This window comes from Eleutherodactylus coqui, chromosome 9, assembly GCF_035609145.1.
Source record: "Eleutherodactylus coqui strain aEleCoq1 chromosome 9, aEleCoq1.hap1, whole genome shotgun sequence".
NCBI classification, from domain to species: Eukaryota; Metazoa; Chordata; class Amphibia; order Anura; family Eleutherodactylidae; genus Eleutherodactylus; species Eleutherodactylus coqui.
This window is the reverse complement of record NC_089845.1, coordinates 15671971-15960328: the sequence shown is the minus strand read 5'-3', so window position 1 is coordinate 15960328 and position 288358 is coordinate 15671971. Positions and strand designations below refer to the sequence as shown.

The 288358-nt window shown below is 44.9% G+C and overlaps 3 protein-coding genes across 4 annotated transcripts; all 3 read left to right on the top strand.

Annotated features, from left to right (window-relative positions):
* Positions 1-19426: 19426 nt before the first annotated feature.
* On the top strand, positions 19427-27616 carry LOC136578630 (probable serine/threonine-protein kinase kinX). Its single transcript, XM_066578824.1, has 4 exons — positions 19427-19621; positions 22930-22953; positions 23572-23619; positions 27338-27616. Exons 1-4 carry the CDS (start codon positions 19427-19429, stop codon positions 27614-27616), a joined length of 546 nt encoding a protein of 181 aa, XP_066434921.1.
* Positions 27617-54336: 26720 nt separating this feature from the next.
* Positions 54337-100560, top strand: SERPINB5 (serpin family B member 5). Its single transcript, XM_066579150.1, has 7 exons — positions 54337-54494; positions 65300-65463; positions 73359-73496; positions 76120-76237; positions 78751-78893; positions 87232-87399; positions 100020-100560. Exons 1-7 carry the CDS (start codon positions 54371-54373, stop codon positions 100422-100424), a joined length of 1260 nt encoding a protein of 419 aa, XP_066435247.1. The 5' UTR covers positions 54337-54370; the 3' UTR covers positions 100425-100560.
* Positions 100561-162378: 61818 nt separating this feature from the next.
* On the top strand, positions 162379-287038 carry LOC136578939 (succinate dehydrogenase [ubiquinone] flavoprotein subunit, mitochondrial). 2 transcript variants are annotated; one of them, XM_066579148.1, is made up of 15 exons: positions 162379-162552; positions 166440-166529; positions 168564-168725; positions 173937-174080; positions 203928-204092; positions 209883-210031; positions 228330-228454; positions 240554-240722; positions 248965-249160; positions 249461-249632; positions 250196-250314; positions 262593-262704; positions 266532-266662; positions 277157-277267; positions 286805-287038. In XM_066579148.1, exons 1-15 carry the CDS (start codon positions 162499-162501, stop codon positions 286889-286891), a joined length of 1986 nt encoding a protein of 661 aa, XP_066435245.1. In that variant the 5' UTR covers positions 162379-162498; the 3' UTR covers positions 286892-287038. The 2 variants fall into 2 exon arrangements, with proteins under 2 accessions (XP_066435245.1, XP_066435246.1); XM_066579149.1 differs by lacking the exons at positions 162379-162552; positions 166440-166529; positions 168564-168725 and adding an exon at positions 173431-173468.
* The last annotated feature ends 1320 nt before the right edge of the window (positions 287039-288358 follow it).

The window sequence follows — 288358 nt, the reverse complement described above, 5'->3', positions numbered from 1 at the left end:
CTACAGAAAACAAGGAAACCTAATAATCCACGGAGCCAAGGTCCTTATGTTCCAGGACTTTTCGGTAGCAGTATTGCAAAAACGCAAGTTATTCACCCCAATATGCCAAACCCTACACCCTTCCAATTACTGTACCCAGCAAAACTCTGGGTCCAAGATGGCAACAGGTCCTTGATATTCAACACACCGGAAGAAGCAAGACGGCATATACAAATGGAAGAGAACGAAGAACAGGGACAAGACTGATAAAAAGAAAGAACCCCGTCCCCTTCTTTCACAAGAACCCTGCCCCAAAGGACATGGATGTGGCGACGTCCATGCAAAAGAAACAAAAGAAAATTATGTTAAATGTTACAATGTTTTATTTCATGTTTTTAACTCTGACCTGCTTGACTTCCAGAAAAAGGTTCAAAAGGGATATCGGAGGACCCTGCCGACGCGGCACAACCACCACCCAGTTGCATCCGCGGCTTGCTGGGACCGAAGGATGCAACAAAGACAAAGAGGCAAACAAAACGGTAAATAAGACCAAAAAAACTACATCACAATGCCTATAGACACAGAGACAACAGAATATCAAACACCCAAAACACTACAAATATTATCCTGGAATGTAGATGGACTAAATACGCCCATAAAACGAAAAAAGTAATCACACATCTAAAACTACATAAACCAGACATTGTGTACCTACAGGAAAGACACTGGAAAAAGGAAGGGAAAGGCGAACTAACGGCTCCATGGATAGAGGCATGCTACACAGCATCACACACATCGGCATCCCGAGGGGTAGCCACCTTAATCTGAAAAAATATATCATACATAATAAAACAAACCATAGCCGACCCACAGGGAAGATATCTAATACTAAGAATCAGCATAGACTCACAAACATACAGTCTGGTAAATATTTACGCCCCCAACACAGAACAAACTGCTTTCTACACTATGCTGATAGAGAAACTACAACCATATATGGATGACCGAATAATCCTAGGGGGAGACTTTAATAGCGTACAGGACGACTCACTGGACAGAAGAAGAGGGCCAACTACACAATCAACCTCAACTACGCATGCATTACTAACACTGATAGACCAACTCCGCTTATGTGACCCATGGCGAATCTCGAACCCCACTAGCAGGGAATACACATGCTGTTCCAATGCCCATCACTCCTTCTCACGAATAGATTTCTTCTTGATTTCAAATAACATATTTGACCACCACCACAAATCCATAATACATCCAATATCTCTCAGTGACCATGCACCAATCACAACAAAACTACAAGTAGTTACCCCCCCGAAAAATGTCATGGTTATGGTGCTTCCCCTCATTCTTAAAAGAATCGGAAGACTTCAGGGAATATCTAAAATTACATTGGAACAACTATGTAGACGATAATAGAGAACATATAGACAACATAGCGCTATTCTGGCAAGCCTCAAAGGCAGTGATGAGGGGTCACATCATAGGCTACGTTTCCCACAGAAAGAAAAAATTTCACCCTACATGACTCCCTTCTGACAGCACAAAAGGCGCATACAGATCTCCAAGACGAAAACTCGTATCAAATATTTCTTACAGCAAAACATCTATTAAACACATTTGTACACACACACGCACATTGGCAAACCCAATTAACAAAAAATAAATACTACAGATGGGGCAACAAAACAGGGAGGCTATTAGCCAACCTGACCAAACAAAGACAACCACATAAACCAATACTAACTTTAAAACACGCCAACGGGAAAGAACTATCAACAAAACAAGAAGAGATAACTCAGATACTATATGAATACTTCGAAAATTTATACAGAGCAGAACCCACCAATGTACAAGACATAAATAACCTATTAGAAACCATTAATATGCCAATACTCTCGGAGGAACAGAGGGCACTATTAGATGCTGACATAACGGAGGAGGAAGTCCGGGGGTAATTACGATGGCGGCAGGAGGTCAAACACCAGGGCCAGATGGCTTTTCGACAGAATATTACAAGATGCTATCAGGAGACATAGTGCCAATATTAACACAAATCTACAACACAATTTACACAAACGACATGCTGGTGGAGGATTTTGGAACCTCCAGAACAATCTTACTTCCCAAACCACATAAAGACCAGACAGACCCACGATCCTATAGACCCATAGCACTCTTAAATTGCAATTACAATTTCCTGTCCAAAATCCTAGCAGACAGGCTACAACAAATCTTACCGTCCATACTTAATCCATCACAAAAGGGCTTTACACAAGGGCGTAGCGCCCTAAAAAACATTAGAGCCACCATAGCGGCAACGATCGCAGCACAAAACCCTAAAAACCCAACAATGATGCTTTTAAGTCTGGATGCGGAATAAGCTTTTGATAAAATGGCTTGGCCATTCCTGAACATATTGCTGGGAAAACAAGGGATTGGACAAATTTTCAGAAATTACATCAATGCCACACAAACAAACGCTACCACAACCCTCACAGTTAACAGCCTCAACACACCAAAGATCGATTTATTCAGAGGGGCCCGACAGGGATGCCCCCTCTCACCGTTACTGTTCAACCTGTCAATAGACCCACTACTCAGATTTCTAACACACACAACTCAATTCACAGGGACCTGCTATGGAGAGGCGAAAATAAAGATAGAGGCGTTTGCAGATGACATCATAGTAATAGTCAACAATCCCAGAGACACATTAACACCCTTATTGCAAGAAATTGAAAAAAAAAAATAAATTCGGAAAACTCATGGGTTACACCTTAAATCTTGATAAGACAGAAGCCCTATTACTCAGAGGACCAGCTAAACCCCAGTAGGCAACCCAATACCCGTTCAAGTGGGAAAAACGCTCAATACAGTACCTGGGGATCCAAATTACAAGAAACCCCTCGGCACTATATAACACCATGTAGAACCTTACATCAAAAAATTAGAAACAACATTGAACACCTGGAAAAACTTTGTGGTCTCCTTTTTGGGGAGAATCAGCCTTCTAAAAATGATAGAATTCCCCCGCCTGCTATACATTTTACACACATTACCTATATTTTTAAAACAAAAAGATATAAAAAAATGAACTACCTATATAGAAAGTTCATATGGGGGGGGGGGGAAAGAGACCACGCATAGCTCTAAAAACCCTACATAAATACAAAGACAACGGCGGAGTTAACCTGCCCAACATACGAGACTATAACCTAGCAGCACAGGCGTGAATCATACATGACTCGATCCACTCCAAATCATATTTCACAAACGAACCACTTGAACAGACAATGGCAGGCAAAACACAACTGTAAAACATTCTCCATTGCCCATATAAAGAATTACCAGAGAAGATTAAACACAACCCCCTGATACTAGCAGCTTGGAAAACATAGAATAAACTGAGACGAGATAGTCAGACTTCACCCTACATATCCACATACTTGACACTAATAAACAACCCCAAATTCCAGGATGGAAACCCTCACAACATTTTTCTCGAATGGAGGGCCCAAGGAATAGACTCAATAGAAAAAAATCATACACAAAGGAGAAAAGCGGATCCTAACATATGAAGAAATGAAACGAAAATACCCTGAACTCCCGATCCCATTGTTCTCATACCTACAGGCTAGACACTACATTCAGGGACTCATACCGCAAATACAAGAACCAAACTGGAAACAGACTGGTAACACTTGGATGACTAAAACCTCGGGACCACGGGGAATGATTTCCAAATTATATAGGGCAATAAGAAATATGAGAGAACAAGACGACATCTACCCAGGGGTTGGGAGGTGGTCGGTGGACAATTCAGACTTCACATCTACAGTGATTATGGAATCCCTATCATCGGCTCATAAATATTTGCCGTCTGTTAGATTCCTAGAAATGAGACTGCAGATTGTCCACAGATCTTATCTCACCCCAGCTAGGGGATACAACATGGGAATTTATACCACATCAAATTGCTTCAAATGCCAGACACCAAACGCTAACCTATATCACAGTCTGTGGACATGCCCTGCGATACAAACTTACTGGACATGAATACACGAATACACAAAAAAAAACTTGACAAACTTCTGCCCACAGGAACCAATATGGGCAATACTAGGATACCTAGATCCCAAGACATACCACTGCTCAAGGGGAGTCAGAAAGCGATTACATTTCATAGCGGCGGCGGGACTAAAAGCCATCCTGCAAACATGGACGCAACCAACAAGCCCCCCATTCAGACTATTCTTAGATAAATTAGCATTCCTATTCCAAATGGACTGGGCTGAGACCTCATTATTCAAAGAAAAAATGGTACAAGCATTCTTTGAAACTTGGGGAAGTTTCATTCAACTGCTGCCACACAGAGTAAAAGAAAAACTGAGAAGCTGCTTTCAATACACATATTGGTTCCAGGAACAGACAGCGGTAGGTGATGCGCCAGTTTAGGGTGATACACCAGACGTGCCGTGGACGTGCGGGGCCTCCCAAAAGCAACAAGCTACTTGAAGATCCCCAATTCCATGGTCAAAGAACCAATACACCAGCTGTCAAGACAGGTCAAGAGTAAGGTTTAAAGTATTTGTCTGTCCCCCCCCCCATAACCCTACAAATTACTATATATATATATTTTTTTTTTCTTTCTCTCTTCTCTCTCTCTCTCTCTCTCTTTCCTTCCCTCTCTCGTGTCTGCTACACCCCCCTCTTTCTCACCCATGTTTTTGTTATCCCAATGCCACATATGATGTTTGTTTATTTTTTTTAATTTTGAGAAAAAGTTATGAAAAATACAAGTCGGGAACTTTCATGTAACTGTGATGGAAAAACCCAAACAATCTCTGTTGTACCCATTGATTGCCCCGAGTTGATAAATAAAAACATATTTAAAAAAAAAAAAAAAAAAAGAATCTCAACTAAAAGGAAACCAATGTGGCTCGACAAGACGGTAAGAGAGGCAATAAACAAAAAAAAGAAAGCGTTCAAACTACTAAAGCAAGAAGGCAGCGAAGAAGCGCTAAAATCATACAGGAAAAAAAAACTAAATATGCAAAGTTAGGATCAAAATTGCCAAGGAGAAGGTGGAAAGACTGATCACCAAAGAGAGCAAAAACAACCCGAAACTATTTTTCAACTATATTACCAGCAAAAGGATTTGCAGGGAGAGCACTGGCCCTTTAATAAATAATGCAGGAGAAATCATTGAAGACGATGGAGGGAAGGCAAATCTATTAAACAGTTTCTTTTCAAGTGTATACACAAACAAAAAGGAAATGCCACACGAGAAGGGACAAAGGGTTTCAACAAGGACTTGTGGAAAACCCTATGCACTTTCCACGTGGCTGGCAACTCAAGTTCGCAAGCGAGCGGGTTAATTACACGCGTAATAGTAAAAGGCCCTACAAAGCGCGGCGCAAGCTTTAAGGACGGGACCTTCAGTCTTAGGTTCCTGGAGGACAGATGCACCTTCTGACCCACCTTGTAGGGTTCAGAAACTGAGAGGCTTAATGATTCTGGCACAACCCATCGGCCCTCGGGAACCCCTGGTGGAGCGTCCTGCTGAGCCCTCTGAAGGCGGGGAATGAGACCAGAGTCCACAGCCGCAACCACAAACCCAGATTCCAGGGAATTTTCGGGAGGCAGTGACTCACATTCTGGCACCCCAAAACTCCACGAGAGGGCATCACCCTTGACATTCCCCTTAGGGATGGGCTTGTTTGGAATAAGGTCTATCCCACAATTCCACTCTCTGTGAGAAGGCAGGGTCTCTGACAGGCTTTGGGACAACACATCCCTGAAGTCAGACAAGTATTCCAGAATGAGCGTGGTATCTACTGAGTAGAGAGGAAGGGGGGCAAGATGGCTTTAGCAGGATGTTCCCCAATGAGTCAGTTCCCGGGTGGTCCAATTGAATTGGGGGTCGTGCAACGCCAACCACGGCATCCCTAGTACCATGTCTACCGACATTTTCTCCATCACCAGGAATGATAGTTCTTCCGAGTGGGAATTGTAAGACCGGGGTCCTCCATCGTACCAAGCCCGTAGCAAGACGGGTAGCATCAATGCTAGTAAAACGAATTGGCGTCTTCAGCGCCACAAATTCAGCCATCAGGGGTCTAACGAAACGCATGCTTATCAGGTTAGCGGCTGCTCCAGAATCAATAAACACCAGCCCGGGGCGGGAAAAGTTCCGGAATGTAACCTGACAAGGTACCAGAAGTTTAGGAGTTACCTGTAGTCCTAGGCGATCCTCCCTGCAATCGCCTAGGACTTGGAGTTCTTCCGCCAGTTCAGACTGTGGGCGCTGAGGCTTCAGGGGGCAGGTTATCACCCGATGTCCAGCTTTCCCGCAGTAGAGGCAGAGATGGTGCAATAAACGAATCCAGCGTCGCTCTTTGGGGTCCAGCGGGTCCACCTCCATTGGCTCGGGAACAGAGACTGGTACGGAAGAGGAGGGAACAGGACAAACGACCTCCCTGAATCTACGGGCCTGTCTATCTTTTTTCCCAGCCCTGAGCCTCCTATCTGCCTTCACCGCTAGCTCCATAGCCTCCTTTAAGGACCCGGGAACGGGATGGGAAATCAACAGTTCTTTAACCGCGTCCGAGAGGCCCTGCAGAAAAATGCCTTTCAGGGCGCTATCATTCCATGCAGTATCACCCGCATAGCATCTGAAATTGGAGCAATAATCCTCCACACAAAGCGACCCCTGATGCAGCGCCAACAGCCGCGAAACCGCCAACCCCACTCGGTCCGGTTCATTGAAGATACCCCCGAGTTCATGAAAAAAGGAGTCCACCGGCTGCAGGCAGGGGGAACCCTCGGGGATTGAAAAAGCCCAGGTCTGCGCAGAGCCCCGCAGCAGGGACATTATAAGCCCGACCCTCTGGGCCTCTGACCCGGAAGAACGGGGACGCATCCGAAAAAACAGGCGACACGCCTGTTGGTAAACAAAAAACTTGTTCCTCTCCCCGGAGAACACCTCGGGAAGAGGGCACTTGGGTTCGGGACTGGTTAAGGCGTCCGGCCCCTGCGACAACGCCCACTGCTCCTGGGCCACCATGCGAGCTGATAAATCCTGGATCACCGGCACCAGTGCTTGCAGCTGCTTTGCGAGGGAGCTGATCGCCTCCATGGAAAAAAAGGTTTAAAGGGCCAGTTATTATGTTACGGCACTCTGACCCGCCGAGCGCCAGGTGGGGTGCCATGATCTTCCCGCACCCCACTGTCCCTGCCTACTTGCCTCGGCCCTGGCTAACCCCAGGCGGACAACTGGACGATGGTCGCTGCACTGGCTAGGGATCTGGCAACTGACAAGATGTGACTAACTGATGGGGGGGGGGGAACAGAGTGCCGACAGAGAAGGCAGATGGAAATGACCAACAGAACATACAGAGAAAGCAAAGCTGAAAATGGAAGCTGACAGGCAAACTAGAGGCTGAAAAGAGACTAGGCTGCAGACAGGACCGACTAGATGCTAGCAGAACCAATAACTGGCAGTGAGCTCAGATCACTGCCAGTCTTTTAACTACAAGGCTCCACCCAGGGGCGGAGAGTGGGAGGAGGCAACTCCTCCCACTGCTGCATAAGAAGGATGGAGGCATGCGGGCGGCACCCTACGGGTGGACACGCCCACGCCACCACCCACCGGCTGCCCCAAGCCGTCGGGAGAGCCCCGACACCAGAGCTCCAGTACGCCAACGCCGGAGCAATGCGCGCCGACCACGGGACCCCATGCCGCCCTGCATGGTAACAGAACCCCTCACAAAATATGTCATACCTAACACAAGAGGAAGTGCGGAAGCGATTAAAGAAGACTAAAATCGACAAATCACCAGGCCCAGATGGAATACACCCAAGGATACTAAGGGAACTAAGTGACAAGATAGCTAGGCTGCTATATCTAGTATTTCTAGACACTATCAAGACCGGTGTTGTACCATTGGATTGGCGCATTGCCAACGTGGTTCCAATTTACAAAAAGGGGAGCAAAAGTGAGCCTGGTAACTACAGGCCAGTAAGTCTCACTTCAATAGTGGGAAAACTTTTCGAGGGGATTCTGAGAGACACCATCTATAAGTACCTCAAGGAGAACAAGGGAATAACTCCTCACCAACATGGATTCATGAAGGGTCGCTCATGTCAGACAAATCTGATCAGTTTCTACGACGAAGTACGCTCTAAGCTGGACCTGGGAGAATCTATTGAGCTCGTATATCTGGACTTCTCTAAAGCCTTTGACACCGTGCCACATAATAGGCTAATATACAAAATGAGGCAGCTCGGATTGGGTGAAAACGTGTGTAATTGGGTAAAGTATTGGCTCAATGATAGAAAGCAGAGGGTGGTAATAAATGGTTCATACTCTGATTGGACCACAGTCGCTAGTGAGGTGCCACAGGGTTCGGTATTAGGCCCCATTCTGTTCAATATATTTATCAACGACCTGATTAAGGGGCTGCACAGCAAAATATGAATATTTGCAGATGACACAAAATTATACAATATAATCAATGCAACGGAAGACAATGTACAGCTACAAAAGGACCTAGACAAGCTAGGAGCTTGGGCAGAAAAATGGCAAATGAAGTTCAATATTGAAAAATGTAAGATTATGCACATGGGCAGCAAAAACGGATGTCACCAATATTCACTTAATGGGATACCACTAGGGATAAGTGATATAGAAAAGGACCTGGGGGTAACTAGTGGATAGTAGACTAAACTAGAGTAACCAATGCCAGTCAGCTGCAGCAAAGGCAAATAAAGTCTTGGGGTGCATTAAAAGAGGTGTTGGGGCGAAGGACGAGAACATTATCCTTCCATTATATAAGGCACTAGTCAGGCCCCACATGGAATACTGCGCACAGTTCTGGACACCGATGCTCAGGAAAGATGTTAAGGTACTGGAGGGGGTTCAAAGAAGAGCAACTAAACTAATACATGGAATGACGGGACTGGAATACCCAGAGAGGCATCAAAACTGTGATTATTTACTCTAGAAAAAAGACAGCTAAGGGGTGATCAAATAACTATGTATAAATACATGAGGGGACAATACAAGGATCTCTCCCATGAGCTGTTTACATCCAGGACTACGACGGTAACAAGAGGGCATACGCTACATCTAGAGAGGGTTCATCACCAACATAGAAAAGGGTTCTTTACTGTTAGAGCAGTTAGACTATGGAACTCTCTGCCTGAGGAAGGGGTGATGGCAAAATCCATAGAGGAGTTTAAAAGGGGACTTGATGGCTTTCTGGAGAGGAAGGATATTATAGGTTATAAATCTTAGGTTAATTGTCAATCCGGGTATACAGGCAGGTAGGAACTATTAGGGGTTGATCCAGGGAACAGTCTGATTGCCATTAGGGAGTCGGGAAGGAATTTTTTCCCCAAAAAGGGCTAATTGGCTTCTGCTCTTGCGGTTTTTTGCCTTCCTCTGGATCAACATAGGAGGATAGACAGGCTGGACTAGATGGACATTGTCTTCATTCGGCCTAACAAACTATGTTACTATATACTCAGTCTGTCTTCATTTTTCATCCGTATTCTCTGTCTCTAAGGCAATTTCTTTTTTTTTTCTTTTTTCCGTATTTAAACAAATCTATTATAACAATTGTATGCCCCGATGGGCTTGAAACTAGTTATTTAAACAATAATAAGAAACAATAAAAGAGAGGAAAAGAAGAGACAAAGGGGGGTGGGGTGGGGTGGGGGAGAGACAGTAGACAGAGAGGAAGTAGGTGGGGGGTGAGGAGGGGTGGGGAGTAAGCGGCCCTGGCTTTCAGGTAACTAGTAGTAGGATTATGGTTTATGGAGCGATAGAGTTTGTTTTGGTGGCGGTCATGGAAACGGGTAGAGCTCCGTTATCAAGCCATGCGTTTAGATTCGGGGTGAGTCTAAATTGGTTCCAGGTCAGCCATGTCAGGATGTATTTGTTGTGTCTCATTTTATCCTTTGCACACAGTTCTTCCATATACCTGATGTGGTCTAGCGCTTTTAACCACATCAGTCTCAAGGGCGGGGTGTCGCCGACTTCCAGTTTCTGGGGATTATCTGGCGCATGGCCATAACGAAAAATCTAAGTAGGGAACCTTTAGAACGGGCTATTGATCCAGGGAACATGGAAAGCAAAGCCATTTCTGGCGTAAACGTGATTTTGCATCTGCTCACATAGGAGTACAAGGCATTGACCTCCTGCTAGAGGAGGCGGACCTGGGGGCAAGACCACCATATGTGGACTAGTGTGCCAGACTCCGTTTGGCACCTCCAGCAAGTATCCGAATACTGGGGGAATATCCTGGCTAGTCCCACCGGGGTTCGGTACCATCTTGTGAGGATTTTATAGTTTAGTTCCTGTAGTTTACTAGATACATTTATTTTATGGGTTAAGATGTACGCTTTCTTCCATGACCCTTTTGGGGGTATGATTCCAAGGTCCCTCTCCCATTCCCGCACCAAGTATATATTAGCGATAGTTACAATTTCATTACAGATCTGGATTTTCAAAAAGACATATCTGCCGTCTTTGTCGATCAACGAAGAAATGAATTTGTGGGGGAGTTGCTTGTGTATGGCTATGGAGGTTCCTCCCACTTTTTTGCTAGGGTGCGGGCTGTGGTGCCAGGTTGTATAATTGCGGTTTTTGCATTTAGGAATTTTATTTACTTGAAAATGCGTTTCCTGTAGAAGCGCGATCATTATTTTGTGTCTATGTAGGTGGTCCAGTATTTGCCCCCTCTTGGCAGGATTGTTCAATCTTCCCACGTTATAGGTACTAAAAGTGATGTTAGCCATATTCCAGATTCAGTTGGGGGAATTGTTTAGAGGCCAGGGTAAGGGGGTAGGGTGACAGAAAAAGAGTGAAAGAAGGGGAAAGAGAAAGAAAGGTTTACGTAAGGAAACCTTCTGCGGCATATAGCAGCCGCATGTGCTATAGTGGTGAAAAGTGTTGTGGTCACAGCTTTGTGCGACATTTCACCTCCGGTGGGGAGTGTTGGGATACCAGATAAAATGGGACTGGCCCCCGCCTTCACCCCCCCGAAACAATTAATGCAGAGTTTGGGGCACCCAGAAGGATCCCTGTAAATAACCCCCTAGCAACGGCGAATCAAAACAGATAGTTCAATATATAACACCAACTTAAAAGTATTGTGAGAGGCGAATGTTTCAGCAATGAGAGAGGGGGATGCCACCCCAGCAGACAAGGCAGGTTTTATATTTTGTCCCCACGTCAAAAGATCAAGGCATGCGTGCAGGAGGAAAACGTTAGGGGCTTGGCTCCTGAGTCTCTCTGTTTCCCTTCGGTGGAGTCCCTGGCTAGACTCTCTCAGGAGGGTTTCGCTATGAGGTGAAAGACATCAGGTGCCTTGTTCAGGTCCTCTGCGACGTTTGCGGCGTTGTCTGGGTTGTACGGTGCCAGTGCTCTTGAGCTATCAGTGTCATCAAGGTTGGGGCATTTGGCCAGTCAGGGAGTGTAATCAGTGGAAGCTGGAAAGTCCCTAGGAATTTAGGCAGGTTCCCTAATGTGCGAAGTGTGGCTGACTTGCCTTCCTTTCTGGCTCCCCCACACATTTAGACAAGTCAGCAATTCATGTGAGCATGTGTGATACTTCTATTTAATAAACCATTACAAAGTTTGACTTCTATCTTAATAAAACATTACAAAGGTTATTATTAGAGATGAACGAACGTACTCGGCCACGCCCCTTTTTCGCCCGAGCGCCGCGATTTTCGAGTACTTCCGTACTTGGGCGAAAAGATTCGGGGGGCGCCGTCGGTGAGTGGGGGGGGGGGGGAGAGGGAGAGAGAGAGGGGGGACCTGTTCCCCGCTGCTACACTCCGCTCCGCCACGCCTCCCCCCGCCCCCCGGCGCCCCCCAAATCTTTTCACCCGAGTACGGAAGTACTCGAAAATCACGGTGCTCGATCGAGTAATTACTCGAAACAAGTAGGTTCGCTCATCTCTAGTTATTATGACAAAGCTGCATGCTCAGAGTCTGGGACCCTGTTAGTTTAACTACAATGTGTCTTTTACTCACATATTTCTTGCTATGCACATGGCACAAATGTTATGCACATGACACTACTGGATAAATATAATTCAATACTTTCATATTTTCATTCATTTTATGCAAATGGAAAGATGGAGCAATACCTCTGCAGCACCACCTATTGGAAGGCAGGTTTCTTGCAAGTCAGACTTTTTAAACAAGCCTTATAACACTGACTGGGGATTATGAGTTAAAGCCAGAATAACCATACACAGACAGCTGTTTCAGGGGTGTGGTGTTTGCCCCTCATCAGTGTACAGTAGATTTCTGGCTTGGCTAGTGAGAGGCCTATAGATGTGGACCAGGAAGGAGGGCCCCCAGAAGGTGTGTGAGGAAGGAAGGCAGTATTCCTACAAGTCGAGAAAAAGGAGAAAAGTGGTTCTACTGTGGCGCAAACCCAGGGCCTGCTGTGTGTAAAGCAGTGTTTCTCCTCACACACCTTAAGGAGAATCAATACCCTTCTTGACTCATTCATTTTATATAATGATAAAGTGCAGTCAAAACATTGAAGCAAAAACATGAGTTCAAAAGTACATATTGATATATGGTGATTCATGAGGAATCCTCGAATAAAAAAACATATTCTACCTCAGCTGTTGTATCAAGCCATTATACAATAATATGCATGAGCCACAATATATACATCACATCAGGCTTAATCAGTGCAATAAATACATAATATATGTATATGCTTTTAATTTCCCTTTAGCATAGGATATTAAAACATTTCCTCAGTGGCTCTAAACATGATATAAGACTACTACTAGGCGCGGATGTTTCTTCAGTGCTCACTTCATATACTACACATACCAGATTAGTGTTTAACCTCCAGAGAATCATAAGCATTCAGAATGACATTAAAGGCTGGGCTATATTTGTTGTAGTTAATTATGGTTTAGTAATATACATAAACTGTGTTATGCTAAAGGATAATGACTGCGAAACTAATGCATTAAGTGATGCTTGCAGTTCTACATTTTCTGTGACTGTGGAGATGATAAATTATGGTGGGTGGTAACATAATAACATTGTATATTAGGTCGGAAAAATAAATATGGCCATCCAGTTCTGCCTATAACCCCCAATGTTGATCCAGAGGAAGGCAAAAAACAAACAATGAGGTAGAAGCCAATTTTCCCATTTAAGAGAAAACATTCCTTCCTGACTCCATTGGTTCAATGTGACACTTTTCTTAATACTCAAAATAACGCATCATTTCTGGAAAATGTAATTTTCTTAACTACATTGTATGAATGGGATTTCACAAAAACTCATTTCAGTGAAACATTTGCAGTAAATGACTTCAGAAGAATGTACGGGGTAGAAAAGGGCAAGTGATCGACTTGTACCCTTACAAAGTTAAACTCTTTTGTTCTTCATTATGACATATACTATTGCAGAGTGATGATGTTTGACATTGTATTGTATGGTTACTGTCATGTACCCACAGAGCTCAGGCATCACCGAATGCATTGGAGTTCCTGGTGAGCCATTATCTCAACAATGTCAAAATTCCAGTGTAAATTGATGACACCAGAAAAGTCATCCTTGGATGCCACCCAGCATAAGAAGAAATTGTCAGACAGAAGGGGCCAATACATGGTGTCTGATACTGACTTCATAAATTACATTGCAACGCTAGAAGCATGGGATTGAGGCGAGCCCATATAACTGAATGTTTTTGACACCTCTTGTAAGCACATGGGTGCTGTGAGACCTGCTAGATGACTTGGTGGAGAACTGGACTTAAACAGCCACTGAGGTGCATGCCAGTGGGCTATAATAGAGAGAGAGAGAGGTCAAAAGGAGAGATTAAAGCTTAAATCCTGGGTCCTGTAGCTGGAAGCCAACAGAGGGGTTACTTGGAGATTGGGAGAGCCATAGTGACAAGTGAGTTTGAAAAGAAGCCAAAGGCTCTGTATTGTCTGGAGCAACATTTAGGCTCCAGATATATAGTCCAATTAGTAATACAAATAACGTCTCTAGATGGATAGTCAAATGGGTGATAGCCGTATCTCTTACCTGATGATGCCCCTAACAGTGGGGTGGTCATCCGGAAAAGAGAGTCCTCACAATCCTGAAGACTGCTGCCTATAGAACCCTATTACTTCCTACTAATAATTCCCATATAATGGTGGTCAGCAAGTATTACACAACAACTTCCAATGCGTTTCAGCCTTCATATTGTTTAGGTTCATCAGAGAAAACCAAGAATGTAAAGATGTGTACTCATGGAGCTCAACGATGCAATAGTCAAGCAAGCCCACCTATAAGGACGTCAGTACACAGATGATGGAGACACTTGAAATGAGAAGTGTGCTTGAAAAATGCATCAGATACCTACCCTTTGGATCCAGTTTGGAGACGTACCCATCCAATCCCTATGGGTTTGTGAGTAGCATGCTGGTGGGCTGCTTCTCATTATTTGTCACTCTCCAAGGGTTCTTCATGGAATGATTATACTTTGGTTTTGAAATGTAACCTGTAGTATCTGCACGGTGGTTTCTAGTTTTGTGTATTTTATATTGGGGTTCATTCTTTATGTGGGAATTTTAATAGTATCTTAATAAATTGCGATTTTGCGCGATCGCGATTTTAACATTACAAGTCCCATAGACCCCTGCAGAAAAAAAATGCTGCGAATTTCGCAGAGAAAAAAAAACGCCAGTGGGTGGGCGCCCTTAAACAGGCTAATTTCACACAAATGTATTTGCGGAGGCATTACCGCATTTTAAACAGTCACAAGTATAATGCAACCACGCGATGCCTCTGATTTCAATGGCTTCGTTCAGATGAACGTGTTTTTTCCGCACAAAATATTAGTGCAAGAAAAGATTGGACCTGCTCTATCTATCTCGGATGTATCTTTTATATATATTATTGTCCAGGTCTTTTAGAAATGTTACTAGATAACAGAAAGCTCACCTTTTTTTTCTTCTTTCTTGCTTTTGTTGGTGCAGTTGAGAGTCTACGGATTTTGGATCAATGAATATTATGTAAGTGAAATGATCAGATCTTAGTATTTACAGGTCAGAATGTGTAAAGCCATTTATTATCATTTATCAGATAAAATCCTCCATGTGCCATTATAAAATTAATGGAATCCCAGTTGTTGACATACCGTCTGAAGAAAGGAGATAGCTGGAGTGATCGATGCTGGATTTATTAAAAGTTTGCAGGTCTCTTTTTAGACGTATTCACTGAACGTATTCCTAAAACGTAACTTTTATTAAATAATATTTAAAACAACTCAGGGTGCCTCACTGACACGACGTGACTTAGACAAACATATATATACAAAAACAGCTCTATATTGAGCTAATGATAAAAAATGTTAGGAGAGGAACCCCATATGAGTGAATAGCTCATATAACAGGAGGAAGGCACCCACACGTAAAAATAGTATATGCTGGTGCCAACCAACAATAGTAAGGGGCTACTGACCGGAACTGCGATGGAGCAATTCCTAGATATAACAAATCCCAAAAGAGAAAATCTTGGACCCGTGCCAAAACTAAACTGGATAAGTTGATTCACGAATATAATTTAATTCGTATTTGGTTCTCGGCTCAACGCGTTTCTGTCAGAGAACTGACTTCATTAGGAACCTACTATCGTGGACAAGTTACACTAACAATGGGTACAATAACCCTAACTGATATGAAAGAACAAAGCTGCCGTGACTTGGCGTCAGGCGGATGAAACGATACCACAAGGCCCGATGATGGAACAAAGCGGACCGTGCACCCCGCTCTCACACTCCTAGAGAGTGGACAGTTACCACCAAGACCAGTCGCCTGAAAGCACAGACAGTGCAGACAGACGGTGACCCAGAATAAGTGGTATGCAGCTAATGTAAAAGAACAAAGCTGCCGTAATTTGGCATGAAAACCATGCAACGATACCACAAGGCCCTTGGATCGTGCACCCCTCATAAAAAATAGAGGGTGAGCGATTACCACCGTTAATGCTCGCCTTAAAGCGCCAAAAGTGAAAACAGATGGCCGCCCAAAAATAGTGGTTTGCCAGAGAGCCTTAAATAAAGCCGAGAAGTAGATACTTAAAACCAATCTATTCTGGATTAGCAAGATTCTATGCTGTTAATAGTAGGGCAACAAATAGAATAGGAGCGAGAGAGCAATGCAGCAGCACCTCCAGTCTGGATGGTAGACTGGAGTCAAATGTGGTCTATGAGAGACCGTGTCTCCTTATAAAGCAGCTGAGAGGTAAACGCCCCGAGGGGTGTGTGATCCCATTAGCCTATGGGTGCTTGAGGGTGGAGTTGGGGAACGCCCCCTTGGGAGGATTGTCAATATCTGTATCACAGGATGAAAGAATGGTACTAAATCACCCTTATAGTGATGATACATAAGTTAGATCCGGTAAGCGGGCCAGCGATGTATGCCTTAATTCAGCACAGAGCCCGATCAGTCTTGTTGCCATGTTCCGAAGGAGATGACAGACGATGGTGACGTCATCACGTATATACGTGGTCACGTGACCGGGAGTCACGTGTGGGGGAGGAGCCGGTCCCGAGTGTAAACCTCGTTCTGTATGAACTACAGGGACTGAAAGCAATGACACAGACACGCACGGTGGAATCACATGGCAGAACGTCATGCAGAGGGGGAGGAGCCCACACTGGATCCCTGCCCCGATATGTGGAGTCGGACTGCCGGCTCACTATGGCAACGGGGACGCATACAGGGTCTCATAGAAGGGGAGTGGAGATTTAACCCAAACTACCCTTATAGCATATAGTGAATGAATAGGATAAACAATGATAGATAATAGTGTAAATTAGCGGTCAGTGTGCATCCATAATGGATGGGATATACGAACCAGCTATTGTAAATACAATGAATGGTAAGAAGAGCACTCTGCAAGAAAAGCATCATATAACAGATCATGATGATTTTATTTTAGAGAGATATATATTTATGCCTAAATAGGCTAGAGGATATTGAATGATGCTGAACCCCTATCAGGGGATGCAAAGTATCCCAGCACTAACCTTGTCAATATTAGTAATAGATATAACATTGCCAATAGGCTCTTAGCTGGATTGTCCATATTAGCTGGTAAGATCGACCTGCCAAAACAATGAACAGATGGTGGCCTAGGTAATGGGATAGGTGTAGGAGATAGGATAAAACCAAATTGTGAAAACCTTAATCCCGTAATGGGATTGATGGTCAGAACAGCAGTCATAAGAAACAGCCAAACGGAAGGGTTTCATTGAGGCCATTTGGGGAAACAGAATCCAAGCGGAAGATCCACTGGGATTCCTTTTGTAATACTTTTCAGTTAGTGTCACCTCTCCTTCCGAAACTGCGAATGCATTCGACGCCCTGAAATTTGATGTTAAATATATCATCAGCATGGATCTGGCGCATATGGTTAGCCAGCTTGGTACTTCCCCCCTCCTGATGTTACCTACGTGCCCCAAGATACGTCTACGGAATTCCTGTATGGTCTTGCCGACGTAGTTCTTGGGGCACGGGCAGATGGCAACGTAGACCAGATGTGATGATCTACAGTTGATGAACTCTCTTGTCTCGTATGAGGCACCAGTCGTGGCACAGAAGAATTTCTTCCCTTTCTAAATGAAGGGATATGCTTCACAGTCGTTACATGGGAAGGTGCCGTTAGGTCGAACTGACCCCAACCATGTACGTCTGCTTTGATCAGTATCAAGATGGCTTTTGATGATATGATCCCTAAGGTTCCTCCCCCTTCGGAATGTGAAGAGTGGAACATCTGGGATGGCATCCATCATATCAGGGTCATCTTTCAAGATATGCCAGTATTTCCTCAACAATCCTTGCATGAAGGGTACTCCATCATCATAGGTGCCGATCACCCTTGCCATATTATTTGATGTTTTAGCCCGTGGTTTCAGTAAGGTGGTTCGATCTTGTTTTTTTGCAAAGTTGAAGGCTTGATCGATAATCCTAGAGGGGTATCCCCTATGGAGAAATCTCTCCTTTAGTTTGATGCCCTCATTCAAAAATGTAGTCTCTGATGAACAATTTCTCTTTAGCCTTAAAAATTGCCCTTTAGAGATCCCACGGCGTAGGGGGTAGGGGTGACAACTCTGCCAAGACAGCAAGCTGTTGGTAGCTGTCTTTTTTCTATATAATGTGGTGGATAAGTCGCCTTGAGCGGTTTTTGAAATACAGATGTCCAAGAAAGCCAAGGACTGTTCCTGTATTTCCGAAGTGATCTTCAGATTGATGTCATTGTCATTTACATGTAGAACAAAAGACTGGAAATCAGCCATCGTTCCTGACCAGAGGAGGAAAACATCATCGATGTAGCGATGCCAGGTAAGAATTTTCTCCATCCACATGCTGTTAGCCTCAGAAAAGACAAGATGCTCCTCCCACCAGCCCAGGAACAAATTTGCGTAAGATGGGGCAGCTGGGCTCCCCATCGCGGTGCCCCTGAGCTGGTGGAGGATCCTGCCGTTAAATAAGAAATAGTTGTGGGTCAGTATAAATTCGAGGAGGTCAAGTACAAACTGGTTGTGTCTGATATAGTCACGACCGCGCTGTTTGAGGAAATGATGTACCGCTCTTATGCCTATGTTATGCAATATAGAGCTATACAGAGCCTCAATATCAAGGGAGGCTAGGTACACCCCCTTTTCCACATGTATACCCTCCAGATGTCATAAGACATCCAGAGTGTCCTGGACAAAGGATGGAAGCGACTGTACGAATGGCCGTAATATCTTGTCGATATAGATCCCGCTGTTCTGAGACAGGTTATCAACCCCTGAGACTATGGGCCTCCCTTTGAGGGGATGGAGTCCCTTATGCACCTTGGGAAGAGAGTAAAATGTGGCCACTTGTGGGTGCGTGGGGAGAAGAAAATCATATTCAATTTTATCAATGCAAGAGTCCTGAAGGGCTTGGTCCAGGAGAATCTTAAGGGAACCTCTGAAGGAGTCCGTGGGATCCTGAGACAGGGTCCTGTATGTAATTTTATCATTGAGAATTCTGTTACACATAGCGATGTAGTCAATGCGTGAGAGGATGACTATGTTGCCAGCCTTGTCCGCGGCCTTGATTATTATTTCACGATTATTCTCTAGGCTCTTAAGGGCCTCTAGTTCTTTTGAGGACAAATTCTTCTTTCTGTTAGGGGTAACTGGACAGTTTTTAATTTCGTTTTGAATGATTTTTATCAAAAATGTCCACATATGGAGACTGTCCCTGAGGCGGAAATTTAGTGCTGTTGAGTTTGAGGTCTGTGAAGGGTCCCTCTCCCCTCCCTCTAGAATTCTCCTGTTCGAGAGTTTCCAGTTCCCTTAATGCGAACATTTCGCTAGGCTCTAGGCCTAATTCCGAAGCCCTTTTTCGATCATTGATGGCGAAATGTTTAATCCATCTCAGTTTCCTCAAGAAGAGGGCCATGTCCTTCGTCCAGATGAACCTGTTAAATTGGCACGTCGGGACGAAGGACAGGCCCCTCTCCAGGAGTGCGAGTTCGCCTTCAGACAAGATATGTGATGATAAATTGATGACCTGTAACTTGTCTGAGGTGGCCAACATGGGATCATGGGTGACACCCATATTCAGTGTCGGTAAGGCGGGAATCTCGACATGCGTATGTGTGCTGCTCGAATTCATAGAGGGTTGCGGCGTTCCCTCATGAAATAGTGGCCGATGGGCTGGGCTAGAAAGCCCGTTCCCCGATTTTGGGGACGGCCCCTTCCTCTGGCCTTTGTAGATTGTCGCCCTCTGCCCTTTCCTAAAAAAACTCCCTGTTGGGATCTTTTATTGAACTCGCCTTCCGATACTTCACTCTCAGAGGAGCTAATTTCTGTATCAGATCTAGTATGTGGGATCTTATATGCTCTGCTCTCTCTGAAATCTTGTATGTCACGTGTAAATTGGGCGTGTTTTCTTTCTTTGATAAAGAGAGTATGTTTCGCTATATTCTCCTGTAAGACTCTTTCTTTAGCGGGAATTCCGGGTCTGTTGCAAATGCCTTGGCTTTGTCTATTGCCTCCGTCAGGAGTCTAGAGTTTTTTTCAAAGGTGATTTTTTCTTCCTATAAGAGTAAGCCAATTGGACGTAGGGAACTCTCCGTAATTTCTTTCTCCCACTTTGAGAGGAAGTCAGGGGTCAGACAGTGGGGGGGGGGGGGGGGTATCTTGGACCCGTGCCAAAACTAAACTGGATAAGTTGATTCACGAATATAATTTAATTCGTATTTGGTTCTTGGTTCAACGCGTTTCTGTCAGAGAACTGACTTCATCAGGAACCTACTATCGTGGACAAGTTACACTAAGAATGGGTACAATGACCCTAACTGATATGAAAGAACGAAGCTGCCGTGACTTGGCGTCAGGCGGATGCAACGATACCACAAGGCCCGATGATGGAACAAAGCGGACCGTGCACCCCGCTCTCACACTCCTAGAGAGTGGACAGTTACCACCAAGACCAGTCGCCTGAAAGCACAGACAGTGCAGACAGACGGTGACCCAGAATAAGTGGTACGCAGCTAATGTAAAAGAACAAAGCTGCCGTAATTTGGCGTGAAAACCATGCAACGATTTCTTATGACTGCTGTTCTGACCATCAATCCCATTACGGGATTAAGGTTTTCACAATTTGGTTATATCCTATCTCCTACACCTATCCCATTACCTAGGCCACCATCTGTTCATTGTTTTGGCAGGTCGGTCTTACCAGCTAATATGGACAATCCAGCTAAGAGCCTATTGGCAATGTTATATCTATTACTAATATTGACAAGGTTAGTGCTGGGATACTTTGCATCCCCTGATAGGGGTTCAGCATCATTCAATATCCTCTAGCCTATTTAAGCATAAATATATATCTCTCTAAAATAAAATCATCATGATCTGTTATATGATGCTTTTCTTGCAGAGTGCATTCATTGTATTTACAATAGCTGGTTCGTATATCCCATCCATTATGGATGCACACTGACCGCTAATTTACACTATTATCTATCATTGTTTATCCTATTCATTCACTATATGCTATAAGGGTAGTTTGGGTTAAATCTCCGCTCCCCTTCTATGAGACCCTGTATGCGTCCCCGTTGCCATAGTGAGCCGGCAGTCCGACTCCACATATCGGGGCAGGGATCCAGTGTGGGCTCCTCCCCCTCTGCATGACGTTCTGCCATGTGATTCCACCGTGCGTGTCTGTGTCATTGCTTTCAGTCCCTGTAGTTCATACAGAACGAGGTTTACACTCGGGACCGGCTCCTCCCCCACACGTGACTCCTGGTCACGTGACCACGTATATACGTGATGATGTCACCATCGTCTGTCATCTCCTTCGGAACATGGCAACAAGACTAATCGGGCTCTGTGCTGAATTAAGGCATAGATCGCTGGCCCGCTTACCGGATCTAACTTATGTATCATCACTATAAGGGTGATTTAGTACCATTCTTTCATCCTGTGATACAGATATTGACGATCCTCCCAAGGGGGCGTTCCCCAACTCCACCCTCAAGCACCCATAGGCTAATGGGATCACACCCCCCTCGGGCGTTTACCTCTCAGCTGCTTTATAAGGAGACACGGTCTCTCATAGACCACATTTGACTCCAGTCTACCATCCAGACTGGAGGTGCTGCTGCATTGCTCTCTCGCTCCTATTCTATTTGTTGCCCTACTATTAACAGCATAGAATCTTGCTAATCCAGAATAGATTGGTTTTAAGTATCTACTTCTCGGCTTTATTTAAGGCTCTCTGGCAAACCACTATTTTTGGGCGGCCATCTGTTCGCACTTTTGGCGCTTTAAGGCGAGCATTAACGATGGTGATCGCTCACCCTCTATTTTTTATGAGGGGTGCACGATCCAAGGGCCCGGATAGCACTATCATCAGGCCTTGTGGTATCATTGCATGGTTTTCACGCCAAATTACGGCAGCTTTGTTCTTTTACATTAGCTGCGTACCACTGATTCTGGGTCACCGTCTGTCTGCACTGTCTGTGCTTTCAGGCGACTGGTCTTGGTGGTAACTGTCCACTCACTAGGAGTGTGAGAGCGGGGTGCACGGTCCGCTTCATTCCATCATTGGGCCTTGTGGTATCGTTTCATCCGCCTGACGCCAAGTCACGGCAGCTTCGTTCTTTCATATCAGTTAGGGTTATTGTACCCATTCCTAGTGTAACTTGTCCACGATAGTAGGTTCCTGATGAAGTCAGTTCTCTGACAGAAACGCGTTGAACCGAGAACCAAATACGAATTAAATTATATTCGTGAATCAACTTATCCAGTTTAGTTTTGGCACGGGTCCAAGATTTTCTCTTTTGGGACTTGTTATATCTAGGAATTGCTCCATCGCAGTTCCGGTCAGTAGCCCCATACTATTGTTGGTTGGCACCAGCATATACTATTTTTACGTGTGGGTGCCTTCCTCCTGTTATATGAGCTATTCACTCATATGGGGTTCCTCTCCTAACATTTTTTATCATTAGCTCAATATAGAGCTGTTTTTGTATATGTATGTTTGTCTAAGTCACGTCGTGTCAGTTAGGCACCCTGAGTTGTTTTAAATATTAGTTATTAAAAGTTACGTTTTAGGAATACGTTCAGTGAATATTTCCAAAAAAAGACTTGTCTTTCCCGTTATTCCTCTGCCTCTGTGAGTCCCTCTCTTTTTAGACGTGATGCATTCACCTGACAGCGAGGAAAATAAATGTACAGCTGCTACGAGCGGGATAGATTTTTGACAAAATTGTAGAACATACACTTAAAACAGAATTTTCAGCAAAATCTCTAAACCCCCAACTTACAACTAACCCTTTGAAATAACCAAAAAATAAAAAGCTTTACTATTGTTGTAATTCATTTCTTTTTCCTATCCTTCAATAAGGACCAACCGACGGATGATGATGGGGTAAGAGCCTATTTTGAAAATATCCCAAAACAGTATTTCTAATCATAGACAGTAGCTTAAAGTGGCTTTACAGGAAATATGATTGATGACTTGTACTCAGGGTAGGTCGTTAGTAGTTGATTGGCTGAGGTCCATCACTTGGGACCCTGGCCGATCAGCTGTGTAAGCTCCCGCTGTCCGTGCCATTACATATAGGGGTCAAAGTGGAAGCTTCTGCTCCAACCCCAGTGTAGTGGCAGGTGTTTGTTACTGCAGACACAGCTCCCATTCATTGTAATGAGAGCTGCGCCTGCAGTTACAAGTACCAGCCACTACACTGGGGTTGGAGCAGCAACATCTGCTCTGATCACTATATATTGCAGCGCTGACAAGCACATACCTGATTAGCTGATCCTGAGAAATGGACTCCAACTGATCAACCGTATTAATGACCTATCCTGACATCATTAATAGTATTTTTCATGGAAAACCCCTTTAATCTTGAACAGAGTAGATAATTATCAGAACCCAAAGACTGGGGCAGGAGGAGGGGTGGTAGTTAAAAAGTAATATAGTTGGGAAAACTAGTTTAACCAGAACTGACTGACTATAGGCTAATTCTCACCTGTTCTCTTGCAGCCCATCTACATGATGTTGGATCATGGCATCAGGATCCTAGAGGATGAAGTAAGATCACCGATAATCATATTAACACTTCATATTGAAATTACATGATTTATATCACACTAGCTTACCCGTCGCGCGTTGCTGCGAAGACAGACAGACATACATTCATTTTTATATATCTAGATAACAACCAATCACAGCGCAGCTTTTTTAGGTTACCTCAGTGGTATAATATATAACAACCAATCACAGCGCAGCTTTCATGTTTACTCAGTGGTATAATATATAACAACCAATCACAGCGCAGCTTTCATGTTACCTCAGCTTTATAATATATAACACCCAATCACAGCGCAGCTTATATGTTACCTCAGCAGTATAAAATATAACAACCAATCACAGTGCAGCTTTCATGTTACGTCAGCAGTAAGAGAAATAACAACCAATCACAGCGCAACTTTTATTCTGCCTCAGCAATATAAAAAATAGCAACAAATCACAGCGCAGCATTCATTTTACCTCAGCGGTATAATATATAGCAACCAATCACAGCACAGCTTTTATTTTACCTCAGCATTCTCAATATCCAGGAATTGCCTTGTGGTACGTTCGGCGGATGCATCATTTTGTAGTTGAACACTCATCCCGTTGCTCGTAATGCCTTTTGCTTTTGTGCTTGAGATGGAAATCAAGCGATCTTTGTCTGGGGGGCATAACTGTCGACGACGCTGGCACGCGCGCGCGCCACCTATCGTAGGATAGATGTACTATGCCAGTAATCTTCCCAGGAGTGTACTCAACAACTTCCCATTAACTTTTCCTATTTATGACATAATCAATGCTCGTGCCAAATTTCAAGTTTCTATGACATTGGGAAGCAAGAAAACCTAGATTCCGTACGTAAAATTTGGACGCCAATTCTTTTGCGCCTAGAATTGAATAATCGAGTTGGGACCCATTAACTTTTCCTATTTATGACATAATCAATGCGCGTGCCAAATTTCGAGTTTCTATTACATTGGGAAGCGAGAAAATTAGATTCCGTACGTAAAATTTGGACGCTAATTCTTTTGCGCATAGAATTGAATAATCAAGTTGGGACCGATTAGCTTTTCCTATTTATGACAAATTCGATGCTCATGCCAAATTTCGAGTTTCTATGATATTGGGAAGCGAGAAAATTAGATTCCGTACGTAAAATTTGGACGCTAATTCTTTTGCGCATAGAATTGAATAATCGAGTTGGGACCCATTAGCGTTTTCTATTTGTGACATATTCAATACCCGTGCCAAATTTCAAGTTTCTATGTGAGAAAATTACATTCCGTACGCAAAATTTGGACGCTAACTCTTTTGCGCATAGAATTCAATAATCGAGTTGGGACCCATTAGCTTTTCCTATTTATGACATAACCAATGCTCGTGCCAAATTTCACGTTTCTATGACACCGGAAAGTGAGAAAATTACATTCCGTACGTAAAATTTGGACGCTAATTCTTTGGCGCATAGAATTGAATAATCGAGTTGGGACCCATTAGCGTTTCCTATTTATGACATATTCAATGCCCGTGCCAAGTTTTATGTTTCTATGACATTGGGAAGCGAGAGAATTCGATTCCGTACATAAAATTTGGACGCTAATACTTTTGCGCTTAGAATTGAATAATCAAGTTGGGACCCATTAGCTTTTCCTCTTTATGACATAATCAATGCTCGTGCCAAATTTCATGTTTCTACAACATTGGGAAGTGAGAAAATTAGTGGCAGTGATGGAAATCGAACGATCTACGTGGGGGGGGCGTAACTGTCGATGATGCTCGCACGCGCGCCAATTATCGTAGGATATTTGTACTATGCCTATAATCTTCCCAGGAGTGTACTCAACAACTTCCCAAAGTTTCATGGCGATCGGATGAATGGTGTAGTAGCGCATAAAGGACAAACACACAGACAGACAGACAGACAGACATACATTCAATTTTATATATATAGATTTGAAATGCGATGAACAGAAACCGGGAATATCATTACATCTGAATATACTACTTATTAGAAGAACTTCTCTGCTTCCCAGATCCCCCAGCACTATGTATAGCACATTTAACCACACAATCCGTTACATGATGCTTTATGCTCGTTAGTTATATATTGGAACTAGCTTACCCGTCGCGCGTTGCTGCGAAGACAGACATACATTCATTCGTTTTTATATATCTAGATAACAACAAATCACAGCACAGCTTTCATGTTACCTCAGTGGTATAATATATAACAACCAATCGCAGCGCAGCTTTCATGCAACCTCAGTAGTATAAGAAGTAGCAACCAATCACAGCACAGCTTTCATGTTACCTCAGCAGTATAAGAAGTAGCCACCAATCACAGCACAGCTTTCATTTTACCTCAGCATTCTCAATATCCAGCAATTGTCTTGCGAAACGTTCGGCGGATGCATCATTTTGTAGTTGAACACGCATCCCGTTGCTCGTAATGCCTTTTGTTTTTGTGCTTGAAATGGAAATCAAACGATCTTTGTCTGGGGGGGCATAACTGTCGACAATGCTCGCACGCAACCTATCGTAGGATAGTTGTACTATGCCAGTAATCTTCCCAGGAATGTACTCAACAACTTCCCAAAGTCTCATGGCAATTGGATGAATGGTGTAGTAATGCATAAAGGACAGACAGACAGACATACATTCATTTATATATATCAGGAAGTGAGAGAATTAGATTCCGTCCGTAAAATTTGGATGCTAATTCTTTGGCGCATAGAATTGAATAATTGACTTGGGACCCATTAACTTTTCCTACTTATGGCATAATCAATGCCCGTGCCAAATTTCAAGTTTCTATGTGAGAAAATGACATTCCATACGTAAAATGTGGACGCTAATTCTTTTGCGCATAGAATTGAATAATGGAGTTGGGACCCATTAGCTTTTCCTATTTATGACATATTCAATGCCCGTGCCAAATTTCAAGTTTCTATGTGAGAAAATTACATTCCGTACGTAAAATTTGGACGCTAATTCTTTTGCGCATAGAATCGAATAATCGAGTTGGGACCCATTAGCGTTTCCTATTTATGACATATTCAATGCCCGTGCCAAATTTCAAGTTTCTATGTGAGAAAATTGCATTCCGTACGTAAAATTTGGATGCTAATTCTTTGGCGCATAGAATTAAATAATCGAGTTGGGACTCATTAACTTTTCCTATATATGACATAATCAATGCTTGTGCCAAATTTCAAGTTTCTATGACATCGCGAAGTGAGAAATTTAGATTCTGTACGTAAAATTTGGACGCTAATTCTTTTGCGCATAGAATTGAATAATCGAGTTGGGACCCATTAGCTTTTCCTATTTATGACATAATCAATGCTCGTGCCAAATTTCATGTTTCTACAACATCGGGAAGTGAGAGAATTAGTGGCAATGATGGAAATTGAACGATCTACGTGGGGGGGCGTAACTGTCGACGACGCTCGCGCACGCGCTATTTATCATAGAATATTTGTACTATGCCTATAATCTTCCCAGGAGTGTACTCAACAACTTCCCAAAGTTTCATGGCGATCGGATGAATGGTGTAGTAGCACATAAAGGACAAACAGACACGCACACAGACAGACACGCATACATTCAATTTTATATATATAGATAATAAATGCCCATTTTCCCATTTATAAACACGATCTTCCAAAGCACTGATGAGCTTTATAGTCTCTTGTACTGTGCAGATAACACAGTCCTTAATTGTACTTGTTTCCAGGTACCAGAGATGGAGACTATCGCAGAAGACGGCATCACTACTACTTTGGAGGAAGAACCGGTGATGGCGGATGCTGCAGAAGACGGCATCACTACTACCTTGGAGGAAGAACCGGTGATGGAGGTTGCTGCAGAAGACGCCATCACTACTACCGTGGAGGAAGAACCGGTGATGGCGGATGCTGCAGAAGACGACATCATTTCTACCGTGAAGGAAGAACCGGTGATGGCGGATGCTGTAGAAGACGGCATCACTACTACCATGGAGGAAGAACGGTGATGGCGGATGCTGCAGAAGATGGCATCATTACTACCATGGAGGAAAAACCGGTGATGTTGGATACCGCAGAAGACGGCATCACTACTACCGTGAAGGATGAACTGGTGATGGCGAATGCTGCGGAAGACGGCATCACTACCACCAAGGAGGAAGAATCAGTGATGGCGGATACTGCAGAAGACAGCATCACTACTACTATGGAGGAAGAACTGGCGGTGGCAGATGCAGGAGGAGACAACATCTTGCTGCACCTGGCCCTATATTCTGGGGAAAAAAGATTTCTGAGAAGAGTGAGGACCGGGATCACCTCCTTCATAAACACCCTGTTCAGATGGGAATAGATAAGGATAAGTATGGGAAGTATAGTTTAGTTTTTATAGCAAATATACTTTTAAAAAATCCTGCCAAAATATATCTAGAATATTATAGGAGTATTTAGGGTAAGATAGAGGAATTTTTTTTTATTTGTCTTAATTTTAGGTAATGCAGTGTACGGTTAGCATACATCATACATTAGAGCAGTGTAGTCATGCAGTGTATGGTTTGCATACATTAGAGCAGTTTAGTCATTGCATTTACACCGCATCACTGTCCTCAAGTTTGGCCTTCTATGGACAGCAAATTAGTAGTTCTGTGACTGTCCTCTACCGGACTAGCACAATACCGACTCGTCCTCCTTGCATTATAACCATACATCGTACACTACACCTGACCAGGTGACATTTCTATAGCAGTAGGGCACACTCACAGTATTCTACCATTATATATATATATATATATATATATAATATTATATATATATATATATATAATATTATTTATATATATATATATATATATATATATATATATATATATATATATATAGGCCTGAATAACTCGTCTCATGGGGTCGGAGCTTCCGGATACCAAGAGAATATGTAGTGTTAGTGTGCAGCCAAGTATTGCACTGCATTACTAGGCCTCCCCTTTATAGGTGTGAAGGAAATAAAATATTTATATAAGATAAAATACAAATAAGTATAAGATATAAGACGTAAAATAGGTACAAGTAGAGCTATAAACAAGGTATGATTATAAGATACTATAATAACAATAGTTACTGGATAGACTGAAGTTAGGTCTAAGAATTAATGTGACTTTCCAGTGGGGGCGGGGGATTTACGGAGAATATCAGGGATGGAGGAGGTAACTTCACCATGATGTTTAATATGAATAAAACTCGTACTAGCAGTCAGTGTGACCGCAGGGGTTGTCCTGACTTCACTCCAGTACTTCAGCCTACTTGGTCAACACATATGATTAGATTTTATTTCTACACACAGGGAGATGTTTGGATTCATAAAAGCAGAACACTAAATTTATAATAGGAAAGACTGGAGATTCACTGTAACATGATAAGACATAGTATAGATATAAGCTACATAAGTGGTAAGGCGATAGTAACGTATGATAGAAGATAGACTGCAGTAATATAGGCAACAGACAAATATATATGGATTATAATGCAAAAACCAAATATATAAGAATTAGAAAATCTATGCAAGTTGTGGTAAATGTTCGATGTAACATAAAGTATATATATAAAACGTTTAGATATTGTAGTTAGATAAGGTATATACAGACATAAAATACAAAAAAAGTACAAAAAATGGTTAGATGTAACATAGTAAGATAAGGCTTATATAACGTAGACATTAAAGGGGTTTTCCAGGGCAAATACTATTGATGATTATCCTCAGGATCGGTCATCAATAGTTGATCAGCTAGCGTTCGTTGTTTGTTACACCGACCGATCAGCTAATTGTGCGCCCGCTGACAGTGCCGCAATTGCACTGTGGTCTGAGTGGAAGCCGTTGCTCTGACACCTGTGTAGTGGCTGGCACTTGTAACTGCAGGCTAGGGTCCCATTGATTTTATTGAGAGCTGTGCTTGCAGTTGCAAGCGCTGGCCACTACACAGAGGTCGGAGTAGCAGCTTCCACTCAGACTCCAGTGTAATTGCAGTGCTGTCAGCAGGCGTAAAATCAACTGATCGGTCAGAGTCTCGAGCGAGAGACCTCAACTGATCAACTATTGATATAAGATAGATAAGATTATCAGTAGAAACAAGTCATATAGAAGCTGGATATAGAGATAAGATAGAAATATATAGGAAATATGTAGAACCTGTTACATGTGTGACAGCCCCATCCAGTGTTAACGCTGCCCGTACCAGGGATCAGCCGATCGCCACTGATTGGGCTCAGGAAGGAATTTATTTTCCCCTCACTTGGGGGTTTTGTTTCGCCTTCCTGATTCACATCCTTTATATGCAGTAAATTCTATAAATTGTCCTGGATGGTAATAATTAGTTTAGATGCAATATTACATAGGAATGAAGGGTCATGTAGTCTATTCATGGTGTCTGCATCTTCTGTGCGTACTGTAGTTCATTGTGAAATCGCCACCAAATGAAAGCATGGAGTAACTAAATAGGGGTCTATTCACATCTGCGTCACAAGCTCCAGTCACAACACCGGCACATGCAGAAAAAGTTGTGCATGCAGAAATTGTTCATTTGGTAAAGATGTCGGCCAGGTGCAGGAACCAAACAGACAGTACAGTCAATGGGGTCCATTCGGCACAGTTGGTTCCCTTATGGGACGGATCCGTTTGTCCAGAGGATTCCACTTTCCTGCTCCCATAACGGAATCCCTAGCAGAGATGTCAATTTAGCCAAAGTGCCACAAATAACAATATACTCATTCCCAATACATACACCATATATCCCCAAAGGGTCGTCATATAGAAAAAGGCCCCTCTGGGACCCTCAACTTTATGTCAGCGGTCCATTACAGATCCTACATTTTGGACAATAACCCCAATAACAGATCTGTAAATATGGCCTAAACTCACAATGGATGTGTCGCTTCTATTATAGTATATACAGGAATTCCTATCGATAAGGCCCTTTCACGGATGTATACAAGTCACACAGTGTGCTGTCCGATAGTCACCGGCAGTGGACATTACATGTCTGATTTTAGTCTGTGATACGGACCAGAACGTGACGTGCTGCGATTTTTTTTTAACACAGACCACTGTTCCATGTAAGAAAACGCCCATGTGAATAGTGTAATTGGCTATAATGAGTCCATGTGCTGTCTATGAAATACACGGACAGTACACGGATGGGAAATACGCCCCCCATAAGAGGCTCCTTACTCGCACACTACAGATGGCTGGGAAGTGAAACTGCAATATTGGAGCCACTTTAATAGATAAGGGTTCGTAAGGATCCCAAATAACAATCTATAATGCTAGTAACGGAATGTTTCCCTCTATAAGAACGCAGCACATCATCAGGAGGAGGGAGCACAAGCCGTGTTTTATCTCTGTGCGCTGCAGACAGATTCTTCATGCCGTGCGGTTTATTGGGATCCAGAGATGTACATCAAATCGTCTTGGTCCAGAATAAAGCCAGAGCTTGGGCTCCGCTGCACTAGGGGAGCTACTTATACCCCTCTACACTCCAAAAGCTCTCTGCATGTCACAGAGGAGAAGGGGTTACGGGTACACCTTTCATATATACAGTGGGGAAAAAAGTATTTAGTCAGATACCAATTGCACAAGTTCTCCCACTTAAAAAGATGAGAGAGGCCTGTAATTGACATCATAGGTAGACCTCAACTATGAGAGACAACAAGAGAAAACACATCCAGAAGATCACATTGTCTGATTTTTAACGAATTTACTTGTAAATTATGGTGGAAAATAAGTATATATATATATACATTGTGCGATCTGGAAGAGGTTAATATAATAAAGTCAACAATACACTATGCTTTAACCCCTTACCACCACAGCCAGTTTGGGCCTTTATTTTGCAATTTTTTAATCCCCATCTTCCAAGATTCCATAATTTTTTTTACATTTTTCCACCAGTATAACCATACAGGGCTTGTTTTTTGTGTGATAAGTTATAATTTACAATGGCTTCATTTTGGGGAATAGATCATATATTGAAAATTAACTCTTTTTGGAAGGAAATGGAAAAAATGCAGTTTAGAAACACACACATATCTATCTATCTATCTAAAGACGAAAGCCCTCACTGAGTCACTCACTGACTGACTCACTGACTCACTGACTGACTCACCAAAAGTTCTCCAACTTCCCGATGTCGTAGAAACATGAATTTTGGCGCGAGCATAGATTATCTCCAAAATAGGAAAAGTAATTGGGTCCCAACTCGATTATTCAATTCTAGCGTAAAAGAATAAGCGTCGAAATTTAACGTACATAATCTAAATCTGTCACTTCCCAATGTCATAGAAACTTAAAATCTGGCACGAGCATTGATTATGTCATAAATAGGAAAAGTTAATAGGTCTCAACTTGATTATTCAATTCTATATGCAAAAGAATTAGCGTCCAAATTTTACGTACGGAATGTAATTTTCTCACTTTCCGGTGTCATAGAAACTGGAAATTTGGCACGAGCATTGATTATGTCATAAACAGGAAAAGCTAATGGGTCCCAACTCGATTATTCAATTCTATGCGCAAAAGAATTAGCGTCCAAATTTTACGCACGGAATGTAATTTTCTCACTTTCTGGTGTCATAGAAACGTGAAATTTGGCACGAGCATTGATTAGGTCATAAATAGGAAAAACTAATGGGTCCCAACTCGATTATTCAATTCTAGCGCAAAAGAATTAGCGTCGAAATTTAACGTACGAAATCTAATTCTCTCACTTCCCGATGTCATAGAAACTTGACATTTGGCACGAGCATTGAATATGTCATAAATAGGAAATGTTAATGGATCCCAACTCGATTATTCAATTCTAAGTGCAAAAGAATTAGCGTCCAAATTTTACGTATGGAATCTAATTCTCTCACTTCCTGATGTCATTTTATATAAAGGAAACTTCGCATGGTTACCTCCACGTGGTGTTTCCTGGGTAACGCAGAGAACTATGCAAAATGGTGAACACATGTTTTTCCGGTATCTCTAAAGTAACCACGGCTTCAGAAGATTTTCCGTGTGAACACCAGATAAACACCAGTACCAAATTAACTCGGGCGAAGCCGGGTATATCAGCTAGTATATATATGTATATATATGTGCATATATATATATATATATATATAAACACCCTCACTATGTAGAATATATGACATATAGACATTATTCTGCAGGCTAGTACAATCATGGTCACAAAATAACTAAAAAAAAAGCAAAGCTAACTTAATAAGAATTTCTTGTGTCGCCCTATTCTGGCAGCCAAAACTCTAGGGACTTGTTCAAATCTCATTTTCCCTTACGTCAAGGGATCCAGTCATGGTTAACGGCTTAAATCCCAAGTACGGGATTGGGACCGTACATGTAAGCTCGCTCTGCCATTATGTAAATCTGCTGACAAGAAGACTAAAAGCCTATTTAGACAGACCGAATGTCGGGCAAATGATGCTCAACACACGTCCCCGCCCATACTCGCTCTCCTGCTGCTGCACAGGAGCTTGTATCTTTGGCTCACAGTGGGGTGGCTGCAGGAGAGTTCTCTCCTCGCGCTCCCCCGCCCCTCTGCATTGACATAACACAGGCACTGTTCAGTACTGACCGGCCGCTATTTACACTAAACACTTATCGTTCAGCTCATCTTTCATTGTTTAGGCTGCATAAACACTGGACGATGAGCTGATCACTGATCGCTTAGTGTAAATAGCAGCCGGTCAGTACTGAACGGCCGCTATGTTAGTGAATGGAGAGGGGTGGAGGAGAGCGAGGAGAGTAATCTCCTGCAGCCGCCCCGCTGTGAAGCAAGATACGCGCTCCTATGCAAAAGCACATGAGCAGGTACTTGTGGGGACGAGTATCATGTATCGTTTGCCTGACATTCGTCCCGTCTAAATGGGCCTTAATAGGTCTCCTTTGTTTCCAGGCTACTGTACCAGAAAAAGTGAAAAGTTTTGATTGCTGAGAGTTCAGCTTTTGAGGCTGATTGCTAGAGGTCAACAGCACTCCATCCCCAGATATGGAAATGTGAAAAAATACACCCACGTTCCAGGAGCACAGAGCCTAAAGACAAGCATTATACAACTGCTTGAAATAGAAATGCTGTCCTTCAGGCTACTGGACACCGACGCCTTCTGCAACGTGATCTTCCGTGCTAACTGACAGTACCGGATTTCCAGCTACTATCTATTTGCCCTGCTCTGTCATGTGAGTGATAACATGTTCCTTGCATTGCACAACACTGTCAGTAGCAGGGTGCACCTGACCATGAATACATGATCCAGCAAGCATGGCCAGGGTCATTACATATCCTTAACAGCACACTGAGTCAATGTCCTGCAGGTAGGGCATGAAGCCGAAAGTGGTGGTCCACATTTCATGGTAATCCCAAGACTTGCAAGACATTCATTCGTGTCTGTCCCCTCTTCACCCTCCTCCTTCTTTTCTTCCACCTCTTCTTACCACCTTTAACACCCTCTACATCGGCACAGATATCCGTATATGACAAAACGAAGCCTCCATACAGTGCTGCACGTGGCAAAAGCCAACATGCTGTCCTAAAACCTGATGGTCGATACGCGTTCAGCGTCTTCACATTTCACATCCGTGTGTTCTATGCTCTTTAACTAATAAAGGAGAAGTTTTATGGTTGCAGCTATCCTCCACTTTTTTCTTTGCTCTTTATTGCACTTCAGCTGCTTGCCTACAGTTGTATGAGGATTTGGCTCCCATTACATCTTCAGCCAGAACATTGAAGCACTGCAGGAGAGGTGAAAACAGAGCGTTTTTTGCAAATTTTTTGCACTCCTTTGCCTTTATACCTCCCAACCGCCTCATCTGTGACGTGCCTACACGGTGGAATTCCATGTTCATATATTGCAGATTCTAAGCCAGCAGCAGAGAGCGATCAGAGAGTACCAGATGGTGTATGTGTTAGCAGACCCTGTATGGAGGTTGGTCACTTGACGCCTGTAGAGGGGCTGCAGATCAAAGAGGTGTTCCATTGTAGCCTGCAGTGAGGAAGTGATTTAAATGGTCATGATTACTCACTGATCAGCCCTGTTGTCTGCCTGCTGGAACAGATTCTACAGGGCCTCAGGGACAATGACCTATTGTTGTCACAGGAGGAGGAGGAGGAGGAAGGGATACCAATCTCTCAACTGTCCAGTCTGCCATTACTCAACACCACAGGGAAGGTAGCTTTGGGAAAGAAAGTGGAACCTCTTCTCCGACACGTGTCTCCAACCATGAGAGAAGAGAAAGAGCAGGGGGACGAAGAAAAGAATGGAGATAATATAGGTCCAAAGGCAGGGGAGGGGGCTACACAATGTTCCTTCCATAAAACACTAACACCAACTATTATCGGGTGGGACCAAACAAAGGACGCTCTTCGGTCTGATCCCAAGGAATGTGGGCCATCACCCTTAGGGCTTGTTCACATACACATTACAGCCTATACAAGCTCTTTCCACACGTGAAAAACACATCCAACACATCCAATGAAAAAACACGACAAAGCGAAGCCATTGATTTCAATGGATTCATTCTCACGAGTGTATTTCTCACGCGCAATTCCTATATGTGAGAAAAGCTAGGCCTTGCCCTATCTTTCTGGTTTTGTTGTGTTGAACAATAAAAACAATGAAGACTTATAATAACATGTTCATGCGCAAATATGCTCCATTGCGGTGAGTTTATTTGCACATGCGTACGTCTGTTAAAACCCAAAGACGCAGAAAATTCTACATACATACATTGTGGGCTATGGAGCAAAAATTTGCAATAGCAGATTAAGGGCTCCTCCTTACAGGAATATACACAAGTGTGTGCACCTCAAAACAACACATTTGCGCAGTGGACAAGGTGCATTTTTGTGCCTCCCAGAGCATTTCACTGTATTTTTTCTATGCACGCCCTGCTGTGATTAAAAAGACCATTTAGTCTAATGATACCCAGATGTGTTCTTTTTCCCACGGTTTTGCGCTGTATTTTGCGCATCCCATTGCGCGCTTCCCCCACCCCATATACTTCAAAGGAGCCCGCTGGTGTTCGCAAATTTCCCATTGAAATCAATGTGTTCTATTCTCTGCATATTGTGTGTGGAAAAATTACCAGTGAATGGGTGAAAACTGAAGAAAAACGTCCAATTGCCAGAATATCCCTTTAATCACTTCATAGCAGAGAACATCAGGCCATCAAGCTGAGAACACAATACTGTATGCTTACAGAGTTCGCCTGCTTGGAGAAACACTGACACACCCGACCGCTCCCTTATAGGAGCGCAGATTACTATGTCCCAGCATGCACAAACGGTCTCTTGTTCATGCTGCGGGAAATTAGACTGTCATTACGGAAAGGAATATACACATTTTTCTTTAATATTATAAGTGTTATAAAAATATTCATAATACAAAAAAATATTATAAAGTTTTTTTATGTTTTGCTATTTTTGAACACAAATATCCAGTATGAGGTCCAATGCCTTAATTATAAAATCCACGCAAGTCACCTATAGGCACCCTAAGGCCTCATGTCCACGGGGAAAATAAGATCCGCTGCAGATTCTCCATGTAGAATCTGCAGCGGGTCCCTCCTGCCCCGCGGACATGAGCGCCGAAAATAAGAATTTAAAAGCATTTACCTATCCGGCGCGGGCGGAGAAGATCAGCTGTTCCTCACGGCCGGATCTTCTTTTTCGGCCGGCGGATGAATTCCTGACGCCGGCGGCACGTCGCCGGCACGTCGTCGACGTGCCGCGCGCATGCGCCGGGCACATCCGCCGAGCCGAAGCAAGGAAGATGCGGCCGTGAGGAAGAGGAGACCTTCCCGGTCCGCTACGGATGGTAAATACTTTAAATTCCTATTTTAGGTCTCCCGCGGATCCGGACGGCTTCCATAGGCTTCAATAGAAGCCCGCGGGAGCCGTCCCCGCGGGAGACCCGCACGAAAATGGAGCATGGTCCGGATTTTTCCATGCTCCATTTTTTTTTAAATCCCTTTTATTGACGATCCGCGGGTATTTATCTACCCGCGGGTGGTCAATGCATCCCTATGGGATGCGGATCCGCATGCGGGAGATCCGCTGCGGATCTTAAATCATATTTTGCCCGTGGACATGAGCCCATAGGGATGCATTAGCATCTGCAAGGTAATTTAAAGCATGCGGATGTGATTTTTTTCCCCTGGTGTACGGATCGCACACGCAGGAAGAAATCCCAGCATGCTCCATTTTTCTGCGGATCAGTGGAAGCCGTCCGATCTGTGGAACACCCACAGCTGTTACTGTGGACGTGCTGCGGATCCGAGGGAAAGCAGGAGATAAAAAAAAAAAATTGCACTGCGCGTCAGCCGGCACGCCAGACGCATCCGCCGTGCTGTAGAAAAAAGATCCGTTCGGTACGTAGGTGGCCCACGCTGGATCTGGACAGGTAAGACAATGTATTTTCCTGTCCATGTCTGTGGGCACGGCTGGATTCCGCTGCAGGACTCAGCAGATGGAATCCATGCGTGCGAGTGGACATTGGGCCTAATGGAATATGTTTGATTTGCTACTTTACTGATTGCCATATGCCAATAATCTTAGCTTCTGGTTCTATGGCTTTTTTGCAAAAATGCTGCCTTGTATTTTTTTCTAACTCTATTTTCAATAAGATATATATTTTAAATATATGCATGTCGATTACATTAAACGGCTTGTCCAAGCTAATATTTGTTGTTAAAACCAGGTCCCCCATGGCAAAAAATAACAAACCAACCAATACTTACCTCTCCCGACTCTCCACATGATCTTCTCGTCTCCTCTCTGATGTATTGTTTATAGGCCGCTGCAGCCAATCACAGAGCTCATCCCATCTTTCTTAAGACTGCCCACAAGAACCTCCACTCGATGCTATTAAAGATTTCTCTCCTGTTCCCCTATAAGCCTCTTGAATATTAACACATGCTATTTTGATATTATGATTTGTAGTTCTGCCTGAAATAAATCCTGTCTATAACTTTAGATTATTGGATCACCAAAACTTTAGACGATAATTTGGCATAAGTATTGGGAGGGGTTAATTCGGGTTTTTAGGATAATCAAGGGTTAAATAGAGAAAAATGAGTTGTATTTTATTGAACCATTATGTTTTGCTTCCCCGCTCTGGGAAGACTATCAAGGTCTTGTTCCCAAGATAAGCTTAACCACAATACATGAATGCATATCTTTGTAACTTGTTGAAGAACACATTGTTTAATGTGTACGCATATCTTTGTGACTTGTCGAAGAACACATTGTTTAATAATAAGTTGCTTTTCTTAAAATGTTCTGTTGACCTTGACAAGGTGTTGAGACTTTGTTTTTATCTAAAGAAATGTTACTTCTCGTACCCTGCGTGAGCAAGTTTCTATATAATCTCTGAGCTTGTTTAATAAACTAGGCTTTTACTTGGTTTACTACATACGGTGTGGTTGTCCATTGAATCCTCCGAGTACTCGTATCCAGACTAATTGGGAAGCAGATCGCATCAGCTGAAGGGTCCCCTTGAGACCCCCAACATTTCTTGGCGCCCAACGTGGGGCAGAAGTTAACCCCTTAATGACACGGCCTATTTTGGCGTTGAGGACCAAGCGATTTTTTGGTATTTTTCCATCTCCATTTTTCAAAAGCCATAACTTTTTTATTTTTCCGTGGACGCGGCCGTATAAGGGCTTGTTTTTTGCGTGGCGATCTGTAGTTTTTATCGGTGCCACTTTTGGGTATATAGACAATATCGTAAATTTTTTTTTTTTTATGATAACAGGGAGAGAAAACGCATCAATTCTGCCATAGATTTTTTTTTTTTTTTACAGCGTTAATCATGCAGCATAAATGACTCACTAAATTTTTTCTGCGGGTCGGTATGGTAACAACGATACCAAAATTGTTATATTTTTTTTAGGTTTTTACACTTTTTTGCAATAAAACCCCCTTTTTTTGGAAATCTTTTTTTTTCTCTATAGCTGCATTCAAAGTCATGTAACTTTTTTATTTTTCTATGTACGGAGCTCTTTAAGGGCTTATTTTTTGCGAGACGAGCTGTAGTTTTTATTGGTACCATTTTGGGAAATGTATGGCTTTTTTGATCACTTTTATTGCATTTTTGTGAGGCAAAATGCTAAAAATTAGCATTTTGCCTCTGTTTTTTAGCGTTTTTTTTTACGCTTTTTGTCGTACAAAATAAAAAGCATGTTCAACTTTTTGTACACGTCGTTACGGACGCGTCAATACCAAATATGTGGGGTTTTAGTTTTTTTTCCCTTTTTTTATGCTAATATTAGAAAAAGCATAAAAAAGGGGTTTTTTACTTTTTTTTTTTTACATTTTTCTTTTTTTTACACTTTTCTTTTCTTTTTTTTTATACTATTTGAGTCCCTCTGAGGGACTTACATCACTGTGCCTATGATCGCTGTCATAAGGCATGGCAAAGCTACTGCTCTGCCATGCCTTATCGCTTGTACAGCGATTATAGGCACAGGCAATACAGGACGCCAGTGTCTGGCGTCCTATTGCCATGGTGACAGGCCGGGCTCTCGCGATAACATCGCGAGTTCCGGCAGGAGACACACAGGGATCGCGATCCCTCTGTGAACTCTTTCCCTGCCGCGATCTACTTAGATCGCGGCAGGGAAGGGGTTACCAGCGGCGGGCGCATCTCCGATGTCCCCCCGCTGTTGGAGCGGGACGCCGGCTGTGACTGACAGCCGGCTCCCGCTGCGGGATAGCGCGGGATCTTATGTGATCCCGTGCTATCTCCAGGACGTACCAGGTACGTCATGTTGCGGGAAGTATCCCGCTACCATGACGTACCAGGTACGTCCAGGAGCGGGAAGGGGTTAAAGGGGTTGTCTGGCCAGAAACATTACATCTCAATACTTCTGTTTGCCCATTTCCATGCACTTTGTAATATACATTGTGCATGGAAAATGATGCAAACAGAAGTTATTGACTTACCTTTAGGGGTGCCCCCACCCCCTGTGTTGCTCCTCCGTTGTCCATGGTTACGACAAGTCTTCTGTTCTTCTTGTCGGGCCGGCTCCAGGTCTTGACGGGACGTCGGGGACACGCTTCTTGCTTCCTGCTTGTTGTCTCTACTGCGCATGTGCAGTAGGGCTTCAGCGGCTGGGAAGCTCTGGTCTGCCTGCAGGGGACGCGCTGCTGCTGAATCTTCTTGGAAAGGTAAGAACCTGAAGGGGGGGGGGGGGTTGGGGGGATGAGGGGGTGCTAGTGTCGGCGGCCGGTCTGTCAGATGCGGGGGGAGGGGTGTGTGTGTGCTAGTAGTGCCGGCGGCCAGGCTGTCAGTTGCCGCGGGGGTGTGTGTGTGTGTGTGTGTGTGTGTGTGTGTGTGTGTGTGTGTGTGTGTGTGTGTGTGCTAGTAGTGCCGGCGGCCGGGCTGTCAGTTGCCGGGGAGGGGGGGGATGTGCTAGTAGTGCCGGCGGCCGGGCTGTCAGTTGCCGCGCGGGGGGGGGGTTGCACTGTGTGTGGGCACTTTGGGGGTGCATTGTATGTGGGCACTGTGAAGGGGGGGCACTGGAGGGGGACAGTGTGGAGGGGGCATGGGGCATGCGGCTCCATTCAAAGCAGTGAAGCGTGCCTCTCCATGACGCCGGTCCTCCAGTCATGTGACCGGTGTCATCAGGAGCGCGCACTGAGGAGAGAGAGGCAGCAGTGCATCATAGGAACTACCCAGCGTTGCTATCTTTGAAAAATCCTTCAGGCCAGCTTTATAAGGGGAAGAAAAGGAATAAAAAGGTGAGGAAAATATCATTTTTTATGGGTAAAGTTGTAATGTGTGATGCTTCTCCTCTACAGGGCATTCATGGGGAAAAAAAAATCAGTTTCGGCGGCGGACAACCCCTTTAAATCCTTACCTGCAGCCGACACCTGACGACACCGCCTGCCGACCGAACGGACTAGAGGACACGGGACCCCAGAACTTAAAACACCGGTGTAAGGTAAGCCCTTGACTTGCCATTCCAGCTCTGGGCTCCCCTGACTTCAGTCCCGTGTTGACAGGAGGTTAGTCGCTGCATGTTATATAGGATGCTTCTGCCTGTAATATTGTGTTCTTAGTGACTGTGTTGGACGGAAGAACCCATATGAGATAAGATTGCCATGCTGTCTGCTGAAGCTATAGAAATTATTGCTTTTATTCTTGCTTTAACTGCCGGACTCATAATGTTAGCTGTAATTTGTTATAAGGTTACTAAAGCCGCCCAGCAAGGCAAGCCGTGGTCCCCCCTATCCCCGTAAGAAGAAAGAGAGACAAATAAGTGTCCTGCCAGTTGTGGACTTGGCAGAAGGGACTAAAAGGTCTGTGTGACCGCCTGATTTACCCGAAGGAAGCTGTGTGCATCCCTATACTGTGTGATTGAGGTAAAAACAGGGAACAAGTCCATAGTACAAATAAGTGTCCTGCCAGTTGCGGACTTGGCAGAAGGGACTAAAAGGTCTGTGTGACCGCCAGATTTACCCAGAGGAAGCTGTGTGCATCCTCAATACTGTGTGATAGTGGTAAATCAAGAGGTAAGTCCATAGTCAGAATGGGGTCCGAACAGTCTAAGCCTTTCCTAACACCCATCGAGATAATAAGAGAAGGGGAAGGGAAGGACATTTGTAGGCAAGCCTATAAAGTATATAAACAGATAGGACTTAGGAAGGCGGGAACCTTTAACTATGAGTTCTGGCAACAGTACGGGAAAAAGCATATGAAAGATATCAGAGACGCCAGTCTAGAAAAAGGAATAGAAGCCATAATAAAATATAGTAAAAAGGTAAACGTAGAACGGTGGGATTGCGAACCGAGGGATGATGGCATATCCGTGTATGCACCCCCGGTGCCCAATCCAGCCAGGATGTATCCGGTTCTGGCTGCCTCTGGAAATGCGCTCCCTGACTATCAGAGTTGTACCTCAGAAAGGAAGCCCGATTGGGATTGTCCTCGCTGCGGACAACAGAATCCAGAACACAGAGAGACATGTTTTGTTTGCGGGGCTCCTAAGCCTAGGCAACACGGGTAATACGAGATCTTAATATCCCTGTTTCCACAAATACGCAGACGGTGCAAGGGGTTTCAGGAGTGCCATTTCAGCTGGCAGAAACTGAACTGCTAGAGGTAATGTTTAAAGGGTTGCGATGCCTCACGCGCTTCCCTGTTCTGGAAGGTCCTGAAAGCATATTGGGAACCGATGTGATGGGACCCTTGGGATGTTGTATCGAACTTCACCCGTCCGGTGAGGCTCGTATACACCCCAGGTCTGAAAGTCACCCGACCAAATAAGTTGTATTTTATTGAATCATTATGTTTTGCTTCCCCACTCTGGGAAGACTATCAAGGTCTTGTTCCTAAGGTAAGTTTAACCACAATACGTGAATGCATATCTTTGTGACTTGTCGAAGAACACATTGTTTAGTAATAAGTTGCTTTTCTTAAAATGTTCTGTTGACCTTGACAAGGTGTTGAGACTTTGTTTTTATCTAAAGAAATGTTTCTTCTCGTGCCCTGCGTGAGCAAGTTTCTATATAATCTCTGAGCTCGTTTAATAAACTAGGCTTTCACTTGGTTTACTACATACGGTGTGGTTGTCCATTGAATCCTCCGAGTACTCGTATCAAGACTAATTGGGAAGCAGATAGCATCAGCTGAAGGGTCCCCTTCAGACCCCCAACAGTATTGAGCAAAGAAAATGTTTATAAGACTCCGAGAGAACAGAACAGTGCATGCCTTGTGTTTTCATTAAAGGGTCACCAAAATGAAAACTCATTTTTCAATCACTGCACTCCTCATCTGCTTGCCAGTCACACTTTAGATATCTCCTATGTATATTGCAGTCATTTTCATGCAGTGCAGCCTCCTGTCTGATGCGTATCTGGCACCATCTTAATTAGTAGATTTCTCACTGCTTTTTCTTTCACTATTCTGTGCTACCAATGCCATGATGCATCAGCACATCATCACATGGCCAGCTAGAGCCTGTACCATCTCTACCTGATGAAAGGTCTGTGCCATTACCATCTGTATTCTATACTCAACTAAATAAGCTACAGACAATAAGTATACAGTCAGGAGGCTGAACTGTTACGTATCTCATTATAACTGTGTGAGACTCATCATCATTAACTGTGATAGGAGTTTGTGACCCCTCTAAAAAGTTTTGTGGTGAGGGCCATCACACAGGAATTATGCTGACTGAATTACTGACGAAATTGAGAAAACATAAAACAAAGTGAATCTCAGCTAGTCAGAACTGGGATCACACGACTCACTTGAAGAGAATGACTCCAGGAGCTTCAGATAGAAAGGAATAACTAAACAAGGTAATACTAGCCAACTCGGGAGCTAATTACATTAATGAAACAAATTTTCACCACAGTGGGCCTTTAACAAAAGCCACTCATGTATATTTGTTTCTCCTGCTCCCATAAGTTATAGTTATAAAGAAAATTCACAGCATTCAACAATTAATTGCAATAATCAATGTGAGCTTATTAATAGAGATGAGCGAATATACTCGTTTCAAGTAATTACTTGATCGAGCACCACGATTTTCGAGTACTTCCATACTCGGGTGAAAAGATTCGGGGGGCGTCAGGGGGCGGGGGGAGGCGTGGCGGAGCCGGGGGTAGCAGCGGGGAACAAGGGGGAGCCCTCTCTCTCTCCCTCTCCCCCCACTCCCTGCTGCAACCCCCCACTCACCCACAGCGCCCCCCGAATCTTTTCGCCCAAGTACGGAAGTACTCGAAAATTGCGGCGCTCGGGCAAAAAAGGGGCGTGGCCGAGTAGGTTCGCTCATCTCTATTCATTAAACATATGCAAATAAGTCCATGGGAGCTGCTGGCAACAAGAGGGACTTTAGCAACGCGAGCTGCTGCTTAACTCTTTCCCCCTTTCCTTTTTCTGATGGCTCTTTTGGTATGCCAAATTATAAGGGATACCTTGCTGATCGGTGGGGTTTCACCACTGAGACCCCCGCCTATCTCGAGATCAGGACTCCCATGTCCCATTCTCCTATTACTGCATGGGTTGCTTCTTCCTCAGCAGTGACGTCACTCTGAACTGAACGCTGGAGGTGCATGCGTGGTCTAAGCGCTCAATTCACTTTCAATGGGACTGCCGAGATAACTGAACGGTACCTGCTTAGATATTTCCATTATTCCCATTGAAATTAATGTGTCTCATAGTCATAGCAATCAGGTGTAGCCACTGTGCCTATGTGAGCAGTCAAACCCAGCGTAGGCGCAGTATATTAAGAAATTGTCACATATTGATACTAACATAAATATGTTGCTTGTAGTCTTTGTAAATCACATAATGTAGATATTTATCAATTTTCTCTTTGTGGGTTTCATAGTGATGTTTTTTATGATAATTCTGTCAGGAGTTTCTGTGTTAAAGGTTCTTTTTGGGTTGCATTATAAATATGCTGTAACTCTTTTTTTACATGTAGGAGCACTTTTTACTCCTCCTGAGGCATTTTCTCAAAGGGAACCTGTTATTACTTATGACCACCATAAAATAAGTTATGGTGCAGTGACCAAGACAATAGGCCTATGCTGAGGAGCCTGCAGGGTAGAGATGGCACTTGTCACGGTGGCTCTACCAGACTCCTCCCCGGAGGGATGCCTGCAACCTCAGCCAAGGCACCGCTAGGCCTCTTCCAAGCAACGCTGGGACAGCGATTACCTGTATATGTGTAGTGGACTGAAGAAGTTGTCACTTGTGACGCCACCATTCCTTCACACCGTTAATCCTCCGGCGGTAGAAATAATAGAGTCCATACACAGTTAACTTCAGAAACTTAATCACTGGGAACGGACAGTGACTGGAAAACTTTACTTCTTGTTTTGTAGAATACAGCTTTACTCGCCAGTGCAGAAAAAACAGCTTTAGCAGACGGTGAGGGAGAGGGACACTGCATAAGACCGGCCTACAATTGCTCTCTATATGACTCCGCTCCTGGACACACACACTCCGAGATGCAGAATAACACCAGTGGGGGGACACAACACTCCGCAGACACTCACTTGAGACTCAGTAGATTAATGGCTGCACGGCGGACTCATTTTCTTCTCTCAGACTGCTCAGAGGTGGTTCCTGGAATTGGGAACGTCAGGATACCTCTCCTCCGCTTCCATCCCTTCACCACATGAGGGTTGAAGGTACCCCCATGTGGCTGGCACAATCCCTCCTTTCTCTACCGTTGAAGAAGATAAAAAACAACTCCCAGACAACCCTCACTCACTCATATTTATAGTATTCAATACCATGTGACTAGACAAACTTGTTACATTTTCCAGACATTTCCCAGCCACTTGCAGACATGCTGCAGCTATGCAGTACACATAACTGAAGACAAGACACTTTGCACAGTGCATCCACATAAAAGACATGACATGATAATTATGGAGAGGCCAGAAATAGGTGTTTCGGGCCACTACAATGGTGCTTATAGGACAAGTTCTGAGGAGTCCGAGGATGCACTTTGCATGCTTATCCAGCTTCCAGTTTCTGTGCCATCAACTGTGGAAGTCAATGAGAGCCTTGATAAAGGCTGTGTCCTGCTTTTTGGTATGCCATATTTTGATATTAAATAAAGTGCTGTTTTTGATTCTGAATCCCAAGGACTGCAGCCTTTTCCTCTTCCCTTTCTGGATAGTTGATACTCTTTAATTCAGGCTTACTTCTTTGACCATTTGTGACACCGATAAGCCATAAACTTTAGGTGATTGTTTTGTTTATGAAAATAGATGCTACAGATATGATAATTAATTAGTAATATAAACTGTACTAAATCAATAACTTTAACACCAAAAACATTACATGTTTCATTATCACAACCTATAAAGAGAATCTGTCACCACTTTTCAGCCGTCCTCGCTGAGGGCAACATAAGGAGTGACATACACACTGATTGCCGCGATATGTCTGTTTTGTGTATCTATGAAATAATTTGTCAGAAACTTACATTTTATCAGTAGCAGAGCACACATAGAGGACTACAAGAAGTAGTCCTTGATGCTGATGAGCTGCAGGCTAGTCCTACTGATTGACAGCGGTCTGTCTATTATTGTGCATAGAGAGACAGCTTGAAGACAGCAGCATAAAAATGATGACAGGTTCGCTTTCGGAGACAAATCAGTCATCAGGTCTAGCAGGCATACACAACTGCTGTTGCAGCAATATTTTGGTGGATTGCTCAACAATGAAACGTTGGGATGTCTTCTTCAGGTCCTGGCGCTTTGTCATAAACAGCATCTACTACTTAAGGGTAAAACACTATGACAATAGAGCAAACATCAATTCCATCATTACGGATCTCATGAGTTGATGTAGCAGAGCAGGTGTGTCTATGAAATGACGAATTCACATCCACAAAATTCACTTCAATCCGGTTACCTAGATCTGTCGTAATCATACAGTTATATAACCATATGTTGAAAGTTTTATTTAGTCTGTCTAATGCAACTGAACAATCTCAACTGATGTTTTGTCTATCATCTATCTATCTATCTGTCCATCTCATATCTATCTATCTATCTATCCATCCATCTGCTATCTATCCCTCTGCTATCTATCTATCTAACATCTATCTATCTAATATCTATCTATCCATCTGCTATCTATCTCATATCTATCTTTATCCATTTAGTTGGGCCAACTCTTGGATACTTTATGGCTTAGCGTGCTGCATGCTGTTCTGTTTTGTATGGCTGCCTGCAGACGGCCGGGTCGGATCCCGACCCGAGCCTCCGCAGCGACCAGTGCGGCACTCACCTCTCCCGCTGCTCCGGCTCTTTGATGTGCCAGCTGCCGGCCAGCCGGTGTATGTGCAGAGCGGAGCCGCCGGCCGGGGAGTGACATTTCTGTGCCGGCCTCAGCGAGCCCTGCACAGAAATAGAGCATGCCGCGATTTGTTTTCCGCGTGCAATTTCACGCGGACAAATCACGGCCGTCTGCATAGGATTGTATATTTTAATGCAATCCTATGCAGGCGGGCAGGGGTTGAAATTCTGCGGGATATCCTGATACAGAATTTCCGCCCGTGTGCAGGGGGCCTTTGGCTTCTTCCAGTTCGATCATTTGCATGTTGGTGTTGGCCTTGAAGACCAGCGATCAGTCTTCTTTTGCCACTGACCACTCCAAGTATTATCAAGGTTTCTATTGGATTAGCTCGCATTATGTGGCCGAAGTATGAGAGACTCTGTTTTGGAATTTTGCCCTCCAATGAAAACTTTGGTTTGCTGTGGTCTAGGGCTGTTTTGTTTGTGATCTTGGTGGTCCAAGGAATTCATAGGAGTTTAATCCAGCACCACAGTTCAAAGGCATCAATCTTCCTCCAACTGGTGAAGACACATGGAAATCAATAACCAGGACACTTACTAACGATGATCTACTTAAGGGAGTGTTAACCAACTAGGGTTCCTTGGAATCGGGTCAGGGGTTCCAAACTGACTGCTACAGTAAGACCTGTCTGTTTTACATTAAGGATGAACTAATTTCTGCCTGCTAAAGGTGCACGGCAGTCATGAAACCTGGGCCAAAATTATAAAATTCTTTACTTCATCTATCAAGTATGGAAATATAGAATTCCTATGAAGAGGAAATATAGAATTCCTACTATAGATTCCCCTTTGGAAATAGGTTGAAAATCACTAAACTAAAGCTTATTACATAGTGATAATAAATATCACTAGAGATGAATGTCTAATACATATCTGACAGATGGAAAATACTTTTATTAGTCAAAATATATATTTTCACCCATTTACTGTCACCTTAAATGATTATTTTCAACTAGTTCCACAAAAAAATCCAGTATTTGCCCACTTCCAGTTACGCTTAGTGCAAGTCCTTCTTCTGTATTATGGACAGAACACTCGAACCTCCCATGTTTTGTAAGAACAAGAATTATGATGCTGCAGGAGATTTGAATCTTGTGTCCATAATGTAGAAGCAAAAAAGCACCCATCTTACACCTATCTGAAAGCATCCTTAGTAAACACATTACATTAGGTGCAGGGATCTACATGGTTACAGTTTGTATAGGAAAATTGAAAACTATATTCCTATTTAACCCCTTAATGACACGGCCTATTTTGGCGTTGAGGACCAAGCGATTTTTTTGGTATTTTTCCATCTCCATTTTTCAAAAGCCATAACTTTTTTATTTTTCCGTCGACGCGGCCGTATAAGGGCTTGTTTTTTGCGTGGCGAGCTGTAGTTTTTATTGGTGCCACGTTTGGGTACACAGACTATATCGTAAAACTTTAATTTTTTTTTATGAGGGAGAGAAAACGCATCAATTCTGCCATAGATTTTTTTTTTTCTTTTTTTACAGCGTTAATCATGCAGCATAAATGACACACTACATTTTTTCTGCGGGTCAGTACGGTTACAACGATACCAAAATTGTTATATTTTTTTTAGGTTTTTACACTTTTTTGCAATAAACCCCCCTTTTTTTTGGAAATCTTTTTTTTTTCTCTATAGCTGCATTCAAAGTCCTGTAACTTTTTTATTTTTCTATGTACGGAGCTCTATGAGGGCTTATTTTTTGCAAGACGAGCTGTAGTTTTTACTGGTACCATTTTGGGGAATGTACAGCTTTTTTCATCACTTTTATTGCATTTTTTTGGAGACAAAATGCTAAAAATTAGCATTTTGCCTGTTTTTTAGCGGTTTTTTAATGCTTTTTGTCGTACAAAATAAAAAGCATGTTCAACTTTTTGTACACATTGTTACGGACGCGTCAATACCCAATATGTGGGGTTTTTATTTGTTTTTACCTTTTTTAATGCTAATATTAGAAAAAGCATAAAAAAGGGTTTTTTTTACATTTTCCTTTTTTTTACACTTTTCTTTTTACACTATTTGAGTCCCTCTGAGGGACTTGCAGCACTGTGCCTATGATCGCTGTCATAAGGCATGGCAGAGCTACTGCTCTGCCATGCCTTATCGCTTATACAGCAGGCTCCCGCTGCGGGATAGCGCGGGATCATATGTGATCTCGCGCTATCCCTAGGACGTACCGGTACGTCCTGTTGCGGGAAGTACCAGGCTCCCAGGACGTAGCGGTACGTCCTAGGGCGGGAAGGGGTTAAAGGGCTTTTCCAGGCAGAAATATTATTGATGATGTATATTTAGGATAGGTTATTAGTTGATTGGCTGGGGTCCGGCACTTGGGACCCCACCTAATCAACTGATCATGTGCCCGCTGTCAGCAGCAGAATACACAGGGGTTGGAATGGTAGCAGCTCCTCCAACTGTTGTGTTGTGGCTGGCACTTGTAATTGCAGGCTGGGGTTCCATTTAAATCAAATTAGAGCTGCGACTGCAGTTACAAGCGCTGGCCACTACACAGAGATCAGAGCAGCTGCTTTCATTCAGACCCCTGTGGATCCTGGCACTGACAGCGGGTGCCCGATCAGTTAATCAGCTGGGGTCCCGAGTGCCGTACCCCAGCCGATCAACTATTGATGACCTATCCTGAGGATACATCATCAATAAAAAACTCCTTTAATTTCTAATTTAATTTGTGTGCAAAAATTGCTTTGTACATTCCTGTGGCTTTGCCTTTTGTTCACACACCTGTGAACAGAGACATATGTGGTATGAATTCTTCACATTTTGTTTACATAATAAGTCTGCACAGGTATGCATTTTAGTCACAAATCGGAATTTTTGTCTTCAGCCTATCTCACAGTTTTAGCCACTAATATCACTTTTTAAGCATTTTTGAAATAAAAAATTATACTTTGACAGAAAATTGCATACAAGAGTCTGTGTCTATTTAGAGCTGATTTGCATTTTGACAATATGCCGGATGTCTACTTTCAGAAAATATATGAATATGGGGAATAGTAGAATTTTCTATTTTGTAATTTAAGTTTTATTTGGAGTCAAATGTGTGAAAATTGTCCTGACCACCAGTGGGGTAAAATGTCCAAACTCCCCCCCCCCCCCCCCACCTCCGGCTGGGAAAGCTTAATATTCATTTTTGAAGTTTTGTGTTAGCAATCACATCCAGTTTTCTATGCCATTATCCGTATAAAAGAGGATGACACTTCCTGTTCTGTAGGGATCGCTTTCATGTCATCGCTTTATCATCACAGACAGGATAACAATAAAAGCAGCATCTCTGCTATAAAGCCAGAGGCAAACAATACAGGATCACACCATTGACCATTGGTTATGGTCACAGCTTACCTCCATCCCTCCTGTGCATTGGGTCAACACTCTCCCATAAAAGTTTAGGGTTGTTTTTCAAGGTTTTGTCACGTTGTGCTCCTGAGATGTGTAGTAAGACTTTCTCACACTTTGCATAAAAAACGCACGCAACATAAATGGCAGCATGTCTGATATTGGCACATATTATGCGGGTATACACGCCAATATAGTTAGTGGGATTGGCAGCCCGCCACTAGTACGCAATGTTAATTGTGTATTGGCTTCCTGCCACGCGTGTGTATCTTGCGGGTGGTATGCAGCAAATTACGTTCATCTGAGCCCGGCCGTACTATGTACTTGCGGGTGCACACTGCTGCAGGTGTGGTTGATTTGGCTGGCTGATGGTATGGATTTCTCCAGCCAGCCAATCACCACATATCTGTATATATAGGTACCAGCCCCTCTTACCAGAGTGTGCTGATCATTATCCATTCCCAATCCTTCCCTTTCAGAACTCAGGTGTTTGGAGTCATGCATGCTGTAAGACTAGTTCGTGTTGTTCTCCACACTCTCACTGTAGATGGTCTGGACACCTGAATCCCCCGCTCGCATGTTTTGTGGGCCCCTGCTCCCTTACCCTTCTGTCAGGTATTGTTCCAGACATTGGATGTACTTTTCGCTGTCAGATGGTTGGCGTCTGGTACCAAAATCCGTACTCCATCAGATGGGTAATGTCTGATACTCCACTACTTATGTGTGTGGGTGTTTAAACTATATTTGTTTAGTTTTATGTATGAATGCATGAGGTTCTGGGTGGGATTCCCATGTCTGTAGGAGTGCAGATACCTGATGTAGACAATGTCTTATTCAGTGTCTGTTAGTTGGTGTGCAAACACCTGGTGTGAACAATGACTTGTTCAGTGTCTGTTAGTTGGTATGCAGACACCTGGTGTGTATTATGTTGTATGTTGGAATTCCCTGTGTCTGTAAGTGTGCAGATGTCTGTTGTATGTTATGTCTTCATCTTGTGTCCCTGCCTATTCCTAATCTAAGTCAGGACAGGTTGTCCCTAGGTTCCAGCATGGTGCTGTCCTTATTGGGACGATCACTCTGCTTGTAGGCAGGGTTTTCATTCCTGGTTTAGTTGTTTTGTTGGTGTAGGGAATCGAAAGACAACGAGGAGCCTTGACATGGGCTTGTGAGCTTATGCACTTTGGCCAAACTACTAACTAATATTTTGTACTAATTGATATTTCCATCTGTCTTGTTGTTTTAGTACTTTTGGTAAGTATTTGGTTGCTTGGTGATGGTGTAGGGTTTATGTCCCTGTTTTTCCTTTGCTGCTTGCATGTTCAGTTTAAGTTGGGAGTAACCTCTCTCATCCTTAGGTGATTGGACATTTGGATTATGTATGGTGTGAACAGTGTCCGATCGTGAGCCTATTTTCTCCGCCCCCCCCCCCGCCATATTTATATTACTTCCGCGCAGGCAAGGTGAATAAGACTTGCACATGAACGTAACAGGTTTTTTATGTCCTGGTGCCTGCCAAAAGCAGATATCTAGAGGAGCAGATCAGGAAAATAGCTGCCCCCATAATCATGTACAGACAAAAGAATAAAATGATATACACTTAGTAAATAAAAACAGATTGCAAAAAACTTTTAGCATAAATTTTTAATTAGTTGAAAAAAGAAAGATAAGGGCTGTCACCTTAAAGGGGTTGTCCCATGAAAAATATTGTTTATAGTTAAATCAAGTCCCTAACTTTATGCAATTTTTGCATTTACACTTATCAAAAATATTTAATTTATTCCAGGACTCTTGTTAGATTAGAGCTGCCTTCTGATTCTCTTCCGTGTTCAGTAAATGTTTCAGAATGGTCACACATGCCCAGTCTTGCTTCTCTGCTGTCAAGCTGTCTCACTCACGTATCGCTTACTCAACATTTCTTCTGATATCAGAGAATATACAGAAACTTCAGAAGCAGCCGCTCACCACACCTGGGATCCCTCCATATATTCAGTGGAGTAGAGAGAGAAGCAAGACTGAGCATGTATGACCACCTTGGAGCAGTTACTGGGGTGGACATAAAACAGAGACAGCAGATGGCGCTATACTAACATTAATCCTGGAATATATGAGGATAGAAACATTTTTTAATAAGAACAAAAATGTTAGAATTATGGGCTGGATTTAGCTATAAACAATATTTTTCATGGGACAACCCCTTTAATGTATCAGAGAAATATATATATTAGCTATGTATTAAAGGCCTATGTTGTTTTTGTGCTTCCTCTAGTGACAAATATAGGCAGTCAGCATGTTATGATTTGAAAGTATGTCCATGTAGGGGATTTGATGTTCTAGCTGCTAGTAACTACTAATTTTATGCACTAACAACCAACCAATTTTTCAGTTTCTTTCATCAATGCATTCCAAGAACCATAGTTTTTTAACTTTTCTGTTGACATAGCCGTATGAGGGCTTGTTTTTTTACATCCATATGACTAGGTGATCTTTCTTTCTGCTTGTTTTGTAAGACAAAAATTAGCTCCTTTCAGCATGTTTTTTTTATGCCTTGCACCATGCGCGTTAAGTCTTTTTTACTTGGGTCACTGCAAATGCAAAGATATCAAATTTGTGGTGTTTTTTTCTGTGTTTTTTTAAAAATACTATGTGAGGAATGGTGGGGTCCACCCTTTTTTTGTTAATTTTTTTACTATTTTTTTCCACTTTTTTCACTTTTGACTTTTTTCCACTAGGGGAACTTTTCATTGTTCTTAGGGTGCTTTCAGACGAGCGTGTGCGTACATAGGCACACACAAAACCACGCGTCTATTATAACCATTGGTTCCCTATGGTGTGTTCACATGTCTGGGTTTTACAGGCGTGCAAATGCACAAACATGCAAAACAGGACATGCGTGCACCATAGGTCCGTGGTGCGTGTCAATATTCCCCCGCAGGGGAGTCCCCTTGTCACTGAACACTGTGACAGCACTGTCACAGTGTTCAGTGACAAGGGGACTCCCCGTAGGGAGTAAAGAATCCCCAGCCACAGCTGTTGCAGCTATGGCAGAGGATTTCTCTATGCCTGTGGGAAGTAAAGAATACCAGTAAAGAATACCCTGCCACAGCTCACACGACTGTAGCAGAAGATTTTTTCATCCCTGCGGGGAGTAAAGAATCCCCTGCCTCAGCTCTCACAGCTGCGACAGCTGTGGCAGAGGATTTCTTCATCTCCGCGGGGAGTGAAAGCACTGTTACAGTATTCAGTGACAAGGGGACCTCCTGCGGGACTAAAGAATTTCCCTGCCACAGCTCAATATAGATGAAAAAGATGGCAGCATCCGTGGTGCCATTAAAAATCAATTTTATTCCTCCAATTGATTTTTAATTGCACCATGGATGCTGCCATCTCTTTCATCTATATTGATCTGCAAGTGGGGTCCTTTCCTGGATCAGGACCTATATGGTGGCTTTGCATACATCTGTTTGGCTATATTCAGCCCTGAAGTTGTGCTGTTGGCATCTCTCCTGTTTATCCTTTCCCTGCCACAGCTGTTGCGATCGGCGCTTTTGCAGCCCCATTGAAAGCAATAGGATGCTAGTAAGCTCTGCAGGGATTTTTGGGGAAGGGCTTTAAATTTAACCCCTCCCTAAACATCATCCCTAGAATGTGTTAAAAGTAAAAAAAAATATATACTTACCTCTCCGCAGATGCCAGGGCACAGCCGTGTCCAGACGTGTCTTCTCCCTGCACTGCTCTGTGAGTCTCTTTTAGCAGGTGAGAATTTAGAATCCCTGACTGCTGAAAGGGCTGTATCTGATTGGTTGAGCGCTCAGCCAATCACAGGCAGCGCTCAGCTATTCATTGAATGACAGCTGAGTGCTGCCTGTGATTGGTCACAGCACCGAGCCAATCACAGGCAGCACTTGGCCATTCATTGAATTCAGCTGTGACAGCTGTGGCAGGGGATTCTTTACTCCTCATGGGGAATATTTACACAGCAGCGGTGGAGAGGTGAGTATATAACAAACCATGGATGATTTTCAGGGAAGGGCTTATATTTCAAGCTCTTCCCTGAAAATCACTGGAGGGGCTGAAGGCAATGGGCACGGACCTGCATTCACGCGTTTTTGTGCACATACGTGGGTGCGCGATTTTGTGCGCACCTATGTACGCACACGCTCGTGTGAATTCACCATTACTCCAGCACTCTGAATAAAGTGAGTGCTAGAGCCGAGGGGAGGAGTGATGAAGATATGCTGTGATAGTTCCCGCACAGCGACGAGACTTGAATGATGCGTCTTTTACTATTTAATGATATTATTCTGTTTATTATGAATCTTTTTTTTACATTTCCCTGGATTAATCAGGTATAGGAGGGCCATGAATGTTTGCAGACTGTCGGACTTCACATGATTGCTGTCAGACAGAAGTATTCTTGCAGCTGCATGTCTCTCTTCGTAGCACAACAGTCTCGTTGAGACACTGCCCTAGTCTATTCTGCAAATGCTGCCAATATGTATCATTTTTTGTGAGGGAAGAGAACTGACTCATGCATGCCTTCGCTTATATTAATGGGTGTGTTCCCTGCGCTCAGGTACATTACAGATTATTTCAGCACTGCAGGGCAGCACAACCAAGGCTTTTTTCTGGGAAACTTTCTCAGCTGGATATTATCAGGTAGGTTTGCAGAAGAACATATAAATATTTATAAATGCAATATAACAAGCAAATGCAATGATAAATGAACTGTCGAAGGGATGAGAAAGTACTTAAAGGTTTCTTCCATAACCATCTGATATTTCAAATGCCTTAGACTTTGAACGCTTGCTATCTAACACAAACTCTGTGCTACTCTTGTCAGCATTCAACACGGATATCTTTCTATAAAGAGTTTTGTACAAGTTGCATAATATGGGCTATAAGGAGAAAATGAGCTTGGGTAAACTATTAACTAAAACCTACAAGAAGCATCCTGCTGTTATAAATGTCTTCATTATATATCATTAGTAGAGATGAGCGAACCTACTCATTTCGAGTAATTACTCGATCGAGCACCGTGATTTTTAAGTACTTCCGTACTCGGGTGAAAAGATTTGGGGGGCGCCGGGGGGCGGGGGGAGGCGTGGCGGAGCGGGGGGTAGCAGCGGGAAACAGGGGGGAGCCCTCTCTCTCTCCCTCTCCTCCCCACTCCCCGCTGCAACCCCCCACTCACTCACGGCACCCCCCGAATCTTTTCACCCGAGTACAGAAGTACTCGAAAAATCGCGGAGCTCAGGCGAAAAAGGGGCGTGGCCGAGTAGGTTCGCTCATCTCTAATCATTAGTCCTGAGTTTTCTCAAATCTTTTTACTTGTTCTAGGGTATAAATATTAAATATATGTCAGTATAATATGGAAATATATCTTAATACATTACAGAATGTGAAGATTCTCAGACTTGTAAAATATTTTGCAATTTAAACAAAGCATTTTGTACCAGATGCAAATCCTTAATATTGTTCACAGTTCTAAAAGATTTCAGTATAGTGTCACTAGTATTTATTTTGCTTAATGAGCACATTTAAAGGAATTTTCCATAAACTTTGCCTTGCCTCCATCACCATGGAAAGAGGTGCTATATTAGGCTGCATATCTTCACGATATGAGTCCCGCCACTAGCGTGTCTTGAACCAGGAGTTTTGCTTTATTTCTTTATAATATGTTAGGAAATTTTGAGCCAACTTTATTTAAATAGTGTTTGCTGTATAGTAAAGTATGCTATATATTAGACATGGCCTCAAAACTCTTAAAGGCATTGTTTTATTAGGACTCTAAGGCATGGTTTCAGAACCCCCCGCCATCAGCTGTTATTGTCGGGCAAACTGTAACTAGTCATACATTTCCATTACTAGTATGATGTTTTTGGTGTTGGTGTACAGTGTTCCCTTTCTTCCATTTATGGTATTACGCATTTGTGCTATTCCACTTCTGTCTCATTTGTCTATAGAACATTTCCTAGAAGCACTGTGGAAAATGCTCTCAGGCAAACCAAAGATGAACTGCAATACTTTTTATAAAATAACAATGGCTTCATTTGTGGTGTTCTTCCATGAACATCATTATTGCTCAGTTTTTCTACTAGTATACACATGCAGGTTGTAGAGTCTTTTATGGCATTTTGCTGTTACCATTGTGTTTTTCCTCACTTTTTTCTTCGGAATCATCTTAATTGGATGCCCACTCCGAAGAAGAATAGCAACAGTCCTAAATTTTCTCCGTACGTAGATTGTCTGTCTAACTATACATTACGGTACACTCGGGTTTTTAGCAATACATTTGTAGCCTTTTCCAGGTTCATGCATAACTATAACACACCTTCAGAGGTCTTCTGAAAGTTATTTAGGCTTCAAAGCATGGTTTACACTAATCAATCTTACTTTAGAAAAATAGATTTGTCAGTAATCAGCCTTTGTGTGCCTTGATTTAATGGGCAAATCGCCATGAAATTGAAATTTCAAATCTTATTTCCTTAATTACCAATTAGCTTTTAGAGAAATCATTAACAAGGTTCACTTACTCAATGTGCTCAGTAAAAGCCATGAAACTGTTTGCATGTTATTAGCATATTTAGATTGTGTTCCTCTATAATTGTGACTTAGAAAACAATGAGACCCCATTTCATTAGTAAATAATGCAGAAATCTAGATAATGTTAAAGGATTCACTTAAGGCCCATTTACATGCAACAATTATCGCTCAAGATTTGTTCAAACGGTGGCATATGAGTGATAATTGTTGCATATAAATGCTGCCATCGTTCACTATTGGGTTGAATGATAATTTTAAGGTGAGCTTAAAATCCATGGTTCAGCTGGAGAAGAGATAACACGGAACACATACTGTGTTCTGCTCATTACATTGTATTCATATGACAGCCCATGACAGCCTGTGCGAGAACAATACAGCTGATTGCAGAGCTCAGACCACCTGCTGTGCTCTGCAAACCACTCCTGGAGTCTCATTTACATGCAAATGAAGCTAATAAAGTGTTAATGGACATTAGTGTCCATTAACACTTTATGCAAAACGATCACTAAAACTGTCAATATTTCAATCATTTGAAAGATTGTCTTTGCATGTAAATGGGGCTTTAGTTTTTCTGCTACTGTAACCATGCACAGGAAGGGACAAGAAGGGATGGCGTTCACCTCTCAAACAGATGCTAATGTTGGTGGGAATCTGCAATACATGCCTATAGCTACCTAAAGCTAATTAAACATTTTATTGCATACTTAGCTGAAGTGATAAAATCAAGCTTGACTGAGGATTACGAACAACAGGTTAGGGAGGAGAAATTGGGTCAAATACTGCAGAGTCAGCAATATAAAGTTAAAACAATTACTTGCTGCATTTTCATTTAAAGCTAATTATCATTTTCTGGGAAACTGGAGGGAATAAACTAGTCATAAAAGAGACTTCTAAGTGTGCGATTCCCATGCTGCGTAAACCGCATGTGGTCGGCACCCCCTCCCCGACCTACATGGGGTAATGACTGGAAGGTTGAGCTGGTAATACTGTCCTTTTACAGGCAAAATCTATGTCTACCTTCACAGACATTTTTTTGAATTGCTCCAACGCATCTCAGGCTTGGTTCACATCTGCACTGCAGGCTCCTTTTTGCAGATTCTGGTGCAAAATCTGGAACAAAATCCCATTACTCTATGCTGCAAAACACTGGGTGGCATAAGGCCGCCGGACAGACCTCATTATAGTCAATGGGGTGCATTGGGAGCCATTTGTTTCCGCCTTAGAACATATCTACCTTGGCTGGCATCCTGTTTTCCTGCTCCCATAAAATGAAATGCTATAGCGCTGGTGTAAGCTCTGCCTAAAATAAAAAAAACACAAATTAAGCAATTTTCAATGTGTCTAAGTTAGAAATACCTTGTTATGTTGTGTCTATAGCTTTAATGCAAACATATGCATCTCCACAGTAACACATGACAGACAAACCTTATAGGGTACTGTAGTCTTTGGCTCCTTTCACGTCTGCATTTAGGCTCCATTTGCCTTTCTGGTTTCTCTGTTCCGTTTTCGAACTGTGGCAATGAAGTTAGACTGAATCAAAACTGATCTGTTTTTTTCGCATGAGACCAATGATTGAAAAAAAAAACCCGGATAATTCTCTGATCAAATCTGTTTCGTTTGACTTCCGTTTCTTTACAAGGCCAGAAAGCACAATATGCAGCGCTGTTGGTTCTGTAAGAAAAAACAGAACGGATTAAAACTGAAACATTTCTCATTTTTTCTATCATTGATTTCAATGGAAAAAAAGTAGATCCGTATAACTTTAATTTCTGTGTTCTAAAAACGGAACAGGGAAACGGAAAGGCCGAACCGAGCCCAAACTCAGATGTGTAACGACTAAAGATCAGCGAACGTACTCGTCCGAGCTTGATGCTTGCTCGAGTATTAGGGTACTCGAGATACTCGTTACTCGAGACGAGCACCATGCGGTACTCGAGTCAATTCCAATTCCTTCCCTGCATGTTTAGCGCTATTTTCTGGCCAATAGACATGCTGGGAAGGCATTACAACTACCTTCTGTGACGTTCCAGCCCTATCCCACCCCCCTGCAGTGAGTGGCTGGTGAGATCAAGTGACCGCCGAGTATTTAAAGCAGTCCCGCCCACAGCTCGCCTCAGGCACATGCCGGCAGAGATTAGGGAAGGTGCTGTTGCTCATTCAGGCATAGTGTTAGCGTCTTCAAGAACCCCAACGGTCCTTCTTAGGGCCACATCTGACCGTGTGCATTACTGTTGTCGCTGCTGGGAGCAGTTTTGCACCAAATTTTTTTTTCTTTCATCTCAGGCTCTGCAGGCTATTACAGCTATAGCGTTTACAGTCTGCAGTCAATTATACAGAGTATAGGGGCAGTACTGGTGAGGCAGGGACAGTGGTAGTGTACAATTCTGTCAACAAGTACCCCAACAGTCCATCTTAGGGCCACATCTGACCGTGTGCATTACTGTTGTGGCTGCTGGGAGCAGTTTTGCACAATTTTTTTGTTTTCATCTTGGGCTCTGCAGACTATAGCGTTGTCAGTCTGCAGCCAATTATACAGAGTATAGGGGCAGCACTGGTCAGACAGGGACAGTGGTAGTGTAGAATCCTGTCAACAAGTACCCCAAAAAAGCTCCTCCGTAGGGCTACCTGTGAGCGTGTGCATTACTGTTGTAGTGGCTCACTATTAGCCAGCTAGGCCTTTCTGCAGCCCAGCGTATAATTTTTTCGGCCTACAGTGTGCTTTACATAACCGCTGTGACCCTCCAAGTGCAGGCCAATAATTGCCTCATTTTTTACACCGCTCTGTGCGTCCTGTCAACTTCACGCACAGCGTACGCCCACAGCCTCTGATAGTGTGTATATGTCTTTCCCTCTATCTAGGTGGCTGGTTTTAAAAATAAAAAAAACTGAAAAAACACTCCTCCTTAAGGCTACCTGTGAGTGTGTGCATTACTGTTGTAGTGGCTCACTATTAGCCAGCTAGGCCCTTTTGCAGCCTTCCGTATAATTTTTTGCGGACTGCAGTGTGCGTAACATAACCGCTGTCAGCCTCCAACTGCAGGCCAATAATTGCATAATTATTCAGACCGCTCTGTGTCTGCTCTATTAGTAATACACCATGCTGAGGGGTAGGCCTAGAGGATGTGGTCGTGGATGGGCTTGAGGACGCGGAGGTCCAAGTGAGGGTGTGGGCACAGGCCGAGTTCCTGGTCCAGGTGAATCGCAGCCAGCTGATGCGGGATTAGGAGAGAGGCAAGTTTCTGGGGCCCCCAGCTTCAGGAGGCTTTCAAAAACATGATGCCAGCGGCGGTCCCATGCTACTCGGTCCCAAGTCACCACTATTTTGCCCGGTGTGCCATCCCAGCCCTACACCAGCACGTCTCCCGCAGCATCAATCGTGCCCTCACCAACGCGGTTACTGGGAAGGTCCACTTAACCATGGACACGTCGACAAGTACTGGCGGGCAGGGCAGACTATGTCTCCCTGACAGCACATTGGGTGAATTTGGTGGAGGCTGGGACCGAGTCAGAGCCTAGGACCGCACACGTCCTACCCACACCCAGAATTGCGGGTCCTTCCTCGGTTCTGGTATCTGCGGCGGTCTATGCCACCTCCTCTAAACCCTCCCCCTCCTCCTCCTCCAACAATGAAAACCTCTAGCGGCACAATACGAATGCCCCCAGCCGTCCCGCTTAATCATGGCCCCAGTTCCGAAAACCAACAAAATAGAATCGGGGTCCTATTCCATTATTCCTAGCTGAAGTATTCAGCCAACCCCCGGTATAAGGAGAACCTTTCCACTCTCATTCCTGAAGAGGAAAGGGGTTCGAGAGTGATGCAATACCACAGGGCCCTGGTGGACAAACTGATGGTAAACTTCCTATCTGACAACGCTAGCGGCAGAAGGCGCAGTTCCAAGGGCCAAGTAGCAGGGAAGACGCGGAGATCAGGCAGCATGTTCAGCGCAGGCAGGGGAACACTGTCCAAGGCCTTTGCCAGCTTTGTGGCTCCCCAGCAAGACTCCGTCACCACTCCCCAGTCAAGGCTAAGTCGGAGGGAGCACTGTAAAAAGATGGTGAGGGAGTACGCAGCCGATCGTACCACCATCCTCCGTGATGCCTCTGCTCCATACAACTATTGGGTGTCAAAGCTGGACACGTGGCACGAACTTGCGCTGTATGCCCTGGAGCTGCTGGCTTGCCCTGCCGCTAGCGTCTTGTCAGAGAGGGTGTTTAGTGCAGCTGGGGGAATCATCACGGATAAGCGTACCCGCCTGTCAACTGACAGTGCCGACAGGCTTACATTCATAAAGATGAACAAAGCCTGGATTTCCCCAGACTTTTCTTCCCCACTGGCGGAGAGCAGCGGAACCTAAAGATTCTTTTCGCTGCAACCGCAGATAAAAGCACTCTTCTCTGTCACCGGTAAAACGGGGCATTTAGCTTTGTCAATCTGTCTCTGACATTAGTCCTCCTGCTGCTACTCCTCCTCCAGAACCAACATGTCATCGCGCTGAATGGCCAATTTTTCTGCGGCCCAAAAGGCCCATCTACATCTACCAATGTTTTTACAATTTTTCTAAGTTTCAAAAGTATTGAGACTGTAACATGAACCAATTTTTTCAACAGGGCTGCCTACAGGCAACAGTGAGCTGTATCTTTAAAAAAATGTTTATGGGTTTCACCTGCCGTCTCAGTTGATAAATTTTTCAGAGGTACACTTGTACTCTTGGTACTCTAGTTTTTGGAATCGCCTACATCTTATCCAACTAATTTTTCCGGCCTTCTCCTACGCTCATGGTATCCCAATGTTTCAGAGGTTGGCCTATACTATTACTACAGAAATTTTACTGGGCTCTGCCTGCCTGCCAATACTTCTGCTACGAGAAAGTTACAGGGGTCTGCCTATACTGCTGCCACTTGAATGTTACAGGGGTCTGCCTATACTTCTGCTACAGAAATGTTACTGGGATCTGTCTATAGTGTTACAACTGAAATGATACAGGGGTCTGCCGATACTGCTGCCACTTGAATGTTACAGGGGTCTGCCTATACTTCTGCTACAAAAATGTTACTGGGGTTTGCCTATACTTCAACAACAGAAATGGTGGTGGGGTCTGCCTATACTGCTGCTACATAACTGTTACTGGGGTCTGCCTATACTTCTGCCACATAAATGTTACAGGGGTCTGCCTATACTTCTGCTAATGAAATGTTACTGGGGTCTGTCTATACTGTTATTACAGAAATGTTACTGGGGTCTGTCTATACTGTTACTACAGAAATGTTACTGGGGTCTCCCTAGACTTCTGCAACATAACTGTTACTGGGGTCAGCTTATACCTTTGCTACAGGAATATTACAGGGGTCTGTAGTATAGTGCACCATATACTATGGGTGCACTAAGTCTTCGCATCGCGGTGTTCTACCTATCTGGCCCCCCAAAAAACCCAGACTGACTAGGGCATGGTGTGTGGGCCGCAGCCAACATGTATTCCCTCTCACATAACCCCAGCTATCCGGGGCACTGCAATGGGCTTTCTTTCTGTACCGTCTGTGTGTTCCTGCTAGCCACCCATGCTGCGGGTGCGCACAGACTTGCCATAGCGGAGTTGTACCTGCCTGGCACTTTTAGAAATAACCCTGAATGTCTAGGGCATGGCGTGTGGGCCGCAGCCAACATGTATTTCCTCTCACGTAACCTCAGCTATCCGGGGCACTGCAATGGGATTTCTTTCTGTACCGTCTGTGTGTTCCTGCTAGCCACCCATGCTGCAGGTGCGCACAGACTTGCCATAGCGGAGTTGTACCTGTCTGTCCCCAAAACACTGACAGATTTGGGTAGGGTGCAGAGTGCAGATGGTTTACCCCTTGTGTTGTCATTGAGGTATCCGACACCCAAACAGAATCAGTAGTGTGTGGACACATGGAGTCCCCATTGCTATGTCACTCACAGCACCTTGGGCCACTCAGGGTGTTTGCTGGGACAGAGGCTGACCCAGGGCCCGCTCACATACTTCCCATACCGAGTATTGCTGCATTGTGGAGATGTGTAGAAGTGCTGGGCTGGCAGTGGACTCCCCTTTATGCCCACGTTTACAGCTCCTGACGGAGGTGGCAAAGCATTGGAATGAAGATGGAACATCAATCTATTATCAATTCTCAACAGCATTGTGGGCTATCGCCCACACTTTCAAAGAGGGTCGCTGCCTGGCCCTGCCAACCCTCTGCAGTGTGTGCCTCCGGTTCCTCCTCATGGCAGACGCACTTATAAATAGACATGAGGGTGGTGTGGCTATGAGGCCAGCGTGTGGCATGAGGGCAGCTGAGGGCTGCGCAGGGGCACTTTTGTGTGCGCTGCAGATGCAGGGTCGTGCGGGGGGTTTGGGCAGCATGTAACCCAGGAAAAGAGGCAGCTGTGTGTCCCGCAGGCAGTGATTCTGCTTGGTTGGAGGTAGTGTGGTGCTTAGCTAAGGTGTGCCTTGCTAATGAGGGTTTGTCCGAAGTAAAAATTGTTGGGGGGGGGGGGGGCCCACTCTTGCCGCCATTGTGGCTTAATAGTGAGACCTGGGAACCTGAGATGCAGCCCTGCATGTTGCCCCTTGCCTGCCCTATCCGTATCTGTGTCGTTTCCATCACTTTCGTAGGTTTTGAAGATTTGCAAAAATGAAAACCTTAGCGAGCATCGGCGATATACAAAAATGCTCGAGTCGCCCATTGACTTCAATGGGGTTCGTTACTCGAGACGAACCCTTGAGCATTGCGAAAAGCTCGACTCGAGCAACGAGCGCCCGAGCATTTTGGTGTTCGCCCATCTCTAGTAACGACCCTTTTACTACTCTCATTCTTCATTCTACGTATCCCTTATTGTACCCTAACTTTCAGTCAATAGATAAGCACGCAGGAGACAGATGAGAAGGATAAGACTGCAGGGTAAGACTCATCTACATGATTTGCTATTCAGCGTGAGTAAAAAAAAAAGGTGGAAAATAGTTCTTGCCCTATCTTTCTTACATGTGGTATTACTACATGCAAGAAAGATAAGGCAATTCTATATTTTCTCACTCACACTATCAATTGGTGAGAATGGCAGTAGTAAAAACGGAATAATTGAAAATCACGGCCGCATAACGGGACTAAAACATGCCCATGTGTTTAAGCCCTTAGATGCATTGGGATGATGAAAAAAATCTTTTGTGAAGATGAACACAGTCTTCAAGTGGAAATTCTGATATTACATAATCGTGTTGATGGCTGCAGGCAGAACTGTATTAGTTCTCTTTGTGTGATTGGAAACAGGTTTAGGAACTCTATAACAGAAAAGTGAAGCTCCAACCTCATGAAGATATATTATGGAATTACTAAGTACAGAACCTAATTAGAATAAATAAATGCACAAAGTTTCGTATTTACTTTAACCAGTTGAGGACTTTAGATGTCATATTCTGAGGTCAATAATGACATATACATGGCTAGACATAGGGAGAGGGCTCCTTCTCCCTATGTAACCCCATATTGCAAGTGCTAAGAAATATGATATAGATGCAGTTGTAATAACCCATATAGTGTAGTTAACTTGATATTAAAATCAGACCTTGAACGGCATGATTGCAAAAATCAGTGTATTATACAAGTGCTCCAACAATCACATCAAAGTTCCCTTGTGGGACTAAACAGTTTTTGGAAAAATAGCTAAAAAAAAGTCCGATTTAAAAAAGACCTATTTTTCAATTCCTTTGCTTTTGTTACAACCTTCCCTTCCGCCCCTCCCCCCCAAAGCAAACAAAAAGTCATTATGCATGTCTGGTAGGTGCAGGGGCGCCCCTATCGTGAAGTGACCTGAGATTGCAATGCAGATATTAATGGCCGATAAAAAATAATTGCCAGCTGTGAGCAGCCCGGTGAGCAACCCCACAAGCAGTTAACTCACTTGTTCAGTTCCAGTCTGTAGTACCGCTGCTATAATCAGCTTGTAGCCCCTGACCTGTTTCCGGAGCTGCTGGGGCAGAAGTAAGGGGTCGCACCCTGATCACAGCAGTGGCAGCTGCCATCTAAGCAAGTGAGTTAAATAGTTGATGTTATTGAGCAGCTGGAGGTCCATTTAGGGCGCCCCTATTACTACTCGGGCCACTATCAAGGTCACTATTACTACTGGAGCCACTATTACTACTTGGACTACTTTGAAGGTCACTATTACTACTGGAGCCACTATGGGAGCCACTATTACTACTGGGACCACTATCAAGGTCACTATCACAACTGGGGGCACTGACAGTGTCACTATTACTACTGTGGTCATTAAGGGGGGCACTTACTATTGGGGCCACTACTGGTGACTCTATTACTTTGTTACTTCAGGCAAGTCTCGATATTTCAATTATGTGTTGGGTATTTTGTGCATCCCGTTTTCAATGCCTGTAAAATTGGTGTTTTTTTCTTGCGGGTCGTGGTGGTGGGGGACCATTTCACACTTCGCCTCAGGAAGCATAAAAGCTTGGGGCACCTCATGATTGGTGAACTGTGTTTCAACTGGCAAAGTGGCCGACATTGGTTGCATTCAGACTCAAAATGAATGTAGAGATGCTCTGCTCTTTGTATAACACTTATAGGCTTGACAAGAAAGAGACCTACATCTGAGCAGCCACTTATTTGTTTAGTCTGCTACCTCACCTGTTGGAATAGGACATTTTTCTGATAGGCACGGGGCCTGAGGATATACTATAAATAAATGGATTAATCCGTGACTGTAAACATATTAGAGCCCTTGCAATAAAACAATGTTTCCACTATTTACCCAAGCATGAATGCAATGTTCTACTCTATAGGTTATCCCTAATTCTATGCGAAGTTACTATGTTTTCACTGATATGGAGTTGGGCTAATATAAATTACTAGATAGTAAATCATGAAATATTTTCGTGGACTGTTTTGTTTTTCAGATATGGATGCTTTTCATCTGTCAACTGCAGCCTTGGCCATAGACATACTCAAAAATGAAAAGAGCAAGACAGGAAATTTCATCTTCTCACCGTTATGTATTGCATCTACGTTGACTTTAGCTTTTAAAGGAGCCAAAGGAAATACTGCAACTGAAATAGAAAAGGTAGGTGGATCATTAATTATTGTAGAGCTCATCTTAGTAGTGAGGATGTTTCCCCATTGTAGGTGGATTAGCAGATGGAACACACATTGCGTTAAACAACAATAAGCTTTGCTTGGCCGCTGAATTAGCGGTACAGTCAATTTAACTTGGCGCACAGTTTTCAAAACATTGCAAAACAGTTTCAGTACTTTGGCCCTGCTGGCTTTACTACTCCGTCTTTACTTACAGAGTCTTAGGACTTAAATAGACGGCCGTATAATGGTACAAAAGGAAACCATTGATTTCAATGGTTTCATTTTTACTAGTGGCATTCTCGCCCATTAATAGTACGCGTGAGAAAAGATAGTATAGTATAATCTACATGTGAGAAAGATAGGGCAGGGCCTATCTTCCCGCTTATGTTTTCAAACTTGAACGCAATAGCACAGAGTTTGAATAGTCCAAAAAAAAAACTGGTTCACGCACTTGTACTCTCCATAGCACGGAGCATATTAGCGCATGCGTCCATCTGTGTTTGCCATTAGCTTGTTGGCCCTTGTGGAATGAAGTCTCAGTCCCTTTAAATATTCTCAGTTTCATTATCTACTCAGAGTCTCTTTATTAACTCAGCAGTAGCTGCTGTAGCTCTGTGGACCCTCTATCATTAGTTTCATGGACAGTCTCAATAGTTTCCAATGGTACGCACTAATAGTCTCTTAATGGCTCTTTCTACAATACAGCAGGTCCCACAGCTATTACAGTCCACACTAACTGGGCACTCTCACCTCCAACCGGGAGATTCCTAAATCTCTCTTTCAGTAGGTTTCCAGGGCTTCTCTTGTGGCTCACAACTCAGGACACCCAACATTGCACCAAGATTGCACCTACTTGCTGCTGACTCCACAGCCAAACACAACAACTTGCGTGTCACGCTGTGCCTTTTATACCATACACAGTCACCAGTACAAGGGGCAAGATGTGCCCTACCATTCATTCATCAGATGCATAGGCTTCATGCCTGGTGTTGTACACCTGCCAATGGCGACCACAACGGGGATGAGAACCACTCTGAAAATGTCTGTATGGGCCACAACAAAGACTTTCAGAAATAAGCATTTAGGTTTTTACCCAAATAAAGATCAGTATTCATAACATTTCCTAATAATCATCAGCCCTTTACATTACTTCTCTGAATAATCCTATACAGCTATAGCATGTATGAATAGTGCCACTTAGGAATACTACCACACAGTGTCATACAGTATCCATGTCTCTCTGGCTTCTTCTATCCTGTTAGAAGAAGCCAGAGTGATGTTCATGATATTGCTTTGGCTTGCATTGGGAGAAGTAAGCTAGAAATAGAGCCATGTGCCATCATATAGCGCCAGCCTACATTGAGATAAGTAGGTTAGAAGTAGAGGGCCTGTGTTATTGTATCACATCAACCTTCGTTGATTAAAGTAATCATAGATGGCCAAAAACTTGGGTTAAGAGCCTTGCTCTCAATGGCGCAGCTGTTGCCAGTGGCCACTGTGAAAGCAATGGGCTGCCGGCAACCCCTGCAGTGATTTTCAGGTAAGGACTTTAAATAAAAGTCCCTCCCTGAAAATCATCCTTAGCTGTAATAAAAAATATATACTCACCTGTCCACCGCTATCAGGGCTCAGGTGCATCTAGCCACCATTTGTTCTCCCTGCATTCTTAATTGCCGCCTGCTGAAAAGCTTCAGAACAGTGCAGGGAGAACAAGCGGCGGCTAGACACGCCTGAGCCCCGGCAGACAGGTGAGTATATATATTTTTTTACTACAGCTAGGGATGATTTTTCAGGGAAGAGCTTATATTTAAAGCCCTACCCTGAAAATCACTGTGGGGGTGCGGGTGTCCTATTGCTTTCAATGGGGCAACACCATCCCCATTGAAATCAGTGGGAGAGCTTCACAATCCGGAAAGGATTAATGGCTTTTCCATTCATTTCAATGGGGAAAATTGATTTGACTTGCAAGTGTTTTCTGTTAAGAGCTTCGTCACAGAACAAATTAAACTCTTAACCCAAGGCTCCACTGTAATTTATTGCACAATGCATTCTTGGAATAACATCCACAGTCTGAACACTATTTAATCATTGCTAAAATTGAGTATTTAGCAAAAACCCTTTGAACTTTTATGTCCACTAATAGAATAATCACTTAATTTATGTGATACCCAAGGTATATGGTAGCCTTATCAATTAGGTATGCCTAATTATTATTCACTGCATTGGAGAAGGATACAATGAGAAACACTCAAGTTTCCAAGCTCTTCTGTTATATTGTTCTAAAGTCTACAGAATGTGTGATACTTCTGTCTTAGTAAAATATTACAAAGGTCCCTTATGACAAGGCTGCATGTTCAGGATCTGGGACCCTGTAAGTAAAATTCCACTACAATGCCTGCCTTTTTCATACATATGTCTTGCTATGCACACGGCATAAATATTATACAGATGACACTACTGCATAAAATATAATTAGTACTTTCACACTACTTTTAATCACTTTGAGATTCCTTGTGCATCCCAACATTCAACCACTTGATTGTAGCTGTGCCTTGTTATCTGGTAACTGTTTCATATTTTGTTTTATCCATATTCACTTGTTTTATAATGTCCTTCATATAATATCAGCTGTCTGTAATGAGAACAAAGGGATTATTAGAGAGTAGCAAAAACAAACACAATTAGTTTGTTAGGTATTTGTATAAATAGAAACATCCCTAGTCATTAAAAGAGTTTAGTGGGAGTGTTTGATAGCCACCCTGGGAACCTGTCTATAAAAAAGACTTTCCAATATACTTATTGTTCAGTTTCCTTCTCTGTCCCTTGAAATGGGAATACAATGAACCTGTGTTGTGACCAGGCTACAGGGAAGTTAAGTCATATCACCGCATAGTCGGGCTCCCGTAGCTTGAGGAACCTTTGGATGATGTAGTTCACATTGTATATAACCTCTGTACCCATGTAACTCTAACTGTAGTACAGGATTTATTACTGACTAGAAGGACAATATACAAAATAGTCAATGGAATTCAATGGAAGCCGTCCGACTCATTGCCCATCCGCAATTGACATGACTGATGGCGAGCGTCAGTGGTCATCTGCAGTACAGAAAAGGAAAGGTATGCGGGGTCGCTGGCCAGGGACACAGCCAGATTCCGCTGTGGGCTCCCGCATGCGAAACCCGACTCGTCGTGTGTATCCGGCTTTAAGTCTGATGTGGTGCAGTTTGTTATCAAAACAACTCTGCCCTTATGTGTATGTTTAAGGGGGAAGTGCGCCCCATTTTCTCACCTGCAGAAGTGGCTTGCAGCTGCTTGCAGATGTAGCCCAGGAACTGCAGCATTAAAGGGGTTGTCTCGCGGCAGCAAGTGGGGTTATACACTTCTGTATGGCCATATTAATGCACTTTGTAATGTACATCGTGCATTAAATATGAGGCATACAGAAGTTATTCACTTATCCACTCCATTGCTGGCGTCCCCGTCTCCATGGCTCCGTCTAACTTCAGCGTCTAATCGCCCAATTAGACGCGCTTGCGCAGAAGGGTCTTCTGCCTTCGTCTCGGTCTGGCACGAGCGGCGTTCTGGCTCCGCCCCTTCTACGCATCATCGCGTAGCTCCGCCCCGTCACGTGTGCCGATTCCAGCCAATCAGGAGGCTGGAATCGGCACACGTGATGGGGCGGAGCTACGCGATGACGCGTAGAAGGGGGAGGAGCCAGAACGCCTCTGCTGCCGGACAGACCCGAAGGCAGAAGACCCTTCTGCGCAAGCGCGTCTAATCGGGCAATTAGACGCTGAAGTTAGACGGAGCCATGGAGACGGGGACGCCAGCGCAGGGAAGGTAAGTGAATAACTTCTGTATGGCTCATATTTAATGCACGATGTATATTACAAAGTGCATTAATATGGCCATACAGAAGTGCTTAACCCCACTTGCTTTCGCGAGACAACCCCTTTAAGCAATAACCCCTCCAGCCCAGGACTTGCCCGAAAGGGGTGATGGGAAGCTGGGTAAGGCGCTTGCTAGTGCCAGCCTTGAAGTGCTCACAGCACTGTGGAAGAGTTCCCTCCACTCGTCAGCGTGACAGCCTGGGAGGGGAAAGGGCCCAGAAGGTGCAGGAAGTGCCATGTTAGAGGGGCCCCCCCAAAGTCAGCCGTGACATGATTAGCTCATCACTGCTAGAGATCAGCCCCCATGCAGGGAACTCAATGGGGCTAAGTCTGCCTAAAGGTTTTGGAGATTTCTGAGCACACAGCCAGTCGTCCTATATAAGCAAAAGCAGCCGCGTCACAAAGGAGTGTGACACAGCTACATGAGAAGAGAGCAGCAGCCCATGTGAGAAAAAGAGAGGCCTACAAGTGCCATGGTGGTGTCTGCTGTACACAGAGCAGCCTGAGCAGTACTGTTCCCATGCTGGGGAGCAACACAGAAGGGAGATGTTAATGCGAGAGGGCCCTGATGACCGGGGGCAAAATACATTCAGCAAATGGACCCTGATGACAGGGGACTGACTGGAGACTAAAAAAGTGCCCTGTCGACCAGGAAGTGAAGTGTTAATCCTAAGTAAAGATGTTTAACCCTTTATAGCCAGTGACATGAAGTGTAGAGAGTATAGAATTGTGATAACTCTGTTTGTCTTATGTATTAGTATGATTGTAAAGTGCAGGAAGATCACCAGACGTAGAAAGAAAAATAGCAAAGTATGTAAGACATCATTCATATTAGTAGTGACGTCTACGAAATTATGCATCCTGGTATAAGACCATGGCCTTCACAGGTTGGAAGAGGTCAAATTAATGGCAGTGAGCCCAGTGTCAGGCACATGTCTAGGAGTCTTCAGGTATTGTACAGGAGTCTTGCTGTTACTAGATGCGAAGAAGATATGTAATATGTGATGAAACCGTGTGATGAATGTGACAACGTAACAAGCACCGGATATGTTAGAGAGAAGTGGGATGTAGCGGGGTTAGACATTAGGTAAACTGGTGAATGAATATCAACATTGTTGGGTGTTTTAACAGGTTAATACAGACACTAAGGACAACTTCACACGGCGTATTTGCACAAGTATTTGTGCATGCAAAATTTGCGATCGCAATATGCAGTGAATAGAACATTTATTTCATTGGGATTGTTCACATAAACGTATTTTTCCTGCACATTTAGTTGGGACAGCTATATGAGGACTTATGTTTTGCTGGTCAAGCTGCATTTTTTAATTGACACCACTATAATGTGTTGTAAAACATTAATTTTGGGGGGAAAATATAAAAAAAAAAAACAGAAATTCCATCATTGTTTTTTGGGGTTTGCTTTATTGGCATGCACCATGGGGTGAAAACAATATGACGGCACTATTCTGGGGATCAATGTGATAACCGCGATATCAAGTTTTTCTATAGTTTTTTATGCCTTATTACTGTTGCACACTAAAAACATTTAAAAAACAAAATCGTTTCTCAGTTGCCACATTACAAAATCCAGAGCATTTTAATGTTTTCATCAAAACCCGTAGTTGTTATTGGTACCATTTTGGGCTACTGATGACTTTTTTGAACGCTTTTTATTCTGCTTTTTGGAAGGTAGGAATAGTAAAAACAGCAATTCTGTAATACTTTAGCTTTTTCTACGGCGTTCACTTTGTGGTATAAATGACTTGTTCCACTTACGAAGCTATATCCAGTCATGTGAATACACTCTTATATAGTGCCTTGACTTGTTCCATTAAAAAGTACCTTAAACAGTGCCTGACAAGTAACCTTATAAACAGTACGTACCAGTTACCTCCATAAACCATGTTCTTGTACATATACAGCAGTGTTCCCCAACTCCAGTCCTCAGGGACCACCAACAGGTCATGTTTTCAGGATTTCCTCAGTATTACACAGGTGATGTAATTATTGTCGGTCCTCAGACATTGCCACGGGTCTTCTTACCATAGGATATCCTGAAAACATGACCTGTTGGGGTCAGTAGACAATAGACAATGGTGGTCTTCAGTCCCAGGACACTTGGCAGCAGACCTTGTGCATGCTATTAGCTTAAATTCAATCATAATCATTGTCGGCGAAAAGCTAAGGGTTTTCTTCCAATATGTTACCGATTGCCAAATTAGGGTATCAAGCCGGCTTGGAGAAAAAAATCACACACAGCAACAGGCTGTATGCTAGAAATTTTTCTGGTTTATTGCAGAAGCTTCAGTCTTAAATCCCATAAGAAATGAAGGCATTTTAGCAAAACAGTGTACGTGCATTCTTGACAATCTGGACTTTCACACACATTCTTACCATAACAGTAGGTGAAACTGTCTGTCCTTGAGTCTTACGGGAACCAGTGTCTAGCACAATATACCACAAGATACCAGATGTACATTGCTTGTAATCACAGACTAAACATTTTTTACCTTCTACGCTGAATCATCATGTGAAAGTTAGTTAAAACCAGGTTAGTATTGTCCATTAACTGTGTATATGAAAAGACAAGATGGAGGTACTTTGGTTCTTATAATCCCTCACAATCATATTAGTTTTGCTCAAGTTAATTAGCACTTGTCTTTTATGGCTCATTTACAAGCAAAGACATTCTTTCAAATGATTGAAAGATTGACAGTTCTAACGATTATTTTGCATAAAATACTAATGGGCAATAATGTCCACTAACACTTTATCAGCTTAATTTGCATGTAAATGAGCCTCGGGCAGCTGTTTGCAAATCCCAGCATGTAGTCTGAACTCTGCACTCAGCTGCATTGTCTTTGCAGGGGCGGCTGTGGGATGTCAGCTGAATATGATTTCATCAGCTGCTCCTGGGGAGAACACAGCATGCGGTCCCTGCTATCTCTCTCCAGTTAAGCGATGGATTTTATACTCACCTAAAAATCATTATTCAGCTGAATAGTGAAATATGGAAGTATTTAGACGCACCGATTATTGCTCAAAAGACATTGTTTGAATGAATTTTGAGCGCTAATCGTTGCTTGTAAATGGGGCTTTAGTCCATGGAATAGGAAATAATTTGGCTCCACCTCTCTTGGGGAAAATAATAGGATTGGCCAGGTTGAAATCCTACCTAATAAATCTTAATTTCTCCAAACTGGAAGACATTTAGGGATTATTATTCAGTTTCCTGACTTGAGAATATTGGGCTATTCTCTGAAAATTAGCAGGATTCCCTGAAAATGAATCTCTAGTCTGTGGTCAGCCTTAGATGGAGGATGAGACATGTTTTTTGAAGGCAGTGTACATTGAAGAGTTCAACCAACAGTGTGGATTTTGACGCAGATTGTAGTGCAGACCAGCAGCAGAACTTGGCCCATCAAATGAAAGGGTGAAATCTGCTGCGGATCTGCACCAAAATCTGCAGCACAAAATATAGTACAGATTTGGAGGGGGAGAGGGGGTCATCTGAACATACCCTAAAAGACATCATATCAAATGGAGAAAAAATTGCACCATTATTCTTAGGATTTCATCTTTATGACGTTCATGGTGCAGTAAAGATGACTTGTTATCATTCTATTTCAATCCTCAAAAAGGGGATTTAGGCAGAACCCGTGGATAGAACCGGAAAGGAAGCATTCATGTGTATTGTTAAGATGGAGACACATAGGGTACTGTTCGTTTATGGTGTCCAAAAAGAATATGGCACAGAATGATGGAAACAAGCAGAGCCTGCTTCAGCTCTGGGTCTCCATCTCTACAATACAAGTGAATGGTTCTGTCTGTGTTCCATCCAAGTGGTTCCAGACCGAACCCCTAACATAAGCCCAGACGTAAGCCATGAATATGTGAACGTCCCCTCGGAAAGTCAGCACATATAGTTGTTGCATGTATTTCAATCAATTATCTGAATGTTCATCTTTATATATTCTGCTTTGTAGGTTCTTCATTTTGAAAATGTCAAAGATTATGACTTTCGATTTCAAACTCTGACTTCAGACATTAGTAGAATAAGCGCTGCATCTTCCTTGAAAATAGTCAAACGCCTTTATGTGGACAGTAGCTTCAACTGCTCTAAGGTGAGAATATGTGTTCCATGAATGTCTTTTCACTGTATTAACCCTTCGCTCTCAAGACATTTTTAGTTTTTTCATTTTTCTCTTTTTCTTCCTGCATTGAAAAAATGATAACTTCTTTATTTTTCCGCTGACAGTCATCTGAGGGTTTGTTCTCTTTTTACAGGAAGAGTTGTATTTTCCAGTGGTACCATTTAATGTACTGAAAAACTAAAAAATTGCTAATTAGGGTGGAAAGAAACACAATTGCGCCATTTTGGGGGGACATCAGGGGCTGAATTCAGATTGACGGTGTGTTGCAGAATTTGGCTATGTTTATACATGGCAGTAGTCCTCTGCAAATTCCGCATCATTTCCTCATCCAAAAGTCAAAATCTGCGCCATTGGTCTCCGGCTGTCAGCGTACTCCTTCACCTGTTTCCCGGGGGCTTGTACTGGGCGCAGCCCTATTGGTCAGGTGCTGCGGAAGTGCCATCACCTGACTAGCGGCACCGTGCTCACTAGAGGCTGTCGAGTGCCGGGTGCGCTGTCAGTCGATGACTTCAGAAGTGAGCTCTATATCTTATGAAATCGGCGGTGGGTACGCAGCTGATTTTGAGTCAACATCCACACCAATGGTGGGAATTTTAATTGTTTTGGATGTGAAAATGCTGCAGAATTTGCTGAGGACATTCTGTAGTATATCCACCCTGTGTACACATACCCTTAGACAGATTTTTCATCTGTTGAAGAACTGATGACCTATCCATGGGATAGTTCCTAAATAGCTAATTGTGGGGGTTCACCACTCAGGACATCAGCCAATCAGCTGTTTGCTGGGCCAGCTGTCACCATGACTGTAGCAAGAAGCATCTGCTCCACCTGTTACCCTATACTGCTCATCTGTAGCAGGAAGCAGATAGTTCTGTACATTGTGCAGTGGTCTTGTATGTTATTGCATGCACAGCTCCCATTGAAGTGAAAAGAAGCTCAAACTGCAATACCACTCTGATCCACTGCACAATGTACAGAGCTATTTTCTAGTGCATGCAGGGTGACCGCTAGAATGAGGAAACAGTGATTGGCTGGGGTCCCAAGCCGTGGATTGCTACTGATCAGCTATTGATGACCTTTCCTATGGATGGGTCATCAAATTTTAAGAACCGGAAAACCCCATTAATATCCTGCCCATGCTGAGGAAAACAAACCTATCCTTTAGTTTTGAATAAGCCCTTTAAGATGTGTGGAAATGTAGAAACTTGTGCTGCTACAATATATGAAGAGAACATAGAATGTCCTTGAAACGTGTAATCTTAGGAGTATGATGTGGAGCTTGATGTTATAATGACTTCTGGTGGTCATCTTGTATTATCGCATTGAAGTATTGCCTGCTATGGCCTTTTTTTCTAATTGGTTGCTTGCAGGTCACGTGATCAAGGGCCTGCAGCGGAACACAGAATAAAGAGTGTGATGCAGGACAAGAAGCAAGCAGAGCAGATGTGTGCAGTCAGGGTGAGGACTTTGGCCTCATGTCCACGGGGAAAATCAGGCCCGCTACGGATTCTCCATGGAGAATCCGTTGCGGGTCCCTCCTGCCCCACGGACATGAGCGCTGAAAATAAGAATAACTTACCCACAGCGGACCGGGCAGGTCTTCTCTTCTTCACAGCCGGGTCTTCTTTCTTCGGCCGGCGGATGTGCTCGGCACGCCGGAAGCGTGCCGCGCGCATGTGCCGGGCACATCCGCCGGGCCGAAGAAAGAAGATCCGGCCGTGAAGAAGAGAAGACCTGCCCGGTCCGCTGCGGGTAAGTTTATTCTTATTTTAGGTCTCCCGCCGACATGAGGCCTTAGTGGTACAGTAAGCTTTGTGTAAGGGGATTGAGCGTGAGCTCTCAGCGCTCTCCCCTGTTTTGGGGCGACAGGGCTACAGAGAAAGTGGTAGTGCATGAGACTGTGGCATGCAGCAAGAGTAGCTGTCAGTACAGGGGTCAGCGGCAGAACCTGCATGACTGGGAGACACCACTGAAAGTAAAAGCAGCTATGTTGTAAGCAGAACCTGTTAACATGTATGTGAACCAGCAACTGACATAAAGTACTGAGGTTCAACCAACTGTAAGTAGAGACCAGTCTCTCAGGCAGCATTAGCGTGTGCACACTAGTGACGAACAGGACTCAAACGGTAGCATTAGACTTATTTACTACTAGCATTCCGCAATGGTGACTCGGCCATTAAATCACACCCCTGGATACAACTTGGAGTGCACCGCTGTGAGAGCCTAAGAAACAAAGGACTGATAAAATCTGCAATAACAAATGCCGGAATTGAGAAATCTCTAATTTGGGACATGTTTTGATGTTCCAAGGACTATTAGACTGTCTACTTATTCAGCCTAAAGTTAAACTGCTATAAGTGTTCTTGTATATTCTGAAACTAAATTCTGCCATAAACTCACCCCAAGTGCCAAACGTTGGATCGCTTTATTTCTGAACCATAATGCTGCCCGTTGTGTGCTTCGGCCTCTCCGTTCTTTGTCGTGTCCTGATACTGACGCATAAACCCGTGGCTGCTACAGAAACACAGGAGAAGGTTTGAACAATATGGTCACATGATAAAATAAAGTCAATACAGAAATCTTTTTACTTCAGGTATTTATAGATTCAGCAAAAAAACCATATCCATCGGAGCTGGAGATAATTGATATTAAGAGCCGAGCAGAAGAAGCCAGAAACCAGATAAATACCTCCATCAAAGACCTCACTGACGGTAAGTTCTCCCCTTTGTAGCAGTTTTCATATTGACAAAAATCTTTTAGTCTCTATTAGTGAGTCTTATTTTATCTCACCAAGTCTGTGCAGCAGGCAAGTTGTATCGGGATATTTCCCTGTCCTGGATTCCCATTCAGAAAAGCCAATGCCTGTATTACCTGTTGTACTTCATAACAAAAAATGTCAGGCTATTAATTGTGTGTAAGTTTTTCTTTCTGCATTGAGCTGAGAGGTCTGAGGCCTATATAAGAGGAGAGTGCTTGGAGGGCATATATTTTAAGCAGAATGTATCATCAAAAAAATTAAGTCAGGCTATTATTCTAAACTTTTTTTCAGCTTTAGGCCTCCCTCACACAGGCGTTTGCAGAAACGCAGTGTTTTTCCACGCTGCGTTTACTGCAGATTCCACCCGGTTTAAGCAGCGCTGGCCAGTGTTTTGGTTGAGTTTTCAGCATAGCTGAAAACGCAGCCAAGGATGCTGAATAGAAAAAAAAAGCAATACTCACCTAGCCGTTGCAGTCCGGGACGCGGCCGGTGGTCTCTGCCGCTGATCCGGGCTTCCCCTGCACTCACAAGTCTATTGCCATAGGCCAGGTTTGAGAACCCCGCCTCCAGCAACAGAGTGCTGTGATTGGTTGTCGGCGCGTTCGATGCCCAATCACAGCCCTTCATTGACGTGTCAGCCAACACAGCGCCGGACGTTTTTTCGTCTGGCCCAAAAGATAGCCCTGGAACTATGTTGGACCGGAAGACATCCAGCCGTTGCATGGACTCCTATGGGAGCCAATGACAGTGGCCGGAGAAGGGAGATGGGAGGGAGTTTAGCAGCGTGACTGCTAAACTCCCTCCCTCTTCTCTCCTCCCCTCTGTCTGATTCCAGTGGGAGGGGTCGGAGCTTAACTCCGCCCTCATCCCACCCCTTGTCTGCAGCCAGCAATGGGAGGAGGAGGGGCAGGGCGGAGCTTAGCTCCACCCTGCCCTGCCCCCTCCCATTGGAATCAGCTGGAGGGAAGGCAAGAACAGGTGAGCCGGCGAGGGGGAGGGAAAGGGAAGGCTCAACGGCATGGCAGCCTCTGCGTATATGCAGCGGTTCCCATGAAGTGTGAATGGGCGCACAAACGTTAGATGGTATTGTATATCGGCCGGCCGTGAAAACAACAGCCCATATACAATCATGGAAAAGAGGCCTTACTGCGTAGATTGGAACACAGTCTGCAAAATCGTCTCATTATACTTTATTCAGCAGAGGATTTGATGACAGCTGTATTGTACTACGGAATACTTAGATAAGAGTGGTTGACAAAAATCTACATTATACACACAGATAAGTCTATAGTCATACCTGCGTCCTTACCTCAGTTTATAACAGAAGCTATGCTGTATCTGCCGCTGGAGCCCAGAATCTACATTAACTTGACGTAGGATCCATCAGGGTTCCATCGTGCCTTCATCATGTTCATAGGAAGAATGTCAATGCATTCTTCCTGTTAATTCTAATCCATATGTGAACAGAGCCTGAGGCTCATGACGGGGCCATTCCCCCAACATAATGCAGTGAAAGTTCTAAATATCCTGCATAGAATATTAATGCACCCACTATTACAGCGATCACGGGATTCTATGATTAGAATCTCATAATCCAATAACAACAAGAGAGAAAAGAAAAAATCCTCAGCGCTCAGAAAGGTGGATACGATATAGCAGATGATATGGTGGAAATATAAGTAAACTTACTTCAGGGAGGCGTCCCTGGTGCAGACGCCCCCAATCCCAGCAAGCGTGGCAGATTACCGTTGGCTGCAGCAATCGGTAATCTGCCGATTTCTTTTCTCTCTTGTCTTTATTTACTCCACCATATCCATGATTGGAGCTTCCTCAAGCCGCTCTACAGTGCACTAGGTGCCTGTATTAATTTGGGTACACTTACCACCAGCCCGAACAAGGAGTTTACATTCATCTTCTCATCATAAACCCTGAATGACATCTTTTGGATATCCGAACAAGTGAGCGCCATCTACCAAATACTTTGATAATCCAATAATAGTTATTGCACTATAGATGGAAAAGGGTTTTAGAAAAGTAAAATGATGTTTTTACTTCTAGGTATATAATAGTTATATAGTATACAGCTGTATAATAGTAACACTAGAAACCCCATCTTCATATTTTATTCTAATTTTCTGTGAAAAGTGAATAATTTTCATTTATGATGTGTTTTGAAAAAATCTTGACTCGGGGAACAAATGTAAGAAAATAAGAAAGAAGCCAGTTCCTGCTGGTCTTTCTTTACGTGGCTGCAGCAGTGTTAGCTTACCCATGTGAGCGCTATAGCCAATCACTGGCCTGAGCAATCTGGTGCTGTATACGTGCCAGTGCTGGAGCGGGCCAGGATTTAATGATAAGCAGTGCTTCTCTTATTATTTTCTCCCATTTCTCCCCCTTAACTGAGGTTTTCAACAACTCTGACAACCCCCTTTAAATTATTATTACATTTATGTTCCATTTCTGCAGGTAATGTGGAGAATATATTGGCCGAGGGCTTGTTGAATGAAAACACCAATATGCTCCTGCTGGGAGCTGCATACTACACAGGAAGCTGGTTATATAAATTCAATGAAGGTGAAACAAAAGAGGGCGAGTTTCATGTAACCAAGGTATAAACATTCTATTAATCCCTCTCACTTAGTCTGGTTTCATATTGTAAGATGTCCATAATATGGATCTGATTGTTGCCTTGCAGCTGTCTGTCATCAGTATGTCCCCTTTAGTCGATCTGTATTCGCCTCCACTATCTAAGCACAATCTGTAATTGGCTGAGCGCTCAGTCAATCAACACAGCACTGCTGAAAGTGCTGGATAGCAGTGTCGGAGAGCCAGCCGGAGGACGCGTGTGAGCGGCGGAGAGGTGAGTACTTTTGCTTTAACTTTTTTAACCACTTTATGATGATTTTCCGGGAAGGGCTTATATTTCAAGCCCTTCCCCGAAAATCATACTGCAGGGTTTGCCAAAAACCACTGCTTTCAATGGGACCGGCAGCAGCGCCGATCCCATTGAAAGCAATGGAATACCATGCTGCACTTCTGCCACAGCTCTCACAGCTGTGGCAGAATTCCGCAGTATTCTCCATATCTTTTCAATGGGGCTAGCGCTGCTGCCGCTGGCCCCATTGAGCAGACTGGCGCTATCCCGGTCTCATTCTGGTGTCTGTCTTGCGCTACGAGGCGAGTGTTTTCACTTGCTCTCGCAGCGCAAGATAGAAAATATCGCCAGTGGGTGTTCACCCTTAGGGCATTAGTGATGCCCTGGGGACAGGTGGCATCACACTCAGGAACTTAGTCCACAACAGTAACTTTCTCTTTAACTGGTTTCTGCCAGGTTTATTTGCTTTTTTTCACAGCAAATTTCCATACATCAGGTTCACTGCACTTGATATCAACAGTGCTCAGGAACCAAAGCAAACCCTGGCCGTCTGACCTCTAACTAAACTTTTACAAATCTAGCTGGCCTAGCATGCCAAACTTCACATCAACATATCAGATCTCATATACTGACAGCCCTTTGTCATGTATCGAATTAGGTTCATTAGCCATCCCAACACCTCACAAAATTCTGCATGTTTGCCCTCTGGTGGCCACTTTACTAACTGCACTCCTACTATATGCAGTACCAGTCAAAAGACACATCTTTTCAGTCCATTTTCTTGTTTTTTTTTGTTTTTACATTAATAAATGTAGATTTATATTGAAGACATAAAAGTATGAAGTAACACATATGGAATTAAGTAGTAAGTCAAATAGTGTTAAAACGAACCAGAATGCGTTTCATATTTTAGATTCTTTAAAGTAGGCCTCTTATGTTTTGATGGCCACTTTGTACACTCTTGGCATTCTTTCATGAAGGTGAGCTCTACTGTACCTCTGCATGTCCCTGATTTCATATGGAGGCCTTCCTAAACTGCGCAGCATACAACTACAGCAATAATTTACATACAGGATCTGGCCCCTTGGCATAAGCTATCCAAACGTGATTCATTTCCTGGACTACATGAAAATGTATTTGTAGCCCTTTAGCTCTCATGTCCACGGATGGATTTTTGCTGTGGAATCCGGAGCGGGTGTCCTCCTCCAGATTCCGCAGCAACAATCCTCCATAACATGCTATGAAAAAACGAATCTTCATGCACACGAGCGGAAACTAATTGTGGCTTTCACTCATGGATGAAAAATCGCAGCATGCTCCCTTATTACTGCGGTTCCCGCATGGACGGCTTCCATTGAAGTCAGTGGAAACCGTCCAACCTACACTGTGGACGGGCCGCGGATTCTGCAGTAAGAGCAGGAGATTTAAAAAAAAAAAAATCTATACTGCGCATGTACTCCGGTCCGACGGCTGACATGTCTGCACACATCCGCAATACAGAAGAAAGAAGACATGGACAGGTACGTAAGGCCGCTGGGCACGGGCGGATTCAATGCCGGATTCCCCATGCAGAATCGGCGCGTACCTCTACACGTGAGGCCTTAGGCTGAATTCATGGAGAAAAGAGGCCTTTTCAGCCCCCTGAAGCTCTTGGGCCCGGGTGCAACTGCATCCTCTGCACCCCCTATAGTTACGCCCCTGAGCCAGGTTATAGCAGCATGATCTATATCACTATATACAGGGAGATGCATGCAGTTCAGTGTATTTGCGCATTGACAAGGTTTGAAGAGCAAGGTAATCAGCCTGTTGCGGACGTATTTGTGCATATTACTGTAATTTTTGCGCACGTGGGGCCAGTTCACACCATCTCCGCGAAATCGAATGGCTATTTATTTAAAGCCTACTAAGGTTGCCTTCTTTTCCTTCATTTTGCACTGTGGTGCACCCTTACTCTTGTGTACTTTCTCGCCTGCCATAGACTTCTATGCAAAACGCAGGAAAATATAGCAGGAACTATTTTTTTTGCTCACACACGAAATGCGCTTATGAGAACGCAGCAACTGAAATCAATGAATTCTGTTCTTTGTGTTTTGCATGCGCAGATTTTGCATGCACTAAAACATGCGCAAATACACCCGTGTGAAGGAGCCCTAAATAAGAGGGGTCTGTACGGCAGGAGCAGTCAGGTTGGCCACACACATGCGATGGAAGAGGATTGAAGGATGAGCGACCATTGAAAGAACGATTGTCTGGTGAATGATTGCTTCACTGACACAACCTTACAAGGAGCGATGATCTTTGTATGAATATTCATTCACGGACAGAAGCACTTGCACCCGACTTTCAAATGAAATTTCAAATGTGGCCAACGTCCTTCCAATGACAATGGTGTGGAATCCGTCAGCTAAATTGTTTTCGGTCGAATGATGATTTTGTTTGAAATCAGCTTAGGGCCCCCTTCACACGGACGCATTTGTATTTGTGCGATGTATGAGGCGTTAGATTTGTGCGTGTATCAGCGTATTTTATTGTGCTTCTTGCGCATGCCGGTCCTGTTCATTTGCGTGCAGCAGCCGAGCACGCCCCAATTTAAATGGCTATTTAACCTATTGAGTTCCAGATGTGTCCTTCTTTTCACGGACCTGCACATCTTGTGCATCCAACAGACATAATTTGAACCTTTGATGCGTGAATATGCAGAATAATAGAGGAGGTTGAATTTTTTTCTTTGCTCTCGGGAAGGGAAGTGAGAAGGACCAATTGCATTCAATGGGTTCTGTTCTCTGTGTATTTCTCTTCCCCGTGGTTTTGCTCTGTTTTTACACATCCACGTGCGTATTGTGTGTACATCTGCGCACCCTCCTTTTCCTTTCAGCACTTTCAGTGACGGAACGTCTGGCCGGAGGTTCAGACGCAGATGTGAAACCACCATTAGTGTAATGTGTATGGGCACATTTAGGCCACTTTCATATGGACTGAGAAAATCGCACAAGTGATTTTTTTGCTCACCCTGAACCGTGTCATGTTTGAGAACAAAAGCGCAGCATTTTCTAACCTTTCGCCTTCCTTGGAACGCATCGCATTCTGTTGTTTTCAATGGAACTGTAAAACACATCGCATGGGGAAACACTTGCCATTCCTGTAATGTGGCTGAAAGTCGTGTCGGAGGATCGCTACTTCACAAAAGTAATTGTGATTTAAATCACTCCTTGTGATTTAAGGAGTAGCGTCTTGCATCTGCGGGTAAATTGCACGTTTCACGGCCCGATATTGCACTTACCCGTGTGTAGGTAGCCTTAGGCCTCATGTCCATGGGGAAAATCAGATCTGCTGCGGATTTGTAACGCGGATTTGGGCTGTGGATGCAGTGCGGATGCAGTGTAATTGTCTTTTATTTTTCACGCGGGAGATCAATTGAGCTATGTGCTCTATGAGCTCCCGCACGCGTGATCCGCACTAAAATGGAGCATGTCCAATTTTTTTCATGCTCCAGAAATTTTTTAACCCCTTAGTGACCAAGCCTGTTTGCGCCTTAATGACGAGGCCAAATTTTGCAAATCTGACACGTGTCACTTTAGCATGGAAAAACACCAGAAAGGTTTTGCATATCCAAGCGATTCTGACATTGTTTTTTCGCCACATGTTGTACTTCATCTAAGCGGAAAAAAAGACCGATAGAATTTGTGTTTATTTATTAAAAGCGCCAAAATTGGGAAAATTTTGAAAAAATCGTCATTTTTTCACATTTCCAACTGCAATATCTCAAATATGTGCAAACATAATATAGAAATTGTTGTTAAGATATATATTTCCATCCGTTTACTTTATTTTTGGCGCACATTGGAAAAACTTTCATTTTTTTTTTAACCATTTAGGAGACGATGTACAAATTTAACATTACTTTTCAGCATTTTGAGGAACACTTTGTTTTCCTACACCAAGCCAAGATTGGAAAGGCTCATAGGAGTCAAAATGATAGATACCCCCACAAATGACCCCATTTTAAAAACTACACCCTTTAAGGTATTCACTGAGGGGTGTCATGAGTATTTTAACCCCACAGTTTTTTTTTTAGGAGTCAATGCAATTTAGAAGAGAAAAACTAAAATTTCATATTTTTGCAAATATGTCATTTTAAAGACAGGACTTTTTTCTATAGTACACATGAAAATTAGGATTTGCACCCCAGAATGGATACCCCTGTTTGTCCCGTGCTCAGAAACATAGCCATTGTGGCCCTAATCTTACGTCTGAATGCACAATGGGACCCAAAATGAAAGGAGCAACTGGTGGCTTTCGGAACAGAAATATTGCTTGAAGGAGATTTAGGCCCTTTTGCACACTTGTAGAGCCATTGAGTGACCAAAACGATGGAGAACGCCCACAAGTGACCCCATTTTGAAAAGTAGACCCCTTAACGAATTTATCTAGGGGTACGATGACTTTTTTGACTTCACAGTTTTTGAATGAATCTAAGCCAAGCCGAAGGAAAAAAATTACGATTTTCATTTTTTGGGTAATTCTGTCATTTCAAAAGCAGTTTTTTTTGTACCGCACATATATGAATGAAGACTTGCACCCCTAAATGGATACCCCTGTTTGTCCCGTGCTCAGAAACATACCCATTGTGGCCCTTATCTTACGTCTGGATGCACAATGGGGCCCAAAATGAAAGGAGCAACCGGTGGCTTTCGGAACAGAAATTTTGCTTGAAGGAGATTTAGTCCCCATTGCCCACTTGTAGAGCCATTGAGTGACCAAAACGATGGAGAACCCCCACAAGTGACCCCATTTTGAAAAGTAGACCCCTTAACGAATTTATCTAGGGGTACGATGACTTTTTTGACTTCACAGTTTTTGAATGAATCTAAGCCAAGCAGAAGGAAAAAATTATGATTATCATTTTTTTGGCAATTGTGTGAATTTAAAAACAGTTTTTTTTGTACAGTGTACATAGGAATGAAGACGTTCACCCCAAAATGGCTACCCCCGTTTGTCCCGTGTTCAGAAACATACCCATTGTGGCCCTAATCTACTTAAAGGAAACAAAGCTAGGCCTATAATGGAAGGAGCACCCGTTGGATTTCAGGGTACAACGGAATAAATTCCAGTCCCCATTGCCCACTTGTAGAGCCATTGAGCGGCCAAAATGATAGAGAACCCCCACAAATGACCCTATTTTGAAAACTAGACCCCTTAACAAATTCATCTAGGGGTGTACTGCGTATTTTGACCCCACAATATTTGAATGAATCTAAGCAAAGCAAAAGGAAAAAAATACGATTTTCATTTTTTGGCAATTGTGTGAATTTAAAAACAGGTTTTTTTTGTACAGTGTACATAGGAATGAAGACTTTCCCCCCCAAAATGGATCCCCCCGTTTGTCCCGTGTTCAGAAACATACCCCTTGTGGCCCTAATCTACTTACAGGACACATGGCTAGGCCCATAATGGAGGGAATGCCCGCTGGATTTCAGGGCAGAACTGAATAAATCCCAGGCCCCATTGCCCACTTATACGGAAAAAAATTTGACTTCCTAAAAATAATCCCCCCACCCCCCACCCCCCACCATCCCCATTTTTTGGCATTCCCTAAATATTAGATAAAGGTAATAATATAAACTTCGTTTTATGTCCGAAGACAGGGGTAATTACAGAGGCTGGTTGGGTTGGGCACATGGGGCAAGAAAACCGGGTATCCCCCCCCCTCCTCTCATGTATTTTGGGGGGTATTTCGTGACCTCAGCGGTGGGTATGGGGTGTAAAAAGTGGCGATCTGTGAGGCTTTGTAATCTTGCTGCAGTGCGGCGGTCTCACAGAGAAAACGCTCAACAAGCTGCTCCTGGAACTGCATGAAGGCGAGCGTTCCAGGGGCTTCTTGTAAATTACGGATTACTGGTAGCGGTCTGAATAACGCCGGGCTCACATGGCCTTATGTGGAATCTGCTTGTGGAGGCCCGCTGCGGATTCCAGCTGTGAGCCCAGCTGTGACCCTGCGTACGGCCACGTAATGTACTGCGCATAACTGCCTATTCGCACAGACGGTCATGCGCAGTACTTTTTTTTTTGTTTGCATTTCCCGCGCCGTCTCTTAGAGATGACCCGGGTACCCGCAGCCCGTACACAATGTATTTGCACATGGGCTGCGGGTATATCTGCGGTCATAGAGCACAATGGGCTCTAGGTCGCGGATATCCGCGGTAAAATATAGCATGCCGTGTTCTGTTTCTGCGAGTGGATTCCGTAATTCCGACCCGCTAATAGGGGGGAATTGTGTAATCCAATGCATGTGATTGATCCGTGGATTACCGCTGATCAAGCGCATGCAGAACCCGTAATTCCTCTCTGGTCATGTGTGACCGGCCTAATGTTAGATCACTACTTTATCACGTGACCGGGGACCGCTCAACGAGGCTGCCGGTCACTGCTCCAAGCACTCAGCGACCGTTGGTTGCTGGGAGCAAGGAGATTTAAAATTTCCTGGGCTCCCCGGCTCCTGCGAATGTGTCCGCCGTTTTGCCGGCGGGAGCATGCGCAGCAGCCGGAAGGGTCCATGGAGGATAATCGCATCTGGATTCAAATGCGGAAGCCTCCGGGAAGATGTTTCATCTCCCCCCACCGATCGCATCGGTGCAGGGAGATTTTGAATTTGCCGGGCTCGCCGGCCTTCTGCGCATGCGCGCCACATTGGCACATCACAGAAGCCAGCGGGGGGTCCCGACACCGGCCGGCGGACATCGGCGAACCTGAGGTGAGTATTTTCACCTCCCCTCATGGATCCGATCCATGAGGGGAGGTGAAGCTTTTCTTTTTTTACACTTTTTTTCACTTTTCCGCGATCGTCGTTATCCATTGGATAACGACGATCGCGGTACTGGGGACCTCTCACCGCGGTCCCCGCTTACATCTCCTGCCTCCCGGCTACCTACAGGAGCCGGGAGCGAGGAGATTTTAAGTCTCCCGCGCCGCCGGGCCTTCTGCGCATGCGGCTGAAGTAATGCCGCCTGGCGCGCATGCGCAGAAGGACGGCTACGGCGCCCGGAGCATCGGGACAGCGGGGAGTCGTGCGGCGGACCTCGGTGAGTTTTTCAGCTGCTCCGATGGATCCGATCCATCGGAGCAGCTGAATATGTCACTTTTTTTGCAGTTTAATTTACTTGTTTGCGATCGGCGCTATCCATTGCATAGCGCTGATCGCAATGCCGGGGGGGGGGGGCTCCAAACAGCCCGGGATGACAGCTCCATGCTGTCAGCTACCTGCGGACACCGACAGCATGGAGCTGTCACGTTCCAGAGCCCGAGGGGCTTTATTCTCTGCAGGACACATGTTTTTACGTCCTCAGAGAATAAAGCCCACTTCGGGAGGACGTAAAAACACTATGGGCTGGTCATTAAGGGGTTAATTACCATCCGCAGGTATTTATCTACCTGCGGGTGGTCAATGCATTCCTATGGGGCGCGGATCCGCGTGCGGGAAAAACGTTTTAATTCTTATTTTCCCTGTGGACATGAGGCCTTAGGCGTCCTGCACACAACAGGGCTGGATCCGGCATGCGGGGTCCCCTATCAGGATCCGCCCCTGTGCCTGGCTGGTGCACAGTACAGATAAAGCCGTGCCGTCACTAGGCAATAACGCAGATCTCGCAACCCTTCTGCAGTGGTCATTGCGGAAAGGCCCGTGGGACGGACGGCTCACATTGACTTCATTGGAAGATGTCGGTGCAGAAAACGCACAGAATGGAGCATGCTGCGATTTTTCTGCTCGTGTGCAGGACGCAGCCGGTCTCCATAGGAGGCTATGAGCAGTATTTGCTGCGGAATCTGGGGGCAGCCCGTGTGTAGGAGCCCTAAATCATTCTGTGGCAGTGTATAAGAGGAACAGGCAGGTGCTTGGAACAGGAACATTCATAGATGGCTTTGCTGTGAATACCCCAGAAAATGTGGTTTGTATCTCGTGTATTGAGTAATCTAATGTACCCTGTATAAGATGTCCCGACCTTGTAAACACAGCGTAATAATAAACCACCGATAACAATAATACTAATAACAAACTTGTCACTCCATTTATTTAGACTGAAACGAAACCTGTTCAGATGATGCAGCTGAAAGCACCACTCAGCATCAGAACCGTGAAGGAAGATAATTTGCTGATCCTGGATATCCCGTTTGATGGCAAAAGAATGAGTCTGCTGATTATAATGCCCATCTGCATTGAGGACGACTCTACTGGACTAGAAAAGGTAACAGCATTGTGACAATGAAGGCGTTTAATAATATCCACAGATTGACTTCTAAGTATAAGCCCCCTCTCACATCTGCGTTGGGGTCAGTTCAAGGTTGCTGTCTCTCTGCTACATTTTTGGATGTGAGAAACTGAAAAAAAAGGGAAAAAAATTTATCCAATTTTTTTTCAGAATGAAACCTTTCTGTTTGCCTTCCATTTTTTTTAACCCCATTGAAATCAATGGGGGGAAAAAAAGAACTGTTTTCATTTTATTTCAGTTTCTCTCCAACAAAGACAGAACAGAGAGACGAGAATGCTGAACTGACCCTAACGCCGGTGTGAAAGTGGCCTAAACTGTGTTTGTAGAGAGTCACTTTTATGTACCTTATTATGAATCAATGTATAGATGTCCAATGGTCTGCTATAGATTACTAAAGAAGGGAGGATGGCATGTATTATGGACATAGATAACTTACGAAAAGTGCCACTTCCTCTGCTAAACTATTCAACTTAAGGCCCATTTACATGCAACGATTATTGCTCAAAATTCATTAAACAATAGCATACGAGCGATAATCGTTGCATATAAATGCTACTATTGTTTACTCTTCAGCTGAAAGATGATTTTTAAGGTGAGCTCAAAATCCTTCATTTAGCCAGAGAGTAGATAACACGGACTGCACGCTGTGTTCTCCACTGGATCAGCTGATTACATTGTATTCATGCTGGCAGCCCATGAAAGCACATGCAAGAACAAAGGAGCTGATTGCAGAGCTGAGACCACCTGCTGAGTTCTGCAAGAAACATCTGGAGGCTCATTTGCACGCAAATGAAGCTAATAGGCATTAGGACTTTATGCAAAATGATTTCTAAGGGCGCCTGCACACGAGCGGAAATTCCGCAGTGGGATTTCCTGCAGGATTTCCGCCGCTGGAAACCTGCATAGGATTGCGTTAACAAACGCAATCCTATGCAGACAGCCGCGGTTTGGCCGCGCGAAATCTCGCGCGGCAAACAAACCGCGGCATGTTCTATTTCTGTGCCGGGCTCACAGAGCCCGGCACAGAAACGTCACTTACCCGCCGCCGGCTCCGGTCTGCGCATGCGCCGGCTGCCCGGCTAGCCGGCACATCAAACTGCCAGAGCCGCGGGCACGGGTGAGTACGCGCTGGTCCCTGCAGGCGCTCGGGTTGGGTCGCCGCCAGATCCGACCCGCCCGTCTGCAGGCGGCCTAAAACTGTCAATCTTTCAATCCTTTGAAAGATTGTCTTTGCATGTAAATGAGCCTTTACTGTATCTCTTGTATCCTTACAGAACCTTAACCTACATCAGTGATTGAATGCCTTATATTTATTGTTCTGCTCCTCCCTTTTATGTGAAAACTCAAAGGATACAACTTTGAAACAATGTAAATATCAATGTCTCCTAATTTAACCATACCAGCTGCCCCATGGATTCAACCCCTCCCCATAATGCTACTGCCTTCTCCTTCTCTTTGAACTCACTCTCTCTCTCTCTCTCTCTCTCTCTCTTTCTCTTTCTCTCTCTCTCTCTCTCTCTTTCTCTTTCTCTTTCTCTCTCTCTCTCTCTCTTTCTCTTTCTCTTTCTCTTTCTCTCTCTCTCTCTTTCTCTTTCTCTTTCTCTCTCTCTCTCTCTTTCTCTCTCTCTTTCTCTCTCTCTCTCTCTCTCTCTCTCTCTCTATCTCCTCCTTTTCTCATCAACAAATTATTGCTTTTTGTATTTACTCTTTATATATATATATATATGATCAGAGGATATATAGCAGTAACAACACGGGCAAAGAAAGCCGATGATGTCACCACTTTCACTTCCACTTCTGATGGCAAAGAGCGCTGCGTTCAAAAGCACGGTAAACACTGTACACAGTGTTTTTGACAGCTTTGAAAACGCCTCCCATTGACTTCGAAGGGGGATGCATTGTGTTTAAAAATGCTTAAATGCCAAAATTAGAACAGACAGAACTTGAAAAACACGGCATTAGAAACGCCGTCTTCAAACGCTGGTCTGAAAAGCCCCATTTAAATCAATGGAGGCATTTTGTAGCATTTAGTGCGGCGTTTGATGTACAAAGCGTTGTGTTAGAGTGGACTGAGGGGTTAAAAATAAAGCATATGGGAGAACAGGTCTTGTAAATATGATGTGGTCTTATGCAATCCCTTCCCCCGGTGAATACCTGCGGCAATGTAAAGGAAACATGTTAAACACAGATTGGAAACCCCAACAAGGCATTGTGCCAGGAGATGCGCTGCGCCTAGGACAGAGGACAATAAACAAGTTAGGCTTTAGTTTTAACTGGAAATAAATGGATAAACAACAAGTCAGAGGGCCAGAGGGCATAACCCCTCCACGATACAGCCAGGTGCCCACTTTGCCAGTTAAATGGCTGGTGCCATAGGTGATAGCGCCCCCTATTTGGTCCTTGAGATCCCACTACAAAACCACATTATTGTTACGCAGCAACCAAGCAGGGGATTGAAATTCACCTATATTGTTGGGAGCGACACACTAACAACTCCAAAGTGCCCAGATTCATTGTTGCCATTAGTCAGGCCACTTCTGATCCGATGTGTAACTGATGTGCCAAACTTTGGTGATGTTGAAGCAAGTTTTGTATGTTGCAAAGACGAACAGAACTCGCAGGAAAACACAACCCATTATTTGCAATCTGTGTTTACATGGGTGATTTACTCTTGCAGTGATGCCAGCAAAAGGAAAAATCGCAGGATGATCTATTTTTGTGCGAGTCTCGCATGAGAATAGAACATGTAGATGTTGGGTTTCTCACACATCACACAGTACAAGGATGGGGTGTCTGTATGCTGTGTGAAGCAAGTCGTGCCTGAGAATGTTGGGTGCTACTCACTGTCACCCGTGTGAGTGCTGCCAAAGGGCTCTTTTACACAAGCATATATCAGCCCGCCATTTTCACGGTCGTCCAATATACGCTATGATCTGCTGCATTGGATTCCAATGCATCAGATCATGTGGCCATATTCCTGTGACATAAAGAAGCCCGGCTGGTCCAATATAGCGCAGGGCGATTTTACGTCGGGCCCAAAAGATAGTCCTGGAACTATCTTATGGGCCGGAATACGTCAGCCGCTGCATGGGCTTTTATGGAAGCCAATGACAGCGGCCAGGATTTGCAGGGAGAGCGCTGGCCCTTTAAAAAACAATGCAGGAGAAATCATTGATGATGACGAAGGGAAAGCAAATCTAATAAACAGTTTCTTCTCAAGTGTGTTCACCAAAGAAAAGGAAATGCCACACGAGATGCAGGGGAATAAAATGAACCCCTCACAAAATATCTCATACCTAACGCAGGAGGAGGTGCGGAAGCGTCTAAAGAAAACTAAAATTGATAAATCACCGGGCCCAGATGGATTACACCCAAGGATACTAAAGGAACTAAGTGACGAGATAGCTAGGCCGCTATACCTAATATTTCTAGACACTATCAAGACCGGAGTAGTACCATTGGACTGGCGCATTGCCAACGTGGTTCCAATTTACAAAAAAGGGAGCAAAAGTGAGCCTGGTAACTACAGGCCAGTAAGTCTCACTTCAGTAACGGGAAAAATTTTCGAGGGGATTCTGAGAGACGCCATCGATGAGTACCTCAAGGAGATTAAGGGAATAACTCCTCACCAGCATGGATTCATGAAGGGTCGCTCATGTCAGACAAATCTGATCAGTTTCTACGATGAAGTAAGCTCTAAGCTGGACCTGGGAGAATCTATTGATCTTGTATATCTGGACTTCTCTAAAGCCTTTGACACCGTGCCACATAATAGGCTAATATACAAAATGAGGCAGCTCGGACTGGGCGAAAACGTGTGTAAGTGGGTAAAAAATTGGCTCAACGATAGAAAGCAGAGGGTGGTAATAAATGGTTCGTACTCTGATTGGACCACAGTCGCTAGCGGGGTGGCACAGGGTTCAGTATTAGGCCCCACTCTGTTCAACATATTTATCAATGACCTGATAGAGGGGCTGCACAGCAAAATATCAATATTTGCAGATGACACAAAATTATACAATATAATTAATGCAACGGAGGACAATGTGCGGCTACAAACGGACCTGGATAAGCTGGGGGCTTGGGCAGAAAAATGGCAAATGAAGTTCAATGTTGAAAAATGTAAGACTATGCACATAGGCAAGAGGAACGGATGTCACAAATATTCACTCAATGGGGTACCGCTAGGGAAAAGTGATATGGAAAAGGATCTGGGGGTATTAGTGGATAATAGACTAAACTGGAGTAACCAATGCCAGTCAGCCGCTGCAAAGGCAAATAAAGTCTTGGGGTGCATCAAAAGAGGTATAGGGGCGAAGGACGAGAACATTATCCTTCCATTATATAAGGCACTTGTCAGGCCTCACATGGAATACTGCGTACAATTCTGGACACCGGTGCTCAGGAAAGATGTCACAGTGCTGGAGGGGGTTCAAAGAAGAGCGACTAAACTAATACATGGAATGACGGGACTGGAATACCCAGAGAGGCTATCCAAATTGGGACTATTTACTCTAGAAAAAAGAAGGTTAAGAGGCGACCAAATAACCATGTATAAGTACATGAGGGGACAACACATGGATCTCTCCCGCGATCTGTTTACACCCAGGACGACGACGGTAACAAGAGGGCATCCGCTACGATTAGAGGAAAGTAGGTTTCATCACCAACACAGAAAGGGGTTCTTTACTGTAAGAGCAGTTAGACTGTGGAACTCTCTACCGGAGGAAGTGGTGATGGCAAAATCCATAGAGGAGTTTAAAAGGGGACTTGATGTCTTTCTGGAGAGGAAGGATATCACAGGATATAAATTTTAGGTTAAGTGTCAATCCTGGTATATAGGCAGGTAGGAACTATTAGGGGTTGATCCAGGGAACAGTCTGATTGCCATTAGGGAGTCGGGAAGGAATTTTTTCCCCAAAAGGGCTAATTGACTTCTGGCCTTGGGTTTTTTTTGCCTTCCTCTGGATCAACACAGTAGGATAGACAGGCTGGACTAGATGGACATGGTCTTCATTCGGCCTTACATACTATGTTACTATGTTATGTTAGAGAAGGTAGGTGAGAGGGAGTTTAGCAGCGTGACTGCTAAACTCCCTCTTCTCTCTTCCTCTTTCCTCCCCTCCAGCTGATTGCAATAGGAGGGGGCGGGACGCCCCCTCCCATTGCAAGCAGCCAGACGGGAGGAGAGAGGAGGTGAGCCGGCGAAGGGGAGGGAAGGGGATGGGGCAACAGCATGGCGGTCTCCGTGTATATGCGCCGGGGCCCATGCCGTCTTAACAAGTGCACAAACGTTAGATTTGTGCGCCTGCTTACGAGTTTTTACTCCTCAAATCATAGCGTATATCGGCCAGCCATGAAAATGGCAGCTGATATACGCTCGTGTGAAAGAGCCATTAGTCTTATAATAGTATACCTCTTCCTGTTATGTAGAGAAAACCTTTCAGCAATCATTATCATAACAGTCAATTAAATGATGTCAACCTGGGATAAACTTTCACAGGGTAAGGAGTCCTTCACACGAGCGTATGAGTTTTTACGTTCACTCGTCTGCACGGTGAATTCACATGAATGGACGATTTCCCGCGATCAAGTCCCGAATTAATTAGCGTTTTGGCATCCATTCGAATGGCGACCGTATTAGCAAAACAATACATCGCAGCCCGGAAATCCCTTGCACGGCATAAATCCTCGGAATGACTTCAAATGCCTAAATAGAGGCACCTGTAAGCTTTCCACAGTGTTGGACGCTGCTAAACTGCCCCCCCCCCTCCCTTTTTTTTCTGCTCCCATAGGAGTCTATGGGAGCCACCAGCGTAACATGGTCGAAAGATAGAATCAGAACTATCTTTTTACCCAGCATATAATAGCAGATACGGATTTCAATCACATATGTTTTTATACGCCGCAATGTACGCCACCCATGTGAACGAATGCATTGGAAACCAATACCTCAGATAGTTGCGTATATTGGACGGCCGTGAAAATGCAGCTACATAGCTACATATATATACGGTTGTGTGAATAAAGCCTAAAACTTAAGCTGTACTTGAGATTGGCCTTCTAAAGAGCATGGCTTAAGGCGTGGCCCACCTGTAGCAGAAGATAGAATGGAAAAGAGAGAGAACAAAAAAGAGTGAAAGGGCACTAAAAAAGCCCAGTCCGATGCAAAAGAGAGAGTGATTGCAAAAGAGACAGAGAATAAGAACAAAGAATGGTATGGTCTACTTGTGTTGCATATTTGGGTAGCCAGTAATATATTGGTGTAGATCAGTGAGTATACCAACCAGCATTATTGGCAACCTATTGTGTGCTATAGAAGCTTTTACCTTGTGAAACAGCTTCTAGTGTGACATAAGCAATGGTGAGGATATGCTGAGAGTTGTAGTTTTGCAAATTAGAATGCTGCTGATCTGTGAATGCAGTACTGATGTAATGTAGCCAGAGACAGAACCCACAGTGACTCACAGGTGATATTTTCTGGACTCTTTCTCTTTCTTCTTCATCTAGTCCAGACCTTCATGACTTCTCCAGCTAATTCTTGCCTCTGTGGAGTTTGCTACTCTGAAAATCATAGTGCTACACAATTCGTCACCTGAATATAGTGTTACTTACTGTACCCCCGGAAATAAATTATAATACACAATTTGCCCTATGAAATGAATTATAATGCAGAGCCTCCTGAAATAAATGATTCAACATCCAAAGTGGCAGCACTTCCCCTGGTATATGGGTGTGGTGCTGATTTCATAGCTACATGGTCGATGGCTCGTGAATACTAAGGTCTCTATCAAACAGGTGAAAGCGATATCGCCGTGAGAAAATCGCATCGATATCGCATCTGTATTCGGTGCGATATCTCTGCTTTTACTAACGGCGATATTGTGATTTTGTGTCGCTATAAAGTTGCGCGACTTTGTAGCGCTTTTCCTGGGATTTTCGGGGGTGGGGGGGCTTGAAATATAAGCCTTACCCCGAAAATGAGCCCTACCTGCCTTTAAAAACATAAAGAATACATTACCTAAGTGGCGCTGTCAGCTCCGCTGTGCATCTCCTCTGCATCTCCAGCAGACTTGCTTGTTTTTTCACCCAGCGCTTCCTGGTTTGGAGGTCCAAAATCCCCGCCTCCAGGAAGCACATGAGCCATGGTAACCAATCACAGCCAGTGCTTCCTGGAGGCGGGGATTTTAAACCTCCAAACCAGGAAGCGCTGGGGGAAAACTTCAAGCAATTCTGCCAGAGATACAGAGGAGACAGTCAGAGCCGGACGGCGCATCTTAGGTGATGCATTCCTTTTTCTTTTTCTTTTTAAATACAGATAGGGCTTATTTTAGGGACAAACAGTAGGACTTCCTACTGTAAAAGTTGCATCGCACCGCACGAAAACCACGTTTTCATGCGATGCAACAGAAAGAAAGCCTCCATTGGGAACCATGGGTTACAAAAAAAAAATCGCAAATCACAGCTGTATAGAGCATGCTGTGATTTTGTAATCTCTCAATGTAGCAACCTACAAAACATCACTAATGTGAAATAACCCACTGGAAAGCATGGGCTTCACATACAAGGTATTTGTAGCGCTATGTCATCATGAGAAAATCACGCGATTTTATCGCTCATGTAAAACTGGCCTAAAGCATAAAAACTGGAGAGCGCACACTTGAAAATTGAGTGCTAAAATAATAGTGGTTTATTGAACAATTTCAGATGCAGGCAGAATTGTGAAGATTTGGGTAAAGCCTTTTATCAAGCAATATGAGATGTATGGAATAGGGACAAATTTGCCCGTGAAGCTATGACTGTGTGCCGCCGAAGCTTACCTGTTACTAGAGCTGCAGTTGAACGCCAACGTTTCCCATGTCCTGCTCACTTCTTCCCCAGTCTCTCTGGTTTCTGCCCATAGGACTCATGTGCGCTCCTGCTCTTCAATTGAGTCCTCCACCAATCCCACTGCATCTCCGGCTATATTAGGCATCCTCCCCTCATGGATGATGCCTAAGCAGTTTGGTCTCCTACTACCATTTTAGGTAAAGCCCCTGGTTGTATTTCTTCTTACTCTGACCCTAGCTTGACTTTAAGAATGCTGAGTTCTGTGCTCCCTGACCTCATCTCTGTACAATGGACTTCATTATTGCCCAGGCCAACAGCCTGGACTTCGTTCTTGCACATGTGCCACCAGCCCTGACTACAGTTTGTCATCCTGCTATGCTCCTGTTCAGATCTTTAGGTACCGCACCTCGGCCCAGTGCAGCATCAGCAGCCACACTAACAGGACTATCTGTGTGAGTAATGGCTTGGAATCGTATTCTGTTTGGAGGGGTCTGTCGGCATTCTCCAGTCAACGACAAGAATAATGTTCAGATCTTCTGTTTCAGCACTCATTGCTACAACCAATGTCTACATTCAGTTGCTCCACTCCTGAAACTACCAGTACATCCATGATGGATGTCAAACTTGATTTTTCCTCCACATACCATCCAGAGTCCAATGGCCAGGTTAAAAGGACTAATCAATCTCTGGAGCTGTTTCTTTGTGACTTGGTATACTCCCAGCAGGACTATTGGACAACCCTTCTCCGTGGGCTGAATTCTCTCACAGCAACCATGTCAACCAATACTCTGGAGCAATACTATTCTTTACACTCAGCACTCTTAAATACCACTACCAGTTTCTTCCTCCACAGATGTACCAGCAACGAATTACTGTCACGAGTTCCTAAAAATCTGGGACTAGACTAAAATTCCTCTCTCAGGCTGCTGATCTTATGAAAAAGAAGTCCTTACAGATTTTTGTGGAAATGGTGTATAGTTAGTTGTCCTCAAAAAACCTACACCTGAGGATGCCTTCATTCAGATTTGCACATTTGCTTCGCAAGGATGCGGTGGCCCAGGAGCCTTAGGGGACCCATAAGGCCTCTCTTCTCCGTATAAGGAGCCCAGTACTATGAATTATAGTTCATTATAGTTGGGGGCCCTGTTACAGGTTTTGCATTGGGGCCCAGGAGCTTCAGGTTACACCTCTGCGTTAAGGGGGTAAGAGACGTTGGGGGGCCCCAAGATAAACTTTTGCACCCGGGCCCATGAGCCTTTAGCCCCTGCTTCAAGTTTAGAGACTAATAAATCCGGTCATTTACAGACTCCGCCTGCCTTCTTTCTGGGGAATTCCAAACTACTTCCACATTTCTCTCAAGTCATCTTTATTTCCAGTTGTCTGCGTTTCCTTCACCCTCGGCAGTTGCTGCAAAAAGATACACGGTCCAAGAGATTCCTAGATATTAAAAAGTTAAGAGGCAAGCTCTTTTTTCTGGTGGATTTGAAAGGTTATGGTCCTGAGGAGAGATCATGGGAGCCCCAAGAAAACATCAATGCTCCTGAGTTAATCAATAAATATTATTCTGCAAGAAGAAGGGGTTCTGGATGAGCATGATCACTGGAACCATGGTCAGGTACTACAGTTCCCTATGTCCTACAGGTCACACTTCCTCCTCAGTCTCTCTAGTCTCTGCTCATGAGGTTCCTTTGGGCTCACGACCCCTTCCGTAAAGGGTTAGTATGCATTCCCTAATTCAGTCTTCACTAATGCCACTGCACCTTTGGCTATATTAGGCATTCTCCTGTCATGGAGATTGCCTAAGCAACTTGGTCTTCTATTGCCATTTGCGACAAAGCTCCTGTTTGAGTTTATTGTGGTTCTTATCCTTGCTTGACTTTGACCATTCTGATGTCTGTGCTTGCTCTGACCTACAGCCTGGACCTTGTTCTTGCTGCCAGCTCTGTATACAACCTGTCTTCCTGCTATGTTCCTGTGCAGACCTTCAGGTACTGCACCTCAGCCCAGTGCAGTGTCAACACCACACTACTGGGACCATTACTGTGAATAATGGCTTGGGGGCCCCACAGTAAAGTCCACATCCCACTTAGAGGTGTCAAGGATGGAAACTGGGGTTCCCCAGGTGGTTCCTCTACAGATAGCTCTAGGTCCAACCGGTGTGGCAAGGTCCATCCACATTCGCCTGCCTCATAGAAGTCTATTCTCAGACTTCACAGGAGACTGTGACTCTACTCCTTACATCTCGTATTGCTTGATAAAGGGCTTTGCCTAAAACGTTGCAATTCTGCCTGCATCTGGAGTTGTTCATATTTTTGCTCTCAATTTCTAAGTATGTGCTGTCCAATTTTTTGTCCTGAAATAAATAGTTACATGTACTGTGCCCCCTTTAAAAAATTATCTTCCTTTCTTCTCTATCTGGGTCCAGACCACCATGAAATGTCTTCCAACCACAATTCATCTCTACATGCCCCCCCTAACCTGCTGCTATTTCCAATGTGCCTCCTACATGGTAACAGTTTCTACATTGTGCCCCCCACAAAGTAACAATGCCTGCCGCTATGGTAATTATCCCCTTTTGTGGCCCTACATTAATTAGCTCCCTCTTTTGCTGGCTCCCTCAGTAATTATCTGCCTGCCTTTGCTACCTGAATGCAGTAAAACAAAAAAAGTACTATACTTACCTCTTTCACTCCCCTGGACCACTCTGGTGATCATCTCAAATGTTTCTCAGCTCCCTTCCTGACGGCAGGTCAAATTTTAACCTTGAATTAATACATACCCAATCACTTGATGATGCTGTATGACATCACAAGGAAGACTGAGTACATGCTAATTTAAAATTGCAGACTTGAGTCTGATGCCGTTCTGGGTGCATCAGAAAAAGCAATAACAGCTAAAGTGACCCATAAAATTGCTTCCTTAAGTGTTGTCCAGCGTTCTTCCAGAATAGTGGCATCTATTTTACTCCCATAAGGCTAGGTTCACACTATGCTTACATAATGCATTTCAGTGGACCATTTGACTTCAGTTAAAAGCATAACTTATACCATATAGTATGTATATGGTACTTTTTAAAATACAGTTGTATTGAAAAGTGTGATTGGTTGTGCTTTTTGATACAGTTGAGGCAACTGTATCTTGATGTACACCGTTAAAATTATGCCAAAAGGACAAACATTTTGCTATTTAAAACTACAGATAGTCCCCGACTTGCGAATTTCGCTAGTTGCGAACAATCTGTTCTGCACAGTATGATGTAATGCTATGGCAGTACATCATGATGTGCAGGGACCGGAGAGGCTTCTATCAAGCCTGATAGAAGCCTGTCCGGTCACATCGCGGTTGCTGGGCAGCCGGGGGCCTTCTGAAAGGCCCCAGGGCTGTCTATGCAGAGCGCCTAGCAAGCCGTGCGCTTGATAGGCACTCTGCATAGGCAGCCCTGGGGCCTTTCAGGAGGTCCTCGGCTGCCTAGCAACCACACAGCGTCCCGCGATCTCATCATGGGACGCTGTACGGGCCCCCTGAACGTCGGGTGCAGGCTGTTTCTTACAGCGGGCACCCGGCGGCTGCAGTTCCGACGAGCCGCGCCGCTCGTCAGAACTGTTAACACTTTAAATACCGCTGTCAGAGCGGTATTTAAAGTGTTAACAGTTCCGACAAGCGGCGCGGCTCGTCGGAACTGCTGCCGCCGGGTGCCCGCTGTAAGAACAGCCGGCACCCGACGTTGTATGGAGCGGGATCCACCCGCGATCCCGCTCCATACTACTACTTGTTTGACTTGCGAACAAAACGGCCTTGCGAACGGGCTCCTGGAACGGAACCTGTTCGCAAGTCGGGGAGTAACTGTAATTGTATTTTAGGCCTCTTTCACACGGGCTACAAAATCATTGCTACAAAATGCATGTATGTGAAGCTCCTGGCTTCCAATGGGTTCTTTCAGGCTACAAAACATCTCTCATGTGAAAGAACCCATTGGAAACCATGGACGTCATATACATGCATTTTGTAGTGAGATTTTGTAGCCCGTGTGAAAGAGGCCTCAGGCCGCATCCGCACGGGCAACATGATTTCGGCGTAAGAAAATCGCAGCAATATCACATTGGTGGTCCGTGCGATATCGCTGCGTTATCTCGCGACGATAACACGATTTCGTGTCGCAAAATAGTCACACGCGGTACTACAAAGTCACGCAACTTTGTAGCACCATGTGCAAAAGTTTTCAGGGGGTGGGGGTGTCTTGAAATATAAGCCCGACCCTGAAAATAAGCCCTAGCCGCAGTAAAAAAAACTAAAAATAATAATACATCACCTAAGGGGTGCTATGCATCTTCTCCCCTGAAGCTCCCCGACACTTGCTTGAAGTCTTCTGCCAGCCCTTTCTGGATTGGAGGATCAAAATTTCTGTACAAGTGAGAGCCACAGCAAACAATATTGCGAATATTATCATATGAGGAGCTATATAAATAGTACATTTGTCATAGCTGTGTATGAGTATATAATGACAATTATTTTTTCATTACCCTTGGATATGACACAAAACAACATTGTAATACAGATATCAGGCAAAATGGCCAGGAAGAAAGTTGGAAAGAAAATTCTACTTATTTTAGCAAATGTAGAAGTTGCATGCAACCTAGTAAAGTCATTAAAAGATGGACAATATCTCCAATAAACAAGCTTGCTTGACCACATTTCTACAATATACTAAGTAGATAAAATGAACTTGGCTTAGAGGATGTTGTGTTAATTATGTTCTTTACTTTTAGTTGGAAAGGGAACTGACCTATGAGAATTATGTCAAGTGGACCAACCCCAGCATGATGGCCAACAGCAAAGTACAGCTGAGTTTTCCTAAATTCAACTTTAAAAGCAGTCTTAACTACAAGGACAATCTGAAGAGTTTGGGCATGAATGATGTGTTCAATGAAGAGGTGGCTGATTTTTCCGGAATGTCAGAGAAGAAGGGTTTGTCTGTGTCTGAAACAATTTATGAAGCTGGTATAGATATAGGAGAGGATGGCACCGAGGCGGTAGATGCCATACGAGAGAGAGTCCTCATGTCCAAAACGGAATGCAACATTAACCACCCTTTCCTGTTCCTTGTAAAACACAGTAAAACACAGGGTATTCTACTGTTTGGTAGGTATACAGGCCCTACAGTTTTATGTTAGGTAATCTATAGAAGATTGTGTCTTTTAGTATTTTATTTCTCATTTACTAACCAGCAGGTTATTCATACTTGTATCCATATTTTGCTCACACAATATTGCTTGTGTTCTTCAATAAACAACAACCTTGAAAATAAAAGAGTGTCTTTCTTTGGCTTTCAGCAGTAAAGAATGTCTGGATTCATAAACTTAAGCTATTGCCCCACTATTCCCCAACCTTATTGTATCAAGAAGACCCATAGTATAAAGTTAAAGGGTTTGACAAAAGATATTTGCTCTTAAACATGTTTCCCATGCTAGAAAGTAATAAACAAGCCTATACTTAACTCTCTCGAGTCCCTGCACCCCCACGCCGACCGCTCTGGGTCTCCCATTTGATGGACATGTTTCGGTGGAGATGTGTTTATTAATGTGTTTCATGGGGAATGTTTTTTTAAACTATCTCGGACAACCCTTGAATGTTTCATTTATACCACATGGTGAATGTTGTAAGAATGAAACCCAAATAAGAAAATCCCCAAAATAGTAAATTGCTGCTTTTTCCGATTTCAACCCCTAAAGAACAAAACAACCATGGTGACATTGTAAATAAAATCACAGCAGTGTGAAATTGCTGCTTTTGTTCATCCTGCCTCCCAAAAATGGAAGAAAACCTGATAACAAAACATATATTCTGTACCCCAAAATAGTACCAATAAAAATGTCACATCAATCCACAAAAAACCGAACCCTCACACAGCTCTGTGAATGCAGAAATAAAAGTGTTGTGGCTCTCAGAATATGGCAACAAAAACAAATGGTTTGTGCTAGAAAAGTGTTTTTATTGGGCAAGAACAGTTATTAAAGATTTATATACATTTGCGATTACTATAACTGCACTGACTGGAATAAAGTCAAGATGTCAATTATACTGCAAGGTAAATGCTGCAAAAACAAAACCCCAAAACTTGCAGAATTGCTGTTAATATATGTTAATGCAGTTCTAAACGTTTTACAGTATATTATATGCACCCCAAAATGGTGGCACAAACAACACAACTTGCTGACGTATATCTCTCCAAGGTCCATCCTTAATAGGCCTTATCTTTCAAATTTGTTGTCTCCTAAAATTCATGGAGTGGGCACCCTTCATAGGCACTCGTGTAATGGATTGTAATAAAAGTAAAATGCCTATTGCAAATATGTGCTTCTGTTCTACACTTGCTAACACAGCTACCTGCTAAAGTGCTGACTAACTACTCCCTCCCCCCCTCCACCGTGCTTCTAACAGAATACTCAAGATGGCGCCTCAGTCCAGGAATGCAACCAAGATACTACAGATGGTGACGTCAGCTCCTGGAGGAAGATACCCTTATAAGGCAATAACCAATCAGATACAGATTCGTACTTCGTGACGTACTAACTATGCATACCATCTAAAAAACCTCATGCAGCTTGATTAGTAAAAGGGGGAAGTGTCATTCAACTGAACTGTGTGTCAGCGTGTGATTCTTCATTTTAGTGCATGCACTTGGTTCTTAATAAGGCATGGGGCAGATATTCATTAGTACCGATCCATAACACTCATATATGACTAAATAGGTGTCTTGGTTGGATAGAAATAGTGTGCTCGGTGAACTTGTCTAAGGCAACTAAAGGCTTCCTGTTCTGCCTCTGTAAGGAAAATCAGTAGAGGATTCTTTTAACTTGGCTGTGGGGGACCCCCATGTGCAGGTGGAGTATGAGAGAACGGAATCTTGTAGTCAACAAAAAACAGATGGGCCACTAATATTACAACCCAAATTCCAAAAACGTTAGTGTGCTGTGAAGAATGTAAATAAATGTTAAGAAAAAAGAATGCAATGATTTGGAAATCTCATTTAACCATATTTTATTCACAATAGAACATAGAATATATTAGAAGGTGAAAGGGAGACATTTTTCCTTTTTATTTTAAAAAAATTAAAGGGGTTGTCCCGCGGCAGCAAGTGGGTCTATACACTTCTGTATGGCCATATTAATGCACTTTGTAATGTACATTGTGCATTAATTATGAGCCATACAGAAGTTATAAAAAGTTTTATACTTACCTGCTCCGTTGCTGGCGTCCTCGTTCCCATGGAGCCGACTAATTTTCGCCCTCCGATGGCCAAATTAGCCGCGCTTGCGCAGTCCAGGTCTTCTGCTCTCTTCAATGGAGCCGCTTGTGCAGAATGCCGGCTCCGTGTAGCTCCGCCCCGTCACGTGCCGATTCCAGCCAATCAGGAGGCTGGAATCGGCAATGGACCGCACAGAAGAGCTGCGGTCCACGGAGGGAGCAGACCCCGGCGGCCATCTTCAGCAGGTAAGTATGAAGACGCCGGACCGCCGGGATTCAGGTAAGCACTCTCCGTTTGTTTTTTTTAACCCCTGCATCGGGGTTGTCTCGCGCCGAACGGGGGGGGGGTTAAAAAAAAAAAAAAAAACCCGTTTCGGCGCGGGACAACCCCTTTAACTCTTAGAAATTGATGGCAGCAACACATCTCAAAAAAGTTGGGGCGGGGCAGTGTCTACCATTGTGTAGCATCCGCTCTTCTTTTTACTACATCCAATATTGACCGTTGGCTTTTTTCCTTGTGACATGAATTTCTCCAGATTCTCTGAATCTTTAGATCTTATGTATTGTTGATGGTGGGATAATCAAAGTCTTCCCAATTTTATGGTAAGGAATATTTTTCTGAAATTGTTGCACAACTTTTAGACACGGTTTTCCCCAGATTGGCGAACCTCTAACCATCTTTGCTTATGAGAGACTCTGCCTCTCTAACATGCTCTTTTATACACAGTCATGTGACTTAGTAGAAAATTGACTGTTCAGCTGTATTTCGTTAGCACCACTTACTTTTCCAGCTTTTTGTTAACTCTGCACAACTGTTGTGAGGTGTGTTGCTACCATCAGTTTCTAAATGAGTTAATTTTTTAATGAAATGGAAAAATGTCTCCCTTTCATCTTCCGATATGTTCTATGTTCTAGCGGGAATGAGATTTCAAAATCATTGCATTCTTTCTTCTTAACATTTATTTACATTTTACACAGCGTCCCCACTAGTCAGCTGTTTGAAGGGACTGCACCGCTCGCCTGACTGTTTACTAGGCGCAGCTCTGTAGTTTTTTTTTACTCATTTTATTGTGAAATTAAAGAAAATATAAAATTATATTACTCAGTGACAACCTGAGTGTAAAATAGTTCAAATATACAAATCGGTTACGATTACTTAAGGGAATGTACACTGCATAACATAACATATTTGAAAAGGTAGTTCGTAGAGTTCAGGATATTATCAGCATAGCTGTGAAAGAACAAATGGTACCTGGGAGGGTCGAAGACCTCATTTGGTCCAACAACTGCTGAAATGCGTTTTGTGTGTGATTTGTGGTCGATGAGCCACATCAAATTCCCCTGATTTTACAGAATCTATCTGGACACTTTCTATTTTTGTATACTATTTTTTCGTATGGGAGGATAGAATTGACTAGACTAAACTATTGGGGGGGGGGGGGGGGGTGTCGGGGGTCTGCTATCCATCCAGCGCAATACTACAGATTTACCAGAAACAGCACCTCATTAAGAGAATAAAATAGGATGAAAGAAAAAAAGCCTCAGCGCTCACACCATAGAATAAGTAAAATGTACTTTGGAATATTAAGGTTATGTCACTTACTTCGAGGAGGCGCCTTTGGCGTAGGCGCCTCCTGATCCCAGTAGGCGTATCAGAAATGGCACCAGCCAACGGTGATGTACAAGTTCCACGGTTTAATAGAATAATAAAATGATATACAATACACAACGCGTTTCGGCCGCACGGCCTTTTTCAAGTGTATATAATATAGACATAAAGTTGAACATTTAATCTGTAACAGATGAAGATTAACAAGCTGCCACGTCCATACCGACGTGGCAGCTTGTTAATCTTCATCTGTTACAGATTACAAGGTACTTTTATTATTATAAATGTTCAACTTTATGTCTATATTATATACACTTGAAAAAGGCCGTGCGGCCGAAACGCGTTGTGTATTGTATATCATTTTATTATTCTATTAAACCGTGGAACTTGTACATCACCGTTGGCTGGTGCCATTTCTGATACGCCTACTGGGATCAGGAGGCGCCTACGCCAAAGGCGCCTCCTCGAAGTAAGTGACATAACCTTAATATTCCAAAGTACATTTTACTTATTCTATGGTGTGAGCGCTGAGGCTTTTTTTCTTTCATCCTATTTATGTTCTTCTCCTTCATGCCATGATTGGAGCTTTCCTCTAGCCGCTCTCTCTTATGAGATTGTTCGCAGCACCTACGAATACTTGCTTTCATTCGGAAACCAGGACTATCCACCAACTACACTCTCCAGTATCCTTCTAGTGAGCGCTTTTTCCTTATTTATTAACCTCATTAAGAGAGATATGGAGTTGCCGCTGCTCTTCATGCAGTATACCTAGCAGACATTCAGCGAGGTTTGGTGAAAATGGCACCCCCCTAAAGTTAGTCATTTTGTATCTGACAGTGATGACATTGTGCGTTAGCGGTTCTCTTCATCTTAAAGAGTCTGCTTGGTGTCATATAACATTGATGTTGTTGTTGTTATTAGCCTTTAGTCGTTCAGGACTAGAGATGAGCGAGCACCAAAATGCTCGGGTGCTTGTTACTCGAGACGAACTTTTCGCAATGCTCGAGGGTTCGTTTTGAATAACAAACCCCATTGAAGTCAATGGGCGACCCGAGCATTTTTGTATTTCGCCGATGCTCGCTAAGGTTTTCGTTTGTGAAAACCTGGGCAATTCAAGAAAGTGATGGGAACGACACAGCAACGGATAGGGCAGGCGAGGGGCTACATGTTGGGCTGCATCTCAAGTTCCCAGGTCCCACTATTAAGCCACAATAGCGGGCCACCCCCTCCCAACAACTTTTACTTCTGAAAAGCCCTCATTAGCAATGCATAACTTTGCTAAGCACCACACTACCTCCAACAAAGCACAATCACTGCCTGCATGACACTCCGCTGCCACTTCTCCTGGGTAACATGCTGCCCAACCCCCCCCCCACGACCCAGTGTCCACAGCGCACACCAAACTGTCCCTGCCAAGCCTTCAGCTGCCCTCATGCCACGCCACCCTCATGTCTATTTATAAGTGCGTCTGCCAGAGGAACCGCAGGCCCACACTGCAGAGGGTTGGCACGGCTAGGCAGCGACCCTCTTTAAAAGGGGCGGGGCGATAGTCCACAATGCTGTACAGAAGCAATGAGAAATCCAATCCTGTGCCACCTCCATCTGGAGCTGCACACGTGGGCATAGCAATGGGGAACCTATGTGCCACACACTATTCATTCTGTCAAGGTGTCTGCATGCCCCAGTCAGACCGCGTTTTTTTATAAATAGTCACAGGCAGGTACAACTCCGCAATGGGAATTCCGTGTGCAACCACAGCATGGGTGGCTCCCTGGAACCCACCGGCGGTACATAAATGTATCCCATTGCATTGCCCATCACAGCTGAGGTAATGTCGTGCTTAATGCAGGTGGGATTCGGCCCACACTGCATGCCCCAGTCAGACCGGGGTTCTTTAGAAGTGGACACATGCAGTTACAACTCCCTGTGGACCGACGGCATGGGTGGCTCCCTGGAACCCACCGGCGGTACATAAATATATCCCATTGCAGTGCCCAACACAGCTGATGTAATGTCGTGCTTAATGCAGGTGGGCTTCGGCCCACACTGCATGCCCCAGTCAGACCGGGGTTCTTTAGAAGTGGACACATGCAGTTACAACTCCCTGTGGACCCACAGCATGGGTGGGTGCCAGGAAGCCACCGGCGGTACATTAATATATCCCATTGCATTGCCCATCACAGCTGAGGTAATGTCATGTTTAATGCAGGTGGGCTTCGGCCCACACTGCATGCCCCAGTCAGACCGGGGTTCTTTAGAAGTGGACACATGCAGTTACAACTCCCTGTGGACCCACAGCATGGGTGGGTGCCAGGAAGCCACCGGCGGTACATTAATATATCCCATTGCATTGCCCATCACAGCTGAGGTAATGTCATGTTTAATGCAGGTGGGCTTCGGCCCACACTGCATGCCCCAGTCAGACCGGGGTCTTTAGAAGTGGACACATGCAGTTACAACTCCCTGTGGATCGACGGCATGGGTGGCTCCCTGGAACCCACCGGCGGTACATCAATATATCCCATTGCAGTGCCCAACACAGCTGATGTTACGTCAGCTGTAATGCAGGTGGGCAAAAAATTAATTGGATTACACTGTAGGCGAGGGCCCCCAAAAATTGGTGTACCAACAGTACTAATGTACCTGAGAAAAATTGCCCATGCCCAACCAAGAGGGCAGGTGAAACCCATTAACCGCTTTGGTTAATGTGGCTTAATTGGTAACTAGGCCTGGAGGCAGCCCAGTAAAAATAAAAATTGGTTGAGGTGAAAGTTTCAACGCTTTAATGAGCATTGAAACGTATAAAAACTGTTTAGAAAAATTATATGACTGAGCCTTGTGGGCCTAAGAAAAATTGCCCGTTCGGCGTGATTACGTGAGGTTTCAGGAGGAGGAGCAGGAGGAGGAGGAGGAATATTATACACAGATTGATGAAGCTAAAAGGTCCACGTTTTTGATAGTGATAGAGAACAATGCTTCCATCCGCGGGTGCAGCCTACGTATTGTTTAGGTATCGCTGCTGTCCGCTGGTGGAGAAGAGAAGTCTGGGGAAATCCAGGCTTTGTTCATCTTGATGAGTGTTAGCCTGTCGGCACTGTCGGTTGACAGGCGGGTACGCTTATCCGTGATGATTCCCCCAGCCACACTAAACACACTCTCTGACAAGACGCCAGCCGCAGGACAAGCAAGCACTTCCAGGGCATACAGCGCGAGTTCAGGCCACGTGTCCAGCTTCGACACCCAGTAGTTGTAGGGGGCAGAGGCGTCACCCAGGACGGTCGTGCGATCGGCTACGTACTCCCTCACCATCCTTTTACAGTGCTCCCGCCGACTCAGCCTTGACTGGGGACCGGTGACACAGTCTTGCTGGGGAGCCATAAAGCTGGCAAAGGCCTTGGATAATGTTCCCCTGCCTGCGCTGTACATGCTGCCTGATCTCTGCGCCTCCCCTGCTACCTGGGCCGCGGAAATGCGCCTTCGGCCACTAGCGCTGTCGGATGGGAAGTTTACCATCAGTTTGTCCACCAGCGCCCTGTGGTATAGCATCATTCTCGAACCCCTTTCCTCTTCGGGAATGAGAGTGGAAAGGCTCTCCTTATACCGTGGGTCGAGCAGTGTGTACACCCAGTAATCCGTAGTGGCCAGAATGCGTGTAACGCGAGGGTCACGAGAAAGGCATCCTAACATGAAGTCAGCCATGTGTGCCAGGGTACCTGTACGCAACACATGGCTGTCCTCACTCGGAAGATCACTTTCAGGATCCTCCTCCTCCTCCTCCTCCTCCTCCTCCTCCTCTGGCCATACACGCTGAAAGGATGACAGGCAAGCTGCATCTGTCCCCTCAGCAGTGGGCCAAGCTGTCTCTTCCCCCTCCTCCTCATGCTCCTCCCCCTCCTCCTCCTCCTCCTCCTCCTCTGGCCATACACGCTGAAAGGATGACAGGCAAGCAGCATCTGTCCCCTCAGCAGTGGGCCAAGCTGTCTCTTCCCCCTCCTCCTCATGCTCCTCCCCCTCCTCCTCAACGCGCTGAGATATAGACATGAGGGTGCTCTGACTATCCAGCGACATACTGTCTTCCCCCGCCTCTGTTTCTGATTCCAAAGCGTCTGCCTTTATGCTTTGCAGGGAACTTCTCAAGAGGCATAGCAGAGGAATGGTGACGCTAATGATTGCAGCATCCCCGCTCAGCATCTGGGTAGACTCCTCAAAGTTTCCAAGGACCTGGCAGATGGCTGCCAACCAGGCCCACTCTTCTGTAAATAATTGAGGAGGCTGACTCCCACTACGCCGCCCATGTTGGAGTTGGTATTCCGCAATAGCTCTACGCTGCTCATAGAGCCTGGCCAACATGTGGAGCGTAGAGTTCCACTGTGTGGGCACGTCTCACAGCAGTCGGTGCACTGGCAGATTAAACCGATGTTGCAGTGTCCGCAGGGTGGCAGCGTGCGTGTGGGACTTGCGGAAATGTGCGCAGAGCTGGCGCACCTTTCCGAGCAGGTATGACAAGTGTGGGTAGCTTTTCAGAAAGCGCTGAACCACCAAATTAAACACATGGGCCAGGCATGGCACGTGTGTGAGGCTGCCGAGCTGCAGAGCCGCCACCAGGTTACGGCCGTTGTCACACACGACCATGCCCGGTTGGAGGCTCAACGGCGCAAGCCAGCGGTCGGTCTGCTCTGTCAGACCCTGCAGCAGTTCGTGGGCCATGTGCCTCTTATCTCCTAAGCTGAGTAGCTTCAGCACGACCTGCTGACGCTTGCCCACCGCTGAGCTGCCATGCCGCGCGACACCGACTGCTGGCGACGTGCTGCTGCTGACACATCTTGATTGCGAGACAGAGGTTGCGTAGGAGGAGGAGGGTGGTTTAGTGGAGGAAGCATACACCGCCGCAGATACCACCACCGAGCTGGGGCACGCAATTCGGGGGGTGGGTAGAACGTGAGCGGTCCCAGGCTCTGACTCTGTCCCAGCCTCCACTAAATTCACCCAATGTGCTGTCAGGGAGATATAGTGGCCCTGCCCGCCTGTGCTTGTCCACGTGTCTGTAGTTAAGTGGACCTTGGCAGTAACCGCGTTGGTGAGGGCGCGTACAATGTTGCGGGAGACGTGGTCATGCAGGCCTGGGACGGCACATCGGGAAAAGTAGTGGCGACTAGGAACCGAGTAGCGCGGGGCCGCCGCCGCCATCATGCTTTTGAAAGCCTCCGTTTCCACAAGCCTATAAGGCAGCATCTCCAGGCTGATCAATTTGGCAATGTGCACGTTTAACGCTTGAGCGTGCGGGTGCGTGGCGGCGTACTAGCGCTCGCGCTCAAACAGTGACGCTAGCGATGTCTGGACGCTGCGCTGAGAGACATTGCTGGATGGGGCCGAGGACAGCGGAGGTGAGGGTGTGGGTGCAGGCCAGGAGACAGTAGTGCCTGTGCCCTGAGAGGGGTATTGGATCTCAGTGGCAGGTTGGGGCACAGGGGGAGAGGCAGTGGTGCAAACCGGAGGCGGTGAATGGCCTTCGTCCCACCTTGTGGGGTGCTTGGCCATCATATGCCTGCGCATGCTGGTGGTGGTGCCTCCCCAGCTGATCTTGGCGCGACAAAGGTTGCAAACCACTGTTCGTCGGTCGTCAGGCGTCTCTGTGAAAAACTGCTACACTGTAGAGCACCTTGACCTCTGCAGGGTGGCATGGCGCGAGGGGGCGCTTTGGGAAACAGTTGGTGGATTATTCAGTCTGGCCCTGCCTCTACCCCTGGCCACCGCACTGGCTCGGCCTGTGCCCACACCCTGACTTGGACCTCCGCGTCCTCGGCCGCGTCCACGTCCTCTAGGCCTACCCCTACCCCTCAGCATGCTGTATTACCAGTAATGCAGAAACAGAATGCTGTAATTAAATGTGCCGCTTATTGGCCTGTGGTTGGAGGCTGACTTTGCTTACGGAACGCCAGGAAATAATATGGCGCAAGCCTGCTGTAACACTTAGCTGGCTGCGTATGACTTTTTAGAACTACTACACCCAGCACAGACAGACCCAGAACACTGAGCACAGTCACAGGCAGGCCAAATAGATTTTTTCCCACAAATTTTTTAGCAAAGGCCCACTGCCTATATTCAATCAATAATATGTCTTCTGTCCCTGCCTAAGCACTTCTGGCCCTGGAGTATGTCACAGAACTGCAGAGTGTTGCACTGTGAACTGCAACACAGCGGTGATTTCAGAGCCCAGACAGAGCCAGGAAATAATTTGGCGCAAGCCTGCTGTAACACTTAGCTGGCTGCGTATGATTTTGTAGAACTACTACACCCAGCACAGACAGACCCAGAACACAGAGCACAGTCACAGGCAGGCCAAATAGATTTTTTCCCACAAATTTTTTAGCAAAGGCCCACTGCCTATATTCAATCAATAATATGTCTTCTGTCCCTGCCTAAGCACTTCTGGCCCTGGAGTATTACTGCAGGGCGCAATGCTCTGCACGGCCGATATACCAAAAAAAAAAAAAAGTGCAACACTGCAAAAAGCAGCCTCCACAGTACTGCACACAGTTAGATGTGGCCCTAAGAAGGACCGTTGGGGTTCTTGAAGCCTAAAATACTCCTAACGCTCTCCCTATAGCAGCTCCGGCACCAGCAGCACTTTCCCTGAACTATGTCAGAACGCATCTGTGGCGAGCCGCGGGAGGGGCCTATTTATATACTCGGGTGACACCTGATCTCTCCAGCCACTCACTGCAGGGGGGTGGTATAGGGCTTGAACGTCGCAGGGGGAAGTTGTAATGCCTTCCCTGTCTTTCAATTGGCCAGAAAAGCGCGCTAACGTCTCAGAGATGAAAGTGAAAGTAACCCGAACATCGCGTGGTACTCGTTACGAGTAACGAGCATCTCGAACACGCTAATACTCGAACGAGCATCAAGCTCGGACGAGTACGTTCGCTCATCTCTAAACATAATCAGCAAAAAATTATAGTTTTCTTTTAAAACTTTAAACTGCTGACTTTATTATTACCTTCTAACTATTAATAACATGAAAATATATTAAAGTTACAAATGAAAATAAACAATTACAGATGAAACATATAATAATATTAGGTCTATGAAAAGAAGTTTTTTATCATTGGCCCCAATAATCGTTATCTAATGAGCCAAGAAATATTAATTTGCTCGCATGCTCTCCCTTCAAAATGCTCCTTTGAGCAGACATGACCGGGAGTGCAGGAAGATGATTGGAGGTAAAGACACTGAAACAAGGTCCTGCCAGCGACAAGGAAGCCAGAAGCTGGCCGCTGGACCTGGCGGGATGTGAGCATGAACTCTGTGTGCTAGTGGGGCTGCGTGCCATGTATTTTTTCAAGCTGGCGAGATCAGGTGTCACCCGAGTATATAAATCGGCCCCTCCCGCAGCTCGCCACAGATGCATTCTGACTGAGATCAGGGAAAGTGCTGCTGGTGCCGGAGCTGCTATAGGGAGAGCGTTAGGAGTGATTTTAGGCTTCAAGAACCCCAACGGTCCTTCTTAGGGCCACATCTGGCCGTGTGCAGTACTGTTGAGGCTGCTTTTAGCAGTGTTGCACAATTTTTTTTTTTGTATATCGGCCGTGCAGAGCATTGCGTCCGCAGTCTGCAGTCATTGTACAGAGTATAGGGCCAGTACTGGTGAGGCAGGGAAAGAGATATTCAGGCTATATAGGCAGTGGCCTTTTTCCAAAAAATTGGGGAAAAATACTATATTTGGGCTGCCTGTAACCGTCTTCAGTTTACTGCGTGTCTGCTGGGGGTAGTAGTCCTAATTAATACGCAGCTAAGCGTTACAGCAGGCTTGCACAAAATTGTTTCCTGGATCTGTTGTCTCTGTTACATCAGCGCCGTCATCCCGCCAGAGGGAAACAGTATACATAATATTATACGCGGCCTACAGTATCTATCTGCTGGGGGTAGTAGTCCTAATTAATACACAGCTAAGCGTTACAGCAGGCTGGCGCAAAATTGTTTCCTGGATCTGCTGTGCCTTCCGTAAGGGAACGGGGGATGAGGCTGGGGACTTCCGGCAACTGTCTCAAGAGCTTTCAGTGGGTGAGGAGGACGATGACGATGAGACACAGTTGTCTATCACTCAGGTAGTAGTAATTGGAGTAAGTCCGAGGGAGGAGCGCACAGAGGATTCGGAGGAAGAGCAGCAGGACGATGAGGTGACTGACCCCACCTGGTTTGCTACGCCTACTGAGGACAGGTCTTCAGAGGGGGAGGCAAGTGCAGCAGCAGGGCAGGTTGGAAGAGGCAGTGCGGTGGCCAGGGGTAGAGGCAGGGCCAGACCGAATAATCCACCAACTGTTTCCCAAAGCGCCCCCTCGCGCCATGCCACCCTGCAGAGGCCGAGGTGCTCAAAGGTCTGGCAGTTTTTCACTGAGAGTGCAGACGACCGACGAACAGTGTTGTGCAACCTTTGTCGCGCCAAGATCAGCCGGGGAGCCACCACCACCAGCCTCACCACCACCAGCATGCGCAGACATATGATGGCCAAGCACCCCACAAGGTGGGACGAAGGCCGTTCACCGCCTCCGGTTTGCACCACTGCCTCTCCCCCTGTGCCCTAACCTGCCACTGAGATCCAACCCCCCTCTCAGGACACAGGCACTACCGTCTCCTGGCCTGCACCCACACCCTCACCTCCGCTGCACTCGGCCCCATCCACCAATGTCTCTCAGCGCACAAATTTCGTCCCGAGTAACGAGCACCCGAGCATTTTGGTGCTCGCTCATCTCTAATTATGTTGCTTTATTAACCCCAGACCTGTGTTATTTTTATACAGCATTTAAATTAGTCGATATATCGAAATATCAATAGTTTTCCACCGATATTTTACGATAATCGATAGTTTGTTCAGCGATAGTCGATACTATCGACTATCGATATTTTGTATCGATGTCCAAACCTTAGCGGAAGTCTTAGTTGGAGGTATCTGTAAAAGCTGGATCCAGGGATCTGTTAAAACTGCTGCAGCTGCTCAAATGAGGCCAAATCACCAATAATGTATACGTATTCCAAGAAGGTTCAGCAAGTGTAAGAGTGCTCTATTACCCCATAGGGGGGATTCCAGGGGAGTGCCTTCATGCCTTGTGGTCTATATACACATCTGCCAGACTCTAGCATGCCAATCTGTGCATTCAGAGCAGCAGTCTAGTATGCAGGTCCGTTTTTTCCAGTACAATCTAGAGGGAAGTGTCAGATAGGAAGTGCATCAAATGGTATTCCGAGTTTGGCAGGTCTGAATCAGACAACCAGTGGTGATTGTATCTAATTTGGGCCGCCGGGTGGTACAGTTTAACCCCTTCCTGCTGCAGGGCGTAAATGTACACGGCACAACCTCTTTTAATACAGCACAGGCGTCAGCTGTTTATTCCAGCTGACACCAGCAGGCAATAACTGCAATCGGCCGCGCACCGATCGCGGCTATTAACCCTTTAAATGCCGCTGTCAATTCTGACAGCGGCATTTAAATCCCCCGAACGATGTTCAGGGGTCCCATACGGCCCCCACACGGTGAGATTACAGGGAGCCGTACAGGTGTCATGGCAGCCGGGGGCCTTCTGAAAGGCCCCAGGGCTGCCTTAGGAGACTGCCTATCAAGCCATCCCCATGGGGTGGCTTGATAGACTGCCTGTCAAATCGCAGTATGACGTAATGCTACAGCATTACGTCATACTGCAGGAGCGATCAAAGTAACGCATGTTGTGGTCCCCCAGGGGGGCTTAAATGTAAAGTGAAAATAAGATCAATGAAGTTTTATTAATTGTAAAAAAAATAAATTAAAAAAGTAATAAAAGTTTAAATCACCCTCCTTTTGCCATATCTATAATAAAAAAAAATCTAAATCATAAAAGAAAAATACATATTTGGTATCACCGCGTCCGTAAATGTCTGATCTATCAAAGTAGCACATTATTTACACCGCACGGTGAAAGTCGTCAGAAAAAAATAAAGAACGCCATAAATGCACTTTTTCAGTCACCCTGTCTCCCAGAAAAAATGCAATAAAAAGCGATCAAAAAGTGGTATGTATTTTGAATTACTAATGTAAACTACAGGAGATCCCACAAAAAATGAGTCCTCACACAACTACATTGACGGAAAAATAAAAAAGTTATTGCACGCAGAAGATGGCGGCAGAAAATAATTTTTAAAAATTAAATGTCTTCGAATATTATCTGAGGTGGTCTTATATAGCTAGGTTTAAGCAAAGTGCCAATCTTTATGTTGAAATTTTGTAGTCTAGGTTGAGTAACGAGATGGGCCTATATTAGCCGCAACCCTCAGGGTCTTTATCAGGTTTAAGGATAAGGATTATGTCGGCCTTCATGAAGAAGTCTGGGGCACATCCTCTATTAAGGGCACCATTGTATAGCTAAAGCAGCTGCGGGACCAAGAACTTGTAATGTAAATATACCTCCAATGGGAGGCCACCGGGTCCTGGGGTTTTACCTTTGGACATATAGAACACGACCTCTTCAATCTCCTCAGCAGATTTGGGGGAATCTAATAAGGACGCCTGATCCTTCTGCAACCTTTGAAAGGTAATATTTGTTTGATATGCATCCAACTCTTCATCTGTATCGGTAATTTGCGTTTGGTAAAGAGTCTCATAAAACAGTCCAAATTTGTCAAGTATAGCAGTTGGGTCTGTAAGTACGACACCCTCTGCTGATTTTATCCGCAGCACCGATGGTGATGAGAAGTGCTGGCGGCCTGTATACACCAATAGTTTGCTAGACTGATTGCTTAGTTCAAAGAATGTCTGTCTGCTGAAGAACAGGCGCCGATGAGCCTTCTCTGTCGGGCACATGTGATAATCTCTCCCTATTTGCAACCATCACGTCTTATTGGTCTCCATTGGGTCAATAACAAATGCCCATTCCATGGACCTACAAAGCTCCGTGAGCGCCTCCTCCTCCCTCCCCATAGCCTTTTTTTTATAAAGGATATAGATGATCTAATGCACCCCCTGAGGTATGCCTTAAACGCATCTCACAACCAATTACAATCCGAGGCCTGCTAATGCGCCTCAAAGTATACTTGTATCTGGTCCGGAATATGAACTGCAGGACTGAACAATGATAGCCTGAACGAATGTACCCTCTGGTCTGGGACAATACTCGGGTATGCTACGGAGTGCACTGCATTACCGTATGTGTGACAATGGGTTAATGCTGCAGTCCAGGACAATACTCGGGTATGCTACGGAGTGCACTGCATTACCGTATGTGTGACCACGGGTTACTGCTGCAGTCTGGGACAATACTCGGGTATGCAACAGAGGGCACTGCATTACCGTATGTGTGACCACGGGTTACTGCTGCAGTCTGGGACAATAATAAGGTATGCTACAGAGGGCACTACATTACTGTATGTGTCAACACGGGTTACTGCTGCAGTCTGGGACAATACTCGGACATGCTGCGGAGTGCACTACATTACCGTATGTGTGAGCACAGGTTACTGCTGCAGTCCAGGACAATACTCGGACATGCTGCGGAGTGCACTACATTACCGTATGTGTGACCACGGGTTACTGCTGCAGTCCACAACAATACTTGGGTATGCTACAGAGGGCACTACGTTACCTTATGTGTGACCACAGGTTACTGCTGCAGTCTGGGACAATACTCGGGTATGCTACAGAGTGCACTACATTACCGTATGTGTGACCACGGGTTACTGCTGCAGTCCAGGACAATACTCGGGTATGATTCGGAGGGCACTACATTACCATATGTGTGACCACAGGTTACTGCTGCAGTCCACAACAGTACTCGGGTATGATTCGGAGGGCACTACTTTACCTTATGTGTGACCACAGGTTACTGCTGCAGTCTGGGACAATACTCGGGTATGCTAGGGAGTGTACTACATTACCATATGTGTGACCACAGGTTACTGCTGCAGTCCGGGACACTACTCGGGTATGCTTCAGAGGGCACTACATTACCGTATGTGTGACCACGGGTTACTGCTGCAGTCCACAACAATACTCGGGTATGCTACAGAGGGCACTACTTTACCTTATGTGTGACCACAGGTTACTGCTGCAGTCTGGGACAATATTCGGGTATGCTAGCGAGTGTACTACTTTATCTTATGTGTAACCACAGGTTACTGCTGCAGTCCGGGACAATACTCGGGTATGCTTCGGAGGGCACTACATTACTGTATGTGTGACCACGGGTTACTGCTGCAGTCCACAACAATACTCGGGTATGCTACAGAGGGCACTACTTTACCTTATGTGTGACCACAAGTTACTGCTGCAGTCTGGGACAATATTCGGGTATACTAGCGAGTGTACTACTTTATCTTATGTGTAACCACAGGTTACTGCTGCAGTCCGGGACAATACTCGGGTATGCTTCGGAGGGCACTACATTACTGTATGTGTGACCACGGGTTACTGCTGCAGTCCACAACAATACTCGGGTATGATTCGGAGGGCACTACATTACCGTACGTGTGAACACAGGTTACTACCATTAGCAGACACCTCTCTTTAGGCCTGAGCCTTCAAATGGCTCAAGAGGCCTGCAAGAGAGGTATCTACTAGAGACCGGACCCTTCCGTAAGCCTGGGCACCCGGACGTGGCAGATGGGCCCACATGCTTTGATCACAATCCATGTGAAGCACCTTGTAGTGTTATATGGTTGGTTTATACCAGAGTCCTGCTGCTTTCTTCAGATATTGGATGTATATGAGGGCTGTTGGCGCGTCTTTCTGCTGGTACTGGATTGTCGCAGCCGCGGTTTATGCCCCCCTACGCATTTATCTGTGTGTTGGATGTGCAGACCTTGTAGGGTTTTTTGGTCAGCCGCCATATCCTTTAAAGTTCACCTCCCACGGTCATGAGGGATTTGGGGTCATGAGGGTTTTAGAGGGCGGCCGGCCCCAGTGATTGCCTGAATTATTTCATGAGAGACCTTAAAGGGGTGTTCTGGGGCTGTAACTATTGGTAGGTCATTAATAGTTGATCAGTGGGGGTTTAACACTCGGGACCACCACCAATCAGCTGATTGTTTAGCCTGCTATTACTGCAACGGGCCCAGAAGTAGTCAGCGTAGGAAGTATAATGTCCAGCTTCACTCATTGAGATCAGTGGGGGCCGGAGCTGTAATGACCGCAGCGCTCACAGACATTTTAGTGAGAGTTTGGGAGAGTTTCATGCGACTCTGCCATACAGTGCTGGGATAAAGTCAATAAGTATTAGTGCCACACAGCATGTAAATAATACCTTGTACGATTACTTCAGTACTACACCCCCCACTGGCTAATGGAAACTAATATCTGTCTTATGTGCTTGTTTTCCAGTGAGTGACGGCTTAGGCACTGGCAATACAGGCCGCCAATATTTGGCGATTACATCACGAGAGTCCGATGACGTCACGGAGGGAGCGCACTTCCTCTGTGAACTCTTTACATGGAAAGGAGTTAACAGCAGGGGGGGGGGTCACTGTCCCGATGCACCCCCGCTATTGAAGTGGCAGGCCAGCTAATGATGACAGCCGGCTCCCGCTGCCGGATAGCGTGAGATCTCTTATGGTCTCGCACTATCCCCGGGGCGTTACTGTACGTCCTGTTGCGTTGAGTACCTCTCTGCCAGGACATACAGTTACGCCCTGTGGCGGGAAGGGGTTAATTAATGCAACTATGAAAAAGGTAGGCAAAGGAAGCAAACAATTTCTGATTAGTCCAGGGAAAATATCTGAGGTTGCCCATACACTCTGCACAAAAGCATGTGGACTTCCGGTGATTGCCGTCAATGCCAGGCGGCACATGGACTTGTGCAGGGGGCAGCTGGGAATCAGCGGAAATCACCATATCTTTACGGAGATCTATAGGATGTACAGGTAACCTTATACAAGCAGAGCTACTCATGGAGGTCATGGAATGCATTTTCATGGAGATCAGAGCTTTTATGGTTCAAGTTCCCTACAGGGACATAAAAGGTGTTAAAAAAAACATTTTCCCCTATTTAAATTTAAAAAAAATTAAAGCCCCACATATTTCAAGTCATTGTATCTAACAACCTGTACAATAAACTGAACACACTATTTATTCTGCATGGCAAAAACCGGAAGAAAAAGAAAAAAAAGGTTTGACAAAATAAGCCTTTTGTCTCAATGTAAATTTTACCTCCCAAAAAAATGCTGTAAAGTAATCAAAAAAGCAGTAAGTACCGCAAAATGCAAAAGAGTACAGCTCTACACAAAAAAAACCCAGCCCTAACAGAGCGACGTCCATGAAAAAATTAACATTGTGAGACGTTGAATGCAACAATGTAAAAGAAAAAATCCCCAAAGGGTTTTAATTGAGTAAAAGTAGAAAAAAACTTTAAAAAAAAGTCGTAATTTTTGTATTGTCATAATTGTACCGGCCCGCAGGAAACAATCATGTCATTTATGCTGCATGATTAAAGCTCTAAAAACAGACAATGTCAGAACTGATGTGTTTTCTCTCTCAGCCCTCCTAAAAAAAAATGTATAAAACTCTTACAATACATTACATGTACCCAGAAATGTTACCAATAAAAACAGTTTGTCACACAAAACACAAGCCCTCCTGCGCCCGCGGCGGCGGGAAAATGATGGCGTCTGAAAAGGGACTGATGGTCCAAAAAATTATCACATCCTTTTGGCCAAAATAGGCTGTGCCCTGAAGGGGTTAAAGCCCTCTGGGTAATATCGTCAGTCCTTCAGACCTGTTACATATAAAGCAGAAGGTAAAACTAAGAAAAAAGCCAAAATAAGTTGTTTTTCTTCATCCGCTGTAACATCTGGGAGTCGCAGGAAAAACGCACTAAAGATAGAATATAGGAATAAGATGCTTTTATATCCAAGGTGAAGAATATCCAGTATTACACATTGTATCTCCCCGAGAAAACAACATGGCGGCTTCCAGAAAGGCCCCTACATAGGAAAAGGATGAGAGAAGACAAAGTGTTATTACACCATCCAATTATATCCCATAATATCCCAGCCTGGAGGGGGAGATGATGAGCGGCGGCTTCCCTTTACATCTACTGCCGTGGGAACCACTGTGACAGGTGCCACCAGCAGCAGCCAATAGAATCGCAGCATTTGCTTTCAAGCCGAGCAGGAAAATGGCAGTTGGTGCCAGTCAGCGATCGCTCTTCTAGAGTTCAGACCGGCTCCTTATTGCTCTCAGCGACTTCAGGAACTTTTTTCTAAGACTGAGACGCGGATCTTCATCACCCACATCACCGTGATGGAGAATTCACTGCCCGCCGTCCGTGAGGAGGGGTAAGAGCCAAACCTCATACATGGAACTGCTGGCTTATGTTATCCCATAGGCCTTAGTCAGACGGGCATTTTTAGCCGCGATTTGCGCATGCGCATGCGTCCGGCGATTTTATAAAACCATTGCTTTGCAATGGTATCGGACACATGAGCGCTTTTTATGCGCTCGTCCGATAAATTATAGAACAAAAAATCGCAGATCGCACCTATCTGCGATCTGCGATTCCTGTTCTCTTCTCTATATGCGCTCAATGGGGCCGGCGGCAGCAGCGCCGACCCCATTGAGAACATATAGAAGACAAATCATTCTTCTCTGCCACAGCTGTAACAGCTGTGGCAGAGAAGAACGATGTTTGCCCATTGAATTCAATGGAGCCGGCAATACAGCCGCTCCATTGAAAGCAATGGGCTGCCGGCGTGCGCGGGGTGAATTGTCGGGAAGGGCTTAAATATATAAGCCCTTCCCTGCAATTCATCCTAAAATGTGTTAAAATAAAAAAAAATTGTATACTCACCTTTCCGCTGCAGCCGGAGTCCAGCCGCGGCCGCTGTCAGTTCTCCTGAACTGCTTCTCGGCACTATTCAGCCGGCGGGGCTTTAAAATCCCCGCCTGCTGAATGATCTGCCTCTGATTGGTCACAGCCCTGACCAATCAGAGGCAGGTTTCACTCACACACCCATTCATGAATTCATGAATGGATGAGTGACTGCTGCCTCTCAGTGCTGAGCCAATCAGGGGCAGGTCTGACTCACATCCATTCATGAATTCATGAATGGGTGTGAGTGAGACATGCCTCTGATTGGCTCAGTGTTGAGCCAATCAGGGGGCAGGTCTGACTCACACCCCCTTCACACCCACTGCAGGACGGCCGCGCGGAGCTCCGGCTGCCGGGAGAAGGTGAGTACATATATATTTTTTATTTTTACACATTTTAGGATGAATTGCAGGGAAGGGCTTATATATTTAAGCCCTTCCCGACAATTCATCCCGGGCTCGCCCGCAGCGCATTGCTTTAAATGGAGCCGGCTCTATTGCCGTCTCCATTGAATGCAATGTGCTGGACAGCTCCGGCCCGTTTCTAATGAAACGCGGCTAGGAGCAGATTTTCGGGTGATTTGCGGGCGACTTGCGCGCACTGGTCACGCGATTTGCGGATGCGCATCCGTCATGCGATCCGCAAATCGCGCGAAAAAACGCCCGTCTGACTAAGGCCATATAGTGATGCTTGGTCAGTGCAGACTAATAGCTAATTATGTCTGTGGGTTTAATCAGAATGTGAAGGCATTTGGGTTATTAATAAGTAGGGATAGTTTTGGTGGTAAATAATATGAGGATATTTGGGTTAGTGAATATATGTGGGGATATAATGGGGATTATGAAGTAATTTGGGGATTTGGAGGATTCTGAATAAATTTAGACACAAGTTTGTATTTATCCTGCTTTCTATGTAATCTGTATGGTACAGTTTATTTGTACTACTGTATGTATTTGCTCTTTCTGTGTTTTAGTATATTTATCTATGATGAATTTGTTGCAGTATTCCCAACACATGTGCATTTTATTTAACATATATGTGCGTGTGCTTGCTAAATCGCCATTCACTTTAGCTATTACTACCCCCAGGGATTATGATAATGCAGACCCAAAGTCTCACTAAGTAAATAGAGCAATCACTTCTCCATTCACTTAGTGGGGCTTGGGATGTGCCGTTCTCACAAACCCTGGGGATCCCAGTGGTTGGACCCACAGCAATCATCCATTTATCATGTTGATTTCTTACGGGATTTACAAAAAATGTTACAAAAAGCCCTTGATCTGAAGGTTATTGATCACACTGAATACCAATTCTTGTATTCCAAAAAACCAACCACTGCTACTTTTTATGCACTTCCAAAAGTGCATAAGGGCCTTAGCCCACTCAGGGGACGACCGATTGTCTCTGGAGTTGACAATCTAACCCAGAACCTCAGCACATACGTCGACAGAATTCTAAGACCCTTTGTATCATCTTTACGTTCTTTTGTCCAGGATACGATGGACGTTTTACGTATTCTGGAAGGCCTCACAGTCAATCCTGACACGATTATGGCCTCCTTGGACATTGAATCTTTGTATAGTTCTATCCCACATCAAGGAGGCCTTAAAGCAACAGAATTCTTTCTCAAACAAAGAGGTCCTTTGTTCGACACACATAACAAATGTGTCCTGGAATTTCTGGAATTCATCTTATGCCACAATTTTTTCCTGTTTGAAGCCAAGTACTTCCACCAGCTATGGGGCACTGCGATGGGGACTCCTTGTGCCCCATCGTACGCCAACCTGTACCTGGGCTGGTGGGAGGAACGGTTAATCTTCAACAGTGACAACATTCTTGAATTAGATAACATCTTATTATGGATACGATATATAGACGATGTGTTACTGTTCTGGAATGGCAGTCGGTCGTCCCTTGAGTCTTTTATTGAGAATCTTAATCACAACGATCTAAATCTTCGGATTACTTCAGAAATCCATACCACCACATTGTCTTTTCTTGACCTTCAGATCAAGAAAGACCCATTGGGTCAAATAACCTCTTCCTTATATCGTAAATCCACGGCTACAAATAGCTTACTCACTTGGGATAGCTTTCACCCTATACCACTTAAACGTGGTATACCTAAAGGCCAGTTCCTCCGCCTTCGGCGGAATTGTTCAGATGATCTCAGTTTCGAGTTGGAAAATAAGAAATTATACAATCGTTTCAAAAATCGCAAATATCCCGAGCATATTATCAATGAAGCATTCCGTTTTGCCTCAACACAAAGAAGAACTGATCTTCTCCAACCCAAAATACGCCAATCTGACAACAAGGCTAGGATCATTGGTACATATGATACGTGCTCAGTGCAAGTAAGGAATATCCTTGAATATTATTGGGATATCCTCAAACGCGACAGAGACCTCCAAGTCCATCTTCCCGACAAACCTTCCTTAACATTCCGCCGAGGCCATAACTTAAAGGATCACCTGGTAAAAAGCCATCTCCCTCCTAGTGAGTCCCAAATTACTTGGCTTGGTTCCAGCAGACCTCAGGGTACCTTTGCATGCCATGGCTGTCTCGCCTGCCCATTTATTCTACGTGGTAACACCTTTAAATCATCTTCTACTGATACGGTTTATTCATGTAGAGACTTCATAAATTGCAGGACGCAAAATATAGTATACCTAGCTACATGTTCTTGCCCCATGAATTATGTGGGCAAGACGATTCGACAATTCCGGCGTAGAATACTTGATCATCTGGGTAACATTAGACGTCACGAGTCAACCCCTCTAGCTGACCATATGTGGAATTTCCACAATGGCGATACAAAACTATTGAAGTTTCAGGGTATTGAAATCTTAAGGACTCATGGTCGACGTGGCGATATAGATAAAAAATTGTTATGCAAAGAGGCTGCTTGGATTTACCGTTTGAACACAATCAACCCCAACGGTTTAAACGAGAATCTCTGCTTTAATTGCTTTCTATAAAATTCCTTTTGATTTTCTCATTACTTCGGAGTCTACAATCGATATCTACAACCATTTACTCTATTATGAGATTATCATATCATCTTTTCATTAATGATCACTGCTGCGTCCTCTTATGGACTAACTAGAATTGGCCTACCTATATTTACCATCCGCGTTTATCTGACATGATATGTATCGTAATTACCGTACTACTGCTTTAGGTCCGGTTTATCAATCATATGGCATAACATAAGAATTTGTGTATGTCTTTTGTCTGATCAAGATTAGCCTTATACCTCTGTTATAACATCTCTTTTAATTAACAAGTATATATTGAGGTACTTATACGTTTCATTCCATCTTGAGCCAAAGGAATCATCTTCCCAAAACCTCTATAAGAAACATCAAGTACTCTTTACCTTCAGTTCGGCGCTGATTCCTGTAACTTGGATCTACTTCTAACATGTTTTACTTACGGAGTTATCCGATCATGTGATGTTACTATGTCATCCTATCATATGACCACCGTTACCGGGGTGATGCATTTTCCCCGTAGTAATAAGCGGTATCCAGCGATATCTTGAACGTCATGACGCCGATCACATGATATAACGTGATGACGTCATGACGTAACGCGCATAAGCGCGATTAACAGTATACTCTGTTAACCCTCTCAATTTTTCCCTCATCACATGATCACCGTTGCTAGGGCAACGTATACTCTCTGTTATATGAAGTTTATCCCACGTCATGACGCCGGTCACATGATGAACGCGATGACGTCACAGCGCCGCGTGCGCATGCGCGATTACACTACACCACGGCGATTCTACTACGACTAATCTCAGACCTAAAATGATCCATATGGATCATCAGTCTATGCGGTAAGATCTCACTCCTTTCCCCTTCACTGATACTATCAGTAAATGTTAGAATAGCGGATGGGATAAAGTTTTTTTTTTTTCCATTAATGAACTGGGGCTATCTAGCCCCACCTACTATAACCTATGATTGGCCAACCACTTATACCAACCCCCTTCTGGGAGGACTTTCTGGGTATATTAGCAGCAGCACACTGGGCTTTCAAACAGATTGCCTGAACTCACCATCAGAGTTCTAGGCTCTACCATTTTTTTTATTTTGAATGGATGTGTGTGATAGTTAGCTCTCCTAGCTGGGTAGCAAAGATATCGTTCTGCTCCCGCTATTATGCTGTTCATGTTTGACTAACTTTGAATGAATGGGATCTAGTTGCTCTAATAATGGCTGGGATTTATTCCCTTTAGAGGATGACTGTCACTATTTGTTTCTGCTTAATTTATCTAGGCAGTAATAGGTCTTGATCTGAAAACTACTCTACCTCTACATAGAGCTTGGGAATCAATTATCATCTCAATTGGTATCCCTGATGCCAATTTTCATTCATTCTGTCATCTACTATCTCTCACTAGTCCATGGACAATATACACTAAGGTTATATTATCCTTTCTGAACCTGTGTTCCACATTTTACCTGAGAGCTCTTTTATACTATCACACCAACGATAGCTGACAGAGGCTATCTAACTCTGTTGTGTGATAGTTAGCTCTCCTAGCTGGGTAGCAAAGATATCGTTCTGCTCCCGCTATTATGCTGTTCATGTTTGACTAACTTTGAATGAATGGGATCTAGTTGCTCTAATAATGGCCGGGATTTATTCCCTTTAGAGGATGACTGTCACTTAAAGGGGTTGTCCCGCGCCGAAACGGGTTTTTTTTTTTTTTTTAAACCCCCCCCCCGTTCAGCGTGAGACAACCCCGATGCAGGGGTTAAAAAAACCACCCGCACAGCGCTTACCTGCATCCCGGCGTCTTCATACTCACCTGCTGAAGATGGCCGCCGGGATCCTCTGTCTCCATGGACCGCAGGGCTTCTGTGCGGTCCATTGCCGATTCCAGCCTCCTGATTGGCTGGAATCGGCACGTGACGGGGCGGAGCTACACAGAGCCCCATTCAGAAAAGAAGACCCGGACTGCGCAAGCGCGGCTAATTTGGCCATCGGAGGGCGAAAATTAGTCGGCACCATGGAGACGAGGACGCCAGCAACGGAGCAGGTAAGTATAAAACTTTTTATAACTTCTGTATGGCTCATAATTAATGCACAATGTACATTACAAAGTGCATTATTATGGCCATACAGAAGTGTATAGACCCACTTGCTGCCTCGGGACAACCCCTTTAATTTATCTAGGCAGCAATAGGTCTTGATCTGAAAACTACTCTACCTCTACATAGAGCTTGGGAATCAATTATCATCTCAATTGATATCCCTGATGCCAATTTTCATTCATTCTGTCATCTACTATCTCTCACTAGTCCATGGACAATATACACTAAGGTTATATTATCCTTTCTGAACCTGTGTTCCACATTTTACCTGAGAGCTCTTTTATACTATCACACCAACGATAGCTGACAGAGGCTATCTAACTCTGTTGTGTGATAGTTAGCTCTCCTAGCTGGGTAGCAAAGATATCGTTCTGCTCCCGCTATTATGCTGTTCATGTTTGACTAACTTTGAATGAATGGGATCTAGTTGCTCTAATAATGGCCGGGATTTATTCCCTTTAGAGGATGACTGTCACTTAATTTATCTAGGCAGTGACAGGTCTTGATCTGAAAACTACTCTACCTCTACATAGAGCTTGGGAATCAATTATCATCTCAATTGATATCCCTGATGCCAATTTTCATTCATTCTGTCATCTACTATCTCTCACTAGTCCATGGACAATATATACTAAGGTTATATTATCCTTTCTGAACCTGTGTTCTACATTCTACCTGTGAGCTCTTTTATACTATCACACCAACGATAGCTGACAGAGGCTACCTAACTCTGTTGTGTCTCAGATTACCACTGTGGCACTTTTTGAGACTATATTCTCTCTTTTTGCCAAAAGATATCAGTATGGCAAAATATCTTTGATGATACTGTCAACTCTAATTGACTAAAAACTCATTTAACCGCTCCTGATGAACTACTATCTACCCTGGTAGGGAAACGCGTTGAGCGTCAATTAATCCATCTGAGAGGACTACTCTCCTTCTCAAGTGGTTATGAGGTTATGATACCCCCAGAAAACTGAGGAGACACCATTACCTCCCCAGTTAGACGGGTCCTTGAGTTTCTAAAAAATACCTAAAATTTGAGATCTTCATCTACTTTTGGCGTTACTCTTATCATCTAGATATTGGTGTGGGTCGCTTCTTAAATATATGAGATCCTTGGATTTTTCTTTTCACATCTTCAATACTGAAGTCCAGCGCTGCTGACTTTTGAATTTAGTCAGCCTCTGCTGTCATTCGAATTATTGTCAACACCACGCTCTTTGAGGGTAATTTTACCTATGTGGTGAGTGGCTTATGAATTGTTGCTTGGTATCGCACCTAGCCACATAAACCACATACCTCTAATTTTGGAGCTTGAGCTCTGTTGACTACTGAATGAATTTATCCTGTGACACTATCTTAAGTAATCTATACTCCACATGTATGTGTAGCTTACGTATCAATGATTGTTACTGTCACAATCTAAGATCATCTCGCATCATATTAGCGACCACCTAGTCTCAAGTATCTACAAGTTTAGTTTGGGTACTATTACCTTTTTATCTACCCACGCTGACCATCTCTGTTCTCTGTCTCTATGTATGTCTGGTTTGTCTTTAGCCCTAATTGTTTTATAAATATTCTTAAATAAAAGTTATATTTTAGTTGTCTTATACTGTGAAGGGTTTCCATTTATCATGTGTCCTATGGATAGGTGATAAATTATTTTGGGGAGATAACCCCTTTGAAGTGACCCAGGGATTTAGCACCAACAGCCATGGGGGTTGCTACAAGCCCCAAGACACATGCACAACCACCACCAAAAACATATATATTGTGTATCTGTCTATATATTATATATTTGGATGTACAGTAGTTTGGCAGTTATTCCCTCATTTTTGTTTCTCTCCTATGTTGTTGTTTTTCTATATTATGGAATAAATTGGACTAAAGGAGTATTTTTCTACACAATTAGTAGGCGTTTATTCCTCATTCTTCGGTTTATTGGCCTTACACACCAGACTACTATGTTTATTACTAGAATTCTGTATACATGAAAAATTCATTTATATTACTGACTTCATACTTTACTACTAGGATGAAATATTTACATGGCTTTACTTTGATTAACCCCTTAAGGACATGACCTATTTTGGGCATAAGGATAAAACGATTTTTATTTTTTTTTTATCTCCACATTTCAAAAGCCATAACTTTACTTTTCTGTTGACGCGGCCGTATAAGGGCTTGTTTTTTTGCGCGGCAAACTGTAGTTTTATTGGTGCCATTTTTGGGTACATAGACTTTATTGTAAAACTTTTAATAATTTTTTTTATGACAGCAGTGAGAGAAATGAATTCTACAATTGTTTCTTTTTACAGCGTTAATTTTGTAGCATAAATAACAATACAATTTTTCTGCAGGTCGCTACGATTACAATGATACCAAAATTCTTTTTTTTTTTTTTAGGTTTTCCCACTTTTACATAATAAAAACCCTTTTTTCATTTTTTTTACTTAAATTACAGCATTCAAAGTCTTGTAACTTAAATTTTCCATGGACTGAGACAGAGATATTTGGGTAATAATGAGGAATAAATATGGCGCCGTGTTCATTTTTTTTATTGTATTAACATAAATCTTTGACATTTTCTTTATTTCTTCTTTTCTGTGTAGAAGAGACAACGTGACCTCCAGGTAAGCTACGAAGCTCTATTTAGTTACTCAGTTACTCGGGAGGGACACATACACATAGTGTACTGACAGGTCTATAGGGACACATACACATAATGTAATGACTGGTCTATAGAGACATATACACATACACATAATAAGGGAGGGACACATACACATAATGTAATGACTGGTCTATAGGGACTGCACTGGGATCGACATTTGTAATGTAGTTACACTGGAAGGGTTTGTCCTAATAATCCCTTTTTATTTCCCCTGTTAAGGATAATGGACGCCGTAGTTTGGATACTATGTACCCTGTTCAGACGAGACGACAGAGGACGGAAGAGGAAGAGGGATCTCAGCCCGTGTGAGGAAGACCCTCCGAAGAGGAGGAAGGATGACCGGGCCCAACCGCAGGAGGAGATGGCAGCGTTCCTCCGTGTCCTCGGTAAGACACATTGGGCCTTTCCAATGGTTGTCGTGTTGAACCAGGTTAAATTATGTAACTTTACTGTAGTCACTAAACAAATTGATCTTTTTATTCTTTTTTTTCTAGAGGATAAATATCATTGGATGTTTCTCGCCTGTGATGGCTGTATGAAGATATCTGACAAGGTAATATTGCAGAATATCCACCATATATACATATAGGGACTTACGCTAGTGTAATAGGCCTGGAGACACACCGCACTGTATAACCAGGTGACATAATAGTCATTATTAGATGTAACAATGAGATTTACCCATCCAGAGTTATTATTATATTCTTTACTTGTTAGTAGTCGCAGCCTCTAACTGTCCTCCTCCTCCCACCAGTACCTCCTGGCGATGGTCCTCGTGTACTTCAGGAGAGCCGGACTGCATACCGAGGAATATCGCAAGAACTTCTTCCCAGCTCTGTGAGTTGCTTTTATTATACCAGATCAGTAAATATAAAAATGAATACTAAACAAGTAACAGGAGAGTCCGAGTGAAATCCAGAGAAGATTCCAGGAGCCAGTAACATTACTAATACAAGTGTTCATTAGGTCTGCCCTTTTCTCCAGGTCTCTCCTTCTTATATAGGTAATGCACTCTACATGGTTCTGCTTCGTTCTATCATCTCCTTTATTTTTTTCTGCCAGGTTCTTAGCCAATCAGATGGGAGAGGAACTCCCCTTTCGGTGGCAGATCTACCCTTGGGACCTAGGAAACACCTGGATGGAGAACACAGAAGTACTCCTCCAGATAGGATTTAGAGCTTGGGTGGACTGAACAACCTGTGATCTGGTTAGTAAAAAAATATATAAAATATTCCAGTCTTTGATGAAGAGTCTGTGGTGCTAATGATATTGATACACTGTTTAATTCTAGGTCATGGCAGAAGCCCCTTCCCATTAGGCATGGACAAGAGAGCGGCAGCCAGATCACAGCTTGGCTATTCCCATATTCAGGATGGACGAGGAAGACTTCATCATCAGCAACACGCGGTTTAAGCATCCAGACTGCGTCCTCTGTAAGACCCTCCGCCGGTATCCATCATTAAGAAAATTCTGCCAAGCAGAGGAGGATCCCGACACCAATCCCAATAATGGCCTCGTCTGATGTATCCTTTTTAAAGTCACGCACATGAACACGGACACTGTCTCACACATTGATGGCTCACACTCATACATGTGCACATACACACACCGTACAGCCATCAACGCATTCAATAATCATCATTACACACCACACACCGTAGACAGTCACACACTTCACCTTGCACACATGCTATAGTGTTACCTCCCTTAGTATGCCCGGAGGAAGGGCAGTACAGTAGCCATGGTTTCCCTGCAGGTTTCGCCCACTGGGGTTTTTTCCTATCCTGCGTGTTGCTGTACCCTCTTCGTGAGTGATGGGAGGTAACAACCAAAACGCAAAGAATAAAAATAAATGTTACATTATTTATCTTACTATACTTGGTCTGAGTCACTTTTTCTATTTCTGTGTGTAATAGTGAAATCTAGTTTACAGTGGTCCAGTGTAATAATACTCACATATAGCCTGGATATGGCGTCAGTATGTGATCGGTGCCTTCAGACTGCTGGGATTCTCACTGATCATGTGTATGAAGGGGCTGCCGTATTTTGGGAGTCACAACGGTCCTTTCATGGTCACCAAAGCAAGATCTGCGTGAGATAGAAGAGGACATGAGAGAAGAACAGGACATGAGAGAAGAACAGGACATGAGAGAAGAAGAGTTTCAGGTGCCAAGATACAGGATGGTTAAAAAAATAAGTTTGTGTTAGACGCGAATCGGGCTCTGATTCCTACTCTAGGCTAGAAGTGCAACACGAAGCATCTTTCAAACACGATGTGCACGTTTCAGGTGCCGAGATACAGGCTGGTTAAAAAAGTAAGTTTGTGTTAGATGCGAATTGGGCTCTGATTCCTGCTCTAGGCTGGAAGTGCAACAAGAAGCATCTTTCAACCACGATGTGCACGTTTCAGGTGCTGAGATACAGGATGGTTAAAAAAGTAAGTTTGTGTTGGACGCGAATCGGGCTCTGATTCCTGCTCTAGGCTGGAAGTGCAACAAGAAGTATCTTTCAAACACGATGTGCACGCTTCAGGTGCCAAGATACAGGATGGTTAAAAAAGTAAGTTTGTGTTAGACGCGAATCAGGCTCTGATTCCTGCTCTAGGCTGGAAGTGCAACAAGAAGCATCTTTCAAACACGATGTGCACGCTTCAGGTGCCGAGATACAGGATGGTTAAAAAAGTAAGTTTGTGTTAGATGCGAATTGGGCTCTGATTCCTGCTCTAGGCTGGAAGTGCAACAAGAAGCATCTTTCAACCACGATGTGCACGTTTCAGGTGCTGAGATACAGGATGGTTAAAAATAAGTTTGTGTTGGACGCGAATCGGGCTCTGATTCCTGCTCTAGGCTGGAAGTGCAACAAGAAGCATCTTTCAAACACGATGTGCACGCTTCAGGTGCCAAGATACAGGATGGTTAAAAAAGTAAGTTTGTGTTAGACGCGAATCAGGCTCTGATTCCTGCTCTAGGCTGGAAGTGCAACAAGAAGCATCTTTCAAACACGATGTGCACGCTTCAGGTGCCGAGATACAGGATGGTTAAAAAAGTAAGTTTGTGTTAGACGCGAATCGGGCTCTGATTCCTGCTCTAGGCTGGAAATGCAACAAGAAGCATCTTTCAAACACGATGTGCATGTTTCAGGTGCCGAGATACAGGATGGTTAAAAAAGTAAGTTTGTGTTAGACGCGAATCGGGCTCTGATTCCTGCTCTAGGCTAGAAGTGCAACAAGAAGCATCTTTCAAACACAATGTGCACGCTTCAGGTGCCGAAATATGGGATGCTTAAAAAAGTAAGTTTGTGTTAGACGCGAATCGGGCTCTGATTCCTGCTCTAGGCTGGAAGTGCAACAAGAAGCAACTTTCAAACACGATGTGCACGTTTCAGGTGCTGAGATACAGGATGGTTAAAAAAGTAAGTTTGTGTTAGATGCGAATCGGGCTCTGATTCCTGCTCTAGGCTGGAAGTGCAACAAGAAGCATCTTTCAAACACGATGTGCACGTTTCAGGTGCCGAGATACAGGATGGTTAAAAAAGTAAGTTTGTGTTAGACGCGAATCGGGCTCTGATTCCTGCTCTAGACTGGAAGTGCAACAAGAAGCATCTTTCAAACACGATGTGCACGTTTCAGGTGCCGAGATCCAGGATGGTTAAAAAAGTAAGTTTGTGTTAGACGCGAATCGGGCTCTGATTCCTGTTTTAGGCTGGAAGTGCAACAAGAAGCATCTTTCAAACACAATGTGCACGCTTCAGGTGCCGAGATACAAGATGGTTAAAAAAGTAAGTTTGTGTTAGATGCGAATCGGGCTCTGATTCCTGCTCTAGGCTAGAAGTGCAACAAGAAGCATCTTTCAAACACAATGTGCACGCTTCAGGTGCCGAAATATGGGATGCTTAAAAAAGTAAGTTTGTGTTGGACGCGAATTGGGCTCTGATTTCGGCTCTAGGCTGGAAGTGCAACAAGAAGCATCTTTCAACCACGATGTACACGTTTCAGGTGCTGAGATACAGGATGGTTAAAAAAGTAAGTTTGTGTTAGACGCGAATCGGACTCTGATTCCTGCTCTAGGCTGGAAGTGCAACAAGAAGCATCTTTCAAACAGGATGTGCACGTATCAGGTGCCGAGATACAGGATGGTTAAAAAAGTTACGGGTGTGCGGGTCACCATCGAGCCTTAATGACATCATAAAGCCGCTTCAAGTGCAAGACATGCAGGCTTATATACAGTCTATCTATCTATCTATGTAATGTATCTTACTGCATAGATATATATCTAGCTATAAAAATAGTTATATATCAATATAGATATTTCTACAAATATCTAGCTTTACGTATAAATTTAAACTTCTATAGTTATGGTTTTGTAAGGCTGAAAACAGACATACAGAATTTGTATTATTATCAGCATTATTCTTATAATTGCCGTTGATGTTATTCCAGGGGCAGGTAATACACTGCATGAGGCTTTGACCAATTTTTACAATTTTAGGTAAAAAGCTGCATTGACTGCACTTCTGCATTTAGTTCGATATGGTAGGACTGCAAGCAAAGCCCGAGACAAGATATGCCAAAAACACTCCATACAGCATGCAATTTCATTTTCCAAAATAGAAACATTGGTCACGCTGAACATTGTTGAACTTTTTCGCTGCAATGCATCCTGGGACGCTTGGATCCAGGTTTCTATCATTCATGCTGCGCCACTTCAACCAACCTGTGTGGCTCATATTCACTTTGGGTTGACGAGTGGCATGGTCATGGTGTAGGCCGAGCCTTTTTTGCCACTTCATCCACCTCCGATCAAGCATAAAGCCTTGCCTATGAGCATTCCCCACCCTGGAATAACTTAACCTACCCATTCCCCTATCTGGAATAACTGTACCTACCTCAAAAGAAGGGATAAGCAGCGATCAATTTGACTGTTGTAGGCTGCCGTCTCCCGCTTAAGGGCCAATTTCAAACGTTGTCCATCACAGAGACAAATGATCTGGCTCCAGCAGCGTCTAAAGGAGTACCTGTCTGCTCACTTCTAGCTCCAGTGGAGACTGACAGAAAAATGGCCGCTAACAACCTGTGGTCCTTGTTCCGGGTGCGCGTGTCACCATCGAGCCTTAATGACTTCATAAAGCCGCTTCAAGTGCAAGACATGCAGGCTTATATACAGTCTATCTATCTATCTATCTATCACAAACTAACTTTTTTATCCATCTTGTATCTCGGCACCTGAAACGTGCACATCGTGTTTGAAAGATGCTTCTTGTTGCACTTCCAGCCTAGAGCATGAATCAGAGCCCGATTCGCGTCTAACACAAACTTACTTTTTTAACCATCCTGTATCTCAGCATCTGAAACGTGCACATCGTGTTTGAAAGATGCTTCTTGTTGCACTTCCAGCCTAGAGCAGTAATCAGAGCCCGATTCGCGTCTAACACAAACTTACTTTTTTAACCATTCTGTATCTCGGCACCTGAAACGTGCACATCGTGTTTGAAAGATGCTTCTTGTTGCACTTCCAGCCTAGAGCAGGAATCAGAGCCCGATTCGCATCTAACACAAACTTACTTTTTTAACCATCCTGTATCTCGGCACCTGAAACGTGCACATCGTGTTTGAAAGATGCTTCTTGTTGCACTTCCAGCCTAGAGCAGGAATCAGAGCCCGATTCGCGTCTAACACAAATCTGCCTTGACTGGGGAGTGGTAACGCAGTCTTGCTGGGGAGCCATAAAGCTGGCAAAGGCTTTTGAGAGTGTTCCCCTGCCTGGGCTGAACATGCTGGCCAACATGTCTGACAAGTGCGGGTAGTTTTTCAGAAACCGCTGAACCACCAGATTGAAGACGTGGGCCATGCATGGCACGTGTGGGAGGCTGCCGAGCTGCCGAGCCGCCACCCGGTTACGGCCGTTGTCACACATGACCATGCCCGGTTGCAGGCTCAGCTGTGAAAGCCAGATGTTAAGCCAGATGTTGGTCTGCTCAGTCAGACCCTGCAACAGTTCGGGGGCCGTGTGCCTCTTGTCACCTAGGCTGATTAGTTTCAGCACAGCCTGCTGACGCTTACCCACTGCTGTGCTGCCGCGCCACACCGACTGCTGGCGACGTGCTGCTCACATTTCTTAATTGAGAGGTAGAGGTTACGTAGGAGGGGGGTTTAGAGGAGGTGGCATAGACCGCCGCAGATACCAGAACCGAGGAAGGACCCGCTATTCTGGGGGTGGGTAGGACGTGTGCGGTCCCAGGCTCTGACTCGGTCCCAGCCTCCACCAAATTCACCCAGTGTGCCGTCAGGGAGATATAGTGGCCCTGCCCGCCAGTACTTGTCCACGTGTCCATGGTTACGTAAACCTTTCCAGTAACCGCGTTGGTGAGGGCTGGGACGGCACACCGAGAAAAATAGTGGCGACTGGGGACCGAGTAGGGTGGGACCGGCGCCGCCATCATGTTTTTGAAAGCCTCCGTTTCCAAAAGCCTGTACGGCAGCATCTCCAGGCTCATCAATTTCGCAATGTGCACATTTAAAGCTTGAGCGTGCAGGTGCGTGGCGGCGTATTTGCGCTTGCACTAGCGACAGCTGGATGCTGCGCTGAGAGACATTGCTGGATGGGGCCGAGTACAGCGGAGGTGAGGGTGTGGGTGCAGGCTGGGAGGCGCTCGTGCCTGTGTCCTGAGAGGGGGGTTGGATCTCAGTGGCAGGTTGGGGCACAGGGGGAGAGGCAGTGATGCCACCCGGAGGTGGTGAACGGCCTTCGTCCAACCTTGTGGGGTGCTTGGCCATCATATGCCTGCGCATGCTGGTGGTGGTACTGGTGGCTCCCCGGCTGATCTTGGCGCAACACAGGTTGCACACCACTGTTCGTCGGTCGTTCCGCGCTCTCACTGAAAAACATCCACACCTTTGAAGACCTAGGCCTCTGCAGGGTGGCTTGGCGCGAGGGGGTGCTTTGGGAAACAGTTAGGGGAGTCTTCGCTCTGGCCCTGCCTCTACCCCTGGCCACCCCACTGCCTCTTCCCACCTGTCCTGCTGCTGCACTTGCCTTCCCACCTGTCCTGCTGCTGCACTTGCCTCCCCTCTGAAGACCTCTCCTCAGTTGGCTTAGCGAACCAGGTAGGGTCAGTCACCTCATCGTCCAGCGGCTCTTCCTCCGAATCCTCTGTGCGCTGCTCCCTCAGACTTACTGCCCTTACTACTACCTCACAGATAGACAACTGTGTCTCATCATCATCAACCTCCTCACCCACTGAAAGCTCTTGAGACAGTTGCCGGAAGTCCCCAGTCTCATCACCCGGACCCCGGGAACTTTCCAAAGGTTGGGCATCGGTCATGACAAACTCCTCAGGTAGGAGAGGAACCATTTTTTCCCAATCAAGGCAGGGGCCCGAGAACAGTTCCTGGGAGTCTGCCTGCTCATCAGAATGTGTCATTTTTATGGAGTGGGGAGGCTGGGAGGAAGGAGGAGCAGCACCGAGAGGATTCAGAGTTGCAGCAGTGGACGGCGTAGAAGACTGGGTGGTCGATACATTGCTGGATGCACTTTCTGCCATCCACGACAGGACCTGCTGACACTGCTCAGTTTGTAATAAAGGTGTACCACGTGGACCCAAAAATTGTGATATGAAGCTGGGGACCCCAGAAACTTGCCTCTCTCTAAATCCCGCAGCAGCCGGCTGCGATTGACCTGGACCAGGAACTCGGCCTGTGCCCACACCCTGACTTGGACCTTCGCGTCCTCGCCCGCGTCCACGTCCTCTAGGCCTACCCCTACCCCTCAGCATGGTGTATTACCAATAGAGCAGACACAGAGTGGTCTGAATAATTATGCAATTAGTGGTGTGCAGTTGGAGGCTGACAGCGGTTATGTAACACACACTGCAGTCCGTAAAAAATTATACGCTAGGCTGGAAAAAGGCGTAGCTGGGTAATAGTGAGCCACTACAACTCTCAGCGGCCATGCAGTAAAATGCACACGGTCACAGGTAGCCCTAAGAAGGAGCTTTTTTCACATTTTTTTGAAAAAGCAAACAGCCTAGACCACATGTGTGTTAATATTACTGCTGCTGGGGGGGGGGGGGTAATTAATATTACTGCTGCGGGTGGGGGGGGTAATTAATATTACTGCTGCTGGGGGGGTAATTAATATCACTGCTGCTGGCTGGGGGGTTGGTTAATATTACTGCTTCCGGGGGGGTAATTAATATAACTGCTGCTGGGGAGGGGTTAATATTACTGCTGCTGGGGGGGGTAATTAATATTACTGCTGCTGGGGGGGGGTTAATAGTACTGCTACTGGGGGGGTAATTAATATTACTGCTGCTGGGCGGGTAATTAATATTACCGCTGCTGGGGGGGGGGGAATTAATATTAGTGCTGCTGGGGGGGAGGGGTAATTAATATTACTGCTGCTGGGGGGTGTTAATAGTACTGCTGCTGGGGGGGGTAATTAATAGTACTGCTGCTGAGGGGGTAATTAATATTACTGCTGCGGGGGGGTAATTAATATTACTGCTGCTGGGGGGGGTAATCTATATTACTGCTGCTGGGGTGGGTAATTAATATTACTGCTGCTGGGGGAGGGTAATTAATATTACTGCTGCTGGGGGGTAATAGTACTGCTGCTGGGGGGGGTAATTAATGTTACTGCTGCTGGGGGGGGGGGCTAATTAATATTACTGCTGCTGGGGGGGGCGTAATTAATATTACTGCTGCTGGGCGGGGTAATTAATATTACTGCTGCTGGCTGGGGGGTTGGTTAATATTACTGCTGCTGGGGGTAATTAATATAACTGCTGCTGGGGAGGGGTTAATATTACTGCTGCTGGGGGGGGGGGTAATTAATATTACTGCTGCTGGGGGGGTTAATAGTACTGCTGCTGGGGGGGGGGTAATTAATATTACTGCTGCTGGGAGGGTAATTAATATTACGGCTGCTGGGGGGGGTAATTAATATTACTGCTGCTGGGGGGTAATTAATATTACTGCTGCTGGCAGGGTAATCTATATTACTGCTGCTGGGGTGGGTAATTAATATTACTGCTGCTGGGGGGGGGGTAATTAATATTACTGCTGCTGGGGGGTAATTAATATTACTGCTGCTGGGGGGGTAATTAATAGTACTGCTGCTGGGGGGGTTGGTTAATATTACTGCTGCTGGGGGGGAGGGGTTAATATTACTGCTGCTGGGGGGGTAATTAATATTACTGCTGCTGGGGGGGTTAATAGTACTGCTGCTGGGGGGGTAATTAATATTACTGCTGCTGGGAGAGTAATTAATATTACGGCTGCAGGGGGGGTAATTAATATTACTGCTGCGGGGGGGGGGGTAATTAATATTACTGCTGCTGGGGGGGTAATCTATATTACTGCTGCTGGGGTGGGTAATTAATATTACTGCTGCTGGGGGAGGGTAATTAATATTACTGCTGCTGGGGGGGGGGGGGTAATTAATGTTACTGCTGCTGGTGGGGGGCTAATTAATATTACTGCTGCTGGGGGGGGGTAATTAATATTACTGCTGCTGGGGGGGTAATTAATATTACTGCTGCTGGGGGAGGGGTTAATATTACTGCTGCTGGGGGGGTAATTAATATTACTGCTGCTGGGGGGGTTAATAGTACTGCTGCTGGGGGGGGGTAATTAATATTACTGCTGCTGGGAGGGTAATTAATATTACGGCTGCTGGGGGGGGGGGTAATTAATATTACTGCTGCTGGGGGGTAATTAATAGTACTGCTGCTGGGGGGGTTGGTTAATATTACTGCTGCTGGGGGGGTAATTAATATTACTGCTGCGGGGGGGGGGGTAATTAATATTACTGCTGCTGGGGGGGTAATCTATATTACTGCTGCTGGGGTGGGTAATTAATATTACTGCTGCTGGGGGAGGGTAATTAATATTACTGCTGCTGGGGGGGTAATAGTACTGCTGCTGGGGGGGGGGGGTAATTAATGTTACTGCTGCTGGTGGGGGGCTAATTAATATTACTGCTGCTGGGGGGGGGGGTAATTAATATTACTGCTGCTGGGGGGGGTAATTAATATTACTGCTGCTGGCTGGGGGTTGGTTAATATTACTGCTGCTGGGGGGGTAATTAATATAACTGCTGCTGGGGGAGGGGTTAATATTACTGCTGCTGGGGGGGGGTAATTAATATTACTGCTGCTGGGGGGGTTAATAGTACTGCTGCTGGGGGGGGGGTAATTAATATTACTGCTGCTGGGAGGGTAATTAATATTACGGCTGCTGGGGGGGTAATTAATATTACTGCTGCTGGGGGGTAATTAATAGTACTGCTGCTGGGGGGGTTGGTTAATATTACTGCTGCTGGGGGGGGATTAATATTACTGCTGCGGGGGGGGGGGTAATTAATATTACTGCTGCTGGCGGGGTAATCTATATTACTGCTGCTGGGGTGGGTAATTAATATTACTGCTGCTGGGGGGGGTAATAGTACTGCTGCTGAGGGGGGTTGGTTAAAATTACTGCTGCTGGGGGGTAATTAATATTACTGCTGCTGGGGGGGTAATTAATATTACTGCTGCTGGAGGGGGTAATAGTACTGCTGCTGGCTGGGGGGTTGGTTAATATTACTGCTGCTGGGGGGTAATGAATATTACTGCTGCTGGGGGAGGGCTTAATATTACTGCTGCTGGGGGGGTAATTAAAATTACTGCTGCTGGGGGGGGGGGGTAATTAATAGCACTGCTGCTGGGGGGGGGTAATTAAAGGAGATGTCCCGAGGCAGCAAGTGGGTCTATACACTTCTGTATGGCCATAATAATGCACTTTGTAATGTACATTGTGCATTAATTATGAGCCATACAGAAGTTATAAAAAGTTTTATACTTACCTGCTCCGTTGCTGGCGTCCTCGTCTCCATGGTGCCGACTAATTTTCGCCCTCCGATGGCCAAATTAGCCGCGCTTGCGCAGTCCGGGTCTTCTCCTCTTCTCTATGGGGCTCCGTGTAGCTCCGTGTAGCTCCGCCCCGTCACGTGCCGATTCCAGCCAATCAGGAGGCTGGAATCGGCAATGGACCGCACAGAAGCCCTGCGGTCCATGAAGACAGAGGATCCCGGCGGCCATCTTCAGCAGGTGAGTATGAAGACGCCGGACCGCCGGGATTCAGGTAAGCGCTGTGCGGGTGGTTTTTTTAACCCCTGCATCGGGGTTGTCTCGCGCCGAACGGGGGGGGGGGGTTTAAAAAAAAAAAAACCCGTTTCGGCGCGGGACATCTCCTTTAATATTACTGCTGCGGGGAGGGGGGGGGTAATTAATATTACTGCTGCTGGGGGGGTAATCTATATTACTGCTGCTCGGGTGGGTAATTAATATTACTGCTGCTGGGGGGGGGGGGGGTAATAGTACTGCTGCTGAGGGTTTATTAATATTACTGCTGCTGGGGGGGGGTAATAGTACTGCTGCTGGCTGGGGGTTGGTTAATATTACTGCTGCTGGGGGGGTAATGAATATTACTGCTGCTGGGGGAGGGCTTAATATTACTGCTGCTGGGGGGGTTAATAGTACTGCTGCTGGGGGGGGGTAATTAATATTACTGCTGCTGGGAGGGTAATTAATATTACCACTGCTGGGGGGGGGTAATTAATATTACTGCTGCTGGGGGGGTAATTAATATTACTGCTGCTGGGGGGGGGGGTAATGAATATTACTGCTTCTGGGGGAGGGGTTAATATTACTGCTGCTGGGGGGTAATTAATATTACTGCTGCTGGGGGGGGTTAATAGTACTGCTGCTGGGGGGGTAATTTATATTACTGCTGCTGGGAGGGTAATTAATATTACCGCTGCTGGGGGGGTAATTTATATTACTGCTGCTGGGGGGGGGGGGGGTAATTAATATTACTGCTGCTGGGGCTGTAATTAATATTACTGCTGCTGGGGGGGGGGGGGTAATATTACTGCTGCTGGGGGGATGTTAATATTACTGCTGGGGATGATGTTGCTGAGGGGTTATTATTAGTGAGGGGGTATATATTACTGTGGGGTTTACTATTACTACTGGGGCCACTATGGGGGTCGCTATTACTACTGGAGCCACTGTGGGATACCCTTTTACTACTGGAGACAGTGTGGGGTACCCTGTTACTACTAGGGCCAATGTGGGGCTCGCTATTACTACTGGGGTCACTGTGGAGCTCGCTATTACTACTGGGGCCACTGTGGGGGTCAATATTTTTACTGGGGCCCCTATTAGAGTCACTATGACTTCTGCGACCACTACAGGGGTACTATTAGGGCTTGTTCACACGGGCGTAATCGTATTTCGGCCGCACAAATATGCTGCGTATTTGCGCAATCGAAAATCACTTATGCCTGCGTATTTGGGCACGCAAAACAGAACACAGATGGGCCCACTAAGATGGTGCGCAAATATGCAGTGAATACACAGGTTTACTGCGCATTCACCACGTATTTGCGTGGCCCATTCACTTCAATGGCCTATTGGGGTGCGTAGTACGTAACAAAATAGGTCATGCTGTGTGAAAATATGCATCATGTGAATGAACTCCGTGAAATCAATGGCTTCTATTCACTGCATGTTATGCACGCAAATACACTTGTGTGAACGAGCCCTTACTGTACTGTCTTACAAATACAACCGGGCCTTTGAAGGTCACCATAAGCCCGATGTGGCCCTCGGTAAAAATGAGTTTGACACCCCTGGCCTAGATAGCGTGTATATGCCTTTCCCTCTATCAGCGGCTGTGGGCGTACGCTGTGCGTGAAGTTGACGAGACGCACAGAGCGGTGTAAATAATTAGGCAATTATTTGCCTGCACTTGGAGGGTCACAGCGGTTATGTTACGCACACTGTAGGCCGAAAAAAATATACGCTGGGCTGCAGAAAGGCCAAGCTGGCTAATAGTGAGCCACTACAACAGTAATGCACACCCTCACAGGTAGCCCTAAGGCCTCATGTCCACGAGGAAAAGAAGAATTTAAATCCGTAACAGATTTCAACTCTTCTCCCGCACGCGGATACCCCCCCATAGGGATGCATTGACCACCCGCGGGTAGATAAATACCCGCGGATGGTCAATAAAAGTGAATAAAAAAAAATATGGAGCATGAAAAAAAAGGACATGCTCCATTTAGGTGCGGGTTTCCCGCGGAGACGGCTCCCGCAGGCTCCTATTGAAGCCTATGGAAGCCGTCCGGGAGACCTAAAATAAGAATAAACTTACCCACAGCAGGCCGTGCAGATCTTTTCTTCTTCGGCCCGGCGGATGTGCCCGGCCCATGCGCGCAGCACGCTGCCGGCGTGCCGAGCACATCCGCCGGCCGAAGAAAGAAAGAAGATCCAGCCGCGAAGAGGAGAAGATCTGCACGGTCCACTGCGGGTAAGTTTATTCTTATTTTCAGCGCTCATGTCCGCGGGGCAGGAGGGACCCGCTATGGATTCTTCATGGAGAATCCGTAGCGGGCCTGATTTTCCCCGCGGACATGAGGCCTAAGGAGGAGGTTTTTGGGGGTACTTGTTGACAGGATTCTACACTACCACTGTCCCTGCCTCACCAGTACTGCCCCTATACTCTGTATAATTGGCTGCAGACTGACAACGCTATAGTCTGCACAGCCCAAGATGAAAACAAAAAAAATGTGCAAAACTGCTCCCAGCAGCCACAACAGTAATGCACATGGTCAGAGGTGGCCCTAAGAAGGACCGTTGGGGTTCTTGAAGATGCCAACACTCTCCCTATAGCAGCAGCACTCTCCCTAATCTCTACCAGCGTGTGTCTGAGGTGAGCAGCGGGCGGGACTGCTTTATATACTCGGCGGTCACTTGATCTGCAGGGGGGTGGGATAGGGCTGGAACGTCACAGGAGGAAGTTGTAATGCCTTCCCTGCATGTCTATTGGCCAGAAAATGGCGCTAAACATGCAGAGAAGGAAATAGAAATTGACTCCAGTACCGCGTGGTGCTGGTCTCGAGTAACGAACATCTCGAGTACCCTAATACTTGCGTGAGCATCAAGCTCGGACGAGTACGTTCGCTCATCTCTAATATCTACCCAAATATATGGATGTATACATATATAGATATATAGTTATGTAAGGCTGAAAAAAGACGTGCCGTGTGTAGAATTTCTTCAGCCTATGATGCTTTTTCTCTTTATTATTCTCAGTATGTCTATTAATGTTATCCCAGGAGATTGGTATAATATGCCACAAGAGGTTTAAGCACATCTTCCTGATTTTAAGGAAAAGGGTAATGCAAAGGTTTCAAGAATGCAACGCTGCATTGTGGGTGCCCACAGAAACCTGACAGCACCTGTGCCTTGTGAGTGAAGTCACAGCAGGAAGTGGTAATGCCTTCCCCGTATGTTTATCGGCTAGAAAATGGTGCTAAACATGCGGGGAAGGAAATGCAATTAACTTGAGTACCGCGTGGTGTTTCTCTCGAGTAACGAGCATCTCAAGCACCCTAATGCTCGAACGAGCATCAAGATTGGACAAGTACGCTCGCTCATCTCTAGCTTTTAGCTTCATTTTAAGCCTGAAACAGCCCTCAGTGTGTTTTCCACCTAAAACATACTTTTTCACACATCTTGCATCTCTGCACAAGCACAGGATGTGATAGCGTTGCTATGGAAAGCGCCGCCCCCCTGTCCATGAGCGGAGAATCATAGCGATTCTCTGCTCACGGTAGGCAAATCGCGGCATGCTGCAAATTGCCGTGATTCTCCGTGGTCACCCTGTCAGATCGGCTCACCGCAGAGATCCGTCAGCCCATGGACAGGCAGCCTTAAGGAGAAACGATACTTCTTGTCATTAAGAATATGTGGTATGGCAGCTGACAAAGGCTGAACGGGCTTGAACACATCCTGAACACATTTGCTTTATTGACCAAAAGAAGGCAGATTTATTGAAGTGCAATAGAGAGACTTTGATAAAACTCAATAAAAAATTCCTCCTGCGCTCTTAATCGGGGTTTTTTGCAAACCAAAAGGGAAACTAAAAAGTCTCCACAATGAGGAAAATATATTTAATTGTACAATAAGTACATAAAAAAACATATGACTAATAAAAATTCTTGCAACGCGTTTCGGCACTATACCAGTGCCTTTTTCAAGCATGACACATTAAAACAAAGCATCTCAATAGAGAGACTTTGTGAGTGCCAAGACTGATTCTTGTATTTATTCTGTACTTCAGAAAGCTTTAATTATAGCAACTTTTTTTTTTAGCTTTTACCTAATTATAGCAACTTTTTTTTTTATTTTAATGAAAATATCCCAAATATATTTTTAGGCATCAGGCAGACGAGCGTTTTTTTCGGCGCATGACTAGGTGCGCAAAAAGATAGTGTCTATTAGAACCAATGCTTTCCTATTAAATTGTTTACATGTACATTCTTTTGCGGCGCAAAATACACCTGGCAAACATAGAACATGCTAGTGCAACTCTCATCCAAAGGTCTGTGGTACGTGTAAAGATAGGAGCTGTCCTATCTTTGCAGTGTGCTTTCCATAGACTCCTTTGGAAGCTAGAAAACACGCACCACGCACCTCTGATCGTGTGAATGGGCTGGAATTCACCTGATCACCCAGGAGGGGCGAATCTAGCACGGAAAAAAACCTTCATCTCACCAAGGCCTTAAGGGGTAAAATCAGTTCAGGAGGTAGCCTATATATATTAGAAACCCCCAGAAATGACCTGTTACGGCACTCTGACCCCCGAGCGCCAGGTGGGGTGCCCTGAACTTCCTGCACCCCACTGTCCCCTACTTGCCTCGGCCCTGGCTAATCCCAGGTGGACAACTGGGCGGCGGTCCCTGCGCTGGCTAGGGACCTGGCGACTGACGAGAGAAACTAACTGATGGGGGGACAGAGTGCCGACAGAGAGGCAGATGGAAAAGGCCAACAGAACAAACAAAGCTACAGGCAGGCTGAAGGAAACTGACAAGCAAACTAGAGCTAGCTGAGAGTAGCTGCAGACAGAACCAGAACAGACTGAGTAAAAGGCACACTAGAAAGAGACTGACTAGCAACTAGTACTGACTGACTGCCACAGGCAGAACTGACTAGTGGCTAAGAGAACCAATAACTGGCAGTGAGCTCAGGTCACTGCCAGCCTTATAAACAAAAGACTCCGCCCCGGGGTGGAGAGTGGGAGGAGCCAGCTCCCCCCACTACTGCACAAGAGAGATGGAGGAGTGCGGGCGGCACCCTATGGGCGGACACGCCCACGCCGCCGCACACCAGTCGTTCACATCGCCGGGAGAGCCCCGACGTCAGGGCTCCAGAACGCCGGAGCCGACGCCGGGGTGGCGCGCGCTGACCGCGGGACCCTGCACTGCCCTGCATGGTAACATGACCCATATTAAATAGTGCACCCATCAAAGTTTAATAGACACTTATTAACTCTTTACATGTTTCACAGGAACTAAACTGAAATGGAGGATGCATTTTCAATTTTAATATTTTTTCTGCAATACAACAGAAATTATCAGATTAACAAAACTCAATGTTTATTACGCTGAATCAGCATTTTAGAAATATCCCACATGTGGCCTTTAGTGTAGAACATGATTCAATCACCGCCCATCGTGGATTTTGGGCCTCCAATTTATTTTTCATTGCCATATTCAGAGGACTATTATTTTTTAATCTACAACGCTTGGTGGGGCCTGTTTTTTTTGCAGGACACTCTGACGTTTTATTGGTACCATTTTGGGGTTCAGACCAAATTTTTGATTGGTTATAATTGTGTTTTCAGGAGACAAGCTGTTAAATACAAACATTATTCTCACTACTTTTTCTGGAATATTTTCACCACTGGCATCCCGGGAGGGTGTAACAATTGCAACCTGGCCCTAGCAAACGGGAGCCCAAGGACCGCTGCTATTTGCTGCTTTACAGCCGCAGCCCGGCTTATATAATTATATACCCAGGTCATACCAGCATACTCCATATCACTACATACAGGTGTATAACATATAACCCAGGTTATATGTACAGCTGCTATGTTATACATGTCCTGTATATAGTTATATGAAGTGTGCTGTCAATAATCAAGAATGTGGGTGTCGCACACACTTATCCTCTAGCATGAGGTGGGAGAAATAAACAGATATTGCCAGCTTACCCGGATCCGGACCAAATGACCCAAATGTATCAATCTTGAATATATGGGATGTAAGCAGCATTCAGGGTATTTTCATTAAAGGGGTTGTCCCGCGCCGAAACGGGTTTTTGTTTTTTTTCAATAGCTCCCCGTTCGGCGTGAGACAAACCCGATGCAGGGGTTTAAAAAAAACAAACGGATAATACTTACACGAATCCCCGCGCTCCGGTGACTTCTTACTTACCTTGCGAAGATGGCCGCCGGGATCTTCACCCACGGTGGACCGCAGGTCTTCTCCCATGGTGCACCGTGGGCTCTGTGCGTTCCATTGCACACGTGACGGGGCGGAGCTATGAGGAGCAGCTCTCCGTCACGAGCGGCCCCATTCAGAAGGGAGAAGACCGGACTGCGCAAGCGTGTCTAATCGGGAGATTAGACGCTGAAATTAGATGGCACCATGGAGACGAGGACGCTAGCAACTGAGCAGGTAAGTGAATAACTTCTGTTTGGCTCATATTTAATGCACGATGTATATTACAAAGTGCATTAATATGGCCATACAGAAGTGTATACCCCCACTTGCTTTCGCGGGACAACCCCTTTAAGGCATACTCAGACCATCTCCAAGAGTAAAACAAAATCTCTTTATTCATCCATTTCTTTGCTAAAAAATGCCTGCAACGTTTCGAACTGAAACACCCAGTCTTTTTCAAGCCAATACATAGCACACAGCAAGTTGCACTCTATATAGTAGACACACCAATTTAAAACACCTATCACCACCACCATAACATATTAACATAAAAGAACAGATGCTCTCATAGGACGGCTGACTTACCCATCCACTGTGGAAACCAATTAACTCATCATGCTTTGTAAATGTTGGCGTCCATATCCAGTATTAAAACCTTTGTAGGCGCGAATTTCAACTAAATATCGCGAGCTCTGTGTCCGACACCAACTCCATGATGTCAGGGCACTACACCACTCATGCACGAGATTCTTCATGTAAGACTCGCGGTACGTGACCACCCTCTGCAGTAACACAGCCAGAGCTGTTAACACATGGAATCAAGCACGCATGCGTCGTCCGGGGCATACCATCGTGAGAGTCCAAAGGAGATCACGAACTCCGGACTGCCCACTACGCGCCAGCGTGCACTACAGCTGAGGACATATCATCAATGTTTCCAAGGCAACCTCCTGTCAACAAAGTCTGCGGAGGACAAAGCGAATGCATCCACCGGCATAATCCGAAGAGCAACTGTCAAGCCTAAGTATCGGCCATTTATGTATTAATGTACGTCAGTAAAGACAGGACATGGGACAACATTCCACATGAATGGCCTATCATAGCTAAGGTGTAAGCATCAACAATCTGCACATTTGACACAGAGGGAGCTTTATTGCATATGAGCCAACTCTAATCTTTCAAAAGGATGTCATATTCAGATCTCATTCGAAACAGTCACCAATCATGATACACTAAAGGGAACATAAACTTAAATGTCCCTTATAAGGCCTCATGTCCACCGGCAAAAGAAGAATTAAAATCCCCAGCGGATTTTAACTCTTCTCCTGCCCGCGGATCCGCACCCCATAGGTATGACTTGACCACCCGCGGGTAGATAAATACCCACGGATGGTCAATAAAAGTGATTTTAAAAAAAATGGAGCATGAAAAAATATGGACCATGCTCCATTTTCGTGCGGGTCTCCCGCGGGGACGGCTCCGCGGGAGACCTAAAATAGGAATTTAAAAGAATTAACCCCCCCCCCCCCTAGCGGACCGGGAAGGTCTTCTCTTCCTCACGGCCGGATCTTTCTTGCTTCGGCTCGGCGGATGTGCCCGGCACATGCGCGCGGCACGCCAACGACGTGCCGCCGGCGTGACGAGTTCATCCGCCGGCCGAAAAAGAAGATCCGGCCGTGAGGAAGAGAAGACCTTCCCGGCCCGCTGCGGGTGAGTTAATTCTTTTAAATTCCTATTTTCAGCGCTCATGTCCGCGGGGCAGGAGGGACCCGCTGCAGATTCTACATGTAGAATCCGTAGCGGGCCTGATTTTCCCCGTGGACATGAGGCCTTAGTCCAAGTGCCCCTACAGAAGGGGGGAGGGCTTAAAATGTTGCTACCATGTCTATTCACTATGAATATGTTGATTGCATAAAAGATTGAATAAACTGCAAAAATCGAGGTGACCCGACCAGCCTTGTTATCTGTAATTGTGGCAAAAAATGCAAAAAGTTATAGCAGTCACCTGACTTCCTGTAACTTAGGTTCTCATAAATAATGCCAGGACCGCAGGCGACAAGGAGAGGTAAGTACAGCTCTGTAGAATGTTTTACTGCAGGAGGCTCTATCAAAGGGATAACATACAGTACTTGTGGCAAAAAATGCAAATGGTATAACCAAAGCACATAGTACAATACGTACTCCGAACAATAATGTCACGATGTCAATCAGTCATAATTGGTCACGTTTATTAATTAGAATACGACGACTCAGCAAATTGATCCCTGCATCTATTGAAGGGATCTTGAAAAATGAAGCCCAACGTATAATTGGTGTCCACAGCTTTTGGCGCAGTCATCACTCCAACACGTGCATCTGAAACAATAAAAACAGATAAATAAAAAACTCTGCATAAGAATGATTATTGAAATACACATCATCATCTCCAATAATTCAAGCATATAGAAGCGGGTTATAGTCAACGTTCAAGCCTTTCGGATAGATAGTATCCAATGCATGGATCCATCTCGCCTCCAACAGTTTTATTTTTTTCTCGCAGTCCCCACCCCTGCCGTTATCAGGCACAGAGTCAATGATTTTAAATCTCCTCTGGCTTACCGAGTGGCCAGCCTCTTTGAAATGTTTTGGTATAGGAAGATCCACCTTTTCGGTTCTAATTGTGCTCTTATGTCCCGAAATACGTGTTTTATTGGCTTTAGTTGTTTCGCCTACATAATAGAGGCCGCATGGACAGATGATTATGTAAATGACGTATGAGGAAGACAAGACTTAATGAAGACAATTGAGACAGGCAAAATTGCTATTTCTCAAGGGGACAAAACGGCGTTGCTCATCAACATCCCCTTTGGTCATAAAATTATGTACCAAAGTATCCTTCAGGTTGCGGCCTCTCCGATACGCCATCAACGGAGGTCTCTGGAACTCACTAATAGTGGGATGACATTGCCTCAATACATACCAATGTCGATTAATGATTTTTTTCACATGGTTACTAATTTCACCGAACGTGGAGACAAAGGGTATTCTATCCAATTTACCTTTCTTCCGTGTTGTTGCCAACTATTCAGCTTTACTTTTTGTCAGTACCTTGGTTTGAAGGGTCTGGACCAATTCATCCGGAAAACCTCTGTGCATAAATTTCTTGCATATATCGTCAAGACGTGGCTCCACCCACTCTTCGTCCACAATCCGTCTCACCCGAAGCAATTGGCTCCAAGGTAGATATAGTATTGTGCCCGGTGGGTGGTTGCTGTCAAACTGTAGTAGGTTGTTACGATCAGTTTTTTTGACAAATAGATCCGATTTGAAACCCGTGGAATTTTTGCGCACCATTACGTCCAGAAATTGTACTTCATGGGTCGAATAAGTTAATGTAGCAGCCAAGGATGCTGAAAGAAAAAAAAGAAATCAATACTCACCTAGCCGCTGCCGTCCGGGTCGCAGCCGCTGATCTTTGCCGCTGCTTGGGGCTCCCCACTGCGCATATTTTATATTCCACAAGACTATTGCTCGATTCGCAACCTGATTGGTTGTTTGGTGAATCAGCCAACCCAAACAACCAATCAGGTTGCTGGAATTGTGAATGAGCCAACTCAAACAACCAATCAGATTGCGAATCGAGCAGAAGTCTTGTGGAATATAAAAATATGCTTCCCCTGCACTGACAAATCTATTGCCCAATCACAGCCCTTCATTGACTGTCTCAGCCAATCAGAGCCGGCAAGCTCTGCACGCTGCAAAATCTTTTTTTTGTGCTCGCATATTGCACAATTCCTACTCACAAATGTGGGCGGAGCTGCGTAAGACATTGTTTCTGATTGCCTGTAAATTATCGCATATGAAATGCACGTACAATGCACGCATGATATGCAGTAACCATACACTTGTGTGAGCCCGGCCTAAGGGGTTATAAACAAAGTTTGACATAGTCCAGGTAACGCGTTGCATTTTCATTGTGTATACTTTCCTTTTTTTATTTTTTCTGTATATATTAAATATTCCTTTTGTCACCAACGTTTAGTTTACTTAAAGGGGTTGTCTCGCGAAATCAAGTGGGGTTATACACTTCTGTATGGCCATATTAATGCACTTTGTAATATGCATCGTGCATTAAATATGAGCCATACAGAAGTTATTCACTTACCTGCTCCGTTGCTAGCGTCCCCGTCGCCATGGTTCCGTCTAATTTCGGTGTCTTCTTGCCTTTTTAGACGCGCTTGCGCAGATCCGTCTTCTCCCTTCGGCTCCGCTCGGCAGCATCGGCATTTTGGCTCCGCCCCCTTGTACGCATCATCGCGTAGCTCCGCCCCCGTCACGTGCCGATTCCAGCCAATGAGAAGGCTGGAACCGGCACACATCATGGGGCGGAGCTATGCGATGATGCGTACAAGGGGGCGGAGCCAAATGCCGATGCTGCCGAAGGGAGAAGAAGGGAGAAGACGGATCTGCGCAAGCGCGTCTAAAAAGGCAAGAAGACACCGAAATTAGACGGAACCATGGCGACGGGGACGCTAGCAACGGAGCAGGTAAGTGAATAACTTCTGTATGGCTCATATTTAATGCACGATGTATATTACAAAGTGCATTAATATGGCCATACAGAAGTGTATAACCCTACTTGCTGCCGCGAGACAACCCCTTTAATAACCCTAAACATGCATCTTGTGAGTGTTGAGTATTTGATTGGATATTTCCTATCTTGTTTACCAAAAACTGCAATTTTTGGATAGGTCCTGCTGCTCCCCTACTGCTTGGATGCCCACGTGCACAAGAATCTTATTTTCCACATACTAGGACCTCAGGTGTGGTGACAGCCCCTTCTCCTTGGCCTGGTCATCCACGCCAGGCAAGTTCTTTTTATTTACCATATATTCCGGCGTATAAGACAACCTTTTAACCCCGAAAACTCTGCCCTGCAGTCGGGGGTCGTCTTATACGCCGGGTATGCAAAAAAAAGAAAAGCAGTACTCACCTCCCCCACTGTTCTGCAGCGCTGCTGCAGGCTGTCGCTCCCTCCTCGTCCCCGACAGAGCATTGCTTTCTGGAAGCGGGGCTTGAAATTCCCGCCTCCAGAAAGCTAATGCTGTGATTGGCTTACTCGCGCACCGTCAGCCAATCACAGCCATTCAATGACATCATTGAATGGCTGTGATCGGCTAACTCACGCGGCGTCAGCCAATCACAGCCATTCAACATTGAATGGCTGATGCCGCATTGTAGTAGACATGATAATTAGTTAGTATAAAATGTCTATTGATTTGTTTAAACCAAATGTATTACGCTACTGTAATGACTTTTAACTCTGTGAAGGTTAATGGCCACACAATCTCATCATGGTAGTTGCTGGACAATGGCATGGTGAAAGATGTGTGGTATAATGTTAGCTGAACACATAAGTTGCACAAGCAGCCTCTAAGAGTTAAAAGTCCTAGTACTACATGTATACCTGTATTCAATACTGAGTGTTTTCCCAGTCCTTTCCCATCCCCCACACAGAAACTTCTCCAACAAAGAGATACTTTCAGTTTTGACCGCATGTTAAGACAAAGGCTCCTATGTAGACTGGACTTGAGAGAGAGATGAGGGGGGGGGGGGGGGAATTCTATATAACCCAGCGAATAAGAATATATATATGTTACTGATGTTATCTGTTAAACGCCCATAAAGGGCAGGTATTATGTGTTTCAATAAATGAGGCTGTCTGGGCGTTTCTGTTCACAGAGCCATTTTGGACATGAGACTGATACCTTATGTCTAATTTTGGCCAGTGTGCGCATACAGTTTTTTTTACACAATTAGGAAGCTACAGAATACCCTAAAGCCTGCTGGAGAAAACCATATTCTAGCTCAATTGGCGTTCCTGTGTGAGCGGGTGGATCTGTGAAGTCAGAGTCTGTAACGTATAGAGACCGGCAGATAACACGGTAAGATTGCTTTATTTTAATCTACCTGTGTCAAGCTGATTTCCAACTGTTAATCTGCCTGTATCTGATCCAGACTAGACCTTCACTGAAAGGCAGGTAATAACTAGTTCTGTCTACCCGAAAACCACCATGTTACCTGTCTAGGCGTATTCTGTATGGTGTGGCTGTTGTGTCTGAGATGGTTAAAGACTGTGTATCTAAGACCAAGAGACAAATTCTGTGAGGATTAACCTTTTGTGTGTAGAGGGGCGGACTTGAGTGTATAGCCGGACATAGTCTGTTTTCCTATACGCTTTGAGGGTGCAACGCCCGAGGGCCGCGCTCCCCTAGGTAATAGGGCACGTTTGCTCTAATACGCTTGGAGAGCGGGCAGGTAAATTTAAATTACGCATATTCATTTGTATGATTGAGCACGGTATATGCTCTTGTACAAAGGGAGGGATACGTGGGAATTATAGCCGTGCTTTGTGACGGCTGACGTCTCCGGATACTGTTGAGGTCTTTGGTCACTGAATATAATCGTCAGTCTCTGTGTATAGCTAAATGTCCTGTCCAAACTGTGTGCAGGGAGTGCTGTTGGGGATTACTAGCGGAGGGTGGGCTGTTGCAAAGGTAGGTGAGCCATATACCTTGAGCCGTTGTGGGTATTCTCCAGTAATCCCGTCTGTTCGGTGCATTAATGTGCATTGTGATCTGAGTGGGAAAGAGGGGTTATATTGGAAGGATTTGAAGAAAGCAGATTTTACAAGAGGAACACTACTGTGTCCAGAAACTTCGGATAGGATAGACTTGGTAGGTAGAATAGAGTTGAGCAGATTGAGAAGGTTAGGCATAGACGCAGGTTGTTTAGAGAATGGGGAACAAAATGAGTAAGGACAAGAGCCATAGAGCTTGTGATTTGGTTGCTGAAAGGGAGGGAGCAGAGTTTGCTGAACAATGGGAGAGGATCAGGAAAGTTGCAGGATGGGAGAAGATTAGGGGTGGTAGATTACAGCCAGAACAATGGAGGAAAGTTTTGAGGGACAAAAAGGGGGCTCTGGCAGACAGGGGGGTGCTGCAGTCTGCTGAGGCGTGGTATAGAGTAGCAAAAGGGATACACGAGCAGAATTGGGTGGAGGAGGAGGTGAAGGAGGGGGGGATGGGTATTAATTGTATCATGAACAATGTAATGCCTTGGTGTTCACTACACCCCCTCCCTATGATGGCGGCCATCCCTGCTGGACTTGCCTTGTTTGTAATGTTCAAAATCCCACATGGCGTGAGGTCTGCAGTAATTGTGGGGCGCCCCGCCCCTACCGTGATGTTACTTTCTCCTTTGTGCCCACTTCTAGTGTCGGTAACATCACTTCCAGTCCCTCCCCATCCGGGACAGGACCTGGCCCCGCCCCTTCCTCCTCCAGCGGCCATCTTGCCTCACCTGGAAGTGCTGCCTCACCTGGCCCCGCCCCTTCCTCCTCCAGCGGCCATCTTGCCTTACCTGGCCCCGCCCCTTCCTCCGGCGGCCATCTTGCCTCATCTGGCCCCACCCCTTCCTCCGGCGCCCATCTTGCCTCACCTGGCCCTGCCCCTTCCTCCGGCAGCCATTTTGCCTCACCTGGCAGTGCTGCCGCCCCAGGCCCCGCCCCTTCCTCCTCCGGCGGCCATCTTGCTACACCCAGGAATCCTAATTTTCTGACGTCCCTGTATCCTGTGTTGCATGCAGATGGCTCTTTTCATGTGCCATCCAGCGCTGTGCCTCTATCCCTAGAAGGCACTGTTGAACTAGCTAACCAGTTCAATTCTGGCAGCCTTCCCCTCATGATGTTAGGGGAAGATTGTTCCCCGAGCCTTGCCCCTGGCTACGGACTCCATCCATGGGCAGATCCATCCCCCTCTAGTGCTAATCTAACCTGTAGCCTCCTGGGGGAGTTCCAAGGAGTACAGAGAGATATCCGCCTCAAACACTTCATTAACGCAAGTGGTGACCAGCGGGCCCGGATGCCAGGGCCCGCATGTTTAGCCCACAGCCAACAGCCTCCCAAGTCCGCAGGAGTCCGGCCTCCAGCTGATGCTCCTGTGTTGTACGTTTCTTTTACTCCTACTCAAGCATCCACCCTTAACACCAGTCTCCCTGACCTGGAGAGACAGCCTATGCCTTTTTACCGGAGACTGGTGCAAATTCAGAAGAATTTTAGTGCTACCTGGAAGGACCTCCAGGCCCTTACTGAAGTTAAAGCAGGAGACACCTACTGGCCAGTGATTGTAAAGCACCTGGACCCACTGAAGGTGGAGAGCGACATTACATATGAATCCGGTATTCAATTCTGTGAACAGATCAAGGTGTGGGCCCAGGATCGTCTTGCAGATCAAGCGACCACCATCCAAGACGTCACCCAGGAAAAGGGGGAATCTGTGGAGAAGTACCACACTCGCCTGATTCAGTTGTTTAATGACCTAGGCTTCTCCACGCAAACCAAAGCGCATGCCCAAATGCTTTCATCTGCCTTTGTGTCGGGACTTCGTGAACCCATACGGAAAGGTCTCATCACATCTCGTCCGGAATACAAGACGCTGTCCATGGATACGCTGTTACTGGTAGCAAAGGGCCTAGAAGGAAAAGGACACTCACTGGCAATGCTGGCAGAGGACCCATCCCTGCAGAGGTTTTGGGTGCCACAGCCTGGACAACCAGACCTGCGTACATGCTACAATTGTGGTCGCCCTGGACATCTCCGCCGTGATTGCCACGCCCCAAGAAGGCGACGTTCCGGCCAAAGTACCAGAGAGCAACTTCCTCCCCCACCTCCTCCAGCCACTGACCTTCTACAATAGGACAGTGGCAAGCCTGCGTCCATTATGGCCATGTCTCAGCGGGATACCAACAATGATCGGCCGGGTCCACAAGCCCAGGTTACCCTCTCCGTTGCAGGCCGTCCCACTACCTTCCTCCTGGACACAGGTGCAGCCAGAAGTGTGATTAAGGAAGCGGAATTCCCCTTCAAGACCCTGCTGGACAATGTCGAAATCTTGACCATGGGCATAGAAGGACGTCCTATCTCCCACCGCCTTTCAAAACCCCTACAGATTGGCTCTCTCCCTAATGTGTTAGCACGGTTTGTGATCCACAAGACATCTCCGCTGAACCTGCTGGGAGCAGACTTGCTATCCAAGCTGCAAGCCACCATCACCTATACCGAGGATGGAGAAATAAAGGTGTCATCGCCTTTGTCGGAAGAAGATACGATGATTCTGGCATCAGAACCTTTACTCCTTGCAGTCAGCACAGAAAACCCTAATACAGTGCCGGCCGATGTCCTCCAGCGAATTCCAGATAAACCGTGGTCCAAAGGCTCGGAAGACATCGGTAAACTCCGAGTGCCACCTGTGGTAGTTAAACTGAAACCTGGAGCCAGCCTCCCACATCGGCTGCAGTATCCACTTAAGATTGCTGTCTCACAGGCTATCACAGGGCAAGTGAAGGCACTCTTGGAAAATGGGGCACTCATACCCTGTGAATCTCCCTGCAACACCCCGTTGTTTCCAGTAAAGAAGACACCCAAGGGGATGCCGGTGAAATACCGTATGGTGCAGGACCTCCGAGCAGTGAACGAGGCCACCATTTTGGACACACCCCTTGTGCCTAATCCACATACCCTGTTGGCGGGGGTACCGCCCACCGCCACATACTTCACAGTCGTGGATCTTGCAAATGCCTTCTTCAGCATCCCGTTGGACCCGTCCTGCCAATTTCTCTTCGCTTTCACCCATGATGGCCGGCAATATACATGGACCGTGATGCCTCAGGGGGCCCAGAATTCTCTAAGTCAGTTCGCGAAAGCCATTGCATCTATCCTCGCACCATGGCAATCTGAACACACTATGGTGGTTCTCCTACAATATGTTGATGACCTCTTGCTGTGCGCTGATGACCTCCCCACAGTTGAGGCGGTGTTGGAAAGCCTGCTTTACTTCCTGGCCGACCAAGGTTGCAAAGCATCTCTATCCAAGCTCCAGTGGTGCTCCACTTCGGTGGTTTTCCTTGGTCACTGCATCACGCAGGGGGCCAGGCACCTCACCCACGAACGGATATTGGCAGTCCAGAGGATACAAGTGCCAAACTCCGCGCGGGCGTTACAGGCTTTCCTTGGCCTAATCTCCTACTACAGATCATGGATCCCAGAAGCCTCTCTACTGATGCAACCTCTGTATGATGCTTTAAAGACGGATCTATTTCTTCTAGGACCCGAGGCGCTTGAAAGTTTCTATCTTTTGAAGACAGCCATCTCCACGGCCCCTGCATTGGGCCTGCCGGACTATAACAAGGACTTCCACCTTTTTGTCAGCGAACGGCAGGGACATGCGACGGGTGTCCTTGCCCAATCTCACGGCCCCAGAATGAGGCCAGTTGGCTACTACTCTGCACAGCTAGACACAGTAGCCCGTGGAGGGCCCTCCTGCCTAAGTGCCGTTTTTGCTGCTCAGGTCCTGTTGGACAAATCTTCGGACCTTGTTTTGGGACACCCTTTGATTGTCCAAGCTCCTCATGACATTACGGCCATCCTCAATCAAACGCAACCAAAACATCTTTCGGCAGCAAGACACCTCAGACTGCAATGTTCGCTCCTCCTGCCGGATAATGTGACTCTACGCCGATGCCATATACTCAACCCCTCCACTCTCCTCCCACTTCCTGAGGGGGGTGTAGAATCAGAAGAGGAAAAAGAAATAAATGATCCGGGGGTGCCCGAACGTGATTGCTTTGAGCTCATGAAACAACAAACCTCACACCTACCTCCTAGATACCCCACTGCAGAATCCCGAACTTACAGTTTTTATTGATGGTTCCAGGTACGCGGACAGCAAGGGAAGGTTTCACACGGGGTATGCAATCACTACGGAAGACACCATCCTCCAAGCTCAGAGACTGCCTCCAACGATGTCTGCACAAGAAGCAGAACTGCAAGCCCTGATTTCAGCCTGTAAATTGGCCAAAGGGAAGACTGCAAATATCTACACGGACTCCAGGTATGCTCTTGGAGTGGCTCACGACTTTGGACTAATATGGAAAACCAGGGGATTCCTGACGACAGCTGGTACTCCAGTGAAACATCATGAGGCTATCGGAGAACTGATGGATGCGCTACTTCTACCTACCCAAGTGGCTGTGCTGAAGGTCAAGGCTCACGGAAAGTTAAATTCACCAGAAGCTAGAGGGAACTATCTAGCTGACAAGGCAGCTAAAGAAGCAGCAGCAGGTCCAGACGAAGGAAGTGAGACTCGGGTGGAGGATCAGCCAATGGAAATGGTCGCTCAGAAGGGACCAGAAGTGTCTACCACCCCAGATGTAAGAAGTCTGTCAGAAGCACAGGCGAGAGTTACGCCAGAAGAGCTGAAAATCTGGGAAGATAAGGGGGCTACCAAAGACAGAAGAGGGCTGTATCAAATCTCAAGGAAACCCTGTCTTCCAAGATCTCTGTACCCGGCAGTGGTACAATGGGCTCATGGACCCACGCACTTATCCAAAATGCTGATGAACGCCCTCATTCAGAAGTACTACGTGGCCCCTGGAATCTCAGTTCTGACTGACCGATACTGTAAATCATGCATTACCGTATATACCGGCGTAAAACACACGTGCCTTCAGCCAATCACAGCCATTCAATGATGTCAGCTAATGGTGTTAGCTAATCACAGTATTAGCTTTCTGGAGGCGGGGATTTCAAGCCCTACGTCCAGAAAGCAATGCTCTGCCGGGGACCAGGAGGGAGCGACAGCCTACAGCAGCGCCGCAGAACGCCGGGGGAGGTGAGTAATGATTTTTTTTTTTGACACTTTCTTTTTTTTGTATTACCGGCGTATAAGACGACCCCCGACTTCAGAGCAGATTTTTTGGGGTTCAAAAGTCGTCTTATACGCCAGTATATACGGTACTTGTGCGGAATGTAACCCAGGGCATCTGGAGAGGGTTCCTGCAAAACACCTCGCTAGACCCATGCATCCCTTTCAACGGATCCAGATTGACCACATCCAAATGCCAAAGAGCGGGCGATACGAATACGCCCTAGTAGTGGTAGATGTCTTCTCCGGCTGGCCAGAAGCATACGCAGTGAGCAATATGACTGCAAGGACTACTGCTAAGAAACTACTCTCAGAACTCGTCTGCAGGTTCGGAATCCCAAAGGTCATCGAAAGTGACCAAGGTCCAGCGTTCACTGCCAACGTCACCAAAGAAATTTGGCAGGCCCTTGGTAGCAGTCTGCTGTTCCACACACCTTACCACCCCCAGAGTAGTGGAAAGGTAGAGAGACTTAATAGCACACTAAAGAGCAAAATGCTCAAAATGACGCAGGAAACAGGGCTACCCTGGACAGACTGTCTCCCAATAGCCCTATTTAGTATGAGATATACACCCAGGGGGGATCATGCACTATCCCCCTATGAGATCCTGTTTGGGTCAGCCCCAAGGTTAGGTTGTTACTACCCCCAACAGTTACAACTGCAATCTGATGTGTTGACTAAGTATGTGACTTCCCTTGCCAAAGAACTAACCAAGGTCCATGCACAGGTGTTCTCTTCCATTCCAGATCCAGAGGCGGACACCGGGACCCATACCTTGAAGCCTGGGGATTGGGTGTATGTCAAGAAGTTCCTCAGGAAGCACTCCCTCGAGCCTCGATTTGATGGTCCCTACCAGGTGCTTCTGACTACTGCCACAGCTATGAAACTAGCCGAAAGACCCACCTGGATCTACGCTTCCCACTGTAAGAAAGTTCCAGATCTGGGAGACCAGGTCTAGTCATGCTGTGGACATTATTCTGGTTGGGACTCGTCAGAGTGGGAGGTGGGTCTCGAGCAGTAATCACGAGAGAGGAGGGTGGCAACTGGAATCCTTGGTCGGAGGAATATGAGGGTACTGTTACCTTTTGGTATAACTCATCCAACACTCAGGTGGCCACATATTCCTTCGACTATTGTACTGTGGTCCCGTGTCTAGAAACAAAACCCCACCATGGGCCGGATTCAGCCCGGTCCAGCTGGCTATATGACTTGTACACCCGGGGAATTCAATATATTTGTGTCACTGATAACGTCTGGGGAGAAGACTGTCGCTATTGAGGATCAGTGGGATAGAACACAGGAACAGACTGGTCCTATAAACCGCGAAGTGCCTTAAATAAGAAAAATAAGAGCGGGAAATCCCTAATTAGTCGTATGACCCTCCTTAAGAATAATAAGGATAGTGGTAATCGGAAGGCTGAACTTAGTATGCTGCTTGGCATTAATATGGTTCTTACACTAACCATAGAAAATCCAAGCCCGGGAGACGAGGGCACTTGTTTGGGGACATACCGGTACGGGAGGACACATCCCTTAGGGAAGTTTAAAATAAGGGATATGGTAGATGCTCCCGAATGGAGGCCTTCACCTAGTCCCGTGCCTATATTTAACCCCCTGCGCCCCAAAATAAAGACCTTGACGAACATGATGGCCATAGCCGACCCTACCTTTGAAGTTGTCATGACAGTAGAGACTGGCTACTCTGACCAGAATCTCTGGTTAGAGTGGATGAGGTATAACGCCAACAAGAGCAACAAGTCCAACTGTTACGTGTGCGGTAGTGCCCGACCGCACTTAGGGACGGTCCCACTGAATCTCCCTGTAGATGTTGAAAAGTGTTTCCTTAGTCTCTTCACGAACATTTCCACCAATCACACTGCATAATCACCCAAGTGCCTCGCCCCGGGGAGAGTATTACAATCTACCCCGGAAACTACACCTGCTATGCAAACCGACAAGGGGGGCGGGGGGATTTTTGGGGAACTTCACCAACGGGTATTGCTCCTCCTACAGTACACTGGGAGGGGAATGGACGCAGAGTCAGGTCCAGTCCTTAGGAGACGTTTACTGGCTTTGTGGAGACATGAGGTTGAGGACCCGTCTGGAAGGTAATTGGACAGGGGAGTGTGCCTTAGCAAAAGCCCTTAAGCCCCTCCACATCCTGTCAGATAACGTTGAGAATAAAGAGGTTACCCCCAATAGTTCCCCATAGAGTGAGAGGCTCCTGGCGGTAGTTTCGATTTACACGTGTACATTGACGCCATAGGACAGCCAAGGGGGGTACCTGACGAGTATAAAGCTAGGGACCAAGTTAAAGCTGGATTCGAGTCCATTTTCCCAATCATTACGGTAAATAAAAACGTTGACTGGATTAAGTATATTTATTATAATCAGGAGCGGTTTATAAATTACACCACAGATGCCTTACAGGGACTAGCTGACCAATTAGGACCTGCCTCGACTATGACTTTTCAAAATAGAATGGCTTTAGACATGATTTTAGCTGAGAAGGGGGGTATCTGTAAGATGATAGGGGAGACTTGTTGTACCTACACCCAGATAATACAGGACCCACGGGTAAAGTCACAGTTGCCATTAAAAAGTTGACCGCACTATCGGAAGAATTAAAAAGAAACTCAGAGATAACTGACCCTTGGGACCAGTGCTTTTCATGGATGGCAGAAAATTCTGGTGCAGATAGGCATTGCTGTTCTATGTGTACTGATTATCTTTTCTATTCTAGCCTGCTGTGTTATCCCCTGTGTCAAAAAGACATGTGAAACTGCTGTTGAAAAAGCCGCTCCCACAATGAGTTTACTGGATGCATCCCCAGACGGAGTGGACAAGTCCTACACCCCCTTGAAGACTCTAAAACCAACCTACAACGCGCTCCAGTTATAGGGTTAGACCACCCGCCTTGGAATTACGAGTCGGTGACTACGGGGGACCCAGGCTAGCCGTCGTCCAGTCGCAAGGGCTGTGAAGAACCCGTGGTTGGCTTAGAGAGCTTACCTTGGTATGCTCGATGGGCCTGCCTAGATTTGGGACCCCAAGGAGGGTCACCTGCAGAGGATTGTGGAATTACTAGGGAAAGTTAGGGAATAGACATTTCAAGGGGGGATTGTAGTAGACATGATAATTAGTTAGTATAAAATGTCTATTGATTTGTATAAACCAAATGTATTACGCTACTGTAATGACTTTTAACTCTGTGGAGGTTAATGGCCACACAATCTCATCATGGTAGCTGCTGGACAATGGCATGGTGAAAGATGTGTGGTATAATGTTAGCTGAATACATAAGTTGCACAAGCAGCCTCTAAGAGTTAAAAGTCCTAGTACTACATGTATACCTGTATTCAATACTGAGTGTTTTCCCAGTCCTTTCCCATCCCCCACACAGAAACTTCTCCAACAAAGAGATACTTTCAGTTTTGACCGCATGTTAAGACAAAGGCTCCTATGTAGACTGGACTTGAGAGAGAGATGAGGCGGGGGGGGGGGGGGAATTCTATATAACCCAGCGAATAAGAATATATATATGTTACTGATGTTATCTGTTAAACGCCTATAAAGGGCAGGTATTATGTGTTTCAATAAATGAGGCTGTCTGGGCGTTTCTGTTCAGAGAGCCATTTTGGACATGAGACTGATACCTTACGTCTAATTTTGGCCAGTGTGCGCATACAGTTTTTTTACACAATTAGGAAGCTACAGAATACCCTAAAGCCTGCTGGAGAAAACCATATTCTAGCTCAGCATGAGTTAACCAATCACAACTTTAGCTTTCTGGAGGCGGGGAAGGGGAGTACTGCTTTTTTTTTTACACTGTATTCCCGTAAGGCGACAGTTGGGGGGGGGGGGGGGGGTCGTCTTATACACTGAAAAATATGGTATCTACCTATCACTGTTATTGCACAAGGTGCTATTACACTGTACCTTTCATTTCTTATATTAACCCCTTAACGACTGCCAGCTGATGGCCTGTATCAGCGGCCTACGTATAAAGGGAGATTGCGGGGCGACCTCTCTTCATACAGCACGGGAGTCAGCTGTTCATTACAGCTTACACCCGCGGGCAATAACTGCAATCGGCTGTGCGGCTAATAATCCATTAAATGCCACTGTCAATTCTGACAGCGGCATTTCAATCCCATGAACATTGTTTGGGGGTCCCGTACAGCCCCCCTGCATGAAATTGCAGGGAGCCATATGGGTGTCATGGCAGCAAGGGACATTCTGAAAGGCCCCAGGGCTGCCTTAGCAGACTGCCTATCAAGCTGTCTCTGTGGGGTGGCTTGATAGACTGCCTGTCAGATTGCAGTATGCATCATACTATAGGAGCGATCAAAGCATCGCTAGTTGTGGTCCTCCAGGGGGATTAAAAAAAAACAACTAAAAAATAAGATCAATAAAGTTTCATTGATTGTAAAAAAAAAAAAAAAAAGGAAAGAGTTATAAGTTTAAATCAGCCCCCTTTTGCCATATGTATAATAAAAAAAAAAATCTAAACCATAGAACAAAAATACATATTTGGTATCGCCGCGTCCGTAAAACTCCGATCTATGAAAGTGGAGCACTATTTAGCCCGCACAGTGAACATCATCTGAAAAAAAAGAAGAAAACGGCAGAAATGCAGTTTTTCAGTCACCCTGTCTCCCAGAAAAATGCAATAAAAAGCGGTCAAAAAGTTCTATGTATTCCAAAGTGGTTCCAACGTAACCTGCAGGACGTCCCGCAAGAAATGAGTCCCTGCAAAACTACGCTGACGGAAAAATAAAAAAAGGTATTGTGCGCAGAAGATGGCGGCAGGAAATAGTTAAAAAACTTAAATGTCTTTGAAAAAAATAAAAGTAGTAAAGCAAAAAACTACAAGTTTGGTATCGTAGTAATCGTACCGACCAGAGAAATGAAGGGATCAGGGCGTTCATGTTGCAGTTTGTGCGCCGTAGAAACAAGCCGCACTGAAAGATGGCGACATGTCGTTTTTTTATTTTACTCCACTTAGATCCAGTTGGGATCCCTCACAGCGCACGTCCACCCGGTCGGGATCCCTCACAGCGCACGTCCGCCCCGGTCGGGATCCCTCACAGCGCCCGCCCGCCCGGTCGGGATCCCTCACAGCGCCCGCCCGCCCGGTCGGGATCCCTCACAGCGCCCGCCCGCCCGGTCGGGATCCCTCACAGCGCCCGCCCGCCCGGTCGGGATCCCTCACAGCGCACGTCCACCCGGTCGGGATCCCTCACACCGCACGTCCACCCGGTCGGGATCCCTCACAGCGCACGTCCACCCGGTCGGGATCCCTCACAGCGCACGTCCACCCGGTCGGGATCCCTCACACCGCACGTCCACCCGGTCGGGATCCCTCACAGCGCACATCCCCTGACCCACCGCCCGTGCTCCGGACGGGGCCCCTAACACTGTTCTTGAAGCTTCCAGATCAGCGCAGCACGGAGCGCACCTCGGCCGGCCGTCACACCATGGCATCTGTCTAGACACCCAACTATAATGCTCCGATGACAGGAGACCGTCCAGCCGCTGACCCCGGGTCCACTGAAGAGCGGGGAGGAGCGGACTAGAACGTGCGACCCGCTAGGAGGCTCCGCCCAGCTCACTGCGTCACTGCTCGTGTGAATAAAGTTCTGTGAAAGCAGACGAAGCCTCCGGCCGCTCTCTCTCCTTGCCCAACACGGTTAATTGGAGCCATGTCGGCGCTGAGCGCGGCGGCCCTGCGTCTCCTGTCAGGCCCAACGAGTAAGGTGAGCAGCTGTGCGGCGGGCCTAAAGGTCACGGTGCGTCCTTGTAATGTCCTCCGCCATCTTCTACTGCTGTACATCTGTAACTAACGTCCCGCAGACGATGTACCAGTGCTTCATGTCCCTTCACCTGTGCTTGTACCTACACTCCTGCCCCACCTGTGCTTGTACCTACACTCCTGCCCCACCTGTGCTTGTACCTACACTCCTGCCCCACCTGTGCTTGTACCTACACTCCTGCCCCTCCCCATGTGTGCATGTGTCGTGCGCGCCTCCCTCTCCTTCTGTCTGTACCTACACTCCTGCCCCTCCCCATGTGTACATGTGTGGTACACGCCTCCCTCTCCTTCTGTCTGTACCTACACTCCTGCCCCTCCCCATGTGTGCATGTGTCGTGCGCGCCTCCCTCTCCTTCTGTCTGTACCTACACTCCTGCCCCTCCCCATGTGTACATGTGTGGTACACGCCTCCCTCTCCTTCTGTCTGTACCTACACTCCTGCTCCTCCCCATGTGTGCATGTGTCGTGCGCGCCTCCCTCTCCTTCTGTCTGTACCTACACTCCTGCCCCTCCCCATGTGTACATGTGTGGTACACGCCTCCCTCTCCTTCTGTCTGTACCTACACTCCTGCTCCTCCCCATGTGTGCATGTGTCGTGCGCGCCTCCCTCTCCTTCTGTCTGTACCTACACTCCTGCCCCTCCCGATGTGTACATGTGTGGTACACGCCTCCCTCTCCTTCTGTCTGTACCTACACTCCTGCTCCTCCCCATGTGTACATGTGTGGTACACGCCTCCCTCTCCTTCTGTCTGTACCTACACGCCTGCCCCTCCCCACGTGTACATGTGTCGTACACGTCTCCCTCTCCTTCTGTCTGTACCAACACTCCTGCCCCTCCCCACGTGTACATGTGTCTTGCACGCCTCCCTCTCCTTCTGTCTGTACCTACACTCTTGCCCCTCCCCACGTGTGCATGTGTCGTACGCGCCTCCCTCTCCTGTCTGTACCTACACTCCTGCCCCTCCCCACGTGTGCATGTGTCGTACGCGCCTCCCTCTCCTTCTGTCTGTACCTACACTTCTGCCCCTCCCCACGTGTGCATGTGTGGTACGCGCCTCCCTCTCCTTCTGTCTGTACCTACACTCCTGCCCATCCCCACGTGTGCATGTGTGGTACACGCCTCCCTCTCCTTCTGTCTGTACCTACACTCCTGCCCATCCCCACGTGTGCATGTGTCGTGCACGCCTCTCCTGTCTGTACCTACACTCCTGCCCCTCCCCACGTGTGCATGTGTGGTACACGCCTCCCTCTCCTTCTGTCTGTACCTACACTCCTCTCCCCACGTGTGCATGTGTGGTACACACCTGCCCCTCCCCATGTGTGGTACACGCCTCTCTCCTTCTGTCTGTACTTACATGCCTGCCCCTCCCCACATGTACATGTGTGGTACACGCCTCCCTCTCCTTCTGTCTGCACCTACATGCCTGCCCCTCCCCACATGTACATGTGTCGTACACGCCTCCCTCTCCTTCTGTCTGCACCTACATGCCTGCCCCTCCCCACGTGTGCATGTGTCGCACGCGCCTCCCTCTCCTTCTGTCTGTACCTACACTCCTGGCCCTCCCCAGGGGTGCATGTGTCGTGCACGCCTCCCTCTCCTTCTCTCTGTACCTACACTCCTGGCCCTCCCTACGTGTACATGTGTGGTACACGCCTCCCTCTCCTTCTGTCTGTACCTACACTCCTGCCCCTCCCCACGTGTGCATGTGTCGGGTACGCCTCCCTCTCCTTCTGTCTGTACCTACATGTCTGCTACTTTCCTTGTTTGTATGTATCCTTGCCCTCGCCCTTTGTGTACCTATCTGTCTGCCCCCAGAGGGTGTAGATGTGATGTCTGGCGTTCTCTCTGTGATTCGGGTGTTGTAGATCACTGGTTCTCAATCCCTGTTAGGTATTGGGATGGCAGCCAGCGCTCCCAAGCCTTACTAGTTTAAAACCAGTCAAAGTTTACCTTATTTACAAATTTAAAAGTACAAATCAGCCCCTTAGTGACGCCCGTAGTGTTTTTACGTCCTGCAGTTGCAGGATGTGTATGGAGGGAGATCATGGGGCTATCTTCTCCATACATTGCGGGTGTCAGCTGTTTTTATCAGTTTACTCCAACCATGTCCCCCCTCTCTTGTTCCCTTGGTGTTCTCAATCCACAGAATTAACTCTTTCCCTCGGTTTACTTCATCCGCGTCAGCTCCTCTCTCTCCTGCCGTCGGTATGCTCCGTGCGCGTCAGCTCCTCTCTCTCCTGCCGTCGGTATGCTCCGTGCGCGTCAGCTCCTCTCTCTCCTGCCGTCGGTATGCTCCGTGCGCGTCAGCTCCTCTCTCTCCTGCCGTCGGTATGCTCCGTGCGCGTCAGCCCCTCTCTCTCCTGCCGTTGGTATGCTCCGTGCGCGTCAGCCCCTCTCTCTCCTGCCGTCGGTGTGCTCCGTGCGCGTCAGCCCCCCTCTCTCCTGCCGTCGGCGTGCTCCGCGCGCGTCAGCCCCCCTCTCTCCTGCCGTCGGCGTGCTCCGCGCGCGTCAGCCCCCCTCTCTCCTGCCGTCGGCGTGCTCCGCGAGCGTCAGCCCCCCTCTCTCCTGCCGTCGGCGTGCTCCGCGAGCGTCAGCCCCCCTCTCTCCTGCCGTCGGCGTGCTCCGCGAGCGTCAGCCCCCCTCTCTCCTGCCGTCGGCGTGCTCCGCGAGCGTCAGCCCCCCTCTCTCCTGCCGTCGGCGTGCTCCGCGAGCGTCAGCCCCCCTCTCTCCTGCCGTCGGCGTGCTCCGCGAGCGTCAGCCCCCCTCTCTCCTGCCGTCGGCGTGCTCCGCGAGCGTCAGCCCCCCTCTCTCCTGCCGTCGGCGTGCTCCGCGAGCGTCAGCCCCCCCTCTCTCCTGCCGTCGGCGTGCTCCGCGAGCGTCAGCCCCCCCTCTCTCCTGCCGTCGGCGTGCTCCGCGAGCGTCAGCCCCCCCTCTCTCCTGCCTTCGGCGTGCTCCGCGAGCGTCAGCCCCCCCTCTCTCCTGCCTTCGGCGTGCTCCGCGAGCGTCAGCCCCCCCTCTCTCCTGCCTTCGGCGTGCTCCGCGAGCGTCAGCCCCCCCTCTCTCCTGCCTTCGGCGTGCTCCGCGAGCGTCAGCCCCCCCTCTCTCCTGCCTTCGGCGTGCTCCGCGAGCGTCAGCCCCCCCTCTCTCCTGCCTTCGGCGTGCTCCGCGAGCGTCAGCCCCCCCTCTCTCCTGCCTTCGGCGTGCTCCGCGAGCGTCAGCCCCCCCTCTCTCCTGCCTTCGGCGTGCTCCGCGAGCGTCAGCCCCCCCTCTCTCCTGCCTTCGGCGTGCTCCGCGAGCGTCAGCCCCCCCTCTCTCCTGCCGTCGGTATGCTCCGTGCACATAGAATGGGATTTGTAGTATGACCTGGAAGTGGGACCCTATGCTTGTGTAATGCGGGCCAAGATAGCACAATGTCACGGGTCTTTTTGCTTGTGCATTTTGTGCCCCGTGTGAAAGGCAGCGCTGAAAGTAATGTAGAGTTTATTACCGCGTATTACGAGCCTAAGATGCATTGGAGCCCGTGGGTTCATCAGGGAGATCTTCCCACTCCTGAAGGTCATTTGGCTCTGTTATTACACAATCGCCCCCATGTGAACAGGCCTCTTGCATCGTCATGGGGCATGTGGAGCCCATCCCTGTGGACCCTGCTGTCAGCTCTGCGGGGACTTCTGCTCCATCACCAGACAAGTAACAAGATTAACATTTATGTATTCATTTCTTCGTTGTACCGTTTTCAGTTATTTTGTGCTCCAGTTTTTGCTCCATGAAGCCAGTAATGTTGTTTTTTTTTGTGTGAAAATGTTTTTACCTCCAAGTATTGTCTGTTGTAGAAATGGGCGGCAGCGTCCCCGGGGTTAACAAGGACTTTCCACTTCACTGTGTATGGGAAGAAGCCTGCATCTGCTAAAGTCTCGGATTTGGTAAGCTGGTTCAGCTGCAGCGTCTAGTCTGTTACACGGCAGCCACTGTAGGAGTCCCGGTGCCGGCCGCAGTTACTACGTCTCCACTACGTGGCCGCCTTCCGTTCAGTGGTACGGTGCTGACAAATGAGTTTCTTGCAGTACTGTACAGCCTGTGATATGTCTGCAGGCCCTTTCTGGACTTGTTAATCCCATCTGGTCAAGAAGTGGAATATCACTAAAATATGCTGTCACGTTTACGATTTGTGGGGTTCTGGGAAGGAAGGGACCCGAACGCTTCCAGTGCCCGTGAGGCTTCCTAAGTCACCAGTCCCTCCCGAGCGCTGTAGTCTACGTGCATTCATATCAACGTACGGCACACAATAAACTTTGCTTGCGCAATACACAGTGAATAGAACTCGCAGATTTCCATCAGTTCATTCACATAAGCAGATTTTGCGTGCAGATATCAGTCACACAAAAAATATACGCAGAATGCTCTATCTTCCTGCGTATTTGCACACAATAACAGCACATATTGAATTGCCTATTCTAATGAATGGAGTGTAGTTGTGTGGACTCAAGTGCCTCAAGTACAGTAGCACACGCACAGCGCAAATACGCAACATCCATTGTGCAAATACGCAGCGCAAATTCTGCGTGACACCTGCCTTACTGGGTTGAGCATTGAATTAAAGATTGGCTACCTATAGGTGGCAGTAGAGACTGTTTTCTTCCTTGAGAAGAGCCAATGGTTTGCAGGCTTTATCATTATTTTCACAAATGTGTTGGAAACGGCCCTGTGAACCACTAAACTATAGGCAGAGCTGTGGAGGCGGTAAGCGAAACCTCCCACTTTCCTAAATTCCTAAAGAAAATATGCAGCAAATTCTGCATAGCATATTTATATTTCTTCATAAGCCGGAGTTGGTACAGTTCGACCAACTCCATCAAAGTGGGACCCTGACTCCACAGCCTTACAACTATGTCCACTGAGAGGTGCGCTCCGTGGTTGAGTAGTCTCCTGCATGGCTGCTGATGCACTGCACTAAACATGCCATAGTTTCCAATAGGATCCAGACTAAATTCCCCTGGAATACGCGTTCCCTTCATGTGAATGAGCTGCCGCATCGCTATTTTCACGATGTGGATTTTTCAGCTGCAGATTTGAAATCTGTGTCAGGTGGGCTAAATGTGATTGTTCCCAGCAAGAGAAACTACGTAATCTTGTAGATATACCGTTTAGTGGCCATCAAAAATACATGATATGACGAGTTTGCAAACCTCTCTGGTTCTGCTTCAGGCTAAAATTGGAATAGATCCGAAGAGGCATGAATATTTATGCACACTTATAGCATACATATGACAAGGCACAGACGTGGATGTGAGTGGTTTGAACTTAAAAGGAATATTGCAACAGACATAAACATTTTTAACTAGGCACTGATAAGGGAGTGAGAGTTTATGGTCCCTGAATTAGTGTTGGAGGGGGTTCACCAGGCCAGCAGTCTTATCTGTGGTATAGATGTCTTATACCTGCCATTTACCCATAAAACCTCCAATGAACGTGTCAAAAGTTGTTATAAATTTATATTCCCAAATTCTCCTATGGATTTGTGACTTGAAACCACCCTTCAATATCAAAACTCTCATATCTCCTATGTCATGTCCGTGAGTAGAAAAGTGCTCGGCCACAGGCAATTCTGTTTTCTTTTGTTTAATTGTATGGCAATGAGATCTCGTCCTCTTTCAGTTTTTGCCCTGCTTCTCCAACGTAAAGGCCCCCAACAGGACATTTACATGGGCTAATCCACATGAGTGCCAGTGGCAAAATCCCTGGCATAAATACATAGTTCAGTTGCAGATTTCTTCACTGGCTTTAGGCCCAGCATCCGTCACTGATCATCCTACAGCAGCTTTGTGCATTGGCTTCCTGGCGTTGGTCCGGCGATGCGCTTGGCCAGTAGACCTTTGTCATAGAGTTAGTAAATATATTCTGACAGCGTTGTGTTTAAATAACCACATTAATATTGATTCTTTCTGCACCATTTCCAGATATCCACACAATACCCTGTGGTAGACCATGAGTTTGATGCCGTTGTGGTGGGTGCCGGTGGTGCAGGGTTGCGGGCAGCATTTGGCTTATCTGAAGCAGGCTTCAATACAGCATGTATCACTAAATTGTTTCCCACAAGATCTCACACCGTGGCCGCACAGGTAGGTGCTTCACATTAACCCCTTGAGTGGTGGGTTTCCTACCACCCTGTCGTGCCCACCAGGGCAGGTTTTTTAAAATGGTCTAATCATTGAATTTCAACTAATTTTGCAGTTGCGTCTCAAGAGCCATAACTTTTTCATTTTTCCATTGACATGGCCATATAAGGGCTTGTTTTTTGCGGGACAAGTTGTGATTTTTTTAAACAGGGGGGAGGAAAAAAAGAAATGGGGAAAAAAGAAAAAAAGGGGCCATGTCATTAAGGGGTTAAATAATGTATTAACTTCCTTCTCTGGGTCATTACGACACATGGATACCACATGTGTGATTGTATTTTTGATTTTTTACAAAGTAAAGGGAGACCAGTGTTTTTATAATTTTTTTAATCATTTTTTACCTTTTTTTTAAAAATTTATTTATTTATTTTTTTTGTCCCTTTAGGGGACTTCCACAGGGACCCATCAGGACCCCCTGATCACATTCCGGGGGTCCGATGGTGACAGCCCTTTACATGCTGCAGTGACAGCCCTTTACATGCGGCAGTCACATAGACTGCCGCATGTAAAGGGTTAACACAGCAGAGATCGGAGGTTTTCTCTGATCTCTGCTGTAAGAGCTAGTACCTAGCTGTCCTCTCACAGCCAAGCACCAAGCTCTCCCTGCCACAGAGACCATCGGCTGGCTTCTGACAAGCCGATGGTCTCTATGGCAACCTGTAAACAAAGCAGGAGATTGCCGGCAGATCGGCAATATCTTCTGGTTTTTCAAAGCCCTTGCTTTGTTCTCTGTGGGACAGTGCAGGCAGAGCACACTGTCACAGCTTGTGGCACTGTGCTCTGCAGCTCCCATAGTGATACATAGCCCGGAAATCTTCCGGGCTATATGGCTATGAGCAGTGGAGCTCGTCCCGGAAAATTTCCGGGCGTGCCACTCAAGGGGTTAAAGGAGTTTCCCAGGGAAATAGTATTGATGACCTATCCTTAGGATAGGTCATCAATAGTTGATCAGCCAGGGTCCGTCGCTTGGGTCCCCGACTGATCAGCTAAGCGGGCGCATGCTGTCAGCGCTGCAAATAGACAGAGGTTGGAGTGGAAGCCTGCATGCCAACCTCTGTGTAGTGACTGGTCCTTGTAACTGCATTAATTTCAGTGACAGTGGTGCCTACAGTTACAGGGGCGGCCACTGCATGAGAGATCGGCATGGAGACTTCCACTTCAAACACAGAGTTTGGAGTGGAAGCCTCCGTGTAGTGGCCAGCGCTAGTAAATGCAGACTCGGCTCCCATTGATTTCAGTTAGAGCCGTGCCTGCAGTTATAAGAGCTGGACACTACACAGAGGTCGGCACGGAGGCTTCCGCTCCGACCTTTGTGTATTTACAGTGCTGACAGCATGCACCCGTTCAGCTGATCATTCTTGGTCATGAGCGACAGACCCTGGCCGATCAACTATTGATGACCCATCAATAGTATTTCCCTGGAAAACCCCTTTAAATACGGGCTGTGTAAAAAGTTTAACCATCTAATGAGCAGGTATTTCTTTCAGCTTTTCCTCCTGGCTTTTAATAATACCAAGTATGCAACACTCTTGCCTAGAAGTCCGTGTGCTGTCAGTGTACCGCCGCAGCTGTCGTAGTTCATGGCACAAGCTGTTCACTACTCCACAACCCGCACAGGAGTAGTAGCAGGGGGTTAGTAGTCCCCAACTCTGCAGGATTGGTAAACGCTTATATTCACCCAGGCCACATCAGCCTACTGGTCGCCTTCAAGGGGCCGATTGATGTGAACAAGCCCTTTCTATACAATTACAGAGTATTTATGCAGCCTATTACGCACACAATATGCCGTGAATACAACCGATTGATTTCAATGGCTTTGTTTACATCCGTGTATATATTCACATGATGTGTGATTGCATGAAAAAATACACAACATGACCTATTTTGGAGCGCATAACCCACCGCAATTGGCCATTGAAGTGAATGGTTGAACACAAATATGCAGAAACCTGAATATTTACTGTGTGTGTGCACACCATTTCGATGAGCCGGTCTGCATTCTTTTTTGCATGCGACCTTTTTTGTACACAGAAAAATCCTGGTGCAGCTAAAAAAATGGGTGTAAGCAATTCTTGGATGCGTATGCAGCGTATTTGCATGACCGAAATATGCTTACTCCTGTGCGAACAAGCCCTAACGTCGACGCCCATAGTAGTTGTAGTAGTAACAGTGCCAGCCATAGTGGCCGCAGCAGTAATATCAGCCCCGCCCATAGTGGCCACAGCAGTAAAAGCGACACCTGTAGTGGCCACAACAGTAATGGCGACACCCCCCCCCCCCCCCCCCTCATGCCATGCCTTATTGCTTATACAGTGATCTCAGGCACTGGCAACAGGCCGGGCTCTCTGCAATTATATCGCAAGAGCCCGACGCAACTTCAGAGGGAGCGCGCTCCCTCTGTGAACCCCACCCATGCCGCGATCTACAGGGAAGGGGTTAACCGGGGGTTGCATCTCTGATGCACCCCCGCTGTTGCAGCGGGAGGCCGGCTATGACTGACAGCCGGCTCCTGCTGCGGGATACCGCGAGATCAAAAATGATCTCGCGCTATCCCCAGGACGTAAGTTTACGCCCTGTTGCAGGAAGTACCCCACTGCCTGGACGTAAACTTGCGCCCTGGAGTGGGAAGGGGTTAAAGATAAACAGGGAATGCTCATGTATGGTGACGACTAACAGGTAAAGCCCAATATATCTCAATGGTGATTGCTTTTTCATTGATACAGCGGTATGAGAGCTTCTTTTCTGTGGGACGAGCTATATAATAACGTTAGAAATGAGCAAGCATACTCGGTAAGGCGATATACTCGAGAGAGCATCGCCTTTTTCGAGTACCTGCTGGCTCGTCCCTGAAGATTCGGGAGGGCCACGGGGGTCGGGCAGCGAGGGGGAGCGGGGAGGAGAGTGAAAGATCTATCTCCTCTGCTACCCCCTGCTCATCCCCGCGAGTTCTTCTGGTGTGTGTTGCGGTAAAATTGACATGTTAACTTTATTCAGTGGGTCAGTAGGATCTCGGCTGAACCAAATTAATTTAGTTTTGCTTAAATAATTTCAGTCACCATATTCTGACACCCCTAGCTCTTACTTTTCTGCTGATAGGAGACATTTTTTTTGTGCTTTGTTTCCTGGCTGTGTTTAACTTGAGGAATAAATTTTAATATGGCCCCCTGCACACAGGCGGAAATTCCCGCAGAATTTCCACATTACAAAACGCGATCCTATGCAGACCGCCGGGATTTGTCCGTGTGAAAATACATGCGGAAAGCAAATTTCGGCATGTTCTATTTCTGTGCAGGTCTCGCAGAGGCCCGCACAGAAATGTCACTCCTGGTGCGCCACCTCTGCTCTGCTCATACACCATCCGGGCAGCAGCCGGCACATCAGAGCCGGAGCTGTGGGAGCAGGTGAGAGACGCACTGTTTAACTTTATTTTAACCCTTTCCAATCCAATTTGTATCCTGGTTTTCCTAGGGGACTTGCTCTTTTTCTGCTGTTATACAACGGTGCTATCTGCTGGCTAAAGCCAGTACTGCATGAGGTGACACATTGGATAGGCTCCAACAGCAGAGAGGCTGGCAACATACAGTAAGAGAACCCCGACGGATGTCTTCCAACATAGGAGATGTATAGCCTTAAATCATGTCTTTAGACGTCAGACAGTGGATTGGAAAGGGTTAATTACGTCGGCACAGAGACTTGTACAATTATACTGCAATACTGAAGTATTACATTGGGGGCTATGGAGTTGTAAGAAATGTACTGTTTCCGACTGGCTTATAAAATAATATATATATAATATGATAAAAATATGTTGCAAGTTTCTATAAGAATATAGGAAAGATTAGAACTGCTCCAAAAATATGTTCTCTAAGTAGCCTGATTACTTTGTAATGGTGACGAGAAGCCGGATCTTACCATTTTAATACCGTAAATGTATCACTTAAATCTAAGACGAGGTTTTTGGCTTGGCGACTCCACGGCCTGATGACACCTTAAGCCCAGCATGGGCCTTATTGGGAAGGAATCCATCACATACCTTGGAGCCTTCACAAGACTCTGGCAAGCCATGTAAATGCTGCAGCCCCCACTGATGGGCCTGGTGCTTGCTGTCTTGGCAGGGGCTTCTGTGCTTGCTGCACTCCATGCACATCACTGGGGATCTGTCCACTTGGTCCGCAGCCATTCTACGGCCAATGGATCCTAAATGCTCCATGTGATTGGAGCCGTGGTACCGTATTCAGTGTGGAGAGGAAACGGCATCAAAAACATAAGAGGAGGAGGGGTTCATTAGCGTGATGACGTGAGCGGTGCAGTGATGCGTTTCACTTTGCATTCCAAAAGCCCCATAGGCTTTTCTCTATTATCAGGCTTTTGGAATGCAATGTGAAACGCATCGCTGTGCCACTCGCGTCATCACCTAATTGAACCCCTTATCTTATGTTTTTGATGCTGTTTCCTCTCCACACTGGATATTACATGCCGCCCCAGCTGGCCAACTCGTGTGCAGGCATTTAACACAAGGTAGCACACTGTATTATTTTTCATTATGTTAGTTACCTTTTTCCCTGTATGTAAGACATGATGTCACTAGGGGTGGGGTTTCTTCATTCCGAACACAGACACGCCCACTTTGGTAATCCTTTTATTTAGTATATCAACTATAAATACACACCCTTTCAAGCATACATGCAGGTAAAAAAGGGGCCATGTAGCCCCGAAACGCGTTGTATTTTACCCTTGTTGTCATTTCCCTCATCATTTTCTGTAAACTCTTTTTTACTTGGATGAATACTCCTTTGGATGAAGGACTTTCCATGTTTGAATACCTATTCTCTATGCATTGAATATCACCATTGGGGAGGTCTCCTGGAAAGGGACCCCCTGCATAGTTTTTGCACATATCCATTTTATACATCCTTATTATTGTTGCTCCCTCCTTTTTTTGGCAACCTGGTGTACCTTTTGATCCTTTTCTGCTCTCTGCCTCTTGGTGGATTTGGTAGATATTGGGTTGGCAATTATGCACTCTTTTGTCGTTTGGCACTTCTGTTCTGTGTGTATATGTATATATATTTATAAAATTAGGGGTCTTTTTATTATAATTGTAAGTGATATATTTGGGTATATCAGGTTCTGATCTCTTTACCTTCATATATTTAGGGTGGCATAAATGCAGCTTTAGGTAACATGGAAGATGATGACTGGCGGTGGCACTTCTACGACACAGTAAAAGGCTCTGATTGGTTAGGTGATCAAGATGCTATCCATTACATGACGGAACAAGCACCGGCTTCCGTTATTGAGGTACGTACTGCTCCACCTAATAAGCTGTAATTTTCTTCTTTTTTTTTTTATACAGTGCAAAGCAAATTGCCCAATACAGACATAAAATGGAATTACCCATCCATTGCCCATGATGGGATATTTGGTACTGAACCTGGGGGGAGTAAGGGTGAAGTGGCAAAAAACTCATTTGTATTCTATCGGTAGACGGGGTTTTTACCACTGAGAAAACTTGCTATCCATGTGGAGTTTTCATTTTACGCTTATTGTTCAGCATGCGGTTCTACACTGCATTTATATAAAAAGTGTACTAATAGTTCATGATGTGAAACTGTAGAGAATAAGGGCTGCTATGCAGGATCACAAAGCATCACTGGTGTAGAATCATAGAATGTTAGAGTTGTAAGGGACCTCCGTGGTCATCGGGTCCAACCCCTGGCTCAGTGCAGGATTCAATAAATCATCACAGACAGATATTTGTCCAGCCTTTGTTTGAACACTTCCATTGAAGGAGAACTCACCACCTCCTGTGGTAACCTGTTCCATTCATTGATCACCCTCCCTGTCAATTTTTTTTTTCTAATATCTAATTTGTCTCCTCCCTTTCAATTTCATCCCATTGCTTCTGGTCTATCCTTATCCAAATTAGAATTGGGCTGATCTCTCTGCGCTGACAGCAGGTGTGAGGAATCTTCATTAGTATCATGGGTAGACCAGAGCACATAGTGATGCTTCATGGTTCTGCACAGCGAAGTGTGTTGCCTTTCTATCTTAATATTCACAGGGCTTTTTCACTCCTTTCCCCTGCACACATTTTTCAGATCTGACATTGGTCACTTTAAGGGGTAATAACTTTAGAATGCTTTTACTTATCCAAGTGGTTCCAAGAATGTGTGGTTGTTGGTTTTTTTTTCCCCCTCCGCAACTGCACCAGGTGAGAGCACCTTCCCCTGATAGAACAGGAGGCGTACTGAGACGTTTAAAGCGCCTCCCCCCCTCCTCCCCCTCCTTCCTACCCTCCTCAGTATTCTTCCTGTCCTGTCAGTGGAAGGGACTGCCAAGGAGAAAATAGGAGGAAAGAAGCTACACCTGTACAGGAGGGCTGGGGATGTGAAACCCCCCTCCTTGGAGCGTTGCCTTTGGTCGGCTGTGCGGTCATGCAGCCCTCCCAGGCCTGCTGCCTTCTTGCCGAAGCCCACCCATGTGGAGCTAAGTGTGAGGCCGTCATTCACCCTGTGCTCCGGTCCGTCCGGCGGTTCTGCACTCCCCGCTGCTTGTTGGCCTGTGCGGGGTTGGCATATGTTTATATTCAACAACAGTTCTGCTCCATTCAACCCAAACAACCAATCGCTGTGAATCAGCCAACCCAAGCAACCAATTGGGTTGTGAATCGAGCAGAAGTGTTGTGGAATATAAATATATGCGCGGGGGGAGGGGGTACCGTCATATGATACGTCATGCGATGCAGGAAGTCAGGGGTGGCACATTCAAACAAAGGAGTCGAGAGAACGCCAGAAGAGCGGTGCCAAGCTCAGGAAAAGGTGTCATGCTGCCCTAAGAGACTTCTTCAGCGCTCCCTATCTAATGTATGAGTGCTCCAGGACCTGAAAACCCTGTACATGCTTGTACTGCTGATCTTGTAAGTAGCCAATGTGGCACCTTCACAGAGCCATGGTTTGGTGCACAGGGATTTACTGCCTTTTTCTATTTTTTGCTTAAGGCAGATAAATCTGCAGCAGCGTCTGTTAAGGCAAAACAAAAAAAAATTCATTTCCTGCCCGAGGAGTTTTTTGCAGGATTATGACAAGATTTTATGTAAAATTTGCATTGCCCAGTTTGTAAAGGATGAATTGGCGGGGCTTTTCAATTACATTAAATTGTTATTGAGGGATGAGGTCCGCATGGCTTTGGCTTCTCAGAGCGGTCCACCCCCCCCAATTCCCAGAACCTGCAGGAGACCTCATAGCGAGGACATAGTCTGCTTCAGTGTTATCCTCTGAGGAGGAATTGGAAGAATCCTTTTTGGAATCCTCTGACTAGGAGGAATACAATGTTTTCTTTTTTTTTTTGTTTAGCCCTAAAGATATAGGGGAGCTAATCAGAGCTATAGGGGGTACACTCAGTATAGAGGAGCCTAGAGAACCCAGATCGATCCAGGATGAAGTCGTGGGGTTTTTTTTGTTTTTTTTTTCTAATATCTAATTTGTCTCTACCCTTTCAATTTCATCCCATTGCTTCTGGTCTATCCTTATCCAAATTAGAATTGGGGTGATCTCTCTGCACTGACAGCAGGTGTGAGGAATCTTCATTAGTATCACGGGAGACCAGAGCACAAACACTTGTCATGATGCTAAATCCTTCAGAGTCCCAAAGACCTACCTTTCCAGTTCACAAAAACATCCCCAAAATGATCAGGAAGGAATGAAAAAGGCCCGATTCAGGTGGTAGATATAGGAGTATTAAAAGACGATATAGGAGTATTAAAAGACGACACCCCTTTTCGGAAGATGTCTGCTCTGACTGGGACACTATTCCCAAGGTCGACGTTCAGGTCGCAAAAGTGGCTAAATAAACTTTACTTCCCTTTTGAGGATGCTACTCACCTTAAGGATCATATGGATCGCAAGGCTGAGGGTCTCCTGAAAAAACTTGGGAAGCGGCTGTGGGTCTTCTTAGGCCTGGGGTAGCAGACATCTATGTAGTGCGGACTCTCCATGTTTGGCTGGGGCAATTGGAAGTTCACCTCCAGAATAAGACTCCAAGAGAGCAGATTGTGGACTCTTTACCTATTCTAAAGATGGCTACAGGGTTTTTGGCCGATTTCGCTGCCAAGACAGTTAAACTAGCCGCTAGGTCCGCGGCCTTATCTAATACTGACAGACGCGTGTTATGGTTAGTCATGGTCCAGGGATGCAGCTTCTAAGGCAAAGAATGTTTAGAAAAAAGACTTCATCCCACCTTAGACGGCTTCTAACTCCTGGTTCCATACAGCAGGTGCGTCTGCAAGTGCTCATACAGCGTTACGCTCACTTTGGCTTTCTTTCACAAGTAAATTCCATAGTCGGGGAAGCACTGGTTTGACAAACTACCTGCTTTATTGTTTAAAATATGTGCATATTCACAGATAAAGAAGGACCCGTTTCAACTCTTATCACGAGCCATGTTCACCTCTAAGGCAAAGCCGTGTTCTCTGCCTTTTCATGAGCAGTTTCTTTTTGGGCCTGATCTAGATAGAATTCTGGAAAAAGCTTCGGATAGAAAAGAAGGATTCCCAGAAGAGAAAGTAAATAAAAAAGTTTAGAAGCTTTTTTTCGAGGCCCCAGGCAGCAGAATAATTACAGAGGTAAGGAGAAGTCGGGGCGTTGGAGCTACCCGAAAGGGAGAAATTTCCTCCTCAACCCCTCTCAGCCAGATTTTCAGTTGTGTAAACAATGACACCCATTCCAGTGGGGGCGAGACTATTGGCCTTTGTGGAAAGATAAGCTGTTTTAATCAAAAGCACCTGGATTGTGGAGATCTTAAGACTGTTAGAATGGACCTCTCAGCCCCCACAGGTTTTCTGGCTTACTGAGGGCCCACCCACCAAGATGACCCCCTTACACCAAGGGATAAAATCTACTAAAACTCTAGGCTATTGTTCCCGTACCCCCAGATCAACAGGGGAAGGGTCATTATTCACGTCTTTTTATAGTGAAGAAGCCAAATGGGGATGCCAGACTTATCGTGAACCTAAAGCCCCTAAACAAGTACGTAAGATACAGAAGGTTCAGGATGGAAATGGTAGAATTTAGCAGTTAAACTAATCAGGGAAAATGTCTTTTTAGCCACTATAGATCTAAAAGACGCATATTTCCATGTGCCCATCGACCCCCGAGGCCCAAAAATTTCTAAGGTTTGCAGTGAGAATATAGGGCAGGGTGAGGCATTTTCAATACAGATGCCTCCCTTTCGGGATCTCTTCGGCACCTTGGGTTTTTACAAAGGTGATGGCAAAGGTGATCGTGTCCATGCTAAGAGAAAAGGCACTTACATTAGTACCCTATCTAGACAACCTCCTTTTAGTGGCCGACAACAAGGACCTTCTGTTGTCTTGCATTGCGGCCACCACACGGCTACTACAACATTTAGGGTGGCTGATAAATTAGGAAAAAATCTGTCATGGAGCCAGGTCAACAAAAGGAAGTTTCTCGGGATCATGTTGGATTCAGTGCGTTAAAGCTCCTTTCTCCCCACCTCTTGGAGAGAGGACCTACTGTTCGAATCTCTCATTTTCTATCTGCAAGGTCTTGTACCATCAGCACAGTAATGTCCCTTCTGGGCAGATTCACCGCCTGCATTTCAGCGGTAGCATGGGCTCAGTATCACTCCAGAACCCTCAAAAAATTTCTACTAACAGTATGGGACAGGCAACAATATTTCCTAGACAAAAGGGTCATTGTGACGAACGCCGTCAAAGGTTTTCTTCTCTGGTGCCTATCATAAATTAACTTCTGAAGAGTAGTAGAGTGGTTTCCAGACCCGATAATGCTGGGGTGCCCAGATAGGGGGAACTTATTTTTAGGGGGTCTTGGCCCCGGGAGGTGAAGAGACAATTCTCCAATGTTGGGGAACTCCTAGCGATATGGAAGACCCTTCAGGCATCCAGAAACTTGACCCAGGGAAAACTCCTCAGAATCCTGTCTGACAATGTGACAGCGGTACCATACGTACACCATCAGGGCGGAATAGGTCAGGCGCTGTTACAGAACATGGTGCAGAAAATTTTTCATTGGGCAGAAAAAACGTGTCCGGTCCGTTTCATCTACTCGCCTGAAGGGGGTCCAGAATACAACAGCAGACTTTTTGAGCCGCTGGAGGCTGGATCCCGGGGAGTGGGTCCTCTCTTCGGATGTGTTCTAAGAGCTGACTGTTCGTCGGGAAATTCCCAGAATAGACCTGTTCGCAACAAGGAAAAATCGGAAAGTGAATGAGGTGTTTTTTGTTCTTTTCCTCAACCCACAGGATCAGCCGTCAGGTCTGGATGCTCTGGATTGGAGACAAGAGCTAGCTTATGCCTTTCCACCGTTTTCTCTAATTCCCAGGGTGTTGCAAAAGCTCTGGTACGAAATATGTGCATTGATTCTGATAGTACCTCTGTGGCCCAAGAGAAACTGTTTTTCGCAACTAAAAAGTTACTATCAGAGACCCAATATCAGCACTACTATCAGTGAGTGGCCCAATATCTCTCCCTCTCCGCTAACCCTGGGACCCTTATGCCACCAAGGAGTGGGAACTTTACGTCTCAGGGCCTGGTTATTGAAATGTCTCTCCTCCTAAAGAGGGGGTTTTCACACCGTCGTAGACACCCTGTTGGCTAGTAGGAAACTGACAACCAATAAGATTTATTCCAAGGTTTGGAAAAGGTTCTGCTCCTGGCGCGGAGCGAGACCGCTTACAGCCACCTCTGGATACGAGCACAATACTAGAATTTTTACAGGATGGATTAGACTTGGGGTGATCACCCAGCACCCTTAAGGAGCAGGTCGCAGCGCTTAGTGTTTTGCTGGATGCCAGACTCTCAGAGGTCGGCTGGATTGCAAGATTTTTAAGAGCAGCCAGCCGTTTAAAAACTAAAATACCCTGTTCAATTCCCCCTTGCGACCTGAACTTAGTGTTATTAGTATTGTCAGGTTCTCCTTTGAGCCTATAGAGGACATTCCTATTAAATTCCTAACCTGGAAGACTTCGTACTTGGTGGCCATCACCACAGCACAGAGAGTGGGCGAGTTGCAGGCCTGATCTATCTGAGCTCCCTTTTTTTAGGGACACGGGTAAAAAAATTGTGTTTCAGTTAGACCACTTATTTGTTCCCAAGGTAGTGTCCTTTTTCAACAGATCTCAAGAAATAATTATTCAGTCGTATACCACTGCTTGGATGTAAGGAGGGTAGTATTACAGTATATTTTTTCCACGGATCAGTGGCGAAGAGATGAAAATTTGTTTTTGCAGTTTCAGGGAAATAATAGAGGCAAGAAGGCGTCTAAAAGCTTGCTTGGCAGATGGATCTGCTCAGCCATTACAGAAGCTTATAGAGTGTCAGATAGACCAGTTCCAGAAAATCTCAAGGCTCATTTCACAAGAGCAATGGCGTCTTCTTGAGCAGAACATGCTTCCCTGGACTAAATATGGAGGGCAACAGTGTGGAAAAATCTGCACACATTTATCAGACTTTATAGATTATCAATAATAGAGATTGGAGCTGCAGCTTGCATGTTCCCTGTGCATTCTGGGAAGAGCAAAGAATCACAGTAAGCGGGAAGATTGCTGGGATTAGCCGGGTCTAGCTGCTTGGAGGACATCGCCAAACCGCGTGCCGAGAGTGTACACTTAGTGGTATTTTACCAGTTATATATCTTCCAAACTTCTAAAAGTCAAGAATTGTAGTGACGTAGACATCAACTAACATGGAAAAGAAGAGGAGCCATTTGGTGAGCTGCAACGTATACTATATGTTTACAGACCTGCCAGAAATGCAAGCTTGTGTCTTTACTGGAGGAAAAGGTGTGTAGTCTTCAGGAGAGAATAGCTACATTGAAATGTATTAAGGAAGATGAGGATTTCCTGGACCGAGTAGAAGAAAGTCTTGAATGATTGACTAAAAAAATGCGGTGCATATAGTATATCGACTTTAGTAAAGCATTTAACCAAGTATTTCATACCATACTTATGGAAAAAATGACCAAATTTGGGATTGACAAGGCAACTGTTAGGTGGATTCACAACTGGCTGCATGATCATACTCAGAGATGTCATAAATGTATCAAGTGGGGGTAACCCAAGGCTCTGTTCCAGGCCAAGTGTTCAACATTTTTATAAATGATCTGAAGGAAGGAATTGCTGAAGAAACTGATCAAATTTGCAGATGACACAAAGCTAGGAGGGATAGCTAACACTAGGGCAGAGAGAGAGGATTTAAAAAGATCTAGAAAAGCTTGAACAGTGGGCAACAACTAACAGAATGGTATTTAACAAAGAGCAATGCAAAGTCCTACATCTGGGCAAGAAAAATGAAAATCGCACATACAGAATGGAAGGAATTGGACTAAGCAGCAGCACATGTGAAAAAGATGTGGGTATACTAATGGATTATAGACTGAACATGGGTCAACAATGTGATGCAGCAGCCAAAAAGGCAAACACAATTCTGGGAAGTATTAAGAGAAGCATCTAGATCAAATGAGTTAATTATTCCCATCTACTCTTCATTAGTCAGACCTCATCTGGAATACTGTGTCCAGTTCTGGGCACCCCACCTTAAAGACATAAACTGGAGCAACTTCAGAGAAGTTACCAAAATGGTGAGGGGTTTGCAAATCCTGTCCTATGAGGAACGGTTAAAGGATCTGGGAATATTTAACTTTCGAAAAAGAAGGCTGAGATGAGACTTAATAGCGGTCTACAAATATCTGAAGGACTGTCACAGTGCAGAGGGATCAGCCCTATTCTCATTTGCACAAGGAAAGACTAAAAGCAATGAGATTAAACTGAAAGGGAGGACACAGATTAGATATTAGAAAAAACTTTGACAATGAGGATGGTCAGTGAGTGGAACAGGTTACCACAGGAGGTGGGGAGTTCTCCTTCAATGGAAGTGTTCAAACAAAGGCTGGACAAATCTGTCTGGGATGATTTAGTGAATCCTGCACTGAGCAGGGGGTTGCACCAGATGACCCTGGAGGTCCCTTCCAACTCTACCATTCTATGATTCTATATTTTCCTGCAGCACCAAGCTAACCAGTTGGTTTAGTGTCTGTAGGAGACCTCTTTGTCATCTGGCTTTGAATACCGTTTTGGGCCCAGGGAATATAGGGAGGCAGGACTCTCCCTGTTACTCCACCGAGGAGGGGGAACCGAAGCCTTAACCACCTTTCTGTGTGCCCTGACCTCAGCAGAAAAGGAGGCACAACTTTTAAGCATTAAAGGGGTTGTCCCGCGCCAAAACGGGTTTTTTTTTTTCAACCCCCCCCCCCCCCACGTTCGGCGCGAGACAACCCCGATGCAGGGACTTAAAAAAAAAACCGCTCAGAGCTTGCCTTAATCCCCGCGCTCCGGTGACTTCTATACTTACCGGCTGAAGATGGCCGCCGGGATCCTCTTCCTCCGTGGACCGCAGCTCTTCTGTGCGGTCCATTGCCGATTCCAGCCTCCTGATTGGCTGGAATCGGCACGTGACGGGGCGGAGCTACACGGAGCTACACGGAGCCCCATTGAAGAAAGCAGAAGACCCGGACTGCGCAAGCGCGTCTAATTTGGCCATTCGACCATTTTAGACGGCGAAAATTAGGCGGGCTCCATGGAGACGAGGACGCCAGCAGCGGAGCAGGTAAGTGAAAAACTTTTTATAACTTCTGTATGGCTCATAATTAATGCACAATGTACATTACAAAGTGCATTATTATGGCCATACAGAAGTGTATGACCCCACTTGCTGCCGCGGGACAACCCCTTTAACTTGAAGGTGGCCTGCCCGCCATAGTGTTGTTCTCTTCCTCACTGAAGAAGGGCAAGCTCTGGGGGAAGGCACTGCTGGAACTGTGGAGCATGCCGTCTGTAGACGCTGGATTTGTGGGGCCATCCGTTGAGATGGGTAAGCATGATTACCTCTCAAAGACTCCCACGATTTCCCAGTGTGCGTATTGCCGTGATCGCACGTGAGCCCCTGTTCCATTGTTTCTTAGGCACGAGCAGGGGTGAGAATTGGCCCAGGGCTAACACCAGAGAGCCACAGCAGTGTTCTGTTTACACTCTTCTCTTCTCATATAATTTGAGGGGTCAGCCAGAGGGTTTGGTGGGGTGGGATATCCCAGCTGCTAAAGGATCCTTTGCCCTTGCCTCTACCAGAACGCCTTTTCTTCCTCCTTGGATGCCATAAAACTGCTCCGGTTAAGGTAACAGTGTCCTTCTCTGTGCTGGCAGTACCATCACTGTCTGTAATTGCTGTTTTGGCACCATGTCTGAAACCAGGGTGTAGGACTCGAGATGGGTCAATTAGAGAGCCACATACTTTACGTACGCTCACTGTAAAACTAAATTCACATGTGCAAAGTTGGAGCTGTTCTGTTCTAACTGTAGCTCAATGTAGCAGGTGCCCGTAGATCCTATAATTCAAAGATGGCATAGAGGAGCAGCACCACCGATGATCCAAAAAATATTGGCTTTATTCAATCCATAAAAAATGGGGCAGCAACATTTCAACTCTGCATGAAGTCTTTTTCAAGTATATCTTTGCGTAGATCCTATTATCGCACCCTTCCTGCTCAGCCCTCTCAGATCTTTGAACTGGAATGGGTACGCTCCTTGTCATTGGTTTAAGACCTTACTCGGGAATCCATGGAAATACTCGACAGGTTGGACAGTATGTCCAGTCCACCTGGTTGAAGTGTCTGACAGTGACTACTCCATTTTGCAGGGCACCTTACATGCTGGACTTAGCAAGAGATTTAGGCCTTCTTGCTCAAGGCCTTCATCCGGGTCCCCTTGATCGTCCTTTTCTGCAGCGCTTCCTGGAGTGTGCTCTGTAGTTTTCCCCAGACACAGTAGTCACTCAGAGGGTGAACTGTCTGAGTCTCCCTCTGATTCCAATCTGGACAAGGAACAAGCTTCCAAACTCACCACTATGGTAGATAGCCTATTAGTGCCAGTAACGCATACCCTGCAGGTATCAGATCAGATACCAATTATGTCTTCAGAGACCTTTTTCTTCAGAAAGGAGTTTTCTGAAAAACTTTCCCAATCGCTATGTGTTACCCAGGGAATGGAATATTCCTGAAAAAACACTTGATTATGCCTAAGTGCTTGGCCTTGTGTATCCCTTTCCTGAGGAAATGGTGACAAAATGGTCGGATTTACCTGTAGTCGACCCAGCAGTATCCAGTTTGGCAAAACATACCCTTCCTATGGTGGAGCTTTTCCTTGTTTCAAGACGTGCATGAAAGCACGATTGAATCCCTAGCCAAAACCTCCCATTGAGGCAGTGAGTTTGGCTGTCAGGACAGTTTTCGTTTCGACCTTGGTCAGCAAAGTTACCGCTGAATTGGGCAAGCAGGTTCATAGAGGTATCCGTTTCCGATTCTTCGGCGTAAGAATTGGCAGCTACTGCACATACGATAGGCCAGGCAGGTAAGTTTTTATTTGTGAAGCTTCCCTGGATGTGGCCAGGCTCTTAGCTCGCACATCGTCAAGTTCAGTAGCTGCACATTGCGACTAAAATCCAGTGACACAGATGTCTCCTCTAAAAGGTCTTTAACAAACCTCCCATTGCTTGGCGCAAGGCTTTTAAGTGCCAAACTGGATGAGATCATCACTGTTTCCACTGGTGGAAAAAAGTTCCCACCTTCATAGAAGAGGCTTATTTGCAAGAACCACACTGAGAAAGGTCTCAATTTAGTTCCTTACGCCGCTCCAGATGGTAAAACGGCATCGCAAGATCAAAGGCAAAAGCCCTCCTTTAAGCCGAGGCCCTTCTGGTGTTTATGGCCACAACACTTTAAATCGTCCTTCACTAAAGCTGGAAGAACCTAAATAGTTGCAAATGTGGGGATTGAAGTTTCTCGCATAGCCGGGCAAACGTATGGAACGTTCCATCATTATATATGTCTCCCAGTGTAAGAACTCGGAGATTGATCCAATATGAGATATCTGGAACGGAGTGTAAGGCTGTTAGGCCAGGATTATCCCAGAGTTAGGTCTGGTATCACATCTCGGTATCTCTGAAGTGATTTAACTTCTCTCCATATGCTAAGCGCCAGTCTGTGTAGTGGTAGGGTTTCTGATGAATTTGTGCAGTCTGGGAATTCTAAGGGCTCATGTCCACGGGCAAAATATGATTTAAGATCCGCAGCGGATCTCCCGCATGCGGATCCGCATCCCATAGGGATGCATTGACCACCCGCGGGTAGATAAATACCCGCGGATCGTCAATAAAAGGGATTTTAAAAAAAATGGAGCATGGAAAAATCTGGACCATGCTCCATTTACGTGCGGGTCTCCCGCGGGGACGGCTCCCGCGGGCTTCTATTGAAGCCTATGGAAGCCGTCCGGATCCGCGGGAGACCTAAAATAGGAATTTAAAGTATTTACCTATCCGGCGCGGGCGGGGAATGTCAGCTGTTCCTCACGGCCGCATCTTCCTTGCTTCAGCTCGGCGGATGTGCCCGGCGCATGCGCGCGGCACGTCGTCGACGTGCCGGCGACGTGCCGCCGGCGTCAGGAATTCATCCGCCGGCCGAAAATGAAGATCCGGCCGTGAGGAACAGCTGACATTCCCCGCCCGCGCCGGATAGGTAAATGTTTTTAAATTGCTATTTTCGGCGCTCATGTCCGCGGGGCAGGAGGGACCCGCTGCAGATTCTACATGTAGAATCTGCAGCGGATCTGATTTTCCCCGTGGACATGAGGCCTAAGTAGTTTAATAGATTATTACCTGTTACTTGCATTGCCAAATATTGATCTGCAGTGGGCATTTCTTGGTTTAAAAACCACGACTGGATATTTCATAACTGTCCTGCTAGGTAATATAACCGGAGGCCTGGTAGAGCCATTCCTGCTTGGTCTTTAGGTCTTTGCAGTGACGAAAGGCTCAATTTGGATCGGGTGGAGTTCCATATGAATGATGTAATGAGAGAGTTGAAGGCTTGTAAGAAACGTTTTGGGACCTGGAGTGGCATGTGTTGTAGTGTGTGTATATGTATGTATGTGTATATGTATGTGTGTATGTATGTGTGTACGTATATATATATAATATAAGCATTTAGGTTGGATCGCCATCTTCACCAAATTTATACGGCCGGCCACTGATAATGGTAGTTTAGTCCATTTCCTGAGTTTGTGTCTAAGGTTTTCCTGTAGGGGTACGATATTGTCGTTTATGGCATTGTGGTAGTCCCTAGACATAATTATTCCCAGATACTTAAATTTAGTGACTACAGCCAGATCGTATTTAGATACCCAAGGGTCGTTTTGGGGATTGAGTTCAGTGTATAGAATTGTGGATTTAGTCCAATTTACGTGTAGTCCGGAAAATTGAGAGAAATTGTCTATGCGGTTCATAGCCTTGGAAAAGGAGATATCGGGGTCTGACAGGAAGAGTATAGTATCGTCTGCGTATAGACCTACCTTACTTTCAAGTGTTCCCAATTTGATGCCCAGGACGTTAGTAGAGGATCTCAGGCGGATCGCTAAGGCTTCTATGGCTATAGCGAACAGAGCTGTGGATAGAGGGCATCCCTGGCGGGTGCCTTTTGAGAGCGGGAAATCTGCCGAGGGAACGCCATTTACTACTACGTTGGCCTTCGGGGCTTTGTATATAGTATTGATCCATTGCTTAAATTTGGGGCCGAATCCGAAGCGGGTTAAGCAGGCCTCCAGGAAATTCCATTCCAGGGAATCAAAAGCCTTTTTCATATCTAACGATACAAGGGCCCAGGGCATATCATGCTGTCTGCCTAGTTGAATGGCTGGCTGAACTCTGTGAATATTGATCGTGGTGGACTTCCCCGACATAAAGCCGGTCTGGTCAGAGTGTATTATGGATAGGATTACTTGGTTTAATCTGGTGGCTAGAATTTTTGTTAGGATTTTATAGTCTACGTTCACTAGTGAGATAGGGCGATAAGAATTACAATCTGTTGGGTCTTTGTCGGGTTTTAGAATGACTATGATGGTCGCTTTATACCGGGAGGGAGGAAGGGATTTTTCCAACGAGGCATGATGTAGGGTTTCGTGTAAAAGTGGGGTTATTAGTATTTCCGGTAGATTTCTATTGGGAGGCCATCGGGACCGGGGGATTTATTGAGTGCCATATCTTTTAATAGTTTGTTGAATTTCTTCCTGAGTAATTGGGGCATCTAGATATTCCACTTGTTCCTCGGAGAGTGTTGGGAACGTCAAGTCTTGTAAGTAGTTAAGAACGTCAGGGGAAGTTTTGTTTGTGGAGGAATTATAGAGGTTTGCATAATATTCCCTAAAGCAGGTTGTTATAGATTGCGCATCGGTGAGTTCTATGCCCTGTGAATTTATTTTCAGGATTGTGTTGGCTTGGTTTTCTCTTTTGATAAGATTTGGCAATAAATGGCTAGATTGGTTGCCTAGTTAAAGTAATGCTGTTTTGTAAAAAATTTATGTTTGGTTTTGACGTATATTTGTTGCTTGTAAAGGAGGGTGAGGCCGAGTCAATTTGCTCTACTAGAATCGGTGGGGTTAGAAATGTATATTTTTTTTTTGCTTCCAATATTTGGGACTCGAGTTTTGTCAATTTGGGAGGTTGATTTTTTTAAATATAGGATATGGTGGATTTAAGACATCCTCTGAGGTATGCCTTAAAGGTGTCCCACTTCAGGGCATAGGGAGTGTTGCCATCATGGGCGTCCAGGAACATTGATATATGGATTGGTGTTTGATCATTTGCCTTAAGGAGTTTGAGCCAGACTGGGTGTATTTTCCAGGCAGGGGTGATCTTTGTGTTTGGAAATTTTAGTGTTCTTAGTATCGGGCTATGGTCCGAGATGCCCCGTGGGCAGTGCGCTATATCAGATGTGTAGAGTGCCAATGTTGGGGAGCATAGAATGTAGTCTATTCTCGACAGTGTGTTCTGGCCTGTGGAGTGGCAAGTAAATTCGAGTGTGTGGAGCGAAACTCCTTTAGAGAAGGAAGTATGAAAGGAGTGGCATACCCACTGTACCCACGGTTTCTTGAGAAGGTCAGCTTTGTCTGCAGTGAGATGAGTCTCCTGCAGACACACAATGTGTGGACTGAACTGTTTGATATAAGAGAAAACTGCACTACGTTTGTTAGTTGTTCCTAGGCCTCGGACATTCCAGCTAAGACATGACAGCGTCATTGTGAGGTGTGGTGATATGTGGCTTAATCGGGTGCAGCACCAAGCTAACCAGTTGGTTTAGTGTCTGTAGGAGACCTCTTTGTCATCTGGCTTTGAATACCGTTTTGGGCCCAGGGAATATAGGGAGGCAGGACTCTCCCTGTTACTCCACCGAGGAGGGGGAACCGAAGCCTTAACCACCTTTCTGTGTGCCCTGACCTCAGCAGAAAAGGAGGCACAACTTTTAAGCATTAAAGGGGTTGTCCCGCGCCAAAACGGGTTTTTTTTTTTCAACCCCCCCCCCCCCCCCACGTTCGGCGCGAGACAACCCCGATGCAGGGACTTAAAAAAAAAACCGCTCAGAGCTTGCCTTAATCCCCGCGCTCCGGTGACTTCTATACTTACCGGCTGAAGATGGCCGCCGGGATCCTCTTCCTCCGTGGACCGCAGCTCTTCTGTGCGGTCCATTGCCGATTCCAGCCTCCTGATTGGCTGGAATCGGCACGTGACGGGGCGGAGCTACACGGAGCTACACGGAGCCCCATTGAAGAAAGCAGAAGACCCGGACTGCGCAAGCGCGTCTAATTTGGCCATTCGACCATTTTAGACGGCGAAAATTAGGCGGGCTCCATGGAGACGAGGACGCCAGCAGCGGAGCAGGTAAGTGAAAAACTTTTTATAACTTCTGTATGGCTCATAATTAATGCACAATGTACATTACAAAGTGCATTATTATGGCCATACAGAAGTGTATGACCCCACTTGCTGCCGCGGGACAACCCCTTTAACTTGAAGGTGGCCTGCCCGCCATAGTGTTGTTCTCTTCCTCACTGAAGAAGGGCAAGCTCTGGGGGAAGGCACTGCTGGAACTGTGGAGCATGCCGTCTGTAGACGCTGGATTTGTGGGGCCATCCGTTGAGATGGGTAAGCATGATTACCTCTCAAAGACTCCCACGATTTCCCAGTGTGCGTATTGCCGTGATCGCACGTGAGCCCCTGTTCCATTGTTTCTTAGGCACGAGCAGGGGTGAGAATTGGCCCAGGGCTAACACCAGAGAGCCACAGCAGTGTTCTGTTTACACTCTTCTCTTCTCATATAATTTGAGGGGTCAGCCAGAGGGTTTGGTGGGGTGGGATATCCCAGCTGCTAAAGGATCCTTTGCCCTTGCCTCTACCAGAACGCCTTTTCTTCCTCCTTGGATGCCATAAAACTGCTCCGGTTAAGGTAACAGTGTCCTTCTCTGTGCTGGCAGTACCATCACTGTCTGTAATTGCTGTTTTGGCACCATGTCTGAAACCAGGGTGTAGGACTCGAGATGGGTCAATTAGAGAGCCACATACTTTACGTACGCTCACTGTAAAACTAAATTCACATGTGCAAAGTTGGAGCTGTTCTGTTCTAACTGTAGCTCAATGTAGCAGGTGCCCGTAGATCCTATAATTCAAAGATGGCATAGAGGAGCAGCACCACCGATGATCCAAAAAATATTGGCTTTATTCAATCCATAAAAAATGGGGCAGCAACATTTCAACTCTGCATGAAGTCTTTTTCAAGTATATCTTTGCGTAGATCCTATTATCGCACCCTTCCTGCTCAGCCCTCTCAGATCTTTGAACTGGAATGGGTACGCTCCTTGTCATTGGTTTAAGACCTTACTCGGGAATCCATGGAAATACTCGACAGGTTGGACAGTATGTCCAGTCCACCTGGTTGAAGTGTCTGACAGTGACTACTCCATTTTGCAGGGCACCTTACATGCTGGACTTAGCAAGAGATTTAGGCCTTCTTGCTCAAGGCCTTCATCCGGGTCCCCTTGATCGTCCTTTTCTGCAGCGCTTCCTGGAGTGTGCTCTGTAGTTTTCCCCAGACACAGTAGTCACTCAGAGGGTGAACTGTCTGAGTCTCCCTCTGATTCCAATCTGGACAAGGAACAAGCTTCCAAACTCACCACTATGGTAGATAGCCTATTAGTGCCAGTAACGCATACCCTGCAGGTATCAGATCAGATACCAATTATGTCTTCAGAGACCTTTTTCTTCAGAAAGGAGTTTTCTGAAAAACTTTCCCAATCGCTATGTGTTACCCAGGGAATGGAATATTCCTGAAAAAACACTTGATTATGCCTAAGTGCTTGGCCTTGTGTATCCCTTTCCTGAGGAAATGGTGACAAAATGGTCGGATTTACCTGTAGTCGACCCAGCAGTATCCAGTTTGGCAAAACATACCCTTCCTATGGTGGAGCTTTTCCTTGTTTCAAGACGTGCATGAAAGCACGATTGAATCCCTAGCCAAAACCTCCCATTGAGGCAGTGAGTTTGGCTGTCAGGACAGTTTTCGTTTCGACCTTGGTCAGCAAAGTTACCGCTGAATTGGGCAAGCAGGTTCATAGAGGTATCCGTTTCCGATTCTTCGGCGTAAGAATTGGCAGCTACTGCACATACGATAGGCCAGGCAGGTAAGTTTTTATTTGTGAAGCTTCCCTGGATGTGGCCAGGCTCTTAGCTCGCACATCGTCAAGTTCAGTAGCTGCACATTGCGACTAAAATCCAGTGACACAGATGTCTCCTCTAAAAGGTCTTTAACAAACCTCCCATTGCTTGGCGCAAGGCTTTTAAGTGCCAAACTGGATGAGATCATCACTGTTTCCACTGGTGGAAAAAAGTTCCCACCTTCATAGAAGAGGCTTATTTGCAAGAACCACACTGAGAAAGGTCTCAATTTAGTTCCTTACGCCGCTCCAGATGGTAAAACGGCATCGCAAGATCAAAGGCAAAAGCCCTCCTTTAAGCCGAGGCCCTTCTGGTGTTTATGGCCACAACACTTTAAATCGTCCTTCACTAAAGCTGGAAGAACCTAAATAGTTGCAAATGTGGGGATTGAAGTTTCTCGCATAGCCGGGCAAACGTATGGAACGTTCCATCATTATATATGTCTCCCAGTGTAAGAACTCGGAGATTGATCCAATATGAGATATCTGGAACGGAGTGTAAGGCTGTTAGGCCAGGATTATCCCAGAGTTAGGTCTGGTATCACATCTCGGTATCTCTGAAGTGATTTAACTTCTCTCCATATGCTAAGCGCCAGTCTGTGTAGTGGTAGGGTTTCTGATGAATTTGTGCAGTCTGGGAATTCTAAGGGCTCATGTCCACGGGCAAAATATGATTTAAGATCCGCAGCGGATCTCCCGCATGCGGATCCGCATCCCATAGGGATGCATTGACCACCCGCGGGTAGATAAATACCCGCGGATCGTCAATAAAAGGGATTTTAAAAAAAATGGAGCATGGAAAAATCTGGACCATGCTCCATTTACGTGCGGGTCTCCCGCGGGGACGGCTCCCGCGGGCTTCTATTGAAGCCTATGGAAGCCGTCCGGATCCGCGGGAGACCTAAAATAGGAATTTAAAGTATTTACCTATCCGGCGCGGGCGGGGAATGTCAGCTGTTCCTCACGGCCGCATCTTCCTTGCTTCAGCTCGGCGGATGTGCCCGGCGCATGCGCGCGGCACGTCGACGACGTGCCGGCGACGTGCCGCCGGCGTCAGGAATTCATCCGCCGGCCGAAAATGAAGATCCGGCCGTGAGGAACAGCTGACATTCCCCGCCCGCGCCGGATAGGTAAATGTTTTTAAATTGCTATTTTCGGCGCTCATGTCCGCGGGGCAGGAGGGACCCGCTGCAGATTCTACATGTAGAATCTGCAGCGGATCTGATTTTCCCCGTGGACATGAGGCCTAAGTAGTTTAATAGATTATTACCTGTTACTTGCATTGCCAAATATTGATCTGCAGTGGGCATTTCTTGGTTTAAAAACCACGACTGGATATTTCATAACTGTCCTGCTAGGTAATATAACCGGAGGCCTGGTAGAGCCATTCCTGCTTGGTCTTTAGGTCTTTGCAGTGACGAAAGGCTCAATTTGGATCGGGTGGAGTTCCATATGAATGATGTAATGAGAGAGTTGAAGGCTTGTAAGAAACGTTTTGGGACCTGGAGTGGCATGTGTTGTAGTGTGTGTATATGTATGTATGTGTATATGTATGTGTGTATGTATGTGTGTACGTATATATATATAATATAAGCATTTAGGTTGGATCGCCATCTTCACCAAATTTATACGGCCGGCCACTGATAATGGTAGTTTAGTCCATTTCCTGAGTTTGTGTCTAAGGTTTTCCTGTAGGGGTACGATATTGTCGTTTATGGCATTGTGGTAGTCCCTAGACATAATTATTCCCAGATACTTAAATTTAGTGACTACAGCCAGATCGTATTTAGATACCCAAGGGTCGTTTTGGGGATTGAGTTCAGTGTATAGAATTGTGGATTTAGTCCAATTTACGTGTAGTCCGGAAAATTGAGAGAAATTGTCTATGCGGTTCATAGCCTTGGAAAAGGAGATATCGGGGTCTGACAGGAAGAGTATAGTATCGTCTGCGTATAGACCTACCTTACTTTCAAGTGTTCCCAATTTGATGCCCAGGACGTTAGTAGAGGATCTCAGGCGGATCGCTAAGGCTTCTATGGCTATAGCGAACAGAGCTGTGGATAGAGGGCATCCCTGGCGGGTGCCTTTTGAGAGCGGGAAATCTGCCGAGGGAACGCCATTTACTACTACGTTGGCCTTCGGGGCTTTGTATATAGTATTGATCCATTGCTTAAATTTGGGGCCGAATCCGAAGCGGGTTAAGCAGGCCTCCAGGAAATTCCATTCCAGGGAATCAAAAGCCTTTTTCATATCTAACGATACAAGGGCCCAGGGCATATCATGCTGTCTGCCTAGTTGAATGGCTGGCTGAACTCTGTGAATATTGATCGTGGTGGACTTCCCCGACATAAAGCCGGTCTGGTCAGAGTGTATTATGGATAGGATTACTTGGTTTAATCTGGTGGCTAGAATTTTTGTTAGGATTTTATAGTCTACGTTCACTAGTGAGATAGGGCGATAAGAATTACAATCTGTTGGGTCTTTGTCGGGTTTTAGAATGACTATGATGGTCGCTTTATACCGGGAGGGAGGAAGGGATTTTTCCAACGAGGCATGATGTAGGGTTTCGTGTAAAAGTGGGGTTATTAGTATTTCCGGTAGATTTCTATTGGGAGGCCATCGGGACCGGGGGATTTATTGAGTGCCATATCTTTTAATAGTTTGTTGAATTTCTTCCTGAGTAATTGGGGCATCTAGATATTCCACTTGTTCCTCGGAGAGTGTTGGGAACGTCAAGTCTTGTAAGTAGTTAAGAACGTCAGGGGAAGTTTTGTTTGTGGAGGAATTATAGAGGTTTGCATAATATTCCCTAAAGCAGGTTGTTATAGATTGCGCATCGGTGAGTTCTATGCCCTGTGAATTTATTTTCAGGATTGTGTTGGCTTGGTTTTCTCTTTTGATAAGATTTGGCAATAAATGGCTAGATTGGTTGCCTAGTTAAAGTAATGCTGTTTTGTAAAAAATTTATGTTTGGTTTTGACGTATATTTGTTGCTTGTAAAGGAGGGTGAGGCCGAGTCAATTTGCTCTACTAGAATCGGTGGGGTTAGAAATGTATATTTTTTTTTTGCTTCCAATATTTGGGACTCGAGTTTTGTCAATTTGGGAGGTTGATTTTTTTAAATATAGGATATGGTGGATTTAAGACATCCTCTGAGGTATGCCTTAAAGGTGTCCCACTTCAGGGCATAGGGAGTGTTGCCATCATGGGCGTCCAGGAACATTGATATATGGATTGGTGTTTGATCATTTGCCTTAAGGAGTTTGAGCCAGACTGGGTGTATTTTCCAGGCAGGGGTGATCTTTGTGTTTGGAAATTTTAGTGTTCTTAGTATCGGGCTATGGTCCGAGATGCCCCGTGGGCAGTGCGCTATATCAGATGTGTAGAGTGCCAATGTTGGGGAGCATAGAATGTAGTCTATTCTCGACAGTGTGTTCTGGCCTGTGGAGTGGCAAGTAAATTCGAGTGTGTGGAGCGAAACTCCTTTAGAGAAGGAAGTATGAAAGGAGTGGCATACCCACTGTACCCACGGTTTCTTGAGAAGGTCAGCTTTGTCTGCAGTGAGATGAGTCTCCTGCAGACACACAATGTGTGGACTGAACTGTTTGATATAAGAGAAAACTGCACTACGTTTGTTAGTTGTTCCTAGGCCTCGGACATTCCAGCTAAGACATGACAGCGTCATTGTGAGGTGTGGTGATATGTGGCTTAATCGGGTGTTTAGAGCATAGGGTTTCACTGACCGTTTTGGGAGAGAAGTTATGCCAGCACAGATTTGTTAGTAACTTAACAGCAACTACATTATAACAGCTTAAACAGCTAACAGTTGACATTCCGCTTAACATTAGTGTATTGCGGGTGTCTGAAAAAAAAAATAAGCTACAGACTACTTGAGTGTAGCAGTTGTTGTAAATGGGGAATATTCCATTGGCCTACAGGAGATTAATTTACAGGGTTAATCTATAGGTTGCTTCCGCTGCAGCAGGTGCCGAACATGTATCCGCGAGCCGGGGAAACTAGTGGTAAGAGAGAGAAAGGGACGTATCTCCTCAACCTGGCTTCACGTGGTATCCACTGTAGGTCACTGGACTATTGCCCCAGACACACTTTGCAAAATTTACATTGTTTAAACTTATTGCATGGTGTTATATAGCATCGGGTGACATGGGATGCATACGAAGCCACTCCATGGCTTCAGCAGGAGAGTGCAGGAAGACCGCTTTGTCGTTTGCGATGATCCGCAGACGGGCCGGATACGCCATATAGTATGGGATGCCTCTATCTTTAAATTTTCTTTTGACGTCCATAAAGGTAGCTCTCTGTTTTTGTAAGTCCGCCGAAAAATCAGGGAATATAGAAATTGTCGAGTTGTTATATTTAAGCGGGCCTTTCAGTCTGGCCTGCCGCAGCGCTGCGTCGCGATCTTTGCAGTTCAGAGTTCTTGCCAAGAATGGGCGTGGAGGGGCGCCCGGTGGCGGAGGTTTAGTCGGGACCCGGTGGGCTCTTTCGACCGTAAAGGAGGCAGAAAAGGTGTCTACTCCTAACGTGGTTTTGAGCCAGTTTTCTGCAAATGATTCTGGTTGAGAGCCTTCGGCCCTTTCTGGGAGTCCAATTATGCGCAAGTTGTTACGGCGCAAACTGTTTTCCAGATTATCTGTTTTTGTTTGGCAGAATTCTGCTTGTCTCATTGCTTTCTGAATGGCCGCCGGGAGCGGGTGTAGGGTATCTTCCATGTTGGAGATTCGATCTTCCATTTTGTGTATTCTCCCGCGTATATTCTGCATGTCTTGTCTTAATAAAGTAACGTCCGATTTAACTTCTATTTTCCCAGTGAGGGAGGACTTGCAAGTGTTTATTGCTTCTAGTAATTGGCGCATCGTTGGCTCTGGGCTTTGCCCCGATTCAATTTCGTTGTCTTTGGGCTGTTCGTGCTGAGCGCGGTGTATGTTCGGTGGATTCAGTCCGGGAGAACTCCTTTAGTTTCTCCGCTGCAGTACTGCCTTTAGCTCGGGTACTCATGATAGGTGATTGTATAGTAGGGGCTGTTAGTGAGATATGTGCTGATGTCTCTGTGTTGACACGTTTGGTTATAGGCTGGCTGTATCGCTTAAGAACGGAGGCAGGTGATCCGTTCGAGTTGTTATTAATTTCTCGAGGTATCAAATGTGTTATGCGTTGAGTCTAACTTCCTTATGGGTTTTGGTGATTGATCTGAGTTGTAGGGTAAGTCAAGTGGAAGGGGGGATTCCCACCGGGTTCCAGCTGTGTTGCGAAGAGGCGCGTTGTCACGATCTGGCTGGTGCGTCGGATGGCGGTCTGGTAAGGATTTAAGTTGTTTAAGACAGGGTTCCCCAACTCCAGTCCTCGGGGACCGCCAACAGGTCATGTTTTCAGGATTTCCATAGTATTGCACAGGTGATGTAATTATTGTCAGTGCCTCAGACATTGCCACAAGTGTTATTACCATAGGATATCCTGAAAACATGACCTGTTGGTGGTCCCTGAGGACTGGAGTTGGGAACCCCTGGTTTAAGACACAGAGGGCTTGGTGCCGCGAGGCTTGTAATAGTTAACAGGAGTTTAAGGTGTCAAAGATCTGTGTTGCGGATGTGGGGAGATGCCGTTTAGGGCTCAAATCTGTTCGGGTGGCCCGTCTCAAGAGCCGCCAAGTTGTGGTGAGTCCCCTTGTAACAGGCCGGGCTTAAAACAGAGTTACAGGGGGGAGATTGTATTGTGGCGTGGGCCCTTTGTTTGTTCGTTCTGGGTCTAGGTCAGTTCAGGGAGGCTAAAACAGGTGATTCGGCCTCCGACCCCGCTCCCAGGTGTCGTCTCCCGGCCACCGTCCCCACTTACGGTTTTGGTGCCGGCTCCGCTGGGCCGGTTCTCGGTCGGTAGGTTGTCCCACACTCAGCCCCCAGTCGGTCAGATCGCAGCCTCCGTAGGCTTCTATAGTGGGTAATCTTCGCCGGGGAAGGATAGGCAGGTCATCCCTCTCTTCACGGCTGCAGCCAGGCCGCCCGGCGGCGCCGTCTTGCGTCGGCGACAAAGGGTCTCAGCGGCGCTGGATATGTGGGGGGTAGCTAGGAGAGATGCGGCTCGCGGGGCCGCTAGGCCAAGGTGCAGGAGTAGGGTACCCAGGCACGGGGCCGGCTCCGGATCTGATACGCTCCGCTTCCGGTGTCCAATCGGAGTCGATATGTTGTTGCTCTGCGGGAACGGAAGGGGGGTAGCGGGCAGTTCAGTCGGGTAGACCGCGGTCTTCTGAGGACCCAAGCTCGGTCAGTCCGCACCAGGGGGCAGGGAAGCAGTTTCCAGCCAGGTGTTGGGGGGTCGCCGCCAACGACCGGGGCTTTACTAATCCTCGGGATCAGAAAGGTTCAGGGCAGCTGGTCTGTCGAGGGTAAGTTAAGCCCCGGTCGTTGGCGGCGCCCGCGGCAGGTAGTCTGTGCCGGGGATAAAGGAGCAGCTGCTTCACTTCACGCGGCCGCACTTAGATCGTCTAGCGGCGCCGCCTCACAGCGGCTGCAGGAAGGTCCGGCGCTCCAAACCTGGGAGGGAGACCGGGCGGAACGTGGTCTGCGGGTCAAGATGTAGGAGTGGATGCCCCCAGTCGCGAGGCCAGCTCAGGCCCGAGGTCCTCCACACTTAGCGTCCAGTCGGACCGGTAAGCGATCGCTTGGCAGCGGCAGGAAGGGGGAGTTCCGGTCAATCGGGCATCTCGGGCAGGTAGGCTAAGGTCTCAGGCGAAGTCCGATGCCAAGTGTTCCGCTCCGCAGGATAGGAGAGAGGGTCTGCTCCATCGCTCGGCCCCGTCCGTAGACTAGGCAGTTTCCCGCAGCAGTTTCCCCGGGCGCTGGTAGTGGCGGGAAGGGGACAGGGCGTTGGCGCGGTCTCGGTCCGTGGTCTCCTATAGTAGGTTCAGGGGGTTTCTCTCGTCCAAGACTTGTCCCGGTTTCTCACGGCAGGATTTAGTCTGTTTTAGGTGGTTAAATCATAATAATAAAGCCAGGATTTTGCAGGATTTATGCTTCCCCTGGGGAGCTCCTCTCACTTGCGACTCTCCATGTTGGTCGCTGGCCACGCCCCCCAGCCATTCCCTATCTTGACGACCTACTGATGAAAGCCCTAACTTGGGCGGCCAACCTGGAAAGTCTCCACATCCTGGACATTGTCAAGATTTGGATTGATCATTAACCATCCCAAGTCGCCCCTCTCACTTTCCAACATGTAGTTTTTCTGGGCCTCTCCTTCAACGTGGTTCAGGCACATATAATGCCACCAGGGAAGCTACTTCAACTCCAGAAGTAGGTGTGCTCTCTATGAACACAGAATCCTGTGTCCATTCTCCACTTCATGAGGTTGCTGGAACTGAAGGCCTCTTCCTTTTGAGGCAGTTCTGTTCAGTCAGTTTCACATTTGGACTCTCCAGTAGTAAATCCTCTCGAAGTGGGACAAGTCTGTGAGCTCCTTATATCAGAAAATCGGAGTACTTTTTGCAAACGCAGCGCTCACTTCGTTGGTGGCTGGACTCCCCACAGATCCAGCTAGGGCAATTACTAACCATTGATGCCAGCCTCTCTGGCTGAAGAGGCACATTGCAGAATCTCACAGTGCAGATTACTTGGGCCAAACAGGAATCAATTCTGCCCATAAATATGTTGGCCCTTCTGCCAATTCTCCGGTCACTTCATAATTTTGCACCGCAGCTCACGAGTCACCAAGTTCGTGTCCAAACCGACAACACAATGACCATCGTGTACATGAATCAACAAGGCGCAACAGCTGGCACCGCTGTGAGTGCGGTAGTGGGAGAGATATGCACCCACAATCCAGTAATCACAAAGATGGTGGTGGGGCACTTGCCCTTTCCCCCTCCTACCTCAAATACTTCAGAGAAACCCGTTACTGTGGCAGCCAACACTACAGCAGATGGTGATCTACTTTGCAAAGTCCAGCCAGAGAGTGCTTCTGGAGATGAGGAGAGTGTCAGGCAAAAGGTCCCTCACAAAGATAACCCTACTGCATCATGTGGCATCTCAATCTCCTTCCTCTATATCCTCTCCCTCCTGCCTGTCCAGAAGTCCAGAGAAACGGAGGCCAAGGCTATCAACACCTCTCTCCCCACAAAAAAAACAAAACACCCTCCCTGAGCAAGACCCTATAACAAGTGTCCCTGCATCCAGTCTACCAGCTACAGAGGAATTCATTAAGAACATGATAGCGGCACTAAGGGGTTCCTTGCAAAGCAATTTTAAATAATTTTTCCTCAATCTTCAATTCCTCGCTACATGAAATAGGAGAGCTCACCAACCATATAGCAAATAAAATAGAGAAACTCACCATCTCGCATAAGTCTCATAGATACGCATTACGCAATGGAAAGGGAAGTGTCCTCAATAAAAAAATAAGATGGCAGATCTGGAAGATAGGAGCAGGAGGGACACCATTAGAGGGATTCCTGAAAATATTGTCTAATTAAATATAACAGACTTTCTAACAATTTATAGCTACTCTTGCACCAAATCGCTCAGAACAGAAGCGTACAATTGATAGAGCTCATAGACTGCCCAAACAGCGATTTCTGTCAGAAGCAGTTCCACAGAATGCTTGTTATTGCAAGAATTCACTTCTTCCGGATAAAAGAAACCTTTAGGCCTCCTTCACACGGGCGACACCGCATCGCTGCACCGTATATCGCTGCGATTTTCTCACAGCAATACCGCGATTTTGTAGCGCTACAAAGTCGCATGTGACGCTACAAAATCACACGACTTTGTAGAATCTGCTACTGTAAAAAAGTTGCATCGCATCGCATGCAAACCGCGTTTTCGTGCGATGCGATGCACCAGAGAGGAAGGCTCCATAGAGAAACATGGGCTACAAAACCTCGCGGGTCGCGGGCATATCGCTGGACCTGCGAGGTTTGTGTGTTTTGTACCAAGCTACAAAACATCTTATGTGTAAAGGAACCCATAGGAAACCATGGGCTTCTCATACATGCGATTTGTAGCAATGCTACAAAATCACGCGACTTTGTCGCCCGTGTGAAGGAGGCTTTAATGTACACTGCCCGCAAGCTTATCAATTTGCCTAGTCCACACCTATATGCTGATCTGTCTCAAATCACTATCCAAACCAGGAAAACCTTCTCACCCACTACTCAAGCCGTAAGATCAGCCGGAATCCTATATAGTTGGGACTATTCCCCCCCCCCACCTTCCCCACAAAACTGCTTATTCAAAAAGACAATGCACTCCATATCATTACAACTGATGAGGATGAAAAAATGTTGGATTGATGAACATCCTTATTTCAGAAGCACAGGATGCAAACTCGATGTGGCCCAAAAACCTCCCTGGAGCTGGTCACGTCCTGCTACCTAAAGTTTCCAGATGAAGTATTTGGTCCCTACTCTAGACAACACGCAGCTGCTGATTTTAAACTGAACGTGATTTGAATAAGAGGCTGCCAAGCAAAACTCATTGATTTACCCCCAAAATATGCGGGTGGTAATACATGATCTCCTTTGTCTGTTTTATGTGTTCTACCTTTTCAGATTTTTATGTATATTTACCAACCATCACTAGCAACATCATTGATAGATAATTGCCATAAAAAAGAGCAATAGTTCACAAGCAGCACACAGGAATCTTCCTTAAAGGGGTTGTCCCGCTGCAAACGTGAAAAATTTCTCTCAGCCCAGTCCCCCATGCTAAGCAAACAGCATATACTACACGTGTAAAGCGTTTTTATATAAAGTATTTCTACTCACCACGATCCTGTTTTAAGAACTTATAAAATTCTTTTTCTAAGATGGCGCCGGTCCTTTCCCAAGGTGCACCGCGGGTATTCTCCCACAGTGCACCGCGCTTGCTGCAGCCCTACGTGCGCGCTCCCGAGACGTCTGTCACATGATGAAGTGACTGACGTCATCGCGGGAGGCGGGGACCTCTACTGCATGTAATGCCGATTCCAGCCACCCCATTGGCTGGTCGGCACGACATGCAGGAGGGAGGTGGCCGGCTGAGGGAGGAGTTAGCTACCAGCTGTTTCTTTCTTGCCATTTTGCACAAAGTAGGCCCCGGGGCCCCACGCCGTCCCCCTACGGTAAGCCAAAGGCCCCCGACAGTGCCACCAGCGCCCCCGGCAGTTACCCGAGGGCCCCGGAACTTATCCCCGGACTACCTCAGTCTCTCTAGGGCCCGAGGGCCCGACAGTCTCCCAACCCCCCCCCCCCCCCAATGTCACCCCCTGGGCCCCTAACAGTCAGCAGCTAGCCCCCTACAGTCAAGCCCCCACCCCTCACTTACCTGGTCTCTGCTGCGGGGAAGGCGTCTGCTGGTCCGGATGGTGCTTGTCCGCTCCTGCTTGTTCCTCTGGCAAAGGCTGGTCGCAGAATGGCAGCTCCAGCACGCTCACGAGAAGTGACAGCTCGTCTGCGCATATGACCTGTACCGCGCGAGCACGCTGGAGCGGCGCGTCCACAGGAAAGAAGAGGACGACTGTGCCTAAACATGTCACTTCTTAAAATGTTATCACAAAATGCAAAATTGCTGAATTTCCCCCTATAAAAGTGCTATGATATGGAAAGGCGAATGCGCTTCTAAAGAAGACCTGCCTTGTCTGCAGGAGACCACTTCAACACCAGCATGCCAGAAATTTACAAATAAAAAATATCCTCAAATTTTTATGTCATGTGCTTAAAAAAAAAAAAAAAAAAAAAAACAGGCAGGAGTTCTAATAGCATTTAGGGAAAATCTTAATTTTATGGTGTCATAACAAGTATATTAGACCTTAAGGGAAGATACATTATTTTTGTAGGAACTTTGAATGGAAACCCAATAACATTAGTAAACATCTATGCTCCAAATAATGCTGAAATCTCTTTTGTAAATAAAGTGATTGAAAAAGATCAGATAAAATGGTTGATTCTACCGCAAGTAATAGAACCTCCCCTAACCTCCTCCCTTGGCTCCACAAAGAGGCTTTGTACAACACTTTTAGGTGCCTTAACTCCTCATCTAAAGAATATACCTTCTATTTCCCATGCCACAAAACATTCTCCCGTATCGACCTCTTTCAAATTGACAGATGGGGACCCTTCCAATAATCCTAGCATCAGAAATGGGCGCGACCACTTGTTCAGACCATTCACCCATGTATTTGAAACTTGAGTAAGGGATTCCGCAAGGATTTACTAAGATTTGTTAACAACGTAACTCTACTCCAGACCCCGAATTATCAGGAAGTGATAAGTGAAGCCCTTAGAATACTTCATAATTGACTCTAGCCCAGAAATAAGCAACTTTGTGTAGTGGAATGCCAACAAAGCAATTTAATTAGAGTTTTGATATAACTGTGCTCCCAGCATAAAAGGAATAAACAGTTGTGTATTGATGATCTGTTAGATAAAATTCAACAGCAAGAAAAAACCTGCAAAATCATCCTAACTGTTACCCGGGGAAACTTACGACGAGCCTTGAGATCAATCCAGGTAGAAGACTACAGCAAAAAAGCGTGTCTACCTGCGGGCTAACTATTATTCCTCTTTTGGCATGCCTTCAAAATGAATGTCTAATCTAGCGAAACAATGTTGTGTTAAGGCTAAAATTCCATAGCTTCTCAAATCTGATAACCCCACGTGTACAATATTCCATCCCAACCAAATAGCGAGGAGTTTAATTCCTTTTATGCCAAGTTATGCAACCCAAAAGATGATCCCTCTACTCCCCAACCTAATTCAACTGTTATAAATGACTTTTTTTTTTTTAAATCGGCCTTCCCAATATAGGCAACAAAAAAATAACTAGATAAACCCATATAGCTGGCCGAAGTATTTTAAAGTCCTAGAAGGCCTTTAAAAATTTTAACTCTCCAGCTCCAGACGGGTTCACCAACGAATAGAGCAAAATATTTTCCCAGTTTTGGCCCCACATCTTACATCTATATTCAATGAAGCCATGATCAAGGGAAATCTCCCAGGAGAAATGCTGTAAGCTACTATAATAACTATTCCTAAAGCGGGGAAACCCTTTGATAAGCCTGCCAACCATAGACAGATATCACTACCCAATTCAGATAATAACATTTACTCAAAAATTTCAGCTGCAAGGCTTCTCAGAATATTGCCAGATTTAATACATAGTGACCAGTTTGGATTTACCAGAGGTAGACAAGCAGCTGATGGCACGAGGAGGAATTTGATTGCTGCTATGGGGTCCAGTTGGGTGCCTTTTCTCCCCTCTAGCCCTGCATGCAGAGAAGGCGTTCAATAAACTCTGTGGGGGTTTGCATTTGCTACCCTGTAGAGAATTGGAATTGGAGAACATTTCCCACAGGCAGTTGAGGCCCTTTACTCATCTCCATCAGCCAGGATTCTGGTAGATGGGGCCTTATCCACTGCTTTCCATATAACTAATGGAACGCATCAGGGATGCCCTCTGTCCCTACTATTTCTTCATAATAATTTTGGAACCATTAGCAGGACTGCTTAGAAGTACTCCCGAGATCAAGGGCTTCCCACTTGGACAACATACCATTGGCCTTTTTGCAGATGACATGCTCATCTGCAAAACTGATCCCCTAAACTCCTTGAGGAAGGTGAGAGCAATCCTCTCCCTATTCAGCAAAGATTCTTATTACAGTTTAAACATACATAAATCACAAATATTGGGTATTAATGTAGTTTATTAATGTATTTCTAAAAGCAGTTATTCAGAGTGAATTTCCCTTTCAATGCAACCTGAAATCTCATATCTAGGTCTAAAGTTATGTTACCCACTGTCAAATATTATATCTATTAACTTGGGTCCTCTGCTTGCCTCTACTCCAAAAAGAATTACTACTCCAAATAAAGTATGCTGCGTTCTTTTTTTTACGCTTTCATTTTAAGCAATTTTGACATGCTAATGTGATCGGAATAGTATAAGGCAATGTAGTTGCGAGTTACTGCATATCACACAGGCATACAGGGCCTGCGTAATACATGGTAAACATACGTCCGTGTGAACCTGGGCTAAACAGAAGTAGTCAGATCCTATGAGCTGCGAGTAGACTCACTGATTTCAGCAGGCTGCCCCTTACACAGATCAGTTTAGTGGTTTTGTACGTCTTACTTTTTGAAGCTTTGCTGGGTTGCACTGGACTTGAGGCAATAAAGCTCAAGCGCTGCTGAATAAGTTGGTGCTATACAAATAAAGATTATCATTATCATGCATAATCACACAGACTCCTTTATGTTTGCTTATAAAACACAATCTGCTGCTCTGCTTCTTTCTCTTTCAGCTTCTCCTGCCTTTTCAGGCTGCTGTAACCTGATCAGTCAGTGACTTTCAGATTTAGTGGTGAATTCAGAAGGAGTAAGCATTTTGTGGGGTGGAGCCTAATAAGTGAGGAAAAAAAACATTTTTCTCATGAGTTCTATTCCCTAGTTTGTTCTATTTGCCTGTGCTATAGCTTTATGCAGAGTTTGTTGAAGGTACAGTGACCACTTAAAGAACATGTTTATATACCTTTTTCTGGCAGCTTGAAAACTACGGAATGCCTTTTAGCAGAACCGAGCAGGGGAAGATCTACCAGCGTGCTTTCGGAGGGCAAAGCCTGAAGTATGGTAAAGGTGGCCAGGCTCATCGCTGCTGCTGTGTAGCAGACAGGACTGGACATTCATTGCTACACACTTTGTATGGAAGGGTAAGGGAAAGATTCCAAAGGTCTGTTTTAATTTTTTAAATATATACCTCGTGTCATCTACCGTATATACCGGCGTATAAGGCGACGGGGCGTATAAGACGACCCCCCAACTGTCACCTTATACGCCGGTATACAGTGGAGAAAAAAAAATAAATTCATTACTCACCTCCCACGGTGTTCTGTCGCGCTCCGGCAGGATGTCGCTCGCTCCGGCAGGCTGTCGCTCGCTCCTCGTCCCCAGCGCAGCATAGCTTTCTGAATGCGGGGCTTGAAATCCCCGCTTCCAGAAAGCGAATACACACGCCAGCAGCCATGACATCATTGAATGGCTGTGATTGGCTAAAGCACACGTGGCTTCAGCCAATCACACTATTCAATGACATCATTGAATGGGTGTGATTGCTAACACGTGCGCCTTCAGCCAATCACAGCCATTCAATGATGTCATTGAATAGTGTGATTGGCTGAAGCCACGTGTGCTTTAGCCAATCACAGCCATTCAATGCTGTCATGGCTGCCGGCGTGTGTATTAGCTTTCTGGAAGCGGGGATTTCAAGCCCCGCATTCAGAAAGCTATGCTGCGCCGGGGACGAGGAGCGAGCGACAGCCTGCCGGAGCGAGCGACATCCTGCCGGAGCGCGAAAGAACGCCGTGGGAGGTGAGTAATAAATTTTTTTTTTTTACACTTTTTTTTTTTTTTGTATTACCGGCGCATAAGACGACCCCCGACTGCAGAGCAGATTTTTCGGGGTTCAAAAGTCGTCTTATACGCCGGTATATACGGTATATAAAATCATAAATGAGGATGCAAGTGTTTCTCCCATTATATGAAGGAAGGAAGCTTGGAGTTCAAATTCCAAATGGCCTCCGTTTCATCTGTTAGAAGCTGTTCTCTGGGAATGATTGACAGTAGTACTGAGCCTGTGACGGGCATGCAGAGAAAATCCTGACTCCTATTCCAGTCTATACTCAGGACTTCCTTTGTATACGGCACCCGGAACGTCTCGCAGACATTACTGTGAACAGGACATCTTGTGAAAACATTGCTGCAAGCGGATGTTCGGCGGGGCGATAAGGAAAGACGCCCACTGGGGGCACGGGTTTACCATTTATCAATATGGGCCAGTGGGTGCACTATTACGGTATCAAATGGGGCCACAGAGGGGTGGCATATATAGGGCACTTATTTAGTGGAGATACTATTACTATGGGAGGGTCGGGGGAGGGGGCGATACTGAGAGGATGGCGTAGCGTTCACACGTAGCTGATTTCCCAGAGCTGAAAAAAATCTGCAGTAAATTCGCACTAAAATCTGTCAAAATCTGCATCTTTTGTTGCGGGTTTGCTGCAGAATTTACCTCTTCAGCCTAATTTTAAATTGAAGTTGTGTTTTTTTTCTGCGAAACTTCCTCAGTGGGTTTGTTGATTTTTCTAGCTGCTGAAAATATACAGCAACTCTGCTACATGTTAATGCACTCTCGGTCTTATTATTGTGGTAGATAGGTATAACTTTGTGTGTAAAATGTAAATAAGAGTTAAAAAAAAAGCAATGATTTGGATATCTCAAATAACCATCTTTTTTTTTTTTTTCCACAGTACACAACATATCGGGGGGGGGGGGGGGGGGGGGGAGGGAGATATATTCCACTGCTTAAAAAAACTTAACTCATTTAGGAATAGATTGCTGCATTACATCTCACAAAAGTTAGGCCGGGCCATATCTCCCATTGTTTAGCATCCCCTCTTCTGGGAAGTGAGGAGACCAATTGCTGGAGTTTTGGGAGAGGAATGTCCCATTTTTGTCTGATTCTAGTCCTGTGTCATCTTTGCTGGTTTTTTTCATTTCATAAAGCTCAAAATATTTTCTACTTCCAGTTCGGCACCCATTCAGCTGTTGTAATGGACACAGTATGTGGTTTAGTATTACCTTGGGGAAATGGGCAAGGACTTCCCTGAAAGACGTTGACTGGATGGCGCATATATTCTACAACCTCTACATACTGCTCAGCATTGGTAGCATGAGCTGCCTATGCCTTAGGCACTAATGCACAACCATCCCATCAGAGATGCGGGACTGTGCGCTGATAAACTGGATGGGTCCCTCTCCTCTAGAGTCCACAGGACATGACGTCTGCGGTTTCCAAAAATAATTCATCATGTGATGTGCTTGGATGAGAAAGCTGAACTATATGAAACGCAGATCCAGGAGCTTGAACAGAGTCCTCCTCTAGTTGTGGGGGAACTGTCCAAGCAGTTGGAGCAAACTGAAAAGCTGAAAGATATGTTAAAAAGTGAATGTATGAAGCTCACCCAAAAGGTGAAGGGGTTATTGGATGACAAGTGTGCATCTGAATGCAAAAGAAATGCAGTAGAAATGCAGCTTCAGAAGTTACAAGAGCTGTGTGAGAAGGTGAAGAGACTGCAGGTGGAGCTGGAAGCTCAGATTGAAGAGTCTCAGAGGCTGATGCAAAAAGAGATGCAGCAGAGGCTTGCTCTTAGTGCACTCCTGAAGACAGTGCAAGATGAAAGAGCTAAGTTCCTCAAGCAGTTAGAGAAAGATGCAGAAACTAAAAGAAACCTGTCAGAGCAGATTTCAACACTTCAGGCCCAGGTGCCATTTATGGAAAAGGAAATGGCTGAGAACCCTGCATACTGGGTCGCTGGGGAAGAGCAAGAGAGCGAAAACCTAGAAGAATTGGAAGCTGTAAATCGGCTGTTTTTCCCCCTCATACTGATGTCTATGATGAATTAGAGAAGTTTATAGTGAGCCTTCAGCGGGAAGTAGAAGATATCAGTGTGGAGCTTGGTTACCAATGGCAGATGGTGTCCAACTGGAAGAAGAAACAAGATGTCTAAACAGTGGCTTAATGAAGAGAAAACGGCTTTACAAGCGAGTATGCACAGAAATACAAAACCTCTGATGATAGAGGTTTAAATTGGCACCAAGACAGATGCTGAAAAGAGAACACTGATACAGGAGAAGCTCAAAAATGTGTTCCAGCAACCAGTAGAAGGAATGGAGACCTTGTTGGAGAATATTAAGAAAGAGACTAAAGCACTAACCTTGACATGCACCCTGAAAGTGGTATCAGAGGAAAAAGCGAAGTTTCAAAAGTCTGTTAAGTTAAAGGGGTTGTCCCGCGAAAGCAAGTAGGGGTATACACTTCTGTATGGCCATATTAATGCACTTTGTAATGTACATCGTGCATTAATTATGAGCCATACAGAAGTTATTCACTTACCTGCTCCGTTGCTAGCGTCCTCGTTTCCATGGTGCCGTCTAATTTCAGCGTCTAATCTCCCGATTAGACCCGCTTGCGCAGTCCGGTCTTCTCCCTTCTGAATGGGGCCGCTCGTGCCGGAGAGCTGCTCCTCGTAGCTCCGCCCCGTCACGTGTGCCGATTCCAGCCAATCAGGAGGCTGGAATCGGCAATGGAACGCACAGAGCCCACGGTGCACCATGGGAGAAGACCTGCGGTCCACCGTGGGTGAAGATCCCGGCGGCCATCTTCGCAAGGTAAGTAAGAAGTCACCGGAGCGCGGGGATTCGGGTAAGTACTATCCGTTTTTTTTTTTTTTTTTTTAAACCCCTGCATCGGGTTTGTCTCGCGCCAAACGGGGGGGGGGGGGGGGGGGGGCTATTGGAAAAAAAAAAACAACCCGTTTCGGCGCGGGACAACCCCTTTAAATGCAAAGGTGAAGCTCTGGGAGTCAAAAAGTTGTGTTTTAGTGATATTCAGAGATCAGAGAGGTCTAGGACCCAGTTCAGCTGGGAAAGAAAAGAAAAACACCGGGTGTTAGGCAGAGAAACAAAATAATTATTGTGTCCCGCCTACACCTGAAGTCCAAGTTCGCCTTTCAACAGTTTCTTTAGTGCAGGGCCTTCCGTAAAATCCACAAAAAACATATAGTTGTGTGCATCTATTGCACATCCATGTTTTTATGGAGAGCAGCAGCACAAAAAGTTCCCCAAAGCTCTTCTGAACAGTGGGGATATAACAAATAAAAACAACCAGAAAAAAAACTTTCTTTCAGCTGCGCTTCAATACTGACCCTTAATATATGGGAAGCAAGCTACTAAAAACACATGTTGATAGTAAGCTCAATTTTATTCCCTATAAAAACATATACATTCAAGCAAAAAAAAAAAAAAAAAGAAAAAATATAAAATGGGTAAAATAACTAAGCAACGCGTTTCTGCGTCAACTGACGCCTTTATCAAGCTAATATCACCCGAGGTGGAACGCAGGAAGGCTAGAGGACCTGTCAGATGACGTAGCAGGTCTGTGGGAAACCCCGCCCCTCGCACACACACACACGAGGTTAGCGTCCAGCGTGATGCAGGAAAGGGAGCAGATGTACCATATCGGGGCGTATGATTAAGGTATGTTCTATATATGTGTATATATATGTGAATGGGTAGAAGTGATTATTAGCTTGATAAAGGCGTCAGTTGACGCAGAAACGCGTTGCTTAGTTATTGTACCATATATATAATATATATATATATATATATATATATATATATATAATATATTATTTTTTTTTGCTTGAATGTATTTGTTTTTATAGGAAATAAAATTGAGCTTACTATCAACATGTGTTTTTAGTAGCTTGCTTCCCATATATTAAGGGTCAGTATTGAAGCGCAGCTGAAAGAAAGTTTTTTTTCTGGTTGTTTTTATTTGTTATATCCCCACTGTTCAGAAGAGCTTTGGGGAACTTTTTGTGCTGCTGCTCTCCATAAAAACATGGATGTGCAATAGATGCACACAACTATATGTTTTTTGTGGATTTTACGGAAGGCCCTGCACTAAAGAAACTGTTGAAAGGCGAACTTGGACTTCAGGTGTAGGCGGGACACAATAATTATTTTGTTTCTCTGCCTAACACCCGGTAAGTAAGATTACCGAAAGTTTTCATTACTAATTTTTTCCATGGACATGGCGCTCTCCCTAATTTGTGTTTCTTTTTGATATGTAGTGTAGATGGTTCAAAATCTTTGCAATCCTTCATTTGAGGAACATGTTTCTTGTTCTATAAGTTTTAGACTGTTTTTCAAAAATTGATAACCTCTGACCATCTTTGCTCCTGAGACTCTGCCTCTCTAACACGCTCTTTTTATGCACAGCCATGTGACTTTGTAGAAAATTGTCACTCCAGCTTTTTTGCATTAGTATTACTTTTACAGCCTTTTGTTGCTACCATCATTTTATCTTTTTAAATTAAATGTAAAGAATGTATTGCTTTCCCCTCTAATATGTGTTCTATTGTGAATAGAATATGATTACTTGGGATTCACATATCATTACATCTTTTTTTTCATTACATGTATAATTGGCTCCTAAATTCTTTAGCTCAGTAGCCATTGGCTCCTTGGTAATTTCTTTATTCCGGAGCCCTGCCCTTTTAACATTGAACTTCAGTTTACCAAATGTGAAATGTTGGTGAATGTGTTTATTATGAAATTGACACGTTTCATATTTTTCTGCTGCAGCTTTAGACTATGCCCCTTAAATGTACGGTGTGCAGTACTAGAATTGAATTAGTTTAAATTGTAAATGCACTGCATGGGTTCATGGCTACTGCAGTTCGGCAGGCTTGATGTGTGACTGCCAGTGGCAGTCGGGATTCTTGCGAGAAGTCAGAAGTGGTTTGTAAGCACTTCTGTCATCTCTTGTAGCCCAGGGCCTTTGAGCATGCACACGTAGAGGACTCCAGCGCTCATCGTATGTTGTAGCTGATGAAAGAAGATGGCAACTGCTATAATCAGGTCTTTCCTTCCTTCAGTCTCTCAGATACGACACCAGCTATTTTGTGGAATATTTTGCCTTGGACCTCCTAATGGAAAATGGAGAATGCCGTGGTGTTACTGCTTTATGCATGGAAGATGGATCTATACACCGTTTTAAGGCAAAGAACACCGTTATAGCTACAGGGTAATTTATTTTAATGAAATTGAAAGTTTTGGCTGGTTTGGATCACCAGTTATTGTATCATTGTCTCGCCAGCCAGTGGCTGAAAGGAAAATGTAGTTGGCTTTATAATTTAGATAATTGCTCTGGTTAGAAAGCCACCTTTTTGTTACAACCACGAAGCCAAACAATATAGTGCACCCAGATAGAAATGTCGGATTGCTGCAAAACTCAACCTGCAGTTATGTTTGAGGCTGATATGTAAATGATTACAGTTATAGTCTGATTAAATACTGTGTTTTGCCATCAGAGGCCTTAAAAATCCTTCCTCTATTGCCCTTTAACCCATTCCCGCTCCAGGGCGTAAGTTTACGTCCTGGGAGTAGGGTACGTCCCGCAAAAGGGCGTAAACTTACGTCTGGGGATGGCGCGAGATCACATATGATCCCGCAGCGGGAGCCGGCTGTCAGTCACAGCCGGCGTCCCACTGCAACAGCAGGGGGGCATCGGAGATGCGACCCCCCCCCCCGTTAACCCCTTCCCTGCCGCGATCTAAGTAGATCGCGGCAGGGAAAGAGTTCACAGAGGGAGCACGCTCCCTCTGTGTCTTCGGTCGGCTCTCGCGATGTTATCGCGAAAGCCCGGCCTGTCGCCATGGTTACAGGCGACACTGGCGTCCTGTGTTACCAGTGCCTGAGATCGCTGTATAAGCGATAAGGCATGGCAGAGCAGTAGCTCTGCCATGCCTTATCACAACGTTCATCAGGGCTGTGGTGAAAGTCCCGTAGAGGGACACAAATGTTGTAAAAAAAACAAAGATTAAAAAAAGTAAAAAACCCATTTTTTTAAAATGCTTTTTCTCAGAGTAGCATATAAAAAATAAAACCCCACATATTTGGTATTGTCGCGTCCGTAACGATGCGTACAATAAGTTGCACATGCTTCTGACTGTGCACGGAAAAAAGCGTTTAAAAAACTGAGGCAAAATGCTGATTTTTAGCATTTTGCTTCACTAAAAACGCAATAAAAGTGATCAAAAAAGCCATATGTACCCCAAAAAGGTACCAATAAAAACTACAGCTCGTCTCGCAAAACATAAGCCCTCATAGAGCTCCGTACATCAAAAAGTAAAAAAGTTACAGGACTTTGAATGCAGCGATTTAGAAAAAAAAATTCCAAAAAAATGGTTTTTATTGCAGAAAAGTGAAAAAACCTTAAAGTAAGAATTTTAAGTAGAAGAATGAGATTAGCGTTCCAATGTGAGGTGGAGAAAATGGCAGGGTGAAGAGAAGTAGAAAGAGAAGGAGAGGGAAATCCAATTGGACTCACCTCAGACGTACCGGACCCTGTGTAAGGTCACGGTGCGTCTAATGATCCTGGAAGGCAATAATATCCACGGTAGAAGTTATGGTGTCATCAAGGGATCCTGATCGCTGGTCAAAATGACATCCCAATGGGGGAGAGCATCGCAGGGTGACTCTAGGTAGAATGTATACCAGAGGCGGCAAAGGCAGTAGACAACAAATTAGAAAAAACCCCCGTGCTCCAATAATCGGATAGGTGAAATGAGAAGGCAGAAGGAAGTTACTTAGCAGGGGTGTCAGTGCAAATGACACCCCTGAAAATCCAGGTCAGCTCGTAGAAATAAGTCTTGTTCAAGTTATGACGTTATAAAGCTTCTTTATTCACAGGGTACAACGCGTTTCGGCTGAAACATCAGCCTTTATCAAGCAACCTGCTACCAATGATGGTCCAGTACATACCATGTATTACCATCCTCTGCTTTCTATCTCCGAGCCAGTTATTCACCCAGATACACACGTTTTTGCCCAATCTGAGCTGTCTAATTTTATATAACAGCCTATTATGTGGCACGGTGTCAAATGCTTTAGAAAAATCCAGATATACGAGATCAATAGACTCTTCTAGGTCTAGCCTAGAACTTTATTGTAGAAGCTGATCAAATTGGTCTGACATGATCGACCCCCTCATGAACCAATGCTGATGAGGAGTTATAGCGTTGTTTTCCTTGAGGTATTCTAGAGTGGCATCTCTCAGAAACCGCTCAAATATTTTTCCAATTATTGAAGTAAGACTTACCGGTCTGTAGTTACCAGGTAATCTTTTAGACTTTTTTTTTTATATATTTGGCACATTGCTTGTGTTATACCATGCTTGTGGTACAGCCACGATCTCATTGGTGTCCCTAAATATAAGAAATGGTGGTCTATCTATCACGTTACATAGTTCCCTTGGGTGTATTCCATCTGGGCCTGGAGATTTGTTGTTTGTTTTTTTTTTCTTTTTCTTTTTTTTTTAAACTTTAACTGTCTCTGCACTTCTCCTGTTTTAGGCATGCAATACTTAGCGGGTGGGAGGGGGTGTTAATTTTATTCCCTTTCACCTTTCCCACCCCGTCATGCTTTCAGTGGAGAATATGGAAGAAGTAGAGGACTCTGCAACCATATCTGTTACACAGTTGAACAGGCGCTGGTACCTTCCTCATAAGAGAAAATAAAATCATAGAATGGTAGAGTTGGAAGGAACCTCCCAGGGTCATCTGGTGCAACCCCCTGCTCAGTGGAGGATTCACTAAATGATCCCAGACAGCTATTTGTCCAGCCTTTGTTTGGACACTTCTGTTGAAGGAGAACTCTCCACCTCCTGTGGTAACCTGTTCCACTCATTGATCACCCTCAATGTCAGAAAGTTTTTTTTTTTTTTTTGTTTTTTTTTCTTCCTTCTAATAACTTTTTTTTGTGTCTCCTCCCTTTCAGTTTTATTCCATTGCTTCTAGTCTTTCCATGTGCAAATGAGAATAGGACTGAACCCTCGGCCCTTCAGATATTTGCAGACCGCTATTAAGTCTCCTCTCAGCCTTCTTTTTTGCAAGCTAAACATTCCGAGAACCTTTAACTGTTCTTCGTAGGACATGATTTGCAGACCGCTAACCATCTTAGTAACTCTTTTCAGAATTTGCTGCAGTTTGTCAGTCTTTCTTAAAGTGGGGTGCCCAGAACTGGACACAGTATTCCACATGAGGTCCGACTAAGGAGGAGTATAGGGGGATAATTACCTCATGTGATCTAGACTCTATGCTTTTAATACATTCCAGAATTGTGTTTTACCTTTTTTCCCTTTACCATTGTTGACGCATGTTCAGTCTATGATCTATTAGTATATCCAAGTTTTTTTTCACACGTGCTGCTTCTTAGCCCTATTCCTCCCATTCTGTATGTGCTTTTTTAAATTTTTTAATTTTTTTTTCCCCAGATGTAAGACTTTGCATTTCTCCTTGTTAAATACTATTCTGTTAGACGCAGCCCACTGTTCAAGCTTTTCTAGATCTTTTTTCTACTCTCTCTTTGTTAGTGTTAGCTTTGTGTCGTCGGCAAATTTGATCAGTTTCCCATCAATTTCCTCCTCCGGATCACTTATAAAAACACAAGGATAGAGCCTTGGGGTACCCCACTTGATATATTCTTCCACTTGGGATGTGCAGCCATTTATGACCACTCTGAGTACGATCACTCAACTAACTGTGAATCCACCTAACAGTTGCCTTGTCAACCCATATTTGGTCATTTCAATAAGTATGGTATGAGATACTTTGTCAAATGCTTTACTAAAGTCAAGATCTACTATATCCACCGCATTTCCCTGATCAACCCAGATGGTGATTCTGTCCTAGAAGGAAATTAGATTAGTCGGGCATGACTTGTTTGTCACAAACGCGTGTTGGCTCTGGTAATTACTCCATTTTTATCCAAGTACTTGCATACATGCTGTTTAATAATTTGTTCAAAGATCTTTCCCGGTATAGAAGTCAGGCTCACAGGACTGTAGTTTCCTGTATCCACCTTCTCTTTTTTTTTTTTTTGAAGATGGGGGACAACATTTGCCTTTTTTCAATTTTCCGGGACTTCTCTTGTTCTCCAGGAATTTTCAAAGATTATGGCGAGAGGTTCAGCGAAGTGTTCCCTCACCATCTTTCGGCTTATAGATGGCCTGTATTCTTTTATTCCCCCCGATAGCACAGGGAAGATCAGTTGATGTTTCATCTACTTTCTGAGAGAAAACCAATACCAAATAGGAATTTAAAAATTCAGCCTTCTCAACATCATTCTTACCCAATTCACCATTTTCATCTTGTAAGCATCCAATAGCATCTTTGACTTTTATTTTGCTTTTGACATGCCCCCAAATCTTTTTATTTTTTTTAATTTTTTTTTATTGCATTTGGCCTCTTTTGCATCAATTTATTTTCAGCTTGAGCTTTTCTGACACCTGCCCTACAGTTTCTGCAGACCACAGTATATTCTTATTTAGATATTTCCCCCTCTTTCCATTTGATAAGCATATTTTCCTTATGTGTGCAAGTTCTGTGTTCACCAATCCTGGTCTCTTTAAATGCTTCCCATTCTTCCTTCTCTTAGGGATTGTTAAAGGGGTTGTCCCGCGAAACAAAGTGGGGGTATACACTTCTGTATGGCCATATTAATGCACTTTGTAATGTACATTGTGCATTAATTATGAGCCATACAGAAGTTATTCACTTACCTGCTCCGTTGCTAGCGTCCTCGTCTCCATGGTGCCGTCTAATTTCAGCGTCTAATCGCCCGATTAGACGCGCTTGCGCAGTCCGGTCTTCTTCTTTTCTGAATGGGGCCGCTCGTGCCGGAGAGCGGCTCCTCGTAGCTCCGCCCCGTCACGTGCAGATTCCAGACAATCAGGAGGCTGGAATCGGCAATGGGACCGCACAGAAGACCTGCGGTCCACCGAGGGTGAAGATCCCGGCGGCCATCTTCGCAAGGTAAGTAAGAAGTCACCGGAGCGCGGGGATTCAGGTAAGCACTATCCGTTTTTTTTTTTTAACCCCTGCATCGGGTTTGTCTCGCGCCGAACGGGGGGGCTATTGAAAAAAAAAAACCCGTTTCGGCGCGGGACAACCCCTTTAATGATTTTGTTTGAATAATATCCTTTCACAATATTTCCCAACCTTTTTGGACATTTCTGTCCTAAAGAACATCCAGCCATTGGATTCTTCCCGTCCTCTTTCTGAGTTCATTAAAATCCTGCCTTTCTGAAATCCAACCTTGAGGTCTGAGTTTTCTCAGGTCTACCTCCCCTTTTTTATCCAACATTCAAGAATAGCATGATCACTGCCTCCTAAGGACACGGTCACCCTTACTCCCTCAACCATTTACTCCCTGTTGGTAAGAATTAGGTCCAAGATAGCAGATCCCCTTGTTTTCTCTTTGACCTTTTTTGAAGATAAAGTTATCAGCAAGAGCGGATAAGAATTTGTTGGATTCATTGCTTTTACCTGAGAGAGATTCCCAACAAGTGTCTGGATAGTTAAAATCTCCCATAATATGTCATACTTTTTTGAGAGCTAGGCCGTCTGATGTAGAAAGAGTTCATCAATATCTTCTTCTTGTCTAGGCGGCCTATAGTAAATGCCTACAATGGTGTCCTTTCTGTTCTCTCCTTATATTCTTACCCAAACAGTTTCTACAGAACTACTATGCTCTGAAGCTTGAATCTCTGGAGATGAATGTTTTTCTAACATACAACGCAAAATGGGAATATAATACTAAGAAAAGTGTCTTGAATAGTGGTAGCTGTTAAAGGAGGTGTAGATCTGCCTGATCCTGTCCTCTTCTAATGCACATGGCCTACTCCTTACAGACTAGTAGCTTTTATTTGCAGCCTCATCAAGAAGGTTGTCCTCTGTTGGGTTCATCGTCATCTATGTTCTGCTTGTGCTGCACTTTGTTTTTTTTTTCCACCTTTCTAGATCTGTTCAAGTGACATACCTAGACCATATAGCCCTCTCATACCCCCCCCTTTTTTTTTCCTTTAGCTGACGGAGGAGGATGATACATTTAGTGATAATGTTAGCAAACATAGGACATTGGTGCAGTTGCTCAACGTTGTTTTCAAAAGAAAAAGATGTATAGCTTCACTTTTATGTTGAAATTATAATGTCCATTTCTACATCCTGTGAAAAGAAGTGTTAGGCGTGAAGCATAAGACATAACTGAACATGTTTGGATTAGGTCCAATCGTTGCATTGATAAACTTTAACAATCAACATAAAATTGTAAAAGAAACAGAGAGGGTAGGGGGGAAGAGGGATGGGGTAGGGGAGGGAAGTGGGGGTAGATGGAGTATCAGCACAGATGGTTAGGTGGGGTAGATTCGTGTCCATGGGTTCCATTTATTTAAATATTTCACGTAGCATCCATTTTTTAGGGCATATAATTTTTAATATAAGCTATGGTCATAAAGCGTCTGAATTAGTTCTGGGATAGTGGGGACGATGGAGGTCTTCCATTTTCTTGAGACCAGAAGTTTGGCAGTAAGGAGGATGTGTCCCACCAGGTTTCTCATTGGGTTAGGAATAGTCTTATTGTCTGTTAGAAGGATGGCTAGTTCTGGGGATTTGGGGATGGTCATTCTTGTGATTTTTCTCAATATAGAGAAAACCTCATCCCAGAAAATTGCAAGTTTTGGGCAGCTCCAAAATATATGGCAAATATTGCCTGTGTGGCCGCACCGTCTCCAGCAGCGGTTATCTAGTGCCACCGGGGTGAGATACCACCTAGCCAGGACTTTAATATGGACTTCAAGAATATTTGAGTTAATAGTTGCTCTGTCCGCCCAGGTGAAGGCCGAGAGCCACCTATCCTGTGAAAATCTTTGTCCTATGTCTTTTTCCCAATTAAGGAGGTGAGCTAGTTTTACATCTCTCATGTCTCCAGAAAGTATGTCGTAGCAAACTCCTCTCACCAGGGAGCTAGACGTCGGAGAAGAATTGTTAAAGATTTTCAATAGCTCGTTTGTGTATACCACTTTCTAGGGTTGGGCAGTCTGTACCAGGGACCTAACCTGGAGATACTTCAACACGTCTCCTGGAGACAGATTGAATTGTTGCACTAGTACTGGGAAGGGTAAGATGTCACCGTATTGCAACACATCCCCCAGGTTTAAAATTCCCCTCTCATCCATGACTCAAGACGCAAATCAGGAATAAAAAATTCAAGGGTTGATATTGGAATATCTTCAATGGTTTTTCCTGAATGCGGGCTGGTTTTTTGAGCCAGCCAGTTCCATGAATCTAGTGAGGCCAGCATGGGCGGGGAAATAGAGTGAAGGTTGTGAATTGAGGGAGTGGATGGAGAAAGGGTGGTGATAAGGGAGGCCAGAAGAATGGGGGGGGGGGGGGGCTTGTCAATTAATTGGGTCCCAATTTGAAGTTGTCCCAGTGTCTAGTTTTGGTTAATATTAGTCGCATGTAGATATGACCACAGGTTCGGGACTCCCAAGCCACCTTGTTTCCTGTTGAGGTAGAGTATGGATGCAGCAACCCTCGGCCTCTTCCCCCTCCATATAAAATCGGAGAGTTGCTTTTGGAGCTTTGAAATTTCTTGTCTAGGAATCGGGAGAGTAATTGTATGGAAGATATATAGGATTTTAGGAAGAATCAACATTTTGTAGAGTACGACCCTACCTAGCCACGTCGGTTCTCTGCTTGCAAGGGATCCGAATTCTACTTGAAGGTTGGAAAATAAGGGAGTCAGATTTTCTGGTATAATATCGCCTAGAGGGACGCAGATTTTTATTCCTTAGTATGGTATATTCTTTTTCCCCCACTGGCATGGAAATTCTTTTCGAATGCTGTTCCTTAAAGAATTGTCTATATTAATGGCTAATATCTGAGATTTGTCTATGATCATAGTATGATATTTTGCTAAATTGATGGATTATTTCAGATACTTCTCTTAGGGATGTTATGGGGTCTGTAAGAAGCAGCAGGACATCATCAGCAAAGAGACTGATTTTATGCTGTCTGGATCCAGCTGGGATCACTTTGATATGCGTATTAAGCCTAATAGCTTCCGCCAGAGGTTCCATAACAAGCGTGAACAGTAATGGGGATAACGGGCATCCCTGACGGGTGCTGTTAGTGATTTGGAATGACTTTGAGAAGACTCCATCCACCAGGACCTTGGCAGAGGGGGAGCTATAAAGAGCTTGTATAGCCTTGAGAATGTTTCCCCGAAAACCAAATCTTTCCAAAGTGGCGAAGGCTACATTGGGGGTTCGCCTATCAAAGGCTTTTTCAGCATCTAAAGTCAAAAGTGGAGATGGGATTCGGCCCGTCTCCGCCACTGCCATGAGATTTAATACTCTCCTGGTGCCATCTGACGCCTGTCTTCCTTTTGTGAAACCTACCTGGTCGCTATGGATTATTTGTGGAAGTAGTTTTAGTAGGCGCTGGGCTAATAGTTTTGAATAGATCTTCGTGTCACTATTTAGTAGGGAAATAGGTCTGAAGTTTGCTGGGGAACTCAAGACCTTTCCTTGCTTGGGAATTGTGACTATGGTACACAGCATCTCCTCCGGGAGTCTACCGCAGGAAATCGCTTTGTTGAATGTTTCAGCAAGGCAGGGAGCCAGGTTCGGGGCGAAGTCTTTATAATGTTCGTTTGAAAAACCATCAGGGCCTGGAGCCTTGTGTGCCTTCAACGTTTTGATGGTCTCCATTATCTCCAAAGGGGTGATGGAAGCATTCAATGATTTGAGTTGATCCTCTGCAATTGTTGGAAGGTCTATTTTCCCCCCAAAATTGTTAATTTGGTGAAGATCGGGTTGAGGTGTAGAACCATCATTTTTTAAATTGTATAAATGGGAATAAAAAAGGCTAAACTCATCTGCTATATCTTGAGGGTGTGTTAATTTTGCTTCTGTTCCATCTTGTTTGACCAAATAGGGTATTTTAGATGGTGTCCGGCGTTGTTTTATTATCCTGGCCATCAGTCTTGAAGGTTTATTATAAGCCGTATAGTAGTTCATTTTGGAAAGATTTAAAGTTTTGTCGTAGTCTTCAATTAACGCTCGACGAAGTTTGTGTCTTAAAGACATTAATACCCTATGAAGCATAATTGAGGGGTCAGCTTGGATGTTTTGCTCAATGTTGGCGATTTGTGTTGGAATGTTGTTTAACTGGAGTTGTTTTTCCTTCCTATGATTTGAACTGATTTTAATCAAGCTGCCCCTCATGTATGCCTTGTGGGCGCACCAAGTAGAGAAAACATCTGTCAGAATTTGCATTGAGTGAAAAGTATTCAGCCTTGTTGTTCTCGGGAAATCTCATAAGAGAAAAGTTATTTCTCCAATTCCTAGATGGCAGGAAGAATTTAGTTGTTTCAAGAGTGAGGAATATAGGAGAATGGTCTGACCATGTTGTGTTTCCTATATCTGCGTGTCTAACTCCTGCCCACCAAAAAAAAAAAATCAAACCTTGAGAAGGATCTGTGACATGGGGAATAATATGTATACTTCCTAGAGCAGGTGTGTCAAACTCCTTTTCACAGAGGGCCACATTAGGCTTATGGTGACCTTCAAAGGGCCGATTGTAAGACAATATAGTAAGGGCTCGTTCACACAAGTGTATTTGCGTACATAACATGCAGTGAATAGAAGCCATTGATTTCACGGAGTTCATTCACATGATATATATTTTCACACAGCATGATCTATATTGTTACATACTACGCACCCCAATAGGCCATTGAAGTGAATGGGCCACGCAAATACGTGGTGAATGCGCAGTAAACCTGTGTATTCACTGCATATTTGCGCACCATCTCAGTGGGCCCATATCTGTTCTTTTTTGCGTGCCCAAATATGCAGGCATAAGTGATTTTCGATTGCGCAAATACACAGTGTATTTGTGCGACCGAAATATGATTACACCCGTATGAACGAGCCCCTCCCATCAATAGCAGCAATACTAACCCCCCACCAATAGCAGCAATACTAACCCCCACACTCCAATAGCAGCAATATTAACCCCCCCACAACAATAGCAGCAATATTAACCCCCCCACCACCACCAATAGCAGCAGTATTACCCCCCCCCACCACCACCACCAATAGCAGCAGTATTACCCCCCACCACCACCACCACCAATAGCAGCAGTATTACTCCCCCACCACCACCACCAATAGCAGCAGTATTACCCCACCACCACCAATAGCAGCAGTATTACCCCACCACCACCACCACCAATAGCAGCAGTATTACCCCCCCCCCACCACCACCAGCAGCCGTATTACCCCCCCCCACCAATAGCAGCAATACTAACCCCCCCCCACCAATAGCAGCAATACTAACCCCCCCCACCAATAGCAGCAATACTAACCCCCCCCCACCAATAGCAGCACTATTAACCCCCACCAAGAGCAGCACTATTAACCCTCACCAATAGCAGCCATATTAACCCCCCCACTCCAATAGCAGCAATATTAACCCCCCCACAACAATAGCAGCAATATTAACCCCCCACCACCACCAATAGCAGCAGTATTACCCCCCCACCACCACCAATAGCAGCAGTACTACTCCCACCCCCCCACCCCCCACCACCACCACCACCAATAGCAGCAGTATTACTCCCCCCCCCCACCACCACCAATAGCAGCAGTATTGCTCCCCCACCACCACCACCACCAAAAGCAGCAGTATTGCCCCCTACCACCACCAATAGCAGCAGTATTACCCCCCCACCAATAGCAGCAGTATTACCCCCCCCACCACCGCCACCACCTCTAATAGCAGCAGTATTACCCCCCCCCCCCCCACCACCACCACCGCCACCACCACCAACAGCAGCAGTATTACCCCGCCACCACCACCAACAGCAGCAGTATTACCCCGCCACCACCACCAACAGCAGCAGTATTACCCCACCACCACCACCAATAGCAGCAGTATTACCCCACCCACCACCACCAGCAGCATTACCCCGCCCCACCACCACCACCACCAATAGCAGCAGTATTACCCCCCACCACCACCACCAATAGCAGCAGTATTACCCCCACCACCACCACCAGCAGCTGTATTACCCCCCCCACCAATAGCAGCAATACTAACCCCCCCCCCACCAATAGCAGCAATACAACCCCCACCCCCACCAATAGCAGCAATACTAACACCCCCCCCCACCAATAGCAGCAATACTACCCCCCCCCCCACCAATAGCAGCAATACTAACCCCCCCCCACCAATAACAGCACTATTAACCCCCACCAATAGCAGCACTATTAACCCCCACCAATAGCAGCCATATTAACCCCCCCACTCCAATAGCAGCCATATTAACCCCCCCCACAACAGCAGCAATATTTACCCCCCACCACCACCAATAGCAGCAGTATTACCCCCCCCACCACCAATAGCAGCAGTATTACTCCCCCCCCACCACCACCACCACCAATAGCAGCAGTATTACTCCCCCCCCCACCACCACCAATAGCAGCAGTATTGCTCCCCCACCACCACCACCACCAAAAGCAGCAGTATTGCCCCCTACCACCACCAATAGCAGCAGTATTACCCCCCCACCAATAGCAGCAGTATTACCCCCCCCCACCACCACCGCCACCACCTCTAATAGCAGCAGTATTACCCCCCACCACCGCCACCGCCACCACCACCAACAGCAGCAGTATTACCCCGCCACCACCACCAACAGCAGCAGTATTACCCCGCCACCACCACCAATAGCAGCAGTATTACACCACCACCACCACCAATGGCAGCAGTATTACCCACCACCACCACCAATGGCAGCAGTATTACCCCCCACCACCACCAATGGCAGCAGTATTACCCCCCACCACCACCAATAGCAGCAGTATTACACCACCACCACCACCAATGGCAGCAGTATTACCCACCACCACCACCAATGGCAGCAGTATTACCCCCCACCACCACCAATGGCAGCAGTATTACCCCCACCACCACCAATAGCAGCAGTATTACCCCCACCACCACCAATAGCAGCAGTATTACCCCCACCACCACCAATAGCAGCAGTATTACCCCCACCACCACCAATAGCAGCAGTATTACCCCCACCACCACCAATAGCAGCAGTATTACCCCCACCACCACCAATAGCAGCAGTATTACCCCCACCACCACCAATAGCAGCAGTATTACCCCCACCACCACCAATGGCAGCAGTATTACCCCCACCACCACCCATAGCAGCAGTATTACCCCCACCACCACCCATAGCAGCAGTATTACCCCACCACCACCACCAATAGCAGCAGTATTACCCCACCACCACCACCAATAGCAGCAGTATTACCCCACCACCACCACCAATAGCAGCAGTATTACCCCACCACCACCACCAATAGCAGCAGTATTACCCCACCACCACCACCAATAGCAGCAGTATTACCCCACCACCACCACCAATAGCAGCAGTATTACCCCACCACCACCACCAATAGCAGCAGTATTACCCCCCCACCACCACCACCAATAGCAGCAGTATTGCCCCCCCCCCACCACCACCAATAGCAGCAGTATTACCCCCCCCACCACCACCAATAGCAGCAGTATTACCCCCCCCCCACCACCAATAGCAGCAGTATTACCCCCCACCACCACCACCAATAGCAGCAGTATTACCCCCCCCCCCCCACCACCACCAATAGCAGCAGTATTACCCCACCACCAATAGCAGCAGTATTACCCCCCCACCACCACCACTAATAGCAGCAGTATTACCCCCCCACCACCACCACCAGCAGCAGTATTACCCCCCCACCAATAGCAGCAGTATTAACCCCCCACCACCACCAACAGCAGCAGCAATAATATTAACCCCCTTCCTTCCCCCAACCCATATACTCGCTCCTCCTCTGCTCGCTCTGAGCCCGGGTGCACACTGACATCAGTGTGTAGCTCGGACGCTTCCTCCCCGAGTCCTTTCCTGCGGAACTGCAGAGCGGGGGACTCAGGGGAGGAGGATCCCGGCTGCATACGGACGTCACAGTGTGCGCAGGGATCAGCTGTAACACCGCGATTACCAGCGGGGAGCTGTGGCACCCCAGCTGGTAATCGTAGAGTGGTGAGCGGCCGTCGGCACGCCGCGTGCCACAGAAAATGAGGCAGCGGGCTGGATTCGGCCCGCGGGCCTGGTCTTTGACGCATGTGCCCTAGAGGATGAATTGAGACATCTGTAAGTGTCGAAGACTGCGTGTTTATGTAGCCACGGAGCTAGGGTCGGAGATAGTCTATTGACGGAGCTAGTGGAGTCTAGTTGTTTATCGGGGATGAGGTTAAAGTCTCTGCAAATTATGAGTTTATTACCCTTATGTACTTTGAGAATTTTTTTTTAGGATTTTGTTTAGAAAAGAAATTTGTGAGGAATTTGGGGCATATATATTAACTGAAGTTATTTTGGATATTGTTAAATAGTCCCACTAAAATTATATATCTTACTTGAGAGTCTATCGTCTGCTCCGTGAGAACTAGATTGATAGTACCTTTGATTGCGAAAACAATTCACAGTAGACAGAAAGTCCAGGTTAAACGTAGGGGGCCCTTCACAGCTAGGACTTAGTTAAAACTTAGTTAATCTTTATATAAATAACTAAAAACGTAGGTAATTGAAAGTTAGGGTCTATGGATCCTAATTCAGATGGAGGATAGGGATCCAATAGAGCTCCAGTCAACAGTAATAACAGGCCCTTTGAGATGAACTTTAAAAGAGCTAAGAGAATGTGTTTACAAGATGTCCCGCAGGGACCAGACCACAATAGACTACTGAAAAAGTTTGGGAAATTGCTGAGGTCAGAGTATAACTTCTGAGCCAAGCTAGTTCTTAGCACTGCAGAATTGTGGAAATACTAGCAGCCTATAGAAAACCGTATGCAGACCTCTTAATATCTTAATATTATTTATATATTTATTCAACCAGCTACCACAGAACAGCAGTTTCTGTGTGTTGTTTTATCACATATAGTTGTAGGATTGTATTTGAAGCTCAGATTGCACTATTTGAGGTGCATTCTCTACTGACCGATGCTGATTGGACTACTAGTCACACACCCTCCAGAAGGGTGGAGTTATCAACCTATATAACCCAGGACTTGGCTCCCTGCTTCATTAAAGGGGTTGTCTCTCGAAAGCAAGTGGGGTTATACACTTCTGTATGGCCATAGTAATGCACTTTGTAATATACATCGTGCATTAAATATGAGCCATACAGAAGTTATTCACTTACCTGCTCCGTTGCTAGCGTCCCCGTCTCCATGGCTCCGTCTAACTTCAGCGTCTAATCGCCCGATTAGACGCGCTTGCGCAGAAGGGTCTTCTGCCTTCGGGTCTGTCCGGCGGCAGCGGCGTTCTGGCTCCGCCCCTTCTACGCGTCATCGCGTAGCTCCGCCCCGTCACGTGTGCCGATTCCAGCCTCCTGATTGGCCTTTAAGCCATGACCTACCATCAAGGCCAGAGGCTATGTCTCTAAAACATCTTCCTCTTTGATTCACTCTCTAGTTAACCTCTACCCAGCAGGGTTAATGCCAGCATAGCGTCTATGACTACCTTATTAATGCTTTATATCTATACAAAGTACTGATAGCTTGTCCTTTTTCTTGGACATCTTAAATTGGACAATGTACTAAGGCCTCATGTCCACGGGGAAAATCAGGCCCGCTACGGATTCTCCATGTAGAATCTGCAGCGGGTCCCTCCTGCCCCGCGGACATGAGGGCTGAAAATAAGAATAAATCAGAATAAACTCACCTCCCATCCGCTCCGTTTCTTCTCTTCGCTGCGGCGTCATCTTCTCTCGTCGCGGCCGGATCTTCTTTCTTCGGCTCGGCGGATGTGCATGATGACGTCGGTGACGTGCCCCGCGCATGCGCCATCACGAAGAAAAAAGATCCGGCCGCGACGGAGAGAACATGGCGCCGCCGCGAAGAGAAGAACCGGAGCGTGTGAGTAAATTCCGAATTTTGTCTCCCGCGGATCCGGACGGCTTCCATAGGCTTCAATAGAAGCCCGCGGGAGACCCGCACGAAAATGGAGCATGGTCCAGATTTTTTCATGCTCCATTTTTTTTTAAATCACTTTTATTGACGATCCGCGGGTATTTATCTACCCCGCGGGTGGTCAATGCATCCCTATGGGGTGCGGATCCGCGGGCAGGAGAAGAGTTAAAATCCGCTGCGGATTTTAATTCTTATTTTGCCCGTGGACATGAGGCCTAATACCCGAATTTCTATCTGGGTATTGTGTAATAGGGGTATTCACTCCAAATAGACCCTAACTTTCAATTTGTCACTCTTAAAGAGAAAAGAGTTTATGAAAATAGAAACAAAAATATCTGTGTTATTATAGAATGGGTGCTCTAATCTGAAATGAACTCCTGATGATCCGCTACGTATCTGCGGAGAAACGCGTTGAGTAGATATTCACATACATCATCTGAGTAAAACAACCTAGTAGAGCCTCTTTCAATCAGAGAGAATCACTGAATAGAGTGTGAGCTTAAACCACGACTATCAAGCTGAGTGTTATAGATTTGCATCAATAAAAATACACTCTAAATACTACGACTATTAAGTCGAATGTTAAAAAAGCTTACTAATCTAGAGACGTATTGGCTGCACCTCTCTGTAGACTCCAACTATCCCAAATATACATGAAAATGGGTCTAATAATGGAATATTAAGACTGATATTATACAATTGTGCATGCCATATCTGTTTGTCTTTGTCCTGTGTTTCGTTACACCCATCTCTGATATTTTATATATCAGTAAGTTCTGGTCTATGTTTCGCGTTCGTGCCCGATTATTTACGTTTTTAGTTATTTAAATAAAGATTAACTAAGTTTTAACTAAGTCCTAGCTGTGAAGGGCTATCTTTGATTGCGATTGCAACCCCCGCTCTCTTCTCAGCGCATGACATAAAAATGTTCGAAAACGTTTTATGATGGAATGAGGGATGTGTTGCGGATGCAAAATAAGTCTCTTGGAGTCAAAGGATATCAACCTTATCTTGGAGAGTGTCTTTCCAGACTGCTGACCTCTTAGGCCTCATGTCCACGGGCAAAAGAAGAATTAAAATCCGCAGCGGATTTTAACTCTTCTCCTGCCCGCGGATCCGCACCCCATAGGGATGCATTGACCACCCGCGGGTAGATAAATACCCGCGGATGGTCAATAAAAGTGAATTTAAAAAAAATGGAGCATGAAAAAATATGGACCATGCTCCATTTTCGTGCGGGTCTCCCACGGGGACGGCTCCCGCAGGAAGCCTATGGAAGCCGTCCAGATCCGCGGGAGACCTAAAATAGGAATTTAAAAGAATTAACTCACCTGCAGCGGACCGGGAAGGTCCTCTCTTCCTCATGGCCGGATCTTTCTTGCTTCGGCTCGGCGGATGTGCCCGACGCATGCGTGTGGCATGTCGGCGACGTGCTGCCAGCATGACGAGTTCATCCGCCGGCCGAAAAAGATCTGGCCGTGAGGAAGAGAAGACCTTCCCGGCCCGCTGCGGGTGAGTTAATTCTTTTAAATTCCTATTTTCAGCGCTCATGTCCGCGGGGCAGGAGGGACCCGCTGCAGATTCTCCATGTAGAATCCGTAGCGGGCCTGATTTTTCCCCATGGACATGAGGCCTTAAATGGAGAGTTAAACCCTTTTGCATTAAGTGAGCATATTTTTATTGACATGTTACAGATGGATGCGTGAAATTATGTTTATGGAACCATATAAATTTGCTGATCTTTAGCGGACAGGGGGAGGAAAAGGCAACATATGCATTCAGAACATAAACAACTGGCCTAAAACGCCAAACAATAAGGCCAGGTATAAAAGCCAAAAAATTATTAGGATCTGCAGCACGAACTGAGCTGTTCTCGCAGGCATAAGATCCTGCGTGATTTTAGGGGGCAAAGAGTTCACCTGACTTGGAGAGAAAAATAAACCTCCATTTTAGTTGAGATATCAGCGGGGAGGGAGGGGCTGTGAGCTCTCTCTTGATGGGTCGGAGGGGTGATTGACGGCTTTGTTTTGGAGATTTTCGGGGATCTGAAAACCCCAGGATATGAGAGATTTTTTTCTCCTTCTGGTTTGTTAAAGATGTATGTGGTACCATCTCTATGAAGTATTCATTTTGTAGGGTATCCCCATTTGTAGGGAATGTTTTCCTTTCTGAGGGATGCAGTTATACGGGAGAATGCTTTGCTTTTCTGCCTTGAATTGTAGCAGCGAATAAGTCCACAAATAGTTGGATATCTGAAAACTGTGGGGGCAGGTCAGACCTCTTGCGGGAGGCAAACATGAGTGCCTCTTTGATGTGAAAAAAATGAATCCGCGCTATGACATCCCGTGGGATATTATCATGAAGTAATTTTGGTTTCTGTAGGCGGTGCGCCCTGTTGATGATAAGTTCTTGAGCAGGGGTGGAAGGAAGGAGTTTTTTTCATTAGTTGAATTAGAAAGTCTTTCAGATCTGCTGGCCCAATTTCTTTCTGAGATGCCCCTGAACTTGACGTTGTTTCGTCTATTGTGGTCCTCTAAGTCCGCCATTTTTAATTTAATCTGGTCCACCTCCTCCTCTAAAGAGTAGTGCGCGTCAATCAAAGTATTGTGCGATTTAGTCAGTTCCTCCATTTTGTTTTCTATGTGTGAGGTTCTTTCCCCAATTTCGGATATGGAGGAGCTAAAAGATGAGGAGAAAGTATGGAGATCATCCCGCATGGTGCTCCTCAGCGCAAGCATCATTTCTTTAATAAAGACTTCTGATGCGGTTGATCTAAGGTTGGGACCATATCGAGAAATTCTGCAGTATTAGGTGGGGGCAAAGATGTATTTATTGCTACTTCCAGCCTTGGTCTCCTTTTGTCAGGGCTGGCGGTAGGAGAATGTCTGTCTCCAGTGTTAAACATGTGGTCGGCCGCCATTTTGGATGGGAGAGTGGTGTCATGTGAAATGGCTACTGAAGCCTCACTCACCTCTCCCTGGGCTAGAAGGAGAAGGGCGTCCCACCGATCGGGCTCTGGGCTCCCTGCCGGAGGTGGAGAGTCGTTTGCAGTGTTGTGGAGACCTCTCGAGGAGGAGAGCGCTGCAGTCGGGACTCTTCTCCCGCTGCGGACGGAGAAGAAGTCAGCCACTGGTTGCGGGAAAGCCTTTGCTGTCTTGCACCGGGTCATGACGAAGTGATAGGGAGTGCAGGTGAGTCCTTATGTCGGTAATGGGTCCCACTGGAGCTCTTCTAATAGCTGCGGAGGTTGGAACCGGAGCGGAGCTTAAGGAATGGCGTCCGTCTCGGTCCTCTGTCAGCCCCCCTCCCCTCATACCCCTTCTTGATCAGGTAATGGCGAGTTCTTGAGGCTTTCTGATGGGGTAGACTTTGTATGATTTAAGGGGGAGACATAAAATATAAACATAATTCCTTTTAACTTTGGCTGACTTAATCTTTTGCATCCTAGGGGATATGGTCGAACTTACTTTAGCTGCACCTCTGCACACACATGCACTGGTGATGGTAACGCCATGGTGACCCGAGCTGGGCTACCCTGTCAAGACTTGGAGTTTGTACAGTTTCATCCAACAGGTATGTTTTCTTTTTTATGTCGCTAATGTTGTGCATACTGTTTGTGTAGCGTTTACAATTTCATTGTTTAGACATAAGTAACCGTTTTGTCAATAGCTCTGCATCGGTTTTCTGCCTGAAAAGAGGCACACATTCTGGCACACACTGTTTTTGCAAAGTGGACAAAGTTAACAAGAAGGGCTGTGACCACAGTATATTTGAGTAACGAGTGCAAAAATCTGTTGAAATCTACTAATGAATTTGATTTTCTGGTACACAGCCAAGAATATGACACATTTATTAACCTTAGTGAGTGGAAGACCTCCAGTATTTTTACTGCAGCCTAATCTAAGGCCAGCACAAGAGTCGCGTCAGTAACAACTGTGGATTGTAACAGGTTGACGAAGGGAGGGAGAGTCCACATAAGGTGTGCGGTATACCATCGATCAAGTGATCATATCTTCAAGTCCTCTTCATGGCAGAAAAATTGCGTTAAAAAAAAATCATTGGTGCCTCTGTCATCCATCCTAAAATTAATGTGAAAGATTTGCCCTCCCCTATCCGTTGTGCTTTTTTTATTTATTTATTTTTTTATTTGAGATTGACGACTTTCCTCTAATGCTTCACGAGATACAATTGGGAGGTTGTCGGAGTTATACAATTGTGATGGGTTGAAACAATTATCGGTTTACCCTTGCTTTTCCCAGCTCTCTGCTGTGTCCAGTGCTGCAGACCTGAATGCCATACTTAAAGGGGTTGTCTCGCGGCAAGCATCAAAATTTTACCTTACCCCATTCCCCCTGTCACCCCCCTGGCATAAAATAGCAAATTAAATCGGTTTTTAAACCGCTTGCTACTCACCGATCCGACGAAATAAGGAGTTATAAAAATCTTCTCCCTAAGATGGCCGCCGGTCCTTTCCCAGGGATGCACTGCGGTTTTCTCCCATGGTGCACCGTGGGTCTTCTCCCATGGTGCACCATGGGCTCTGTGCGTTCCATTGCCGATTCCAGCCTCCTGATTGGCTGGAATCGGCACACGTGGCGGGGCGGAGCTACGATGATGCGGTGACCAGCTCTCCGGCACGAGCGGCCCCATTCACCAGGCAGAAGACCGCACAGCGCAAGCGTGTCTAAAAAAAAAAGCAAGAAGCCAGCGAAATTAGACTGAGCCATGGAGACGGGGACGCCAGCAACGGAGCAGGTAAGTGAATAACTTCTGTATGGCTCATATTTAATGCACGATGTACATTACAAAGTGCATTAATATGGCCATACAGAAGTGCATAACCCCACTTGCTGCCGCGAGACAACCCCTTTAAGTGTCTGGTTGCCATAGCAACCCATCAGGACCCCACAATCACAATGTGTGTCTCTGATGGGGGCCCCCTCCATCTGTCAGCCTTTAACATGCCATGGTTGCATTAACCACAGATTGTAAAGGGTTAAATGACTGGCATCTGACGTTTCTATAGTACCAACGGTTTTAGCAAGTACCAGGATATTATGTAACAGGCAAGCACCCACTCACCATGACATAGGAGAATTGTACCAGGCTTCTGATGCAGTGCCGTAAAAGGGATTTTCATATCCACTTTTTAAAAGCCTTACCTTTTTTTATTTTTCCGTCAACATGGCCGTATGAGGGATGATTTTAGTATTTTGTATTGGTACTATTTTTGGGTGCATATAATGTTATAATAGGTCGGTACGATTACGATACCAAAAATATTATAATCTTTTTAAAAATGTTTTCACTTTTGCGCAATAAATACGCTTTTCTTTTTTTTTTTTTTAACATGTTTTTTAATGCTTTTTATGTCCCTGTTGGAACTTGCACCATAGGAGCTACTATTGCCATGATAATGCATTGCTTGACCTCTCGACTGCAATACTTTAGTGCTCACAATACCAATCAGTCTTCCAGGCATTGCTGCTGTGTAACAGCCATTAGAGGGAGGTAATGAGAACAAAGTAATTATCTTTAACTGGACACTGTCTTCGCCTTTTGAAGCTTTTAAAGCTCTTTCTCTAAAATGAATCAACTATTGGTCACTAACTTGGCATATGAAAGGAAGAATCTTTCTCTTGCATTAGAGGCCGCTTTACCAGAGCCCCATCAAACTGGACCAAGACTACTCCTGATTAAATTTGTAACATAATAACATAGTTTGTAAGGCCGAATGAAGACAATGTCCATCTAGTCCAGCCTGTTTATCCTCCTGTGTTGTTGATCCAGAGGAAGGCCAAAAAAAACCCCAAGAGCAGAAGTCAATTGGCCCTTTTGGGGGAAAAATTCCTTCTCGACTCCTTAATGGCAATCAGACTGTTCCCTGGATCAACCCCTAATAGTTCCTACCTGCCTATATACCCGGATTAACAATTAACCTAAGATTTATATCCTGTATTACAGGAAGACAACAAGTCCCCTTTTAAACTCCTCTATGGATTTTGCCATCACCACGTCCTCAGGCAGAGAGTTCCACAGTCTAACTGCTCTAACAGTAAAAAAAAAAACCCTTCAGTGTTGGTGATGAAACCTGCTTTCTTCTAGACGTAGCGGATGCCCTCTTGTTACTGTCGCAGTCCTTGGTATAAACAGATCATGGGAGAAATCCTTGTATTGCCCCCTCATGTATTTATACATAGTTATTTGATCGCCCCTTAGCCGTCTTTTTTTTCTAGAGTAAATAATCCCAATTTGGATAGCCTCTCTGGGTATTCCAGTCCCGTCATTCCATGTATTAGTTTAGTTGCCCTTCTTTGAACCCCCTCAAGCACTGTAACATCTTTCCTGAGCCCTGGTGACCAGAACTGTGCGCAGTATTCCATGTGAGGCCTGACAAGTGCCTTATATAGTGGAAGAATAATGTTCTCATCCTTCGCACCTATACCTCTTTTAATGCACCCCAAGACTTTATTAGCTTTTGCAGCAGCTGACTGGCATTGGTTACTCCAGTTTAGTCTACAATCCACTAGTACCCCCAGGTCTTTTTCTATATCACTTTTCCCTAGCGGTACCCCATTAAGTGAATATTGGTAACATGCATTCTTGCTGCCCATGTGCATAACCTTACATTTATCAACATTGAACTTCATTTGCCATTTTTCTGCCCAAGCCCCCATCTTATCCAGGCCCGTTTGTAGCTGCACATTGTCCTCCGTTGCATTAATTATATTGTATAATTTTGTGTCATCTGCAAATATTGATATTTTGCTGTGCAGCCCCTCTATCAGGTCATTGATAAATGTTGAACAGAGTGGGGCCTAATACTGAGCCCTGTGGTACCCCACTAGTGACTGTGGCCCAATCAGAGTATGAACCATTTATTACCACCCTCTGCTTTCTATCATTGAGCCAATTTTTAACCCAATTACACACGTTTTCACCCAATCCGAGCTGCCTCATTTTGTATATTAGCCTATTATGTGGCACGGTGTCAAACGCTTTAGAGAAGTCCAGATATACGAGATCAATAGACTCTCCCAGGTCCAGCCTAGAGCTTACTTCATCGTAGAAACTGATCAGATTTGTCTGACATGAGCGACCCTTCATGAATCCATGCTGATGAGGAGTTATTCCCTTGTTCTCCTTGAGGTGCTCATCGATGGCGTCTCTCAGAATCCCCTCGAAAATTTTTCCCGTTAGAGGTGAGACTTACCGGCCTGTAATTACCAGGCTCACTTTTGGTCCCCTTTTTATAAATTGGAACCACGTTGGCAATGCGCCAATCCAATGGTACAACACCGGTCTTGAAAGTGTCTAGAAATATTAGATATAGCGGCCTAGCTATCTCATCACTTAGTTCCCTTAGTACCCTTGGGTGTATTCCATCTGGGCCTGGCGATTTATCAATTTTAATCTTCTTTAACCTGTTCCGCACCTCCTCCTGCGTTAGGTATGACATATTTTGCGAGGGGTTCCTTTTATTCCCCTGTATCTTGTGTGGCATTTCCTTTTCGTTTGTGAATACGCTTGAAAAGAAACTATTTAATAGATTTGCCTTCCCTCCATCATCTTTAATGATTCCTCCTGCATTATTTGTTAAAGGGCCAGTGCTCTCCCTGCAAATCCTTTTGCTGTTAATATAGTTGAAAAATAGTTTTGGGTTGTTTTTGCTCTCTTTGGCGATCAGTCTTTCCGCCTCCTCCTTAGCAATTTTGATCGTATCTTTGCATATTTTGTTTTTTCCCCCTGTACGATTTTATCGCTTCTTCGCTGCCTTCTTGCTTTAGTAGTTTGAATGCTTTCTTTTTTTCGTTTATTGCCCCTCTTACCGTCTTGTCGAGCCACATTGGTTTCCTTTTAGTTGAGATTCTTTTATTTTTAAAGGGAATGAACTGCTCACATGAGGCGATTAGGATCCTTTTGAACTTTTCCCATTTGTCCTCCGTACTGGCATTTTTGAGGATGTTGTCCCAATTAATGTTACCGATAGTAGTTCTAAGCTCATCGAATTTTGCTTTACTAAAGTTTAGTTTGTTTGTCTCTCCCTGATAAGGCTTCTTATTGAATGACAGCTGGAGGTTGATTATATTGTGGTCACTGTTCCCCAAGTGCCCCTCAACCTGTACCCCCTTTATTCGGTCCGGTTTGTTAGTTAGTACTAGGTCCAGAATGACTCTCCCTCTCGTTGGTTCCTGCACCAGTTGGTTCAGGTAATCATCTTTAATTACTCTCAAGAACTTATCACCCCTGTGAGATTTGCAGGTCTCATTTTCCCATATTATATCTGGATAATTAAAGTCCCCCATTATAATTACTTCGTTGCGGTTTGACACTTCTATCTGCCTTAATAGTAAGTTTTCATTTTCTTCTGTTACCTTTGGTGGTCTATAGATAACCCCTATCAGGATTTTGTTATTTTTTCTTCCCTGTATTTCTACCCACAGAGATTCCACCTGTTCGTCTCCTACCCCTATATCCTCCCGTAGTCTCGGATTTAAGTATGATTTGACGTACAGACATACCCCTCCCCCTTTCTGGTTCCTTCGGTCTCTTCTGAAGAGATTGTACCCCTGCAAATTCACTGCCCAATCGCACTTATCATCCAGCCATGTTTCCGTTATTCCAACCAAATCATAATTTTCATCAGTCATTCTCGCTTCAAGCTCACCCACTTTACCAATCAGATTTTGTGCATTGTGGTCATACAATTGATATTGTTGTTTTTTAAATTCGTTTTGTTGCTATTCGTACTATTGGCTGACCTCACATTTCTAACTGTACTAACCCCCCCCCCCCCCCCATTCCCATTTCTTTGACCCAGGTCGCTAGCTACACTGGCTACCCCACTATTTATCTTTTTGCCCTCCCCCCAGTCCCTAGTTTAAACACTCCTCCAGCCTTCTAGCCATCTTCTCCCCCAGCACAGCTGCACCCTCCCATTAAGATGCAGCCCGTCCCTACGGTAGAGCCTGTAGCCGACAGCAAAGTCAGCCCAGTTCTCCAGGAACCCGAATCCCTCCTTCTTACACCAACTCCGGAGCCACTTGTTTACCTCCCTAAGATCCTGCTGCCTTTCTAGTGTGGCTTTAGGTGCAGGTAGTATTTCCGAGAAAACTACCCTGGAGGTCCGCGCCCTAAGCTTGGACCCTAGGTCCCTGAAATCACTTTTGAGGGCCCTCCATCGACCTCTAACTTGTTCATTGGTGCCAACATGCACCATGACCGCTGGATCCTCACCAGCCCCTCCCAGTAATCTGTCAATCCGATCCGCGATGTGTCGAACTCGAGCGCCAGGAAGACAACACACCGTTCGACGATCCCGGTCTTTATGGCAGATTGCCCTATCTGTCCCCCTAATAATTGAGTCCCCCACCACTAGGACCTGTCTAGCCTGCCCTATGCTCCCCATCTCACTGGAGCAGTCATCCCCCTGGCGTTCAGAGGGCGTGTTGTGCTGCAGCGGTGCTGGCTCTGTAATGGCATTCCCCTCATCTGCCAATCGTGCAAACTTGTTGGGTTGTGCCAGTTCAGGACTTGCCTCCCTGGTTCTCTTCCCTCTATCCCTCCTTCTTTCTGTCACCCAGCTTCTTGCCTGCTCCCCTTGCTCTTCCGTACTACCATCCGCCCCCGCCTCTACCCCAGCGAGTGCCTGCTCAGTGAGCACCAAACTCCTTTCCATGATGTCAATGGCTCTCAGTGTTGCCAGTTGCCCATTTAGATCCAGGATTTGGGCTTCTAAATGTGCGACGTGCACGCATCTTGCACAACAGTATGCACCCTCGATTGGCTGATCAAGGACCGCATACATTGCACAAGTAGCACACTGGATGACATTGCTAGGCATGGAGCTCATCCTAATGGGGATCTACGATATACTTGTGGAAGTAGTGAAGATAGATTTGTTCACACTCCGCTCACACGCTGTCGCCTCTGCGCACCCGCTCATACAGTGATGCTCACACGCAACCGCTCACACGCTGCCCCCTCTGCGCAACCACTCACACACTGACGCTCACGCGCAGCCGCGCGCGCTGCCCCCTCTGCGCAGCCGCGCGCGCTGCCCCCTCTGCGCAGCCGCGCGCGCTGCCCCCTCTGCGCAGCCGCGCGCGCAACCTGCTCACACGCTGACGCTTACCCTCAGCTCAACCACTCACACAACAAAAATTATTTTTTTTTGCCTCCCTCCTCACAAACCCTTAGACCCACAGACACACACACTTAGCGTAGGTACACAGAAGACACAACTAGGACACACTAGATACACAGAAGACACACACCAGATTCACACACACACACACACACAGAAGATACTTATCGGCTCCTGTTGCAGCTCCTCCACAGTGACGTCGCCTGTTCTCCCGGCGGCCACTCACTCTGCCCTCCTGCTGCTGCTTCGGGACATGTTCTGCTTCTGTACTCCTCCTGCCGGCTCTTCCTCGGACTCCTGTCACCTCCGGGCGCCGGTATCGGCTCCTCCGCTGGTCCGCTGTCCCCTTCTGCCCCTCAGACCCCCGCTTGTGCCTCTGCCTCGGCGCGCTGCTCCTGGCGTCTGTAGCCAGAAGCAAGGAGATTTTGAATTTCCAGGGACCTCCAGAGTCATCGGATCCAACCCCCTGCTCAGTGCAGGATTTACTAAATCATTCCAGATATATGTCCAGCTTTTGTTTGGACACCTAAAGGAGCATTCGCCACCTCCCGTGGTAACTTGTTACACTCATTGATCACTCTCACTGTCTGAAAGGGAGAAGACACAAATTAGATATTAGAAAAAAAATTTTTAGTTTCATCCAATTGCTTCTAGTCTTTCCATGTGCAAATGAGAATAGGACTGTTCCCTCGGCACTGTGACAACCCATCAGATATTTGCAAACAGCTATTAGGTCTCCTCTCGGCCTTCTTTTATGCAAGCTAAACATTCCCAGATCCTTTAACCGTTCCTTATAGGACATGATTTGCAGACCGCTCAGCATCTTGGTAACTCTTCTCTGAACTTGCTCCAGTTTGTCTGTCTTTTTACTGTATTGTACCGTACTGCGGCACCCCATGACATCTCCTGGCTTACCCAGGCAATCTGCAGCCGGGGTAAGGTCCGTGGAGAAATCCAGGGCCCTTAGGTATGTAATTTCATCCTCCTTCAGGAATATATGATCCATGATGGGGGAGATGGAAGCTTTAACTTTTTAAACCTTTTTTTTTTCTTTTTCACTACATTATCACTGTTTGGGTAATAGTGATCATGTGAATGAAAACGCCACGCTTTCCCTTGGGCGCGCATGCGCAGAAGGTGACGTGCAGTCCTTGATGGACCAAATTGCCAGGAGACATCGTGGAGGACAGGAGTGATTATTTTCACCTCGCCTCATGGATCTGATCGATGAGGGGAGGTGAAACTTTTACTTTATTTTTTTAACTTTTCAGTGATCGCATTATCCATTCGATAGCGGTAATCGTGGACCCAGGTACTTTAATTATTTTAATGCAATCAGTGCTATTTATTTTAATACGATCCATTGGATAGCGCCAATCGCATGACTGGGGGGAGGGGTGGTCTTCCTGTGCCCCTCCCCCATGACTGCTTCATGTTGTCGGCTATCTCTGGGAACCAACACATACAGAACCTGCAGGGCTTTAATCCTCAAGGCAAGCATGTTTTTCCGTCCCTGAGGATTAAAGCACACTAAGCCAGTACGTAAAGAGGCAATGGTGGCGTCACTAAGTGGTTAACCCTCCTGAACAAGAAATCTTAAGTTAATTCCTCCCATTCTGCATGTGCTTTTTTCATTTTTCTTGGGACGTTGCATTTCTCCTTGTTAAATACCATTCCGTTAGTCGCCACCCACTGTTCAATCTTTTCTAGAGCTTTTTGAATACTCTCTGTTCCTTAGTGTTAACTATCCCTCCTAGCTTTGTGCCATAGACAAATTTGATCAGTTTCTCATCAATTCCCTCCTCCAGATCATTTATAAAAATGTTGAACAACACTGGGCCTAGGACAGAGCCTTGTGGTACCCCACTTGATACATTCTTCCACTTGGTACTCAGAAGAGTGATCATAAATGGCTGCACATCCATCACTCAGCCAGTTGTGAATCCACCTAACAGTCATTTTTTTTTTATAAGTATGGTATGAGATACTTTGTCAAATGCTTTACTGAAGTCAAGATGCACTATATCCACAGCATAGAAGTCAGGCTCACAGGCGTGTAGTTCCCTGGATCCACCCTTTTCCCTTTTTTTTTGAAGATATGGATATTCGCCCTTTTCCAATCTTCTGTGACTTCTGTTCTCTAACAATTTTCAAAGATTAGGCGAGTGGTTCAGCAATTACCTCCGCTGCTTCCTTTAGTATCCTAGGATGTAATTCATCCGGACCTTGAGACTTGAATTCCTTTAAGTTAGCTAAGTGTTCCCTCACTATCTCCCTGCTTATAGATAGCCTGCATTCTTTTATTTCCCCAATAGCGCAGGGAAGATCAGTTGATGTTACCTCTTTTTTCTGAGAGAAAACAGATACAAAATAGGACTTTAAAAGTTTGGCGTTCTCAATATCATTCTTACCCAATTCACTATTTTCATCTTGTTAGCATCCAATAGCATCTTTGACTTTTCTTTTGCTTTTGAAATGCCCCCCAAATCATTTTTTATTGTTTTTGGCCTCTGTTGTAAGTCTCAATTTATTATTCGCTTTAGCCTTTCTGACACTTGCTTTACAGTTTCTGCATACTGCATTATATTCTTCTTTAGATATTCCCCCCTCTTTCTATTTGATAAACATATTTTTCTTTGTTTTTAACATATGTGTAAGTTCTGTGTTTATCCATCCTGGTCTCTTTAAAATGCTTCCCATTTTTCTTTCTTTTAGGGATCAGCGATTGTGCTTTGCGAATCTCATTTCGCAATATTTCCCAACCTTCTTGGACATTTTTGTCGTTAAGAACATCCAGTTATTGGATTCCTCCTACCCTCTTTCTGAGTTCACTAAAATCTGCCTTTCTGAAATCCAACCTTGAGGTCTGAGTTTTCTCAGGGTCTTCCTCCCCTTTTTATCCAAAATTCAAGGTTAGCATGATCACTGCCTCCTAAGGACCCATCCACCCTTACTCTCTCAACCATTTCCTCCCTGTTGATAAGAATTAGGTCCAAAATAGTAGATCCCCTTATATTCTCTTCTACCTTTTGGAAGATAAAGTTGTCAGCAAGAGCAGCTAAATTTGTTGGATCCATTACTTTTACCTGAGAGAGATTCCTACCAAATATTTTGACAGTTAAACTCTCCCATAATCACTGTCATGCTTTTTTGAGAGCTTAGTAGAGATGAGCGAGTATACTTGCTAAAGGCAATTGCTCGAGCGAGCATTGCCTTGAGCGAGTACCTGCCCGCTCGAGACGAAAGGTTCGGGTGACGGCGCGGGGGTGCGATGAGTAGCGGCTGTCAGCAGGAGGGAGCGGGGGGAGAGAGGGAGAGAGAGATCTCCCCTCCGTTCTGTCCCGCTCTCCCCCGCAGCTCCCTGCCCGCCGCCGGCACCCGAACCTTTTGCCTTGAGCGGGCAGGTACTCGCTAAAGGCAATGCTCGCTCGAGCAATTGCCTTTAGTGAGTATACTCGCTCCTCTCTAGAGCTTAGCCATTTGATGTAGAAACAGTTGATCAATATCTTCTGCTTGTCCAGGTGGCCTATAGTAAATGCCTACAATGGTGTCCTTTCTGTTCTCTACTTGTATTCTTACCCAAACAGTTTCTACAGAATTACTATGCTCTGAAGCTTGAATCTCTGTGGAGATTGAATGTTTTCCCAACATGCATTGCAATATCTCCTCCCCTTTTTTTGGTCTTTTTTTATATAAATAAGTTGTATCCTTCAAGCCTTGTATTCTAATCATGTGTATCATTCCACTAAGTTTCCGTGATGCCTATGACATCACATTTCTCTTCCTGTGTTCCAATTCTTCCTCTTCCTTTTCCAATTCTCCTTGTTTGTTTCTCATGCTCTGTGTATTTGTGTAAAAACATTTTAGTTTGCGATCGCTGTCTCTTGATCACCTACATTTCTTATGAATTTTTTCTTTGTTCTTTCTTTCCACTACTAATAGCAATGTTCTCAAATGTATTAATTAGCTGTATATTTTTACCTGGCCTTTCACTTCCTTTCCCATATGGTTCTAGTTTAAAGCTCTTCTAATGAGTGAAGCAAGGCACCCACCAAATATCCATACGTTTACAAAAACCACTACTAAAAGGATTTATTTTCCTAAATTATAATATTTTAAATCAACCTCCCTTGGAGGGTAAACTACCATTTTATGCGGTGATGGGAATCGGACTTACAAGTTGAAATGTTCTAGGAAAGATGGCAACACTGTTTTACTACTATCTCAAAAGGGAACCACCAAGTCTACCTTATGAAAACCTTAATAAAGTTTCTCCATATAATACACTTAATTTCCCAACGGTTATATTACTAAATCTCCTCTTACTCATTATGTTTTTGGGGGATGTCAGGATATTGGGAGACCTCTTCATATCTGGTGGACATGCCCAGTGGTTATGAGGCTCTGGTCCTGGATTCACCAATCACTTTAAGTGTCACTTTATGGGTTCGGTTCCCAGATCCCCTACTGCTTTCTTTCTATGTGACAGGTTGCCTTGATTCAAAAACAAAGCTTACTCTGCATATCTGTATGGCCACAAGAATCCATATAGCATCCAGATGGTAATCACCCACCCTTTCCTTTCAGGGAATCATCAATAAAGTCTCTACTATAGTGCTTTACAAAAGAATTCATGTGGTTAGAACATATACTCTATTGGCAACCCTGGATTAACTATATAGATGCCCCAGGTCTTCGCTATAATATATTATCCATTTAAAGGGGTTGTCCCGCGCCGAAACGTTTTTTTTTTTTTCTTTCCAATAGCCCCCCCCCCCCCCCCCCCCGTTCGGCGCGAGACAAACCCAATGCATGGGTAAAAAAAAAAAAACGTCCAGTACTTACCCGAATCCCCGCGCTCCCGCGACTTCTTACTTACCTTAGTAAGATGGCCGCCGGGATCTTCACCCACGATGCACCGCGGGTCTTCTCCCATGGTGCACCGTGGGCTCTGTGCGCTCCATTGCCGATTCCAGCCTCCTGATTGGCTGGAATCGGCACACGTGACGGGGCGGAGCTACAAGGAGCAGCTCTCCGGCACGAGCGGCCCCATTCGGAAGGGAGAAGACCGGACTGCGCAAGCGCGTTTAATCGGGTGATTAGACGCTGAAATTAGACGGCACCATGGAGACGAGGACGCCAGCAACGGAGCAGGTAAGTGAATAACTTCTGTATGGCTCATAATTAATGCACAATGTACATTACAAAGTGCATTAATCTGGCCATACAGAAGTGTATAACCCCACTTGCTTTCGCGGGACAACCCCTTTAACTGTTAATAGCAGGAATAAAATTTAGTTCCACATCTTAATATTCCCATTCTATTTGAATTTGGAAGCCTATATGCATTATTGGCGACCATTCATATCGTTAACCAATTTTCCCATGATTCCCCCTCCTCCTCCTTACTATACTTGTATATCACTTTTTTTAAATTTTTGTTCATAGGAAATGAGCTCTACAGATAAACTGAGTCGGAGACAACCCCTTTTAACTCTATTTTTCTTTAATTTACTAAATTGTAGGTATTTACGGAGCTGGTTGTTTGATTACTGAAGGATGCCGTGGTGAGGGAGGAATTCTAATTAACAATGAAGGTGAAAGATTCATGGAAAGATATGCACCAGTAGCTAAGGACCTTGCCTCTCGTGATGTTGTATCCCGGTCTATGACTATTGAGATTCGAGAAGGAAGGTTAGTTTTTCTGCAAATGTAGGTTATTACTACATGGAAAGAATTCTTGAATAAATGGTTTTGTAGTAAAAACTGTAAAAGAAAAAAGTTTATTCTTTCATTCTAATACATAATTTTGTTTAAAACATGCCTAGCTTTTCAGAATAAGCTGCCATGTGTGTACGCGAAGAAGAACGCTATTTCTGGACTTGTATAGTGTATTATCTCCATTTTCCCCTCTGCAGTCTTTAAATCTGATTTTCAGTTCCCTCAGAACTAATGGGTGGAGCCTGTTCCTCTATACACTGTTCACAGGATTCTACTGTCTATAACATACGGCGAGGCATAACATCATGTGAGACTGTGTACAACAGTAGTGAGCAGTGGATATGTAAATAGCAGTAAATGTGTCTCCTTCGTTCCTCCCCTTCCCCTCAGCTCCCATAGGCTTCAGTAAACAAGATGACTCCTCCCTTTCCTACACTTCCTGTTCTCTGTCCTGCCTACTCTAGTAACAGATAACACCACTTGACAGCTGGCAGTAGGATTTTTAAAAACTCACTAAGAATTTATCTACAGATGATACTGGTTCTAGGAATTTTGGAATTATTGCTTTAGGAGAATGATCAATGGCCTCAACGTCTTAACCTGATCATAGGCTGGGTCACTTCTTAGGGGAACTTTCAAGTTATTGCTGATATACACAGACCTCATGATCTCTACAAATGCAGTGATGGCATAGGCTGTGCTTGTTGCCCAGTAAGAATGAGCAAATTTTTTGTTTGACAAACGCCTTATTAAAATCTTTTACAGGCCAATTTTTTTATAGAGGTAAAATTTATGTCATTAAAAAATGTGAATAGTAATGAACCCATTTGAGAAATTGGCATGTAAAAGGTTACAGGTATTTTTCAGGGAAATACTTGTGGCATATATTCTTGGCATAGGTCATCAATATTTGATAGACTGGGGTTCACTGCTTGAGACCGCAGCCAAGCAGCTTATTGGGTGTCAGCGTGCCTACACATGGGTACGGAGTGGAAGCTGTAGTTCTGACCTCTATGCCGTCATTGGCACTTGTAACTGTAGGTACAGCTGTCAATAATATCAATGGGAATGTGAATCTAACTTTGTTTTTACAGGCTGTCTCGCAGGGTCCTGTTTAGGTATTTAAAGAAAAGTGGTACATTTGAATAGACATTATGCATGTTTGGTACAGTTTGTACCACGTATACATGCATAAGGTCCCAACCAATTTTGCTACATGTTCCAATTAATTATGGGCAGCCTGGGAGATTAATATGGTGGTCCTTGTCTTCATAAATTGAGGAACCCCCAGGTGTAACCTGTTGTGTTCTTACTCACCTGTGTGTAATTTTTCTCCATGTCTGGTTCATTTGAGGGGAATCAACTGCCCAAAAGAAAAATGACCTTCAAAATTCAGAAGAGACCCATCCATGGATACATTTTTTTCTGAAGTGTAGGGAATAAAAAGAAAACCCCTAAATTAGGGCAAATGGTAGCCTCAACTTATTGAGCCTTATAGGGAGGGTCACTTCCTGGGGGGCTTCAGCATTATCTGTAAAATGCATGAACCCCATTAGAACCTCCATAGCTTTGTCAACATGATGGCTGCAAATACAGGTGGTAGCATGGACAGAAGCCAAATGGGATCGGGCAGAAACGTTTTCTGATCAACTCTATATTCATTGACATAATTGCCAACACATTTAAGAAATCATAGGCCTAAGAGTTGCAACATTTGGGTTTTATGCTTGGAGTTGAGAAATTTGAATACTTGGGAAGGGAAAATGAAGTTGCAGGATCCTACATTGTGGATAATCATGCACCTTATGTTTCAAGACACGGCTGCTTCTACCACCATAGGATTTATGGGGTCCAGTGATAGAGGCAGAGCTTGTCTTCACAGTCTTCATAAAATTCCATTTATGAAGTAGTGTTCGTTTTACTCCCCCGAGCATAAATCTCACACAAATATGAACTCCATTCTTTTGAATGGGGTCATGTACATGAGCCATTTTTTTCCCCGTATTGTATCACATGCAGAGATATGCAGCAAAATGACAAATCCTAATAGGGGCTGGATTTATTTATTTTTCCCACAAAGAGTTTATTCAAAATGTTTGACTCATCAGGCCAGAACATCTGCTGCCATTTTTAGCACCCCAATTCCTATGTTTTTGTGCATAATTGAGTCACTTGGTTTTAATTCTACACCGAAAGTATAGCTTTTTGGCTTATTTCTTCTATAAAGACTGTTTCTGGCCAGACTTATCCGAACATAGGTGTGCCTGGGTCCCACATTTCTGCTAGTTCTAAGCTTGCAGCTTTGTTAAACATCTTCCAATTTTGAAGGGATGTAAGCATGCTGAATATTTCATCTGCTACAGTAAGATTCCTTGGCCGACCACTGTGTCCTCAAAGTTGTCCCTTTTTTTGTCTTGCGATACATTCTGCAAGAAAAACTCATCGCTACACACGTGATTTTTTTTTTTCAATCGCATAATCAAAATTTTGTTTAAATAGAAAAATCACATCACACTGCAGTGAAACTCACATTTACACGAGAGATTGCCTATGAAAATACAATGATTTAAAATAGGTTCTTTTCACATGTGATTTCCACGCACCTCACACTGCACAGAAATCCCATGTGAAAATCGTACATGTAAGTACAGCCTCACACTTGTATTTTTGAAAACATTCTTATTTTGCAGCATTGTATCCGCGCCTGCCTAAATGCACTGTATTTTCACACAGTGTGGGGCTTTAAGCAGGATATTACCTAAAAACAAACCCCTCGCCCTTTCCGGTTTTTACAATCATTTCTGATCAGACTGTTATCCTGTAGATTAACCACCCAGTCACAGCTTTCATCCAACAATCTCTGTTATTCCCACTGTACATTGTAACATAGAAGGTTCGGCTAAAGGAAGACAAAATGTCAACATAGTTCAGCCTATTTCCACCCCTCTTTTTGATCCAGAGGAAGGCAAAAAAAAAACCAATGAGGCAGGAGCCAATTTAGCCCGATTCCATAATGGTAGTCAGAATAATAGTTCCTACCTGACTCCAAGACCCGGATCAACAACTCCACTGGTTATTTAATGTCTATATTCTGTAATATCATAGCGCTGTATAAACGCATCTAGTCCCCTCTTAAACTCCTATCGATTTTTGCCATCACCATGTCCTCAGGCAGAAAGTTCCACAGTCTCACTGCTCTTACAGTAAAGCAGGGGTTCCCAACTCCAGTCCTCAGGGACCACCAACAGGTCATGTGTTCAGGATATCCTATGGTAAGAACACCTGTGGCAATGTCTGAGGCAGCAACAATAATTACATCACCTGTGCAATACTGAGGAAATCCTGAAAGCGTGACCTGTTGGCGGTCCCTGAGGACTGGAGTTGGGGAACCCTGCAGTTGCAGACCTGGGTATAAACAGATTATGGGATAGATCTTTGTATTGTCCCCTAATGTATTTATACGTAGTTATTTGGTCGCCCCTTAAGTCTTTTTTTCTAGGGTGAATATTCCCAATTTTGATAGTCCCTCTCTGTATTCCAGTCCTCCCATTCCATTTAATAATTTAGTTGCCCTCCTTTGAACCCCCTCAAGCACTGTAACATCTTTCCTGAACATTGGTGACCAGAACTGTACGCAATATTCCATGTGGGGCCTGACAAGTGCCTTATATAGTGGGAGGATAATGTTCTCGTCCTTTGCCCCTATACCTCTTTTAATGCACCACAAGACTCCATTAGCTCTTGCAGCAGCTGACTGGCATTGGTTGCTCCACTTAAATCTACAATCCACTAGTACCCCCAGGTCTTTTTCCATCTCACTTTCCCTAGCTGTACCCCATTTAGTGTATATTGGTGACCTCCATTTCTCTTGCCGACGTGCATAACCTTAAATTTATCAATAAATGCCATTTTTCTACCAAATCTTCCAGCTTAGCTAGGTCCATTTGCAGCTGTATATTGTCCTCCATTGTATTAATTATCTTGTATAATTTCGTATTGTCTCAAATATTGATATTTAACTGTGGAGTCCCTCTATAAGGTGAATGGGGCCTAATACTGAACCCTGTGGCACCCCACTAGCAATGGTGGCCCAATCAGAGTAAAAAACATTTATTACTACACTCTGCTTTGTATCTCGGAGCCACTTCTTTACCCAACAACACACGTTTTTGCCCATGTTCTATATCAATCTATTATGCGACACAGTGTCAAATGTTTTAGAAAAATCGAGATATACAAGATCAATAGGCTGTCCTAGGTCCACCCTGGAACTTAATTGTAGAAGCTGATCAAATTAGTCTGACATGATTGACCTCTCATTAACCCATGCTGATGGGGAGCTATGCCATCGATGGCATCTTTCAGAAACCTCTCGAATATTTTTCCAATTACTAAAGTTTGACTTACCGGCACTGGCAATATGCCAAATCAGTGGTACAACCCTGGTCTCAATAGAGTCCCTAAATATAAGAAATAGTGGTCTGTCTATCACTTTACTTCTGTCAGAACCCTTGGGTGTATTCCCTCTATGCCCAGTGATTTGTTGATTTTTAACTGGCTCTGCACTTCCTCCTGCGTTGGGCAGGTGATATTTTGCGGGGGTTGTTTTATCCCTTTCAGTTCTTTCACGTGACAATTATTTTCCCTTCGTGAATACACTTTAGAAGAAAATTATTTATTAGCTTCACCTTTCCCCAATCATCTATGATTTCTCCTGCTTTATTTGCTAAAGGGCCAGTGCTTTCAGTGCAAATCCTTTTACCATTTATATGATTTTAAAAAAAGTTTAGGGTTATTTTTACTCTTTGGCGATCAGTCTCTCTCCTCCTCCTTTGCATTTTTTATCTGTTCCTCACATTATTTGTTTTTTCCCCTGTATGTATTTAGCTCTTCTTCACTGACCTCTTGTTTTAATAATTGAAACGCTTTCTTCTTTTCGCTTATAGCCCCCCCCCCCTTACAGTCTCTTGTTGAGCCACATTGGTTTCCGTCTGCTTGTAGTTCTTTTATTTTTTAACGGGTATGAACTGCTCACATAAGGTAATTAGAATGTTTTTATAGTTCTCCCATTTGTTATTTTTGAGGATGTTGTCCGAATTAATGTTGCCAAAGTTATTCTGAGCTGATTAAATTTTGCTTTCATAAAGTTTTTTTTTTTGTCGCTCCCTGATGAAGCTTCCTATTAAATGGCAGCTGAAAATTACTTAAATTATGGTCACTGTTTCCCAAGTGTTTGTCAACCTGCACCTCTGTGATTCTGTCCACTTTGTTGGTTAATAAGAAGTCCAGAGGCCCTCCATCTAGTTGGCTCTCACACAAATTGGGTAAGGTAGTTACCCTCAGGCTACCCTCATCATTTTCCTCAGACATTATTACTTACAGATTGTTTACTTTATTGTTCAGACTTTTAGCACTAGTTCCCTTATTGGTCAGACCTCTAACATTATGTACAAAGTATTCTAGCCGCACTCAATTAATTCCCTAAAAGGGGAGGTGGAACGCATGCAAGCCGCAACAGGAGTCTGAACCTCAAGTTCAAATTAGAATACAGTAAATGTAGTGGCGGCATAAGCAGAAAAAGTTCTTTAAAAATTGAAAACGTTATTAATCCCTGATCTTTTAAAAGCAAGCAATGTTTCGGCAAAGAAATGGCCTTTTTCAAGCTTTTTTCCATTTTTAAAGAACATTTTCTGCTTGAGCTGCTTCTACATTTACCGTATTAGACATCTAACATTAGTCACCATTTAATTAGGATTTTTTTTTTTAATTTAAAGTGTGTGCTCACCGGTATTTGCTTTAACAGTTCTAAGTATACTAATCTCTCACACCTCTCCACCCCCATTTTTTGGGAACTTACCATATATACTCGAGTATAAGCCTAGTTTTTCAGCACATTTTTATGTGCTGAAAAAGCACCCCTCGGCTTATACTCGAGTCAGGGAAGGGTTAAATAAGAACAAAAAAACTTTATATTCGCCTCCCAGCCAGCGTCTGTGTTCCTGGCTGTGCTGCAGCAAGCTGAGGAATGACAGCGGGGAGAATTCAAGCAGTGTCCTCTCTGCTCAGCTCTGTCATCCTCTGCCCTCAACGCTGTGATTGGATTGAGCATCAACCAATCACAGCTGGCACTCAATCATTCACAGCCAATCAATGAATGACATTTACTGATTGGCTGTGAATGATCGAGGCCCGGCTGTGATTGGCTGGCGCTCGATCCAATCACAGCACTTGCTTACACAGCGCTGATAGCTGGGGATTTGAAGGTCGAACAGGGAGATGACAGCGGGGAGAATTCAAGCAGCTTGCCACACAGACACCGGCTGAGAGGTGAGTATGGAGGCTTATGTTTTTTTTTTTACCCATTATATACTTGAGTATAGCTTAGCTTATACTCGTGTCAATAAGTTTTCCCAGTTTTTTGTGGTAAAATTTGTTGACTCGGCTTATACTTGGGTCGGCTAATACTTGAGTATATACGGTAGTCTATACTAAAGTATAGAGTATACTAAAAAGATTATAATACTTTATATCTTTCCCTCTATCTCTGCGGTTGCCCTCCCCTCCACCCCCAGTTCCAAGTTTAAGCACTCATTCAACCTTCTAGCCATTTACTCCCCTAGTACAGCTGCCCCCTCCCAATTGAGATACAGCCCATCCGTACAATAGAACCTGTAGCCTTGTTAGCAAAGTTGACCCAGTTCTCCAGAAACCCAACCACTCCTTCCTGCTTCAACTCTTAAGATACTGGTTTACCTCCCCAATCTCCCTCTGCCTTTCTGGTGTGGCCCGAGGAACAGGTAGTATTCCAGAAAATATTACTTTGGAGGTACTTGCCTTAAGCTTACATCTTAGATCTGCAAAATCGTTTTTAAGGACCTTCCTCCTACCTTTAACTTTGTCATTGATGCCTGTGTGCACAATTAGTACTGGGTCCTCACCAGCCCATGCCAGTAATCTGTAAACCCTGATCCGCAATGTGTTGGAATTGAGTGCCAGGAAGACAACTCCACTGTTTGATGATCCCTGTTTTGGTGGTGGATTGCCCTGTCCGTTTCCTTAAAGGGGTTGTCCCGAGGCAGCAAGTGGGTCTATACACTTCTGTATGGCCATAATAATGCACTTTGTAATGTACATTGTGCATTAATTATGAGCCATACAGAAGTTATCAAAAGTTTTATACTTACCTGCTCCGTTGCTGGCGTCCTCGTCTCCATGGAGCCGACTAATTTTTGGCCTCCGATGGCCAAATTAGCCGCGCTTGCGCAGTCCGGGTCTTCTGCAGTCTTCTATGGGGCTCCGTGTAGCTCCGTGTAGCTCCGCCCCGTCACGTGCCGATTCCAGCCAATCAGGAGGCTGGAATCGGCAGTGGACCGCACAGAAGAGCTGCGGTCCACGGAGGAAGAGGCCATCTTCAGCGGTGAGTAGAGAAGTCACCGGAGCGCGGGGATTAAGGTAAGCGCTCCGGTGAGCTTTCTTTACCTCCCTGCATCGGGGTTGTCTCGCGCCGAACGGGGGGGGGGGTTGAAAAAAAAAAAAACCCGTTTCGGCGCGGGACAACCCCTTTAATAATGGAGTTCCCGGCTGACAGGACCCCTCTCTCGTCTGCCCTACACTCCTATTCCCCTTCTTAATAGAACAATATGCCATGCTGCAGCAGTGCTAACCCTGTAATGGCATCCCCCCCTCATCTGCCAAATTTGCAAACTTGTTGGGGTGTTCCAGTTCAGGACTAGTCTCCCTGGTACTCTTCTCTTTACCCAAACCGGATAGCTAAATCATCCTGCACTTCCATGCTACCATCCACCCGCACATCTGCCCACGCGAGTGTCTGTGTCATGAGCAGCAAACTCCTTTCTATGTTGTCAAAAGATTTCAGTGCTGAAAGCTACTCATTTGAGATCCAGGATTTAGGTTTACAAATGTGCGGTGTGCACCATTGAATGGCTGTTTAAGGGCTTGTTACATGACACAAGAAGTACTCTGGATGGCATTGTCAGTCTTGGAACCCATTCTATTTGGGTAAAGTACAGGTAACTTAAGACCCTAATTTACTTTTCAACCAACAGTGCTGTATGAGGCTTTTTTTTAATGCTAAATAAAATAGGCTGCTCCTTGGGGTGTTCAGCGTGCTTTGTCAGGCTTGGCTGAAGGGTTGTGTTAATTTGCTTACATTCCATATTCTTTTTTCCTCATCACATCTGGTCTTCCTTTACAGAGGCTGCGGGCCAGATAAAGACCACGTCTACTTACAGCTTCACCATCTTCCTCCACAGCAGTTGGCTACCCGACTGCCAGGCATCTCGGAGACTGCAATGATCTTTGCAGGTGTTGATGTCACAAAGGAGCCTATACCTGTTTTGCCCACAGTTCATTACAACATGGGGGGCATCCCAACTAACTACAAAGGTCAAGTAAGCCTGCAACTATATTACCCTCCTTCAGTGTACTGTATTTCTCTGAAGTTAATTCTAAAGACTATAGCTGAAGAATCAAAATAGGTAAAAGGATTGAAATGTGCATAACCTGGTCTGTAGTTGTCTGTTTTTCTGTTGCTTGTAGGTTGTCCAAGCTATAAACTTAAATTTGACATAGCATTACATTTGAAAGGATGCGTATATTGTATTCTTATGCTGGTCTCAGTTTTCCAGACATTTATCTAGTATTAACACAGAAGTCCAGAAAATATGGTCATCTTTTTTTTTTTTTTGCAGGTGATTATCCATGAAAATGGTCAAGACCAAGTGGTCCCTGGCTTATATGCATGTGGTGAGGCAGCGTCAGCCTCTGTGCATGGTGCCAACCGCCTTGGTGCAAACTCCCTTCTAGATTTGGTTGTATTTGGCCGTGCCTGTGCTCTTAGCATAGCAGAGACCTGCAAGCCTGGTATGCTTCTGCTAATAATACATTTATTATCTGGTTTCATTAGTGAAGATTCTTTACTGTACTTCACTCTTTTATTGCTGCATATGTTACCCATAGCCACTAAGATTTACTTACTCAAGTTCAGCAAGCATAATGAATGAAAACCTTTTTACCTCTCTTGTACTTCTTTCCTGCACTGGTTAATAATGATATGTTAAAAGGTTGTCCAGGAACCATATTACAAGTATATAGTGATCTGTAATAAACCAGCCTGGACTCGCCCTATCTCCCCCCCCCCCCCATCTTCCTTTACTTTTGGGTAGCAGTCACGTGACCACAGCATCCAATGACTGGCTGCAGTGCTTTACAGTGGATGGCCACTTGCTTAGACTGCTGTGACTGCGCTACCAGAGGATAGTGGAGGCCTGAGAGATGCTTTATTAGCTTTTATTACAAGTCTCAGTTTGTGCTTTACGTTGGACTCTCTGCACAACCCCTTTACTAGACCAGTGCTTCATATTGACATTGTAATATTTACAGCCAATGTAAAACCACTTCAAACAATCATTATTTTTACTTCCTAGGAGAAGCATTGCCTCCTATTAAAGCGAACGCTGGGGAGGAGTCTGTCGCAAACCTGGACAAATTACGCTTTTCCAATGGAAGCACAAGAACTTCAGAGCTGAGAATCAACATGCAGAAGGTATTTCACTAAACGAGTCTTCTCAAAAACAATTGCTTTTAAGTCCATGTTCTTCTAATATACGGCTCACACCTCCTATAAGGTTGTTTCTTTTGTATTACTCTGTGGTAGTGATACATTTTGGTAGATTTGTTTATTAAAACATCCAAAATTTTTAGATAATTTGGAAGCTTTTAAACTTTAGATTTTTTTCTGCTGGTAAAACAGATATTGATGCCACATAATAGTTGAACAATGACATTTTTCATGTGTCTACTTTATTGCCATAAGTTTGTAAATATCCTTTTTAATGGTTTTCATTTTTTTCAGTGAAATCAGTATGAATTTTAGCAGAAATTGTTGATGAAAATGTCCAAAAGTTATTATTTATGCTATCCTTCATCTCTAAAGTAACTCTGTGAACCTATGTTAGCAGTCCCCATGAATTGCTCCACAAAAACTACAGCCCTCAAAGTGTTCATGGAAGATTTACGTCTAAAACAGGCAGAACGGCCCTTGTTGTTTTTTTCTTAGGCCTCTGGACCAGGTGCTGTCCATGTTAACACACAGCCCCATTATAGCCTTTAAAGATATGTACACTGAAGTTTTCCATGACAACCATCTTATGTCCTATTCCTGTCCGTATCATGGACGAGAAATATGCCATAATAATGCATGTCAATGTGCAACCTGTGTATAAATCAGATGACACCCAGACGGGATACTCTTAAACACAGGAAGTGCCGGGGCCTCCGCACAGATCTATGCTTATCCCAGCCAGCTTGTATTCATCTATTGATGTTCCAACCATGCCTGCTGAAAGTTCTTTCCAAGCTTAATATAATCTTTATTTGTATAGCGCCAACTTATTCCGCAGTGCAAGCATCTACTACTCTTTCAGTAAAGTATTTCCCGATGTTGACCCTCCAACTAATTTCAGATTAAGCCCCCTTGTTCTTGTGTTTTAGCCTCCTAATAAAACAACAACAAAAAAAAGTTTGGTACCGTGTTAGCCAGTAGAGCAATGTGTGATTATTTTCTGAGCGAGAAACCGCGTAATCTTGTAGATGTGATACCTTTTAATGGCTAACAAAGATGCATGATGTTACAGCAAGCAAGCTTTCGGGGATATCTCACCCCCTTTATCAGGCTAGTGAATGTAACGAATTTGGATGGCACTAATTATAACATACAGATGAAGAGGGGAGGAGAACACATTCCTCTTGATCTAAATAAATGTTCACACACAGAAATTTGGGACTGTTTTGCAATCAAAACGTAAAACATCTCCTTCCATGTGCAGGTTGAAGGAGAGATGAGACACATCATAAAACTGTCCTGTGCTCAGTGGACTGATTTACGATGTATGTCTCCACTCTGCTTGTCCGTTTTTAAGTTTTGTTTTTAAAATGAGACCATTGCCAAAAAAAAGAAAATCATAATTTTTTCCTTCTGCTTTGCTTCGATTCATTCAAAAACTGTGCCATCAAATTATGCAGTACACCTCTAGATGAATTCGATAAGGAGTCTAGTTTCCAAAATTGGGTTATTTGTTCTTGTTCTCCATCGTTTTGGCCACTCACAGGCTCTACAAGTGGGCAATGGAACCTAAAACGCCTTCAAGCTAAATGTCTGTTCTGAAAACCACCGGCTGCCCCTTTCGGTTAGGCCCCCGTTGTGCATATGGACATAATATTAAGACCACAATAGGTTTGTTTCTGAACACAGGACAAACATGGATCCTTTTTTGGGTAAAAGTCTTCATTCTTATGTGTGCTGTACAAAAAAAAACTGTTTTTTAAAATGTCATAATTAATTGCTAAAAAAAAAATCGAAACGTTAGTACAGCTCTCCACCTAACCTGCTTAGCGACCAAGAAAAGCGACTTTAAACCAGCTCTAAAGACATATTTCCGCTCGGGGAAAGACCGCTAACTTCTCACAACATGCCTAGAAGGACAAACAAGTCTTCTCCTAAGAAACTCACCGACTTTTACACCACTCGGGGCCCGGGAGAGGCTCTCAAAGATGGCGGCTCTGAAATCCCGCGCTCCACCAGAAAGGAGACGCACTCAAGTGCCCCACTTGGATCGGCCAAGGAAGATGAGAGCAGCGGCAGAAGACGGAACCTACGCACACCACCTACAGGTGGGGGGACTCTGACTCCGGCTTCTCCACATGTGATCCACCCACCCGCGGCCACTGCCAGTGTGACTAACGGATAACAGGACTCTCCCCACCGCGGTCGGCTCTCCTGTACACCTCCTGGAGGCAAGTCCTGCCGCGGGCGCCGACGATAATATGGGGCTGGGACATCGAACTCCCCCCGCTACAACTGACTCACCCGTGGAAACTTCAGACACACTCCGTGCTGCGAGGGGGGGGGGGGGGGGGGACACGGACGCCTGCATCAGACGCTCTGCGGCACCGCTGCTCTCTCCAGCTTCCCTGAGGGATACACTGCTGTGTCTCCTGCAGTGGGCACCGCCGGCCGCGCGGACCGAGCGCATGAAACTAGTGCCGACACGGCTCATCCCTCCTGTGCTGTCTCAGCTGCTAGGTCTCCAGCTGGGGCTGCCTCTGTTAGAGATGCCAGCTGCTCAAGCATTACACCTGGAGGTCCTGAGAGCATGATAAGCCTCCACTGTAAGATCTCCTCTGAAAGACCACAAAAGGCAATGTCTGCTACAAAGACTAACAACTACAATATTACACATGCAGCCCTCACTACCGCTGCAGCGGGGGCTTCCCATGCCGTTCCCCTTGCTGGAACCCTGGCTACATACACTTCTGTGGGAGTTGATGGTGGCCCAGACCAGGAGCATGTCACCCTGGCTGATCGAATGAGATCTACTTCTGCTACCTGCTCTGTGAAGGGACTGACTAAGTTCACCCTGCAAGCAACAAAAAACACACAGATTGGGCACACAAACCACCTGCCGACACCTCCACCGCTAATCATGTCTCCAGAGCCCTGTTTCCCTCAACGGCGACCAGCAGCGTCGCACCTGAATTTCAAATGCAGATCCTGCCTGATGACTTACTGGATCCCGCGGACGGCGGCTCTCTTGGCGGAGGGAGACGTAAAGTTAAGAACAGTCACAAAAATAAATATGACCACTCCTCCTCAGCTCCCCACCCCATGCAGCACAAGTCTCACTGTGGAGATAAAAGTTGTACACAAAATAAAAACACTCCCGTGACAAACCACACCATCTCAATTAGCAGCAACTCACCACCTCCAAGCAGCAAGAGAGGGGCACAACACTCTCACCCTCCAATACAAACGCGGCAAAGACCAATAAATCAACGTCATCAAGTCCGCTGAAACAGCGAGTCCGCTATTCTTCTAGCTCCGACCACATGACTGAATTATCACTAGACATGCCAGCGCACAACCAAGCAGCCTCTGAAACGTTTATGAAAGAAGCAATGCTGGCACTTCACACTTCAATACAAAAAGACATCGCTAACAGCCTCGCGGGTATAAGCGCCTCAGTGGGGGAGCGAGTGGACCATACAGAGCGTAAAATGGAAAAATTTGCTTCAGCCCACAACTCGTTTGTGGACTCGCATAACAACTTAGAGGAAGAAGTGGAAATCCCACGGAGCAAACTGGCGGACATTGAGGATAGGAATCGCCGAAATAATATTAAATTCAGAGGTATTCCAGAATCGACTCTTCCTTCTGAACTCACTGCATTCCTACAAAGCCTGATCTGAGCAGTTCTTCCACAGTGCTCCCCTCTAGATCTTACTATTGACCGAGCCCACAGACTGCCGTCGGCCCGGAATATTCCGTCCTCCTACCCTCGAGACACAATCGCTCGAGTCCACTTTTTCAACGTCAAGGACCAACTCATGCGGACATCAAGACAAAGACCAGCTTTACCACCTCCCTATCAGAACATTACACTCTTTGCCGACCTCTCTCAGGCTACTATAATGGCAAGAAAGAAGCTAGCCCCCATAACCACTGCTCTACGAAACCACGAAGTGAGATACAAATGGGGCTTCCCAACCAAGCTCCTTGTCACAAAAAATGGGAAAACCCATGTATTTGCCACACTCGACAAAGGCCTGGAACTCCTGGAGAAGTGGAACATTCCCTGCCCAATACGACCAGACCAAACACCGACTCAAAAAAACAACTCTTCCCCCAAGATCACCCAAGAGTGGAGAGACGCAAGTTAAAGCATCTGCATAGCTGGTATCTGATTCTATAAGTCCAGGTTATGCCACATCATTCCTACAAAGTTTTTGTTTATATTTACATTTATTCCATTGTTTTTTGTTCCTCTAAGACCTCCTTCACACGAGCGACAAAGTCGCGCGATTTTGTAGCATTGCTATGATGCTACAAATCGCATGTATGAGAAGCCCATGGTATCCTATGGGTTCCTTCACACATGAGATGTTTTGTAGCTTGCTACAAAACAACACATAAACCTCGCAGGGCCAGCGATATGCCCTCGACACCCGAGGTTTTGTAGCCCATGTTTCTCTATGGAGCCTTCCTCTCTGTTGCATCGCATGAAAACGCGGTTTGCATGCGATGCAACTTTGACAGTAGCAGATGTTAAAGTCGTGTGATTTTGTAGCGTCACATGCGACTTTGTAGCGCTCAAAATCGCGGTATTGCTGCGAGAAAATTGCAGTGATATCGCACAGTGCAGCGATGCGGTGTCACCCGTGTGAAGGAGGCCTAAAGGTACCTTATAATCTGTATCTTATGGAAAAAAGCTTCCTCACTGTTACACTACCCTAGCTTTTACTATGGCCGCTGCTGTCAATGTCCAATTCTTTTAGTGCACTCCTCTTACAGTTCATATGGCATTAAAAATTGTCACTTAACGTGAAAGGCTTGAACAGCCCGTTCAAAAGATCCCTTTTATGGCGAGAAATTAAAAGGTCTAAAGCAGAAATAATTTGTATTCAGGAGACACACTTCCAAAAATCAGACACTACCAGGTTAATCAATAGAGACTTCCCCCAAATTTTCTACACCAATGGCCTAAAGAAAAAAGCAAGAGTCCTCATCGCAATTAAGAAAACAGTTGCCTTCCAGCTGTTACAGGAGGTTCTGGATGATAGGGGAAGGTTTATCGCTTTGGTGTGCAAGATTAACAACGTGACATTCACCATAGTGAATGTCTACGCTCCCAACACCGCGCAGGTTGCCTTTCTAAACCCTGTCCTCAAACAAATTTCACGTTTGATTAAGGGAAAACTGCTAATCTGCGGGGACTTTAATATTATTCAGAGCCCAGATTTGGACTCCACATCGAGGAGCGGCAGACCTCCCCCTTACCTCTCAGATTGGCTAAGGAGAGAGGATCTATACGATGTTTGGCGCTGTAAACATGCGTCTGACAGGGATTACACGTTCTACTCACACCGACACAATACCTACTCCCGTATTGAGATGTTCCTAACAACTAAATGGCTCCTACCTATGGTGGCAAAATGTGAGATAGGAGATATAGCTTGGTCAGATCATGCCCCAGTCACTCTCTCTTCACATGCCCCATTCGACCTCAAATACTTTTATCTGGAGAAACAATATGTATGTTATGTCCCTCCAAAGCAACATTTCCAGCACCGAAAACCTACTTACTGAATTTTTTACTTTCAACTCTCTCCCTTCCACTAACCCCTCACTGCTATGGAACGCCCATAAGGCTTTCATAAGAGGTCTCTTTATACAACAAACAGCACAGTACAAGAAGCAGCGCAACGCAGCTACACTAGACCTCTTAACTAAAATCTCCACCTTGGCAGCGATCCATAAAACAAACCCCTCCCTAGCGAACCTACTGCCTTTGAAAAAGGCAAGAACAGAATTGCAAGCGCATCTTGCAATAGACCGCGAGAACCATTTAAAAAGACTCAAAATATTACACTACCACTCACACAATAAAGCAAGCAAACTAATGGCCAATAGAGTTAAAGCAACAAGAGCAAACTCTAAAATCCCATTTTTAATATCTCAGACAACAAACAAGGTTTATAGTCCACAAGAAATCGCAGACGAATTTAGCAAATACTATAACTCACTCTACAACCTATCCCATGACAAAGACACTCCCCAACTCAATGACTAAATACCTTTCTCTCAAAACTTACTCTCCCACGTCTGTCGCAGGAACAAATCCAAGAACTAAATCTCCCTATTACAACGCAAGAAATAGAACGGGCTATTCGCTCATTAAAGCTGGGCAAATCTCCTGGCCCAGACGGGTTCTCAAATGAATACCTTAAAACATTCAGCCTAATCTTACTCCCCCATATTAGCGATTTCTTTAACCATATGATGCTCACAGGCAACACTCCTACCGAAAAGTTAAAAGCAACCATAGTAACCATTCCTAAAGAGGGTAAGCCTCCTGAGACCCCGGGCAACTTTCGCCCCATCTCACTCCTTAATTCAGATATTATGTTATATGCCAAAATCATAGCCAACCGATTATTCCACATTCTACCTTAACTCATCAAAAACGACCATGTGGGTTTCACTAGGGGGCGCCAGGCCCCAGATGGGAGAAGACGACTAATTGACCTCATAGCTAGAGTGGGCGCTACTCGAATGCCTTCTCTGCTCCTGGCTCTGGACGCGGAGAAGGCATTGGACAGGGTGCACTGGGGATTCATGTGCCGAATGCTGGAGAAATTTGGTCTATCTGGACCAATCCTTTCAGCCATAACTGCTCTCTATACTTGCCCATCAGCCTCGGTTCTGACAAACGGCATACTATCTAAACCATTCCAAATAACCAATGGCACTCGCCATAGGTGTCCACTTTCCCCGCTCATCTTCTCAGTGCTGATGGAACCACTAGCGGAAGCAATAAGATCCAACCCTAATATTAGGGGCATCCAGGTAGGAACAAACATGCATAAAATTAATCTATTCGCCGACAATGTAATACTAACCTTAACAGACCCGAAAATGTCACTCCCCCAAGTGGAGACTATCTTGATACAATTTGGAGCTATCTCCTACTATAAGGTAAACTCCACCAAGTCACAAATGATGGGCATTCACATATCAAAAATGGATGAAAAGACCTTAAGAACTACATTCCCATTCCAATGGTGCCCCTCCTCTTTACCTTACGTAGGCATAAAGCTAACCCCATCGGTGGATGACTTACCTTCAGCAAACTTCCCCACATTGAAAATATCAATACAAAAGGAATTGGACCATTTGGCCAAGTTCGAGCCAAGCTAGATGGGCAGGATGATATTGTATAAAATGCTTATTTTCCCCCGCATTCTATATTTTCTCAGAACTTTCTGTGCCCATTCCTGACTCTGTTTTCCTGATGTTCCACCAGCAAATGAGCAGGTTTATATGGAGAGGAGCAAAACCTAGAGTGGCGCTTTCAATTATGAATAGGCCCTTAAAGTTTGGGGGTAAGGGACTCCCCAATCTTCGCAACTATACCACAAAGCTTTTCTAATTGACCAAAGTAAACACTGGTGCAACACGGAATCATACAAAACATGGGCCTTTATCGAATCTTCCTTAGCGGGTATAACCGATTGGAAAGCGTTTCTTCTGGCAAACTCGCTACAAACACAGGGAATCTTGCAATATCCTCCGACAGTGAAAGCTACCCTACAGGGGTGGAATGCAATGTACCATGCGTCAAATCTAGATCCAAACATGGCAACAAAAATCCCCCTTCCATTACTTAGCTTAAAATATCTGATCCCTGACCTTTCCTTAAACAACTGGCCACATAGAGAAACTATGACTATCTCAGACTTATACCAGGGGAATATCATGCTATCTTTTCCCCAGATACAAGAGAAATTTGCAATTCCAATCTCTGAACACTATACGTATTTACGTATCCGCAGCTTTCTAGGAGCCCACATGGCTCTCTCCTCAAGCTTACCAAACCCTGTAAATGACTTACTAAATGCAAATACAATACCGCAGAAAAAACTTTCAAAACCTATCTACACTTAAGTGGTCATTTCTTTAAAAAAAAACGGTCAACTTCCTAAACTGGGAAAGAGACTTGAATAAAAAATTTACACCAAAGGCGTGGTGTGAGGCTCTAAAATGGGCCTATAAATCTACCTCCTGCGCCATCCCACTGGGAACAGTATCAAAAACTCCTGACCTGATGGTATTGTACTCCACTAAGACTGTCGCAAATGAAAAGAGATATTTCTCCTCTTTGCTGGAGGGGATGTGGCGGAGTTGGGTCACTGCTCCACATATTCTGGTCTTGCCCCCTGTTACACCAATTTTGGACCCAGGTCTCACAATTCATATCTAATCTGCTACCCCTCTCTAGGAAAACGGAGCCGGAACTGGCTTTGCTCCTTATAGGAATAGAAAACTTCCCTAGGAGCCATAGAGTAATTGTATCTCACATATTCCATACTGCTAGAATCCTAATAGCAAGGAGCTGGAGATCTAAATATACACCCTCTATAACAGAAATGCAAGACGCAGTCTCTTTGAACTGCATCCATGAGAAACTGATTGCAAGTCAAAAGAACACTCTAGTTCAATACAGAAAGGACTGGGCAGTGTGGACTGGATGAAAAAACTGCCAGTGGGACTTGACTAATCACTACCGCCCCTCCCCAATCCCTCTCGTCATACTGCTTTCCCAGTCCTATCGGATCTGGCTCGAACATTGCAGAAATTACCCTGTTCTTTGCCTTATTTGAACGTAATTTTCTGTCACTGTAGAACCCATACTGGACTACGCTAAACTTGCACGGCTGTAATTTGCTGTCTAAAATCTAAAAACAGAACATGCATATCAGCAGGGTACCCAACAAGGTTATAAACTATTCCTGTTTCATTTCCCTATACCCTCTTCCCCCATCCCCACCCCACTCTTTCCTTCCTTCCCTATACCCTCTTCCCCCATACAGTTGTAATATGCAATTATTTGCTTTTGCTGTTGAAGATCAATATGTTTCAAATGTATGAATATACTGTACTCTATGCAAAATGCCAATAAAAATCTAATGTTCAAAAAAAAAAAAATGCAGTACACCCCTAGATGAATGTGTTTGTATGAGGTCATTTGTGGGGGTCCTCTGTCGGTTTGGCCGCTCAATGGCTCTACAAATGAGCAATGTGGCCTAAAACGCCTTCAACCAAAATGTCTGTTCTGAAAGCCACCGGCTGCTCCTTTCGGTTTGGCCCCCGTTATACATACAGACAAAAGATTAGGGCGACAACGTGTATGTTTCTTAAAACAGGACAAACCGGGGTAGCCATTTTGGGGTGCAAATCCTCATTGTCATGTGCATTATAGAAAAAATAGCATTAATTCCTGAAAATAAACTGCGGGGTCACCTATGAGACACCTATGAGCCTTTGCACTCTTGGCTTGGTGTTGGAAAACAAAGTGTTCCTCAAAATGCTGTTAATTAATGTTAAATTTGTACGTCCCCTAAAGGGTTAAGTTTTTCCAATGTGCACCCAGCATAAAGTAAAAAGGAAATAAATATCTTATCAAAAATTTCTATATTATGTTTGCACATATTTTAGGATATTGCAGTTGAAAATGTGAATAAATGATTTATTTTTTTTTTCAAAATTTTCCCAATTTTGACGCTTTTAATAAATAAACACAAATTCTATTGGTCTATTTTTACCACCTAAATGAAGCACAATATGTGACGAAACGATGTCAGCATCACTGGGATATGCAAAACCTTTACGGTGTTGTTCCATGTTAAAGTAACATATGTCAGATTTCCAAAATTTGGCCGGGTCATTAAGGCACAAACAGGGTTGGTTATTATGGTTAGGGACTAGGATGGGCTACGAACTTTGTAATAAGGCACATCGGCGCTGCCCTGCAGACATGAGGCTATTATGTGCCTCATTACGTTGCTTTTTGGCCATCTTTATATACGCATGTAGAATTATATATACACTATATATGGCCACTCCCTTCTGTCAATTTACAGCCAACTGCATACTGTTGATGCGTGTATATATGTGCATATATATTATTGCCATAGAATCCAATAAAAAGATAAATCCATGTCGGCACTGAAGTCTGTAACCGGGCAGTGCTCAGCCTTTAGTACAAACCGTTCATCACATCAAGTAGTGTTAAAATGTATAATAATAATTGGCATTCAGTGATCATCTTAGAATGCCAGATTTCTTTAATACATGAATGCAAAAGGCAACAAAGGAGAGAAACAGGCAATGGAATAGCTATTTTACCCGACACCACACTTCAAAATGCACCTCTTAAACCTACATTTTAAGATGTCTGGTGAGTGCTACTTTTTTCACTACTTGATGTGATGAACGGTCTGTACTAAAAGCTGAGCACTACCCGACTACAGGCTTCGGATCCCCCATGAACGGAGGTTTGTATACAGTGTCAACACTGATTTATCTTTTCATTGGATTCAGTGGATTGAACTACTCTCAATTCTACTCCTAATAGTCCTCTAATGCTAGTCCAAATAAGACTTCTAATGCTATTCAGAATGCTACTCCTAATACTGTTCTAGTGCTACTCCTAATAGTACCCTAATGCTCTTTTTGGATTATGGAGGAAAATGTGGAGTCTCCTAATGAAGTTTGTACATCAGGATTAACCCCTTGAGTGGCAGGTTTCCTACCACCCTGTCGTGCCCACCAGGGCAGGTTTTTTAAAATGGTCTAATCATTGAATTTCAACTAATTTTGCAGTTGCGTCTCAAGAGCCATAACTTTTTCATTTTTCCATTGACATGGCCATGTGAGGGCTTGTTTTTTGCGGGACAAGTTGTGATTTTTGTTAAACGGGGAGGAAAAAAAGAAATGGGGAAAAAAGAAAAAAAGGGGCCATGTCATTAAGGGGTTAAATAATGTATTAACTTCCTTCTCTGGGTCATTATGACGCATGGATACCCCATGTGTGATTTTGTATTTTTGATTTTTTACAAAGTAAAGGGAGACAAGTGTTTTTTTTTTGTTTTTTTTTGTTCCTTTAGGGGACTTCCACAGGCACCCCCTGATCACATTCCGGGGGTCCGATGGTGACAGCCCTTTACATGCTGCAGTGACAGCCCTTTACATGCTGCAGTCACATAGACTGCAGCATGTAAGGGGTTAACACAGCAGAGATCGGAGGTTTTCTCTGATCTCTGCTGTAAAAGCTAGTACCTAGCTGTCCTCTGACAGCCAAGCACTAGCTCTCCCTGCCACAGAGACCATCGGCTTGCTTCTGACAAGCCGATGGTCTCTATGGCAACCTGTAAACAAAGCAGGACATTGCCGGCATATCGGCAATATCTTCTGCTGGTTTTTCAAAGCCCTTGCGCTGCTCTGTGTGGGACTGTGCAGGCAGAGCACAATGTCACAGCTTGTGGCATTGTACTCTGCAGCTCCCATAGTGATACATAGCCCGGAAATCTTTCGGGCTATGACGCTATGAGCAGTGGAGCTTGTCCCGGAAAATTTCCGGGCGTGCCACTCAAGGGGTTAAAGGGGTATTTCAGGCAGTACCCGCTGAAAGTGCCAGGATACACCAGGGTCTGAACATAACCTGCTGCTCCAATCCCTGTGCAGTGACTGGTCCTTATCCTGCAATTATAAGTGCAGCTCATATTGATGTCAATGAGAGCTGTTCCTGCAATTGCAAGTGCTGGCCACTACACGGGTTGGAACAGTGGTTTCCGCTCAACCCTGGTGTCTCTCGGCACTGACGGTTGGCATTGCTTGGAAAACCCCTTTAAATGTGGGTGTAATTTTTGCACATTGCAAATTGTAAGAGCTTCAGCTTTTGATCACTGGAAGTTTGGGGTTTAAAATGTTAAGGCTGGGTTGTCACGAGATGGAAATCTGGCGGCTTGGCCGCGCCGAAAAACCACGGGATAAGGTAGGACAGAGGCTGCTGCGGAATTGAAAAAAAAGATTGACATGCCACGTTTTAGTTTTCCACGCAGCATATCAGTTTCAGTGTAGCTTGGCCAAAACGGATTGACTGCAGCATGTGGACGAGATTTTTGCAAAATCTCATGCATTTTGCTGGCTAATCCTGGGATTAGGAGCCGCAGGTGGAATTGCCATGTGGACGTTCCGCAACAATTGCGTCCTGTGTGAACCCAGCCTTAAAGTTCAGTCCTTAGCCGTGAAGCTTGAAGAAGCATGGTATTGGGTAAAGCAGCTGTCCAGTTGCATATCTGTGTCCCCACCATTTAGGATGCCCAGGGAGTGCGCCTGTTTTCACTGCTTGATGTGATCTTCTTACTGTAAAGTTGTACTAATATGAAGCAATGTAACGTGAAGCCCTTCATCTGTGTTGGTTACAGACTATGCAGAGTCATGCTGCTGTGTTTCGTACCGGCTCTGTTCTGCAGGAAGGGTGTGACAAGTTGACTGCACTAAACGCTTCAATGGATGACCTGAAGACATTTGACAGAGGTAATAATGCATTGCCATGTTCATTTTCTGGTATTTTGTCCATCATTTAGTTATCCTAGTCTTTCTCATGCTTGTCGCTGAATACGTAAAATTGCAGACAGTCACCTCACAAGCTGAACAAGACTTGAGTTTGTCAAAGTGTATAAAACCTGAAAAGGCACCAAATGTGCTTTAGTCAAACAACTTTTCCAGTAGGATAATAAATCTTTAGAAACTTGTGACTATATCAGTGGCTGGAACTTAGCCTCCCAATTGAGACAGAGGTTTGTCTAACAGTCTTTATTAGCTAATAAAAGCACCAAAGAATTACAGTAAAAGTATGTAATGGAGGAATGGGATGAAAGGATCAGGAATCCTTACTTGGTGGCATTGTAGGGGCGAGATACTGCTACTTAAATGGAAGCTGTCGTATTGAATATGCAGGCAGCAGGTTGTAGAGCAGGAGGAGTTAAGCAGATTGGTATATAGATTTGTTAAAAAGATCCAGTATCACTTGTATTTTAATTTCGGTTCGTGCTCACTGTTGGCTTAGGAGTCCAGTATGCAGTCTTAGTGATTGACAGCCTCCCTCTATGATTATGCAAAGATAGCCACTAAGAAGGATAGCTCTCTGAACTCCTCAACATACGGCAGAAGTTTCAATAAAAGATATACAAGTTAGTTATACTAAATCTTTTCCCAAAAAACTGTATATCAATCTGCTCAGCTCCTCCTGTTCTATACCACGCTACCCAAGGATAAGACGAGGGTGTTAAGCAGCCATAACCATTTTTATAGGCTTCTCACTCACTGATACCTGCTTGAGCAGAAAGAAGCTCCTTCAAGCCTCCGCATACGGAAAAAAGTCACAGGTAGATGCCTCGCTATTGTTGGCTGCCCACCCAAACATCAGTCAAGTCTCCAGAAGAGACTCTTAACATCTGATGCTGAGTGTGCACTCAACATATGACATATTTGGAGATGGAGCTTTGGAAAATCGATCTCTGAGAGAGAATTTAAAAAAACTGAGGTTTGTCTGCAACAGTGAATTTAGAGGCTGTAGCTCATAAACTTTTCAATTTAGGTTTGCTAGAACTCTCTGTCCAATACTTGGTATTGATAAGGTTCACCGGGCCTGACTTCTCCTTGTCTTCCAAGAGATGTATTCGTGTAACCGCACAATTATTCTGTCATGAAAACCTAACTACTATTAACAACATAAAGCTACTTACTGAGACTTTCAACACTATATAAAGGAGCTGGAGTTTAACCCATTCCCGCTGCAGGGCGTAAGTTTACGTCCTGGGAGCGGGGTACTTCCCGCAACAGGGCGTAAACTTACGTCCTGGAGATAGCGCTGGATCATATGTGATCCAGCGCTATCCCGCAGCGGGAGCCGGCTGTCAGTCACAGCCGGCGTCTCGCTGCAGCAGCGGGGGGGCATCGGAGATGCGCCCGCCACTTTTAACCCCTTCCCTGCCGCGATCTAAGTAGATCGCGGCAGGGGAAGAGTTCACAGCGGGAGCGCGGCTCCCTCTGTGTCTCCGGCCGGAACTCGCGATGTCATCGCGAGAGCCCGGCCTGTCACCATGGCAACAGGACGCCAGACACTGGCGTCCTGTATTGCCTATGCCTGAGATCGCTGTATGAGCGATAAGGCATGGGAGAGCAGTAGCTCTGCCATGCCTTATGACAGCGATCATCAGGGCAGTGATTAAAGTCCCTCAGAGGGACACAAACAGTATAAAAAAAAGAAAGATTTAAAAAATGAATAAAAAAAAATGTAAAAAAAAAAGAGTAAAAAAACCATTTTTTATGCTTTCTCAGATTAGCATAAAAAAAGGTAAAAAAAAAATAAAACCCCACATATTTGGTATTGTCGCGTCCGTAACGATGCGTACAATAAGTTGCACATGCTTTTGACTGTGCACCGAAAAAAACGCTAAAAAAAAAGCTAAAAAACTGAGGCAAAATGCTCATTTTTAGCATTTTGCCTCACTAAAAACGCAATAAAAGTGATCAAAAAAGTCGTATGTACGCCAAAATGGTACCAATAAAATCTACAGCTCGTCTCGCAAAAAATAAGCCCTCATAGAGCTCTGTACATCAAAAAATAAAAAAGTTACGTGACTTTGAATGCAGCAATTTAGAATAGAAAAAAGATTTCCAAAAAAAAGGGTTTTTATTGCAGAAAAGTGGGAAAACCTAAAAAAAATGTTAGAATTTTGGTATCGGTGTAACCGTACCGGGCTGCAGAAAAAATGGAAAGTCTCATTTATGCTGCATGATTAACGGTGTAAAAAAAAAATAAAAAAATCTATGGCAGAATTGATGCGTTTTCTCTCTCTATCATTAAAAAAAAAAAAAAAAATTACAATATAGTCTATATAACCAAAATTGGCATCGATAAAAACTACAGTTCGCCACGCAAAAAACAAGCCCTTATACGGCCGCGTCCACGGAAAAATAAAAAAGTTATGGCTTTTGAAAAATGGAGATGGAAAAATACCAAAAAATCGCTTGGTCCTCAACGCCAAAATAGGCCATGTCATGAAGGGGTTAAAGGTCCTACTACAAATCCCGCAGAAAAAGGACATCGGGGGTAGATGTCATCCACTATTTATCCATTGTAATTGTCGCTTCCGCTTCACTTCAGGAGGGTGAGACTTGATTTGAACAACTAGGTTTCCTGTCCAGGGAAGTCTCCATACTGCCTGCGAAATCTCTTCCTCTGGTCTCACCATCTTCTTAGGCCTAAATCTCTCCTCTATGGAATTCTAATGCTACATCTTGAGCCCAAAGAACTGCCCCACCTGACATTAGGCTTTCATTTCGAAGTTTTGTTGTCCTGAACTTTGTTCAGTGTGATATATGCTTTTTTCTGTCGTTTTCTTTATGATGTGCTGAAGTATAAAGTAGGACCTGCTTTTGATTAAGTTACCCAATGGTTGCTTTTATGTTTTTTTGCTCTATTTATATACATGTCAGCTTGTTGTGTGCTTATGATGGTACAAGGGTTTCCTTTTTCCTTCTCCTTCCCCCTTTTCTTAATGCACATTAGCTCTTTGAGTACTTCATTGATGGTTATACTTTCACTAATCAGATGGAGGCAAATTATAAGGTTTTTATTTTCTTCCAGAGAGGTTATCCAAGATGCTTCCTGACTCTTTCGTCATGTGTTTTAGAAAATGTGTGTGTCTGGTCACCCTATTGCATATATGATGGGAATGCTCCAAAAGTTCTCAATTTTTGTTGGAGAATTTATAACCTGTTCTAGAATATATTGATGATTCTACTTTGATCGGGCCCATTCGGGGATAGCCAAAGACACCCATAAATTTGTATCTTTTTTTTATTTTGGCAGCTAAAATGGCTATCACTGCCTTTTTGAGGAAGGCTTTAGTTCCTTTGAAATTAGCTAAACCTAAGCTAAATTGGATGATGTACTGTAATTCAACCAAGGCAATCAGTAATCAACTGTCTCAAAAGGAAAGTTGTAAGAAGTTTATTTTCTCTCCACCCCACCCCGTCTTTTTTTTTTTTCTTCTTTTTTTCTTCCCCTACCTCTTACAGGGTACGATTTCTTTTTATGTCCCCAATCCCTACCCCATTAAAATAAAGACCTTTATTTAGCCTTTCTGACGCTAGGCTTCCCCGGGACATCATGCACTTACTTCATGAAGAGGCGCACGACCTAGCATACGTTTTTGGTCGAATTTACTCCAGTTGTTGAACATGACAGGTTCTCTTTAAGCTATCGTTAAAAAAATAGCCAGATGGCATTTTTTTCTGATTTGAGGATTGGTGTGATAAACGAATATCTATATAATTACGGAATCTAATTTTAGGAATCGTTTGGAATACTGATTTGGTGGAGGCCCTGGAATTACAAAACTTAATGATTAATGCACTTCAGACTATTTATGGTGCTGAAGCCCGCAAAGAAAGTCGTGGTGCTCACGCCAGAGAGGACTTTAAGGTGAGTATCCTTTTACATGGTGTGTATACTTGCAAGCCTTTATTATGATATCTGCTTTCATTAAGGTTTCTTAGACTAATGCAACAACCCTGACTTGCATATGATCTCTACTTATATTTATTCTGTTTCAACCTTGCACCCAATAAACACCTCAGATATCTGTACAAATTACCGGATACTGATGATTTCAGCCTTTAACGTCATCTTAAAGGGGTATTCCAGGCAATTGCTAATGGCCTATCCTCAGGATAGCTCATCAATTCTTAATTAGTGATGGAGGAGTGGGGGTCAGCTGATTCTCTGTTTTGCTATCAATGCAGAGTTATTTGACATCCACCACTTTGTGGTTAGAGCCAGAAGTATAACGGAAGAGCTTCATTCCAATTGAAATCAATGGGAGCAATGCCTTCCATTAATTTTCTCGCTTTTCATTGCCGTCAGAACCGGAAGTGTAATAGAAAGCGTCACACACATTGATTTCATTGGAAGTGAAGCCTTTCTATAACCCTTTGCCTCTGACATCCTACGGGGATGTCTGACCTCGCTGCACTAATACTGGGCCAGAGGATCAGCTGGGATCATTTTTCTGCAGATCCTTACCGATCAACTATTATTAATTTATCTTCATCCAATAGTAATTAACTGGAATACCCCTTTTAATACGACAGGGTAACCAATGCAAAAAAACAAAAAATACCTGTTGTAGTTAGCTTTTCAGTATAAACTATTTGCATTTCTTGCCTCCTATGATTGACATATGCATTGTTTTTTTTTTTTCAAATGCTTTCCTGTCTGCAGGTTCCATCTCTGTAGTAATTTTCAGTTTATCCTTACCTAGCTTGAAGATTAGTTATGTTTCCCATAGACGGCGCACACACAGATGAGGATTCTGCTTTTATGTCTGTCTTATATGCAGAGAAGTAGCAGCATAGAAGACATTATAGAAATGTCCTGAGCAGTGTAGATCTAATTTCAGTAGCTGGGTCAGGACAAATCACCCAAGGAGTAATACCCAGTGAAGTCCAATTTTTTAGGAAAATGTGCACATTTGTTGGACAATGGAATGTTTTATAAAAATCTAAATTTTTCACTCTGACCCTCTTCACAACATCACCCAATGAAGATTCTACCCCGCCTTCTGTAGTGATAAGAACACAGAGCGGTTACGTAATCCCTCCCCCTGAACCATCCAAGTGTTTTTGTGTCCCTCCGGAGGGCAGACAGCAGAGACTGCTGTGGCTGCTGCACTTACCAAGTGGAAGCTAGATGGGGGGACTGGTCCACATCTGTACGCCTCCTCTCTTCCAGAAGAACCATCTGCCAGCACTCCTTGGGGCAGGAGTCCCCTGACCTTCAGGAGCGGTATGTCGGGGAAGCTATGGAGACTGCTTTCCTCATGTATCGCTGCCACATGCGGCCTAATTCTTGGCTGGCATCCAGCCATGGGCCCCATTGCCAGATGTCTGAAACTGTTACAGTGGATGTGGTGCGCGCTTCTGGCAGCAGTGAGTTCTGTGTGCATGGCAACAAAAAAAAGGGGGGCAGGGGGTGGCCTCTCCAGAAATATTGCAGCTCATGGTTGTAAGTGGCCCTGTGGAGCGGTCCGGATTTTTCCAACATGGCGCCCATTGAGCCGAAGTGTCCGGTGGCAGGATGGAGGGGTGATTTCTGCTAATCTTTCCCCCTGCATTCAGCATATGAGAGACGGCAGGGTCACATGCAGTGGCCTCTAGGATTAGAATCGGACTCTTTTGTCTTCCCTATTCTAACCATTAATTGGAGCAGCAGAGTGTGTGACGACTCAAATCTGGGGACACGCAACAACTCTCTGACTTTCCTTTTTGAGGCTGACTCTTTCTCTCCGGTATTGAAACAAAGAAAAAGCCTGTGTAATGTTTGTTTGGAAGATTTCTATAAGAAATCGTTATGCCCTTCCTGCATTGATCAAGTGTTAGAGGAGAGAACTTCACTTGAGGAAAACATTAAATCTTGTGAAGGGAAAAATTTCAGTCCTCCATGAAATATCAAGCCTCCTAGAAAGATACCTAGAGTGACTCATTCATCTTCATCTCAGTTAGAGACTCCGATAATAAAAAATGATTAATTATGATTCGCTTGAGGAATTGTCGGAAGGGGAGGGATATAGGTTCTGATCCAGATTTGGATTTTAGAAAATACTATTTTGATTCTGATGATATTGAAGATAGATTACAGTACTATGGATCTTGAGGAGGTGAAGAAGCCCAGGTCTGTCCAAGACCAGATGTTTGGGGGTTTTAGAGTTCTGAAGAAGAGTCTTTCCTGTAAATTTTAATCTTAACCTACTTATATTAAATGCATGGAAAGATGCTGAGAAACAACTCTGAGTTTCTAGAGTATTTAAAAATTGTACTCTTTGACTCAGAGGATTCTTCCTTATAGGAGAAGATCTCCAAGATAGATATTCAAGTGGCAAAGTTGGTAAAACATATCACGCTACCATTTGAAGACTCCTCTCAATTACATGATCTCATGGATTGTAAGGTGGATCATCTCCTCAAAACAGTGTGCGGTCAGTGCTATCCTAAACAGTATTACAACTACTTCTATAGCAAAATCCATGTTTATTTGGATGAATTAACTAGAAAAGCATTTGAAATCTAAAACATCTTGTGAGGATATTATATATTCTACTCCTTTTTTAAAGATAGCCATGGGGTTCCTTGCAGATGCTTCTCCAAAATCTGTAAAATTTGTCGCTCAGATGGGTGCTCTGACAAAAGTCAACTTATAGGGCTTTATGATTAAAGCTATGATCGGGTGACACCATTTCTAAAATTAAATTATGTGATGTTTCCATGGGAATTTTTTTTTTTTTTTTTTTTTTTGAAGCTCAGGTCCAAAAACATAAGAAAATATGGCCAATGAAAAGCAGTTTCCAGAGGACAAACTACCTAAAAAGTAGCAGTTATTCTTGGACCTTTTGTTTACCCAAAAGATTTTAAGAGGAAAACAGGCCGTTGTAGTTACCACAAAAGTGGGGCAGGAAAAGGGAAAGGTTTCCTGTTGAATTCCAGCTCAGGAACCTCTTCTGCACAATGACTCCAATCTTGTGGAGGAAAGACTATCAAATTATCTCCTTCATTGGAGGAAGGTAACCCAGAATCCTAATAGAAATTTGTTACAATATAGAATTTTCTTCTCTTTCCTCCGTAGCTTTCAGATAACTCATGTAAAAACCAAGACTTAGGCTTACTAGACTTCATTACGTTGGGAGCAATTACTGCAGTCCCAGAGGATCTGCATGCAAACTGATTCTAATCTTTTTCTAGAAGAAAAAAAAAAACCTTTAGGACAATAATAAACCTAAAATGCCTAAACAAGATTAGAGTATACAGAAAATTCAGGATGGAATCCATAAAGACCATCGTTCCATTGATTCATCTAAACTCCTTGATGTGCACAATAGACTTAAAAGATGCTGACTTTCAGAAATTTCAGAGATTTGCTGTTTAGGATCGGGAGTTCAGTCCTCCATTTTTAATTTCAGTGTCTTCCCTTTGGCATCTCATCAGCTCCCAGAGTATTCACCAAAGTGGTGATGGAGATGGTGATTTTTCTCAGAGAACAAGAGATAAGCATCAACCATTTCCTTCTTGTTCAGAGACAATCTTGAACGACTGCTTGAGGACTTTGTTTCAGAGTCTCGGATGGATTATAAAGTTTCAAAAGTCAGATTTCAATCCCTCAAAACAAAAGTTATTTTTAGGAGTCTTAAATTCAAAAACTCAATGTTTCGTAGTACAGGATAATAAAAATGTCAAAAGTCTCTTCATTCCAGAGGGAAAAAAGACCACTACAAGACTGGGGATGAGTTTGCTAAGAACACTATCATTTTGTATGTCGGCAGTCCTGTGGGGCGCATAAGCTCATTCCAGAGCTTTGCAGAGGATGATTCTGTCATCTCTGAACAAAAGCAGAAGAGTCAATTCTAAAGGAAAATGTTCCATTTATTGGTGAAAGGAAGTTTCAAATGTATCTCAGGTAATAGAATGGATCCAGGAACCTGTTTTGACCATTATTATGGATGCATGCATCTACAATGAAGATGGTCAAGAAGTCAGAGCAGTGCAGTGTTATCAAACGTTTGAGAACTTAAGTTGTAGGGAAAGCCCTATTTCGACTAGAAATCAGAAACCCTCACATAAAAATGTTTTCTACAGTTAAATATTACAGAAAATATTACTACAGTTTATTTTCTCAGACCTCAGGGAGCATCAAGAAGAAACAAGATCCTCCTTCTCTACAAACTTTAGCAGGAAGATTTTCTCCATGGCAGAAAAATCCATTCGGTACATATCAGCAATACATCTAAATGGGGTGACGAATATTGCAGCTGACTTCCTCAACTGTCAAAAGATACAGCCGGGATAATGGGCTCTAAACAGGAAATACTTTATAATGTTGGTATCCAGGAGTGGTCTTTCCCAGATAGACATTTTTGTTTCTAGGAAAAATACCCAATCTACCAAATTCTTTTCCCTACACCAAGAAGACCAAACTGTAGTGATAGATGCTCTGTCTTAAATGTGGGACATCAAGTTGGCTTATGCCTTTTCTCCGTTCCAGTGGGATACCAGCTAAAAAAATGCTATTAGCACCGCCCGCTGAGAAAATCCGCAAGTGACGCTAATAACAGTGATTTTTAGCTTGCTACACGTGTAAGCAGACTCTAGGAGACTTGACTTTTCCTTTTAATCTGGCTTCCACCAGCATTTATTTGACAGCACACCAAAGAAATGTAGCATACAACAGTTCATATAAAAGTCCAGGGTCCATAAACCCACAGGGCCACCATCGCCAACCCTGCCCACGTCATCACAGCTTTTGCCAGCCTTTCTTCACCTGCAACTTCTGAGGCTTCTTTTGCAATCTCAACTTCTTTTAGTGGCCTTCTCAGCTTCAGTAGCCTCATCTACTGCCTTCTCTTTAGTCTTTTGCACTTTAGAGGATTTATCAGCCTCCATCTGTTGCTCAGACTTCAACTGTTGTACAGTTTTCACTTTCTCGATGACCTGTCTACAAAACTGTTCACCTGTAGTGCCCAGGTCACTAACATAATTTGGCTTCACTGCTTGTATCTCATTTTCACAACTCTTTAACAAGAATATTTCTTTTACTTGTTGTCTGAACTGGGTCCTAGACCTCTCTAGTCTCTGAAACTTACTTTGAGCAACACAGCTATTGATTCCCAGAGTTTTAGTTTTGCGTTTTAACTTCTTGGTGAACTTTAGAAACAGACTATTCCTCTGACACCACTTTCAGGGTGCATGTCAAGGTTACCGCTTCAGTTTCGTTCTTAAAATTTTCCAATAGGGTCTCCATTCCTTCTACAAGTTGTTTAAATATGCTTTTGAACTTTTTTCCTACCAGAGTTCTCTTTTCGGTATCCAGTCTTGTATTTCCATGTACACCTGCTTATAAGGCCATTCTTTTGCGTCTTTAGCAATCATTTTCTCCTCAGTTAAGGCTGGTTTAGACACAACTATTATCGATCAAAAAATCTTTTGAGCAATAGTCGTTGTGTTCTTTTTACAGCACAAGGTGATCGCTCAAACGCTGAGGTCCTGTTTGATAGGTAGCTTTGATCGCCTTAAGCTGTCTTCGACCCAACAGCAGTTGCTCCATGAGACGCTCTTTCAGACCAGAAGTGTTGGCATACTAATGGGTGATGTCATCCCCTCCCTTGCACAATGGATAGGCAGCGCAAATCTTTCTATGCCTTATAAAAAAAAATAATTTACCTTTTATTGTGGTGTGCCAGATATATATTCTGCTGTGTGGCTCCCATGGATTCACTCGCAACATACAATCTGAACTGCCAGGCCTCGCTTGAGTGGCCTTGTTCCCCTTTGGTGACCATTGAAAGGATGGGTGTCTCTTACCAAATCTCTGGTGGGCTTTACCTCTGTATCATATTATTGCCTTTTTTCAGGCAGCATTAGCATGTTCCTGTTGTTTTTCTACCACTCTTGGCACGTGTTGCAAGATACTTGGTACCTTTAGGGCTCATGTCCACGGGCAAAATATGATTTAAGATCCGCAGCGGATCTCCCGCATGCGGATCCGCATCCCATAGGGATGCATTGACCACCCGCGGGTAGATAAATACCCGCGGATCGTCAATAAAAGGGATTTAAAAAAAAATGGAGCATGGAAAAATCCGGACCATGCTCCATTTTCGTGCGGGTCTCCCGCGGGGACGGCTCCCGCGGGCTTCTATTGAAGCCTATGGAAGCCGTCCGGATCCGCGGGAGACCTAAAATAGGAATTTAAAGTATTTACCATCCGGCGCGGGCGGGGAAGGTCAGCTGTTCCTCACGGCCGCATCTTCCTTGCTTCGGCTCGGCGGATGTGCCCGGCGCATGCGCGCGGCACGTCGGCGACGTGCCGGCGACGTGCCGCCGGCGTCAGGAATTCATCCGCCGGCCGAAAATGAAGATCCGGCCGTGAGGAACAGCTGATCTTCTCCGCCCGCGCCGGATGGTAAGTACTTTTAAATTCTTATTTTCGGCGCTCATGTCCGCGGGGCAGGAGGGACCCGCTGCAGATTCTACATGTAGAATCTGCAGCGGATCTGATTTTCCCCGTGGACATGAGGCCTTAGTCTCCAATAAAATATTTTTAACTTTTTTCTTTTATATTTATATAATATTTTTGCTATTTATTGCTGTTTTTAATGTTTTTTGCTTTCATGAATATACTGCAGAACTTTGCTCACATATCCTGCAGTTGTTGTATGCCTTGCTCCTAGTTATAAAGAACCACATGGACATAGGTCTTGTTTATGTATGTTTATATTAATGGTTTATTTTGTTTGTACTGCATGTCCACAGTGATGTTTTGCACATATTTGAAATTTGTGGCATACACTTAATTTTGATAAATAAATTTTTCTTGTATATAACCTCAATTGCATTACTTTTTTTTTTACATTTAATGCAGCGCCCTAACTTTTTTGCAACGATTTCGCAATTTTATATAAACCTATTTCATTCACAACAGAACATAGTACACATATCAGAAAGAGGAAAGGAGATATTTTTTTTCGTTTTTCATTTTAAAAAATGTACTCCTTTAGATATTGATGGCAGTAACACATCTCACAAAACTTGGGCCAAGGCTGTGTCTACTACCATTGTGTAGCATCCCTTCTACTGGGAAGTGAGGAGACCAATTGCTGGAGTTTGGGGAGATGAATGTTGTCCTATTCTTGTCTGATGGAGGTCTCTAGCTACTCCACAGTCCTGGTTCAGTTTTTTGGGATTTTTCCTTCATAATGCACACAAGGTCTAGACTGCAGGTGGCCAGTTCACTCCCGGCCTCCTTTTGCGAAGCCATGCTGTTGTGATGGATGCAGTATGTGATTTAGCACTGTCTTGCTAAAATCTACAAGGCCTTCCCTGAAAGAGACGTGGTCTGGATGGGGAACATGTTGTTCTACAACCTCTGCATACGACTCAGTATTCAAAGTGTCTGTCAAGATGTGTAAGCTGCCATTGCCATAGGCACTAATGCCCCCCCTATACCATCAGAGATGCAGGCTTTAAAACTGCATTGGTAACAAGCTTGGATGGTCCCTTTTCTCTTGAGTCCGCGGGACACGGCGTCCATGGTTTCCTAAAAGATTTTCATGTTTTGCTGTATATGACCACAGAACCGTTTTCTATTTTGCCTTTGTCCATTTTAAAAGAGCTTTGGCCTAGAGAAGAGGTCAGCATTTCTGGATTATGTTAATATGTCTTCTTTGCATTATACAGGTTTAACTTGCATTTTTTGGATTGTATGGCAAACGGTGTTCACAGACGATGATTTCTGGAAGTATTCCTGAGCCCATGCAGTAATTTGGCATTACACCATTTTGCCTGTTATTAATGCAGTGGTGCCTGAGGACCCATAGATCTCAAGCATCCAATATTGGCCTTGTCCCTAATTTCTTCAGATCCTCTGGATCTTTTGATATTATGTACTATAAATAGTTGGATATTAACCCTTTCCAATCCAATTTGTATCCTAGTTTTCCTAGGGGTCTTACTCTCTTTCTGCTGTTATACAATAGCGCTATATGCTAGCTAAAGCCAGTACTGCATGAGGTGACATGTTGGATAGGCTCCGACAGCAGAGAGGCTGGCAGTATACAGTAAGAGAACCCCGACGGACATCTTCCAACATCGGAGCTGTACAGCCTTAAAACATAATGTCTTTAGACGTCAGACAGTGGATTGGAGAGGGTTAAAGGTCTTCACAATTGTACGTTGAGTAACATTTTTCTGAAATCGTTCCACAATTTTCAGACCATTCTTCAGATTGGTGAACCTCTGACCGCCTTTCCTTCTGAGAGACTCTACTTCTCTAACATGCTCTTTTTATTCACACTTATGTGAGCTACCGTGTTTCCCCAAAAGTAGGTCCTACCCCCATAGTAAGAGCTTCCCTGGTTTTCAGGGGAGGCTTGAAATATAAGGCCTCCCTGGAAAATAAGACCTAGCTAAAAGGCCCCACCCCCTTCCCCCCTAAAAAGAAAATCAATACTCACCTGGTCTGCGGCGTCCTCAATGAATGAGATCACTGAATGGCTGTGATTTGGCTCATTGTGTGCCGGCTCCGATTGGCTGCTGGCGCTCTATTTGCCAATCACAGCGCTCACTTTGCTGGAGGCGGGGTATTGAAAGCCCCATCACCAGAACAAGCTGAGATGGCAGACGGGGAGGCCTCTGCAGCTTGCCGCAGCGTCGCTGGAGACCATCGGAACGCCGCGGACCAGGTGATCCAAAAATAAGACACTTTGCCTCTTTTAGGGCAAAAATTTAATATAAGACATTGTCTTATTTTCAGGAAAACACATTAGTTGAAAATTTCCTCTCCAGGTGTTTTTCATTAGTACTGCTTACTATTCCAGCCTTTTGTTAACCCTGTCCCAACATTTTTGTTTGCTGCCCTCCGTGTCTAAATCAGTAATTTTTTTTTATTATGGAAAAAGGTTTCCCTCTCCCCTTGTGATATGTTCTGTGTTCTATTGTGAGTAAAACGTAGATGAGAATTCTAAATCACTACTTTTTACTTTTTTTCCCTATAATTTTATTTACATAATACACAGCGCCCCAACTTTTTGGCAGATTGTGGTTGTCTATTCTAGTAACAAACAAATGTGCAAGGTTTCCTAAAAACCTGAGCTAGGCCCCCTGTCCACGGGCGAGGCAGAATATTACTAGCAATATTCTGCCGCCCGGGAGCAGGGGAGAGAACTGTCAGTTCCCGCGAGCGGAGAATTGCTATGATTCTCCGCTCATGGACAGGGGGTTTTCTTTCCATAGCAATGCTATGGAAAGCGTGTACTACATTACCCGAGGCTGGATTATCGCCGCGGGAAATGCAATGCACAATCGCCCTTGGATAGGAGCCCCTAGTCCAGTGTTATTCCCTTGGGTGATTTGTGCTGCATTAACCCCCTCCTCTCCAAAGACATGTATGATCAGTGGGCTATTGTAATATGACAATAAGCTATTAACATGTATTGTCTACCAAGATGGAATCAGCAGATTTTTAGAGTAACAGTTTAGGAGAAATGAGGGACAGGAAAGAAGTCTAAAAGTAGTAAAATAAGCAATTTATTCTGAATTCTATTCCTTTGTGATTTACTGTCCCCTTGTCTGTTGGTTTTAATGTTAGTGGCTCTGAAATCCCCTTCATGCAAGGGAGATATCAATCACACAAATGGTCATAATTAGTGTGATGACTCCTTATCTCTGGAAAGCTTCTACACTGCCCCAGTGTCGTCAGGATACTATTTACATACATTCTGCACTGCTGTTAAGGCCCATTTGGACACAACGATTATTGCTCTTTGGAGCGATAATCATTGTGTCTAAATGCGCTGCCAGTGTGCACTATTCGTTCAACATCGAGCAAGAAATCACTGACTCTTAATTAGCGCCGCACGATGATTTTTTTTCGGCGGGCGGCAAGCTCCAAGAACAAAGGAGCTGTCAGCGCTCTGGTTTCTCAGAGCTATCAGCTCGGCAGGACACTGCTGATAACTGTGAGAACAAAGCAGCTGTGTCTCACTCCGCCTGCATTAACTCTTAAGCAGCTACTTAGAGTTATGCGAAGATGATCGCTCAAAACTGTCACTCAAACTGCCATTTTGAGCGTTTTGTTTTTTTTTTCTCCTCATCCCCCAGAGATCATCTTTCAGCCTAAATGCACCTTTAGACATTTCCTGCAAGGACATGGTTGGAATATTGATTAAAAGTCCTACAGCATTATTCTGTCCGTTTGATCACCAGAAGTTGTTGACCAATTCTCTTTTAATGGTGGTAATTTTGTTCTTGAAGGTTTTATAGCTTATTATTAGTACATATTGGAGTACTGCTTGGCAGTCAACCAGCTTTTGTATATATTCTCCATTCATTTTCACTTTTTTTTATTTACAAAGTCCTTCTCTGTTTTGTTTAGGTCAGAATTGATGAATATGATTACTCTAAGCCTCTGCAAGGACAGCAGAAGAAAACTTTTGAAGAACATTGGCGTAAACACACACTCTCATTTGTTGATAAGAAGGGCAAGGTAATTTGGCTGCACACACAGGACTGGAGTAAATGTGATACTTTAAGATTTTCTGTCTGTTACATTTTCCAGTATTAAAACTCAAGTAACTCCCTCTGAGAGGGTTGTATCCTTAGAACATATGCATGTAGTAGAGGGTAGCCCATGACCCCCACATTTTTTCAGATGATTGGACAGATCGCTGTACTGGCCTTGGATATATCTTTACATAGTTATTAGCTCCCTCCTCAGCTACATTTTTATTTCTAAACCAAATAAACCCAATTTTGCGAACCTCTCTGGGTATTGTAGTCTGCCCATTCCATTTATTACTTTAGTTGTCCAAAAGCCTATTATGTGGCACAGTGTAAAATGCTTTGGCAACATCGCAGTATTTGAGAATCAAAGACTCTTCCTGATCCGGCCTAGAACTTACATCCTTACAGAAGCTGATCAAATTGCTTTGATCAGAGCGACCCCTCTTATTTTCATTGAGGTACTATAGGATAACCTCTCTTAGAAATCCCTCAAACATTTTACCCACAACAGAAGGTATCGGCCTATAGTTTCAATTTTTGACCCTTTTTTGAATCTCAGCAACACATTGGCTACATAGAATCATAGAGTAGGAAGGGACACGCAGGTTCATCGGGTCCAACCCTCTGCTCCATGCAGAATTCATTAAAACCTCCCAGACAGATGTCTATCCAGCCTATGTTTCAAGATTTGCATTGAAGCAGAATGTGCCACCTCCCGTGGCAACCTGTTCAACTCCAAAAACAAAAGAAATCCAGCAGCTCTCAAAGCAAAATCTAATAAGTGGAGGTGTAGAAAAAATGCAGAGCTACCCAAGGCGCTATGAACCTTCCTCTCCAAAATATCGGTAGAGGATTACAAAGACTGTGGCAGCATATATGGGGAAAAGAGTTACCGAATCTTTATTCCATAATCGCAGAAAAGGCAACGTTTCAACCTTCCGAGGTTTTTATCAAGCATTGATAAAGACCTGGGAAGGTTGAAACATTGCCTGTCATGCCTGTCATTGCCTGTCATGGAGCAATAAAGATTCTGTAACTTTTTTCACCATATATGCTGCTACAGTCTTTGTAAACCTGTTAAACTCCTTGATCACCCTCACTGTCTAATATCTAATCTGTGTCTTCTCCCTTTTAGTTTCATTCCATTATAGATAGTGCTAGATCCAGACTATTATAGGAACTGTGATTGGTCAGTATGTGTTTATTGCTAACAGGGTTTGCTTCCAGCTCAAGTTAAAATAGGGAATTATGAAAAGTTATGTTTTAACTAGGAGTCAAATCGCTGAAGACTTTTGCAAGCCTCAATTCATTATCCGCTTTAGCTTTTCTGATAGTCTGCAGACTGCTTCATTTTCTTCTTTAGATCTTTCCCCCCTCTTTCCATTTGATAAATATATTTTTCTTCCTTTTTAACATGTATGTTCTGTGTTCACCCATCCTGGTCTCTTTAAATGGTTCCGATTCTTCCTTCTTTTAGAGACTGTTAATATTTGTTTTTGGAGAATCACAAAACTTTCCATCCTTGGACATTCCTGTCCTTAAGAACATCCAGCCACTGGATCCTTCATACTCCAGTTGCATGGTTCGTCCGGTACTTGGAACATACTGTCATTATGCTAGTATGGTATTCAAGCCGAAGGAATGATCTTATGTGGAGATAGAAGGCTAAATATTTGCATACAAATATATGCCATCAATAAAATACTCCCCTGTTTAATGTCCTTTTGATCTCTCTCATTGATCATGATTTTTGGAATGGAGTCCTCATATGGTCTAATCTATTTTTGTCCGCTATTAAGCACTCTATTGGATGATGTTGTAGGAGAATGTGGGTGTCCATCATCTGACACTTCTATTTCCCCCCTCTTTCCATTTGATACATAAATATATTTTTCTTCCTTTTTAGCATGTTTTAAGTTCTGTGTTCACCCATCCTGGTCTCTTTAAATCGTTCCCATTCTTCCTTCTTTTAGAGACTGTTAATATTTGTTCTTGGAGAATCACAAAATTTCCCATCCTCCTTGGACATTCCTGTCCTTAAGAACATCCAGCCACTGGATCCTTCATACTTTCTTTCTGAGTCCATTAAAATCTGCCTTTTTGAAATTCAACTTGATGTCTGAGTCTTCTCAGGTCTTCCTTCCCTTGGTGGTCCCTGAGGACTGGAGTTGGGGAACACTGCCGTACAGGACCTCCGAACATTGTTTGAGGGATTTAAATGCCACAGTTAGAATTGACAGCGGCATTTAAAGGGTTAAAAGTAGCGATTGGTCTTGCGACTGATTGCAGCTGTTGCCTGCGGGTGTCAGCGGTAATAAACAGCTGACATCCACGCTGTATGAAGAGAAGTCGCCCCATGGTCTCTCTTCATACATACCCCGACTCTGCAGGGCGTAAATGTATGTCCTGGAGCGGGAAGGGGTTAAAGGCCCTTTTAGACACAACGATTATTGCTCTTTTGAGCAATAATCGTTGTGTGTAAATGTGCCCATCTTTCACTATTAGGCCGAACAAAACAATGAATTTCAATTCTGCCTGAAAACCATTGCTAGGCAGAACAGCTGATAAGCATGACCTGCTTTGTTCTGTCAGGGGAGAGCTGATAACAGCTGATTGCTTTGTCTCATTCTGCCAGCGGGGCTGACAGCTATGGCAGAAGTAATCGGGGAACAGCGGATGGTGTGTTCCCTAATTACAGCTCTCGACGGCTCACACGCTACTACTTGGTACTAATAGGCCTTAGTACCAAGTAGTACTTTATGCAAAATGATCGCTCAAAAGCCATTTTTTTTGAGTGATCATCTTTGTGGTGTAAATGCACCTTAACACTTTAATCATCTTTATTTGCATGTAAGCTGGGTGTGTGTTTAAAACAAATTCCATTGTTCTCCTCTAGGCAGAGTACACATTGTACTCCTTATGTATGCAAAGCAAAACATTTTGAAAGCTGTGCGAAATGCATTCAAATGGAATGTATTTGCTCAGTCTTTCAGTGGCTGAACAATGGATTTTATACATGGAACGATGCCCGCGTTTATATGCAACAATTATCGCTCTTTTTCGGACGTTTGAGCGGTAATCGTTGCGTGTAAAAGGGCCTTTAACTGTAATTTTTGTAATGTATGGGCAATTCCACACTTTTGGACACCCTAAATTTGGTGGCTTGTTGCAAACCCCTAAATTATGTTAGAATAGCATGAAATCCAAGATGGAGATAAAAGTCCAGCGCCAGGAAATAAAATTTCAAGTCTGATCCAGATAAAAACGTCATGCTCCGGCAGACCTACATGTTTTGAGCACGCCTGTTCTTACTGATGTCAATGTCTGCATATCTTGGATAAGCCAAACATTAATTAAAATACAGACTGACGAATTGCACAAAAACATCACATTATCGTTAACAATAAAATCAACTGCTTAAAACATGAGAATTTTTTATGAATAAAGTTGGTCACATGGTGCAATTGCACCAATGTGATTGTATGCATCATGTTACCAACCACGGCCAATCGGATGATTGGGATCACAGACCTAAATGGTAATCATTTTATATCTCAAAAATAAATGTATGGAAATGACCAAAATACTTTGTATATCATTGAACATCAGCACTGAACATGCACCGCCAAAGAGCTATTGGGGGATGTTTATCTGCAGGATAAGCCATCCCACCAGTGACTGACCTCAGTACTTTTTTTAAAATGTTACGTGATCGCCGTTCTCATTGGATAACAGTGATCATGTGACTGGAGACGGCTCGCTGTGCCCCTCAGTCACTGCTACTTTAACTGTTTAAACTTTTAAAGTTTGCAGTTATCCAATGGGTATTGGCAATCATGTAATCACATAATTAGACTGCATGCCACGGCCCCCGGTGACCTCTTCCTGCTCTCTGCTATCTTTGACAACCGGGAGCATGTAGATTTTAAATATCCTGCGCTCTGGCCTTTTGCGCATAGGCTCGAGATTTGGCAGATTTTAGGTGCAAAAAACTTTATCCATAGGAATGCCAGATGAAAACCGCATCATCACAAAGAATGGCGACGTTTCGACCATATAAACCGGTCTTTGTCAAGCTAATGCAAACACATATCCTATGCACTTATATCTATCCCCCTTACCAATCACAAATAAATACACTAATTAAGAAACATCAAACAGGTGTGTTAGCATACCTTGAGTGTCATCATGAATACATGTGCTGGCCAATCTATGAGGAGTGGAAGCGTCCAGATGCCATTACTGTGCATGTGTTGAGCAGGGAGCCACTTTATTGGACTGTATATCTTTGGGGCCGGGATCCAATCCTGGCTCGGGCTTGCAGTACATCTTTTGAGGAAAAAAAAAACATATTGGTTATGGTGAGTGCTGCTGACTCGTTCTATACTTCTCTACGCTCAACATTTGGCGTACATGCACAGAAGTGGTGACTGGTCCTTTTACCACCAGATCGCCCAGGGACAACATAGAGGCTGGAGGTGATTAGTTTAACCCCTTAGTGACCAGCCCATAGTGTTTTTACATCCTGGCCTGCTGGGCTTATTTCCCAGAGGACGTAAAAACATGCATCCTCTGGTAATGACAGCCCTGCAGGCTCAGGACGTGACAGCTCCATGCTTCTGGTTACCGGAGGTAGCCGACAGCATGGAGCTGTCATCCCAGGCTGCGGGGACCCACTCCCGGTCACGTGATCGCTGGTATCCACCGGATACTGGAAATCGCGTTAAATTCTATGGGCATTTTTTTTTAAAAGCAAAGGTTCAGCTCCCCTTATGGATCGGATCCGTAAGGGTAACCAAGAATACTACCACCAACTCCCCGTCCTCCGCGCCGTCCGGCGTCTGCCTACTCCTCTCCAGACCCGCCGCCGGTGTCTGCGCATGCGCGCCAGACGTATTGCGTCACGTGCATGCGCAGATGGACGGGAGGCCCGGGAAATAAAAAAAAAAACTGCTCCCGGCTAGTATGAGTAGCTGAGAGCAGGGAGCTGTCACCGGGAGCTGCTGTATGCGGTTCCCGGTCATATGATCACTGCTATCCAAAGGATAACAGCGATCATGTAAAAGTTTTTTAAAAAGTTCAAAAAAGTGTTAGAAAGTTTGTTCCATCTACCCTCATGGATCATATCTGTGAGGGGAGATGAAATTAGGTACCTAAGGGCCCTGGATTTATCCGCAGACGTTACCCCAGCTTCTGCGCACACGCCCATCGCCAAAAAGCTGCAGATTGCCGGGGTAATTTAAAATCTCCCCGCACCTGGCTACTAAATGTAGCCAAAAGCCTGTAGATTATATGGGGGGCCACAGTATGCGGTTCCCAGTCACGTGATTGACGTTATCTAATGGATAATGGCGATCACGTAAAAGTAAAAATAGCTAAAGTTTCACCTCCCGTCACGCATCCGATCCGTGAGGGGAGGTGAAATGACTGAATTAAGTCCGCCGGCGATGTCCCCCAACAGGATCCTTATCCGTGGACCTCTACCCAGCTTTGGCGCATGTGCCAGTCGCCAAAATGGCGGACGCAAGCGCAGAAACTGGGGAGGGCAAGGTGAAATTTAAAATCTCCTGGCTACTAAAGCCAAAAGCTTGGAGATGTCACGGGGGGCCGCAGTGAGTGTTCCTTAGTCACATGATCGCCATTATCCATGGATAATGGCGATCACGTATAAATTAAGAGACAGTTAAAGTTTGATGTGCCGTTCAGTTTGGGCCCCGTTGTGCATCCAAACAGAAGATTAGGGCCATAATGGGTATGTCTCTGAACACAGGACAAACAGGGATATCCATTTTGGGGTGAAAGTCTTCATACCTATGTATTCTGTACAAAAAATATTTTTAAAATGACACAATTGCCAAAAAAACAAAAATCAAAATTTTTTTTTTCTTTCTGCTTTGCTTCGATTCATTCAAAAACGGTGGGGTCAAAATACGCAGTATACGCCTAGATGAATGCGTTAAGGGGTCTAGTTTTCAAAATGGGATCATTTGTGGTGGGTTCTCTGTCATTTTGGCCTCTCAAGGGCTCTACTAGTGGGCAATGGGGCCTAAAACACCTTCAACCAAAATGTCTGTTCTGAAAACCACCCGCTGGTCTTTTCGGTTAGGGCCCTGTTGTCCATACAGACAGAAGATTAGGGCCACAATGGGTATGTCTCCGAACATCCGAGAAACAGGGGGGTCCATTTTGGGGTGAAATTATTCATTCATATGTGTGCTGTATAAAAAAAACTTTTTTTAAAATTACATACTTGCTAAAAAAATAAATAAAAAGAGTAATTTTTTTTTTACTCCTGCTTTGCAGAGTCATTCAAAAACTGTGGGGTCAAAATACACCATACACCCCTAGATTAATTCGTTAAGGGGTCCGGTTTCCAAAATTTGTGGGTGTTCTCTATCGTTTTGGCCGCTCAATGGCTCTACAAGTGGGCAATAGGGCCTAAAATGCCTGTTCTGAAAACATCTGGCTGCTCCTTTCGCTTTTGGGCCCTGTTGTGCATACGGACAGAAGATTAGGGCCACAATGGGTATATTTCTAAACACAGGACAGAAATGGGTATCCATTTTTGGGTGCAAATCCTCATTTTCATGTGCACTATAGAAAAAAATCCTGTGTTTTAAAATTACATATTTGCAAAAATATGACATTTTCTTTTTTAAATTGCATTAATTCCTGAAAAGAAACGGTAGGGTCAAAATACTCCTGATCCCCCTCAGTGAATACATTAAGGGGTGTAGTTCTTAACATGGGGTCACTTATGGGGGTATCTGTCATTCTAACACCTATGAGCCTTTATAATCTTGGCTTGGTGTAGGATAATAAAGTGCTCTTCAAAATGTTAATAATTAATGTTAAATTTGTACGGCTCCTAAATGGTTAAAAAAAAAAGTGTTTTCCAATGTGCGCCCAAAATAAAGTAAACAGATGGACATATATATCTTATGAAAAAACTCTATATTTTGTTTGCACATATTTGAGATATTGCAGTTGAAAATGTGAAAAAATGACGATTTTTTTCAAAATTTTGTCGCTTTTAATAAATACAAATATTATCGGTCTATTTTTTCCACCTAAATGAAGTACAACATGTTGCGAAAAAACAATGTCAGAATCACTTGGATATGTAGCACCTTTACGGTGTTAATCCATGTTAAAGTAACATATGTCAGATTTCCAAAATTTGGCCGGGTCATTAAGGCGCAAACAGGTTTGGTCACAAACGATTTTAATGTCTCCTCACAGAGATAATCCATGAGGGGAGGTGAAGCTTTAACTTTTTTTTTTTCTTTTTTTTTTTTTTTTTTAACTTTTATGCAATCGCTGTTATCCATTTGATAATGGCGATCACAAGACTGGGTGTCGCACACCGCGGCCCCCCAAATACAGCTCCCGGCTATTGGCCACCTCCGGTAGCAGGGAGCTGTCGCATACACAGACACCGAAGCTTTAGTCTACAGGTCTGCAGTGTTTTTACCACGATGTAGATTAGAAACCACACACCTAGAAAGGGAAAACACATATGGATGATCACTAAGGGGTTATATTCCCACTGACAACACTGGGCGAGGCCTTCCGAGGGAAGGCTGAAAGATAGAACATGGTATTTTTTTTGTCCGTCGCAGCATCGCTCATGTGAATTAAGTCCACTCAAAAGAATGGAGTTCATATTCGTGCACCTCACATAATGACTGTAGCCTTATTTTGCTAACAATCTGTTAGCAGAACATGTTGCTCTTTATACTAATTGGACAACTGCTCTGTGTCCACCTACCACCAACCCTGTGATCAAGGGGTGTGGAGGAAGACCTTTATGCATGTTAATCCTGGAAATGAAAATCTTTGTTTCAAGACAGAAAACCATAATTTCTCTGTAGAGGTCACATCTATCCCAGGATGCAGTGGCCCAGCATTAGCTAGGGTTATGCCATTCTACTGGTGGGGGACAGTTTAACCCCTTAGTCGCAAGCCTGTTTGCAACTTAATGGCTCGGCCAAATTTTGGAAATCTGACGTGTCATTTTAGCATAGAATAACTGCGTAAAGGTTTGGCATATAAAGTGATTCTGACATTGTTGGTCACATATTGTACTTCATTTAGGTGATTGAAAATAAACCGATAGAATTTGTGTATATTTATTAAAAGCACCACAGTTGGAAACCTTTTGAAAAAATTGCAAATTTTTGGATATTGCAGTTGGAATTGTGAAAAAATGACAAAGTAGTTTTGCACATATTTTAAAGAGATTTCCTTCCGTTTACTTTATCCTGGAAGCATTTGGGAGACGTACAAATAGAATATGGTTAATATTTTGAGGAACCCTTTATTTTCCAACACCAAGGCAAGATTGCAAAGGCTCATAGGAGTCACAATAATAGACACTCCCACAAATGATCCCATTTTTAAAAAATGCACATTTGAATGTATTCACTGAAGGGTGTCATGAGTATTTTGACTCCACCTTTTCTTTCCAGAAATTACTGCAATTTAGAAAAATAAAATTTTATATTTTTGCAAATATGTCTTTTTAAAGACAGGATTTTTTTCTATTGTGCACATGAAAATTAGGACTTTTACCCCAAAATGCATCCCCTTGTTTGTCCTGTGTGCAGAAACCTACCCATTGTGGCCCTCATAGTATTTGTCTATGCACAACTGGGCCCAAACTTAAAGGAGTAGCCAGTGGCTTTTAGAACAGACATTTTGCTTGAAGGCGTTTTAGGCCCCATAGCACACTTTTAGAGCTCTTGAGCAGTCAAAACGATGGAGAACCCTTACAAATGACCCCATTTTGATAACTAGATCCCTTAGCAAATACATTTAGGAGTGTACTGCATAATTTGACCCCACAGTTTTTGAATGAATCTAAGCAAAGCAGGAGTAAAAAATTATGATTTTCATAATTATGATTTTTTTTGTAGAGCACACACATGAACGTGGTCACTAAGTAGTTAATTATCATTACCTTTTACATTTACCTACATAAGCTACAGCCCATACATATACCGTAAGGAGGATGAGCTGTGATCTCCTCTATTATCGCTGTGTGATCATCAGTAACAGTGACAGGAGTGTATGTGTCCTCTGGGTAGTTTCTGTGGTAAATCAATGAAACAGGATTACAAAAAAAATTTAAAATTGACTAGAAAATGAATCCATAACCCCCAAGTAGATCTGAGTTGGTCGGAATTGAGACCATCTGAGGAGAAAGAGGTCAGGAGACAGCTTAGCTAAGGTAATTAGTACTGTCGCAAACACTAGCCAACTTATATATACTGGGGGCACAGCTGCATAATGAATGAATAAAAAAAAATCACTGGAGTGGCCCTTTTGAGATAGGAGAACCATAGTTTTTTTTTTGAGTTAACATAACTTTCTGTGCTCTATCACAGTCAAGCTAACATACAGTTGTGAAACTCCCATGCAGGGAGTGCTAGCAGCTGGTAGATAACAAATCTGCTTGAATTATTTTCTCCTGTGTATTATTATTTAGCAAGTTGACCCTTTTTGTTTTCTCTTCTAGGTTACCTTCCAATACAGATCTGTAATTGACTCAACCCTAGATGAACAAGACTGCGCATCAGTCCCTCCTGCCATTCGATCCTACTAAATTGCACATCATTCTTTCTGTAATGAACTGTGATTTGCTATGTATAGCAGTTTTCTGATGGTGCAGAATACAGAATACTCTGCTTGCCAGCTCTAAAATACATGTTTACCCCTCGCTATTAAAGTTAATTGTTTTCCAAACCATGAATGCCATCATCCTCCATACTGCTTGATGAAGTTAGCTAGTAATTTACTCTACCCTTAAAGTATAAGACTGGTTCACATGGGGCAAAATCTATGCAGGCCTCCCGGAATACCAGTAGCAAATACTCTGTGAATCTGCAGTGGCCCAATCCACCTTTTTTAGGTGACGATTTAGACCGGTATGCTGCAGGATTAAGGCCGCATGTCCACGGGCAAAAGAAGAATTAAAATCCGCAGCGGATTTTAACTCTTCTCCTGCCCGCGGATCCGCACCCCATAGGGATGCATTGACCACCCGCGGGTAGATAAATACCTGCGGATGGTCAATAAAAGTGATTTTTTTTTAAATGGAGCATGAAAAAATCTGGACCATGCTCCATTTTCGTGCGGGTCTCCCGCGGGGACGGCTCCCGCGGGCTTCTATTGAAGCCTATGGAAGCCGTCCGGATCCGCGGGAGACAAAAATCAGATTTTACTCACCCTCTCCGTTTCTTCTCTTCGCCGCGGCACCATCTTCTCTCAGTCGCGGCCGGATCATTTTGCTTCGGGCCGGCGCATGCGCAGGGCACGTCACCGACGTCATCCTGCGCATCCGCCGGGCCGAAGAAAGAAGATCCGGCCGCGACGCAGAGAAGATGACGCGGCAGCGAAGGGAAGATCCGGAGCGTGCAGGAGGTGAGTTAATTCTGATTTATTCTTATTTTCAGCCCTCATGTCCGCGGGGCAGGAGGGACCCGCTGCAGCTTCTCCATGGAGAATCCGTAGCGGGCCTGATTTTCCCCGTGGACATGAGGCCTAAACCTTTTCTGTTTTTAAGGGTTGAATTGCACAACATAAATATGTGATTGTTCCCAGCAAGAGAAACCAAGTAATGTAGATATGATACATTTTAGTTGCTAACAAAAATACATGATATTGCAAGCTTTTGAACCTCTCAGGGTCCTTCCTCAGGCATATTGAATAGATCCAAAGAGGCATGCAACATAAATAGACATGCTACAGATTAAGTATCTGCTTCATTTTCAAAAACTCTGCAGATTCGTTGGGCACAGATTTCTGAAATCTCCATGTGGCTTGTGCTGTAAATGCTGCGGAATTTCCACAGCAAAATCCACTGTAGAAATTCTGCAGTGATTTTGCCACGTGTGAAGCCAGCCCAAACCTACTTACGTACTTTAATCTACCTAAACTTTCGGGTTACTTTCATGTTTTGGCATATAAGGGCCTCAGCTTTCACTCATGACCAAAAGGTTGCCGGTTCAATCCCCACTTGGTTCAGGTAGCCTACTGTAAAATAAGTACCCAGGTGATTGGGGAAGGCAAA

Bases quoted from the DNA above. Each gene is read 5' to 3' on its own strand.
- SERPINB5 (XM_066579150.1), top strand. From the start codon at position 54,371: ATGCCTTCGCTTATATTAATGGGTGTGTTCCCTGCGCTCAGGTACATT. The intron at 54,495-65,299 runs GTAGGTTTGCAG...TTTGTTTTTCAG, and splicing joins TCTCAGCTGGATATTATCAG to ATATGGATGCTTTTCATCTG. The intron at 87,400-100,019 runs GTAACAGCATTG...CTTTACTTTTAG, and splicing joins ACTCTACTGGACTAGAAAAG to TTGGAAAGGGAACTGACCTA.
- LOC136578630 (XM_066578824.1), top strand. From the start codon at position 19,427: ATGGCGAAATGTTTAATCCATCTCAGTTTCCTCAAGAAGAGGGCCATG. The intron at 19,622-22,929 runs GTGACACCCATA...TCCTTCAATAAG, and splicing joins TGGCCAACATGGGATCATGG to GACCAACCGACGGATGATGA. The intron at 23,620-27,337 runs GTAAGATCACCG...ACTTGTTTCCAG, and splicing joins TCAGGATCCTAGAGGATGAA to GTACCAGAGATGGAGACTAT.
- LOC136578939 (XM_066579148.1), top strand. From the start codon at position 162,499: ATGTCGGCGCTGAGCGCGGCGGCCCTGCGTCTCCTGTCAGGCCCAACG. The intron at 168,726-173,936 runs GTAGGTGCTTCA...TCATATATTTAG, and splicing joins CTCACACCGTGGCCGCACAG to GGTGGCATAAATGCAGCTTT. The intron at 240,723-248,964 runs GTTAGTTTTTCT...CTTCCTTTACAG, and splicing joins ATTGAGATTCGAGAAGGAAG to AGGCTGCGGGCCAGATAAAG.